General features: G+C 47.4%; 3 protein-coding genes across 5 annotated transcripts in view; 2 read left to right on the top strand and 1 right to left on the bottom strand.

The window, feature by feature from the left end:
• The window catches only part of LOC137415335 (V-type proton ATPase 116 kDa subunit a 4-like), a 142879-nt gene extending 122270 nt beyond the window's left edge, over positions 1-20609 (top strand). For both annotated transcript variants that reach the window (XM_078780488.1, XM_078780487.1), the window contains exons 17-21: positions 272-379; positions 8066-8203; positions 10471-10588; positions 18161-18332; positions 20308-20609. In XM_078780488.1, coding sequence (XP_078636614.1) covers positions 272-379; positions 8066-8203; positions 10471-10588; positions 18161-18332; positions 20308-20413 — 642 coding nt within the window. In that variant the 3' untranslated portion in view covers positions 20414-20609. The remainder of the gene's footprint in view (positions 1-271; positions 380-8065; positions 8204-10470; positions 10589-18160; positions 18333-20307) is intronic.
• A 90893-nt stretch (positions 20610-111502) lies between these two features.
• LOC144892658 (uncharacterized) lies at positions 111503-250801 on the top strand. 2 transcript variants are annotated; one of them, XM_078780469.1, is made up of 7 exons: positions 133693-133919; positions 176654-176735; positions 225257-225366; positions 228312-228440; positions 239443-239505; positions 242129-242241; positions 250032-250801. In XM_078780469.1, exons 1-7 carry the CDS (start codon positions 133899-133901, stop codon positions 250177-250179), a joined length of 666 nt encoding a protein of 221 aa, XP_078636595.1. In that variant the 5' UTR covers positions 133693-133898; the 3' UTR covers positions 250180-250801. The 2 variants fall into 2 exon arrangements, with proteins under 2 accessions (XP_078636597.1, XP_078636595.1); XM_078780471.1 differs by lacking the exons at positions 133693-133919; positions 239443-239505 and adding an exon at positions 111503-111845.
• Positions 250802-286675: 35874 nt separating this feature from the next.
• Positions 286676-288358, bottom strand: part of LOC137430265 (inactive phospholipase C-like protein 2) — a gene marked incomplete in the record, with an annotated part of 270693 nt that continues 269010 nt past the window's right edge. Inside the window, 1 exon segment of the mRNA XM_078780482.1 lies at positions 286676-287090. Coding sequence (XP_078636608.1) covers positions 286828-287090 — 263 coding nt within the window.

Genomic DNA, 288358 nt, shown 5'->3' with positions numbered 1-288358 from the left:
GCATGGAAAGGGGTTGGGGAGGTTACTGTACTGCATTGAGACGCTTTCCTTAAAGTGGAACACAAAATGGTAATTGGGGTTAGTGCTCAATATTAATGTGGTTTATTGTGATCTGTACGTGGTTTAAAGAGGGCACCTTTTTCGGTCGATGGGATGGCACCATCTGTTCTGTGATGAGTTGCAGCTAATCTCGGAATGTTACTGTGCATGTTACTGTTGTAAATACAAGTATAATAATTCCTCTTGCGATTCTTTGTACGCGTGTTCCCAGCAAGCAACGCAGATTTGCCTGCTGGCTGTTGCTGCAATTTCGACAGTGTGGATGCTGCTTCTCAGGCCCTTTGCATTATGGGCAAAGCACCAGAGAACTCGACATCTGGTAAGGCTGAGCGATTGCCACATTGATAACACCAATATGGTTCATATGATGCTTATTCTCAAAACGTCTTCTCGTATTCTTACCATGGTGAACACAACTCAAATTCTCAGCATCCGTGACCTGTTTGCTTCCAAGGTGAAATCCCTCAGATGGGATGAATTTGAATATCTAAATTTTCAAGGGCTTTCACTTTGTTGATTGGAATATATATATATATATATATATATATATATATATATATATATATATATATATATATATATATTATACTGCCGGACCCCGTGTATTCGCGGACCCCAAGTATTCGCATTGATAAAATGTGACCTGCTTATATATTTGCGGCCCTGTGCTTCTCATATTCACGATTTTTACAGGTGCAAAAAACCATATCTTCCACAAGCATAAAACAGTTCTAAAATGTATCTTCCACCAGCCACATATAAAGCAGCTGGATGTACACAAAAAACGTCTTCTCCGAGCCGCGAGCTTGACCTGCTTCTATATTCATGGCCCTGTGCTTTTCGTGGGTGCATAAATATTTTTTTGAGCTGCATGGCATGTCCCACCATTCACATTGTAAACCTATCTGCGTGGCATGTCCCACCATTCGTGCTCCAAAGATGCTCTACCATATCACCCACCACCAGTTACACAATTGAAACACTTCACTGCGTCTATTACCAGCTGCTGAATACATCATCGCCCACGAGTTACACAATTGAAATTATTCACTGCATCTACCACTTGTTGTGCAAGAAAGTATCACCCACCAACATCCCCCACAAACAATGGGCAGAATACTCACTGCTCCCACAGCTACCCACAATTCCCATATGACTACTTATGCCCACTGTGTGCTGGGTCTCAGTCATTCTTCTGGAGAGTTGTCAACTGCCAAGAGGCAGAAGAAAGTGATGAGCTTGAGCAACAAAGTGGAGCTGCTGGACCGGCTTTTGAGAGGAGATATCACGGCCTCTGTCGGCAAACTGTATGGAATGAACAATTCCACCATAGGCTGCATACGGAAGAACAAGAAGGCAATCGAATAACGTGTTGCAGCGAATGCTGTACCAAGCACCAAAGTGGTCACCCAAGTCTGGAACATCCACAAAGAAAGGATTGAGAAGGATCTCAACATATGGATGGAGGACAACTCGAAGAAGAACATGTCTTTAAGTGTACCTCTCATTTGCACAAAGGCGAGACATATATACAGTCAAGTGAAAAAGTAAGTACACCCCATGTAAAGTTTTCACTATTTCAACATACAGCTATTTGATCTTCATTTCAACAATATTGATAGATAAAGGTGATATAATATAACAAATATCATGAACATTTACATTTTGTAGTCCATTGTATAATTTAAATAAACATGAATACAAATTTCGCATGTGGAAAAAGTAAGTACACCCCTACATTTATCACAACTTCAAATACCTAAAATTAGAATCAGGTGCACCAGCTCAGGTGCAAATGATTAGAACATCGTTAGAGAGGATCTTGGATGAACCTGTCATATTTAAACCTCAGACATTTAGTTTGGTTTGCTCTTTGTTGTTGAAGTGTGCGGTGTCACCATGCCTAGATCAAAAGAGCTCTCTGGGGCCTTCAGAAAGAAGGTTATAGATGCCTACGAGTCTGGGAAGGGATTTAAAAAGATCTCCAAACAATTTGAAATCAATCATTCGACTGTCCGGAAGATCATCGACAAGTGGAGAAGATTCCAAACAACTGCCAAACTTGTTCAGGCCTGGCCGCCCCAGCAAGTTCAGCCCGAGAGCAGACCGCAAGATGCTGAAAGAAGTCTCTAAGAACCCCAGAATGTCATCACGGGACCTACAGGTAGCTCGTGCCACTGTTGATGTCAAAGTGCACGAGTCTACCATTAGAAAGAGGCTGCACAAATTTGATCTACATTGGAGGTGTGCCGGGAGGAAACCTTTGCTGTCCAGAAAGAACATCAGGTCAAGACGAAAGTTTGCCAATGAACACCTAGGCAAAGACCAGCACTTCTGGAACAATGTGCTCTGGACAGATGAGTCAAAGGTAGAGCTATTTGGCCACAGTACCAGAAGACATGTTTGGCGAAAACCAAAGACAGCATTTGACCACAAGAACCTGATACCAACTGGAAAGCATGGTGGTGGAAATATTATGGTTTGGGGGCAGCTTTGCTGCATCAGGGCCTGGGCAGCTCACCTTCATAGAATCCACTATGAATTATTCATTGTACCAGAGGGTGCTTGAGGATAATGTGAGGCCATCTGTCGGAAAGTTGAAGCTCAACCGAAGGTGGACCTTGCAACATGACAATGACCCTACACATACCAGTAAATCCACCAAGGAATGGCTGAAAAGAAAGAAATGGAGGGTTCTGGAATGGCCAAGTCAAAGCCCGGATCTAAATCCCATCGAGATGTTGTGGGGGGATTTGAAACTAGCTGTGCATGCAAGAAACCCCTCAAACATCACACAGCTGAAATAATTCTGCATTGAGTGTGCAAAAATTTCTCCCAGTCGATGTCAGAGATTGGTAGACAGTTATAAGAAATGCCTACTTGAGGTTATTTCTGCCAAAGGGGGCAATACCACCTGTTAGAGCCAAGGGTGTACTTACTTTTTCCACATGCGAAATTTGCATTTATGTTTCTTTAAATTATACAATGGACTAAAAAATGTAAATGTTTCATGATATTTGTTGTATTATATCACCTTTATCTATCAATATAGTTGAAATGAAGATCAAATAGCTGTATGTTGAAATATGTTGAAAAAGTCAAAACTTTCCATGGGGTGTACTTACTTTTTCACGTGACTGTATATATATATATATATATATATATATATATATATATATATATATATATATATATATATATATATATATATATATGCATATTTGGCTGGTGCGGGTAGTGCTCGCACGCGTGATGTGGGTGTGGCTATGAGTGATGCATTGAGCGATGCGGATATGAGCAACCCAGTCCACTCCAAGCGAGCAATGGGATGGTTTGATCGCTTCAATAAGCGGTATGGTCTTCGCTACATCAAACTGTCGTGGAGCGTACTTCTGTTGATAGTCAGGTTCACTATGTTTTTTCGTTCAAAATTTTGGTAGATTAGCAAAACTATACATTTTTGGAATATTCAGAGCATGAGGAATCCAAAAATTAATGTTTACATTTGCGGAGACACCTTTGCGAAAATGACACTCAGGACAGTAATGAAGATCTGTAAAATCTTCTCACTCACTCACCGCAGGCAGGTAGGTGGTCTTTCTGTCTTCTACCGACTCCTCTCCGGCCTTGCACCCCCAGCTCTCTCTGTGCTCTGTCCCCCAAATATTCCTACAGGTCGCACAAGATCTGCCAGCAACCCTCTGATGGTTAAACTGCCGAAATCTCGGCTCTCTGCTCACCTTCACTCTTTCATTCCTCTTTTCTCCCGCCTCTGGAACAAACTCCCTCACTCCCTTCAATCCCACTCCTCCCTCCAGGTCTTTAAAACAGCTGTTCACCACCATCTCTTATCTTCCCCCATCCAAAACCTTGATCTTTTCTACCCCCGCTAATTCACCCCAGATCCACCTTGTTTGAAATTACAACTTCTTTCCTGGAAGTCCTGGCAGTGTCCATATGTTTTATACCTCTCCCACCGCCCCCTTCCCATGCCCCCCTCCCCAAAGCCCTCGCCCTCTCTCAGATCTCTCGATGTCTCCATGTCTCTCGGTCCCTGCTCTCAAATGTTGTGTTTGTGTCCTTCCCCCTCTCTCCCCATCTTGTCTACCGCTCCCGATGTTATATGTTTTATGTGTCGGTTTGTCTTTCTGTGTGATTAATGTTCGCTCTTTCACGAGCCTCGATCTTGTATACAAAAAAAAAAAAAAAAAAAAAAAAAGCATATTCCTGAACGGTATAGACCTCGTGCATCCTGTGTATAGGACTTGTAGTTCAATCTGATACTACCTATAACTTCCTATAACAACCTATAACTTCAAAGGACTTGCAATATCATGTATTATGTAATACAGTTATATCACAAATATAAAGACAATGGTTTTCAATTACCTTTGTTTGTTGCTTTTCTATAATCCTGAGCACTATTTTGAGGCCTTTATTGGATTCCTTGACCCAGAAAACATTTGCATATTTGTTGTTGTTAGCATATTTAATTAAGTCTCTAGGTTGACTAGAAGCCGAGATCGCACAAAATCTGTATTTTATGGCGGCCATTTTCAAAATTCAAAATGGCGGCCATGCAAGTGTCTGTGCAAATGCCAACATTGATTTTCAGATTCTCCATGCTCTGAAGATTCCAAAAATGTACAGGATTGCTAATCCCAAAATTTTGAAAGAAATTATATTTGTTAACATAGTGAACCTGACTATCTTCAACACTGTCCTGAGTGTCATTTTCGCAAAGGTGTCTACGCAAATGTAAACATTAATTTTTGGATTCCTCATGCTCTGAATATTCCAAAAATGTATAGTTTTGCTAATCTACCAAAATTTTGAACGAAATTATATTTGTTAACATAGTGAACCTGACTATGACCAAGAGGCTGCCAAAACGTTCCCTGCTCGATTTGCGCAGCTCAACCATGAGACGGGGCACCTGCCAGAGCAGTTGTTCAATGCTGACAAGGCTAGCATGTTTTGGAAAAAGATGCCAATACGAACTTTTATCTGAAAGAGCGATGGGGACAGCATTGGCGTTCAAGGCCCCAAAGGCAAAAAGACCTAAAACTGCAATGAACCTAAATATTTTGATATGTATATATATATATATATATATGTATATATATATATATATATTTGATTTTCTCCAATGTTCTACTAATGGACTAACAAATGGTTCCAGTCCTCACCCATTCTCTTCCCATGTCACTCATTACTTGGGACAAACTTCCCTCACCAATTCTGATATGGATATATACCGTAAACCTCAGCAGGCATAACAATATTGATTGTGATACAATGTTTCTGGCTCATTGAAGGAGATCTCTCAAAATACCAAAAAAAAGTGTCAGTTTCTTGGGAGATTCTGTTGTCAGCAACCGGTGTGACTCTTCAAGTAGTTTTGAGGATTAATTTTTTAATGCAGTGCCATGGAGTATAACTCTTCATTGTGAGCAGGGCTCCTTCATCCCATATTGTAGTCCAAAAGCTTTCGCTATTGGTTTCTCTCAGCAAAACGATGAGACATGGCCTGATTTTTCGCACTGTGGGTTGATGGATTTTTGGACTTCGGTTGCCTACTTTTAAGTCTCACACTTCTTGCTATAATCCACCGACTCATTGCTACTCTATGGTTGTATACACTCTTCAATCAACCCAATCCATGCCCATTGACTAATTTCTTGGCTTTGTACACTTGTGCTCTTTTGTTCCTGAACGTATCATTATAATCTTTTTCTGTTTAATCCCATGTCTGGTTTGAAAATTAAAAACTTGGCTTTTAAGATTAATGTGACATTTGCAATGGCATGTGCTTATGAAAAGGTTTTGAATTGTGGTGAATAAATAGGCTTAACCCAAGAGGTAACAAGACGGCATTCGGTGGAGTATGCCTCTGCCAGGATAAACAGAGCATAGCTCCGCCACTGATAGGCCGGATCTGGATCTGGATCTGGACCTGAACCAAAATCTAATCGGCTTGTCATTGTCACCACCTCAACTCCTCCAACAAGATTAGTCATAACCCATTCACAACTTTGAGATACAGTCGTGGCCAAAAGTATTGGTGTCCTTGCACTTTTTAAAGTTAATGCACCATTTCTTCCAAAAAAATGTTGAAATTAAAAAATATTTTTGGTATCCACATATGTATCTCTTTGGTTTGCAGTGGAACAAAACAAAAAAAGCTGATAAAATTACTAAATCTTAGCTTGCTGCACAAACAAATCCTAAAATGGCCCACACAATATTATTGGCACCTTATAGAAGTTGTTCGAAAATATTTCGAGGAGGTGATTCTCCTTTACTTTGGAATTGAACTCAACTATGGTGAGTTGCAGGTGCCTGCAATATAAAAATCACTCACTCAACCATTTTGAAGAGAGAAAAGGGGTCATTCTGATGTTTTGTGTCACTGTGTGTACCACAATGAGCATGGAGAAAAGAAAGAAAACCAGAGAATTGTCTGAGGAGGTCAGACACAAAATTGTAGCCAAGCATGGGCAATCTCAAAGCTACAAGTCCATCTCCGGAGACCTTTATGGTCCTGTGTCCACCGTACACAATGTTATCAGGAAGTTTTGGCCCATGGCACTGCAGCCAACCTCCCTGGATGTGGCCACAAGAGAAAACTTGATCGAAGATTGCACGAAGAATGGTTGTTCGAATCGTGGAGAAAGCACCTCGATCAACTGCCAAGCAGATTCAAGTTGACCTTCAGACACAAGGTATGACAGTTTGAACTTGCAACATCCGTGGCCATCTCAATGAAAGGGGGTTATATGGTAGGAGACCCAGGAGGACCCCACTGCTGAGAGAGCCCGACTGGAGTTTTCCAAAACTTACCTGAACAAGCCAAAATCCTCCTGGGAGAATGTCCTGTGGACAGATGACAAAATTAGAGCTTTTTGGTAAAGCACATCATCTCTATGTTTACAAAACTCAGCCTTCAAAGAAAATAACACCTTCCCTACAGTCAAACATGGAGGAGGTTCAGTGATGTTTTGGGGTTGCTTTGCTGACTCTGGCACTGGGCGTCTTGAATGTGTGCATGGCATCAAGAAATCAGGAGATTACCAAGGCATTTTGGAGCACAATGTTCAACCCAGTGTCAGAAAGCTGGGTCTCTGTCGAAGGTCATGGGTCTTGCAGCAGGACAATGACCCCAAACACACTTCAAAAAGCACCCAGGAATGGTTCAAGCCAAAACGCTGGACTGTTCTGAAGTGGCCAGCAATGAGTCCAGATCTAAATCCCATTGAACACCTGTGGGGAGATCTAAAAACAGCAGTTGGGAGAAGACACCCTTCAAATCTGGGAGAACTGGAGCAGTTTGCACAAGAAGAGTGGGCCAAACTGCCAGTAGAGAGGTGCAGGAAGCATTCATGGCTATAGGAAGCGCTTGACTGCAGTTATTTTGTCCAAAGGCCATGCTTCCAAATACTAAGTCTTGGGTGTCAATAATTCTGTCGATGCCATTTCTTTTTATTTTATGATTTAAAAGGATATATTAAGTTCTGAATCAAAAACAAAGGTTCTGTAATATTTACAGTGAAATAAAGAATTGTGGAGATCAAATACTTTTATCAATTTCAATTTTTAGAGAAAGTAATGTCTTTTGTTTTTTTTTCTTAAGATAACTTTTATTTTTCTAGAAAATTGTGAGTTATTTGAAAAAAGTGAAAGGGTGCCAATATTTTTGGCCACGACTGTATATCATTTTTGGCCCCATCTCTCAATGGTGAAGAATCACTTAAAAATTGTTTCCGCATCTTCTCCAAAATCGAATCCATTCATCTTGTCACACCCAACATCTCCCCCAAATTTCGGCTGAATCAATCCTAGTTTTTTGAGATATCCTGCGCACAGACAGCCAAACAGACAGGGGTGAAAATATAATCTTTAAAATTTGTTCATAATTTTTGGGTTTTTTTTAATACCGTGCATTTTGTACTGACCTTTTGTTTTACAAATCAAATTTGGAGCATCACAGTATTTGTCATTTCAGCTGGAAAGATCTTTGCTCAACGGCAACTCATCCAGTGATTTGGATCGTTCAACGGATGTGGATTCTGAAGGGAGTCATTGTACAGACACTCTTATGGGATCGCCTCGGACAAGCACTGAAGAGGGCAATGGTGAAGAGGTTTGTTTGGTTGGATGGGTGAGAATTTGTTTTTTCAGTTTTTGTTTCCCTGGGAAGAGAAGTATTTTATAACTGCTGAACAGATTTCCTGAACCATATGTCAACTTTTCACTTTCACAAACTTCAGGCTGACATTTATGGTGTGATTGGAATCTTCTTTTATTTTTTTTCTAACTTGTCCATTTCAAATTCTGGTTTGAAGTTTGGTATATCCCTGTTTAAATATTTTAAAGAAACACTTATTGCCATTGATTTGTAAAGTAATTGATGTATTGGTTCTTGTACACCTGTTGGAAGAAGGATGCTCTGTGATGTATATATTTATATATATATTTGTATACATAGTCGAGGCTCGTGGAAGAGCTAGCTCACTGAACGGATCAAATCGTACCATAAACAAGTCATTAATTGTGTGTCCTCAAATCAGAAGAACCTCAAACCACAGAACCCATCTGCAAGCTCTCGTCATTGGTGGCAATTGAAGATCCCATGGTGTTTTTCGTTAAGTAGGCGAGTTATCGCCGGCACCGTCAGCAAATTGCAAATTCCTGCACCTTCAGTGTCATGTCAGGCATGGCCTACCTGTTCGTGGAAGACTTAGGCCAAGTATTTCGCAGGGCCGATCCCACACGAAGGTGGGAATAATTTGGGCTATTAAATGTGTACTACATCTCAGAATTTAATCTCACGTGTTAATCAACCTGTTTGCATGCACCTGATTGTGTTAAAAAGAAAAAAAAAAAAGTTTATTGTAAAAGTTTTTTAAATTCTATTTTCAATGTAATGCGAATGTTCTGTTACAATAGTGTATGACCAGTAAAATTAGTTTTTGTAAGAGCCTTTGCTAAATTATCTTGTTTTAATTTACTTTTATTTTTGGGGTAATTTACATTTATATTGTTACGGATGCGGTTTAGATGTTATTTACCGAGCGGTGGTATTGCCGCGACCTAACAGTTCCCCCGATTCTTCCACCAACTCACCCGATTCACCCAGACGTTGACCAAATCGCGCTATGCCAAATCAATGATGGAAAGGACACGACGACTGGGAAAGAGGAAACGACGCAAGGGGTACAGTTCTCAAGACCTCCGGAGGAGGGTATAATTACAGTGGTGGAGAAAAGGGGGGTAGATTACACGGCAGAGTGAGGTAAAAGACACAGAAGAGATGGGCACTTAAATACAATCTTATCTATTCCTGGACAGACCACAGACAAACAGAACAAGGCTGACTTACACAGGGATTGATGGCAGGGAGGGACAGGTAGTTCGATGGCACAAGGTGCACCTTGGCTCGGGGACAGGATAAAGCACGGTCCAGTCCAGAAGATGCGGGGAGGCCTCACAGCGCTCGGAGGTGGTCTTGCTTGCTCCAAGCTCAGCGCGCATCTGACGTCACCTCCCTCTTCCTGCGCATGCTCAGCGGGGAGTGACACGCCCTCGGCTGGTTGGCTCCGCCCCACTGGGGCCGGTCCGCCGCTTCCATTGGGTTTGGGGGTTACCGGGCTCCGCCCTTGACGAGGAGCTGACAGGGAGCCCCTATTTGGTAACCCCGTCGAGCACATGTTCGATGGCGGCTCGTTGGGAAGGCCTGGTGCCCTCCCAACACCCCCTACCAACCAAGCCGGAGTGAGGACGCGCACTTCCCGTGCCCGCCGCTGCCGTTGCTGTTGTTGTTGTTGTTGTTGCTGAACCGTGAGGAAGAGCTGCGGGGAGGTATTGGGAGGTCCTAAACTTCCTAACGGTGCCATACAATCACATTCTGGTGCAACGAAGGGTCAGAATTAATGGAAACGAGTCCTTAACTGACATAGACTAAGAATAACTAGCAAGATGTCCTATAGTTGTCTTACATATGAGATGCGGTGAACCTGGGCACGACATTTAATGGGGGAAATAGGGGTAGGTCGGGTCTACAGAGTGTTGTTTACAGAAAATGGGACTAGGGAATGGGGGATTGGGGATAGTTGGGAAGTATTGAGGAAATAGGGGAATATTTACTAGCAGATATGGATGGATGCAAATCCCATATCCGCAACAATATATTCGATAATGGCTTCATCTTTACTTTACATCCTCAGAACCTCCTTTGCTGTTATCTTTCCTCTTTTATTTTTCTAACACCTTTAACATCTACTTCGTATATAGAGTTTCTGCCGGCTGTTTGATCAATGCAATACCACGCTACGTACGAGAGCAGTTTCTATCATGGTTTGAAATCTTAACCAATTTTGCTTCTCATGGGCTCCTCTTGTCTCCAATCAGTTTGACCTGGCTGATGTGTTTGTGAACCAAGCGATCCACACCATCGAGTACTGTCTGGGCTGCATCTCAAACACAGCTTCATACCTCCGTCTCTGGGCTCTGAGTCTCGCACATGCCCGTACGTTTCACATGTCAAGGGAAAGATCGATTTGAAGAAAAATCTTTGATGTTTATTTATTTTAAAGGCCTTTGATTAACAATGGCAGACTTTATGTAACCAACACCTGACTCACTGTCAACTCGAAATAGGACAGTCATAGTGTGTGAGATATCTTGTACATACACCAATTTTATTTTTTGCTCAATCGACTTTCTTAAATTGCACTTTTTATTTAGGAACAAAATTTCAAGGCAATTTGCAAATAATTAAGAAGATAACGTAAAATTTCAGAAAAGCAACTCGAAAAATGATGAAATTTTAATAACTCCAACTGATGAGATTGAGCAAATTTTAAGAGGCAGAGAATTCCGCAGTTGAGGAGCAAATCGGAATGAGGCTTGATTACCAAAATTGTTTGTCCTAGTTTGAAGCTTTGTTAGGAGATTCCAGTTGTTGTATCATAGCTGTTGATCAGAGATGTAAACAAGGAAGCAATTAGTTTGCTATCAGTGGTAGTATTTTGAAATCCATGGGTTGGTGTATCTGGAGCCTTATGTTGAAGTATTTTGAGGGTTTGAGTGTTCCAATGAAATTTAGACTGCAGGCTGTCGTACTCTGAGTACGCAGGTAAATCTTCTCACAGTGAGTTGCAGTAACCCAAGTGTGACATTTGAGATGTAAAACAAAGTTTCAGTTGTCATCAGTTTTAAGCACAGATCAATTTGGGGAAACATTGTGCAGATGGAAGAAATTTCGACATTTTATCGATGTGCGCAATAATGTTCATGTGTAGATTTGAAACGGTGGAAGATGGTGATCCCCAAGTTTCACGATGTGTGATTGAAGCTTTTTAATAACTAGTGTGCGTCCAATAATCAGCAAATCGGTCTTGGCAGCTCGGGGTTTGAAAGGGTTAATGGACATGTTTTAATTTCAGAGGGAAAGAGAGAAATTCAGAGTTTTGGGAAAATGCACTTCATGAGCTTCATTGAACAGGTAGATCTGGGTGGTATCAGCATAGAAATGAAAGATTATATTGAATTTCCATAAAACTGTACCAGGTAGATTCAGATGAGAAATCAAGTGGACAAAGAACTGAATAACTGAAAAGTGGAATAAATAAATAAATCTCCAGGTCACCTGATTTGGTAAAAGCTGCCCGTTCAATTCAGCTACATCACCGGTCCCAATTTAAAGGCCATTTAATCCCTCAGGTGAAATATTAATTTTGTCCTGATGGACATTGTTATAGTATATTGGTCCATTAACATTTTCGACAGACAACAAATATTACTTGTGTCGTGCTATTACTCATCAGTGTGATGTTTGACACGAAATCCTAATTGACATTCAGATTCTCTATATTGTCGCAGAAACGTAATTACCTCCGCTACCAAATCTCGGCAGAGGTCATGTTTTCACCCCGTCTGTCTATGAACAGGATATCTCATAAGTTGCGGAAGGGTTTGGACGATATTTGGTGAACTGGTTGGGTGTGCGACAAGGACGAAATAATTAGATTTTGGAGAAGATCCGAATGTGGATCATCAACTATAAATTTTAGGTGATTCTTCACTATTAAGACATGGGGCCAAAAACGATATCTAGCATAAAATTTTTTTTTTAAACCACCTTTAGAGGCCATTTTTCCCCGCAAAGCGGGGGTTGGCCTTTTTCGGGAACCGTGGTTGTTGTTGTTTTTCGGTCCCCTATTTGAAGCAATGTTTTACGGCCGGATGCCCTTCCTGACGCCAACCCTTTTTGCCGCCTTTAACGACAAACAGGGAATTACCAGTGAACTGGTACTCAATTAGCCGACCTCGGAAGGATGACAGGCTGAGTCAACCCCCCTGGCGTTAATTCAGCGATCGACCGGGATTCGAACCCAGGATCCTTGGATCCTAAGCCGGCACCCTAGCCGCTAGCCCAACACCAGGGATTTCTAGCATGATATTTCAAAAAGTTGTGGACGGATTACGACAAGCCTTGGTGGATGAGCTGGGTAGGTGAGAACTGACGGTCAGCAGATCCGGCCTATTGGTGGGATACAAAACGTAAACTGTTCAGCTTGGCAGGGTTATGCACTCTACGGAGTGCCATTTCTCATTTTGAATATAAATATTAATGGTAAGTAATGGCCATTAATTGACATAATGGCATGTAGTTGTAATTAATGAATTACTTTGAGAAGCCATTCACTGTGTATGATTATGTGTTTTAATAATTAGATTGCATCTTCGTCTTGATGATGATATTTATTTCTTTATGGTAATAAATTGTTGCAGTTACAATTAAGAAATTTCTCATTAACCCATGCCTGTTTCATTATATCATATAAATCGATATACTGACTTGGTCACGAATCACCACTGACTAGCCATCCCGTATTTTATGGCATTATCCCATTTTATACCGGTGTCTTGCACCCCATTTCATTCTCGTCCTGGATGCCATTTGTCCCGTTTTCTCAGTATGGTAGCCGATTTATATTCTGGTACCAATTACAATGATGCAGCTGGCCTGTATGTCATGTCCTCCCTGGACATGGCCGCAAGAGAAACCTTGACTTACTCCAGAAACAATCTCAGGCATATTCAAATACTTAAAACCTCGAGCTTCAAGGGACTTTGCCGCATGACCCCTTCACTCAGAAAACAGCAGCCCCATTGACCTCTGAGTGCCCCTTCTTTTTATTATGTTTTTTTTCATGAGTGGGTCACCATGCCATCATACATTCGACAAACGGCACTTTAGCGCTGCCTCCTCCCATTTGTAGCGACAAAGCATTTAATGGCCAAATGGCTTATCATTGCCGAGGCTATAAAATAGTGGTCAATCCATGAACACCTTTATATCCTACTTGGTATCAACAACATGACAGAAACACAAGGATTGGCCTTGTTTCTCACTAACCATGGCACTGATTAGCCAATTACTTGTTGATGCATCATTAATACTGAACCGAACGCAAGTTATGTTGATATATGAAAGACCAAACACTGCATTTGAATAACAAGGGAGGTACCCGTGCTACGCACGGGTGGGAGGCCAGAAGCAAACGGTCAATGCAGAAACGGCGAATGCTAAAGCATGAAACCAATAAATTCCACATTCCTGTAACACCTTCAGTCACACGTCAGACATGGACAGCAAGTTCGTGAAGGACTTCCATGAAAAACGTACCCGTTCACAAACAAACGGGTACGTTCACATATAGAAACATCTATCGTGGGACCGTGGCGAATCTGCATATGGCGATCCGCGAATTTCACGTTTAGAAAGTAGAAACCACCACGGCATTCTGTCATTTACCTGAACTCGATATCTCTTTTTTCATTCCAAACAGCACAACACCAATCACAAATTAAATAACATTAATATAAAAAATAAACTTTTAACAACATTCGTGACATAAACAAATATTTAAATCCTGATGTGAAGTTCCGTACTGTTGGGTGAATACAATTACGAATTCAAAATCGTTATTGTATTCACTCAATTCCAATCATCAATTGATACTTTAACAAAACGATTAACACGATTAACGTTTAACGATTAAACATTACGATTGAATGACAGTTGTATTGGGATATTATCAAACCCGCGCATTGCCGTCATCTGTCCACTTCCGGATTCGCTGCAGGTTCGTAATTCTCATCAAAATCTAAACAGTATTTGTAGAATTTCAACAAAAGACACATCACTGTTCATATCGGTAAATATTATTCCATCGTGTTTGGAAAAATTGGAAAACTTGGAAAAACTATATAGCCTATTTTACTCCAGGGGGTCCCATGATTACCTACCCAAAATATCGTTGCGATCGGTTCAGCCGTTTTTGCGGTACCTGCGAACGAACGGACGGACATACATTTGGTGAATTATAGTAAGATAGTCATCAGGAGGAACCTGGATAGGATGTGGGTTTCAGCTGCTACTCCTCCACCATCAAACCAATCCAGCACGACCAAATGAGCCTTACAATCTTTTTTCTAAGAATTTGCTTCTTTATAGACAGAAAAAAAAATAGAAATTAAGAATAAAGAGATGACAACCTGCAAAGTTGGTGTACTTCTGGCTTGATAGCAATCTGCAAAATATAGAACTGCTCACTGCTATCTGTCCACAGCGTTAGTCAGCCTGAAGGCTTCAGAAGGAAGTTTGTAGATTTGTAGATCACGAGCGAAATGGTGTTGGGGATGTCAGGTTTTTTTCTCTGTATTTCCAAATCGTTAGTTAGAGTATAACTTGGTTTGATTTGTAGGTTAGCAGTGGTACTGTCGTGGCCAAAATAATTGGCACCCTCACACTTTTTAGCCGCGTCGCAGACGCTGGTCATAGAGTGCCCTCTGCTGTTGTTGTTGTTCTTCTTCTTCTTGTTCTTCTTGTTCTTGCAGAGAAGACAAAACCTCAAAGCTCCACCCATTCTGGGAACCATAGCTCCACCCATTTTGGGAGAGGCTTCATATAAACAAATATCCACCATTTTATTAACTCGCATAGCTTTGAGGCCTGTTTTGTAGGCCCGTGGTGTCTTCCTCTCTCACACAGTTTTATTTCAAATCAAATTCGATATATCATTTCATTTTTCACAGTCGCTAACATAGTTTTAGACTCGGTTGAAAAAAAACGGGAAGAAAATCCGATGAAAGTTGCCCTTTATAGAACGAAATGAATTCTCAAAGGCCTGTAACTTCAAGTCCATTGAGATATATATTTTTTAAATCGCGGCATGGTCAGTCATACACCGCCCGAAATAACAGACGGGAAAATGCCGAGATATATTAAAAATTCGTCCATTTGATGACAACCGTCACGATGAAATATTTAATTTATACGTCACAATAATGTGGAGAGAGGAGCATAGCTTCGTTCATGTGTCGCCACACACGGGAAATTGCCGAGATATATTTTTTTTAAATCGCGGCATGGTCAGTCATACACCGCCTGAAATAACAAACGGGAAAATGCCGAGATATATTAAAAATTCGTCGCCACACACGGGAAATTGCCGAGATATATTTTCACTTTGCACAAAAATAACATCAAGTAATCGAATCAATAGGAATGTCCTGTGCCTATAACATCGACGTTATAGGCACAGCTGCATCTAGGCATTGTGTAACATCGACGCGGCTTTTGTTTTAATTAAAACTTTTTGTACTTGTTTTCCAAATAATGCACCATTTCTTCCAGAAAATTGTTGAAATTTAAAAATATGTTGGTATCCACATATGTATTTCTTTGGTTTGAGTGGAACAAAACAAAAAAATCCGAAAATGTTACTAAATCTTAGCTTATTCCACACACAAATATTAAAATGGCCCGGACAATATTATTGGCACCTTTTAGAAGTTGTTAGAAATAATTAGATTTCCAGCAGGTGATTCTCCTTTACTTTGGAATTGAACTCACCTGTGGTGAGTTGCAGGTGCCTGCAATATAAAAATCACTCATTCAACCAGTTTGAAGAGAGAAAAGGAGTCATTCTGCTGTTTTGTGTCACTGTGTGTACCACAATGAGCATGGAGAAAAGAAAGAAAACCAGATAACAAGATTGTAGACAAGCATGGACAATCTCAAGGCTACAAGTCCATCTCCAGAGACTTTGATGTTCCTGTGTCCACCGTACACAATGTTATCAGGACGTTTAAGGCCCATGACATTGTAGCCAACCTCCCTGGATGTGGCCGCAAGAGAAAACTTGATCAAAGATTGCAGCGAAGCATTGTTCGAATGGTGGAGAAAGCACCTCGATCAACTTCCAAACGGATTCAAGCTGACATTCCGACACAAGGTACGACAGTTTCAACTCACACCATCCGTCGCCAACTCAATGGAAGGGGGTTCTATGGTAGGAGACCCAGGAGGACCCCACTGCTAAGAAAGCCCGACTAGAGTTTGCCAAAACACACCTGAACAAGCCGAAATCCTTCTGGGGGAATGTCCTGGACAGATGAGACCAAATTAGAGCCTTTTGGTAAAGCACATCATCTCTATGTTTACAGAAAACAAAATCAAGCCTTCAAAGAAAAGAACACCTTCCCTACAGTCAAACATGGAGGAGGTTCAGTGATGTTTTGGGGTTGCTGTGCTGCCTCAAAAACTGGGTGTCTTGAATGTGTGCATGGCATCATGAAATCAGAAGATTACCAAGGCATTTTGGAGCTACAAACAAGGCAGTCCAACCTAGTGTCAGAAAGCTGGGTCTCCGTCGAAGTTCATGGGTCTTGCAGCAGGAGAATGGTTCAACACAAAACGCTGGACTGTTCTGAAGTGGCCACCAATGAATCTAGATCTAATTCCCATTGAACACCTGTAGGGAGATCTGAAAACAGCAGTTGGGAGAAGGTACCCTTCAAATCTGGGAGAATTGGAGCAGTTTTCACAAGAAGAGTGGGCCAAACTGCCAGTAGAGAGGTGTAGGAAGCTCATTCATGGCTACAGGATGTGCTTGACTACAGTTATTTTGCGCAAAGGCTGTGCTACTAAATATTAAGTCTGGGGGTGTCAATAATTTTGTCAATGCCATTTCTTTTTATTTTCTGATTTCAAAGGATATATTAAGTTCTGAATCAAAAACAAAGGTTCTGTAATATTAACAGTGAAATAAAGAATTGTGGAGACCAAATACTCTCGTCAATTTCAAATTATCTTTCGAGAAAATTGTAAGTTATTTGAAAAAAGTGCAAGGGTTCCAATATTTTTGCCACGACTGTATATCGACATGGGTAATGAACATAGAGCAGCAACGAAGGCTGGAAAGGGTGGAAATGCGAATGGTTCGGTGGATGTGCGGAGTATCGTTGAGAGAGAGGAAGACAAATGATGAATTGCAAAAGATGATGGGAATAGAGCCTGTGATTGATGCTGTGAAGAGGAACAGGTTGAGATGGTTTGGTCATGTGTTGAGGAAGGATGAAAGTGACTGGTTGAGAAGAGTGATGGAAATGAATGTAGAAGGAAGTAGAGGACAGGGAAGACCGAGAAAGACTTGGCTAAAGATGGTGGAAGAATAAATGCGGGCAAGGGGGTTAGCAATGTGAGATGCAGAAAATAGGGCAAAATGGAGAAGATTGTCATGGGGACCGCAAGGCTAACCCCCGCTCTAGCAGGGAAAATGGCCTTAAAATGCATGTTGTTGTTGTTGTATATCGACATGATACCAACTTGTGATTGGTTCATTTGCTGCAACGTATCACTGAGTGATTGGCTAATATATGACAAATATATGGTGGGGGTCTCGAATGGTAATAATGAAAACTTTTGGAAGTAGATTAGTGTACCTGAAAACAATGTTTAATGATGTGGAAAGAGTTTGATGAAGTTTGTGCTATGACTAATGAAGCTTGGAAATTTGTAGTTTGTGATTGTGACAGCACTTTGAAGTGGTAGGAAAATATATCCACTTGTGCACAACTGTGGTGATGTGGTTGAAATGAATATTTTCCCGCTGTTTCTTTTGATCTCTGTGTGCAAACAATCCATGAACATCTGTCAGCAGATCTTAACACATTTATTTCTGTCTGGCACGTTCCTTTGCACGGCAAGATGTCTATTTGGTAGTTGTGTGGCCTGCATGTCTCGCAGAGCTTTCTGAGGTTCTCTGGCGGATGGTCTTGCATGGAGCGTTGAGTTTGGTAGGACCAGCCGGGCCTGTTGGAATCTCCATCCTTTTTGCAATCTTTTCTGGCCTCACCGTGACCATCCTGCTTGCAATGGAGACCTTGTCTGCCTTCCTGCATTCCCTCAGGTTGCACTGGTGAGGATTGCAGTTGAGGCTGAGAAAAGCTGTCAAATACAACCTTTGGGTGTAGAAATGGAATTTTAGTTGCTAAAACCAGTCCTGGTGTGACAGCCGAGCTTTATGTACAGGATTGTAAAAACATTGTTCTTGTGCGGAAGGGATCTCTAATTTGTTTAAGACGGTGGTTCTTAACCTTTTTTGGTGCCCGCACCCATTTGGTTCTCAGAATATGTTCTCGCACCCATTGTCAAAAAGCAATGACCTGAACATGTCTTAGAATTAAAGATTTGGAATGAGATTCTTCGCATTCCTTTATGAACCGGCTGGCATGTTTCGCATCCCCAGTTATGACGTTTCGTACCCCCAGGGGGTGTGTGCACCCAGGCTAAGAACCACTGATGTAAGGCCTTAGGCCGTAAGTTCACGTTTAGTTTAAGAACTAATCTTGTACTGTATTGGGTGTTTCTATAAGGTAAGGAGTCGATGTAAAATGTTACCTATGAGGTGGATGGGGGGTTGTGCTTTTTAAAGATGGCTAGGTTAAGGTGTCGTCCCGTATTCTCTTCTGTGCACTTAGGCAGTGCAGAGGAGAATGTGTCATGACCCCTCCTCCTCTTCATCCTCCTCTACACCCATAAACAAAGGAAGAAAACTGTCTTCCCAGCAGCTGTCTGTCATCATAGACCTGTGAGGAAAAGCTTTAGTTCAGCCATCTTTTAGCTATAGGCCCGAGGCAGTAGCTATCGGGGGTGGTTGTATTCTGTTATGTGATAGTTGGTGTTGTGAGTCGGATTCAAACCTGATCTCTCCAATGATTAAATTCGAAAAATATACACCTGTGCCCAATTGGTTTATTTTATATTTAAAGTTTTCTTTGTGCAATGTGGATGAGCAGACCACATTATGTCTGGAGTATGAGGTCGAGGGGTTAGTACTGAGGAGCTTTGGATAGGAACCTCCCAGTACCACTCGGGGAAGGCCCACCTCCACGGGCTTATCGACCATGGTATAGGGGGTGGGGAGGCGCTATATTTCTCTGGTCCATTATGACGATGGCCGAGATGAAGGAAATGACGATGTATAACTAACGATGGAATAAAAGTCAACATGGAAGTGATCATTATTCTCAGAGAAGAGGTAGATACCTGTGGCTCAGAGGATGTGTGAGAGACGGCCTCGGGGGGCATGTAATACCGAGGTTGGTATCGGACCAGGGGGAGACAGTCCTATCATGAAGAAGGACACCCCCCCCCCCCAATCCTCATTCCTAGTAAATATTAATGGGTCAGGAAGCTTGGAGACTTTGACACAAGTTGAATGTGTGGCCCAGTTTAATAATTGGGCTGAGCTGGACTGCACAGGAAATCTGGTGGCAACTCTTTGGGAACAAGGAACAAGCTCCGGAATTAAACGTGCTCCCGAAAGGTCTGATCACAAGTACTTGGATTTTCCCTCCCTTTGATCCATCGGTTTGGCGGAGTGATGCGGAGTGATGCGGAGTGATGCGGAGTGATGCGGAGTGATGCGGAGTGATGCGGAGCGATGCGCTCCAGACTCGGTTCTAACACCAAAACATATAATCTGTCCTTGAACATCAAGCAGGCATAGGCATAGGAAAGTCTGGTTTTGGAGAAATTCATGGCTGCTCATTCCGATCAGGATCTAATGGTGCTGATGCAACTCCAGTGCCCGGTGACCATCCAAATCGTTGCTGAGTGTGCAGCTGGGTGCAGCGTTTTGCGGAAGCATGGCCATGTGACAGTGGTTGAGTGCTATGGTCTGCCTCGTTTGGAGGATTAAGGGATCCTACTTTACTTGGGAGGTTTTGTCGTTAAACAAACGTGTTGTTTCCATATTAGCAGAGCAAACCCTTTGTACACATCGAACTTTTAATTTAACTTGTCAATCATGCCGAAATACCCTGTTCATGCTTGTATGTCACAATTCATTTGTTGTAATTTAGGATTTATTTGTGTCTCCACCAAATTAGGGTCGAATTTCAAAACAAGTTCTACAAAGGCAGTGGTTACAAGTTCTCCCCATTCTCGTTTGAAGCCATTTTGAGTACGCTGTCGGACGACTGCGGTAAAGGATGAGACTTTAAACTATGTATGGCTTACTTTTTCCTTTATTTAGTATTTGATCTTCTCGACAATTTCTTTCTGTTCTGAAGTCCCTCTTTCTCTTACTTTGGCTGTCGTTGTCAGCCATGTGATGTGCCACCTCAAATGATCTGCTCACCTCAATGAATGCCCAACTGAAAGTTGAAATAAAGACTATTTGCAACAATGTGAAGTTTATTTTTTTTATTTTTTTTATTCCTGGCTTGTGAATATTTTTCTTTTTGAAACCAAATATTTTTTCAATTATTCTCTTCAATTGAAATATTTCAATAATGCTTAAACATTGTTCTACCAAAATACTTAGGGTATCTGTCCACCTGGCTGATAAATGCACTGATCATTGACTACCTTCTACTCGTGAGTAACCCTTCATATTGTTACGGTTTTGGAATAAAGGATAATCCCCCTCGTAGGTAGACGCACCACAACATGAAGCCTCGTGATAGTTCAGTTATTTCTTAGTGAATGTAAGCGTAGTCCTTTCCTGTGTTAGTTTTGCGTTGAGCAGGCCCGTGAGTAGGGCGGTCTTCTGGGCTGGAAATGCCACGTGGTAGGCCTTCAACAAGTCTGGCAAGGCCGAAGGGAGGCGCTGCAGGGGGAGTGGCGGGTGACACCGTCACAATTTCGGTCTTCGAGGCCGGCCGATAGGCACAGTGTGACCGGAAGGGACGAGGTTCTCCTGACCACGTGGCCCTTGACTTGGTTTGTCCGCACAATGTGGGCACTTTCAGGATGAACTTTAGCCGGGGAGCGTTTGGGCGCCCCGGTCTGATACTGCCGCCCACGCGCAGAACAACTTGTGAGTGCACGTGGGTCCCGGCGGTCCCACTGGCCTAGCGCTACCATGTTTAGACAGCGAACTCCGTCCCCGGGCACCGGCACCTACTCCCGGAAGTTTGAGAGATCAGCAGTGCCGGGCACGGTAGGACACCCGCGGAGCCCCGGCGGACCGGGGACGCGCGAGCCTACGCGTTAGCGTGCTACGGCGGAATCAACGGCTTCGGCCACGGCCGGGCCGATACTCGGCCCGGTCGCCCGGAAATGAACTGGTTCGACGCCCGCGCTAGAGAGGTCGCGGGCGACTGAGATGTATTAACAAATTAGTTAATTAATTTGAGACGTCCGATTTCTAGTGTTTGGAAATTTGGAAGAGCTTGACCCTAGCCTTTCCCTTGCGAGGGCAAGGAGGAACTTAACACTTGACACTTAAGCTTAGTTTGAAGTACACCCTGCCAGCGCTCCCGGTGGGACGGCAGGGCAACCAGAAGGGACGAGGTTCTCCTGACCACGTGGCCCTCGATCTGGGAAGCGAGAGGCGTTCCATTAGTGGACGCGCCCTTCACGCCCGACTTTTGGGCGGCCCCGGCAGGCCGTTTGTTTTGACGTTCCGTGACAGGCCCCGCACCCCCACCTCCGGGCCGACCGGGCGACCGGAATGAATCCCGGTGTCCCGATCCGAACCTTCAGAGCGGGCCGGCTGGGGAGTGCCAAGCACCCCGTACCTGCACTTTCCGTCCCTGCGGTCCCAAATACCGGAACCACCCGAATACCACTTTATTCGACAAAATGAGGTGCGGCCTACAGCCTTAGAAAACCAACCCTATATAAGTCAATACCTCCGACGCAGGCGCGCATTCGTGCCGCGTGACGTGGTGACGTCATCGCGCTTTCACCTTAAAAGACTTATTTGATATAAGTTAATATCTTGATATAAGCCTTAGAAAACCAACTCTATAGAAGTCAAATGGTCCAATAAAGGGTGATGGGAGGGTGATGGGAGGGTGATGGGGGAGGGTGATGGGAGGGTGATGGGAGGGTGATGGGAGGGTGATGGGAGGGTGATGGGGGAGGGTGATGGGAGGGTGCAATAATCCGGTGCAATAATCGAAAACCGATTCAAAATGGCCCCTCGCTACGATTTTCCACGATCACATTTTATTTTCACCACTTCAAATCGAACGAATTTCACCAAATAAGATACCACACTCGCTGCACTGATGTCATTTTTACGGCAAAAGTGAAAACAGATTTTAATTTGGAAATAAAACGAAAGCGTGCACAATGGAATCATTCGTGCCGCGTGACGCGGTGACGTCATCGCGTTTCCACCTTAAAAGACTTATTTGATATAAGTTAATATTTTGATATAAGCCTTAGAAAACCAACCCTATAGAAGTCAATACCTCCGACGACACAGGCGCGCATTCGTGCCGCGTGACGTGGTGACGTCATCGCGCTTTCATCTTAAAAGACATTTGATATAAGTTAATATTTTGATATAAGCCTTAGAAAACCAACCCTATATACCGCTCGGGCATACTCGATTAAGTGTGGCTTGTGCGAGGTCCAGTCCCCGCTTTCGTGGCAGCGTGGGTGAAAGGTACGAGCGGTGTCGACCCGATACCCTTTTTCACGCTTGCTGCGGAAGTGGCAATTCGGTCAGTCTCGTGGACACGAAGACCCGTGGGGGAAAAAGGGGTTTAATCCCCCCCTTGTAACGGGAACGGGCTTTGGGAGATCCGCAACAATATTTATTTATTAATTATCTTACATCGATCGAAGGCTAATATTTACATGCAGGACAAAGACAGTAGATAACTACTTTTAAATGAATTGTAAGGACTGTAGACAAAAGCCGAACACATATTTGGTATAGGGATTTGAACCTGGGGTTCCCTGAATCGTGTGTGTATATGGGAACACCAAGAGGCTAAAAATCAAAAATGAAGAAGAACCTTTCAAACCACTAATTCTAAAGGGTTTTGTTCGTTTCTTGGCTTTGCCTATGTCATTAAAAATGCCAAACTCTTCCTTTGGACATGGGTGTGATGTCTATGCCAACCTATGGTTTTGGCGGGGGAACTCGTCCTACAAACACACGCATGCACACACACACACACACACACACACACACACACACACACACACACACACACACACACACACACACACACACACACACACACACACACACACACACACACATACACATATATACATACACACACACACAGGTTCAGAACCCAGGTAGACCCGGTACTGGCCATGCCAGGGTTTAAACCACCACACACACACACACCGGGCACACGCACACGTTCAGAACCCAGGTAGAACCGGTACCGGCCATGCCAGGGTTCACACCACTGCACACGCACACACACACCAGACACATGCATACACACACACACACACACACACACACACACACTGGACACATGCACACGCACACACACACCGGACTCATGCACACGCACACACACACACCGGACTCATGCACACGCACGCATTCAGAACTCAGGTAGACCCGGTACCGGCCATGGCAGGGTTTACACCACCGCGCATGCGCACACACACACACACCGGACACATGCACGCACACACACATCGGACATATGCACACACACACACCGGACACATGCACACGCACACATTCAGAACCCAGGTAGACCCGGTACCGGCCATGCCAGGGTTTACACCACCTGGCACGCACAAACACCGGGCACACACACACACACACACACACACACACACACACACACACACACACACACACACCAGACACAAGCACATTATCTGCCAAATAATAACTCCTCAATTAATTGATTAATCAAAAAACAAAAAATACCGTTTTTGAAAAAGGACTTTCTCACTATTGTGTCGAAATTTCAGCTTCCCAGCTCAAAGGATGGCTGAGATATCGCCCGGACAAACAAATAAACAAGAAAACAAACAACCAGAGTGAAAACTGAGTACTCCCTTTCAGCGTGCGTCACTGTCGAGCCCCCTTCGGTGCCCGGCAATGACGTTTTGCAATGCCTGGAGATGGCATCGGAAAGGAGCTGTGTACAACAAAATAAACCAGAATGGCACTCGGAAGAGCGCATCCCTCCGCCAGGCTGAACAGTTTGTTTTGTATCCACTGATGACATTACTCTAATGTCACTCTAATGACATTAACTCACTTACACTACCCGGGGTCATGCCCTGCCAATCGGCCTCTTTACACTATGTGGTTCTAAAAACCAATTCCCATTGACCATTCTGCGGCGCCCATGAATTTGGGTCTCACTCCCCAATTTTTCTTACTGTGCCCTTACACAATTTCGGGGCTGGGTCGTGTGGCTCCACTAGCAGGTCTAACTACCTCCGCCACTGAAGTCGCCACCCAAGCTTACCTGCTCCTGTGACTACCTAAACCAGGGAAGACCCCTCCTGGCACTCTACTCCTATGATGCCCTCTCTGGCATTGGGCTACCCGGGTCCTTCTCCTGGATCCTCGGGCCCCATTGAACAACCACTCACAACCCTAACTGGCTCCCAGAGCCTACCTGCGGCCTCACCTGGCCGACAAACTACCAGTGGCGGAGTGCTCCAATAACCATACGTACCAACAAAGCCCACACGCCCAGCCATTTCATAGACTCATGCACCCAACCAAGCACTTCTTGCTCCCTCCCGCACCACAGATGTCAATATCCAAACAATTTCCCTAAACCCTCTACCTGGGTTTACACTACCCACCCCAGGTATTCGTGAAGGGGCCCATCTCCCCCCATTCACTCCTTCGCACCATGCATTCCACACCTTTTACTTCACACCAAGCATTCCAAACCAAATTTTCTCACACCACTTATCTCGCACACCACTTCTCTCGCATACCTCTTGTGCTTACACACCACATATCTGGCACACCTCTTGTGCTCACACTCCTTCTGTCCATACACCAAAAACAATTCCATTTATCTCAATATAAGTCCTCGTTATTCTTAAGTAATTCCTCATATGCTCAATACCATCCTCACACACACAACATCATCTAGCTAGCTACTTCCCCGAAAACTCGTGCTTCCCCGTCTTCCCTTACACGAAGCACTTCCCTCGTAGTTATCATCCTTCTAATCTCTCTACGTCCCCTCTACCTGTACAAATGTCACTACTTAAATCTTGTCCTCTTCTGTCATCTAAATCCCTATCAATTAACCTAGCCCGCCCTCGGCCCCAAACTCTCCTACCCCCCCCCCCCCCCCCGTACCGTGCCGATTGCCTTTCCCGCCAAGGCGCGACACCGACCATATACAGGACGGGGCCTGGCGCGAACCGTGCACGCCGGTCCTTGTGAGACGGCCGCGGTGCTGATCCCCGCAGCACACAAAGCACACCACTCACCGAGGGCTAGCGTCGGCTATACGTCATGCTAAACGCTACCCCGGTCTGCGTCGATGCTCGAGCCGCGCTCACCACACGCGACCCAATCCTTACTCGCACACCCAGGCGTCCCCATACACTCCATGCATTCCGTTACTGCACTCTCCTGTGCACACGCTTCTCTTACATCCTCAGGTGCACACCACCCAGGCGCATTCATGCCGTTCGCACACTCTATTACACACTCGGCCATCGTACACCCTCACGCACACTCTTTTGTTACACACTCAGTAACAACCACGGGTGTGCACTCTCTTGGTACACACCCAATCGCATGCTCTGGTGTGCACTCCTGCACACTCTCTATAACACGCTCTGGTGTGCACTCTCCCTCACTCTGCTCGGCCATCGCACACTCTGTTTCACACTCTTCTCCGACACACTCTTCCCACTCACATTCCATCATACACTCACGCTCCGGTGCACACTTCTTTCGCACACGCACACGCGCACCAGTCACCCTCACACATCGCACCACGGACCTTCCACGAGTGCCCAGGTTCCGTCTCGATCCCAAGCGCACCAAAAATCTTTTCCCGCCATACACACCCCTACTCACCTTGGAGATTCTCTTCTCCGCCAGCACCTGCAAACCTTTATTGGGGTTGGCAAGCCCGGCATCACAATGCAAACACAGACTTTGCGCGGACTCCATTTCTTCCCTCGATGTAATCTCTAACTCTGCCGTCTCTTCGGCCCCAATCATTTCTTCTTCAATTCTAATTATTTATTTTATTTCTAGCTCAACGACCGCCGGCGCGCATAAAATTTTCTTTTCCAATTCGGCGGCCGTCGGCTCTTCTGCACCCCGAGTCGCGATTTCTATTCCCTCAGTCCATGTAGCTGCGCCCTGCTCTACCCCGCTCTCCACGCGTTCCTCACCCCGCGTTACCTCATCGTGTACCCCCCGCGACCTCCTCGCTCGGCTTGCGCCCAATGTCCTCCCCCATTTTTCTTGTCGTGGTGTCCATGTTGCACCTGGATTCCTCTACTATGGCATCCATCCGATTAGCCAATCGATCCCCCCCTATTGTCCATTTCTTTGTTAAATAGAGCCATGAATAACTGCATGTCTTTAAACGTTGGCACAGCGGGCGCGGCCCTCGTCGCCACGTGGGAGGCGGGGCCATTTTCTTTCCCAGCTGCCACACCCTTTTCTGCTTCCATTACTACCAACTGTCCCTCTCGGTCCTGGGTCATTAATTTTCCATTTTCTACCCCCACCGGCATTCGACCGCTTTGGCTAGCCATGCTACGAATACAATTTTGGATTTTAAAAACTAAATTTTGGTCGCTCGCAAGTTGGGGCCAACTCTACCAAAAAAATTTGGTAGGGTTCCAAATTCCACTCCCCGACACCAATTGTTACTGCCAATATGTACAATTGGTGTCCAAAATTTTGTCTAAAAATTTTGTCCCAGGTTCCAAATCCCCACTCCTGACTACCAATTGTTACGGTTCTCTATGCTGGCCTTCTTCCCCTTATCAAGGGGGGATTAATCCCCTTGTCTTTACTGGGCCTGGTGGAACCGAGACTTATTACGTCCCTCCCGGACACACGTGGAGTAGGGTTTCGGGAATACTTTCTCGCTCGTACCTAAGTACCCGCGCTGCCCTGGGAGCGAGGAAACAAGCCTCGCACGAACCACGTATGATGTTAGTACGCCGAGCGGATTGCATACACGTGGCCCGCACAGTTTTAGATAGTGGAACCCGATTGGAGCGATCTTATTCGTGCCACGCTTATAGTTTGGGGCCATGTGTCATTCCGTGGGCCTTGCATGATCATTTTTGTTTCTTTGCATAAATTTGATCTTTGGTATGTTAGTAATTGGAAAAAAATTGTCACCAATTTTTTAAATGGTATTTTCTGCATTTTGTATGCAAATTAGTATGACGTCATAAATATACCAGTTTAAATTCTGAAAATTGTAAATTCTTTTGGAATGTTGTGTTAAAAGTTTGCAAGCAGTATTCTTAGTATGTAATTTGTCTGCTGAATGATAAAAAAATACTTTCCAGTCTTCATCATGCAGATTACTATGCAAATTGTGACAAAATATGCAAATTAGCAGTTGTATATGCATATTTATTATAAATCATGTTAACAGTTGAAAAACAAGCAAATCAGAATGGAAATGGTGTTCTTAGGTTGGAACATAAATATTCAAGGCGAAATTATCCAAATTAGTGTGAACATTAGGAATAAAATATGCAAATTAGCAAATTATTATGCAAATTTATGCAAGAAAATTAAATTGTACATAATCCACCACTCTACCACAGCATACAAGGAATTATGTAATTTATCAGGTACTTGTTGAGATTTGTGCATTTTAAAATTATATTTAACATCATATTTATAGCAAATCTCTTACTGTAAATATTATTTTTCTTCAAAATAGTAATGTTTCAAAATCCAAATTTTCCAAGTCTTCACTACATATATAATACATTTCCTTATTTAACTGAACATCTCTTCACAGTATATATCAGAAAGGAGCTAATATATTACATTACATTATTCAGGATCTACAATGCTAGTTCACTCTCGTCAATGTCAGAATCCGTTGTAATCGGACCACAAATTTCTCTGTTTTCACAGGCTGTATCACATCCAACACACATGTCTGTACACGGTTATGTCTCTTACACGAACAGTTTCTCGATGAGTAGTCGCCCTTACATCTGCACTTGACAAGCTGCAGAATGGCTTGGGGAGCTGGAAGCTTGGTGGTACCCACAGGCTGGAGTCGCTCTCCATCTAGCGACCATCCATGATCTGCTGGGTCGAGCACTTCAGGTGATGGCACAACACACTGTTTCCACACCAGAGTTACATAATTCGCCCTTGCAATCATCTGGTCAAGAGCAGCTCTGGTAGGTGGCAGTTTCTCATCTGTATATTGTTTCTTGCTGAAGAGAAACCAGCGCATATCTTTGAGCGTTGTGATCACTGTCCCAGGGACGTACAGCTGGCAGGTGTAGCGCTCGAGTTCATCAGCAACATTGTCTTGCATGTATTTGTTCTCGCACAACGTGCTTTGTCCAGCATGTTCTATGATATTTTACATCGATGGAGAGTGCATCATTAGGTGCTAGAGCACCACTTAGATGTACTTTGTAGCTATCATTGTCAGAGCGATTAACAAAGTCATGAAGCTGCTTCCCCCTGTCTTCACTTTGCACTTCATGCACGGACTCATCTGTATCTGCTTGGCAGAAGAAACAGTTGTTTGTCATAGCTAGGAGTTGATGCACGTGAAAGGCGCGACTTCTGTGATGGTGAGGCTACTTCAACGAGTGGTGATGAGCATGTTTGTGTGGGTGGACGGCCAGCCGTCCTCGTCAGCACGGACAGACTCGTTGTGGTGGCCTTCTGGAAGCGCACTTGTGCTCTCTCCAACTTCTGTGCACTTACAAGACTTTTTCGACAGCTTGCGTGAAATCTTGCATCATTCGTGTGTAATGTGTCAGTAGTAGTATGCTCAAGCCTATTGCTGGCATCAAATAAAGCAGTCTCTCCACATTTTGCCCGAGCAGAAACATAGTATAATATGTTTGCATATGTATCTTTCCCAGTCACTTTTTTCACAAGCGATTCACGTGAAGATGTCTGGCATATGACGCATTTGCTGTAGTCAGTAACGTGAGCATCAAGTCTGTTTTTTCTCTGGTATGTCTCCCAGCATGCTGCACATATCTCACTTCACACGGAATACATTGAAATAGAAAATATTGGTATATTAGAACCATATGTAGATGTGCAAACAAAAATACAATTTTTTCAAAATATTTCATGTTTTGCAATGGCACATGAAGGCTTCAGTAGAAAATTTAAAAAATGAACGGGAATTCCCATCACATTCTGTTCCAGGAAAAGCCTTTATTATCACTCACTTAGTCCAAGAATCATTCAATTACAATGAGTACATCAAAACAGTTATATTAATAATTTGTATCTGAAACAACATGTTTCATTAATATTATGACAGTACTTGCCTGGTATGACATCATCATTATCTCTGCAGAAACACATCTTAGTTTGCCACATGTGTCAAAACAAATTCTAGGAAAAGCAGCAGGAAGTTCTAGCATCACAATGTATGGAAGCTTTTATGGGGCACCTTTGTTTTTTTTTGTTTTTTTAAATTTCGAGCCAACATATCATAATGGGGTGATGCTATTTAAATATGGCTGCCACTTTGGATTATTGAAGACTAATATATCATATATATACTTTTAGTACCTTAAGTTATGACATACTTGGGTATTATATAATGTATATTTATGGTATTTTAGTTTTATTAAATGGAAATAGGCATCACACAATATTACACTATGGACTATATGTAAGTTTAGCCATTTTTGTATCGATTTTGGCAGCCATTTTGGATTTTGACCATTTGTATATGGAATATATATCTGGAACTATGCTTAATGGATTCCTTTACCTTGAAAACATGGTAGTAGACACAAACCTGATTGCCCTAACTGCATTAGAAGTGAAGATATAAGCATTATATAATAATCCCATTGTAGAATTATGACGTCATTCTAATTTGCATACATTTGCATAAATTATAGCCTAAAAAATTGGTTACAACTTTTTTTCAATTCCTTACATACCATAGAAGATAATTATGCAAAGAAACAAAAATGATCATGCGAGGCCCACGGAACCAATAATAGCTACACATGGCCCCAAACTATTAGTCAACTGGAGAAATCACAGAAACGACCAAATCAAGAAGGGAGAACAGATGGGTTTAATTATTCCCACACGTATATACAGTTCAAGGACGAAGAGACACAGAGCAATCCTTAAACAGTCTTAACTTATCCCTGGGACAACGGGCCCGTCTCACTCACACTCACACAGGGGATTGCAGATGGGCAGGTGTTCCCCACGCGTCGATGTCATCGTCCAGAGACAGCCTCCGTCCGGCTCTCCACGGCCCCGACACGTCCCGCGAAGATGATGGCAGGCGAAGGCAGAGACTCGTAGCGCGCCTCTCGTACAAAGGGATGATCGGCGCGAAACGGTAGAGGGCGGACTTTAGCACGGCTGGCGGTTACTCAGCCTCGTTCACTCGCGCGGCTGAAATACGCTATTTCGTTATAAACGCGCCTGGCTGCGCCCACGTATATGTAGCGACCAACTCCTCTTCTTCAATACACTTGGTGTTGGTTAGCGCGTGTGTTCCCGTACAATGGTCAAGTTCATCAGGCAGTACAACGCGAGTCGTTTTATCTCTCTCTCTCTCGCAGCAAGTCAAGTCCTCTTAGCCCTCCGATGCAAGTCCTCTCGTTATCGGTGTTCCACGTGCTAGTCCTTTTATCTCTCCCTCTCCTCTGCGAGTCCTCTTTAATGTCTTTCTCTCTCCCGGCAAGTCCTCCCGATCGCTTTTGCGATAGCTACGCCCCTCGAACCTTCTGGAACTCACCAGACTCTTCTCACCCCGCGCTCTGACGCCATGCCGCCGCCGCCACCACCCTCGAGCTCTGATTGGCGGCTCGTGCTTAACGTCATTGCTTCTGCCACTCCACCTCGACTCCGCCCCGGTCCTTCCTAGGCCTACCTCGTGTTAACTCGGCCAATGATCACCCAATGCTTAACAAACTGGATCGAGGCTAGGGTGGCTGGGAAATCGGTGGCAAGTAGGGCCTATTTCTCTGGCTCCTACTCAACGCAGAATTAACACTGGAAGGGAACTAAGCTCACAAATACTAAGACATAACTATACTATCGCGAGGCTACATGTTGCTTGTGTGACTAACTATGGGGGACAGACTTTATCCTTTATTAAACTCACTTGACAGACTCAAAACCGCAACAATATATACATATACAATATATATACATATACAATATATATATATTGTTTCGGTTCTGGGGTCGGCGCTCCCCTTACCCAAGGGGGGGGGGGGTCAATCCCCTTGTCTTTTACACTGGCCGATTCCCCCAGTCCTGGAAGTATGATGTCACTGATGGCCGATGGTACGTATGGTCGTAAGCCCAATTGGTCTTAATACCTAAGTATTACCACCGGCCGTCAGCGAGGAAATGCTTCCACTCGTGCCGTTTATCAATGACTAACCCGATTCATAAACGTTGGCCGAAATCGTGCCACAGGTACTCAATGGGGGAAATCACAAAGACGATCGGATGAGAAAGAAGAAACCAAAGTAAGGAAAGAACACAGGTTTATTGCTATCTATAAGAGGAAATGAAAGAAGGGCATTTATACAAGAAATGGAAGGAGCAGGACACAGAGCAAATCCTTAAAACAAGCTTAACTTATTTTCCCAGACAACACAGAGGACAGACGACGAGCAGACTCACACAAATGGGGAACTTGAAGGCAGGAACGAATGGCTGGAAGGAGAGGAAGGTTCAGCTAGACGCAGGGCTGGAGCTTGATCCCGCACGGGACGTCGGGGCTGGAAGTGAGCGGCCACCGACTCCACCGCAATCTGGTTCACGCGTAGCAGCACGTCAAAGCTGCGCGCATGCAGGGGCTGGTTGAACAGTGTCGTCTCTCTCGGCAGAACCGCAAGCCTGACTTGGTTCAGCGCACCTCCCTTAGAGCTCAGCTCACCTCTCCACAGGACTCCTCCACTCCTCCACTCCTCAAACCTTCAAACCTCCAGCTCAACTCAACTCAACTGAGGTGGGGGCTTTGCGCGACGCGTTATATATCCACGCCCATGGAACTTTCACAAACTTCCTCGATCGTTCTCTCTCCGCCCTCTCAGGCCAAACCCCTCATTCTTGGTTGGTTGATCGGGGCTGGCTCACTCCTCCTCCTGATGACGAGGTGGGGCCACACCCTTCTTCCCCGAGTTGACCGCGTGCGTAATGGAGGGCGAATGCAGTTGGCAATACAGTTGGCAATATAGTTGGAAATGGAGGTTTTGGGCAATTGAAAGGGGATCTATCTTATTTGATTTGGTGCAGCGCAAGGTCAACTAGTGGAAAACAGAGCCTTAACTGATACACATAATAAATAAATAACTATAGAGAGGTTCTATGGTGGCCTACGTGTGTGTGATGGACTAGCTAAGGTGCACTCATTCCAATTAACAGCCAATTAAGGGGGAAATGTACAAAGGGGGGTTATTAGGGATTTTAATACTAAATTTGATAAAGTGAAGGTTCTAAAAACCATAACTATATATATATATATATATATATATATATATATATATATATATATATATATATATATATATATATATATATATATATATATAGTTATGAATTTGGGTAGTGATATGTAAAGCTGAATGGGTAACATGCTTTGAGATGTCGCGGTAAGGAACACTACCTGTAATAAGTTATTCATGTGTAGGCATTTTGTCGGGTAAGATGTATAATTGTGAATCTACCAGGAGATTCGTGTGTTAAGTAATGTAGGGATTAATGAGTAGAGCCCTTGTATGTCTCACCTGGTTAGCCAAACCTCTGTCCCTTTTGGCACTGCAGACCATTTAGACACTTAGTTAGGATCCCTTAGTACAACACTAATAATGCCCTCCCCCCTGACATGACCTCGGGAGAAATCAGGCCAGGACACTGCCGATAAGGGCCGCCACCATTTACACCTCCGAGAGGCCTATCCACCTCGCATAGCACGTGCTATGACCACGGAGTAGGGAATGAGAGTGACGCAGTGAGCATGCACAGAGGCGAGTCGGTGGAGGCTCTGATTGGTTGGCAGCACGCCAAAGCTGACATCATCGGCCGGAGATATTAACAGGGGCCGGACGCCATTTTGGGGCAGTCGAGAAGAATTGAGTGCGTGAAGTTGAGTTGGGCAGGAGGACTGGCAGTTGAGACACGGCATGTGGAGTTGCGCAGAGGGTGTGGAGTTGCGCAGAGTGTGTGGAGTTGAGCGCAGAGAGCCCAAGCGGGGTTGGCAGTTCGCAGTTCAGATCGGAGATCCTGAGACGAGTTGCAATTGTCGAACGCTAGAGGTCAGATCAGAGATCCAAAGCAGAGCCCGCCAAAGCAGAGCCCGAGTTGATACGCGCAGTTGACACCCAAGGAGTTGCCCCAGAGCAGTTGTTGAATGTCATTGCAGTTCGCAGTGCGCAGATCGCAGTTGAATTCCTGGCAGCGCAGTACAGAGATCCCGAGCTGAGTTGGGCTGAGGTGTAGCCCGAGTGGAGCTCGCTGCCCTGCTGTGGGACCTCATGGTGCTTTGGAGCTTGTGTTACGTGGTCCTCCCCGACCGCCTGGTCACGGTGTACCTCCGAGCCCCGAGAGGAGCCACGGCAGAATAATGTGTTACTCCGTGTCAAAAAATCACTAGTTAAACCACACCAATGGTTATCAACAAACAAATATTGTATTAAAATTCACACGAGAATAACGATACAACAATAATAGCAATCAAAAATACAATCAACACATCTTATGATGGTACCATCAGCTAGGGTAAGATAACTCACTGTGCTCCAAGTGAGTGAAAAATAACACTCCCCATTTCTCTATAGCTCAAAGGTGATCCCCTCCAGCGAGCGTCAGAGCGATATCGAATCGAAACCCGAACCCCGTTCAGATGACGGGCTCAGTCACACCGCCAAAACAGCACAAAAGGAGAAGGCGGCCGAAGCGGCGCAAAAAGTCACGTGGTCCAAAACTGCGTAAGGCAAACTCACGGAGGAATGGGAAATCCAAAGGCGCCCTCCAGGTATGAACGTTCACGGTTCAGTCGGCGAACCGCAAATTAATCTTCAAACTCCGCGTTCCACACACACACATCCCAGATAGACGTCGAAATGGTGAAAAAGGCTGACGGGAAGCAAAGACCTTTTGCGATGAGCAAAAGCGCAAGTGTCAAAATGGCCGAAGGCTCGTATTTGAGTCGCAACGACCCGGCAATGATTCTTCAGAATCCCAACGCCAAACCTGACCACGCAGGTTTATCAATCCCAGCGATAACACCTATCGAAGGAATTCCTTTCAAGGAAACTCCAAGTTCACTCGTGACTTTCGTTCGATCACGCTCACTCCGGAGCTTGAAGCGACCAGCTTCTTGTCCGACTTTTTGCCCCGCCTTCTTTTTCTCTCTCCTCCTCTTCTTCTTCGTCTTCCGGTTCCCGATCCTGTTCCCTGTTTCATTTAACATTAACCTTTTTACCTTTTGACAATAATAATGGCTATTTCCCTCAAACAATCATCTATCTATAATTCCAGTAATCTCTGTGTGTGTGTCTGTGTGTCTGTGTGTGTGTGTGTGTGTGTGTGTGTGTGTGTGTTTGTCTGTGACCGCTGTTTCTCGACAACCACGGGTCCGATATACTTGAAACTTGCCAGGTATATTGCTGGGGACCTGAGGATGTGCCTTTTCAAGGTTTCATATTAATCGGAGAAGTAGTTACCGAGCTATGGCGATTTATTTACCAACCGTTCGCTTTGGCTTTGCGAATGGACCAAACCATTTCATGTAAATAGAGGGGGGGGGGTTCTACCGTACTCGCAAGCCGTTCGCTTTGGCTTTGCGAATGGACCAAACCATTTCATGTAAATAGAGGGGGGGGGGGTTCTACCGTACTCGCAAGCCGTTCGCTTTGGCTTTGCGAATGGACCAAACCATTTCATGTAAATAGAGGGGGGGGGTTCTACCGTATTCGCAAGCCGTTCGCTTTGGCTTTGCGAATGGACCAAACCATTACATGTAAATAGAGGGGGGGGGGTTCTGTGGTCGTTACTGCCACGTGGTTTCAAAGTTTTTTTTTTTTTGTTGTTGTTGTTGTTTGCACGCATGTTTTTTTGCACCCACGTACGGGCACGCCCTAGTAATAATAATACATAGAACCAGAAATGTTTCAAGTGGATGAAAACCACAACACCGGAAGTGACGAATCCGTAACACTTTCCCCCCTCAAGAAAGAAACTTTGAACATAGTGAAAACTTTCTTTGTAGGCAAAACTCTCCCAATAAACAAAAGTAAACTCACACCCAAATCATCAATTCCGGTGAGCAACGATAATCAATATTTCTCAAAAATAAAGCAATAAAACTTCAAACAACCTACAGAGATTTCCAAAGTTAATTCACTCTGGACAAAGTATCAGCAACGACATTGTCCCTGCCCTTTACATGCTCAATTTCCCTGTTAAACTCCTGCAAAGCCAAGCTCCATCTCATCAAACTCTGATTTTTATTTTTAGTTTCTTTTGAATGAAGGTTAAGGGGTTGTGATCAAAAATCCAAAGTCAAGCAAACCTATAGCACTTTTTCCGAGAGGCTGAGCTGAGAGCCAGGTTCTATAGTGGTTGGGTGGTGAGGCCTGGAAGTATTCACTACATGGACGCCTTTAGGAACGTGGAGTTCACGGTTAATCCATGTAGGAAAGTTCACTACATGGACGCCTTTAGGAACGTGGCGTTCACGGTTAATCTGTGTCGGAATCTTGGCTCGGCTGCTCCGCAGTATTCAGTGCTTCAACTCTTCCTAACTTTCATAATCACGGTTGGACCGCTTGTCGCTGTAGTCACATGAATAGCGGTCTCCTTCTCGGCCACTACCCTGATGATCATCCCTTCGGGAGCTGCCGTAACTCTGGGAGCCTCCATAGTAATATCGACTGCGGCCACCACCAAAACTACTACTCCCACCCCAGGAGCCATAGCCACCCCTGAAACTACCTCCACGTTTTCCTCCTCTGTAGCCCCCTCGACGCCTATGGCCTGCCTTCTCTACTGTTATGGTCCGACCATCCAAATCTTTGCCATTCAAATCCTTTTCTGCATCTTTGGCGTCCTTTGTGTTTTCAAACGTGACAAAGCCAAACCCTCTTGACTTTTGCGTTTCCTTCTCTTTTATCAGCCGCACTTCCAAGAGTGGTCCATATTGGCGGAAGACAGAATCCAAAACAACTTCCTTTGTTTTGAAGTCCAGTCCACCTACAAAGAGCTTGCCAACATTGCTTCCATCCCTGACTTGTGTGTGCTGACACTTAGTTTCAGGGTACTTCCTCTTCTCTTCAGGGCGCTTCCTACCCATAGCACGAGTCATGGTACAGGATGGAAAGATACCCGGAATCTCCTGCTCTTCCTGTGCGGTGTTATTTTCCATACTAGGCTTTTCAACAAACATCGGGTTACCAGAAACCTGACCACCGGCCAAATCATTCCTGATAACAAAAGATACTCCCTCTACAGGAAGAGTGGCTTGTAAACCTACGGTGACCGGTCCTGACACCAAATCAGACTGCAAATGGATGACATGAAGTGGAGCTTTAACATAGCCACCAACCCCCTGTAAACGAACACCAACACCAGTTGCCGTCTTCTCTGACAATGGCAAAATGCCTTCAAGCATCAAAGATTGATGTGCTCCTGTGTCCCTCAATACCCTAACATACAACATACAACCTCTTGTTCGTTAAGTCTCCATCCAGTGACACAAACCCCTCTGAAATAAATGGTTTGTAACCCTCTTGAACAAGGTCGTTCTGTGATGCCGTAACTTTGGCATGGGAACCCTCACAAGGCTCTGTCCTCCAAGGACGATTTCTCACATTTGCCAATGCATTCGGAGTTGTATTAGTCTGACTCCGCTCTTGATTTTTCCTTTCGAGAGCATAACATTGGGACATCAAGTGTCCAGGTTTCTTGCAAAAAGCGCAAGCAGACCCGGAGGAAAAACTCGTGGTCCGCCTCGAGCCCCCCGGAAGATAGGTCTGTCTTGGAACTGTAGTCTTCTGATCCCTAAAAGTGGCGGTATCAGAATTGTCCTCAGTCATCTCTAGGCCGCCCCCATGAATTTTCGTTCTCCGCACCGGATGTACCATAACTCCCCTGGCGAACTCTAGGCGGGAAGTTAGGTTTGTGGAACCCCATCCTGTGTGTCAAGGCATAGTCATCTGCCACGGTTGCTGCCTCATACAACTCTGGTACCTTCTTTTCCTCCAGATGTACTTTAATGTCCTCGTGGACACAGTGTTTGAATTCCTCCACCAAAATCAATTGTTGCAACAGTTTGAAGTCTTTCCCAACCCCTTTCGAATCACACCACCGATCAAACATGGTTTCCTTCATTCTGGCAAACTCCACATGGGTCTCACTCTCCCTCTTCCTGGTATTCCGGAATTTTTGCCAGTAAGCTTCAGGGACCAATTCATATGCTTTGAGAATGATTTTTCCTCACTATCTCATAATCTGCACATTGGTCAATCGGTAAAGCCGAAAATATATCTTGAGCTTTACCCACCAGAACACTTTGCACTAACATGGTCCAGGACTCCTCAGGCCATTTTAGCATTCGAGCCACTTTCTCAAAGTGTAAAAAAACTTGGCTACCTACTTTTCATTGAAGGGTGTAACCAGCCTCACATGTCTACCAACATCCCAGGTGTTCTGACTAGTTGTCGAACTAGCCGGCATGGATGGTACCTCTCCCCGTTCTCTCATTAACTCCAGCTCCTTGAATTTAATTTCCTTCTTAAGCTCCTTGTCACGTTCCTTTAACTCCCTTTCGGCTCTTCTTTCCTCCGCTCTTTCCCCTGCTCTTCTTTCTTCTTCAGCTCTCCTTTCCTCTGTTCTTCTTTCCTCGAGTTCTCGTTCCTGTTCTATTCTTTTTTCCTCAAGTTCTCGTTCGTGTTTTACTCTTTCCTTTTCTGCCTTCCTTTCCTGGCTCTGCAGTTGCATCTCCAGTTTCCGGAGCTCCACATTTTATTGTTCCTCGGGTAACCAATCCAAGGCTACCTCTGTCCATGTGCCCTATCCCACCAGAGATTCCATCACCAATGTCTGCATCTCTGCTTTCTTCATATTAACTCGGACCTCCAAGTTCAAATGTCTGGCCAATATGAAGAGTTCCGATTTTTTTAACGCTTGGAACTGTGCCTCACTAGGGGACGCCGCAAACTTTTCTGCGTCAAACACCATGGTGACTATCCGTTAGCACCTGTTAACCTTCACACAAAAATTTTCCATTTTATTTTATTTGGGAATGTTATAAAAAATTCCAAATTTGGGAATGCTAGGGAATTCTATCCCAGACGAATGTTATCAGGGAATTTGATCCCGGATGAGTGTTATTAGGGAATTTAATCCCGGACGAAGACCCAATTTCGAGCCCCCGAGTCAATTGGACGAGACCCCAATTTCTGTTACGTGGTCCTCCCCCCCCCCCCCCCGTCCCCCCCCCCCCCCCCCCCGGTCACGGTGTACCTCCGAGCCCCGAGAGGAGCCACGGCAGAATAATGTGTTACTCCGTGTCAAAAATCACTGGTGAAACCACACCAATGCTTATCAACAAACAAATATTGTATTAAAATTCACACCAGAATAACGATACAACAATAATAGCAATCAACAATACAATCAACACATCTTATGATGGTACCATCAGCTAGGGTAAGATAACTCACTGTGCTCCAAGTGAGTGAAAAAGAACACTCCCCAATGTCTCTATAGCTCAAAGGTGATCCCCTCCAGCGAGCGTCAGAGCGATATCGAATCGAAACCCGAACCCCGTTTAGATGACGGGCTCAGTCACACCGCCAAAACAGCACAAAAGGCGTAGGCGGCCGAAGCGGCGCTAAAAGTCACGTGGTCCAAAACCGCATAAGGCAAACTCGGGGGAATGTGAAATCCAAAGGCGCCCTCCAGGTATGAACGTTCACGGTTCAGTCGGCGAACCGCAAATTAATCATTAACCCCCCACGTTGCACACACACACATCCCAGATAGACGTCGGAATGGTGAAAAAGGCTGACGGGAAGCATAAGTCCTTTTGCGATGAGCAAAGCGCGAGTGTCAAAATGGCCGACGGCTCATATTTGAGTCGCAACGACCCGGCGATGACTCTTCAGAATCCCAACGCCAAACCTGACCACCCAGGTTTATCAATCCCAGCGATAACACCTATCGCAGGAATTCCTTTCAAGGAAACTCCAAGTTCACTCGCGACGTTCGTTCGACCACACTCGCTCCGGAGCTTGAAGCGACCAGCTTCTTGTCCGACTTTTTGCCCCGCCATATTTTTCTCTCTCCTCTTCTTCTTCGTCTTCCGGTTCCCGATCCGGTTTCCTGTTTCATTTAACATTAACCTTTTTACCTTTTGACAATAATAATGGCTATTTCCCTCAAATAATCATAATAATAATAATACAGAGAACCAGAAATGTTTCAAGTGGATGAAAACCACAACACCGGAAGTGACGAATCCGTAACACTTGGTGCACGGACCTCGTATGCAGGGGCGAGGGCGTTGGCGAGGGCCTAGTGGGGCGTGCGAGGTGGACGGAGGATTCCTCCAAACTGGGAATTGAAGACGACAAGCCAGCTAAGACAGAGCTCCGCGTACCCAATTACATAACGGACGTTTTTATTTTCGTATTCATCTCCCTCGTCTCATATTTGAAATCTGTTGTGTGTGGGATCCCAATTTAGTTACCTTAGGTTTATCGTCACATTTTCCTGTCCTGCCCTTATCATTTGAATAAACTCTTGTATTATTTTAATATATACCTGAACGCAGTTTTCCGGGTGGTTGAATTTCAACAGATAAGGCTGCAGGGCTCTCGCCCGCTCCCCTTCATCCCGCTTGGGTAGCTTTGGTTGGAATCCGCCATTGAGTTTTTGCCTCGGAAGTTAAAGCCTTCGCGATCGGTATCCGCGACCGGCAGATATTAATTTCGGCGGTTGCACGACATTTGGTGTCAGGAGTTAGGGATTCGATCCTAGCGGACAATTTTTTTGTCCGGAGGTAGCGAGTCGACGCTGGCTGGGTGAAAAACTCTGCCCAGCATTTGGAACCGAAATTTTTATAATCTAGGCGGAGAAATTTGAATAGTCGATTGGGCGTACGAAGCGCGATATCGCGTCTTCGACAAACTTAAATTTGTATTGAAAGTAAAATAATACGCGCGCGGGAAACAACCTTCCGAAAAGCGGATGTCGGAGGTCGACGAAATGGTCGTGCATAGCGAGGCTTCTGTCAGTGTAGGGAGAGCCAGAAATATGGGACTTAGAAGTGAGCCTTGGAACCTCCCCCGTCCCGAGCACCAAGTTATCCCCCTCCCCTACCGGGGAGTCGGGAGCAGTAGGAGCGGCCCCGACAGCCGATCAGATGTTGGAGAAATTGCTTAGGGCAATGAATGCTCAGAGGGAGCAAAGTGAGCGAATGGGCGAGCGATTGGAAAATAACATGAAAGAAATGAAAAATGAACTAAAAGGGGAAAATAATGCTCAGAGTAAAAAAATTGATGGGCTGGAAAACAAAATGGAGTCCCAGGGGAATGAACGTAGGGAAGATATGAAGGAAATAGAGGAACGACTGAGTGAACAAATTGATGAATGTTCGAGTAAATTGAGGGAAGGACGAACGAATGGTGCCGCCGGGGCACAGGAGAAGCCAAGGGTGGCAGAATGCGAATCGGAACAGGGGGAAGGCAAATTGGGAATTGCACCGGGAATGCTAATTGGAATAAATGGGGAGACTGCAAATTCACAGGTGAATGGGGAAGTGGAGGGTAAAGATGGAACCTTCCCCGTCTCTGAGCGATCGAGCCAGAAGACATGTCCTATGTCTTTCCAGGCCATGTTGAAATTAATAAGGGGCATGAGTGAAATTATGAGGGGAATGAGTAAAGAAATCGATGAAATGAAAGAGGAAAGTGATGCTGGTAGTGAAAGATTGGATGCACGGATTAAAGAAACAAAAACCCTATGTGGAATGAACGAACGAATGAGTGAACAGGGGAATGAAAAGAGGGAAGTCAATGAACAATTGGACGTAAATGGGACATGTTTGATACCTGGTGGCCTGGAGGTTTATCGGGACCGAGTGGATGCCCCAACACATCAACCGGGGGAGGGATTTGAATCCTTGCTGTGCCAGGGCGGTGGTTCAGAGCGAGAGGAAATAACATTATTGGGGGCCGAGTAATGGAGCCGTATGAACGTTCACTGTTCAGTCGGCGAACCGCAAATTAATCTTCAAACTCCGCGTTGCGCACACACACCCCCGACAGACGACAGGATGGTGAAAAAACTGACGCATAGCAAAGACCATTTGCGATGAAGATAACTTGGTTCTCGGCTATAAGATGGCTCTCGGCACCATGAACCCTACATTGACTGGATCTCGGCACCATGAACCCCACATTGACTGGTTCTCAGCACCATGAGAACCCTACATTGACTGGATCTCGGCACCATGAACCCCACATTGACTGGTTCTCAGCACCATGAACCCGACATTGACTGGTTCTCGGCACCATGAACCCCACATTGACTGGTTCTCAGCACCATGAGAACCCTACATTGACTGGATCTCGGCACCATGAACCCCACATTGACTGGTTCTCAGCACCATGAACCCGACATTGACTGGTTCTCGGCACCATGAACCCCACATTGACTGCTTCTCAGCACCATAAACCCCACATTGACGTGGTTCTTGGCACTATGACCCCCACATTGACGTGGTTCTCGGCACCAGCAGCCCCACATTGACGTGGTTCTTGGCACCATGAGCCCCACATTGACGTGGCTCTCAGCACCATGAACCCCACACTGACGTGGTTCTCAGCACCATTAACCCCACATTGAGGTGGTTCTTGGCACCATGAACCGCACATTGACGTGGTTCTCAGCACCAAGAACCCCACATTGAGGTGGTTCTCCGCACCATGAACCACACATTGATGTGGTTCTCAGCACCATGAACCCCACATTGAGGTGGTTCTCAGCACCATGAACCCCACATCGAGGTGGTTCTCGGCACCAGGAACCCCACATTGAGGTGGTTCTCAGCACCAGGAACCCCACATTGAAGTGGTTCTCGGCACCATGAACCCCACATTGACTGGTTCTCGGCACCAAGAACCCCACATTGAGGTGGTTCTCGGCACCATGAACGCGACATTGAGGTGGCTCTCGTCACCATGAACCCCACATTGACGTGGTTCTCGGCACCATGAACCCCACATGGAGGTGGTTGTACAACGGTAGGGGACTAACAAGCATTCTGAGTATTGCGCTGCAATACATGTCCCCTACCGGCAGTCTGTCGTCCGGAAAACTGTTGGGGAAATTACCAATGTTCAAAGTGCCATAACTTTATCAAAAATGATCGAAACGTCGTGAAGTTCGAACTTCGTCTGTATCTTATGAGGACACCATGTACCAAGATTGAAATCACTAGCACTAAGAGTTTAGAAAAAAAGTCCGGAAAACTGTTCTTTGCGTGACAGACTGACAGACTGACAGACGGAGAGCAAATCTATAGTCCCCTCCGGTGTACAACCGTAGGGGACTAATAAACGGACTCAACTGCAATACCCTCTCCTCAGGCGAGGGCAACTAGAACAACACTCAGTAGAGAGCACACCTCCACCTGGTTGGCCCCATAACTCAATCGTGAAGAATCACTAAGAAAATTAAACGAGACGGATCTTCACCAAAATTGAATCGATTCTTCCTCGTCACACACACAACTTGTCAAAATAGTTTCGTCCAAGGCCATCCACAACGTTTTGAGAAATTCTGCTATGTATCGTTTTTGGCCCAATCTCCCAATGGTGAAGAATCACTTAAAACATTCTAGAAGCCGGATCCGGATCTTCACCAAAATCTATTAGTTTCGTCCTTGTCACATACGCTTCCATCTCTGCCAAACTTCGTCCAAATCCATGCACAACTTTTTGAGATGTCTTGTTCACAAACAGACAAATGAAAAATCGGTCAGAGACCGAGGACTTGCCGGGATGTACTTTTTTATCGGCCATTTCGGACAAATATGGCGGCCGAACCACGTGACCGATGATGTCATCATTATTTGTTTTCTGAACTAATTTATTCCTAGATTATGCAATAGAAATTTCATCTTGATCAGATGAAGTTTTGTACTTGTCGAATTATGGCGTCATAATGGAGGCACATATGACATCTTCATAAACGTTATGGCTTCCGCTTCAGGTCCGGTCTGAAGAGGACGCAGGCGTCACATGCTCGCCGCTTCTTCGACTGGGCCACTGTCTGTGGCTTGCTTTTTTGGTGGTCGTGCGGATTTTTTGGCCATTGAGTCTGCCCTCCGCATAGTCCCGGCTCTGCTCCTTGCTTCGCCTACCCGGCTCCTTCGCCTGCTCGCTGTTTCCTCGGGCACGCTCTCGTGGGTTGTGTCCTTCGCAGCGGTGTGGCGGCGGTTTTCCCGCTGTGATCTTGATTTGTAGCGGCGGCAGTTGATTGCCGCTGCATTTCCCGCTTTGCCGTGATCAACCTTGGCCTCGTGATCGTCTCTTTGCTCCTGTCTGCCCTCTGCTTGGTCCCGACTCTGCTCCTGGCTTCACCTACCTGGCTCCTTCGTCTCCTTGGGCCTGCTCCCGTGCGTTGGGACCATTGTTTCACCTCAACCTTGGCCTCGTGCTCGCCTCTCCGCTCCTGCCTGGCATGGCTCTGCGGTACTCCACCGCAAGGCTCCTTCTGCTCAATACCCGCTCCACCCCATCATGCATCTCTGCCATCAAATCAAATGGACTCCTCCGACGACCCAGGTACATTCACCGTGGCTCCGGTTGTAAGTTTGTATATGTACAATCAGGTCACTCCATCCCCGTCCTCTGGTCGGCTCAGCGCACTCCCACTCATCGTCCCAGCGCACCTAGTCACGGCAACGCACAAAATCGCATCTCCTGCTGCGAACCCTGGCTAAATCACCTGAATTCATCCCCGCTGTTCAAAACAACATCAAGCTCACCCTGTTCAACACCCGGTCCCTCAACAACAAATGCCTCATCCTCAACGACTACATCCTGGAGAACAAACTGGACTTTCTCTGTCTCACCGAAACCTGGCAACAACCACTGGACTACTACACGCTCAACCTCACCACACCCAATGGATATTCCTACGTCAATAAACCACGCTCGGAGGGCCGAGGTGGTGGAATTGCCGTTATCCACCGTCAAGACATCAGGACCAGCCTCATCCCCATCGCCTCATCCTCATCCTTTGAACACCTGGCTTTTAAACTCTCTGGTCGCACGCAGTCAGTCATGGCTGTCGTCTACCACCCTCCCAAACCACACCCATTATTCCTGTCTGACTTCTCCTACTTTCTGACCCAGCTGTGTTCCCTCTCCCCCTCAATCCTCCTCCTTGGTGATTTCAATATCCACATGGACTCCACTGACTCCACAATAACCACTGACTTCACTGATTTACTCATCTGCTTTAACCTCACTCAACATGTCAACTTTCCTACGCATATCCGTGGTCACATTTTGGACCTTGTCTGCTCCACTGGATTAATTTTGCACCATCTCTCTGGCTCCGACCTCACCCTCTCTGACCACTTAGCCATCACTATGACCATCAACATCCCCACCCCAACACCAAGACATTATCGCACTATCAACTTCCGTAAGCTAAACGCTCTTTCACCTACCTCATTCTCATCCACCCTCTCTGAAAAAATGTCCACTTCTCCCTTCATTGACCTCCACACCCCTTCCGACCTCACTGACTACTACAACCACACTCTCTCCTCCTGCCTTGACCAGCTTGCGCCTTAAAAAACCAAAACAGTTTCTTTCACCCATTCTGCTCCCTGGTTTACCCCTGAACTCCGCCTGATGAAAACTCGTGCTCGCCAACTTGAAAGACTCCGCAATAAAACAGGTCTCACAGTTCACTCCCAAGCCTACAAGGACCACCTACAACACTACAAAGATGCCCTCTCCCATGCCCGCTCCGCCTACTACTCTCAAATTATCCACTCTGGCTCCGGAAACCCAAAAGCACTCTTCTCGACAATAAACAAACTCCTCCGCCCCCTGGACACCACCACCCAGTCATTCACAGTAGACAACTGCATCTCCTTCCTTTCTTTCTTCCAACGCAAAATTGACAACATCTACAACAGCTTGACCACCGCCGCACCCGCTCCCCCTCCAACCACCTGCCCCCCCTTATCCTGCCTTCCCCTGTCTCAATTCTCCCCGGTCTCCCCTACTGACCTCTCTGAACTCCTCATAGGAATGAAAACTGCCACCTGCACTCTTGACCCCATCCCCTCCAGCTTTGTCAAGGCCTCCCTCCCTGCTCTCTCTCCACTTATCATTGCAACAATAAACTCCTCCCTGTCTACAGGCATCGTCCCACCATCCCTCAAAATTGCTGCTCTTACCCCCATTCTAAAAAAACCTGGTCTAAACCCTGACACCCTAAACAACTTCAGACCCATCTCCAACCTACCCTTTCTGTCGAAAGTTTTGGAACGCGCTGTAGCCACTCAACTCAAACATCACCTCTCTGCCAATAACCTGTATGAAACATTCCAATCCGGATTCCGCTCCAACCACAGTACTGAAACTGCTCTCCTCAAAATCACCAACGACCTTCTCCTCTCCTCTGACGCTGGCAACCTCAACATTCTCGTCCTCCTCGACCTCAGCGCTGCCTTTGACACCATCGATCACACCATCCTCCTCACCCGACTTGAATCCACCTTTAACGTTACCGGCACTGCCCTCTCTTGGATTAAATCATACCTCTCTGACAGACGCCAGTTCATCTCCATCAATAACTGCAAATCCCCCACTGCTCCCCTCCCCCAAGGTGTCCCCCAAGGTTCAGTTCTTGGCCCCCTCCTCTTCATCCTTTACCTGTCCCCCCTCGGGCACTTAATCCACCGTCATGGTCTCCAATTCCACTGCTTCGCCGATCACATCCAGCTTTTCATCTCCACCAAGTCCGTCTCCACCGACACCCACTCTATCCTGACAAACTGCATCTCTGAAATAAAATCCTGGCTTCAAATCAACTTCCTCAAACTTAACTGTGATAAATCTGAAATAATCATCATTGGCCCAAAAACGCTCACAAAATCCACCCATAACTTTGCCCTCAACATCGACGGTATCCCAGTATCCACCTCCCCTCTCATCCGGAATCTTGGCGTCATCTTTGACCAAACCCTCTCCTTCGACAAATACACTAAACAGATCACAAAGACAGCCTTCTTTCACCTGAAAAACATCGCCCGTCTCCGCTCATCCCTCTCCTCCACGGCTGCAGAAACCCTCATCCACGCCTTCATCACCTCCCGTCTGGACTACTGCAATAGCCTCCTCTATGGTTCACCCTCAACAATCACCAATAAACTCCAATACATTCAGAACTCCGCTGCCCGTCTACTCACCCATTCCCGGACCCGTGACCACATCACCCCCGTCCTTTACAAGCTTCACTGGCTCCCCATCTCCCAGAGAATCCAGTACAAAATCCTCCTCTTGACCTACAAAGCCCTCCATAACCTGGCCCCATCCTACCTGGCTGACCTCCTCTCCAGACACACTCCCACCCGCAACCTCCGCTCTGCTGGTACCAACCTCCTGACCCCCCCCCCCCCATCCGGACCAAATTCAGATCCTGGGGGGACAGGGCCTTCTCCATCGCTGCTCCCACCCTCTGGAACTCACTACCTCACACCATCAGAGACTCCTCCTCACTCACCACATTCAAAACATCACTCAAGACCCACCTGTTCAGCACTGCATTCAACATTCAACCCACAGCATTTAACCCCTGACTATCACTTCTCCTTCTCCCTCCTTTTGCTTTAAATATTTCCCTATTGATTCTTGTCTTTTTGCAATTGTTGTTTTCATGTTTTGTTATGCATTATGTCTTGCACTCTGTCAAAGCGCCTTTGGGCTTCATGAAAAGCGCTATACAAAATAAATGAATTATTATTATTATTATTATATTCCCCATGGAGAGTTCTTTACAAAGAGCCATGTCTCAATTTTTTCTATTCAGCACTTTTGGAGATATAGAGGTGTACATTTTTTCGGTTTTTCCAAGATGGCAGACGAACCACGTGACCGATGACGTCATCATTTTTTTTTTTTTTCTCCACCAGTTTATGCCGACATGCCGCTCAGGAAATTGCATCTTGATTGGATGAAGTTTTGTACTTGTCGAATTATCGAATTATGATGTCATAATGGAGGCCTCAGGCCGAAAAATTGGGCACAGTCTATTCAAGGGCAAGACAAATATGTGTGTAAAGTTTGGCGATTCTATGTGCAACGGTGTAGACGTAGTATTGCGCACAAACAGACAAACAGATAAACAGACAGAGAAAGACAAACCAACAAACCAACATACACAGGGAATTACCAGTGAACTGGTACTCAATTTGCCGACCTCAGAAGGATGACAGGCTGAGTCAACCCCCCTGGCGTTAATTCAGTGATCGACCGGGATTCGAAACCAGGATCCCAGGATAACAAGCTGGCACCCTAACCGCTAAGCCAACACAAGGCTGTGTAAAAGTAATAAAAAGTTGGATTTCAAAACAAATTCTTACAGGAAAGTGAAGTACATAACATGCCATTTATTTGTGGAAAAGAACATCTCGGAGATGCGCACCATTTCGTCTGACACATTCCTCCAATCTTGGACGCCAATTATTCATGACGTTCTGCAAGATGGCCACGTCAATATCATTGATTTTGCGTCTGATGCTTTCCTTAAGTTCATGAAGAGTTTGTGGACGGTTAACATATACTTTGTCCTTTAGATATGACCACAATAAATAATCACATGCAGTCAAATTGGGTTACCTCGCTGGCCATGGAATATAGCCGTTTCTGGAAATGACATGCTTTGGAAAGAGGGACCTCACAGTGGTCATGGACACTCTGGCGGTGTGGGAGGTTGCACCATCTTGCTGAAACCACATCATTGGGCTCACTTCTGCAAATCTGTTTAATTATCTGGAGAAGAAGTTAGAAATCATATCGGTATATTGACCTGCAGTAACAGTGACGCCATTTTTCCGTTATCGTTCTCAAAGAAGTAAGGCCCGATGATGCCGAACGACGAAAGTGCACACCACACTGTGACTTTGGGACTGTGTAACGGTTTCGTGTGCATTTCTCTTGGGTTTTATGCTGCCACAAAACGTATATTTTGCTTGTTTACACAGCCACATAGATGAAAATGTGCTTCATCAGACATGAACAAATTGTTAGCCATGTTTTGGTTTTCATTTCCGTCCATAAATGAAAGCATTCCCTCACAAAAATTATAGCGGGCAATCATCATCTTGGTTTAATTCCTGGGCAGTTTAAATTTTAAAGGGTTAAAAGTTTAAATTATTATGCAGTATGCGGCATAGTGTAGTGGTGACGTGTGAAAAATTATTAAGGCTGATGCATGCTTTTGGCTGGAGCGATGCGGACTTCTCAATACTGACTCCCTTACATGCTCAATGTTTTGTGCCGTTCTTACTGATTTGGGTGCTCCCGGCTGTTTCTCTTTTAAAGTTGAACCGGTCCTCTCAAACTTCTGAACCATTAACTTGATATCACAAACAGACGGTACATTTCCATGACGTTGAACATTGAAATGGAGTTTGAATTGACATTGTGCAGTAGTTTTTTTTATTTATTTTTTTGTATACAGAATCGAGGCTCGTGAAAGAGCTAACATTTATCACAAAAAAAAAAATCAAAGTCAAACAAAATATATAAAAAGAGGGAGCGGTAGACAAGATGGGGAGAGAAGGGGAAGCACACAAACACAACATTTGAGAGCAGTGACATCGGGAGATGTGTGGGAGGGAAGGGGCTTGGGGGGAGGAGGCGTGGGGAGGGGGAGGGGGGTGGGAGAAGTATAAAACACAAGGACACCAAGGACTTCCAGGAAAGAAGTTGGTATTTCAAAAAAGTGGATTTGGGGTGAAATTAGTGGGGGTAGAAAAGATCAAGGTTTTGGATGGGGGAAGATAAGAGATGGTGGTGAACAGCTGTTTTAAAGACCGGGAGGGAGGAGTGGGATTGAAGAGAGTGAGGGAGTTTGTTCCAGAGGCGGGAGAAAAGAGAAATGAAGGAGTGAAGGTGAGCAGATAGCCTTGATTTTGGCAGTTTAACCATAAGAGGTTTGCAGGCAGATGTTGTGCGACCTGTAGGAATATTTGGGGGACAGAGTCCAGAGAGAGATGGGGGAGCAAGGCCGGAGAGGAGTCGGTATAAGACGGAAAGACCACCAACCTGCCTGCGGTAAGTGAAAGGCCCTCGGAGATAGCTTCATCGCGGGAGATTCCAATGATTCTGAACGATTTGGTTTCAACAGCGTGTGTGCATATGGGAACACCAAGAGGCTAAAAATCAAAATCAAATGAAGAAGAACCTTTCAAACCACTGTAATTCTAAAGGGTTTTTTTCGTTTCTTGGCTTTGCCGAAGTCATTAAAAATGCCAAACTCTTCCTTTGGACATGGGTGTGATGTCTATGCCAACCTATGGTTTTGGCTGGGGAACTCGTCCTACAAACACACATACATTACACACACACATACATTACACACATATACACACACACACACACACACACACACACACACACACACACACACACACACACACACACACACCCCTTCAGAACCCAGGTAGACCCGGTACCAGCCATGCCAGGGTTTAAACCACCACACACACGCACGCACGCACGCACAGACACACACCGGGCACACGCACACGTTCAGAACCCAGGTAGAACCGGTACCGGCCATGCCAGGGTTTACACCACCGTGTACACACACACACACACACACACACACACACACACACACACACACACATGCACACGCATACACACACACACACACACATATACACACACACACACCGGACACATGCACACGCCCGCATTCAGAACCCAGGAGGACCCGGTACAGGCCATGCCAGGGTTTACACCACCGCGCATGCACACACACACAGGACACATGCACATGCACACGCACGCACACACACACACACACACACACACACACACACACACACACACACACACACACACACACGTGTTCAGAACCCAGATCGACCCGGTACCGGTCATGCCAGGGTTTACACCACCGCGCACGCACTCACTCACACACACACCGGACACATGCACACGCACGCATTCAGAACCCAGGTACCCGGTACCGTCCATGCCAGGGTTTACACCACCGCGCACGCACACACACACACCGGACACACGCACACACACACAGGACACACGCACACACACACACACAGGACACACGCACGCACACGCACGCACACACACACACACACCAGACACATGCACACGCACGCGTTCAGAACCCAGGTAGACCCGGTGCCTGTCATGCCAGGGTTTGCACACACGCACGCACACACACACGGCACGCACGCACACACACACACACACACACACACACACACACACACACACACACACACACACATACATACATACACACACACACACAGGACACATGCACACGCACACGTCCGCGTTCAGAACCCAGGGCGACCCGGTACCAGCCATGCCAGGGTTACACCATCGTGCACGCACACACACATGCAGACCAAACGAAACACGGAAAGCCTGGTACTGGGCTCCCGGGTTTTTTGGGAAACCGGACCTGCCACGAGATGTTCAGGGAGAGTAAGGTAAAAACAGGTACGGGTAAGAGGGTACGGGAAAGAAAAGAAACAAAGGTTGGAAGATCTGCGACTGTTCACTGGTCTCATGCGAAGAGCGAAATCGAAAAGCTTTTATAACTAAACGCGGACCTCGATGGAAACACCGTTCTGATTCCCCACCCACCCGCTGTGTTTTCTCTTGAACTTTTCCCGCCGCTCGCCGAGCCATTTGAGCACAGAGGAGTGAAATTAATCGAAATGATTTCCCCTCAAACCTCCGGCAAGTAATCCTCTAACGATCTCTTGTTATTATCTTCTTGATATTTAAAAAATAACATTTACCTGAGGGAGAGGACGAGCCATGTGAATATTTATCGCGCGATCCGCAGGAGCTTCGAGTACTGACCGCGATCAAAAGGGGACTTCGTGTGTTTTAAAGAAGTAAAATCGTCCTGCTACGTTTTAAATTTAAGAAAATTTTATCTACGGAAATGTTCGCATTTCCTCCTTGAGCAAATTGCACTTTCAACTCTGAGCGTTTGTCTCCACTTCCGCCTTTTGGTTTTGCCGAGCAATGGTGTTCTTGCTTTCGGGAAATCGCATGAAGGATTGATGTAAGAAGGAATGAGGAATGAGGAGGGAGGAGCGAAGGATGAATTAAGGTGGAGCAGCAGCGGTGCGTTCCGTTGGCCACCTAATGGGCGGGTCCAATAAATAAACCGTCTTCCGGTCTCCATAGCCTATTTCACCGCCATGGCTCGCAAACATTGGCCAAATAGCTTGCAAACATTGCCCACTTCATTTCCTCATTTGGCCTCGCCTTACAACCTTACTCTGTCTCCCTTCAGAGTCACTGCACACACTACCTCCTCAGTGCACGTCTAACAAGACGACTTACTCTGACAGGTCCAAGTTTACAAGAGTAAATCTACGCAACGCGAATCACATGGTCCATACTATGGTTTTACTGTGGCGGACACGATGGCTCGCTGGCGCGGTGACATCATTCCGCGCACCAAGAGGGTGTCGGCCACGCCCTAGGGGTAGGCGTGGCCTCAGGATATACACGGGGCGCGCAGCCCCGAGCACGTCAGTGCTATAGTTGAGCTTTGGAATAAAGACTCTTTTTGGTTACCCGCGTTGTTGCTTATCTTCTTGGCAAACAAGTCGTGCGCATAGCACCGCACTTCACTGGTGACCTCGACGCTGGTTCAGCCGCCGCTGACCAACAGAACGCGCCATGTCAAACAACGCGGTCGCGGTAAAGCTCCCTGAGTTTTGGGAAGCTCAGGCCGAGGTATGGTTCATGCAGGCCGAGGCACAGTTCCAACTTCGAGGCGTAACGGCGGATGAGACGCGTTATTACCATGTCATCGCCACCCTCGGGCCCGGCACAGCCGCCCGAGTCGTGTCCGTCCTGCGGAACCCACCGGCCAACCACAGGTACGAGGCGCTCAGGCGTCTCCGCATCGCCATGTTCGGCCTCACGGAGTGCGAACGGGCCGACCGCCTCCTGGACCTTCCCGAACTCGGCGACACACGACCATCGGTCCGGATGGACTACATGCTGTTGCTGCTGGGTGACAAAGCCCCGGATTTTTTATTCCGGGTGCTCTTTCTCTGCCAGCTACCGGCACAGGAACGCCTCGTGTTGGCCGGTTCCAAAATAAAGGAACCCTGGCCGTCCAGGCCGACAAGGTTTTCGCGGCTTGTGACATGCGGGCGAGAGTCGGTGCGGCCGTCGCGGATCCCGAGGCTGATGCTGCTGCACACCTCATGGATCCCAAGGCTGATGCCGATGCACACCTCGTGGCCGCCGCCACACCCCGCCCACCACCACTGTGAAAGCTGCGGCCTCCGCCTCCGCCGCAAACCTGGTGCCGTTTCCACGCCAGGTTTGGCCACAAGGCTAGGAATTGTTGCCCGCCGTGCTCGTTTGGCAAGTCGGGAAACGCCCGGGCCGGCGCTCGGTAGCGGCTTTGAGCGTCGGCTTTTCCGGCAGCCTCCTTTTTGTCACAGACACCTTGTCCGGGCGTCACTTCCTCTGCGACACAGGTGCACAGGTGAGCGTCATCCCCGCCTCCACGTCCGACAAGCGAACCGTGGGCCGGGGCCCCGCGTTGCTTGCAGCCAACGTTACACCCATACGCACATTCGGGAAGTGCTGCCTCTCCCTGCGGTTCGGAGGGCAACACTTTCAATGGACGTTCGTAACCGCCAGCGTGCCCATGGCATTGCTCGGTGTGGACTTCCTATGTGCAAATGGGTTGTTGGTGGACGTGAAGCACAGACGCCTCGTCCAGGCCGAAACGTTCAGCTCGCTTGCTTGCGCGCTGAGCAGTTTGTTGGGCAGCTCCCTGAGCGGCTCACCGAGCGGCTCGTCAAGCAGCTTGCTGAGCGGTTCGGTCCCGGCGAGGTTGGTCTATACGCTTCCGGCAGCGGACGAGTTCACCCGCCTCCTTGCCAGCTTCCCGGCCCTTACGCGGCCCACCTTCTCGGCGGTGGCCGTCAAGTACGGGGTGGAACATCACATCCCCACCGTCGGGCCACCGGTCTACGCCCGGGCACGCCGCCTCGAGCCGACGAAGCTCGCGGGGGTGAAGGCGGAGTTCGCTACGCTGGAGCGGCTGGGCATCGTACGGCGCTCCAAGAGCGCTTGGGCGTCGCCACTGCACATCGTGCCGAAGCCCGGAGGGGGATGGCGGCTGTGCGGGGACTACCGCCGCCTCAACAATGTCACCTTCCCCGACCGCTACCCGGTCCCTCACATTCAGGACTTTTCCACCCGGTTGGCGAAAATGTCCTTCTTTTCTAAGATGGACCTCATCCGCGGATACCACCAGGTCCCCATCAGGCCGGAGGACATAACGAAGACGGCCGTCATTACACCATTCGGCCTCTTCGAGTTTCTTCGGATGCCCTTCGGGTTGAAGAACGCGGCTCAGGAGTTCCAACGGTTGATGGACAGCGTCTTGCGTGACTTGGCTTGCGTTTACGTCGACCTGGACGACATCCTCGTCGCAAGCGCGTCCCGCAAAGAGCACCTCCGCCACCTCCGCACGCTCTTTGACCGCCTGGGCCAGCATGGCCTGATCGTAAACCCCGCCAAGTGCCGTTTCGGCGTCGCCGAACACCGCCCAGCCCCGCCGACACGCCTCCCTCTCCCCCCGGTCCTGCAATCATCCCAGGTGCCGCCGGAGGCATCCCAGATGACATCCGGCATGCCAGACGCCGCCAGCCGCCAGAGGGCGCTTCAGCCGGGTCATCCGTTTGCCCCGCAAACTGACCCTTCAGGTGCGCGGGAATTCTGGGGGGGTGCGTGTGGTGGACACGCTGGCTCGCTGGCGCGGTGACATCATTCCGCGCACCAAGAGGGTGTCGGCCATGCCCGAGGGGTAGGCGTGGCCTCAGGATATACACGGGGCGCGCAGCCCCGAGCACGTCAGTTCTATAGTTGAGCTTTGGAAGAAACTCTTTTTGGTTACCCGCGTTGTTGCTTATCTTCTTGGCAAACAAGTCCTGCGCATAGCAACCGCACTTCATTACTACATTCTAACGATGGATCCCCCCTTCCAAGTAACAAACATCACATCACTGACCAAGCAGCTCTTCCTGGGTCTGCAGCCTATCAAACATACAACCCAACACTATATAGACCATACAAAACAAAGCCTTTTGCATCATCACAGGTTGCCTATCAAGCACATTCGCACACATCGGCGATAATTAAAAAAATCAAAGATCACCAGGACATGATTGGTATATACATTGCCTTGCAAGTGCAAATGCCAATACGAATCACCCATACCACTGCATGTCCAACCACGCACAGACCCCTCGACACATTAATACAACACCACAAAAACACGACAACGACATCCTTCAAAACATCCCCCCACCAATCAGCAACAACATCAAAAAACACATTCACACTCACATCACCATCAACATATTAATCAACAAGAACAAAAAGACATAAAATGTCATAGCCTCCATGGTTTCAGTAATTTTACTGTACAGAGTTAAAGGCCGTCGGTCAACCATCTTTGGTCGGATACAAAACAAAATCGTCTGAATGTGTAGCTATACTCTCATGTATTACCTGTGTGCCAAATTTGTACAAACGTGGTCCCTGCATGTTCAATAAATGGTTGGGGAGACGTTTAAGAAAGAAAATGACCATCAGTGGGCCATCTTGGTTCTGATCTTAAATAAATGACGTGATATGTAACCGATCATTCATTTTATGTGTGCCAAGTTTGAACAAGATCGGTAAATGTATATCCGAGAAATGGTTGGGGACGTGTTCAATATCGGGTTTTTACAACTAAAATGGCCGCCAGTCTACCAAGGAAGGCCAACTGTGGCCAACTAAAATGGCCACATTTATTCAGATCGAAAATAAAGTGAGGTGCATGTGTATGCCCTCATGTACCATGCTTGTGACGAGTTTGATTGGGGGTTGATTAGGGAAAATACAACAAGGGTAAATAACAACAGAGGGTAATTGGGTCTGTTTGGGGAAATACATGAGAAGAGTAACGAAAACAAAAGAAAATCATTATGCATAACTGTACCAAGTTTAAATATAAATCCCTTCAGCTGGTCACAAGTTATCACATTTTTACCTGACATAATCTCTGACCTTTGACTTCAGGACCCAAAATCGAATCAGTTCGTCTTTACAGCATGATACATATCTGTACCAAATTTAAATTAGATCCCTTTAGCCGTTCTCAAGTTATAAACTTATTACAGACTTTGACCTTTTACCTCTTGACCGCAAAATTTAATCAGTGAATCTTTACATTGAAGTGTGGTGCTGCGCACACAACTTGCTTGCCAAAGAGGTAGGCCACAACGCGTTTGTTAAAACCAAAAGAGTCGTTATTGTCAAAGCTCGAACTGCAGCACTGGGCGGGCTCGAACTTAGAGCCCGCATATATGTGCCGAGGCCACGCCTAGTCCTCGGGCGTGGCCGCTCGGTCGAAGGGCGGGGCATGTGCCATCGGTCCTCACCTGGGCGCTCGCGCCACCCTCTGGTGCGCGGATTTATTGCCCCATGTGTCCGCCACACGCGCCCCCCCAGAATTCCCGCGCACCTGAAGGGTGAGTTTGCGGGGAAGCCGGATGACCTGGCCGAACGCCCCCTGGCGATGGGTGCAGGGCTGGGGGGCAGCGGGCCGGCGGGGCTGAGGGGTGCCGGGGGTCCGACCGCCGGGCGGCGGCCTCGATGCGGAGGCAGAGCTGCTGGCGGGGGTCTGACCGCCGGGGGGCGGCCTCGACGCGGAGGCAGCGCTGCCGGCGGGGGGTGGTCCAGATCGAGGTGGGCCGGCTTGAGGCGGTCCACGGAAATGCGATCCGGGGCACCGCCGATGTCGACCGTGAAAAACTTGTCACCGGTCTCCAGCACGCGGAAGGGCCTGTCGTACATGGGCCGTAGTGGTGCCCGGTGGGCGTCGTGCCGGATGAACACGTACTTTGTCGTGCGAAGCTCCGGGGCGATGTGGGAAGGCGGGCAACCGTGGTGTGCCGTTGGCACCGGGGCGAACCTCCAGGCGGTCTCCTGAAGGGCGGAGCGCTGTTGCGCCCCGGACCAAGGAGCCGTGGAGTCAGGGATGAGCGCGGCCCGGAGCGCGGCCTTCATGGAGCGATGAAAGCGCTCACACAGGCCATTGGCCTGGGGGTGGTAGGCCGTGGTGTGGTATAGCTTCACCCCGAGCTCTTGCACCACCGCGGCCCAGAGCTCCGAGGTGAACTGGGGGCCGCGGTCGGACGAGATGTCTGAGGGGGCACCGAACCGGGCCACCCAAGTGGCGATAAAGGCTTGTGCCACCTCAGCCGCAGACGTCGCCGCCAATGGGACGGCCTCCGGCCACCGTGTGGTGCGGTCGACCATGGTGAGGAGGTGGGTGAAACCTCGTGAGGGGGGCAGAGGTCCCACCAAGTCGATGTGCACGTGGTCGAACCGCCGCTCGGGCACCGTAAACGGGGCCAACGGTGCCTGGGTGTGGCGGTGGACCTTTCCGCGCTGGCACGCGAGGCACGTCCTGGCCCAGTCGCGGACGTCCTTCCTCAGGCCATGCCAGATGCACTTTGCCCCGACGAGTTTCTGGGATGCCCTCGCGCCAGGGTGGGACAGGCCGTGGATGGCGTCGAACACCGGGCGCTGCCAGCCAGCGGGCACGATTGGGCGAGGCCGGCCGAGGGAGACGTCGCATAGGAGGGCCATGCCCACGGCGGCGAACGGCACCTCGGTGACGCGGAGGCCCCTGACGGCGGTCCGCAAGGCCTGGACGCCGTGGTCGGTGGTCTGGGCCTCCGCCATTCGGGCATAGTCGACCCCGAGGTGGACCGCGTGCACGACGGACCGGGAAAGGCAATCCGCCACCGGGTTGTCCTTACCCGCCACGTGATGGATGTCCGTCGTGTACTCGGACACGGCAGAGAGGTGGCGCTGCTGCCGTGCCGACCATGGCTCGGCGACCTTGGCCATCGCGAACTCAAGGGGCTTGTGGTCAACGAAGGCCGTGAACGGGCGGCCCTCCAGCAGATGGCGGAAGTGTCGGACCGCCAGGTGGAGCCCGAGCAACTCGTGGTCGAAGGTGCTGTACTGTCGTTCGTGCAGGCAAAGCTGCCGGCTGAAAAACGCCAGCGGTTGCCCACCACCACGCACCCATTGCAAGTGCACCGCGCCCACCGCGTAGTCCGACGCGTCGGTGGTGAGGGCGATTGGTGCATCGGGCGCTGGGTGCGCCAGCATGGTGGCATTGGCCAGAGCCAGCTTTGCGCCCGCGAACGCCGCGGCCATCGGCTCCGACCATGCGATGTCACCTTTGCCCGGCTTGCCCCGAAGGGCCTCGTGCAAGGAGCGGAGGAGCTGGGCGATGTGGGGGCACGAAGCGGTGGTAAAAGTTTACCATGCCCAGGAACTCCTGGAGCCCCTTGATCGTGCGGGGCCACGGGAAATCCCTGACCGCCTCCACCTTGGCCGGTAAAGGGACGGCCCCGTGCTCAGTGATGCGGTGCCCCAAGAAGTCGATGGTGGTGACACCGAAACGGCACTTGGCAGGGTTGATGATTAGGCCATGCTGGCCCAGGCGTTCGAAAAGCATGCGGAGGTGGAGCAGGTGGTCCTCCCGGGATGCGCTCGCGACTAGGATGTCGTCCAGGTAGACGAACAGGAAAGGTAAGTCGCGCAAGACGCTATCCATAAGCCGCTGGAACGCCTGAGCCGCATTCTTCAACCCGAAGGGCATCCTGAGGAATTTGAAGAGGCCGAAAGGGGTGATGACGGCCGTCTTCGGGACGTCGTCTGGTTGGACGGGGACCTGATGGTAACCCCGGATGAGGTCCACCTTTGAAAACACGGTCGTTTTGGCCAACCGGGCGGAAAAGTCCTGAATGTGTGGGACCGGGTAGCGGTCAGGGGTGGTGGCATCGTTGAGCCGGCGGTAGTCCCCGCACAGCCGCCATCCCCCGCCAGGCTTCGGCACGATGTGCAGCGGGGAAGCCCACGCGCTGTTGGAGCACCGTACGATCCCCAGCCGCTCCAGCGTGGCGAACTCCGCTTTTGCCACGGCGAGCTTCGTAGGCTCGAGTCGGCGTGCCCGGGCATAGACCGGCGGCCTGACCGTGGGGATGTGATGCTCCACCCCATGCTTAATGGCCACCGCTGAGAAGGTGGGCCGCATGAGGGCCGGGAAACTGGCGAGGAGGCGGGTAAAGTCGTCCGCTGCCGGAAGCGTGCAAACTAAACTCGCCGGGATGGAACCGTTCAGCAAGCCGCTTGGCAAGCCGCTCGGTGAGCTGCTCAGTGAGCCGCTCAATGAGCTGCTCAGCGAACAAGCGAGCGAGCTAAAGGTCTCGGCCTGGACGAGCCGGCTGCGCTTCACGTCGACCAGCAACCCATTCGCACATAGGAAGTCCGCACCGAGCAATGCCATTGGCACGCTGGCGGTCACGAACGACCATTGAAAGCGCTGCCCTCCGATCCGCAGGGAGAGGCAGCGCTTCCCGAACGTTCGGATGGGTGTACCATTGGCGGCAAGCAAAGCAGGGCCCCGGCCCGCGGTTCGCTTGTCGGACGTGTAGGCTGGGATGACGCTTACCTGCATTCCTGTATCGCAGAGGAAACGGCGCCCGGACAAGGTGTCCATGATGAATAGGAGGCTGCCGGAATGGCCGACGCTCAGTGTCGCTAATGAGCGCAGGCCAGGTAGTTTCCCGACTTGTCAAACGAGCATGGCGGGCAACACTTCTTAGCCTCGTGGCCGAACCTGGCATGGAAATAGCACCAAGCTTGCGGCGGCGGGGGCGGCGGCGGTTTTCTCGGCGGTGGTGGTGGTGGTGGTGGTGGTGGTGGTCGGGGCACGGCAGTGGCCACGAGGGATGCTGTAGCATCTGCCTCGGGAACCACGCCGGCGGCACCGTAACTCGACCGCGTGTCGCAAGCCGTGAAGAACTTGTCGGCCTCTACGGCCAGGGCGCGGGGTTCCCTTATGTTGGAACCGGCCAGCGCGAGGCGTACCTGTAGAGGTAGCTGGTGTAGGAAAAGCGCCCAGAATAAGAAATCCGGGGCTTGGTCACCCAGCAGCGACGGCATATAATCCATCCGCACGGATGGTCGTGTGTCGCCGAGTTCGGGAAGGTCCAGGAGGCGGTCGGCCCGTTCGATCTCCGTGAGGCCGAACGTGGCGATGAGGAGACGTTTGAGCTCCCTGTACTTGTGGTCGGCCGGCGGGTGCCGCAGGATGGACACGACTCAGGCGGCAGTGCCGGGCCCGAGGGTGGCGACCACGTGGTAGTAACGGGTCTCGTCCGCCGTTATGCCTCGAAGCTGAAATTGTGCTTCGGCCTGCATGAACCACACGTCGGCCTGTGCTTCCCAAAACTCTGGGAGTTTTACCGTGATGGCGTTGTTGGCCATGGCACGTTCGGTGGTCAGCAACGGCTGAACCAATCGGGGTCACCAGTGACGTGTGGTGCTGCGCACACAATTTGCTAGCCAAAGAGGTAGGCCACAACGCGTTTGTTAAAACCAAAAGAGTCTTTATTGTCAAAGCTCGAACTGCAGCACTGGGCGGCTTGAGCTTAGAGCCCGCATATATGTGCCGAGGCCACACCTAGTCCTCGGGCGTGGCCGCTCGGTCAAAGGGCGGGGCATGTGCCATCGGTCCCTGCCTGGGCGCTCGCGCCACCTTCTGGTGCGCGGAATTATTGCCCCATGTGTCCGCCACAACATCATTATATATACCTGCACCAAGTTTGAATGAGATCTCTTCAGCCGTTCTCAAGTTATAGACCTATTACAGACTTTGACCTTTTACCTTTGACCTCTTGACTCCAAATTCTAATCAGTTAACCTTTCCATCATTATGCACACCTGTACCAAGTTTGAATGAGATCACTTCAGCCGTTATCAAGTTGTTAGGGTTCGGGTTAGCGTGCGTGTGCATGTGTCCGGTGTGTGTGTGTGTGTGTGTGCATGTGCGGTGGTGTAAACCCGGGCATGGCCGGTACCAGGTCTACCTGGGTTCTGCGTGTGTGTGTGTGTGTGTGTGTGTGTGTGTGTGTGTGTGTGTGTGCGTGTGTATATGCATGTGTCTGGTGTGTGTGTGTGTGTGAGTGCACAGTGGTGTAAACCCTGGCATGGCCGGTACCGGTTCTACCTGGGTTCTGAACGTGTGTGTGTGTGTGTGTGTGTGTGTGTGTGTGTGTGTGTGTGTGTGTGTGTGTGTGTGTGTGTGTGTGTGTGTGTGTGTGTGTGTGGGGTGGTTTAAACCCTGGCATGGCCGGTATCGGGTCTACCTGGGTTCTGAAGGTGTGTGTGTGTGTGTGTGTGTGTATATGTGTGTAATGTATGTATGTGTGTAATGTATGTGTGTGTTTGTAGGACGAGTTCCCCCGCTAAAACCATAGGTTCGCATAGACATCACACCCATGTCCAAAGGAAGAGCTTGGCATTTTTTATGACATCGGCAAAGCCAAGAAATGAACAAAACCCTTTAGAATTACACAGTGGTTTGAAAGGTTCTTCTTCATTTGATTTTGATTTTTAGCCTCTTGGTGTTCCCATATGCACACACGCTGTTGAAACCAAAGCGTTCAGAATCATTCGAATCTCCCGCGATGAAGCTATCTCCGAGGGCCTTTCACTTACTCACCGCAGGCAGGTTGGTGGTCTTTCCGTCTTATACCGACTTCTCTTCGGCCTTGCTCCCCCAGCTCTTTCTGGACTCTGTCCCCCAAATATTCCTACAGGTCGCACAAGATCTGCCTGCAACCCTCTTCTGGTTGAACTGCCCAAATCAAGGCGATCTGCTCACCTTTACTCCTTAATTTCTCTTTTCTCCCACCTCTGGAACAAACTCCCTCACTCTCTTCAATCCCACTCCTCCCTCCGGGTCTTTAAAACAGCTGTTCACCACCATCTCTTATCTTCCCCCATCCAAAACCTTGATCTTTTCTACCCCCACTAATTTCACCCCAAATCCACTTTTTTGAAATACCAACTTCTTTCCTGGAAGTCCTTGGTGTCCTTGTGTTTTATACTTCTCCCACCCCCCCTCCCCCTTCCCACGCCTCCTCCCCCCAAGCCCTCTCCCTCCCACACATCTCCCAATGTCACTGCTCTCAAATGTTGTGTTTGTGTGCTTCCCCTTCTCTCCCCATTTTGTCTACCGCTCCCTCTTTTTATGTATTTTGTTTGTCTTTGTTTTTGTTTTTTTTGATAAATGTTAGCTTTTTCACGAGCTTCGATTCTGTATACAAAAAAATAAAAAAATAAAACTACTGCACAATGTCAATTCAAACTCCATTTCAATATTCAACGTCATGCAAATGTGCCGTCTGTTCATGATATCAAGTTAATGGTTCAGAAGTTTGAGAGGACCGGTTCAACTTTAAGAGAAACAGCCGGGAGCACCCAAATCAGTAAGAACGGCACAAAACATTGAGCATGGAAGGGAGTCAGTTTTGAGAAGTCTGCATTGCTCCAGCCAAAAGCATGCATCAGCCTTAATAATTTTTCACACGTCACCACTACACTATGCCGCATACTGCATAATAATTTAAACTTTTAACCCTTTAAAATTTAAACTGTCCAGGAATTAAGCCAAGATGATGAGATTGCCCGCTAGAATTTATGTGAGGGAATGCTTTCATTTATGGACGGAAATGCAAACCAAAACATGGCTAACAATTTGTTCATGTCTGATGAAGCACATTTTCATCTATGTGGCTGTGTAAACAAGCAAAATACTCGTTTTGTGGCAGCATAAAACCAAAGAGAAATGCACACGAAACCGTTACACTCCCAAAGTCAGTGTGATGTGCACTTTCGTCGTTCGGCATCATCGGGCCTTACTTCTTTGAGAACGATAACGGAAAAATTCCGTCACTGTTACTGCAGCTCAATATCCCGACATGATTTCTAACTTCCTCTCCGGATAATTAAACAGATTTGCAGAAGTGAGCCCAATGATGTGGTTTCAGCAAGATGGTGCAACTTCCCACACCGCCAGAGTGTCCATGACCACTGTGAGGTCCCTCTTTCCAAAGCATGTCATTTCCAGAAACGGCTGTAATCCATGGCCAGCGTGGTAAGCCAATTTGACTGCATGTGATTATTTATTGTGGTCATATCTGAAGGACAAAGTATATGTTAACCGTCCACAAACTCTTCATGAACTTAAGGAAAACATCAGATGCAAAATAAATGATATTGACGTGGCCATCTTGCAGAACGTCATGAATAATTGGCGTCCAAGATTGGAGGAATGTGTCAGACGAAATGGTGCGCATCTCCTAGATGTTCTTTTCCACAAATAAATGGCATGTGTTACGGACTAATGATTGTGGTTATGAGTATTGCTGTTGGTTCGAATTATTCTAGATATTATGCTTAGTGACTTAAGGGAACGGGTTGTTGTGAGTAAAAGATTTAAAAGCGCTCCTGGTGCAATGTGCGAAAAAATCCGGATCGAGACCGGAAGAGGTGGAGCGAAGAAAAGGGAGGTGGGAGGAGATCGGAAAGAGACGTGGTGGTGGAGGCTCCGGGCCGAGCGCTCGACGTACAGTGTGAGGGAACCTTGCATCCTTAAAAGGGAGTTCGGTCGATAAGAAATATCGCCGGAGTGCGGGGAGCCGGTGTCGCCGGGTATTCTCAGCAAGGTTCCGGAGGATCCAGACCTTGAGAACCCGGGTTGGAGCGAAAGCCGCCTGCGATTCTGGCCACGCGAGCACCCTGCAGGGAACAGGCTTTCGTCGTGTCGGCTGGGCATTATTCCCTGGTGGATTGCCGGGAACGGCCGTGCCAGAGAGGGGCACATGCGAATTCTATGGAGGCTCGCGGGTTGAACCGCAACGTGTACATCGGAGAGAATCTTTGTGAGGTTTCTCTCCACCGCTGTGTTACTGGGGGCTGAGCACGTGACCTCGGGGGTCGTCTCGCTCGTCGACGCCTCAATTCGAATCTTTGTGAGGTTCCTCTCCACCGCTGTGCTGCTGGGGGCTGAGCACGCGACCTCGGGGTCGGCTCGCTCGTCGACGCCTCAATTGACCATCGGGCCTCGACTCCCCGATCGTGGGAGCACACAGAGACATTGGGACTTCGCCTTGGAGTGGAGCAGAGACATTGGGGGAGGTGCCGTGAGTGTGGGGTTGAGGGGCTTGATAAGGATATTATCGTAGGATTTGAAAGTGTGTGATTGCCTCATTGCTGTGTGGCTCTTTGTGTGGGATTTATAATATTGTTACGGTCCGCGGATTAGATGTTATTTACCGAGCGGAGGCACCGCGGCCGAACAGTTTTTTTTCCCGACTCACCCGATTCACCCAGACGTTGGCCGTATCGCGCCACAGCTATTCAATGTGGGAAAACTCTAAAGCGACCGAATGCAAAGAGGAAGAAGAAGACGTACAGAAGAGTAACGGGGTTTATTATTTGCACATACACAAGCAAAAAGAGCAGTCACGGTTATTTACAGGGGACATGAAAAAGCAGGTGACACAGTGCAAATTACTAGCTTATACAGACTTAATTACCTACCCAGGACAGAACAAACAAAACAAACTCACGTACGCAAATGGGGAACTTGCAGGCAGGAATGGCTGTACAGGAGAGGAAGGTCCGGAGCTGGCAGCACCATCGGCGCGTTCGGCAGCCGCCGTCCCTTCGCGGCCCTGCTCAAAACCGCCGTCCAGGCCCCAACCGGCTGTCGAGTGTTGCTGCTGGGGACGCTGCCGCTGGCGAGCTAGGTGACGAATAGCAGGCTTTTGCGCTTCCCTGGATGATCTCTGCTTTTGGACCTCACAACTCAGCTCTTGTCATAGCTCATCTCTCTTCTCAGCTCATCTCCTGACGACCCAGCTCTTTGCTTTGCACCTCACCACGCAGCTCAGCTCAGCCTTGGACCTTTTTGCAACTCTCTCTTGGGGAACGTCCCGCGGCGGGTTATATAGGCCCCACCCTTCAACCTTCGCGAACCTCCTTGATGTTTCTCTCCACACCCTCTCCAAGTCCAACCCCTTGTTCGTGGTTGGTTGAGTGGGGCTGACTCACTCCTCCCCTCTATGACAAGGTGGGGACCCGCCTTTCTTCCCCAACCCTGCCTCGTGGTCAATGGCGGCAATTGGAGGGGATGTAATTGCCAAATTGAGGCTTGGCCATTACGAAAGGGGAAATGGAGGTTTTTGGGAATGGGAATGAAGGGAATCTATCTTTTTCACTTGGTACAATGGAGTGTCATGTTAATGGAAGACAAGGCCTTAATCTAAAACACATAATAAAGATATAAGCTACTGAACAAGGGTTTTATCGTGTCCTTCAATGTGGTGTTTCATGGAATTAACTACCGGGACGCCCTTTTTACCTTTACACAACTCTGGAGGCAGGAGGGGCCATAATCAACAATGTTACACAGCAATTTCCAATTCAATACACACAATCAAAAACATACAATCCTCATATCCGCAACAATATATTATGGTTTGCTGAAACCGGGTGGAGTTGCATCATTTGACTCGACTGTTTCATTTGCTGGTTCCAGTGAGGGATAAAAACATCTTTCTGCCGGGGACCCTCTCGGGGTCCGGAGGTCCACCGAGACCAGGGGTAAGGCAGGCGGGGGGGGGGGGGGGGGGACCCCGTAACACATGTTATGTACTTCACTTTCCTGTCAGAATTTGTTTTGAAATCCAACTTTTTATTACCTTTACACAGCCTTGTGTTGGCTAAGCGGTTAGGGTGCCAGCTTGTTATCCTAGGATCCTGGGTTCGAATCCTGGTCGATCACTGAATTAACGCCAGGGGGGTTGACTCAGCCTGTCATTCTTCTGAGGTCGGCAAATTGAGTACCAGTTCATTGGTAATTCCCTGTGTATGTTGGTTGGTTGGTTGGTTGGTTTGTCTGTCTGACTATCTGTTTGTCTCTTTGTGCGCAATACTACGTCTACACCGTTGCACATAGAATCGCCAAACTTTACACACATATTTGCCTTGCCCTGGAATACTGTGCCCAATTTTTCGGCCTGAGGCCTCCATTATGACATCATAATTCGACAAGTACAAAACTTCATCCAATCAAGATGCAATTTCATGAGCGGCATGTCGGCATAAACTGGTGGAGAAAAAAATAATAATGATGACGTCATCGGTCACGTGGTTCGTCCGCCATCTTGGAAAAACCCCAAAAAAATACACCTCTATATCTCCGAAAGTGCTGAATAGAAAAAATTGAGACATGGCTCTTTGTAAAGAACTCTCCATGGGGAATATAATGTATATGAAGATGTCATATGTGCCTGCATTATGACACCATAATTCGACAAGTACAAAACTTCATCTGATCAAGATGAAATTTATTTAGCATAATCTTGGAATAAATTAGTTCAGAAAACAAATAATGCTGACATCATCGGTCACGTGGTTCGGCCGCCATATTTGTCCAAAATGGCTGATAAAAAAGTACATCCCGGCAAGTCCTCGGTCTCTGACCGATTTTTCATTTGTCTGTTTGTGAACAAGATATCTCAAAAAGTTGTGGATGGATTTGGACGAAGTTTGGCAGAGATGAAGCGTATGTGACAAGGACGAAACGAATAGATTTTGGTGAAGATCTGGATCCGGCTACTAGAATGTTTTAAGTGATTCTTCACCATTGGGAGATTGGGCCAAAAACGATACATAGCAGAATATCTCAAAACTTTGTGGATGGATTTGGACGAAACTTGTTTGACAAGTTGTGTGTGTGACAAGGAAGAATCGATTCAATTTTGGTGAAGATCCGTCTAGTTTAATTTTCTAAGTGATTCTTCACGATTGAGTTGTGGGGCCAACCAGGTGGAGGTGTGCTCTCTACTGAGTGCTGTTCTAGTTGCCCTCGTCGGAGGAGAGGGTATTGCATTTAAGTCCGTTTATTATAAGTCCCCTACCGTTGTACACCGGGGGGGGGACTATAGGATTGCTCTGGTTCCTCCGTCTGTCAGTCTGTCCGTCTGTCAGTCTGTCACGCAAAGAACAGTTTTCCGGACTTTTTTTCGAAATTCTTAATGCTAGTGATTTCAAACTTGGTACATGGTGTCCCCATGATAAGATACAGACGAAGGCGAACTTCACGACGTTTCGATCATTTTTGACAAGGTTATGGCACTTTGAACATTGGTAATTTCCCCAACAGTTTTCCGGACGACAGACTGCCGGTAGGGGACATGTATTGCAGCGCAATACTCAGAATGCTTGTTAGTCCCCGACCGTTGTCCAACCACCTCAATGTGGGGTTCATGGTGCTGAGAACCACGTCAATGTGGGGTTCATGGTGACGAGAGCCACCTCAATGTCGCGTTCATGGTGCCGAGAACCACCTCAATGTGGGGTTCTTGGTGCCGAGAACCAGTCAATGTGGGGTTCATGGTGTCGAGAACCACCTCAATGTGGGGTTCCTGGTGCCGAGAACCACCTCAATGTGGGGTTCCTGGTGCCGAGAACCACCTCAATGTGGGGTTCCTGGTGCCGAGAACCATCTCAATGTGGGGTTCATGGTGCTGAGAACCACCCCAATGTGGAGTTCATGGTGCTGAGAACCACGTCAATGTGTGGTTCATGGTGCGGAGAACCACCTCAATGTGGGGTTCTTTGTGCTGAGAACCACGTCAATGTGCAGTTCATGTTGCCAAGAACCACCTCAATGTGGGGTTCATGGAGCTGAAAACCACATCAGTGTGGGGTTCATGGTGCCGAGAGCCACCTCAATGTCGCGTTCATGGTGCTGAGAACCACGTCAATGTGGGGTACATGGTGCCGAGATTCTGAGCACCTCCATGAGGTTTCATTTTTCTGTTTTTATTTTGATGAATGTTTGGGGGGGGGGCAAGAGGAGGGGAAGGGGGGAGAGGTAAGGCCCTTGGGAAGGATGAGTGAAATCCTGTCTATACTCCCAGGTCTCTTCTACTACACGAGCCTGGGAGGGGCGGACCGTTCACAACCTCACAGGAAAACAAGATAACAAGATCAAGACAACGAGGACAACGAGGTCATGACCTTCACCACCTTAGGTCGTGACCTTAGACAACGAGGTCGACAACGAGGTCGTGACGAGGTCGTGACCGTTCGAGACAACGAGGTCGTGACAACGACAACAAGCGACAACGAGGTCGTGACCGTTCACTACCCGAATCAAGTGATTGAATTGCACGCTTAAAAAACCGGAGAGGCGGACCACGTAGAGGACATGCCCTTCTGATGCATCCCAACATTTGTGCTTTCTTTCCCTCCCTGTACCGTCTCCATCCCCTCCGTTCAGCGTCACATCGAGCTCACTCGAGTTTCCCTCATTGCGGATTTATTTGAGTAATTCTCCAAAAGGAAATACTCGAATAACTTTCCTTTAATCATCTTCAAGCAGCCTCAAAGTTGTTAAAATCACAACTCAAATCAGCCATTTAACACTTTGAAGGCATTCTGACCTCGTTCCTTCCTCTCGATCAAACCATCTGTGTTTACACATAATATTTGCTTATTTTAAAGGACGACACAACTCACAGTTGAGCAATTAATTGGATGTTTATAACTTTCACGACTCACGAATTAATCGATTTCGACTCATTGCAAACACAACTGAGCGAGGGGCGTGGCTTAACGATTTCAACGCAGTCAGCGAGGGGCTGGTGCTCCTGCCTCACACCTAGCTCGGCTTCACGCTGTTGAATCCAAAGCTTTCAAAATCATTGGAATCTCCCGCGATGAAGCTATCTCTGAGGGCCTTTCACTCACTCACCGCAGGCAGGTAGGTGGTCTTTCTGTCTTCTACCGACTCCTCTCCGGCCTTGCTCCCCCAGCTCTCTCTGTGCTCTGTCCCTCAAATATTCCTACAGGTCGCACAAGATCTGCCAGCAACCCTCTGATGGTTAAACTGCCGAAATCTCGGCTCTCTGCTCACCTTCACTCTTTCATTCCTCTTTTCTCCCGCCTCTGGAACAAACTCCCACACTCCCTTCAATCCCACTCCTCCCTCCAGGTCTTTAAAACAGCTGTTCACCACCATCTCTTATCTTCCCCCATCCAAAACCTTGATCTTTTCTACCCCCACTAATTCACCCCAGATCCACCTTGTTTGAAATTCCAACTTCTTTCCTGGAAGTCCTGGCAGTGTCCATATGTTTATACCTCTCCCACCCCCCCCCCCCCCTTCACATGCCTCCCCTCCAAAGCCCTCTCCGTCCCACAGATCTCTCGATGTCTCCATGTCTCTCGTTCCCTGCTCTCAAATGTTGTGTTTGTGTCCTTTCCCCTCTCTCCCCATCTTGTCTACCGCTCCCGATGTTATTTGTTTTATGTGTCTGTTTGTCTTTCTGTGTGATTAATGTTCGCTCTTTCACGAGCCTCGATGTTGTATACAAAAAAAAAAAAAAAAAAAATGATGAAGAATCACTTAAAAATGCTCGTAGCCGGATCCGAATCTGGATCTTCACCAAAATCTAATCATTTCGTCCTTGTCACATACTGTACATCTCTGACAAATTTCGTCCGAATCCGTCCATAACTTTTTTTTGAGATATTTTGTTCGCAGACATCACAGACAGAGAAACAGATAGGGGTGAAAACATAACCTCCATCCACCTTTGGTGGCGGAGGTAAAAATGTTCTCATCTCTCAATCGAATGCACACTTGAAGGAAATGACATGATTCACATCTGTAAACTGCCATTTACGAGGGTAGGTGGTGACACCTATCATGGCCACAGTTGTGCTCTCCAGTTTCAAAAAACATGAATGCGTGGAATTACCTGCTGCATGGCGCCCCTCCCTCCCCGATTAATATCCCATCTTTTTATGGAGGTTAATGACGTGAGCAAAAGGACACTCGGCCATGACTGAAAGCATTAATCTTTATTGCAGTTTATATCTGTAGAGAAAACTATTACATTTCGACATTTGGCGGAAAATGTTAATACTTCGATTAAGTCCTAATACGCCATGTATGTTCATGTAGGTGGGAATTCTTACCTGTTTTAAGGTGTGTTGAGGGAAAGGGGCCTTTATATCCTGCTTGGACTTGCTCCCTCCCCCCCCCCCCCCCGAAGGACCCCCCCCCTCCCCCCCACCAAACACCACATAAAAACAAACTGACGCAAAAAAATATGATCAAGGGAGCGGGAGACAAGATGGGGAGAGAGAGGGAAGCACACAAGGCCAACAGTAGAGAACAGGGACACCGGGAGATCTGTGGGAGGGAGAGGGTTTGGGGAGGGGGTTGGGAGAGGTATTAAACACATGGACACTGCAAGGACTTCCAGGAAAGAAGTAGGTATTTCAGAAAAGTGGATCTGGGGTGAATTAACGGGGGTAGAAAAGATGAAGGTTTTCGATGAGGGAAGATAAGAGATGGTGGTGAACAGCTGTTTTAAAGACCTGGAGGGAGGGGTGGGATTGAAGGGAGTGGGGGAGTTTGTTCCAGATGCGGGAGAAAAAAGGAATGAAAGAGTAAAGGTGACCAGAGAGCCTAGATTTTGACAGCTTAATCGTAAGAGGGTTGCTGGCAGACCTTGTGCGACCTATAGGAGTATTTGGGGGACAGAGCACAGACAGGGTTAGGGGGGGTGGGGAGGCCGGAGAAGAGTCGGTAGAAGACAGAAAGACCACCAATCTGCCTGCGGTGAGTGAGTGGAAGGCCCCCAGAGTTAGCTTCATAGCGGAGATTCCAATGATTCTGAAAGCTTCGGTTTGAACAGCGTGAAGACGAGCTAGGTGTGAGGCAGGAGCACCAGCCCAGAGGGAAGAGCAGTATTTCATTGACCTGTGGATCAAAGCCTTGTATGTAGTGAGGAGCTCATTTTGAGATAATGAGGTAATTATCTCACCACGTGGATGGAAATTTAAAAAGGACTCCATTTGTTTTGCGCATCAATGACGTCATGAATCATCATGCCGAGTTTCAAAACTATCCGTTGAGCTGCAAACGAAAAATGTTAATGGACCCACTACTAGAAGGAAGGAAGGAAGGACTGACTGAAGGACATCAAATGGCTATATCGATTCCAGGGACCAAGTTCTGTTTGGAGAATGACTTGCAGTGGTCAGATGTACCGCCATACATCAGGATTGGTCAGACACAAGGACAAGACCATACATCAGGATTTGGCAGACACAAGGACAAGACCATACATCAGACGATTATGTAGGAATTGTCCGTTGTACATTTGCTGATGTTGAGCACAGATTCCAGTACAAATACCGTACTTTTGCTCCAAGGTTTTCAATTTGTTGAAAAATTCATTCGAGGATCTCAATCCAAAGTAAATTGTACATCTTTGTTGACAAGGGTGGGATCGAGTGCCTGTTCTACATGTCTGCCAATGCAGATCGACACTGGTCTTCACAAGCAAGACTCATTCTTCGTCCTAGTTATTCTCACCAGAGGAGAGGGCATTGCATGTGGGTCTTATTGTCTTATTGTCTGTCTCTTTGTTTGTCCGCACAGAACACGAGTATGCTTTTCTCTGCAGCTGTTGGTCCAATTGCCAAGAAATTAAAACCATAGGTGCTCCTCCTCCAGTGTAATTTGTAATGCTAATTATGACGTCATAGGTCACGTGGTACAGGTATCACCTTGGAAAAACCGAAAACTTTGCACCTTTATATCTCCAAAACCGCTCCATGGAAAAAAACTAAACATGGCAAATTGTCAAGAACTCTCCATGGGGAACAAAATATATTCATGATGATGTCATCGGTGCCTCCATTATGACGTCATAATTAGACAAGTAATAAAATGGTTGATGCAATCAGTTTAAAATGTCTTCAGCATGATCGACACAAAAATGGTTTAGGATAATTAAATCGATGACGTCATCGGTCACGTAGTTTGGGAGCCATATTGGATTGAACATAAATCTACGTCGTCAATAATCGTCGAACATAAATTAGAACAGCTAATAAACACCACACAAAGTAGACCGCACCAACACGTCCTGGTGAGGGTCTGCAATCTCTGATTGATCTTTCTTGTTTTCATTTTGTTGTCGTGATGAGGTGCTTGTTTTGTGCTTTTGTTGTCGGCCTGATCCGAGTTGTCCAGAGTTTGACTTTGTTGTGCATGCACAGCAAGTCATGAGCACGCCATGCATTCATTTCTCTGCCTTCGGGATGTGGGACTGGGATAAGCTTCATGGGCAATGATGCCATCACATAAAGTTACCATTTCATTAATTGATAAGAATAACAGTAGATAGCAAATCATATTTTTACCTCCGCTATCGAAGGTGGATCGCGGGAGATCACAAACGATACACAGCAGGATATCTCAAAAAGTTCTGGGCAGATGATTTTGATTAAATATGATTCTGTATTGCGATTTTCTGGGCTACTCTGGGATACAAAACGTAAACTGTTCACTTGGCGAAGGTATGCTCTCTACTGAGTGCCGTTCTAGTTTGGGCCGTGTTTATGCCTCTCTTAACGAAGTCGCCGGAGGCATTATTTATTCAGGTTGTCCGTCCGTCCGTGACAGGTTTTTCTTACCGCAATGAAACTGGAGAACGGCTGAAGGGATCTTAGTCAAACTTGGTGCAGGTATATATAATGAGGTAAAGATGAACTGATTAGATTTTGGGGTCACGAGGTCAAAGGCCAAAGGTGAGATATCATGTTAGTTAAAAATCCTATTACTGCGATAACTTGTCAACCAGCGATGGGATTCTGACCAAATTTGGTACAATTATGTGGAATGATGTAAAGATGAACTGATTAGATTTTGGGGTCAAGAGGTCAAAGGTCAAAATTCAAAGTCTGTAATATGTCTGTAACTTGAGAATGGCTGAAGTGATCTAATTCAAACTTGGTACAGGTATGTATAATGATGTTGTGGCGGACACGATGGCTCGCTGGCGCGGTGACATCATTCTGCGCACCAAGAGGGTGTCGGCCACGCCTGAGGGGTAGGCGTGGCCTCGGGATATACACGGGGCTCGCAGGCCCGAGCAAGTCAGTGCTACAGTTTGAGCTTTACAATAAAGACTCTTTTGACCATACGCGTTGTGGCTTACCTTCTTTGGCAAACAAGTTGCGTGCTTCGCACCACGCTTCACTGGTGACCCCTTTTGGTTCAGCCGTCGCTGACCACAGAACGCTCCATGGCCAGCAATGCAGTCGCGGTAAAGCTCCCTGAGTTTTGGGAAGCACAGGACGAGGTATGGTTCGTGCAGGCTGAAGCACAGTTCCAGCTTCGAGGAATAACGGCGGACGAGATGCGTTACTATCACGTGATCGCCACCCTCGGGCCCGGCACGGCCGCCCGAGTTGTGTCCATCCTGCGGCACCCACCAGCAGAGCACAAGTACAGGGCGCTCAAACGTCTCCTCATCGCCACGTTCGGCCTCACGGAGTTCGAACGGGCGGACCGCCTCCTGGACCTTCCCGAACTCGGCAACACACGACCATCGGTATGGATGGACGACATGCTGCCGTTGCTGGGTGTCAAAGCCCCGGAGTTTTTATTCCGGGTGCTTTTTCTACGCCAGCTACCGGCACAGGTACGCCTCGCGTTGGCCGGTTCCAACATAGGGGAACCCTGCGCTCTGGTCGTCGAGACCAACAAGTTTTTCGCGGCTTGTGACACGCGGGCGAGCTTCGGTGCGGCCGTCGTGGATCCCGAGGCTGATGCGGCTACACACCTCGTGGATCCTGAGGCTGATGCACACCTCCTGGCCGCCGCCACACCCCGCCCACCACCACTGCAGCGGCGAAAGCCGCGGCCTCCGCCGCTCCCGCCGCAAGCCTGGTGCCGTTTCCACGCCAGGTTCGGCCACAAGGCTAAGAAGTGTTGCCCGCCGTGCTCGTTTGGCAAGTCGGGAAATGACCGAGCCGACGCTCGCCCTGAGCGTCGGCAATTCCGGCAGCCTCTTATTCATCACGGACACCTTGTCCGGGCGCCGCTTCCTCTGCGATACAGGAGCGCAGGTAAGCGTCATCCCAGCCCACACATCCGACAAGCGAACTGCGGGCCGGGGCCCCGCGTTGCTTGCAGCCAACGGTACACCCATACGCACATTCGGGAAGCGCTGCCTCTCCCTGCGGTTTGGAGGGCAGCGCTTTCAATGGACGTTCGCAACCGCCAGCATGCCCATGGCATTGCTCGGTGCGGACTTCCTATGTGCAAATGGGTTGCTGGTCGACGTAAAGCACAGACGGCTCGTCCAGGCCGAAACCTTTAGCTTGCTCGCTTGTTCGCTGAGCAGCTCGTTGAGCGGCTCACTGAGCGGCTCACCAAGCGGCTTGCTAAACGGTTCCGTCCCGGCGAGTTTGGTTTGTACGCTTCCGGCAGCGGATGACTTTACCCGCCTCCTCGCAAGTTTCCCGGCCCTCACGTGGCCCACCTTCTCGGCGGTGGCCGTCAAGCACGGGGTGGAGCATCACATCCCCACTGTCGGGCCACCGGTCTACGCCCGGGCATGCCGCCTCGAGCCGACGAAGCTCGTGGTGGCGAAAGCGGAGTTCGCTATGCTGGAGCGGCTGGGCATCGTGCGGCGCTCCAAGAGCGCTTGGGCATCGCCGCTGCACATCGTGCCGAAGCCCGGCGGGGGATGGCGGCCGTGCGGGGACTACCGCCGCCTCAACGATGCAACCACCCCCGACCGCGACCCGGTCTCTCACATCCAGGACTTTTCCGCCCGGTTGGCGAAAATGTCCCTCTTTTCCAAGGTGGACCTCATCCGCGGCTACCACCAGGTCCCCGTCAGGCCGGAGGACATACCGAAGACGGCCGTCATTACACCATTCGGCCTCTTCGAGTTTCTGCGGATGCCCTTCGGGTTGAAGAATGCGGCTCAGGCGTTCCAGCGGCTGATGGACAGCGTCTTGCGTGACTTAGATTTCGTTTACATCTACCTGGACGACATTCTCGTCGCAAGCGCGTCCCGTGAGGAGCACCTCCGCCATCTCCGCACGCTCTTCGAACGCCTGGGCCAGCATGGCCTGATCATTAACCCCGCCAAGTGCCGGTTCGGCGTTGCCGAAATCGACTTTTTGGGGCACGGCGTCACCAGGCACGGGGCCATCCCCTTACCGGCCAAGGTGGATGCGGTCAGGGGGTTTCCGCGCCCCCGCACGATCAAGGGGCTCCAGGAGTTCCTGGGCATGGTGAACTTTTATCACCGGTTCCTGCCCCCCATCGCCCAGCTCCTGCGCCCCCTGCAAGAGGCCCTCCGGGGGAAGCCGGGCAAATGTGACGTTGCTTGGACCGAGCCGATGGACGCGGCGTTCGCGGGCGCGAAGCTCGCCTTGGCTAACGCCACCATGCTCGCGCACCTGGCGCCCGATGCACCGATCGCCCTCACCACCGACGCGTCGGACTACGCGGTGGGCTCGGTGCACGAGCAATGGGTGAAGGGAGCTTGGCAGCCGCTGGCGTTTTTCAGCCGGCAGCTCCGCCCGCACGAACGGCGATACAATACCTTCGACCGCGAGCTCCTCGGGCTTCACCTGGTGGTCCGGCATTTCCGCCATCTGCTCGAGGGCCGTTCGTTCATGGCCTTCGTCGACCACAAGCCCCTGGTCTTCGCGATGGCCAAGGTCGCCGAGCCATGGTCGGCCCGGCAGCAGCGTCACCTCTCGGCCGTGTCCGAGTACACGACAGACATCCGGCATGTCGCGGGGAAGGACAACCCGGTGGCGGATTGCCTTTCCCGGTCCGTCGCCCACGCGGTCCACCTCGGGATCGACTATGCCCGGATGGCGGCGGACCAGACCGCCGACCCCGATGTCCAGGCCTTGCGGACCGCCGTCATGGGCCGCCGCGTCACCGAGGTGCCGTTTGACGGCGTGGGCACGGCCCTCTTGTGCGACGTCTCCCTCGGCCGGCCTCGCCCCATCGTGCCCGCGGGCTGGCAGCGCCGGGTTTTTGACGCCATCCACGGCCTGTCCCACCCGGGCACGAAGGCCTCCCAGAGGCTGGTCGCCGACAAGTTCGTCTGGCATGGCCTCCGGAAGACCGTCCGTGACTTGACCAGGACGTGCCTCGCGTGCCAGCGCGCGAAGGTGCACCGCCACACCCAGGCCCCGTTGGCCCCGTTTACTGTGCCCGAACGTCGGTTCGACCACGTTCACGTGGACTTGGTGGGACCTCTGCCCCCCTCGTGGGGTTTCACCCACGTCCTCAGCATGGTGGACCGCACCACCCGGTGGCCGGAGGCCGTGCCTTTGGCGGCGACGATGGCGGCGGACGTCGCGCAGGCGTTCATCGCCACCTGGGTTGCCCGGCCCGGCGCCCCCTCGGACATGTCGTCCGACCGCGGCCCCCAGTTCACCTCGGAGCTCTGGGGGGCGGTCGCGCGGGGGCTCGGCGTCCAGCTGCACCGCACCACGGCCTACCACCCCCAGGCCAACGGCCTGTGCGAGCGCTTCCATCGCTCCTTAAAGGCCGCGCTCCGGGCCACCCTCCGTGACGGCGGCTGGGTCGACAGGCTCCCCTGGGTCCTGCTGGGCCCCAGGACGGCGCCCAAGGACGACCTGCGCGCATCCACGGCGGAGTTGGTCTTCGGACAACCGCTGCGGGTGCCGGGCGAGTTCCTCCCCAACTCCACGGCACCATGGGTCCGCGGCGCAGCAGCGCTCCGCACTGCAGGAGACCGCCCAGAGGTTCGCCCCGGTGCCGACGGCGCACCACGGGTGCCCGCCAACGCACGTCGTCCCGGAGCTTCGCACGGCGGAGTACATGTTCGTCCGCCACGACGCCCACCGGACACCGCTGCGGCCGCCGTACGACGGGCCCTTCCGCGTGCTGGAGACCAGGGCGAAACACTTCACCCTGGACATCGGCGGTACTCCTGACCGCGTTTCCGTGGACCGCCTCAAGCCGGCCCACCTCGACGTGGACCACCCCCCGCCAGTGGCTCGGCCCCCGCGTCGAGGCCACCCCCCGGCGGGCGGACCCCCGGCACCGCCCAGCCCCGCCGGCACGCCACCACCCTGTCCTGCACCCATCCCAGATGCCGCCAGCGGCATCCCAGACGGCATCCCGGCATCCCAGACGCCGCCAGCCGCCAGAGGGCGCTTCGGCCGGGTCATCCGTTTGCCCCGCAAACTGACCCTTCAGGTGCGCGGAAATTCTGGGGGGGCACGTGTGGCGGACACGATGGCTCGCTGGCGTGGTGACATCATTCCGCGCACCAAGAGGGTGTCGGCCACGCCCGAGGGGTATGCATGGCCTCGGGATATACACGGGGCTCGCAGCCCCGAGCAAGTCAGTGCTACAGTTTGAGCTTTACAACAAAGACTCTTTTGACCCTACGCATTGTGGCTTACCTTCTTTGGCAAACAAGTTGCGTGCGGAGCACCACGCTTCAATGTGAAGATTAACTGATTAGATTTTGGGGGCAAAGGTGAAAGTCCTAATATGTCTATAACTTGATAACGGCTGAAGTGATCTAATTCAAACTTGGTACAGCTATGTATAATTATGTAAAGATTAAATGATTAGAATTTGGAGTCAAGAGGTCAATAGGTCAAAGGTCAACGTCTGTAATATGTCTATAATTTGAGAACCACTTAAGTGATCTAATTCAAACTTGGTGCAGGTATGTATTATGATGTAAAGATTAACTGATTCGATTTTGGTCCCCCCCCTTCCCACGCCTCCTCCCCCCAAGCCCTCTCCCTCCCACACATCTCCCTGCTCTTAAATGTTGTGTGCTCTCAAGTGTTTGTGTGCTTCCCCTTCTCTTGTCTTCCGCTCCCTCTTTTTATATATTTGGTTTGTCTGGTTGATTTGTTTGTGAAGTAAATGTCAGCTCTTTCACGAGCCTCAATTCAGTATACAAAAAAAAAAATTAAAAAAAAATGTAAAAGTCCTAATAGGTCGATAACTTGATAACGGCTGAAGTGATCTAATTCAAACTTGGTACAGGTGTGCATAATGATGTAAAGGTTAACTGATTAGAATTTGGAGTCAAGAGGTCAAAGGTAAAAGGTCAAAGGATGTAATCGGTCTCCAACTTGAGAACGGCTGAAGAGATCTCATTCAAACTTGGTACAGGTATATATAATGCTGTAAAGACGAACTGATTCGATTTTGTGTCCTGAAGTCAAAGGTCAGAGGTTATGTCAGGTAAAAATGTGATAACTTGTGACCAGCTGAAGGGATTTATATTTAAACTTGGTACAGTTATGTACAATGATTTTCTTTTGTTTTTGTTACTCTTCTCATGTATTTCCCCAAACAGACCCAATTACCCTCTGTTGTTATTTACCCTTGTTGTATTTTCCCGAATCAACCCCCAATCAAACTTGTCACAAGCATGGTACATGAGGGCATACACATGCACCTCACTTTATTTTGCGATCTGAACAAATGTGGCTATTTTAGTTCGCCACAGTTGGCCTTCCTTGGTAGACTGGCGGCCATTTTAGTTTTAAAAACCCGATATTGAACACGTCCCCAACCATTTCTCGGATATACATTTCCCGATCTTGTTCAAACTTGGCACACATAAAATGAATGATTGGTTACATATCACGTCATTTATTTAAGATCAGAGCCAAGATGGCCCACTGATGGTCATTTTCTTTCTTAAACGTCTCCCCAACCATTTATTGAACATGCATGGACCACTTTTGTCCAAATTTGGCACACAGGCAATACATGAGAGTATAGCTACACATTCAGACGATTTTGTTTTGTATCCGACCAAAGATGGTTGACCGACGGCCTTTAACTCTGTACAGTAAAATTACTGAAACCATGGAGGCTATGACATTTTATGTCTTTTTGTTTTTGTTGATAAATATGTTGATGGTGATGTGAGTGTGAATGTGTTTTTTGATGTTGTTGCTGATTGGTGGGGGGATGTTTTGAAGGATGTCGTTGTCGTGTTTTTGTGGTGTTGTATTAATGTGTCGAGGGGTCTGTGCGTGGTTGGACATGCAGTGGTATGGGTGATTCGTATTGGCATTTGCACTTGCAAGGCAATGTATAGACCAATCATGTCCAAGTGATCTTTGATTTTTAACATTATCGCCTAGGTGTGTGAATGTGCTTGATAGGCAACCTGTGATGATGCAAAAGGCTTTGTTTTGTATGGTCTATATAGTGTTGGGTTGTATGTTTGATACTTGATAGGCTGCAGACCCAGGAAGAGCTGCTTGGTCAGTGATGTGATGTTTGTTACTTGGAAGGGGGGATCCATCGTTAGAATGTAGAAAGACCATAGTATGGACCATGGGATTCGCGTTGCGTAGATTTACGGTACTCTTGTAAACTTGGACCTGTCAGAGTAAGTCGTCTTGTTGGACGTGCACTGAGGAAGTAGTGTGTGCAGTTAATCTAAAGGTAGACAGAGTAAGGTTGCAAGGCGAGGCCAAGTGAGGAAATGAATTGGGGAATGTTTCCAAGCTGTTTGGCCAATGTTTGCGAGCCATGGCGGTGAAAGAGGCTATGGAGACCGGAAGACGGTTTTTTTTATTGGACCCGTCCATTAGGTGGCTACGGAACGCACCGCTGCTGCTCACCTTAATTCATCCTTCGCTCCTCTCTCCTCCCTCCTCATTCCTCATTCCTTCTTACATCCATCCTTCATGCGATTTCCCGAAAGCAAGAACACCATTGGATTGCTCGGCAAAACCAAAAGGCGGAAGTGGAGACAAACGCTCAGAGTTGAAAGTGCAATTTGCTCAAGGTGGAAATGCGAACATTTCCGTAGATAAAATATTCTTAAATTTAAAACCTAGCAGGACGATTTTACCTCTGCAAAACACAAGAAGTCCCCTTTTGATCGCGGTCAGTACTCGAAGCTCCTGCGGATCGCGCGATAAATATTCACATGGCTCGTCCTCTCCCTCAGGTAAATGTTATTTTTTAAATATCAAGAAGATAATAACAAGAGATCGTTAGAGGATTACTCGCCGGAGGTTTCAGGGGAAATCATTTCGATTAATTTCACTCCTCCGTGCTCAAATAGTTCGGCCAGCGGCGGGAAATGTTCAAGAGAAAACACAGCGATGGGTGGGGAATCTGAATTCTGAACGGTGTTTCCGTCGAGGTCCGCGTTTAGTTATAAAAGCTTTTCGATTTCGCTCTTCGCATGAGACCAGTGAACAGTCGCAGATCTTCCAACCTTTGTTTCTTTTCTTTCCCCGTACCCTCTTACCCGTACCTGTTTTTACCTTACTCTCCCTGAACATCTCGTGGCAGGTCCGGTTTCCCAAAAAACCCGGGGGCCCAGTACCAGGCTTTCCGTGTTTCGTTTGGTCTGCATGTGTGTGTGCGTGCACGATGGTGTAACCCTGGCATGGCTGGTACCGGGTCGCCCTGGGTTCTGAACGCGGACGTGTACGTGTGCATGTGTCGTGTGTGTGTGTGTGTGTGTGTGTGTGTGTGTGTGTGTGTGTGTGTGTGTGTGTGTGTGTGTGTGTGTGTGTGTCCGGGTGTCCGGTGTGTGTGTGCGTGCGCGGTGGTGTAAACCCTGGCATGACCGGTACCGGGTCTGCCTGGGTTCTGAACGTGTGCATGTGCATGTGTCCTGTGTGTATGTGTGTGCGTGTGTCCGGTGTATGTGTGTGTGCATGCGCGGTGGTGTGAACCCTGGCATGACCGGTACCGGGTCGACCTGGGTTCTGAACGCGTACGTGTGCATGTGTCGTGTGTGTGTGGTGTGTGCATGTGTCCTGTGTGTGTGTGTCCGGTGTGTGTGCATGTGTCCTGTGTGTGTGTGTCCGGTGTGTGTGTGTGTGTCCGGTGTGTGTGTGTGTGTGTCCGGTGTGTGTGTGTTTGTGTGTGTGTGTGTGTGTGCGTGCGCGGTGGTGTAAACCCTGGCATGACCGGTACCGGGTCTGCCTGGGTTCTGAACGTGTGCATGTGCATGTGTCCTGTGTGTGTGTGTGTGTGTGTGTGTGCGTGTGTCCGGTGTATGTGTGTGTGCGTGTGCGGTGGTGTAAACCCTGGCATGACCGGTACCGGGTCTGCCTGGGTTCTGAACGTGTGCATGTGCATGTGTCCTGTGTGTGTGTGTGTGTGTGTGTGTGTGTGTGTGTGTGCGTGTGTCCGGTGTATGTGTGTGTGCGTGTGCGGTGGTGTAAACCCTGGCATGACCGGTACCGGGTCTACCTGGGTTTTGAGCTTGTGCATGTGCATGTGTCCTGTGTGTGTGTGTATGTGTGCGTGTGTCCGGTGTATGTGTGCGTGCGTGCGCGGTGGTGTAAACCCTGGCATGGCCGGTACCGGGTCTACCTGGGTTCTGAACGTGTGTGTGTGCATGCGTCCTCTGTGTGTGCGTGTGTGTGTGTGTGTGTGTCTGGTGTGTGTGCATGCGCGATGGTGTAAACCCTGGCATGGCCGGGTCTACCGGGGTTCTGAATGCGTGCGTGTGCATGTGTCCGGTGTGTGTGTGTGTGCATGCGCGGTGGTATAATCCCTGGCATGGCCGGTACCGGGTCTTCCTGGGTTTTGAATGTGTGTGTGTGTGTGTGTGTGTGTGTGTGTGTGTGTGTGTGTGTGTGCGTGCGTGCGTGCGTGCGTGTGTGTGTGTGTGTGTGTGTGTGTGTGTGTGTGTGTGTGTGTGTGTGTGCGCGGTGGTGTAAACCCTGGCATGGCCGGTACCGGTTCTACCTGGGTTCTGAACGTGTGTGTGTGTGTGTGTGTGTGTGTGTGTGTGTGTGTTTGTGTGTGTGTGTGCGTGCGTGCGTGTGTGCGCGTGTGTGTGTGTATATGTGTGTAATGTATGTGTGTGTGTAATGTATGTGTGTGTTTGTAGGTCGAGTTCCCTCGCCAAAACCATAGGTTGGCATAGACATCACACCCATGTCCAAAGGAAGAGTTTGGCATTTTTATGACAAAGGCAAAGCCAAGAAACGAACAAAACCCTTTAGAATTGCACAGTGGTTTGAAAGGTTCTTCTTCATTTGATTTTGATTTTTGACCTCTTGGTGTTCCCATATGCACACACGCTGTTGAAACCAAAGCGTTCAGAATCATTGGAATCTCCCGCGATGAAGCTATCTCCGAGGGCCTTTCACTTACTCACCGCAGGCAGGTTGGTGGTCTTTCCGTCTTCTACCGACTCCTCTCCGGCCTTGCTCCCCCAGCTCTCTCTGGACTCTGTCCCCCAAATATTCATACAGGTCGCACAAGATCTGCCTGCAACCCTCTTATGGTTAAACTGCCAAAATCAAGGCTATCTGCTCACTTTCACTCTTTAATTTCTCTTTTCTCCCGCCTCTGGAACAAACTCCCTCACTCTCTTCAATCCCACTCCTCCCTCCCGGTCTTTAAAACAGCTGTTCACCACCATCTCTTATCTTCCCCCATCCAAAACCTTGATCTTTTCTACCCCCACTAATTTCACCTCAAATCCACTTTTTTGAAATACCAACTTCTTTCCTGGAAGTCCTTGGTGTCATTGTGTTTTATACTTCTCCCACCCCCATCCCCCTTCCCACGCCTCCTCCCCCCAAGCCCTCTCCCTCCCACACATCTCCCTGCTCTTAAATGTTGTGTGCTCTCAAGTGTTTGTGTGCTTCCCCTTCTCTTGTCTTCCGCTCCCTCTTTTTACCTTCGCAAAAGCGGAAGGTTATGTTTTGATCGCTGTGTATTTATTTGTATGTCTGTGTGTGTGTATGTTAATCGCATAACTCAAAAAGTATTCAACCGAATTGCATGAAATTTGGTGGGATGATTGGTTATTATACGGGACACATTTGATTAGATTTTGGGAAACAGATTTGCTCAAATTCTGACTATTTTTAACTCGATCGTATTTCACTCAAAGTTATGAGCGACTGAAGAAGAAGATGTCCATCCAGGACGTCATCACTATAACGCGATCTCCCGCGATCATTTCAACCTCAAAAAAAATTATAATTGCAGATTTGACAATAGATGAGGCATATTAACAAACGAATGAAACAGATTTGCTCAAATTCTGACTATTTTTAACTCGATCGTATTTCACTCAAAGTTATGCGCGACTGAAGAAGAAGATGTCCATCCAGGACGTCATCACTATAACGCAATCTCCCGCGATCATTTCAACCTCAAAAAAAATTATAATTGCAGATTTGTCAAGAGATGAGGCATATTAACAAACGAATGAAACAGATTTGCTCAAATTCTGACTATTTTTAACTCGATCGTATTTCACTCAAAGTTATGAGCGACTGAAGAAGAGGATGTCCATCCAAGACGTCATCACTATAACGCGATCTCCCGCAATCATTTCAACCTCAAATGAAATTCAAATTGCAGATTTGTCAATCGGGGAGGCATATTAACAGACGAATGAAACAGATTTGCTCAAATTCTGATTTTTAAAAATCGATCGCATTTCACATAAAGTTTCACATCGCATACACTCCCATGCCAAGTACAGAACAGTAGCTGCGGCGAAGGTATGCTCTCTACCGAGTGCCCGGATTCTAGTTATATATTTTGTTTGTTTGATTATTTTTTTTGTGATTAATGTTAGCTCTTTCTCGAGCCTCGATTCTGTATACAAAAAAATAAAAAATAAAAACTACTGCACAATGTCAATTCAAACTCCATTTCAATGTTCAACGTCATGGAAATGTGCCGTCTGTTCGTGATATCAAGTTAATGGTTCAGAAGTTTGAGAGGACCGGTTCAACTTTAAAAGAGAAACAGCCGGGAGCACCCAAATCAGTAAGAACGGCACAATACATTGAGCATGTAAGGGAGTCAGTTTTGAGAAGTCCGCATCGCTCCAGCCAAAAGCAAGCGTCAGCCTTAATAATTTTTCACACGTCACCACTACACTATGCCGCATACTGCATAATAATTTCAACTTTTAACCCTTTAAAATTTAAACTGTTCAGGAATTAAGCCAAGATGATGAGATTGCCCGCTGGAATTTTTGTGAGGGAATGCTTTCATTTATGGACGGAAATGAAAACCAAAACATGGCTAACAATTTGTTCATGTCTGATGAAGCACATTTTCATCTATGTGGCTGTGTAAATAAGCAAAATACTCGTTTTGTGGCAGCATAAAACCCAAGAGAAATGCACACGAAACCGTTACACAGTCCCAAAGTCACTGTGGTGTGCACTTTCATCGTTCGGCATCATCGGGCCTTATGCCTAGGTCACACATAGGCGGATTTGTCGGCGACTTCTGGCGACTGAAAAAATCGCCACCATCCGCCGACAATCGTAATGAAACCGTAATGGACGGTCGCCTGTAGTCGCGGTTATCCTCCCCAGGTCGGCTGCAATCGGCAAGAGTCGCAAAGGGGCCAAAAGAGTTTTTAAAATGTTTAAAAACGGCGCGCTCAGTCACAATGGAAAAAAATCCGCCATGCTGTCGTGATGGAGCCGCCATGCTGTCGTCGGTATCCGTAATAAGAGCGTAAAGCGACCGCAACCCAGTCGCTCATAGTCTTCCGCAATCACCCCACAGAATGGTGCCAGGAATTGCCATATAAACAATGGAGAGCGACATTATCTTATTTAAATGGAGCGACATTATCTTATTTTTATCTTATCGACAAACGGTTATCGACAAACCACATGTCACGGACTGCTTTATAAACATTTATGACATCAATTGCTTATTTTTAGGTTCAAATAAACATACTCATCCACCATTGATGCATGCACATTCCTTCAAGGTGAACAACACATCCGCAGATGGCGCAGACCCATCGGCCGATGGGTCTGCACCGTCATTTCTCGTGCATCCACAGATGGGCCAGACGCATCGGCCGATGGGACCGATCCACAGATGGGTTCCAACAATTACATTACAATGATACATCTTTATTAACTTTATAAATTGTACATCAAACATCTTTATGCTTCATGTCATACATCATTGAAATGAATAAAGTGAAATGTAAAATAGAGAGATAAAGATTAAAAAAGTTGTGTGAATCGTCTCCAATCGCCGGCGGTCTTATTGCAGTCTTGCGGACGTCGGAGTACACCGCCACCCGGCCCCAATGCAGTCGCCGCGATCTGCCATCGGTCGTAATCTAGCCGCCAGACTGTCGCCACGCTGCCGCCGTGCATCCGCAATGCAGTCGTCGTCGATCTTCGACAGTCGCCATCCCACTCGGGGCGTCGTCGCAATGCAGGCGCAATGTGGCCGCCTGCAGTCGCCATACTGCCGCCTGACCATATTTGACCGCCCGACATCGCCAGTAGTCGCCGAAAAATCTTGATCGCCGGCAGTCGCCGGTAGTCGCCAAAGTATCCGCCTATATGTGACCTAGGCATTACTTCTTTGAGAACGATAACGGAAAAATGCCGTCACTGTTACTGCAGCTCAATATACCGATATGATTTCTAACTTCCTCTCCAGATAATTAAACAGATTTGCAGAAGTGAGCCCAATGATGTGGTTTCAGCAAGATGGTGCAACCTCCCACACCGCCAGAGTGTCCATGACCACTGTGAGGTCCCTCTTTCCAAAGCATGTCATTTCCAGAAACGGCTGTATTCCATGGCCAGCGAGGTAACCCAATTTGACTGCATGTGATTATTTATTGTGGTCATATCTAAAGGACAAAGTATATTGTTGCGAATATGGAATTTGGCCTCCATATCCGCTTGTAAATATTCCCCTATTTTCTCCGATACTCCCCAACTCTCCCTTACCCCATTCCCTAGTCCCATTGTCTGTAAACAACACCCATTAGAGCCGATCTTCCCCTTCATCCCCCCATTAAATGTCGTGCCCAGGTCCCCCGCACCACACGTAGACAATTATAGGACATCTTGCTAGTTATTCTTAATCTATGTCAGTTAAGGACTTGTTTCCATTAATTATGACTCTTCGTTGCACCAGAATGTGATTATATGGCACCTGTTAGGAAGTTTAGGACCTCCCCATACCTCTCCGCATCTCTTCCCCATGAAGAAGCGCCAACTACCACAACAACAACAAAAGAGGGGGGCGGCGCGGTGACGGCATGGGGAGTGGGCGTCCTCCTTCCGGCTCGGTTAGCCGCCATTGACCACGCGCTCCACGGGGTTACCACGAAGGGGCTCCCTGTCGGCCCCTCGTCAAGGGCGGAGCCGGTAACCCCCGCACCCAATGAGAAGCCATGGGCCGATGCCATCTGGGGCGGCGCTAACGAGCCGAGGGCGTGTCACTCCCCGCCGGATATACGCGGCCCCGCGCCGGACGTGACGTGAGATGCGCCCCGAGCTTGGAAGGACAAGACGCCACCCTCCCGAGCGCTGAGCGACCTCCCCGGCATCTCCACCAAAGTCGCGACCCACGAGCGCTGAGCGACCTCCCCGCATCTGCTGGACACCACCGTACGTGATTCTGTCCCTGAGCCAGGTGCACCTGAGCCATCGACTGCCGCTTTCCTTGCCATCAAATCCCGTGTGAGTCAGCGTTGTCCCGTTTATCTGTGGTCTGTCTAGGGTTAATATAAGGTTGTGTCTAAGTGCCCACCTTCCTATGTTTCCCTCTTGTCCCTGTAATCCAACCTTTTTCCGTACGAATATACTTGAGAACTGAACCCCTGGTGTCGTATTGTGTCATTATAACCCAGCCGGGTGTCTTCTCTTTCCTATTGAGCCAGCATAGCGCGGCTTCGTCGACGTTCGAGTACAATCGGGTAACTTGTACGGATACGGCGGCCATCCCGCTCGGCCCACCATACCATCAAAGTCGTATCTGTAACAATTGGTGTCGAGGAGTGAGATTGGACCCGGAGCGCGTTTACGCGCTCGAAATTATAACAGCGAAATTTGATTGTGTTTTACAAAAAAAAAAAATAATAAAAACCCGAATTTTGAAAGTCGCGCTATGGCGGATCAAGACGGCTGGGGTCCGGTAGGGGAGAGTGAAGCAGGGTCGGTCCAGGACCAAATTGAGACACGTGAGGAGAGCGAAACAGCGGGGGTAGCAGACGCGCGAAACGGCGCCTCGCACATAGCTACGGCGGCCGCACCCGCTGCACAAGTGGGAGGGATGGCCCAGATGCAGGTCCTCATGGAGCAATTTATGGCGCAAATGCAGGCGTCCCTCAAACTGCAGAGTAACCAATTGGGGAACCGGATGGATGCTCAGGGTGAGCGATTGGAGGGCCAAATGGGGGTAATGGGAAACCAAATGGGGGTAATGAGGGACGAAGCGAGGGGTACCGGTGAGAAGTTAGACAATAATTTTGAGGAGTTAGACAAGAAAATTGGGAAGTTAGACAATAATTTTGAGGGGTTAGACAACGGGATAAAAGAAGTGAAAAATGGGTTAATGGGGGTAGAAAATAGAATGGCTGCCCAGGAGAATCAGATAGAGGGAGTGAAAACTGGGTTAACGGGGGTAGAAAACAGAATGGCCGCTCAAGAGAATCAAATAGAGGGAGTGAAAAATGGGTTAGAGGGGTTAGAAAACAGTATGGAAGGCAAATTGAGGGACATGAGGGACCAAGCGGAAAGGGAAGTTAAACAAATGGAGCAGCAGATAGAGGGGGTCAGAATGGGGGTAGAAACCAAACTGGATGCTCACAGGGAGGAAATGGAGCAGATGAGGGTGGCATCTGGGCAGGAGATGCAAGTGATGGGAGAAGAGATCAGAAGAGGAGTGAGTGAGGAGGTCGGAGGAGTGCGCGAGGAGGTGAGGCACTGTAAGGAGCACATGGAGAAGGAGGTGAGAAAGGGGACTGTAAAGTTACAAGGGGGCATAGAGGACCTGACGCAGGAGGTGGAGCAGCTGACGGTGGGACAGACGGAGTTAGTGGAGCAGGTTCAAAGGAACACTGCGGTATTAGGAGGTTTAAAGGCGACACAGAAAGAACTCAAAGATGACTTGGTAGCGACGAAGAGGGAATGTCAGATGGTACGTGAGGGACTGACAACGAGGTTGGACGAGGTGATAGAGGTAATGGAGACGAAGGACCGGCAGGTGAGGACGCACATGGAAACGGTCAAGGTAGCCTTGGAGGACGAGCTTGAGGAGACGTACCGGGGAATAAAAGAGGTGAAGCAGAAATTAGAAGAAGTGGAAGAAGGGGTGAGCGAAATTAAGAAGCGACGGAGAGAGGATAACAAAGAGATAAAGGAGGAAGTAAAAGAATTGGTCCAAAGTCTGTGTTTGGATCGTGATGATGTGCTCATTAACCGGATGAGGGATTCGCAGGTGATGGAGGAGAAGCGAAGAGGAAGAGGACCCGGTGTAAGTGGTGACCAATATGGTCGTGCGTATGATGCGCCAGGGGATTTAAGGAGCTTGGGGGTCGAGATGGACCCGGGTGTTCGTGAGAGGCCGTTGGTGAAGTGTGCGACAGGTCTGGTGTGCGAAAAAGGAGGTGTGCGAGAAAATCCGACTCTGGGGTGTGTGAGGAAAAAGTGCGTGCCAAGGAGTGAGTGTGCTGGCGAGAGTGAGTCGGTCGTAGCGCGTGTGCGAGGGAGCACGTGGAAGCGCGGTGTGGTGAGTGTTACAGAGGGTGTAACGGGAGAGTGTGCGCGAGAAAGGTGTGTGACGGACAGGTGCATGAGGAAAGAGTGCGCTGTCAGAAGTAAGGAAGAATGCACACCTGTGGTGAGTGTTACAGAGGGTGTAACGGGAGAGTGTGCGCGAGAAAGGTGTGTGACGGACAGGTGCATGAGGAAAGAGTGCGCTGTCAGAAGTAAGGAAGAGTGTCCACCTGTGGTGAGTGTTACAGAGGGTGTAACGGGAGAGTGTGCGCGAGAAAGGTGTGTGACGGACAGGTGCATGGGGAAAGAGTGTGCTGTCAAGAGGAAGGGTGAGTGCGCTGTCAGGAATGGAGGTGGAAGTAGTGAGAGTGACATGGAGCGTGAGTTAGTTGTGACAGGTGAGCGAGGATGTACACCTGGGATGGAAGGATGCACACCTGGAATGGTAGAGCGTGAGTGGGAATGCACGCTGGAGTTGGTGGTGAGGCACGTGGTTGGGTGTGCGAATGAGGGCACACCTGTGATTGTCACAGAGGAGGTGACCGAGGAGGGGGTGCGAAGCGGTGTATTGGTGAGGTGTGCGACCAACGAATGTGTGCCAAAGTGTTCGGTGGTCAGGTGTGTGACCAAGGCTGTGAGTGGAATGGGTGTACCTGGGTGTGTAAGGAAGGGTACGGGGAGCATGGGCACAGCTGGATGTGTGAGCAAGGAACGGGCTGCGGGGTGTAAGCGTCCAGGTGAAGCATCGACGTTACACAGGTTAAAGGTTAGGTCGACTTTTAGCCGAAGCGGGCCCTTGGTGCGTGCCGGGTTTCGCGTGCCGCGAGAACCAGCGGGGATCCGAGCCACGGCGGGTTCGAAAGGACCGCCGTGCGCGACCCACGCTGGGCCTCGCTTTGAACGGCCGCGTCCGTGCTCCAATAAGCGGAGCAGGCAGCCCGATAGAAAGGGTCGTCATGGCGACCACGTTTTGTTGAGACGCGCCGGCAGGTCGAGATCGGGACATTGGATGGCTCCACGCCGAGATGGTGCGTGGGATCTCGGCCCGGGTAAACCTCCTTCCCTGCACCGAGTGCCGGACGCATTCAGCCGCTGGCACAAAACAACCAGCATCCATTGCTTGGCTTTACGAAGCCGGGCTTTGGACAGGGATTGGCGCACCGAGAGGTATTAGTGAGTAGACGGGGTGATGAGGTTAGTGTTTTGGACCCCAAATTAGAGAAAAACAAAATTTGATGATTGGCAAAGGATTGGCAGTAGTGATTGGCAGATGATGGGCAGTGATTGGCAAATTTTTAATTTGTTGAAATTCGATGTGCAAAATTGGTAGTGAGAGACCCCCGATGTGGTGGGATGGCAAATCCACCATCCTTCCCATGGTGGGGCAAAGGAGCAATAGTTTATGGGGTGTATGGCAGTGAAAACTAGCCCGGGTGGGTTAGGATATGGTGTGTAGGGATCTAGAAGAGATTGACATTAGGTAACGTTAAGTTTAGTTAGTGACTGATACCTGTAGTGGGGACGCAGGTAGATTAGTATGGATGATAATGACGAGGGAGCGCAATAGTTTAAAGGGACGACTGGGAAGCGCAAGTTTCAGAAGGGAGTAGTTAGCTGAGATGATGCTGTGTGTGTGAGAATTGAACAGGTGTGATTGCACAGGTGTGCAACTGGACAGGTGTGTGGAGCAGTGTATGAGTAGTGAGTGTTGTGGATCAGCGCGAATGCGCTTGGGGAGAGAAGGGTGCCGGTGGCACCAGGTGTGAGAGCACAGGTGTGCAAGTACAGGTGTGTGGAGAAAGTTGGAGTAAGTGGTACGGAGTGGTGTGCATGGTGCGAAGGTGTGGATGGGGGAAGAGTGGACCCCCATCACGGATACCCGGGGCGGGTAGTGTAAGTGTTAGGTAGAGGGTGCAGGTAAATTGTGGTTGGATATTGGCATTTGTGGTGGGGTTGCAGAATGGTGTTGTGGATGGGTGCATTAGTGTTGTGGAAATGGCTGGGCGTGTAGCCTGTTAGTGTGTGTAGTTGGTTGGGCACTCCACCACTGTGAGGATGTCGGCCAGGTGAGGCCGCAGGTGGGCTCTGGGAGCCGGTAGAGTTGTGGATGGGGCCTGAGGATCCCGGGTGTGGATCGGGCAGCCCAGTGCCAGAGAGGGCACGGAGTGGGGAGAGAGCCAGAGGGCCTTCCCCTGGTAGTTAGGTTAGGGTAAGGAGCAGGTAAGCTCGGAGGCAACTGCAGTGGTGGAGGTGTGCAGGTGGGTAGACCCACTGGGAGAGGTACACGTCGCAGCCCAGAAATTGTACGAGGGCACCGGGAGATGAATCGGGGGAGTGAGACCCCAAATTGAAGAGCACCACAGTTTGGCCAATGGGAATTGGTTTTTAGAACCCATAGTGTAAGAGGGCCAATGGGCTGGCCGGAGAAAGACCCCGGGTAGTGTAAAGTTGTTAAAGTCATTTAGGAAATAGTTAGGATTGATGAACCTGTCGCACCATACGCAGCCACTTACCTGTGGTGATGATGATGACTCCACACCTGTGTTTTCTTTGTTTGTGTTGCAGAAATGAGAATTGCTGTTGGATTTGTGAGACGCATCACGACGTGGATGAGACATTGGGGTGATTCCATCTCTCCCTCCCTAGGAGGGACTGATGATGAATTGGTGATGGCAAATTTTGATGTTGAGTTGAAAATGGCAAATTTTGATGAGAGTTGAAAATGGCAAATTTGATTGGTTAGGAGGGAGAGAAGACGAATTTGGTATATGGGAGGAACGGGGAAGACAGTAGGGATGTTGTCGATTTGTAAAGTAGATGTTTATGGGTAGTGTTGTGTTTTGTGGATACAGTAAGGGGTAAGGGAGGGGCCATGTAGGTTACCTGGTGGGGGGGGGCGTACGATAGGAACGTACCTGTCTCACCTGGTTCCCATGTGCCCCCAATGTGCATCATCTTGTATTGCGTGCACTTTTGCGCCCTTACCACCTTACTCACTTGTCTGCTTCTTTTGTCTCCCACCTCCGAGGATCTGGCTTTGGGGTAGAGAGAGAGGAGAGAGAGGTGCTGGCTGCGCAGTTGTGGGCCTGCACTTTCGCTGTTCGCTGCCTGGATCGGTACACCATATGGACCGCAATGTTTGTGGCCACCCACAATGGACCGCAGTTCGTTTGCGGCCAAGCACCACCCGGGGATGGACCTATGGATCAACGTGGCACCTATGCCATACAGGTGAACCACTAATAGTTAACACCACCAAGTGCACCACAAGAAGAGCAAGAGACACCTGCAGGGTTAGGGGTTGTTGAAGTTATTTTTATTCCAATGAACAATGGTGACTGCACCGATTGGTGGTGGGGTGGTGCTGTCGATGCTCGGGAAAGGGTGCTCTGCACGTTATTAAAGGCCGTCGGCCACAGAGCACTCGTGGGTTGGTGTATCGATGTTGGCAAGCGCGCTCTCTCTCTATGCATAACATCTGCATGTGTTCCTCCAAAGACAGGTCCTGGATCGTAGTGTAAATATCAGCGTAGTCTTGTAAATAATGCTCCCTACCGGCTGTATGTTTAGTTTGAGGATTCTTTCCGGATTCGGTTATCCTGTGGGTGTGTTTCTGAGAGGAGAAGGGTGCAACGTCGCAGGGGGACATATTTACTCATTTGTGAATATCTATAAAACTGTCGCACTCAGGGTAGAGTTAATAGTAGAGGGAACTACATTGCGTGCCACACTAAAGTAGGTAAAAATTTATCGGGTCGGGACGCCCCGAGGGTAGAGAAGGGTGCAATGTTGCGAATATGGAATTTGGCCTCCATATCCGCTTGTAAATATTCCCCTATTTTCTCCGATACTCCCCAACTCTCCCTTACCCCATTCCCTAGTCCCATTGTCTGTAAACAACACCCATTAGAGCCGATCTTCCCCTTCATCCCCCCATTAAATGTCGTGCCCAGGTCCCCCGCACCACACGTAGACAATTATAGGACATCTTGCTAGTTATTCTTAATCTATGTCAGTTAAGGACTTGTTTCCATTAATTATGACTCTTCGTTGCACCAGAATGTGATTATATGGCACCTGTTAGGAAGTTTAGGACCTCCCCATACCTCTCCGCATCTCTTCCCCATGAAGAAGCGCCAACTACCACAACAACAACAAAAGAGGGGGGCGGCGCGGTGACGGCATGGGGAGTGGGCGTCCTCCTTCCGGCTCGGTTAGCCGCCATTGACCACGCGCTCCACGGGGTTACCACGAAGGGGCTCCCTGTCGGCCCCTCGTCAAGGGCGGAGCCGGTAACCCCCGCACCCAATGAGAAGCCATGGGCCGATGCCATCTGGGGCGGCGCTAACGAGCCGAGGGCGTGTCACTCCCCGCCGGATATACGCGGCCCCGCGCCGGACGTGACGTGAGATGCGCCCCGAGCTTGGAAGGACAAGACGCCACCCTCCCGAGCGCTGAGCGACCTCCCCGGCATCTCCACCAAAGTCGCGACCCACGAGCGCTGAGCGACCTCCCCGCATCTGCTGGACACCACCGTACGTGATTCTGTCCCTGAGCCAGGTGCACCTGAGCCATCGACTGCCGCTTTCCTTGCCATCAAATCCCGTGTGAGTCAGCGTTGTCCCGTTTATCTGTGGTCTGTCTAGGGTTAATATAAGGTTGTGTCTAAGTGCCCACCTTCCTATGTTTCCCTCTTGTCCCTGTAATCCAACCTTTTTCCGTACGAATATACTTGAGAACTGAACCCCTGGTGTCGTATTGTGTCATTATAACCCAGCCGGGTGTCTTCTCTTTCCTATTGAGCCAGCATAGCGCGGCTTCGTCGACGTTCGAGTACAATCGGGTAACTTGTACGGATACGGCGGCCATCCCGCTCGGCCCACCATACCATCAAAGTCGTATCTGTAACAATATGTTAACCGTCCACAAACTCTTCATGAACTTAAGGAAAACATCAGATGCAAAATCAATGATATTGATGTGGCCATCTTGCAGAACGTCATGAATAATTGGCGTCCAAGATTGGAGGAATGTGTCAGACGAAATGGTGCGCATCTCCTCGATGTTCTTTTCCACAAATAAATGGCATGTTATGTACTTCACTTTCCTGTAAGAATTTGTTTTGAAATCCAACTTTTTATTACCTTCACACAGCCTTGTGTTGGCTTCGCGGTTAGGGTGCCAGCTTGTTATCTCAGGCATGATCCTGGGTTCGAATGATCCTAGGATCCTGGGTTCGAATCCCGGTCGATCACTGAATTAACGCCAGGGGGGTTGACTCAGCCTGTCATCCTTCTGAAGTCTGCAAATTGAGTACCAGTTCACTGGTAATTCCCTGTGTATGTTGGTTGGTTGGTTGGTTTGTCTGTCTGACTGTCTGTTTATCTGTTTGTCTGTTTGTCTGTTTGTGCGCAATACTACGTCTACACCGTTGCACATAGAATCGCCAAACTTTACACACATATTTGTCTTGCCCTGGAATAGACTGTGCCCAATTTTTTGGCCTGAGGCCTCCATTATGACATCATAATTTGATAATTCGACAAGTACAAAACTTCATCCAATCAAGATGCAATTTCTTGAGCGGCATGTCGGCATAAACTGGTGGAGAAAAAAATAATAATGATGACGTCATCGGTCACGTGGTTCGTCCGCCATCTTGGAAAAACCAAAAAAAGTTACACTATATCTCCGAAAGTGCTGAATAGAAAAAATTGAGACATGGCTCTTTGTAAAGAACTCTCCATGGGGAATATAATGTTTATGAAGATGTCATATGTGCCTCCATTATGACACCATAATTCGACAAGTACAAAACTTCATCTGATCAAGATGAAATTTCTTTAGCATAATCTCGGAATAAATTAGTTCAGAAAACAAATAATGATGACATCATCGGTCACGTGGTTCGGCCGCCATATTTGTCCAAAATGGCCGATAAAAAAGTACATCCCGGCAAGTCCTCGGTCTCTGACCGATTTTTCATTTGTCTGTTTGTGAACAAGATATCTCAAAAACTTGTGGATGGATTTGGACGAAGTTTGGCAGAGATGAAGCGTATGTGACAAGGATGAAACGAATAGATTTTGGTGAAGATCTGGATCCGGCTACTAGAATGTTTTAAGTGATTCTTCACCATTGGGAGATTGGGCCAAAAACGATACATAGCAGAATATCTCAAAACTTTGTGGATGGATTTGGACGAAACCTGTTTGACAAGTTGTGTGTGTGACAAGGAAGAATTGATTCAAATTTGGTGAAGATCCGTCTACTTTAATTTTCAAAGTGATTCTTCACGATTGAGTTATGGGGCCAACCAGGTGGAGGTGTGCTCTCTACTGAGTGCTGTTCTAGTTGCCCTCGCCGGAGGAGAGGGTATTGCATTTGAGTCCGTTTATTATAAGTCCCCTACCGTTGTACACCGGAGTGGACTATCGGTTTGCTCTCCGTCCCTCCATCTGTCAGTCAGTCTGTCAGTCTGTCCGTCTGTCAGTCTGTCACGCAAAGAACAGTTTTCCGGACGTTTTTTCTAAACTCTTAATGCTAGTGATTTCAAACTTGGTACATGGTGTCCTCATGATAAGATACAGACGAAGTTCGAACTTCACGACGTTTCGATCATTTTTGACAAAGTTATGGCACTTTGAACATTGGTAATTTCCCCAACAGTTTTCCGGACGACAGACTGCCGGTAGGGGACATGTATTGCAGCGCAATACTCAGAATGCTTGTTGGTCCCCTACCGTTGTACAACCACCTCAATGTGGGGTTCATGGTGCCGAGAACCACGTCAATGTGGGGTTCATGGTGACGAGAGCCACCTCAATGTCGCGTTCATGGTGCCGAGAACCACCTCAATGTGGGGTTCTTGGTGCCGAGAACCAGTCAATGTGGGGTTCATGGTGCGGAGAACCACCTCAATGTGGGGTTCATGGTGCTGAGAACCACCTCAATGTGGGGTTCATGGTGCCGAGAACCACGTTAATGTGTGGTTCATGGTGCGGAGAACCACCTCAATGTGGGGTTCATGGTGCTGAGAACCACGTCAGTGTGGGGTTCATGGTGCCGAGAGCCACCTCAATGTCGCGTTCATGGTGCTGAGAACCACGTCAATGTGGGGTACATGGTGCCGATATTCTGAGCACCTCCATGAGGTTTCATTTTTCTGTTTTTATTTTGATGAATGTTTGGGGGGGGGGGGTCTAGAGGAGGGGAAGGGGGGGAGAGGTAAGGCCCATGGGAAGGATGAGTGAAATCCTGTCTTTCCTCCCAGGTCCCTTCTACTACACGAGCCTGGGAGGGGGCGGACCGTTCACAACCTCACAGGAAAACAAGATAACAAGATCAAGACAATGAGGTCAATGAGGTCATGACCTTCACCACCTTAGGTCATGACCTTAGACAACGAGGTCGTGATGAGGTCGTGACCGTTCGAGACAACGAGGTCGTGACAACGACAACAAGCGACAACGAGGTCGTGACCGTTCACTACCCGAATCAAGTGATTGAATTGCGCGCTTAAAAAACCGGAGAGGCGGACCACGTAGAGGACATGCCCTTCTGATCCATCCCAACATTTGTGCTTTCTTTCCCTCCCTGTACCGTCTCCATCCCCTCCGTTCAGCGTCACATCGAGCTCACTCGAGTTTCCCTCATTGCGGATTTATTTGAGTAATTCTCCAAAAGGAAATACTCGAATAACTTTCCTTTAATCATCTTCAAGCAGCTTCAAAGTTGTTAAAATCACAACTCAAATCAGCCATTTAACACTTTGAAGGCATTCTGACCTCGTTCCTTCCTCTCGATCAAACCATCTCTGTTTACACATAATATTTGCTTATTTTAAAGGACGACACAACTCACAGTTGAGCAATTAATTGGATGTTTATAACTTTCACGACTCACGAATTAATCGATTTCGACTCATTGCAAACACAACTGAGCGAGGGGCGTGGCTTAACGATTTCAACGCAGTCAGCGAGGGGCTGTGCGTGGCTTTGCCGTTTCCAGGCAGTCAACGCGCCCTTAACAACAACCAAGCTTTGGAACATCATGTATTTGCCGTTGGCAATGAGTTTGGTATCGCTTGCCAAGCCAGCCGTTCCTTATAAACCGTTTCTTTGGAGTGCTTGCTTGAGTGTTTAAAATCAGGGGAGCCACTTGGCGAGCGCTATTCAAGCTTATTGAGTCATGTAACACTTCTGCAGACCTGTGGAAGGGTCGCAGCTCGCAGAGCCTTTACAAATCCTTAATCTATACATTACTTTTGATTACGATGGAAACTGCAGAAACTAGAACAGCACTCAGTATGCAGCGAAACTCCACCTATATCACTCCATGGTGAAGAATCACTTAAAATATTCTACTAGCCCGATCCGGATCCAGATCTTCACCAAAATTGGATCGGTTCTTTCATGTCACACACCCAATCTGTCCAACAAGTTTTGTCCAAATCCATACATAACTTTTTGAGATATCCTGCTATGCATCGTTTTTGGCTCCATCTCCCAATGGTGAAGAATCAGTTAAAAAATAAATAGTCCTCATATCCGAATCCATATTCAGATCTTCACCAAAATCGAATCGATTCGTCCTTGTCAGACACCCAACCGGTGCACCAAGTTTTGGCCAAATCCTTCCACAACTTTTTGAGAGATCCTGCTATGTATCGTTTTTGGCCCAATATCTCCCAATGATGAAGAATCACTTAAAAATTCTCGTAGCCGGATCCGAATCCGGATCTTCACCAAAATCTAATCATTTCGTCCTTGTCACATACTCTACCTCTCTGACAAATTTCGTCCGAATCCGTCCATAACTTTTTTTTGAGATATTTTGTTCACAGACATCACAGACAGAGAAACAGATAGGGGTGAAAACATAACCTCCATCCACCTTTGGTGGCGGAGGTAAAAATGTTCTCATCTCTCAATCGAATGCACACTTGAAGGAAATGACATGATTCGCATCTGTAAACTGCCATTTACGAGGGTAGGTGGTGACACCTATCATGGCCACAGTTGTGCTCTCCAGTTTCAAAAAACATGAATGCGTGGAATTACCTGCTGCATGGCGCCCCTCCCTCCCCTATTAATATCCTGTAGCGGCTACCGCTGGGTATACACAATCGCCTTGCACCTACCGAGGACGCGGAGCGATCACCATGCCGGGCTCGCCCAGTACGCCCAGCCTCGCCTTTCCAGGGCTCGTCGAGGACGCCCGGGCATGCCCGCTCTCGACTTGCCAGGCCTCGTCCAGGACGCCCGGGCATGTCCAGACTCGCCTTTCCAGGGTTCGCCCAGGACGCCCGGGCACGCCCGGTCTCGCCTTTCCCGGGCAAACGCTCCGGGATAATGTGTATAATATATATATATTGCTGCCCGATAAACGGGCTTTTCAGAGTACCCGAGTTGATTTGACACAATAAAGAAACTCGGACGAATTCCAGCTTTTTGTCGCATCCATTCTTCCGATTTACGTTGGAGCACAGCTCCTACATTGGTGACCCGACATGGACACGGCAGTTGCCCTCAAACTGCCTACCTTCTGGGAGGCTCACGCGGCGGTTTGGTTCGCCCAGGCAGACTCCCTGTTCGCCCTGCGAGGCATCACAGCCGACGACACGCGCTTCCACCATGTGGTAGCAGCACTCAGCTCGGCCACCGCGGCCCGCGCCCTGAGCCTCCTCGAGAGCCCGCCAGCCGCTGACAAATACAACGCGATTAAAAAGCTCCTTCTCGACGCTTTCGCCCTTTCATCGGCGGAACGCGCACGGCGCCGGCTCGACCTGCCCGAGCTCGGCGACACGCGCCCGTCCGAGCGAATGGACTACATGCTTTCGCTGCTCGGCGAGCACTCTCCGGCTTTCCTGTTCCAGGAGCTTTTCCTCCGTCAGCTGCCTAGCCAGGTACGCCTCGCCCTGGCAAGCACGACGATCACGGATCCCCGCGCCCTCACCAGGGAAGCCGACAAGATCTCCGCGGCAGGCCAACGCATTGGAGCAGCGACCTGGAGCCCACCGCCGTCCGAAGCAACGCCCATGGCGCCCGAGCACCCGGCACGGTCGACGACCGAACTGCCGACGCAATTGGCGGCCGCTACGCCGCGCCGACCACCTCCAGCACGACGACCGGGGCCTCCACCTGACCAGGCGTGGTGTTATTATCATGCCAGGTTCGGACAGAAGGCCCGGACATGCCAACCCCCGTGCACCTTCGGCAAGCCGGGAAACGGCCGGGCCGGCGTTCATTACCAGCCATGAGCGCCGGCCACACGGGCAACTTACTTTTCATCAGGGACAAAGCGTCCGGACGGCGCTTCCTGTGTGACACCGGCACCCAACTGAGCGTCATACCCGCCTCTGATCAGGACAGGCAGTCCGCGGTTTGCGGCCCCTCCTTGGTTGCGGCCAACGGATCGGCCATCCGCACCTTCGGCCCGCGCAACGTCACCCCCTGCTTCGGCGGCCAACGCTTTAATTGGACTTTTGTAACCGCAAGCGTGCCCATGGCTCTGCTAGGCGCCGACTTCCTCTGCGCACACGGACTGCTGGTTGATGTCAAACGGCGTTGCCTCGTCAACGCCGAGACCTTCAGCTCCCTGGCATGCACATTGAGCAGCTCCGCTCCGACCGAGCTGGCATGCGCCCTCCCGGCGGCGAACGAGTTTGCTCGCCTGCTCACGGAGTTCCCGGCCCTCACGCGGCCGACGTTTTCGGCCGTCGCAGTTCGACATGGGATCGAGCACCACATACCAACCACGGGCCCGCCGGTCTACCCCAGAGCCCGCCGCCTCGACCCAGCCAAGCTCGCCGTGGCTAAAGCCGAGTTCGAAGCTTTGGAACACCTCGGCATCGTGCGGCGCTCCGATAGCGCGTGGGCTTCGCCACTACACATCGTCCCAAAACCAGGGGGCGGCTGGCGCCCATGTTGCGACTACCGCCGCCTTAACGACGCTACCACCCTCGACAGGTATCCGATCCCGCACATCCAAGACTTCTCCACCCGTTTGTTAGGACGGGTCATTTTTTCGAAGATCGATTTAATACGGGGATACCACCAGGTACCTGTCAGGGCGGCCGACGTCCCAAAAACGGCCGTCATCACACCGTTCGGCTTATTCGAATTCCTGCGAATGCCGTTTGGCCTCAAGAACGCGGCTCAGGCGTTCCAGCGCTTGATGGACGGCGTGCTGCGCGACCTGCCGTTCCTCTTCGTTTACCTGGACGACATCCTCGTCGCCAGCACGTCCCGGGCCGAGCACCTCCTCCACCTCCGAACACTGTTCGGGCGCCTCAGCGAGCACGGCCTCATCGTCAACCCAGCCAAATGCCACTTCGGCACGACGGCCGTTGATTTTTTGGGCCACCACATCACCAAGAACGGGGCCATGCCGCTGCGAACCAAGGTCGAGGCCATCACCACGTTTCCGCGTCCCCGCTCAATAAAGGCCCTGCAGGAATTCCTGGGAATGGTGAATTGCTATCACCGCTTCGTGCCCCGCGCTGCTCAACTCATGCGGCCCCTCTATGAAGCCCTCCGGGGCAAGCCGGCCAAGCACGATGTCGTCTGGTCCGCAGCAATGGACGCGGCCTTTAAAAACTCAAAGCGGGCCCTCGCCGACGCAACACTGCTCGCTCACCCGGTGCTCAACGCTCCCATCGCCCTCACCACGGATGCCTCCGACTATGCGGTGGGCGCCGTACATGAGCAATGGGTGAACGGGGTTTGGCAGCCACTCGGTTTTTTCAGCCGGCAACTCCGGCTGAACGAGCTCAAATATAGCACGTTTGACCGTGAGCTCCTCGGTCTACACCTGGCCGTTCGCCATTTCCGCCACCTCCTGGAGGGCTGACCCTTCACGGCGTTCGTCGACCACAAGCCGTTGGTTTACGCAATGGCCAAGGTCACGGAGCCGTGGTCGGCCCGCCAACAGCGCCACCTCTCCGCCATGTCGGAGTTTACCACGGACATCCGGCACGTCGCCGGCAATGACAACGCCGTGGCCGACTGTCTTTCTCGGGCCAGCGCGAACGCGGTCCACCTCGGCGTGGACTTCGCGCTTATGGCGGCGGACCAAACCACCGACACCACGGTGCAAGCCCTCCGGGCGGCGGACACGGGCCTCCGCCTGGCCGACATCCCCTTCGCGGACACTGTCCTGCTCTGCGACGTCTCCCAAGGCCAGCCTCGCCCCATCATGCCCGTTACCTGGCAACGCCGCATCTTCGCCTCCCGCCATGGCCTTTCCCACCCGGGCCGGAAAGCTTCCCAGAAGCTGGTGTCGGCGCGATTCGTCTGGCACGGCCTTCGATGGGACGTCCGCGATTGGACCGGCACCTGCACAGCCTGCCAACAGGCCAAGGTCCACCGACATACCCAGGCCCCGCTGGCACCTTTCACCGTGCCCGAACGACGTTTCGACCACGTCAACGTGGACCTGGTGGGCCCCCTCCCCCCATCACGGGGTTTCACACACCTGCTCACCATGGTGGACAGGACCACCAGGTGGCCGGAGGCCGTTCCCCTCGTCTCCACCACCACCGCCGACGTGGCGCAGGCTTTCATCTCCACCTGGGTCGCCCGCTTCGGCGCACCGGCGGACATCTCGTCGGACCGCGGACCGCAGTTCACCTCCGAGCTGTGGGGCGCGGTCGCCCGCAACCTGGGGGTCAAGCTCCACCGCACTATGGCCTATCACCCCCAAGCCAATGGGTTGTGCGAGCGGTTCCACCGCTCCATGAAGGCCGCGCTCATGGCCGGCCTTCAGGACGGCGGTTGGGCCGACCGGCTGACGTGGGTCCTTTTGGGCCTCCGCACGGCCCCCAAGGAGGACCTCCGGGCGTCCACCGCCGAGCTTGTCTACGGCCAGGCGCTACGCGTCCCGGGCGAATTCGTGCCCGACGCTACCATTCCCTGGTCCGCAGCTCACCAGCGCTCGGACCTCCAGGAGACCGCCCGACGGTTTGCCCCCGTGCCAACGTCCCACCACGGTGACCCCCAGTCCTACGTCCCCCCAGAGCTTCGCGCAGCGGAGTACGTTTTTGTGCGTCATGACGCACATCGGGGGCCATTCCGGCCGCCGTACGACGGGCCCTTCCGGGTCCTGCGACGGGACGACAAGTTGTTCGTCATCGACATCTGCGGCAGGTCGGACCGGATTACGGTGGTGTAAACCCTGGCATGGCGGTACCGGGTCTACCTGGGTTCTGAATGTGTGCATGTGTGTGCATGTGTGTGTGTGTGTGTGCGCGTGTGTGTGCGTGTGTCCGGTGTATGTGTGTGTGTGTGTGCACGGTGGTGTAAACCCTGGCATGGCCGGTACCGGGTCTACCTGGGTTCTGAACACGTGTGTGTGTGTGTGTGTGTGTGTGTGTGTGTGTGTGTGTGTGTGTGTGTGTGTGTGTGTGTGTCCGGTGTGTGTGCGTGGTGGTGTAAACCCTGGCATGGCCGGGTCTACCTGGGTTCTGAATGCGTGCGTGCGTGTGTGTGTGTGTGTGTGTGTGTGTGTGTGTGTGTGTGTGTGTGTGCATGTGTCTGGTGTAACATGTCTGTCTGGAAATAAAAAGTTGGATTTCAAAACAAATTCTTACAGGAAAGTGAAGTACATAACATGCCATTTATTTGTGGAAAATAACATCTCGGAGATGCGCACCATTTCGTCTGACACATTCCTCCAATCTTGGACGCCAATTATTCATGACGTTCTGCAAGATGGCCACGTCAATATCATTGATTTTGCGTCTGATGTTTTCCTTAAGTTCATGAAGAGTTTGTGGATGGTTAACATATACTTTGTCCTTTAGATATGACCACAATAAATAATCACATGCAGTCAAATTGGGTTACCTCGCTGGCCATGGAATATAGCCGTTTCTGGAAATGACATGCTTTGGAAAGAGGGGCCTCACAGTGGTCATGGACACTCTGGCGGTGTGGGAGGTTGCACCATCTTGCTGAAACCACATCATTGGGCTCACTTCTGCAAATCTGTTTAATTATCTGGAGAGGAAGTTAGAAATCATATCGGTATATTGAGCTGCAGTAACAGTGAAGGCATTTTTCCGTTATCGTTCTCAAAGAAGTAAGGCCCGATGATGCCGAACGACGAAAGTGCACACCACACTGTGACTTTGGGACTGTGTAACGGTTTCGTGTGCATTTCTCTTGGGTTTTATGCTGCCACAAAACGAGTATTTTGCTTATAAAACACAAGGGGACCGAGGACTTCCAGGACAGAAGTTGGTATTTCAAAAAAAAAAAAAAAAAAGTGTAGGATTTTGGGTGAAATTAGTGGGGAGGAGGCATGAAGGGGATGAGGATTTGGGGGGGGGGGGGGGAGGCATCAAGAAGGGGAGGGCGGGTTGGGAGAGGTATTAAACACATGGACACTGCAAGGGCTTCCAGGAAAGAAGTCGGTATTTCAGAAAAGTGGATCTGGGGTGAATTAACGGGGGTAGAAAAGATGAAGGTTTTCGATGGGGGAAGATAAGAGATGGTGGTGAACAACTGTTTTAAAGACCTGGAGGGAGGAGTGGGATTGAAGGGAGTGGGGGAGTTTGTTCCAGATGCGGGAGAAAATAGGAATGAAAGAGTAAAGGTGACCAGAGAGCCTAGATTTTGGCAGTTTAATCGTAAGAGGGTTGCTGGCAGACCTTGTGCGACCTGCAGGAGCATTTGGGGGACAGAGCACAGACATGGTTGGGGGGGGTGGGGGGGGGGGGAGGCCGGAGAAGAGTCGGTAGAAGACAGAAAGACCACCAATCTGCCTGCGGTGAGTGAGTGGAAGGCCCCCAGAGTTAGCTTCATCGCGGAGATTCCAATGATTCTGAAAGCTTCGCTTTGAACAGCGTGAAGACGAGCTCGGTGTGAGGCAGGAGCACCAGCCCAGAGGGAAGAGCAGGATTTCATTGAGCTGTGGATCAAAGCCTTGTATGTAGTGAGGAGTTCATTTTGAGATAATGAGCTAATTATCTCACCACCTGGATGGAAATTTAAAAAGGACTCCATTTGTTTTGCGCATCAATGACGTCATGAATCATCATGCCGAGTTTCAAAACTATCCGTTGAGCTGCAAACGAAAAATGTTAATGGACCCACGACTTGAAGGAAGGAAGGACTGACTGAAGGACATCAAATGGCTCTAACGATTCCAGGGACCAAGTTCTGTTTGGAGAATGACTTGCAGTGGTCAGATGTACCACCATACATCAGGATTGGTCAGACACAAGGACAAGACCATACATCAGACGATTATGTAGGAATTGTCCGTTGTAAATTTGCTGATGTTGAGCACAGATTCCAGTACAAATACCGTACTTTTGCTCCAAGGTTTTCAATTTGTTGAAAAATTCATTCGAGGATCTCAATCCAAAGTAAATTGTACATCTTTGTTGACAAGGGTGGGATCGAGTTCCTGTTCTACATGTCTGCCAATGCAGATCGACACTGGTCTTCACAAGCAAGACTCATTCTTCGTCCTAGTTATTCTCACCAGAGGAGAGGGCATTGCATGTGGGTCTTATTGTCTTATTGTCTGTCTCTTTGTTTGTCCGCACAGAACACGAGTATGCTTTTCTCTGCAGCTGTTGGTCCAATTGCCAAGAAATTAAAACCACAGGTGCTCCTCCTCCAGTGTAATTTGTAATGCTAATTATGACGTCATAGGTCACGTGGTACAGGTATCACCTTGGAAAAACCGAAAACTTTGCACCTTTATATCTCCAAAACCGCTCCATGGAAAAAAACTAAACATGGCAAATTGTCAAGAACTCCCCATGGGGAACAAAATATATTCATGATGATGTCATCGGTGCCTCCATTATGACGTCATAATTAGACAAGTAATAAAATGGTTGATGCAATCAGTTTAAAATGTCTTCAGCATGATCGACACAAAAATGGTTTAGGATAATTAAATCGATGACGTCATCGGTCACGTAGTTTGGGAGCCATATTGGATTGAACATAAATCTACGTCGTCAATAATCGTCGAACATAAATTAGAACAGATAATAAACACCACACAAAGTAGACCGCACCAACACGTCCTGGTGAGGGTCTGCAATCTCTGATTGATCTTTCTTGTTTTCATTTTGTTGTCGTGATGAGGTGCTTGTTTTGTGCTTTTGTTGTCGGCCTGATCCGAGTTGTCCAGAGATTGACTTTGTTGTGCATGGACAGCCAGTCATGAGCACGCCATGCATTCATTTCTCTGCCTTCGGGATGTGGGACTGGGATAAGCTTCATGGGCAATGATGCCATCACATTAAGTTGCCATTTCATTAATTGATAAGAATAACAGTAGATAGCAAATCATATTTTTACCTCCGCTATCGAAGGTGGATCGCGGGAGATCACAAACGATACACAGCAGGATATCTCAAAAAGTTCTGGGCAGATGATTTTGATTAAATGTGATTCTGTATTGCGATTTTCTGGGCTACTCTGGGATACAAAACGTAAACTGTTCACTTGGCGAAGGTATGCTCTCTACTGAGTGCCGTTCTAGTTTGGGCCGTGTTTATGCCTCTCTTAACGAAGTCGCCGGAGGCATTATTTATTCAGGTTGTCCGTCCGTCCGTGACAGGTTTTTCTTACCGCAATGAAACTGGAGAACGGCTGAAGGGATCTTAGTCAAACTTGGTGCAGGTATATATAATGAGGTAAAGATGAACTGATTAGATTTGGGGTCACGAGGTCAAAGGCCAAAGGTGAGAGATCATGTTAGGTAAAAATCCTATTACTGCGATAACTTGTCAACCAGCGATGGGATTCTGACCAAATTTGGTACAATTATGTGGAATGATGTAAAGATGAACTGATTATATTTTGGGGTCAAGAGGTCAAAGGTCAAAATTCAAAGTCTGTAATATGTCTGTAACTTGAGAATGGCTGAAGTGATCTAATTCAAACTTGGTACAGGTATGTATAATGATGTTGTGGCGGACACGATGGCTCGCTGGCGCGGTGACATCATTCTGCGCACCAAGAGGGTGTCGGCCACGCCTGAGGGGTAGGCGTGGCCTCGGGATATACACGGGGCTCGCAGGCCCGAGCAAGTCAGTGCTACAGTTTGAGCTTTACAATAAAGACTCTTTTGACCATACGCGTTGTGGCTTACCTTCTTTGGCAAACAAGTTGCGTGCTTCGCACCACGCTTCACTGGTGACCCCTTTTGGTTCAGCCGTCGCTGACCACAGAACGCTCCATGGCCAGCAATGCAGTCGCGGTAAAGCTCCCTGAGTTTTGGGAAGCACAGGACGAGGTATGGTTCGTGCAGGCTGAAGCACAGTTCCAGCTTCGAGGAATAACGGCGGACGAGATGCGTTACTATCACGTGATCGCCACCCTCGGGCCCGGCACGGCCGCCCGAGTTGTGTCCATCCTGCGGCACCCACCAGCAGAGCACAAGTACAGGGCGCTCAAACGTCTCCTCATCGCCACGTTCGGCCTCACGGAGTTCGAACGGGCGGACCGCCTCCTGGACCTTCCCGAACTCGGCAACACACGACCATCGGTACGGATGGACGACATGCTGCCGTTGCTGGGTGTCAAAGCCCAGGAGTTTTTATTCCGGGTGCTTTTTCTACGCCAGCTACCGGCACAGGTACGCCTCGCGTTGGCCGGTTCCAACATAGGGGAACCCTGCGCTCTGGTCGTCGAGACCAACAAGTTTTTCGCGGCTTGTGACACGCGGGCGAGCTTCGGTGCGGCCGTCGTGGATCCCGAAGCTGATGCGGCTACACACCTCGTGGATCCTGAGGCTGATGCACACCTCCTGGCCGCCGCCACACCCCGCCCACCACCACTGCAGCGGCGAAAGCCGCGGCCTCCGCCGCTCCCGCCGCAAGCCTGGTGCCGTTTCCACGCCAGGTTCGGCCACAAGGCTAAGAAGTGTTGCCCGCCGTGCTCGTTTGGCAAGTCGGGAAATGACCGAGCCGACGCTCGGCCTGAGCGTCGGCAATTCCGGCAGCCTCTTATTCATCACGGACACCTTGTCCGGGCGCCGCTTCCTCTGCGATACAGGAGCGCAGGTAAGCGTCATCCCAGCCCACACATCCGACAAGCGAACTGCGGGCCGGGGCCCCGCGTTGCTTGCAGCCAACGGTACACCCATACGCACATTCGGGAAGCGCTGCCTCTCCCTGCGGTTTGGAGGGCAGCGCTTTCAATGGACGTTCGCAACCGCCAGCATGCCCATGGCATTGCTCGGTGCGGACTTCCTATGTGCAAATGGGTTGCTGGTCGACGTAAAGCACAGACGGCTCGTCCAGGCCGAAACCTTTAGCTCGCTCGCTTGTTCGCTGAGCAGCTCGTTGAGCGGCTCACTGAGCGGCTCACCAAGCGGCTTGCTAAACGGTTCCGTCCCGGCGAGTTTGGTTTGTACGCTTCCGGCAGCGGATGACTTTACCCGCCTCCTCGCAAGTTTCCCGGCCCTCACGTGGCCCACCTTCTCGGCGGTGGCCGTCAAGCACGGGGTGGAGCATCACATCCCCACCGTCGGGCCACCGGTCTACGCCCGGGCATGCCGCCTCGAGCCGACGAAGCTCGTGGTGGCGAAAGCGGAGTTCGCTATGCTGGAGCGGCTGGGCATCGTGCGGCGCTCCAAGAGCGCTTGGGCATCGCCGCTGCACATCGTGCCGAAGCCCGGCGGGGGATGGCGGCCGTGCGGGGACTACCGCCGCCTCAACGATGCAACCACCCCCGACCGCGACCCGGTCTCTCACATCCAGGACTTTTCCGCCCGGTTGGCGAAAATGTCCCTCTTTTCCAAGGTGGACCTCATCCGCGGCTACCACCAGGTCCCCGTCAGGCCGGAGGACATACCGAAGACGGCCGTCATTACACCATTCGGCCTCTTCGAGTTTCTGCGGATGCCCTTCGGGTTGAAGAATGCGGCTCAGGCGTTCCAGCGGCTGATGGACAGCGTCTTGCGTGACTTAGATTTCGTTTACATCTACCTGGACGACATTCTCGTCACAAGCGCGTCCCGTGAGGAGCACCTCCGCCATCTCCGCACGCTCTTCGAACGCCTGGGCCAGCATGGCCTGATCATTAACCCCGCCAAGTGCCGGTTCGGCGTTGCCGAAATCGACTTTTTGGGGCACGGCGTCACCAGGCACGGGGCCATCCCCTTACCGGCCAAGGTGGATGCGGTCAGGGGGTTTCCGCGCCCCCGCACGATCAAGGGGCTCCAGGAGTTCCTGGGCATGGTGAACTTTTATCACCGGTTCCTGCCCCCCATCGCCCAGCTCCTGCGCCCCCTGCAAGAGGCCCTCCGGGGGAAGCCGGGCAAATGTGACGTTGCTTGGACCGAGCCGATGGACGCGGCGTTCGCGGGCGCGAAGCTCGCCTTGGCTAACGTCACCATGCTCGCGCACCCGGCGCCCGATGCACCGATCGCCCTCACCACCGACGCGTCGGACTACGCGGTGGGCTCGGTGCACGAGCAATGGGTGAAGGGAGCTTGGCAGCCGCTGGCGTTTTTCAGCCGGCAGCTCCGCCCGCACGAACGGCGATACAGTACCTTCGACCGCGAGCTCCTCGGGCTTCACCTGGCGGTCCGGCATTTCCGCCATCTGCTCGAGGGCCGTTCGTTCATGGCCTTCGTCGACCACAAGCCCCTGGTCTTCGCGATGGCCAAGGTCGCCGAGCCATGGTCGGCCCGGCAGCAGCGTCACCTCTCGGCCGTGTCCGAGTACACGACAGACATCCGGCATGTCGCGGGGAAGGACAACCCGGTGGCGGATTGCCTTTCCCGGTCCGTCGCCCACGCGGTCCACCTCGGGATCGACTATGCCCGGATGGCGGCGGACCAGACCGCCGACCCCGATGTCCAGGCCTTGCGGACCGCCGTCACGGGCCGCCGCGTCACCGAGGTGCCGTTTGACGGCGTGGGCACGGCCCTCTTGTGCGACGTCTCCCTCGGCCGGCCTCGCCCCATCGTGCCCGCGGGCTGGCAGCGCCGGGTTTTTGACGCCATCCACGGCCTGTCCCACCCGGGCACGAAGGCCTCCCAGAGGCTGGTCGCCGACAAGTTCGTCTGGCATGGCCTCCGGAAGACCGTCCGTGACTTGACCAGGACGTGCCTCGCGTGCCAGCGCGCGAAGGTGCACCGCCACACCCAGGCCCCGTTGGCCCCGTTTACTGTGCCCGAACGTCGGTTCGACCACGTTCACGTGGACTTGGTGGGACCTCTGCCCCCCTCGTGGGGTTTCACCCACGTCCTCAGCATGGTGGACCGCACCACCCGGTGGCCGGAGGCCGTGCCTTTGGCGGCGACGATGGCGGCGGACGTCGCGCAGGCATTCATCGCCACCTGGGTTGCCCGGCTCGGCGCCCCCTCGGACATGTCGTCCGACCGCGGCCCCCAGTTCACCTCGGAGCTCTGGGGGGCGGTCGCGCGGGGGCTCGGCGTCCAGCTGCACCGCACCACGGCCTACCACCCCCAGGCCAACGGCCTGTGCGAGCGCTTCCATCGCTCCTTAAAGGCCGCGCTCCGGGCCACCCTCCGTGACGGCGGCTGGGTCGACAGGCTCCCCTGGGTCCTGCTGGGCCCCAGGACGGCGCCCAAGGACGACCTGCGCGCATCCACGGCGGAGTTGGTCTTCGGACAACCGCTGCGGGTGCCGGGCGAGTTCCTCCCCAACTCCACGGCACCATGGGTCCGCGGCGCAGCAGCGCTCCGCACTGCAGGAGACCGCCCAGAGGTTCGCCCCGGTGCCGACGGCGCACCACGGGTGCCCGCCAACGCACGTCGTCCCGGAGCTTCGCACGGCGGAGTACATGTTCGTCCGCCACGACGCCCACCGGACACCGCTGCGGCCGCCGTACGACGGGCCCTTCCACGTGCTGGAGACCAGGGCGAAACACTTCACCCTGGACATCGGCGGTACTCCTGACCGCGTTTCCGTGGACCGCCTCAAGCCGGCCCACCTCGACGTGGACCACCCCCCGCCAGTGGCTCGGCCCCCGCGTCGAGGCCACCCCCTGGCGGGCGGACCCCCGGCACCGCCCAGCCCCGCCGGCACGCCACCACCCTGTCCTGCACCCATCCCAGATGCCGCCAGCGGCATCCCAGACGGCATCCCGGCATCCCAGACGCCGCCAGCCGCCAGAGGGCGCTTCGGCCGGGTCATCCGTTTGCCCCGCAAACTGACCCTTCAGGTGCGCGGGAATTCTGGGGGGGCGCGTGTGGCGGACACGATGGCTCGCTGGCGTGGTGACATCATTCCGCGCACCAAGAGGGTGTCGGCCACGCCCGAGGGGTAGGCATGGCCTCGGGATATACACGGGGCTCGCAGCCCCGAGCAAGTCAGTGCTACAGTTTGAGCTTTACAACAAAGACTCTTTTGACCCTACGCATTGTGGCTTACCTTCTTTGGCAAACAAGTTGCGTGCGGAGCACCACGCTTCAATGTGAAAATTAACTGATTAGATTTTGGGGGCAAAGGTGAAAGTCCTAATATGTCTATAACTTGATAACGGCTGAAGTGATCTAATTCAAACTTGGTACAGCTATGTATAATTATGTAAAGATTAAATGATTAGAATTTGGAGTCAAGAGGTCAATAGGTCAAAGGTCAACGTCTGTAATATGTCTATAATTTGAGAACCACTTAAGTGATCTAATTCAAACTTGGTGCAGGTATGTATTATGATGTAAAGATTAACTGATTCGATTTTGGTCCCCCCCCTTCCCACGCCTCCTCCCCCCAAGCCCTCTCCCTCCCACACATCTCCCTGCTCTTAAATGTTGTGTGCTCTCAAGTGTTTGTGTGCTTCCCCTTCTCTTGTCTTCCGCTCCCTCTTTTTATATATTTGGTTTGTCTGGTTGATTTGTTTGTGAAGTAAATGTCAGCTCTTTCACGAGCCTCAATTCAGTATACAAAAAAAAAATTTTTTAAAAAATGTAAAAGTCCTAATAGGTCGATAACTTGATAACGGCTGAAGTGATCTAATTCAAACTTGGTACAGGTGTGCATAATGATGTAAAGGTTAACTGATTAGAATTTGGAGTCAAGAGGTCAAAGGTAAAAGGTCAAAGGATGTAATCGGTCTCCAACTTGAGAACGGCTGAAGAGATCTCATTCAAACTTGGTACAGGTATATATAATGCTGTAAAGACGAACTGATTCGATTTTGTGTCCTGAAGTCAAAGGTCAGAGGTTATGTCAGGTAAAAATGTGATAACTTGTGACCAGCTGAAGGGATTTATATTTAAACTTGGTACAGTTATGTACAATGATTTTCTTTTGTTTTTGTTACTCTTCTCATGTATTTCCCCAAACAGACCCAATTACCCTCTGTTGTTATTTACCCTTGTTGTATTTTCCCTAATCAACCCCCAATCAAACTTGTCACAAGCATGGTACATGAGGGCATACACATGCACCTCACTTTATTTTGCGATCTGAACAAATGTGGCTATTTTAGTTCGCCACAGTTGGCCTTCCTTGGTAGACTGGCGGCCATTTTAGTTTTAAAAACCCGATATTGAACACGTCCCCAACCATTTCTCGGATATACATTTCCCGATCTTGTTCAAACTTGGCACACATAAAATGAATGATTGGTTACATATCACGTCATTTATTTAAGATCAGAGCCAAGATGGCCCACTGATGGTCATTTTCTTTCTTAAACGTCTCCCCAACCATTTATTGAACATGCATGGACCACTTTTGTCCAAATTTGGCACACAGGCAATACATGAGAGTATAGCTACACATTCAGACGATTTTGTTTTGCATCCGACCAAAGATGGTTGACCGACGGCCTTTAACTCTGTACAGTAAAATTACTGAAACCATGGAGGCTATGACATTTTATGTCTTTTTGTTTTTGTTGATAAATATGTTGATGGTGATGTGAGTGTGAATGTGTTTTTTGATGTTGTTGCTGATTGGTGGGGGGATGTTTTGAAGGATGTCGTTGTCGTGTTTTTGTGGTGTTGTATTAATGTGTCGAGGGGTCTGTGCGTGGTTGGACATGCAGTGGTATGGGTGATTCGTATTGGCATTTGCACTTGCAAGGCAATGTATAGACCAATCATGTCCAAGTGATCTTTGATTTTTAACATTATCGCCTAGGTGTGTGAATGTGCTTGATAGGCAACCTGTGATGATGCAAAAGGCTTTGTTTTGTATGGTCTATATAGTGTTGGGTTGTATGTTTGATAGGCTGCAGACCCAGGAAGAGCTGCTTGGTCAGTGATGTGATGTTTGTTACTTGGAAGGGGGGATCCATCGTTAGAATGTAGTAAGACCATAGTATGGACCATGCGATTCGCGTTGCGTAGATTTACGGTACTCTTGTAAACTTGGACCTGTCAGAGTAAGTCGTCTTGTTGGACGTGCACTGAGGAGGTAGTGTGTGCAGTGAATCTAAAGGTAGACAGAGTAAGGTTGCAAGGCGAGGCCAAGTGAGGAAATGAATTGGGGAATGTTTCCAAGCTGTTTGGCCAATGTTTGCGAGCCATGGCGGTGAAAGAGGCTATGGAGACCGGAAGACGGTTTTTTTTATTGGACCCGCCCATTAGGTGGCCACGGAACGCACCGCTGCTGCTCACCTTAATTCATCCTTCGCTCCTCTCTCCTCATTCCTCATTCCTTCTTACATCAATCCTTCATGCGATTTCCCGAAAGCAAGAACACCATTGCCATTGGATTGCTCGGCAAAACCAAAAGGCGGAAGTGGAGACAAACGCTCAGAGTTGAAAGTGCAATTTGCTCAAGGTGGAAATGCGAACATTTCCGTAGATAAAATATTCTTAAATTTAAAACCTAGCAGGACGATTTTACCTCTGCAAAACACAAGAAGTCCCCTTTTGATCGCGGTCAGTACTCGAAGCTCCTGCGGATCGCGCGATAAATATTCACATGGCTCGTCCTCTCCCTCAGGTAAATGTTATTTTTTAAATATCAAGAAGATAATAACAAGAGATCGTTAGAGGATTACTCGCCGGAGGTTTCAGGGGAAATCATTTCGATTAATTTCACTCCTCCGTGCTCAAATAGCTCGGCCAGCGGCGGGAAATGTTCAAGAGAAAACACAGCGATGGGTGGGGAATCTGAACGGTGTTTCCGTCGAGGTCCGCGTTTAGTTATAAAAGCTTTTCGATTTCGCTCTTCGCATGAGACCAGTGAACAGTCGCAGATCTTCCAACCTTTGTTTCTTTTCTTTCCCCGTACCCTCTTACCCGTACCTGTTTTTACCTTACTCTCCCTGAACATCTCGTGGCAGGTCCGGTTTCCCAAAAAAACCCGGGGGCCCAGTACCAGGCTTTCCGTGTTTCGTTTGGTCTGCATGTGTGTGTGCGTGCACGATGGTGTAACCCTGGCATGGCTGGTACCGGGTCGCCCTGGGTTCTGAACGCGGACGTGTACGTGTGCATGTGTCCTGTGTGTGTGTGTGTGTGTGCGTGTGTGTGCGTGTGTGCGTGTGTCGTGTGTATGTATGTGTGTGTGTGTGTCCGGTGTGTGTGTGTGCGTGCGCGGTGGTGTAAACCCTGGCATGACCGGTACCGGGTCTGCCTGGGTTCTGAACGTGTGCATTTCCATGTGTCCTGTGTGTATGTGTGTGCGTGTGTCTGGTGTATGTGTGTGTGCATGCGCGGTGGTGTGAACCCTGGCATGACCGGTACCGGGTCGACCTGGGTTCTGAACGCGTACGTGTGCATGTGTCGTGTGTGTGTGTGTGTGTGTGTGCATGTGTCCTGTGTGTGTGTGTCCGGTGTGTGTGTGTGTGTGTGTGTGCGTGCGCGGTGGTGTAAACCCTGGCATGACCGGTACCGGGTCTGCCTGGGTTCTGAACGTGTGCATGTGCATGTGTCCTGTGTGTGTGTGTGTGTGTGTGTGTGTGTGTGCGTGTGTCCGGTGTATGTGTGTGTGCGTGTGCGGTGGTGTAAACCCTGGCATGACCGGTACCGGGTCTACCTGGGTTTTGAGCGTGTGCATGTGCATGTGTCCTGTGTGTGTGTGTATGTGTGCGTGTGTCCGGTGTATGTGTGTGTGCGTGCGCGGTGGTGTAAACCCTGGCATGGCCGGTACCGGGTCTACCTGGGTTCTGAACGTGTGTGTGCGCATGTGTCCTCTGTGTGTGCGTGTGTGTGTGTGTGTCTGGTGTGTGTGCATGCGCGATGGTGTAAACCCTGGCATGGCCGGGTCTACCGGGGTTCTGAATGCGTGCGTGTGCATGTGTCCGGTGTGTGTGTGTGTGCATGCGCGGTGGTATAATCCCTGGCATGGCCGGTACCGGGTCTACCTGGGTTCTGAATGCGTGTGTGTGTGTGTGTGTGTGTGCGCACGTGTGCGCGCGCGCGTGTGTGCGTGCGTGCGCGGTGGTGGTGTAAACCCTGGCATGGCCGGTACCGGTTCTACCTGGGTTCTGAACGTGTGCGTGTGCCTGGTGTGTGTGTGTGTGTGTGTGTGTGTGTGTGTGTGTGTGTGTGTGTGTGTGTGTGTGTGTGTGTGTGTGTGTGTGTGCGCGTGCGTGTGTGTGTGTGTGTGTGTGTGTGTGTGTGTGTGTGTGTGTGTGTGTGTGTGTGTGTGTGTGTGTGCGCGCGTGTGTGTGTGTATATGTGTGTAATGTATATGTGTGTGTAATGTATGTGTGTGTTTGTAGGTCGAGTTCCCTCACCAAAACCATAGGTTGGCATAGACATCACACCCATGTCCAAAGGAAGAGTTTGGCATTTTTAATGACAAAGGCAAAGCCAAGAAACGAACAAAACCCTTTAGAATTGCACAGTGGTTTGAAAGGTTCTTCTTCATTTGATTTTGATTTTTGGCCTCTTGGTGTTCCCATATGCACACACGCTGTTGAAACCAAAGCGTTCAGAATCATTGGAATCTCCTGCGATGAAGCTATCTCCGAGGGCCTTTCACTTACTCACCGCAGGCAGGTTGGTGGTCTTTCCGTCTTCTACCGACTCCTCTCCGGCCTTGCTCCCCCAGCTCTCTCTGGACTCTGTCCCCCAAATATTCATACAGGTCGCACAAGATCTGCCTGCAACCCTCTTATGGTTAAACTGCCAAAATCAAGGCTATCTGCTCACTTTCACTCTTTAATTTCTCTTTTCTCCCGCCTCTGGAACAAACTCCCTCACTCTCTTCAATCCCACTCCTCCCTCCCGGTCTTTAAAACAGCTGTTCACCACCATCTCTTATCTTCCCCGATCCAAAACCTTGATCTTTTCTACCCCCACTAATTTCACCTCAAATCCACTTTTTTGAAATACCAACTTCTTTCCTGGAAGTCCTTGGTGTCATTGTGTTTTATACTTCTCCCACCCCCATCCCCCTTCCCACGCCTCCTCCCCCCAAGCCCTCTCCCTCCCACACATCTCCCTGCTCTTAAATGTTGTGTGCTCTCAAGTGTTTGTGTGCTTCCCCTTCTCTTGTCTTCCGCTCCCTCTTTTTATATATTTTGTTTGTTTGATTATTTTTTTTGTGATTAATGTTAGCTCTTTCTCGAGCCTCGATTCTGTATACAAAAAAATAAAAAATAAAAACTACTGCACAATGTCAATTCAAACTCCATTTCAATGTTCAACGTCATGGAAATGTGCCGTCTGTTCGTGATATCAAGTTAATGGTTCAGAAGTTTGAGAGGACCAGTTCAACTTTAAAAGAGAAACAGCCGGGAGCACCCAAATCAGTAAGAACGGCACAATACATTGAGCATGTAAGGGAGTCAGTTTTGAGAAGTCCGCATCGCTCCAGCCAAAAGCAAGCGTCAGCCTTAATAATTTTTCACACGTCACCACTACACTATGCCGCATACTGCATAATAATTTCAACTTTTAACCCTTTAAAATTTAAACTGTTCAGGAATTAAGCCAAGATGATGAGATTGCCCGCTGGAATTTTTGTGAGGGAATGCTTTCATTTATGGACGGAAATGAAAACCAAAACATGGCTAACAATTTGTTCATGTCTGATGAAGCACATTTTCATCTATGTGGCTGTGTAAATAAGCAAAATACTCGTTTTGTGGCAGCATAAAACCCAAGAGAAATGCACACGAAACCGTTACACAGTCCCAAAGTCACTGTGGTGTGCACTTTCGTCGTTCGGCATCATCGGGCCTTATGCCTAGGTCACACATAGGCGGATTTGTCGGCGACTTCTGGCGACTGAAAAAATCGCCACCATCCGCCGACAATCGTAATGAAACCGTAATGGACGGTCGCCTGTAGTCGCGGTTATCCTCCCCAGGTCGGCTGCAATCGGCAAGAGTCGCAAAGGGGCCAAAAAAGTTTTTAAAATGTTTAAAAACGGCGCGCTCAGTCGCAATGGAAAAAAAATCCGCCATGCTGTCGTGATGGAGCCGCCATGCTGTCGTCGGTATACGTAATAAGAGCGTAAAGCGACCGCAACCCAGTCGCTCATAGTCTTCCGCAATCACCCCACAGAAATGGTGCCAGGAATTGCCATATAAACAATGGAGAGCGACATTATCTTATTTAAATGGAGCGACATTATCTTATTTTTATCTTATCGACAAACGGTTATCGACAAACCACATGTCACGGACTGCTTTATAAACATTTATGACATCAATTGCTTATTTTTAGGTTCAAATAAACATACTCATCCACCATTGATGCATGCACATTCCTTCAAGGTGAACAACACATCTGCAGATGGCGCAGACCCATCGGCCGATGGGTCTGCACCGTCATTTCTCGTGCATCCACAGATGGGCCAGACCCATCGGCTGATGGGACCGATCCACAGATGGGTTCCAACAATTACATTACAATGATACATCTTTATTAACTTTATAAATTGTACATCAAACATCTTTATGCTTCATGTCATACATCATTGAAATGAATAAAGTGAAATGTAAAACAGAGAGATAAAGATTAAAAAAGTTGTGTGAATCGTCTCCAATCGCCGGCGGTCTTATTGCAGTCTTGCGGACGTCGGAGTACACCGCCACCCGGCCCCAATGCAGTCGCCGCGATCCGCCATCGGTCGTAATCTAGCCGCCAGACTGTCGCCACGCTGCCGCCGTGCATCCGCAATGCAGTCGTCGTCGATCTTCGACAGTCGCCATCCCACTCGGGGCGTCGTCGCAATGCAGGCGCAATGTGGCCGCCTGCAGTCGCCATACTGCCGCCTGACCATATTTGACCGCCCGACATCGCCAGTAGTCGCCGAAAAATCTTGATCGCCGGCAGTCGCCGGTAGTCGCCAAAATATCCGCCTATGTGTGACCTAGGCATTACTTCTTTGAGAATGATAACGGAAAAATGCCGTCACTGTTACTGCAGCTCAATATACCGATATGATTTCTAACTTCCTCTCCAGATAATTAAACAGATTTGCAGAAGTGAGCCCAATGATGTGGTTTCAGCAAGATGGTGCAACCTCCCACACCGCCAGAGTGTCCATGACCACTGTGAGGTCCCTCTTTCCAAAGCATGTCATTTCCAGAAACGGCTGTATTCCATGGCCAGCGAGGTAACCCAATTTGACTGCATGTGATTATTTATTGTGGTCATATCTAAAGGACAAAGTATATGTTAACCGTCCACAAACTCTGCATGAACTTAAGGAAAACATCAGATGCAAAATCAATGATATTGATGTGGCCATCTTGCAGAACGTCATGAATAATTGGCGTCCAAGATTGGAGGAATGTGTCAGACGAAATGGTGCGCATCTCCTCGATGTTCTTTTCCACAAATAAATGGCATGTTATGTACTTCACTTTCCTGTAAGAATTTGTTTTGAAATCCAACTTTTTATTACCTTCACACAGCCTTGTGTTGGCTTCGCGGTTAGGGTGCCAGCTTGTTATCTCAGGCATGATCCTGGGTTCGAATGATCCTAGGATCCTGGGTTCGAATCCCGGTCGATCACTGGATTAACGCCAGGGGGGTTGACTCAGCCTGTCATCCTTCTGAAGTCTGCAAATTGAGTACCAGTTCACTGGTAATTCCCTGTGTATGTTGGTTGGTTGGTTTGTCTGTCTGACTGTCTGTTTATCTGTTTGTCTGTTTGTCTGTTTGTGCGCAATACTACGTCTACACCGTTGCACATAGAATCGCCAAACTTTACACACATATTTGTCTTGCCCTGGAATAGACTGTGCCCAATTTTTCGGCCTGAGGCCTCCATTATGACATCATAATTTGATAATTCGACAAGTACAAAACTTCATCCAATCAAGATGCAATTTCTTGAGCGGCATGTCGGCATAAACTGGTGGAGAAAAAAATAATAATGATGACGTCATCGGTCACGTGGTTCGTCCGCCATCTTGGAAAAACCAAAAAAAGTTACACTATATCTCCGAAAGTGCTGAATAGAAAAAATTGAGACATGGCTCTTTGTAAAGAACTCTCCATGGGGAATATAATGTTTATGAAGATGTCATATGTGCCTCCATTATGACACCATAATTCGACAAGTACAAAACTTCATCTGATCAAGATGAAATTTCTTTAGCATAATCTCGGAATAAATTAGTTCAGAAAACAAATAATGATGACATCATCGGTCACGTGGTTCGGCCGCCATATTTGTCCAAAATGGCCGATAAAAAAGTACATCCCGGCAAGTCCTCGGTCTCTGACCGATTTTTCATTTGTCTGTTTGTGAACAAGATATCTCAAAAAGTTGTGGATGGATTTGGACGAAGTTTGGCAGAGATGAAGCGTATGTGACAAGGATGAAACGAATAGATTTTGGTGAAGATCTGGATCCGGCTACTAGAATGTTTTAAGTGATTCTTCACCATTGGGAGATTGGGCCAAAAACGATACATAGCAGAATATCTCAAAACTTTGTGGATGGATTTGGACGAAACCTGTTTGACAAGTTGTGTGTGTGACAAGGAAGAATTGATTCAAATTTGGTGAAGATCCGTCTAGTTTAATTTTCTAAGTGATTCTTCACGATTGAGTTATGGGGCCAACCAGGTGGAGGTGTGTTCTCTACTGAGTGCTGTTCTAGTTGCCCTCGCCGGAGGAGAGGGTATTGCATTTGAGTCCGTTTATTATAAGTCCCCTACCGTTGTACACCGGAGTGGACTATCGGTTTGCTCTCCGTCCCTCCGTCTGTCTGTCAGTCAGTCTGTCAGTCTGTCCGTCTGTCAGTCTGTCACGCAAAGAACAGTTTTCCGGACTTTTTTTCTAAACTCTTAATGCTAGTGATTTCAAACTTGGTACATGGTGTCCTCATGATAAGATACAGACGAAGTTCGAACTTCACGACGTTTCGATCATTTTTGACAAAGTTATGGCACTTTGAACATTGGTAATTTCCCCAACAGTTTTCCGGACGACAGACTGCCGGTAGGGGACATGTATTGCAGCGCAATACTCAGAATGCTTGTTGGTCCCCTACCGTTGTACAACCACCTCAATGTGGGGTTCATGGTGCCGAGAACCACGTCAATGTGGGGTTCATGGTGACGAGAGCCACCTCAATGTCGCGTTCATGGTGCCGAGAACCACCTCAATGTGGGGTTCTTGGTGCCGAGAACCAGTCAATGTGGGGTTCATGGTGTGGAGAACCACCTCAATGTGGGGTTCATGGTGCTGAGAACCACCTCAATGTGGGGTTCATGGTGCCGAGAACCACGTTAATGTGTGGTTCATGGTGCCGAGAGCCACCTCAATGTCGCGTTCATGGTGCTGAGAACCACGTCAATGTGGGGTTCATGGTGCCGATATTCTGAGCACCTCCATGAGGTTTCATTTTTCTGTTTTTATTTTGATGAATGTTTGGGGGGGGGGGGGTCTAGAGGAGGGGAAGGGGGGGAGAGGTAAGGCCCATGGGAAGGATGAGTGAAATCCTGTCTTTCCTCCCAGGTCCCTTCTACTACACGAGCCTGGGAGGGGGCGGACCGTTCACAACCTCACAGGAAAACAAGATAACAAGATCAAGACAATGAGGTCAATGAGGTCATGACCTTCACCACCTTAGGTCGTGACATTAGACAACGAGGTCGACAACGAGGTCGTGATGAGGTCGTGACCGTTCGAGACAACGAGGTCGTGACAACGACAACAAGCGACAACGAGGTCGTGACCGTTCACTACCCGAATCAAGTGATTGAATTGCGCGCTTAAAAAACCGGAGAGGCGGACCACGTAGAGGACATGCCCTTCTGATCCATCCCAACATTTGTGCTTTCTTTCCCTCCCTGTACCGTCTCCATCCCCTCCGTTCAGCGTCACATCGAGCTCACTCGAGTTTCCCTCATTGCGGATTTATTTGAGTAATTCTCCAAAAGGAAATACTCGAATAACTTTCCTTTAATCATCTTCAAGCAGCTTCAAAGTTGGTAAAATCACAACTCAAATCAGCCATTTAACACTTTGAAGGCATTCTGACCTCGTTCCTTCCTCTCGATCAAACCATCTCTGTTTACACATAATATTTGCTTATTTTAAAGGACGACACAACCCACAGTTGAGCAATTAATTGGATGTTTATAACTTTCACGACTCACGAATTAATCGATTTCGACTCATTGCAAACACAACTGAGCGAGGGGCGTGGCTTAACGATTTCAACGCAGTCAGCGAGGGGCTGTGCGTGGCTTTGCCGTTTCCAGGCAGTCAACGCGCCCTTAACAACAACCAAGCTTTGGAACATCATGTATTTGCCGTTGGCAATGAGCTTGGTATCGCTTGCCAAGCCAGCCGTTCCTTATAAACCGTTTCTTTGGAGTGCTTGCTTGAGTGTTTAAAATCAGGGGAGCCACTTGGCGAGCGCTATTCAAGCTTATTGAGTCATGTAACACTTCTGCAGACCTGTGGAAGGGTCGCAGCTCGCAGAGCCTTTACAAATCCTTAATCTATACATTACTTTTGATTACGATGGAAACTGCAGAAACTAGAACAGCACTCAGTATGCAGCGAAACTCCACCTATATCACTCAATGGTGAAGAATCACTTAAAATATTCTACTAGCCGGATCCGGATCCAGATCTTCACCAAAATTGGATCGGTTCTTTCTTGTTACACACCCAATCTGTCCAACAAGTTTTGTCCAAATCCATACATAACTTTTTGAGATATCCTGCTATGCATCGTTTTTGGCTCCATCTCCCAATGGTGAAGAATCAGTTAAAAAATAAATAGTCCTCATATCCGAATCCATATTCAGATCTTCACCAAAATCGAATCGATTCGTCCTTGTCAGACACCCAACCGGTGCACCAAGTTTTGGCCAAATCCTTCCACAACCTTTTGAGATATCCTGCTATGTATCGTTTTTGGCCCAATATCTCACTCTCTTCCTATGTCTCTCCGAAAAGATCGACTGGACAACCCTCCCATCTACTTTCTCAACAATCCTCTCCAAGAAGTTCTGTCGCTCAAGCTTTTGGGTCTCACTATCTGCCATGATCTTTCTTGGGAAAACCACATTTCCAAGCTGGCCTCCAAAGCCAGTCGTCGACTGGGCATCCTCCGTCATGCGAAGTCCTTCCTCGGCACACCTGAGCTCCTCACCACATACAAGGCTTTCATCCGCAGCTCAATGGAATACTGTTCTCCCCTATGGGCTGGTGCTCCTGCCTCACACCTGGCTCGGCTTCACGCTGTTGAATCCAAAGCTTTCAAAATCATTGGAATCTCCCGCGATGAAGCTATCTCTGAGGGCCTTTCACTCACTCACCGCAGGCAGGTAGGTGGTCTTTCTGTCTTCTACCGACTCCTCTCCGGCCTTGCTCCCCCAGCTCTCTCTGTGCTCTGTCCCTCAAATATTCCTACAGGTCGCACAAGATCTGCCAGCAACCCTCTGATGGTTAAACTGCCAAAATCTCGGCTCTCTGCTCACCTTCACTCTTTCATTCCTCTTTTCTCCCGCCTCTGGAACAAACTCCCACACTCCCTTCAATCCCACTCCTCCCTCCAGGTCTTTAAAACAGCTGTTCACCACCATCTCTTATCTTCCCCCATCCAAAACCTTGATCTTTTCTACCCCCACTAATTCACCCCAGATCCACCTTGTTTGAAATTCCAACTTCTTTCCTGGAAGTCCTGGCAGTGTCCATATGTTTATACCTCTCCCACCCCCCCCCCCCCCTTCACATGCCTCCCCTCCAAAGCCCTCTCCGTCCCACAGATCTCTCGATGTCTCCATGTCTCTCGTTCCCTGCTCTCAAATGTTGTGTTTGTGTCCTTTCCCCTCTCTCCCCATCTTGTCTACCGCTCCCGATGTTATTTGTTTTATGTGTCTGTTTGTCTTTCTGTGTGATTAATGTTCGCTCTTTCACGAGCCTCGATCTTGTATACAAAAAACAAACAAAAAAAAAAATGATGAAGAATCACTTAAAAATGCTCGTAGCCGGATCCGAATCTGGATCTTCACCAAAATCTAATCATTTCGTCCTTGTCACATACTCTACTTCTCTGACAAATTTCGTCCGAATCCGTCCATAACTTTTTTTTGAGATATTTTGTTCGCAGACATCACAGACAGAGAAACAGATAGGGGTGAAAACATAACCTCCATCCACCTTTGGTGGCGGAGGTAAAAATGTTCTCATCTCTCAATCGAATGCACACTTGAAGGAAATGACATGATTCACATCTGTAAACTGCCATTTACGAGGGTAGGTGGTGACACCTATCATGGCCACAGTTGTGCTCTCCAGTTTCAAAAAACATGAATGCGTGGAATTACCTGCTGCATGGCGCCCCTCCCTCCCCGATTAATATCCCATCTTTTTATGGAGGTTAATGACGTGAGCAAAAGGACACTCGGCCATGACTGAAAGCATTAATCTTTATTGCAGTTTATATCTGTAGAGAAAACTATTACATTTCGACATTTGGCGGAAAATGTTAATACTTCGATTAAGTCCTAATACGCCATGTATGTTCATGTAGGTGGGAATTCTTACCTGTTTTAAGGTGTGTTGAGGGAAAGGGGCCTTTATATCCTGCTTGGACTTGCTCCCTCCCCCCCCCCCCCCCGAAGGACCCCCCCTCCCCCCCACCAAACACCACATAAAAACAAACTGACGCAAAAAATATATGATCAAGGGAGCGGGAGACAAGATGGGGAGAGAGAGGGAAGCACACAAGGCCAACAGTAGAGAACAGGGACACCGGGAGATCTGTGGTAGGGAGAGGGTTTGGGGAGGGGGTTGGGAGAGGTATTAAACACATGGACACTGCAAGGACTTCCAGGAAAGAAGTAGGTATTTCAGAAAAGTGGATCTGGGGTGAATTAACGGGGGTAGAAAAGATGAAGGTTTTCGATGAGGGAAGATAAGAGATGGTGGTGAACAGCTGTTTTAAAGACCTGGAGGGAGGGGTGGGATTGAAGGGAGTGGGGGAGTTTGTTCCAGATGCGGGAGAAAAAAGGAATGAAAGAGTAAAGGTGACCAGAGAGCCTAGATTTTGACAGTTTAATCGTAAGAGGGTTGCTGGCAGACCTTGTGCGACCTATAGGAGTATTTGGGGGACAGAGCACAGACAGGGTTAGGGGGGGTGGGGAGGCCGGAGAAGAGTCGGTAGAAGACAGAAAGACCACCAATCTGCCTGCGGTGAGTGAGTGGAAGGCCCCCAGAGTTAGCTTCATAGCGGAGATTCGAATGATTCTGAAAGCTTCGGTTTGAACAGCGTGAAGACGAGCTAGGTGTGAGGCAGGAGCACCAGCCCAGGGGAAGAGCAGTATTTCATTGACCTGTGGATCAAAGCCTTGTATGTAGTGAGGAGCTCATTTTGAGATAATGAGCTAATTATCTCACCACGTGGATGGAAATTTAAAAAGGACTCCATTTGTTTTGCGCATCAATTACGTAATGAATCATCATGCCGAGTTTCAAAACTATCCGTTGAGCTGCAAACGAAAAATGTTAATGGACCCACTACTAGAAGGAAGGAAGGAAGGACTGACTGAAGGACATCAAATGGCTATAACGATTCCAGGGACCAAGTTCTGTTTGGAGAATGACTTGCAGTGGTCAGATGTACCGCCATACATCAGGATTGGTCAGACACAAGGACAAGACCATACATCAGGATTGGGCAGACACAAGGACAAGACCATACATCAGACGATTATGTAGGAATTGTCCGTTGTACATTTGCTGATGTTGAGCACAGATTCCAGTACAAATACCGTACTTTTGCTCCAAGGTTTTCAATTTGTTGAAAAATTCATTCGAGGATCTCAATCCAAAGTAAATTGTACATCTTTGTTGACAACAAGGGTGGGATCGAGTTCCTGTTCTACATGTCTGCCAATGCAGATCGACACTGGTCTTCACAAGCAAGACTCATTCTTCGTCCTAGTTATTCTCACCAGAGGAGAGGGCATTGCATGTGGGTCTTATTGTCTTATTGTCTGTCTCTTTGTTTGTCCGGACAGAACACAAATATGCTTTTCTCTGCAGCTGTTGGTCCAATTGCCAATAAATTATAACCATCGGTGCTTCTCCTCCAGTGTAATTTGTAATGCTAATTATGACGTCATAGGTCATGTGGTGCAGGCATCACCTTGGAAAAACCGAAAACTTTGCACCTTTATATCTCCAAAACCGCTCCATGGAAAAAAACGAAACATGGCAAATTGTCAAGTACTCCCCATGGGGAACAAAATATATTCATGATGTCATCGGTGCCTCCATTATGACGTCATAATTAGACAAGTAATAAAATGGTTGATGCAATCAGTTTAAAATGTCTTCAGCATGATCGACACAAAAATGGTTTAGGATAATTAAATCGATGACGTCATCGGTCACGTAGTTTGGGAGCCATATTGGATTGAACATAAATCTACATCGTCAATAATCGTCGAACATAAATTAGAACAGATAATAAACACCACACAAAGTAGACCACACCAACACGTCCTGGTGAGGGTCTGCAATCTCTGATTGATCTTTCTTGTTTTCATTTTGTTGTCGTGATGAGGTGCTTGTTTTGTGCTTTTGTTGTCGGCCTGATCCGAGTTGTCCAGAGATTGACTTTGTTGTGCATGCACAGCAAGTCATGAGCACGCCATGCATTCATTTCTCTGCCTTCGGGATGTGGGACTGGGATAAGCTTCATGGGCAATGATGCCATCACATAAAGTTACCATTTCATTAATTGATAAGAATAACAGTAGATAGCAAATCATATTTTTACCTCCGCTATCGAAGGTGGATCGCGGGAGATCACAAACGATACACAGCAGGATATCTCAAAAAGTTCTGGGCAGATGATTTTTAATTAAATGTGATTCTGTATTGCGATTTTCTGGGCTACTCTGGGATACAAAACGTAAACTGTTCACTTGGCGAAGGTATGCTCTCTACTGAGTGCCGTTCTAGTTTGGGCCGTGTTTATGCCTCTCTTAACGAAGTCGCCGGAGGCATTATTTATTCAGGTTGTCCGTCCGTCCGTGACAGGTTTTTCTTACCGCAATGAAACTGGAGAACAGCTGAAGGGATCTTAGTCAAACTTGGTGCAGGTATATATAATGAGGTAAAGATGAACTGATTAGATTTTGGGGTCACGAGGTCAAAGGCCAAAGGTGAGAGATCATGTTAGGTAAAAATCCTATTACTGCGATAACTTGTCAACCAGCGATGGGATTCTGACCAAATTTGGTACAATTATGTGGAATGATGTAAAGATGAACTGATTAGATTTTGGGGTCAAGAGGTCAAAGGTCAAAAGTCAAAGTCTGTAATATGTCTGTAACTTGAGAATGGCTGAAGTGATCTAATTCAAACTTGGTACAGGTATGTATAATGATGTTGTGGCGGACACGATGGCTCGCTGGCGCGGTGACATCATTCTGCGCACCAAGAGGGTGTCGGCCACGCCTGAGGGGTAGGCGTGGCCTCGGGATATACACGGGGCTCGCAGGCCCGAGCAAGTCAGTGCTACAGTTTGAGCTTTACAATAAAGACTCTTTTGACCCTACGCGTTGTGGCTTACCTTCTTTGGCAAACAAGTTGCGTGCTTCGCACCACGCTTCACTGGTGACCCCTTTTTGATCAGCCGTCGCTGACCACAGAACGCTCCATGGCCAGCAATGCGGTCGCGGTAAAGCTCCCTGAGTTTTGGGAAGCACAGGACGAGGTATGGTTCGTGCAGGCTGAAGCACAGTTCCAGCTTCGAGGAATAACGGCGGACGAGACACGTTACTATCACGTGATCGCCGCCCTCGGGCCCGGCACGGCCGCCCGAGTCGTGTCCATCCTGCGGCACCCACCAGCAGAGAACAAGTACAGGGCGCTCAAACGTCTCCTCATCGCCACGTTCGGCCTCACGGAGTTCGAACGGGCGGACCACCTCCTGGACCTTCCCGAACTTGGCAACACACGACCATCGGTACGGATGGACGACATGCTGCCGTTGCTGGGTGTCAAAGCCCCGGAGTTTTTATTCCGGGCGCTTTTTCTACGCCAGCTACCGGCACAGGTACGCCTCGCGTTGGCCGGTTCCAACATAGGGGAACCCTGCGCTCTGGTCGTCGAGACCGACAAGTTTTTCGCGGCTTGTGACACGCGGGCGAGCTTTGGTGCGGCCGTCGTGGATCCCGAGGCTGATGCGGCTGCACACCTCGTGGATCCTGAGGCTGATGCACACCTCGTGGCCGCCGCCACACCCCGCCCACCACCACTGCAGCGGCGAAAGCCGCGGCCTCCGCCGCTCCCGCCGCAAGCCTGGTGCCGTTTCCACGCCAGGTTCGGCCACAAGGCTAAGAAGTGTTGCCCGCCGTGCTCGTTTGGCAAGTCGGGAAATGACCGAGCCGACGCTCGGCCTGAGCGTCGGCAATTCCTGCAGCCTCTTATTCATCATGGACACCTTGTCCGGGCGCCGCTTCCTCTGCGATACAGGAGCGCAGGTAAGCGTCATCCCAGCCCACACATCCGACAAGCGAACCGTGGGCCGGGGCCCCGTGTTGCTTGCAGCCAACGGTACACCCATACGCACATTCGGGAAGCGCTGCCTCTCCCTGCGGTTTGGAGGGCAGCGCTTTCAATGGACGTTCGCAACCGCCAGCATGCCCATGGCATTGCTCGGTGCGGACTTCCTATGTGCAAATGGGTTGCTGGTCGACGTAAAGCACAGATGGCTCGTCCAGGCCGAAACCTTTAGCTCGCTCGCTTGTTCGCTGAGCAGCTCGTTGAGCGGCTCACTGAGCGGCTCACCAAGCGGCTTGCTAAATGGTTCCGTCCCGGCGAGTTTGGTTTGTACGCTTCCGGCAGCGGATGACTTTACCCGCCTCCTCGCAAGTTTCCCGGCCCTCACGTGGCCCACCTTCTCGGCGGTGGCCGTCAAGCACGGGGTGGAGCATCACATCCCCACCGTCGGGCCACCGGTCTACGCCCGGGCATGCCGCCTCGAGCCGACGAAGCTCGCGGTGGCGAAAGCGGCGTTCGCTATGCTGGAGCGGCTGGGCATCGTGCGGCGCTCCAAGAGCGCTTGGGCATCGCCGCTGCACATCGTGCCGAAGCCCGGCGGGGGATGGCGGCCGTGCGGGGACTACCGCCGCCTCAACGATGCAACCACCCCCGACCGCGACACAGTCCCTCACATCCAGGACTTTTCCGCCCAGTTGGCGAAAATGTCCCTCTTTTCCAAGGTGGACCTCATCCGCGGCTACCACCAGGTCCCCGTCAGGCCGGAGGACATACCGAAGACGGCCATCATTACACCATTCGGCCTCTTCGAGTTTCTGCGGATGCCCTTCGGGTTGAAGAATGCGGATCAGGCGTTCCAGCGGCTGATGGACAGCGTCTTGCATGACTTAGATTTCGTTTACGTCTACCTGGACGACATCCTCGTCGCAAGCGCGTCCCGTGAGGAGCACCTCCGCCATCTCCGCACGCTCTTCGAATGCCTGGGCCAGCATGGCCTGATCATCAACCCCGCCAAGTGCCGGTTCGGCGTTGCCGAAATCGACTTTTTGGGGCACGGCGTCACCAGGCACGGGGCCATCCCCTTACCGGCCAAGGTGGAGGCGGTCAGGGGGTTTCCGCGCCCCCGCACGATCAAGGGGCTCCAGGATTTCCTAGGCATGGTGAACTTTTATCACCGGTTCCTGCCCCGCATCGCCCAGCTCCTGCGCCCCCTGCACGAGGCCCTCCGGGGGAAGCCGGGCAAATGTGACGTTGCTTGGACCGAGCCGATGGACGCGGCGTTCGCGGGAGCGAAGCTCACCTTGGCTAACGCCACCATGCTCGCGCACCCGGCACCCGATGCACCGATCGCCCTCACCACCGATGCGTCGGACTACGCGGTGGGCTCGGTGCACGAGCAATGGGTGAAGGGAGCTTGGCAGCCGCTGGCGTTTTTCAGCCGGCAGCTCCGCCCGCACGAACGGCGAAACAGTACCTTCGACCGCGAGCTTCTCGGGCTTCACCTGGCGGTCCGGCATTTCCGCCATCTGCTCGAGGGCCGTTCGTTCATGGCCTTCGTCGACCACAAGCCCCTGGTCTTCGCGATGGCCAAGGTCGCCGAGCCGTGGTCGGCCCGGCAGCAGCGTCACCTCTCGGCTCCGGGTGACGCTCCTCCGCGACGGCGGCTGGGTCGACAGGCTCCCCTGGGTCCTGCTGGGCCCCAGGACGGCGCCCAAGGACGACCTGCGCGCATCCGCGGCGGAGTTGGTCTTCGGACAACCGCTGCGGGTGCCGGGCGAGTTCCTCCCCAACTCCACGGCACCATGGTCCGCGGCGCAGCAGCGCTCCGCACTGCAGGAGACCGCCCAGAGGTTCGCCCCGGTGCCAACGGTGCACCACGGGTGCCCGCCAACGCACGTCGTCCCGGAGCTTCGCACCGCGGAGTACATGTTCGTCCGCCACGACGCCCACCGGACACCGCTGCGGCCCCCGTACGACGGGCCCTTCCGCGTGCTGGAGACCGGGGCGAAACACTTCACCCTGGACATCGGCGGTACTCCTGACCGCGTTTCCGTGGACCGCCTCTAGCCGGCCCACCTCGACGTGGACCACCCCCCGCCAGTGGCTCGGCCCCCGCGTCGAGGCCACCCCCCGGCGAGCGGACCCCCGGCATCGCCCAGCCCCGCCGGCACGCCACCACCCTGTCCTGCACCCATCCCAGATGCCGCCAGCGGCATCCCAGACGGCATCCTGGCATCCCAGACGCCGCCAGCCGCCAGAGGGCGCTTCGGCCGGGTCATCCGTTTGCCCCGCAAACTGACCCTTCAGGTGCGCGGGAATTCTGGGGGGGGGGCGCGTGTGGCGGACACGATGGCTCGCTGGCGTGGTGACATCAATTCCGCGCACCAAGAGGGTGTCGGCCACGCCCGAGGGGTAGGCATGGCCTCGGGATATACACGGGGCTCGCAGCCCCGAGCAAGTCAGTGCTACAGTTTGAGCTTTACAACAAAGACTCTTTTGACCCTACGCATTGTGGCTTACCTTCTTTGGCAAACAAGGTGCGTGCGGAGCACCACGCTTCAATGTGAAGATTAACTGATTAGATTTTGGGGGGCAAAGGTGAAAGTCCTAATAGGTCTATAACTTGATAACGGCTGAAGTGATCTAATTCAAACTTGGTACAGCTATGTATAATTATGTAAAGATTAAATGATTAGAATTTGGAGTCAAGAGGTCAATAGGTCAAAGGTCAACGTCTGTAATATGTCTATAATTTGAGAACCACTTAAGTGATCTAATTCAAACTTGGTGCAGGTATGTATTATGATGTAAAGATTAACTGATTCGATTTTGGTCCCCCCCCTTCCCACGCCTCCTCCCCCCAAGCCCTCTCCCTCCCACACATCTCCCTGCTCTTAAATGTTGTGTGCTCTCAAGTGTTTGTGTGCTTCCCCTTCTCTTGTCTTCCGCTCCCTCTTTTTATATATTTTGTTTGTCTGGTTGGTTTGTTTGTGAAGTAAATGTCAGCTCTTTCACGAGCCTCAATTCAGTATACAAAAAAAAAAATTAAAAAAAAATGTAAAAGTCCTAATAGGTCGATAACTTGATAACGGCTGAAGTGATCTAATTCAAACTTGGTACAGGTGTGCATAATGATGTAAAGGTTAACTGATTAGAATTTGGAGTCAAGAGGTCAAAGGTAAAAGGTCAAAGGATGTAATCGGTCTCCAACTTGAGAACGGCTGAAGAGATCTCATTCAAACTTGGTACAGGTATATATAATGCTGTAAAGACGAACTGATTCGATTTTGTGTCCTGAAGTCAAAGGTCAGAGGTTATGTCAGGTAAAAATGTGATAACTTGTGACCAGCTGAAGGGATTTATATTTAAACTTGGTACAGTTATGTACAATGATTTTCTTTTGTTTTCGTTACTCTTCTCATGTATTTCCCCAAACAGACCCAATTACCCTCTGTTGTTATTTACCCTTGTTGTATTTTCCCTAATCAACCCCCAATCAAACTTGTCACAAGCATGGTACATGAGGGCATACACATGCACCTCACTTTATTTTGCGATCTGAACAAATGTGGCTATTTTAGTTCGCCACAGTTGGCCTTCCTTGGTAGACTGGCGGCCATTTTAGTTTTAAAAACCCGATATTGAACACGTCCCCAACCATTTCTCGGATATACATTTCCCGATCTTGTTCAAACTTGGCACACATAAAATGAATGATTGGTTACATATCACGTCATTTATTTAAGATCAGAGCCAAGCTGGCCCACTGATGGTCATTTTCTTTCTTAAACGTCTCCCCAACCATTTATTGAACATGCAGGGACCACTTTTGTTCAAATTTGGCACACAGGCAATACATGAGAGTATAGCTACACATTCAGACGATTTTGTTTTGTATCCGACCAAAGATGGTTGACCGACGGCCTTTAACTCTGTACAGTAAAATTACTGAAACCATGGAGGCTATGACATTTTATGTCTTTTTGTTCTTGTTGATAAATATGTTGATGGTGATGTGAGTGTGAATGTGTTTTTTGATGTTGTTGCTGATTGGTGGGGGGATGTTTTGAAGGATGTCGTTGTCGTGTTTTTGTGGTGTTGTATTAATGTGTCGAGGGGTCTGTGCGTGGATGGACATGCAGTGGTATACTAGAGTAGCTCATGGTGGTTGAGTATGCACTTTATTGTACAGACCTAAACTCTTCAGGAATCCACTAATTGAAGGTCCAGGAACAATATTTGGTTGGTAACACATTTGCCACTGACGGCGAAATAGCTGAAATGGCCACACCCCTTTTTGGGCCACGCCCCCTTTTTGCCGTGACTGTATCTACAGAACCGTTGGACCTAGGAGGTTGCCCGACCACTCAAAATTTGCGCAATGGCCACATTATGGGGGGTCAGTAATACATTTTCATATCCAAAAGTCAATGGTTTTTAAGATAATTGCCAAAAACCGATTTCAACATGTTACGAACTACAATATTATTCGTAATTGTTCCTGTTCCTGTTCCTATTGTTCAATTACTTGATTCCTGAAGAGTCTAGACTAGACTAGAGTCTAGACTAGAGTCAAGACTAGAGTCTAGACTAGAGTCTAGACTAGAATTTAGTCTAGAGTCTAGACTAGAGTCTAGACATGGCTAGAAATTCCGGTCATGGGTGTTTTGTCGTTTCAGCTGTGCGGAGGTGCATGCCTTTGTTCTTCGGGTTTGGCCGGACAAACTATAGCAGATGGGGTACGCTGTTCCTTGAAGATTGCCTGGACCTACAAAGGAAGTTCCCGGGTATCTACAGATGCTTTACAGATGGTGGATGGGTGATGTACCACACTACCCGACAAGGCAGTGCAGTAGGATTTGACATGGCACTCGAGAAGTGTTACAATAAACCCGCCAAGGTTGCTGGAGGTATCATTGGGATGACCAGACAGAAAGAAGCAGTAGCCTTATGGAATCTCCTAAAGCATGAGAAAGATCTTCATGTGGCACAGCTGCTGGAATGGTGCAACTTGGGAGACAAAGATGACAGTGAGCTGAGCCTACACCATGAGTTCAATCCAAGTTCTACGAAGATTGGCCATGTTCGTGCAAAGGCCCTTCTGGATTACATAAAATCCATCAACAATCCGTTCGACGCTGGAATCAGACTTCAGAACATCTCTACTGGAGCTGACATTCCCCAGGAGGTTGTCGACGGATTACTTGAATGCCTGGAAATTGGTGAGAAGAGTTATGAAGAGTTTGTTGAGACCAGATTTCAGGATAAGGAGAAGCACCTACATGATACAATCCCTACCAACCGCAAGACTGTTTTCGTGAAACGTACTTCTACTCCGTTCACAGCGAAGAAATCGATGGCGAAAAAGGATGCAGCGGAAACGGTTAGGTACATTGACTATGCTAGAGAAAGAGGGTACAGCATGCTAGAACTCCTGAAGTATGAATTGACCAGCACATCCCAGTTCCTCACCACTGAATGTAAAGATGGCATCAAATTGAAGAAGCCCGATAAAGCCTCCTTAGCCAGGGAACTTGTCAGTCGCCTTCCACAGGAGACGAGGAATGTAAAGAGTGACGCTCAGATGACAATAGTGGACTTCATGGCACTTGTGCGTAAACTACCGATGAAAAAGATGGGCCTTCACACATTCGGGGAATTGGCTGAGAGTCTTTCCAACAGGATTCTTGCTACAGGCTCCGTGTCCACAAGAATAGACATTATTTTTGATGTTTATCAAAAATCATCAATCAAGCAAATGGAACGGGCACAGCGAAGTTCCTCAGAACAAATCACAATCACCATTGGGTCTGACAATCAGAAACTCCCTGTCGATCTTGATATGTTCTGGAGCTCAATGTTGAACAAAGTTCGGTTGCAGGAGTTTGTCTTCAAGTGGATGCTGCAGAATGTCGAGTCGGACAAGGAAATATTCTTTGGAGGAGTATATGGGGGTGAATGCAGGAAACTGTTAGCTGGCACTGAAACACAGATCGCAGAGCTCTCAAGCAACCAAGAAGAAGCCGACGACAGAATCATGTTCCATATTAATGATGGTGTTGTGAAACACGGGGTTCAATCAGTCTTGGTCGACTCGCCTGACACAGATGTCTTTGTCAACCTCATCTTCCACTTCAACACAACCTGGCAACTACAAAAGCTGTACGTGAAGCTTGGTAACCGGAAAACAAAGAAACCTGTACCAGTCCACATGTTGGTTGATCAACTGGACAACGGTTTGGTGTCGTGTCTCCCAGCCATTCATGCTCTCAGCGGTTGCGACAGTACCAGCAAGGTGGGTCCAAAGCTGTCTGGCCTGAAAGCATCCATCGATCTCTCCCTACTGGAAGGGTTTGGTGTAGAAGAACTGTCACCACAGATAACAAGCAATGCTGAAAAGTTCCTTGTGTCTGGATTAAAGAAGACCGACTGTTCCACTTTCGATGAATATCGATGGGAGCAGTACCACAACTCCAAGAAAGAACTGGACTTCAACCAGCTTGTGTGCTGTTCATCAACGCTACGAGAACACATAAAGCGAGCATTTCTTCAGTGTAAGATGTGGTTGCAAGCCCCAACTCCTGCCGTCACCAAACCAGATCCACTCCAGTATGGGTATGAAGCAACGGACGTTGGCATAACACCAGTGATACTGCCAGTATCGTGCAGGCCCGATGACCTGCCTCCTCCATGCAAATGCCCAAGAGCATGTATGAGTACCAAAACGTGCACTTGCAGAGACAGGAACATTAAATGTGTCACGTTTTGTGGCTGTAGTAAAGGCGAAAAGTGTAGAAATCCAAATAAGTAAATTCCAAAATAGGATGATGCAAAAGGTATAAGTGTCATATAATGTTGTGGCCTTGGTGGTATCATACAATTGTAGTTCGTAACATGTTGAAATCGGTTTTTGGCAATTATCTTAAAAACCATTGACTTTTGGATATGAAAATGTATTACTGACCCCCCATAATGTGGCCATTGCGCAAATTTTGAGTGGTCGGGCAACCTCCTAGGTCCAACGGTTCTGTAGATACAGTCACGGCAAAAAAGGGGGCGTGGCCCAAAAAGGGGTATGGCCATTTCAGCTATTTCGCCGTCAGTGGCAAATGTGTTACCAACCAAATATTGTTCCTGGACCTTCAATTAGTGGATTCCTGAAGAGTTTAGGTCTGTACAATAAAGTGCATACTCAACCACCATGAGCTACTAGAGTAGTATGGGTGATTCGTATTGGCATTTGCACTTGCAAGGCAATGTATAGACCAATCATGTCCAAGTGATCTTTGATTTTTAACATTATCGCCTAGGTGTGTGAATGTGCTTGATAGGCAACCTGTGATGATGCAAAAGGCTTTGTTTTGTATGGTCTATATAGTGTTGGGTTGTATGTTTGATAGGCTGCAGACCCAGGAAGAGCTGCTTGGTCAGTGATGTGATGTTTGTTACTTGGAAGGGGGGATCCATCGTTAGAATGTAGAAAGACCATAGTATGGACCATGTGATTCGCGTTGCGTAGATTTACGGTACTCTTGTAAACTTGGACCTGTCAGAGTAAGTCGTCTTGTTGGACGTGCACTGAGGAAGTAGTGTGTGCAGTTAATCTAAAGGTAGACAGAGTAAGGTTGCAAGGCGAGGCCAAGTGAGGAAATGAATTGGGGAATGTTTCCAAGCTGTTTGGCCAATGTTTGCGAGCCATGGCGGTGAAAGAGGCTATGGAGACCGGAAGACGGTTTTTTTTATTGGACCCGTCCATTAGGTGGCCACGGAACGCACCGCTGCTGCTCACCTTAATTCAGCCTTCGCTCCTCCCTCCTCATTCCTCATTCCTTCTTACATCAATGATCATTGATCAATCCTTCATGCGATTTCCCGAAAGCAAGAACACCATTGGATTGCTCGGCAAAACCAAAAGGCGGAAGTGGAGACAAACGCTCAGAGTTGAAAGTGCAATTAGCTCAAGGAGGAAATGCGAACATTTCCGTAGATAAAATATTCTTAAATTTAAAACCTAGCAGGACGATTTTACCTCTGCAAAACACAAGAAGTCCCCTTTTGATCGCGGTCAGTACTCGAAGCTCCTGCGGATCGCGCGATAAATATTCACATGGCTCGTCCTCTCCCTCAGGTAAATGTTATTTTTTAAATATCAAGAAGATAATAACAAGAGATCGTTAGAGGATTACTCGCCGGAGGTTTCAGGGGAAATCATTTCGATTAATTTCACTCCTCCGTGCTCAAATAGTTCGGCCAGCGGCGGGAAATGTTCAAGAGAAAACACAGCGATGGGTGGGGAATCTGAACGGTGTTTCCGTCGAGGTCCGCGTTTAGTTATAAAAGCTTTTCGATTTCGCTCTTCGCATGAGACCAGTGAACAGTCGCAGATCTTCCAACCTTTGTTTCTTTTCTTTCCCCGTACCCTCTTACCCGTACCTGTTTTTACCTTACTCTCCCTGAACATCTCGTGGCAGGTCCGGTTTCCCAAAAAACCCGGGGGCCCAGTACCAGGCTTTCCGTGTTTCGTTTGGTCTGCATGTGTGTGTGCGTGCACGATGGTGTAATCCTGGCATGGCTGGTACCGGGTCGCCCTGGGTTCTGAACGCGGACGTGTACGTGTGCATGTGTCCTGTGTGTGTGTGTGTGTGTGTGTGTGTGTGTGTGTGTGTGTGTGTGTGTGTCGTGTGTGTGTGTGTGTCCGGTGTGTGTGTGTGCGTGCGCGGTGGTGTAAACCCTGGCATGACCGGTACCGGGTCTGCCTGGGTTCTGAACGTGTGCATGTGCATGTGTCCTGTGTGTGTGTGTATGTGTATGTGTGTGCGTGTGTCCGGTGTGTGTGCGTGCGCGGTGGTGTAAACCCTGGCATGACCGGTACCGGGTCGACCTGGGTTCTGAACGCGTACGTGTGTGTGTGTGTGTGTGTGTGTGTGTGTGTGTGTGTGTGTGTGTGTGTGTGTGTGTGTGTGTGTGTGTGTGTGTGTGTGTGTGTGCGTGCGTGTGTGTGTGTGCATGTGTCCTGTGTGTGTGTGTGCGTGTGCATGTGTCCTGTGTGTGTGTGTCCGGTGTGTGTGTGTGTGTGTGTGTGTGTCCGGTGTGTGTGTGTGTGTGTGCGTGCGCGGTGGTGTAAACCCTGGCATGACCGGTACCGGGTCTGCCTGGGTTCTGAATGCGTGCGTGTGCATGTGTCCGATGTGTGTGTGTGTGCGTGCGCGGTGGTGTAAACCCTGGCATGACCGGTACCGGGTCTGCCTGGGTTCTGAACGTGTGCATGTGCATGTGTCCTGTGTGTGTGTGTATGTGTGTGCGTGTGTCCGGTGTATGTGTGTGTGCATGCGCGGTGGTGTGAACCCTGGCATGACTGGTACCGGGTCGACCTGGGTTCTGAACGCGTACGTGTGCATGTGTCGTGTGTGTGTGTGTGTGTGTGCATGTGTCCTGTGTGTGTGTGTCCGGTGTGTGTGTGTGTCCGGTGTGTGTGTGTGTCCTGTGTGTGTGCGTGTGCATGTGTCCTGTGTGTGTGTGTCCGGTGTGTGTGTGTGTGTCCGGTGTGTGTGTGTGTGTGTGTGCGTGCGTGCGCGGTGGTGTAAACCCTGGCATGACCGGTACCGGGTCTGCCTGGGTTCTGAACGTGTGCATGTGCATGTGTCCTGTGTGTGTGTGTGTGTGTCCGGTGTATGTGTGTGTGCGTGTGCGGTGGTGTAAACCCTGGCATGACCGGTACCGGGTCTACCTGGGTTTTGAGCGTGTGCATGTGTCCTGTGTGTGTGTGTATGTGTGCGTGTGTCCGGTGTATGTGTGTGTGCGTGCGCGGTGGTGTAAACCCTGGCATGGCCGGTACCGGGTCTACCTGGGTTCTGAACGTGTGTGTGTGCATGTGTCCTCTGTGTGTGCGTGTGTGTGTGTGTGTGTCTGGTGTGTGTGCATGCGCGGTGGTGTAAACCCTGGCATGGCCGGGTCTACCGGGGTTCTGAATGCGTGCGTGTGCATGTGTCCGGTGTGTGTGTGTGTGTGCATGCGCGGTGGTATAATCCCTGGCATGGCCGGTACCGGGTCTACCTGGGTTCTGAATGCGTGTGTGTGTGTGTGTGTGTGTGTGTGTGTGTGTGTGTGTGTGTGTGTGTGTGTGTGTGTGTGTGTGTGTGTGTGTGTGTGTGTGTGTGTGTGCGCGCGCGTGCGCAGTGGTGGTGTAAACCCTGTCATGGCCGGTGCCGGTTCTACCTGGGTTCTGAACGTGTGTGTGTGTGTGTGTGTGTGTGTGTGTGTGTGTGTGTGTGTGTGTGTGTGTGTGCGTGCGCGCGTGCACGGTGGTGTAAACCCTGGCATGGCCGGTACCGGTTCTACCTGGGTTCTGAACGTGTGCGTGTGCCTGGTGTGTGTGTGTGTGTGTGTGTGTGTGTGTGTGTGTGTGTATATGTGTGTAATGTATGTGTGTGTGTAATGTATGTGTGTGTTTGTAGGTCGAGTTCCCTCGCCAAAACCATAGGTTGGCATAGACATCACACCCATGTCCAAAGGAAGAGTTTGGCATTTTTAATGACAAAGGCAAAGCCAAGAAACGAAGAAAACCCTTTAGAATTGCACAGTGGTTTGAAAGGTTCTTCTTCATTTGATTTTGATTTTTGGCCTCTTGGTGTTCCCATATGCACACACGCTGTTGAAACCGAAGCGTTCAGAATCATTGGAATCTCCTGCGATGAAGCTATCTCCGAGGGCCTTTCACTTACTCAACGCAGGCAGGTTGGTGGTCTTTCCGTCTTCTACCGACTCCTCTCCGGCCTTGCTCCCCCAGCTCTCTCTGGACTCTGTCCCCCAAATATTCATACAGGTCGCACAAGATCTGCCTGCAACCCTCTTATGGTTAAACTGCCAAAATCAAGGCTATCTGCTCACTTTCACTCTTTAATTTCTCTTTTCTCCCGCCTCTGGAACAAACTCCCTCACTCTCTTCAATCCCACTCCTCCCTCCCGGTCTTTAAAACAGCTGTTCACCACCATCTCTTATCTTCCCCCATCCAAAACCTTGATCTTTTCTACCCCCACTAATTTCACCTCAAATCCACTTTTTTGAAATACCAACTTCTTTCCTGGAAGTCCTTGGTGTCATTGTGTTTTATACTTCTCCCACCCCCATCCCCCTTCCCATGCCTCCTCCCCACAAGCCCTCTCCCTCCCACACATCTCCCTGCTCTTAAATGTTGTGTGCTCTCAAGTGTTTGTGTGCTTCCCCTTCTCTTGTCTTCCGCTCCCTCTTTTTATATATTTTGTTTGTTTGATTATTTTTTTTGTGATTAATGTTAGCTCTTTCTCGAGCCTCGATTCTGTATACAAAAAAATAAAAAATAAAAACTACTGCACAATGTCAATTCAAACTCCATTTCAATGTTCAACGTCATGGAAATGTGCCGTCTGTTCGTGATATCAAGTTAATGGTTCAGAAGTTTGAGAGGACCGGTTCAACTTTAAAAGAGAAACAGCCGGGAGCACCCAAATCAGTAAGAACTGCACAATACATTGAGCATGTAAGGGAGTCAGTTTTGAGAAGTCCGCATCGCTCCAGCCAAAAGCAAGCGTCAGCCTTAATAATTTTTCACACGTCACCACTACACTATGCCGCATACTGCATAATAATTTCAACTTTTAACCCTTTAAAATTTAAACTGTTCAGGAATTAAGCCAAGATGATGAGATTGCCCGCTGGAATTTTTGTGAGGGAATGCTTTCATTTATGGACGGAAATGAAAACCAAAACATGGCTAACAATTTGTTCATGTCTGATGAAGCACATTTTCATCTATGTGGCTGTGTAAATAAGCAAAATACTCGTTTTGTGGCAGCATAAAACCCAAGAGAAATGCACACGAAACCGTTACACAGTCCCAAAGTCACTGTGGTGTGCACTTTCGTCGTTCGGCATCATCGGGCCTTATGCCTAGGTCACACATAGGCGGATTTGTCGGCGACTTCTGGCGACTGAAAAAATCGCCACCATCCGCCGACAATCGTAATGAAACCGTAATGGACGGTCGCCTGTAGTCGCGGTTATCCTCCCCAGGTCGGCTGCAATCGGCAAGAGTCGCAAAGGGGCCCAAAAAGTTTTAAAAATGTTTAAAAACGGCGCGCTCAGTCGCAATGGAAAAAAATCCGCCATGCTGTCGTGATGGAGCCGCCATGCTGTCGTCGGTATCCGTAATAAGAGCGTAAAGCGACCGCAACCCAGTCGCTCATAGTCTTCCGCAATCACCCCACAGAATGGTGCCAGGAATTGCCATATAAACAATGGAGAGCGACATTATCTTATTTAAATGGAGCGACATTATCTTATTTTTATCTTATCGACAAACGGTTATCGACAAACCACATGTCACGGACTGCTTTATAAACATTTATGACATCAATTGCTTATTTTTAGGTTCAAATAAACATACTCATCCACCATTGATGCATGCACATTCCTTCAAGGTGAACAACACATCCGCAGATGGCGCAGACCCATCGGCCGATGGGTCTGCACCGTCATTTCTCGTGCATCCACAGATGGGCCAGACCCATCGGCCGATGGGACCGATCCACAGATGGGTTCCAACAATTACATTACAATGATACATCTTTATTAACTTTATAAATTGTACATCAAACATCTTTATGCTTCATGTCATACATCATTGAAATGAATAAAGTGAAATGTAAAATAGAGAGATAAAGATTAAAAAAGTTGTGTGAATCGTCTCCAATTGCCGGCGGTCTTATTGCAGTCTTGCGGACGTCGGAGTACACCGCTACCCGGCCCCAATGCAGTCGCCGCGATCCGCCATCGGTCGTAATCTAGCCGCCAGACTGTCGCCACGCTGCCGCCGTGCATCCGCAATGCAGTCGTCGTCGATCTTCGACAGTCGCCATCCCACTCGGGGCCTCGTCGCAATGCAGGCGCAATGTGGCCGCCTGCAGTCGCCATACCGCCGCCTGACCATATTTGACCGCCCGACATCGCCAGTAGTCGCCGAAAAATCTTGATCGCCGGTAGTCGCCAAAATATCCGCCTATATGTGACCTAGGCATTACTTCTTTGAGAACGATAACGGAAAAATGCCGTCACTGTTACTGCAGCTCAATATACCGATATGATTTCTAACTTCCTCTCCAGATAATTAAACAGATTTGCAGAAGTGAGCCCAATGATGTGGTTTCAGCAAGATGGTGCAACCTCCCACACCGCCAGAGTGTCCATGACCACTGTGAGGTCCCTCTTTCCAAAGCATGTCATTTCCAGAAACGGCTGTAATCCATGGCCAGCGAGGTAACCCAATTTGACTGCATGTGATTATTTATTGTGGTCATATCTAAAGGACAAAGTATATGTTAACCGTCCACAAACTCTTCATGAACTTAAGGAAAACATCAGATGCAAAATCAATGATATTGATGTGGCCATCTTGCAGAACGTCATGAATAATTGGCGTCCAAGATTGGAGGAATGTGTCAGACGAAATGGTGCGCATCTCCTCGATGTTCTTTTCCCCAAATAAATGGCATGTTATGTACTTCACTTTCCTGTAAGAATTTGTTTTGAAATCCAACTTTTTATTACCTTCACACAGCCTTGTGTTGGCTTCGCGGTTAGGGTGCCAGCTTGTTATCTCAGGCATGATCCTGGGTTCGAATGATCCTAGGATCCTGGGTTCGAATCCCGGTCGATCACTGAATTAACGCCAGGGGGGTTGACTCAGCCTGTCATCCTTCTGAAGTCTGCAAATTGAGTACCAGTTCACTGGTAATTCCCTGTGTATTGTTACGGACACGACTTATTAAGATGTTATGCTGGGCCGAGCGGAATGGCCGCCGTGTTCGCACAAGTTACCCGATTATACTCGAACGTTGACTAAGTCACGCTATGCTAAATCAATGATGGAAAGGACACAACGGCTGGATTAAATGACACGACACCAGGGGTACGGTTCTCAAGACCTCCGGAGGAGGTTATAATATTGCGGAAGGTTAGATTACAAAGACAAGAGAGACAGCATAGAAAGGTGGGCACTTAAACACGGTCTTATCTTAGCCCCGACAGACGACAGATAAACGGGACAAGACTGACTCACACGGGGATTGATGGCAAGGAAAGGTGGGTAGTCGATGGCTGAAGGTGCACTCTTGGCTCAGGGACAGAATCGACCCGGTCCGGTCCAGAGATGCGGGAGGTCTCACAGCGCTCGGAGGTGGCGTCTGGTTCTCCTTTGTGGCTGAGGCGCATCTGACGTCACGTCCGGTAAGTGGCTGCGTATATCCGGCGGGGAGTGACACGCCCTCGGCTCGTTAGCTCCGCCCCAGTTGGAATCGGCCCGTTGCTTCTTATTGGGTGCGGGGGTTACCGGGCTCCGCCCTTGACGAGGAGCTGACAGCCAGCCCCTTCGTGGTAACCCCGTGGGCGCACATGGCAATGGCGGCTAACCAAGCCGGTGTGAGGACGCACACTCCCCGCACGCCGTTGTTGTAGTTGTTGTTTCATGGGGAAGATGGGAGGAGGTATGGGGAGGTCCTAAACTCACTACTGGTGCCATACAATCACATTCTGGTGCAACGAAGAGTCAGAATTAATGGAAACGAGTCCTTAACTGACATAGACTAAGAATAACTAGCAAGAGGTCCGAAAGTTGTCTACGTGAGATGCGGTGGACCTGGGCACGACATTTAATGGGGGAAGAAGGGGAAGGTCGGTTCTACAGAGTGTTGTTTACAGACAATGGGACTAGGGAATGGGGGATTGGGGATAGTTGGGGAGTATTGGGGAAATAGGGGAATATTTACAAGCGGATATGGAGGCCAAGTCCCATATCCGCAACATTGCACCCTTCTCTACCCTCGGGGCGTCCCGACCCGATAAATTTTTACCTATTTTAGTGTGGCACTCAGATGTAGTTCCCTCTACTATTAACTCTACCCTGAGTGCGACAGTTTTACAGATATTCACAAATGAGTAAATATGTCCCCCTGCGACGTTGCACCCTTCTCCTCACAGAAACACACCCACAGGATAACCGAATCGCGGAAAGAATTCGCAAACTAAACATACAGCCGGTAGGGAGCATTATTTACAAGACTACGCTGATATTTACACTATGATCCAGGACCTGTTTTTGGAGGAACACATGCAGATGTTATGCATAGAGAGAGCACGCATGCCAGCATCGATACACCAACCCACGAGTGCTCTGTGGCCTTACGGCCTTTAATAATGTGCAGAGCACCCCTTCCAAGCACCAAAAGCACCACCCCATCACACAGTCAGCACCATCCGGTGCACCAATAAAATGTTTAATAATCATGGTGTGGTGTCGCAGCCGGCCGATGTTCTGCCGCTGGTCTTGCCTTCGTGTGGTGCACTTGGCCTTCTTACTTCTTTCAAAAATAAAGAAAGGCGCCAACCGCGTCCATTTCCTATTTGTGGCCGTCAGGGGGCCAACTATTAGTGGTTCACCTGTATGGCATAGGTGCCACGTTGACCCATAGGTCCATCCACGGGTGGTGCTTGGCCGCAAAAGAACTGCGGTCCATTGTGGGTGGCCACCAAAATTGCGGTCCATATGGTGTATCGATCCAGGCAGCAAGCAGCGAAAGTGCAGGCCCACAACTGCGAAGCCAGCACCTCTCTCTCCTCTCTCTCTCTGCCCCAAAGCCAGATCCTCGGAGGTGGGAGACAAAAGAAATAGACAAGTGAGTAAGGTGGTAAGGGCGCAAAAGTGCACGCAATACAAGGTGATGCACACTGGGGGCACATGGGAACCAGGTGAGACAGGTACGTTCCTACCGTACACCCCCCCCCCCCCCCCACCAGGTAACCTACATGGCCCCTCCCTTACCCCTTACTGTATCCACAAAACACAACACTACCCATAAACATCTACTTTACAAATCAACAAACATCCCTACTGTCTTCCCCGTTCCTCCCATATACCAAATTCGTCTTCTCTCCCTCCTAACCAATCAAATTTGCCATCTCCAACTGAACATCAAAATTTGCCATTACCAATTCATCATCAGTCCCTCCTAAGGAGGGAGAGATGGAATCACCCCAATGTCTCATCCACGTCGTGATGCGTCTCACCAATCCACAGCAATCTCATTTCCTGCAACAAAACAAAGAAAACACAGGTGTGGAGTCATCATCATCACCACAGGTAAGTGGCTGCGTATGGTGCGACAGGTTCATCAATCCTAACTATTTCCTAAATGACTTTAACAACTTTACACTACCCGGGGTCTTTCTCCTGCCAAACCATTGGCCCTCTTACACTATGGGTTCTAAAAACCAATTCCCATTGACCAAACTGTGGTGCTTTTCAATTTGGGGTCTCACTCCCCCAATTCATCTCCCGGTGCCCTCGCACAATTTCTGGGCTGTGGCGTGTACCTCTCCCAGTGGGTCTACCCACCTGCACACCTCCACCACTGCAGTTGCCTCCGAGCTTACCTGCTCCTTACCCTAACCTAACTACCTGGGGAAGGCCCTCTGGCGCTCTCCCCACTCGGTGCCCTCTCTGGCACTGGGCTGCCCGATCCACACCCGGGATCCTCAGGCACCCACTCACAACTACCGGCTCCCAGAGCCCACCTGCGGCCTCACCTGGCCGACATCCTCACATTGGTGGAGTGCCCAACCAACTACACACACTAACAGGCTACACGCCCAGCCATTTCCACAACACTAATGCACCCATCCACAACACCATTCTGCAACCGCACCACAAATGCCAATATCCAACCACAATTTACCTATACCCTCTACCTAACACTTACACTACCCGCCCCGGGTACTCGTGAAAGGGGTCCACTCTTCCCCCATCCACACCTTCGCACCATGCACACCTGTGCTCTCACACCTGGTGCCACCTGCACCCTTCTCTCCCCAAGCGCATTCGCGCTGATCCACAACACTCACTACTCATACACTGCTCCACACACCTGTCCAGTTGCACACCTGTGCAATCACACCTGTTCAATTCTCACACACACGGCATCATCTCATCTAACTACTCCCCTCTGAAACTTGCGCTTCCCAGTCGTCCCTTTAAACTATTGCGCTCCCTCGTCATTATCATCCATACTAATCTACCTGCGTCCCCACTACAGGTATCAGTCACTAACTAAACTTAACGTCACCTAATGTCATCTTCGCTAGATCCCTACAATATAACCTAACCCACCCGGGCTAGTTTTCACTGCCATACACCCCATAAGCTATTGCGCATTTGCCCCACTCATGGGAAGGGTGGCAGGGATGCCACCCTTACCCACCGGGCCCATCGCTCACTACCAATTTTGCACATCAAATTTCAACAAATCAAAAATTTGCCAATCACTACCCATCATCTGCCAATCACTACTGCCAATCCCTTGCCAATCATCAAATTTTGTTTTTCTCTAATTTTGGGGCCAAAACACTATCCTCATCACACAGTCTACTCACTAATGCCTCTCGGTGCGCCAATTCCTGTCCAAAGCCCGGCTTCGTAAAGCCAAGCCATGAATGCGGGTTGTTCTGCGCCAGCGGCTGGATGCGTCCGGCACTCGGTGCAGGGAAGGGGGCTTACCCGGGCCGAGATCCCACGCACCATCTCGGCGTGGAGCCATCCAATGTCCCGATCTCGACCTGCCGGACTGCCTCAACAAAAAGTGGTCGCCATGATGACCCTTTCTATCGGGCTGCCCGCTCCGCCTAGTGGAGCACGGACGCGGCCGTTCAAAGCGAGGCCCAGCACGCACCGAGGGCCCGATTCGGCTAAAAGTCGCTCTAACCTCTAAACCGGTTACCGTCGATGCTTCACCTGGACGCTTACACCCCGCAGCCCGTTCCTTGCTCACACATCCAGCCGTTTCCATGCTCCTCGTACCTTTCCTTACACACCCAGGTACACCCATTCCACTCACAGCCTTGGTCACACACCTGACCACCGAACACTTTGGCACACATTCGTTGGTCGCACACCTCACCAACACACCTCTTCGCGCCCCCTCCTCGGTCACCTCCTCTGTGACAATCACAGGTGTGTTCTCATTCGCACACCCAACCACGTGCCTTACTACCAATTCCAGCATGCATTCCCACTCACGCTCTACCATTCCAGGTGTGCTTCCTTTCTCACCTGTCACAACCAACTCACGCTCCGTGTCACTCTTACTACTCTCACCCTTACTCTCGACAGCGCACTCTTTCCCCATGCACCTGTCCGTCACACACCTTTCTCGCGCACACTCTTGCGCACACTCTCCCGTCACACCCTCTGTAACACTTACCACACCGCGCTTCCATGTGCTCCCTCGCACACGCGCTACGACCGACTCACTCTCGCCAGCACCCTCACTCCTTGGCACGCACTTTGCCCTCACACACCCCAGAGTCGGACTTTCTCGCACACCTCCTTTTTCGCACACCAGACCTGTCGCACACTTCACCAACGGCCTCTCACGAACACCTGGGTCCATCTCGACCCCCAAGCTTATTAAATCACCTGGCGCATCATACGCACGACCATATTGGTCACCACTTACACCGGGTCCTCTTCCTCTTCGCTTCTCCTCCATCACCTGCGAATCCCTCATCCGGTTAATGAGCACATCATCACGATCCAAACACAGACTTTGGACCAATTCTTTCATTTCCTCTTTTATCTCTTTCTTATCCCCTCTCCGTCGCTTCTTAATTTCGCTCACCCCTTCATCCACTTCTTCTAATTTCTGCTTCACCTCTTTTATTCCCCGGTACGTCTCCTCAAGCTCGTCCTCCAAGGCTACCTTGACCGTTTCCATGTGCGTCCTCACCTGCCGGTCCTTTGTCTCCATTACCTCTATCACCTCGTCCAACCTCGTTGTCAGTCCCTCACGTACCATCTGACATTCCCTCTTCGTCGCTATCAAGTCATCTTTTAGTTCTTTCTGTGTCGCTTTTAACCCTCCTAATACCGGTGTTCCTTTGAACCTGCTCCGTTAGTCCTTTTTGTCCCTCCGTCAGCTGTTCCACCTCCTGCGTCAGGTCCTCTATGCCCCCTTGTAACTTTACAGTCCCCTTTCTCACCTCCTTCTCCATGTGCTCCTCACAGTGCCTCACCTCCTCGCGCACTCCTCCGACCTCCTCACTCACACCTCTTCTGATCTCCTCTCCCATCACTTGCATCTCCTGCCCAGATGCCACCCTCATCTGCTCCATTTCCTCCCTGTGAGCATCCAGTTTGGTTTCTACCCCCATTCTGACCCCCTCTATCTGCTGCCCCATTTGGTTAACTTCCCTTTCCGCTTGGTCCCTCATGTCCCTCAATTTGCCTTCCATCCTGTTTTCTAACCCCTCTAACCCATTTTTCACTCCCTCTATCTGATTCTCCTGGGCAGCCATTCTATTTTCTACCCCCATTAACCCATTTTTCACCTCTTTTATCCCGTTGTCTAACCCCTCAAATTTGTCGTCTAACTTCCCAAATTTCTTGTCTAATCCCTTAAAATTATTGTCTAACCCCTCACCGGTACCCCTCGCTTCGTCCCTCATTACCCACAATTGCTCACCCTGAGCATCCATCCGGTTCCCCATTACCCCCAATTGCTCATCCAATCGCTCACCCTGAGCATCCATCCGCTTCCCCATTACCCCCATTTGGTTTCCCAAGTCATTCCTCAGGTCTTCACTTGTCTGGACCATGAGTGCCTTTATTTGTTCCATAAATAGGCCCCAATCCATCGGCGGCGCTGCTACGGTCACGGGCGCGGCTAAATTTGGCGCCACAATAACCATGTGTGTGAGGCCGCCATTTTGCGAACCTGCCGTCCTCACTGCTTCGCTCTCCTCCTGTCCCTCATGTCCCTCAATTTGGTCCTGGATCGACCCTGCCTCACTCTCCTCTACCGGAACCCAGCCGACTTGGTCTGCCATAGCGCGACTTCCAAAATTCGGGTTTTTATTTTCGTAAAACAAAATCAAATTTCGCCGTTATAATTTCGAGCGCGGGAAACGCGCTCCGGATCGAATTCCACTTTCCAACACCAAAATGTTACCCTAATGGTACAATTGGTGTTCCAAAATTTGGGCCTAACTGAATTTAGTCCCAGGTCCGAATCCCACTCCTCGACACCAATTGTTACTGACACTTCTTATTAAGATGTTATGCTGGGCCGAGCGGAATGGCCGCCGTGTTCGCACAAGTTACCCGATTATACTCGAACGTTGACTAAGTCGCGCTATGCTAAATCAATGATGGAAAGGACACAACGGCTGGATTAAATGACACGACACCAGGGGTACGGTTCTCAAGACCTCCGGAGGAGGTTATAATATTGCGGAAGGTTAGATTACAAAGACAAGAGAGACAGCATAGAAAGGTGGGCACTTAAACACGGTCTTATCTTAGCCCTGACAGACGACAGATAAACGGGACAAGACTGACTCACACGGGGATTGATGGCAAGGAAAGGCGGGTAGTCAATGGCTCAAGGTGCACTCTTGGCTCAGGGACAGAATCGACCCGGTCCGGTCCAGAGATGCGGGAGGTCTCACAGCGCTCGGAGGTGGCGTCTGGTTCTCCTTTGTGGCTGAGGCGCATCTGACGTCACGTCCGGTAAGTGGCTGCGTATATCCGGCGGGGAGTGACACGCCCTCGGCTCGTTAGCTCCGCCCCAGTTGGAATCGGCCCGTTGCTTCTTATTGGGTGCGGGGGTTACCGGGCTCCGCCCTTGACGAGGAGCTGACAGCCAGCCCCTTCGTGGTAACCCCGTGGGCGCACATGGCAATGGCGGCTAACCAAGCCGGTGTGAGGACGCACACTCCCCGCACGCCGTTGTTGTAGTTGTTGTTTCATGGGGAAGATGGGAGGAGGTATGGGGAGGTCCTAAACTCACTACTGGTGCCATACAATCACATTCTGGTGCAACGAAGAGTCAGAATTAATGGAAACGAGTCCTTAACTGACATAGACTAAGAATAACTAGCAAGAGGTCCGAAAGTTGTCTACGTGAGATGCGGTGGACCTGGGCACGACATTTAATGGGGGAAGAAGGGGAAGGTCGGTTCTACAGAGTGTTGTTTACAGACAATGGGACTAGGGAATGGGGGATTGGGGATAGTTGGGGAGTATTGGGGAAATAGGGGAATATTTACAAGCGGATATGGAGGCCAAGTCCCATATCCGCAAAAGTATGTTGGTTGGTTGGTTTGTCTGTCTGACTGTCTGTTTATCTGTTTGTCTGTTTGTTCGCAATACTACGTCTACACCGTTGCACATAGAATCGCCAAACTTTACACACATATTTGTCTTGCCCTGGAATAGACTGTGCCCAATTTTTCGGCCTGAGGCCTCCATTATGACATCATAATTTGATAATTCGACAAGTACAAAACTTCATCCAATCAAGATGCAATTTCTTGAGCGGCATGTCGGCATAAACTGGTGGAGAAAAAAATAATAATGTTGACGTCATCGGTCACGTGGTTCGTCCGCCATCTTGGAAAAACCAAAAAAAGTTACACTATATCTCCGAAAGTGCTGAATAGAAAAAATTGAGACATGGCTCTTTGTAAAGAACTCTCCATGGGGAATATAATGTTTATGAAGATGTCATATGTGCCTCCATTATGACACCATAATTCGACAAGTACAAAACTTCATCTGATCAAGATGAAATTTCTTTAGCATAATCTCGGAATAAATTAGTTCAGAAAACAAATAATGATGACATCATCGGTCACGTGGTTCGGCCGCCATATTTGTCCAAAATGGCCGATAAAAAAGTACATCCCGGCAAGTCCTCGGTCTCTGACCGATTTTTCATTTGTCTGTTTGTGAACAAGATATCTCAAAAAGTTGTGGATGGATTTGGACGAAGTTTGGCAGAGATGAAGCGTATGTGACAAGGATGAAACGAATAGATTTTGGTGAAGATCTGGATCCGGCTACTAGAATGTTTTAAGTGATTCTTCAACATTGGGAGATTGGGCCAAAAACGATACATAGCAGAATATCTCAAAACTTTGTGGATGGATTTGGACGAAACCTGTTTGACAAGTTGTGTGTGTGACAAGGAAGAATTGATTCAAATTTGGTGAAGATCCGTCTAGTTTAATTTTCTAAGTGATTCTTCACGATTGAGTTATGGGGCCAACCAGGTGGAGGTGTGCTCTACTGAGTGCTGTTCTAGTTGCCCTCGCCGGAGGAGAGGGTATTGCATTTGAGTCCGTTTATTATAAGTCCCCTACCGTTGTACACCGGAGTGGACTATCGGTTTGCTCTCCGTCCCTCCGTCTGTCAGTCAGTCTGTCAGTCTGTCAGTCTGTCCGTCTGTCAGTCTGTCACGCAAAGAACAGTTTTCCGGACGTTTTTTCTAAACTCTTAATGCTAGTGATTTCAAACTTGGTACATGGTGTCCTCATGATAAGATACAGACGAAGTTCGAACTTCACGACGTTTCGATCATTTTTGACAAAGTTATGGCACTTTGAACATTGGTAATTTCCCCAACAGTTTTCCGGACGACAGACTGCCGGTAGGGGACATGTATTGCAGCGCAATACTCAGAATGCTTGTTGGTCCCCTACCGTTGTACAACCACCTCAATGTGGGGTTCATGGTGCCGAGAACCACGTCAATGTGGGGTTCATGGTGACGAGAGCCACCTCAATGTCGCGTTCATGGTGCCGAGAACCACCTCAATGTGGGGTTCTTGGTGCCGAGAACCAGTCAATGTGGGGTTCATGGTGTGGAGAACCACCTCAATGTGGTGTTCATGGTGCTGAGAACCACCTCAATGTGGGGTTCATGGTGCCGAGAACCACGTTAATGTGTGGTTCATGGTGCGGAGAACCACCTCAATGTGGGGTTCATGGTGCTGAGAACCACGTCAGTGTGGGGTTCATGGTGCCGAGAGCCACCTCAATGTCGCGTTCATGGTGCTGAGAACCACGTCAGTGTGGGGTTCATGGTGCCGAGAGCCACCTCAATGTCGCGTTCATGGTGCTGAGAACCACGTCAATGTGGGGTACATGGTGCCGATATTCTGAGCACCTCCATGAGGTTTCATTTTTCTGTTTTTATTTTGATGAATGTTTGGGGGGGGGGGGGGGGGGAGTCTAGAGGAGGGGAAGGGGGGGGAGAGGTAAGGCCCATGGGAAGGATGAGTGAAATCCTGTCTTTCCTCCCAGTTCCCTTCTACTACACGAGCCTGGGAGGGGGCGGACCGTTCACAACCTCACAGGAAAACAAGATAACAAGATCAAGACAATGAGGTCAATGAGGTCATGACCTTCACCACCTTAGGTCGTGACCTTAGACAACGAGGTCGACAACGAGGTCGTGATGAGGTCGTGACCGTTCGAGACAACGAGGTCGTGACAACGACAACAAGCGACAACGAGGTCGTGACCGTTCACTACCCGAATCAAGTGATTGAATTGCGCGCTTAAAAAACCGGAGAGGCGGGCGGACCACGTAGAGGACATGCCCTTCTGATCCATCCCAACATTTGTGCTTTCTTTCCCTCCCTGTACCGTCTCCATCCCCTCCGTTCAGCGTCACATCGAGCTCACTCGAGTTTCCCTCATTGCGGATTTATTTGAGTAATTCTCCAAAAGGAAATACTCGAATAACTTTCCTTTAATCATCTTCAAGCAGCTTCAAAGTTGTTAAAATCACAACTCAAATCAGCCATTTAACACTTTGAAGGCATTCTGACCTCGTTCCTTCCTCTCGATCAAACCATCTCTGTTTACACATAATATTTGCTTATTTTAAAGGACGACACAACTCACAGTTGAGCAATTAATTGGATGTTTATAACTTTCACGACTCACGAATTAATCGATTTCGACTCATTGCAAACACAACTGAGCGAGGGGCGTGGCTTAACGATTTCAACGCAGTCAGCGAGGGGCTGTGCGTGGCTTTGCCGTTTCCAGGCAGTCAACGCGCCCTTAACAACAACCAAGCTTTGGAACATCATGTATTTGCCGTTGGCAATGAGCTTGGTATCGCTTGCCAAGCCAGCCGTTCCTTATAAACCGTTTCTTTGGAGTGCTTGCTTGAGTGTTTAAAATCAGGGGAGCCACTTGGCGAGCGCTATTCAAGCTTATTGAGTCATGTAACACTTCTGCAGACCTGTGGAAGGGTCGCAGCTCGCAGAGCCTTTACAAATCCTTAATCTATACATTACTTTTGATTACGATGGAAACTGCAGAAACTAGAACAGCACTCAGTATGCAGCGAAACTCCACCTATATCACTCGATGGTGAAGAATCACTTAAAATATTCCACTAGCCGGATCCGGATCCAGATCTTCACCAAAATTGGATCGGTTCTTTCATGTCACACACCCAATCTGTCCAACAAGTTTTGTCCAAATCCATACATAACTTTTTGAGATATCCTGCTATGCATCGTTTTTGGCTCCATCTCCTAATGGTGAAGAATCAGTTAAAAAATAAATAGTCCTCATATCCGAATCCATATTCAGATCTTCACCAAAATCGAATCGATTCGTCCTTGTCAGACACCCAACCGGTGCACCAAGTTTTGGCCAAATCCTTCCACAACTTTTTGAGAGATCCTGCTATGTATCGTTTTTGGCCCAATATCTCCCAATGATGAAGAATCACTTAAAAATTCTCGTAGCCGGATCCGAATCCGGATCTTCACCAAAATCTAATCATTTCGTCCTTGTCACATACTCTACTTCTCTGACAAATTTCGTCCGAATCCGTCCATAACTTTTTTTTGAGATATTTTGTTCACAGACATCACAGACAGAGAAACAGATAGGGGTGAAAACATAACCTCCATCCACCTTTGGTGGCGGAGGTAAAAATGTTCTCATCTCTCAATCGAATGCACACTTGAAGGAAATGACATGATTCGCATCTGTAAACTGCCATTTACGAGGGTAGGTGGTGACACCTATCATGCCCACAGTTGTGCTCTCCAGTTTCAAAAAACATGAATGCGTGGAATTACCTGCTGCATGGCGCCCCTCCCTCCCCTATTAATATCCTGTAGCGGCTACCGCTGGGTATACACAATCGCCTTGCACCTACCGAGGACGCGGAGCGATCACCATGCCGGGCTCGCCCAGGACGCCCGGGCACGCCCAGCCTCGCCTTTCCAGGGCTCGTCCAGGACGCCCAGGCATGCCCGCTCTCGACTTGCCAGGCCTCGTCCAGGACGCCCGGGCATGTCCAGACTCGCCTTTCCAGGGTTCGCCCAGGACGCCCGGGCACGCCCGGTCTCGCCTTTCCCGGGCAAACGCTCCGGGATAATGTGTATATATATTGCTGCCCGATAAACGGGCTTTTCAGAGTACCCGAGTTGATTTGACACAATAAAGAAACTCGGACGAATTCCAGCTTTTTGTCGCATCCATTCTTCCGATTTACGTTGGAGCACAGCTCCTACATTGGTGACCCGACATGGACACGGCAGTTGCCCTCAAACTGCCTACCTTCTGGGAGGCTCACGCGGCGGTTTGGTTCGCCCAGGCAGACTCCCTGTTCGCCCTGCGAGGCATCACAGCCGACGACACCCGCTTCCACCATGTGGTAGCAGCACTCAGCTCGGCCACCGCGGCCCGCGCCCTGAGCCTCCTCGAGAGCCCGCCAGCCGCTGACAAATACAACGCGATTAAAAAGCTCCTTCTCGACGCTTTCGCCCTTTCATCGGCGGAACGCGCACGGCGCCGGCTCGACCTGCCCGAGCTCGGCGACACGCGCCCGTCCGAGCGAATGGACTACATGCTTTCGCTGCTCGGCGAGCACTCTCCGGCTTTCCTGTTCCGGGAGCTTTTCCTCCGTCAGCTGCCTAGCCAGGTACGCCTCGCCCTGGCAAGCATGACGATCACGGATCCCCGCGCCCTCACCAGGGAAGCCGACAAGATCTCCGCGGCAGGCCAACGCATTGGAGCAGCGACCTGGAGCCCACCGCCGTCCGAAGCAACGCCCATGGCGCCCGAGCACCCGGCACGGTCGACAACCGAACTGCCGACGCAATTGGCGGCCGCTACGCCGCGCCGACCACCTCCAGCACGACGACCGGGGCCTCCACCTGACCAGGCGTGGTGTTATTATCATGCCAGGTTCGGACAGAAGGCCCGGACATGCCAACCCCCGTGCACCTTCGGCAAGCCGGGAAACGGCCGGGCCGGCGTTCATTACCAGCCATGAGCGCCGGCCACACGGGCAACTTACTTTTCATCAGGGACAAAGCGTCCAGACGGCGCTTCCTGTGTGACACCGGCACCCAACTGAGCGTCATACCCGCCTCTGATCAGGACAGGCAGTCCGCGGTTTGCGGCCCCTCCTTGGTTGCGGCCAACGGATCGGCCATCCGCACCTTCGGCCCGCGCAACGTCACCCTCTGCTTCGGCGGCCAACGCTTTAATTGGACTTTTGTAACCGCAAGCGTGCTCATGGCTCTGCTAGGCGCCGACTTCCTCTGCGCACATGGACTGCTGGTTGATGTCAAACGGCGTCACCTCGTCAACGCCGAGACCTTCAGCTCCCTGGCATGCACATTGAGCAGCTCCGCTCCGACCGAGCTGGCATGCACCCTCCCGGCGGCGAACGAGTTTGCTCGCCTGCTCACGGAGTTCCCGGCCCTCACGCGGCCGACGTTTTCGGCCGTCGCAGTACGACATGGGATCGAGCACCACATACCAACCACGGGCCCGCCGGTCAACGCCAGAGCCCGCCGCCTCGACCCAGCCAAGCTCGCCGTGGCCAAAGCCGAGTTCGACGCTTTGGAACACCTCGGCATCGTGCGGCGCTCCGATAGCGCGTGGGCTTCGCCACTACACATCGTCCCAAAACCAGGGGGCGGCTGGCGCCCATGTGGCGACTACCGCCGCCTTAACGACGCTACCACCCTCGACAGGTATCCGATCCCGCACATCCAAGACTTCTCCACCCGTTTGTCAGGACGGGTCATTTTTTCGAAGATCGATTTAATACGGGGATACCACCAGGTACCTGTCAGGGCGGCCGACGTCCCAAAAACGGCCGTCATCACGCCGTTTGGCTTATTCAAATTCCTGCGAATGCCGTTTGGCCTCAAGAACGCGGCTCAGGCGTTCCAGCGCTTGATGGACGGCGTGCTGCGCAACCTGCCGTTCCTCTTCGTTTACCTGCACGACATCCTCGTCGCCAGCACGTCCCGGGCCGAGCACCTCCTCCACCTCCGAACACTGTTCGGGCGCTTCAGCGAGCACGGCCTCATCGTCATCCCGGCCAAATGCCACTTCGGCACGACGGCCGTTGATTTTTTGGGCCACCACATCACCAAGAACGGGGCCGTGCCGCTGCGAACCAAGGTCGAGGCCATCACCACGTTTCCGCGTCCCCGCTCCATAAAGGCCCTGCAGGAATTCCTGGGAATGGTGAATTTCTATCACTGCTTTGTGCCCCGTGCTGCTCAACTCATGCGGCCCCTCTACGAAGCCCTCTGGGGCAAGCCGGCCAAGCACGACGTCGTCTGGTCCGCAGCAATGGACGCGGCCTTTAAAAACTCAAAGCGGGCCCTCGCCGACGCAACACTGCTCGCTCACCCGGTGCTCAACGCTCCCATCGCCCTCACCACGGATGCCTCCGACTATGCGGTGGGCACCGTACATGAGCAATGGGTGAACGGGGTTTGCCAGCTACTCGCTTTTTTCAGCCGGCAACTCCGGCCGAACGAGCTCAAATATAGCACGTTTGACCGTGAGCTCCTCGGTCTACACCTGGCCGTTCGCCATTTCCGCCACCTCCTGGAGGGCCGACCCTTCACGGCGTTCGTCGACCACAAGCCGTTGGTTTACGCAATGGCCAAGGTCACGGAGCCGTGGTCGGCCCGCCAACAGCGCCACCTCTCCGCCGTGTCGGAGTTTACCACGGACATCCGGCACGTCGCCGGCAATGACAACGCCGTGGCCGACTGTCTTTCTCGGGCCAGCGCGAACGCGGTCCACCTCGGCGTGGACTTCGCGCTTATGGCGGCGGACCAAACCACCGACACCACGGTGCAAGCCCTCCGGGCGGCGGACACGGGCCTCCGCCTGGCCGACATCCCCTTCGCGGACACTGTCCTGCTCTGCGACGTCTCCCAAGGCCAGCCTCGCCCCATCGTGCCCGTTACCTGGCAACGCTGCATCTTCGCCTCCCGCCATGGCCTTTCCCACCCGGGCCGGAAAGCTTCCCAGAAGCTGGTGTCGGCGCGATTCGTCTGGCACGGCCTTCGACGGGACGTCCGCGATTGGACCAGCACCTGCACAGCCTGCCAACAGGCCAAGGTCCACCGACACACCCAGGCCCCGCTGGCACCTTTCACCGTGCCCGAACGACGTTTCGACCACGTCAACGTGGACCTGGTGGGCCCCCTCCCCCCATCACGGGGTTTCACACACCTGCTCACCATGGTGGACAGGACCACCAGGTGGCCGGAGGCCGTTCCCCTCGTCTCCACCACCACCGCTGACGTGGCGCAGGCTTTCATCTCCACCTGGGTCGCCCGCTTCGGCGCACCGGCGGACATCTCGTCGGACCGCGGACCGCAGTTCACCTCCGAGCTGTGGGGCGCGGTCGCCCGCAACCTGGGGGTCAAGCTCCACCGCACTATGGCCTATCACCCCCAAGCCAACGGGTTGTGCGAGCGGTTCCACCGCTCCATGAAGGCCGCGCTCATGGCCGGCCTTCAGGACGACGGTTGGGCCGACCGGCTGACGTGGGTCCTTTTGGGCCTCCGCACGGCCCCCAAGGAGGACCTCCGGGCGTCCACCGCCGAGCTTGTCTACGGCCAGGTGCTACGCGTCCCAGGCGAATTCGTGCCCGACGCTACCAGTCCCTGGTCCGCAGCTCACCAGCGCTCGGACCTCCAGGAGACCGCCCGACGGTTTGCCCCCGTGCCAACGTCCCACCACGGTGACCCCCAGTCCTACGTCCCCCCAGCGCTTCGCACAGCGGAGTACGTTTTTGTGCGTCATGACGCACATCGGGGGCCATTCCGGCCGCCGTACGACGGGCCCTTCCGGGTCCTGCGACGGGACGACAAGTTGTTCGTCATCGACATCGGCGGCAGGTCGGACCGGATTGCGGTGGACCGCCTCAAGCCGGCGCACGTGGACATCGACCAACCGCCACGGTTGGCCCTTCCGCCGCGGCGAGGCCGCCCCCCTTCCACGGTGCCCCCCACTCGACCGCCCACCACCACACCGGACCCCCCCCCCCCCCACGACCCGCCAGGGGTCGGTTCGGCCGGGTCATCAGGACCCCCCTTAAATTGACCCTGCCGGTGCAAGTCGATTCTGGGGGGACGTGTGTAGCGGCTACCGCTGGGTATACACAACCCTGGCATGACCGGTACCGGGTCTACCTGGGTTATGAATGCGTGCATGTGCATGTGTCCGGTGCGTGTGTGTGTGTGTGTGTGTGTGTGTGTGTGTGTGTGTGTGTGTGTGCGTGCGTGCACGCGGTGGTGTAAACCCTGGCATGGACGGCACCGGGTCTACATGGGTTCTGAATGCGTGCGTGTGCATGTGTCCGGTGTGTGTGTGTGTGTGTGTGCACGCGCGGTGGTGTAAACCCTGGCATGGACGGTACCGGGTTCTACCTGGGTTCTGAATGCGTGCGTGTGCATGTGTCCGGTGTGTGTGTGTGTGTGCGCGCGCGCGGTGGTGTAAACCCTGGCATGGACGGTACCGGGTCTACCTGGGTTCTGAATGCGTGCGTGTGCATGTGTCCGGTGTGTGTGTGTGTGTGTGTGTGTGTGTGTGTGTGTGTGTGTGTGTGTGTGTGTGTGTGTGTGTGTGTGTGTGTGTGTGCGCGCGCGCGCGCGGTGGTGTCAACCCTGGCATGACCGGTACCGGGTCTACCTGGGTTCTGAACATGTGCGTGTGCATGTGTCCTGTGTGTATGTGTGTGCGTGTGTTCGGTGTATGTGTGTGTGCATGCGCAGTGGTGTAAACCCTGGCATGACCGGTACCAGGTCTCCCTGGGTTCTGAACGTGTGCATGTGCATGTGTCCTCTGTGTGTGTGTGCGTGTGTGTCCGGTGTATGTGTGTGTGTGTGCAAGGTGGTGTAAACCCTGGCATGGCCGGTACCGGGTCTACCTGTGTTCTGAACGTGTGTGTGTGTGTGTGTGTGTGTGTGTGTGTGTGTGTGTGTGTGTGTGTGTGTGTGTGTGTCCGTCCGTGTGTGTGTCCGTCCGGTGTATGTGTGTGCGTGCACGGTGGTGTAAACCCTGGCATGGCGGTACCGGGTCTACCTGGGTTCTGAACGTGTGCATGTGTGTGTGTGTGTGTGCGTGTGTCCGGTGTATGTGTGTGTGTGTGTGCACGGTGGTGTAAACCCTGGCATGGCCGGTACCGGGTCTACCTGGGTTCTGAACACGTGTGTGTGTGTGTGTGTGTGTGTGTGTGTGTGTGTGTGCGTGGTGGTGTAAACCCTGGCATGGCCGGGTCTACCTGGGTTCTGAATGCGTGCGTGCGTGCGTGTGTGTGTGTGTGTGTGTGTGTGTGTGTGTGTGTGCATGTGTCTGGTGTAACATGTCTGTCTGGAAATAAAAAGTTGGATTTCAAAACAAATTCTTACAGGAAAGTGAAGAACATAACATGCCATTTATTTGTGGAAAATAACATCTTGGAGATGCGCACCATTTCGTCTGACACATTCCTCCAATCTTGGACGCCAATTATTCATGACGTTCTGCAAGATGGCCACGTCAATATCATTGATTTTGCGTCTGATGTTTTCCTTAAGTTCATGAAGAGTTTGTGGACGGTTAACATATACTTTGTCCTTTAGATATGACCACAATAAATAATCACATGCAGTCAAATTGGGTTACCTCGCTGGCCATGGAATATAGCCGTTTCTGGAAATGACATGCTTTGGAAAGAGGGGCCTCACAGTGGTCATGGACACTCTGGCGGTGTGGGAGGTTGCACCATCTTGCTGAAACCACATCATTGGGCTCACTTCTGCAAATCTGTTTAATTATCTGGAGAGGAAGTTAGAAATCATATCGGTATATTGAGCTGCAGTAACAGTGAAGGCATTTTTCCGTTATCGTTCTCAAAGAAGTAAGGCCCGATGATGCCGAACGACGAAAGTGCACACCACACTGTGACTTTGGGACTGTGTAACGGTTTCGTGTGCATTTCTCTTGGGTTTTATGCTGCCACAAAACGAGTATTTTGCTTATAAAACACAAGGGGACCGAGGACTTCCAGGACAGAAGTTGGTATTTCAAAAAAAAAAAAAAAAAAAGTGTAGGATTTTGGGTGAAATTAGTGGGGAGGAGGCATGAAGGGGATGAGGATTTGGGGGGGGGGCATCAAGAAGGGGGGGGGGCGGGTTGGGAGAGGTATTAAACACATGGACACTGCAAGGGCTTCCAGGAAAGAAGTCGATATTTCAGAAAAGTGGATCTGGGGTGAATTAACGGGGGTAGAAAAGATGAAGGTTTTCGATGGGGGAAGATAAGAGATGGTGGTGAACAACTGTTTTAAAGACCTGGAGGGAGGAGTGGGATTGAAGGGAGTGGGGGAGTTTGTTCCAGATGCGGGAGAAAAGAGGAATGAAAGAGTAAAGGTGACCAGAGAGCCTAGATTTTGGCAGTTTAATCGTAAGAGGGTTGCTGGCAGACCTTGTGCGACCTGCAGGAGCATTTGGGGGACAGAGCACAGACATGGTTGGGGGGTGGAGGGGGGGGAGGCCGGAGAAGAGTCGGTAGAAGACAGAAAGACCACCAATCTGCCTGCGGTGAGTGAGTGGAAGGCCCCCAGAGTTAGCTTCATCGCGGAGATTCCAATGATTCTGAAAGCTTCGCTTTGAACAGCGTGAAGACGAGCTCGGTGTGAGGCAGGAGCACCAGCCCAGAGGGAAGAGCAGTATTTCATTGAGCTGTGGATCAAAGCCTTGTATGTAGTGAGGAGTTCATTTTGAGATAATGAGCTAATTATCTCACCACCTGGATGGAAATTTAAAAAGGACTCCATTTGTTTTGCGCATCAATGACGTCATGAATCATCATGCCGAGTTTCAAAACTATCCGTTGAGCTGCAAACGAAAAATGTTAATGGACCCACGACTAGAAGGAAGGAAGGACTGACTGAAGGACATCAAATGGCTCTAACGATTCCAGGGACCAAGTTCTGTTTGGAGAATGACTTGCAGTGGTCAGATGTACCACCATACATCAGGATTGGTCAGACACAAGGACAAGACCATACATCAGACGATTATGTAGGAATTGTCCGTTGTACATTTGCTGATGTTGAGCACAGATTCCAGTACAAATACCGTACTTTTGCTCTAAGGTTTTCAATTTGTTGAAAAATTCATTCGAGGATCTCAATCCAAAGTAAATTGTACATCTTTGTTGACAAGGGTGGGATCGAGTTCCTGTTCTACATGTCTGCCAATGCAGATCGACACTGGTCTTCACAAGCAAGACTCATTCTTCGTCCTAGTTATTCTCACCAGAGGAGAGGGCATTGCATGTGGGTCTTATTGTCTTATTGTCTGTCTCTTTGTTTGTCCGCACAGAACACGAGTATGCTTTTCTCTGCAGCTGTTGGTCCAATTGCCAATAAATTATAACCATCGGTGCTTCTCCTCCAGTGTAATTTGTAATGCTAATTATGACGTCATAGGTCACGTGGTACAGGTATCACCTTGGAAAAACCGAAAACTTTGCACCTTTATATCTCCAAAACCGCTCCATGGAAAAAAACTAAACATGGCAAATTGTCAAGAACTCCCCATGGGGAACAAAATATATTCATGATGATGTCATCGGTGCCTCCATTATGACGTCATAATTAGACAAGTAATAAAATGGTTGATGCAATCAGTTTAAAATGTCTTCAGCATGATCGACACAAAAATGGTTTAGGATAATTAAATCGATGATGTCATCGGTCACGTAGTTTGGGAGCCATATTGGATTGAACATAAATCTACGTCGTCAATAATCGTCGAATATAAATTAGAACAGATAATAAACACCACACAAAGTAGACCACACCAACACGTCCTGGTGAGGGTCTGCAATCTCTGATTGATCTTTCTTGTTTTCATTTTGTTGTCGTGATGAGGTGCTTGTTTTGTGCTTTTGTTGTCGGCCTGATCCGAGTTGTCCAGAGATTGACTTTGTTGTGCATGCACAGCCAGTCATGAGCACGCCATGCATTCATTTCTCTGCCTTCGGGATGTGGGACTGGGATAAGCTTCATGGGCAATGATGCCATCACATTAAGTTGCCATTTCATTAATTGATAAGAACTAGGGCATGCCCGTACTATATATATATATCTAAAATTATATCCCCCCCCTCTATTTACATGAAATGGTTTGGTCCAAAGCGAACGGCTTGCGAGTGGTGACAATCCCCCCCCTCTATTTACATGCAATGGTTCGGTCCAAAGCGAACGGCTTCCGGAGTTTGGTAAAGAAATCGCCATCGCGTACACAAACGCGCAGGAAAGCGAATGAATCGCAAATTCGTTTTTATTAGTTGTAAAACATAGTTTAACGCCAACATAGTTTGCAAACGTGAAATAAATGAATACGCTCTCAAATGTGCCATCCGAGGCACAGTGTGCCCGCCACGTTCGGCACACGCGATCGTTCGCTGCTCTCTGATTGGTTGAATCGTTTTTTGGACATAGCTCGGTAAGTAATTGTCCGATTAATATGAAACCTTGAAAAGGCACATCCTCGGGTCCCCAGCAATATACCTGGCAAGTTAAAAGTATATCGGACCCGTGGTTGTCGAGAAACAGCGGTCACAGACAGACAAACGTACAAACGTACAAACGTACAGACAGAGATTACTGGAATTATAGACGTCGGCCGCCCTGACAGGTACCTGGTGGTATCCCCGTATTAAATCGATCTTCGAAAAAATGACCCGTCCTGACAAACGGGTGGAGAAGTCTTGGATGTGCGGGATCGGATACCTGTCGAGGGTGGTAGCGTCGTTAAGGCGGCGGTAGTCGCCACATGGGCGCCAGCCGCCCCCTGGCGTGCCCGTACTATATATATATATCTAAAATTATATCCCCCCCCTCTATTTACATGAAATGGTTTGGTCCAAAGCGAACGGCTTGCGAGTGGTGACAATCCCCCCCCTCTATTTACATGCAATGGTTCGGTCCAAAGCGAACGGCTTCCGGAGTTTGGTAAAGAAATCGCCATCGCGTACACAAACGCGCAGGAAAGCGAATGAATCGCAAATTCGTTTTTATTAGTTGTAAAACATAGTTTAACGCCAACATAGTTTGCAAACGTGAAATAAATGAATACGCTCTCAAATGTGCCATCCGAGGCAGAGTGTGCCCGCCACGTTCGGCACACGCGATCGTTCGCTGCTCTCTGATTGGTTGAATCGTTTTTTGGACATAGCTCGGTAAGTAATTGTCCGATTAATATGAAACCTTGAAAACGCACATCCTCGGGTCCCCAGCAATATACCTGGCAAGTTAAAAGTATATCGGACCCGTGGTTGTCGAGAAACAGCGGTCACAGACAGACAAACGTACAAACGTACAAACGTACAGACAGAGATTACTGGAATTATAGATAGAGATAAGAATAACAGTAGATAGCAAATCATATTTTTACCTCCGCTATCGAAGGTGGATCGCGGGAGATCACAAACGATACACAGCAGGATATCTCAAAAAGTTCTGGGCAGATGATTTTGATTAAATGTGATTCTGTATTGCGATTTTTTGGGCTACTCTGGGATACAAAACGTAAACTGTTCACTTGGCGAAGGTATGCTCTCTACTGAGTGCCGTTCTAGTTTGGGCCGTGTTTATGCCTCTCTTAACGAAGTCGCCGGAGGCATTATTTATTCAGGTTGTCCGTCCGTCCGTGACAGGTTTTTCTTACCGCAATGAAACTGGAGAACGGCTGAAGGGATCTTAGTCAAACTTGGTGCAGGTATATATAATGAGGTAAAGATGAACTGATTAGATTTTGGGGTCACGAGGTCAAAGGCCAAAGGTGAGAGATCATGTTAGGTAAAAATCCTATTACTGCGATAACTTGTCAACCAGCGATGGGATTCTGACCAAATTTGGTACAGTTATGTAGAATGATGTAAAGATGAACTGATTAGATTTTGGGGTCAAGAGGTCAAAGGTCAAAAGTCAAAGTCTGTAATATGTCTGTAACTTGAGAATGGCTGAAGTGATCGAATTCAAACTTGGTACAGGTATGTATAATGATGTGAAGATTAACTGATTAGAATTTGGAGTCAAGAGGTCAAGAGGTCAAAGGCCGAAGTCTGTAATATGTCTATAATTTGAGAACCACTTAAGTGATCGAATTCAAACTTGGTGCAGGTATGTATAATGATGTTGTGGCGGACACGATGGCTCGCTGGTGCGGTGACATCATTCCGCGCACCAAGAGGGTGTCGGCCATGCCCGAGGGGTAGGCGTGGCCTCGGGATATACACGGGGCTCGCAGCCCCGAGCAAGTCAGTGCTACAGTTTGAGCTTTACAATAAAGACTCTTTTGACCCTACGCGTTGTGGCTTACCTTCTTTGGCAAACAAGTTGCGTGCGTCACACCACGCTTCACTGGTGACCCCTTTTGGTTCAGCCGTCGCTGACCACAGAACGCGCCATGGCCAGCAACGCGGTCGCGGTAAAGCTCCCTGAGTTTTGGGAAGCACAGGACGAGGTATGGTTCGTGCAGGCTGAAGCACAGTTCCAGCTTCGAGGAATAACGGCGGACGAGACGCGTTACTATCACGTGATCGCCGCCCTCGGGCCCGGCACGGCCGCCAGAGTCGTGTCCATCCTGCGGCACCCACCAGCAGAGCACAAGTACAGGGCGCTCAAACGTCTCCTCATCGCCACGTTCAGCCTCACGGAGTTCGAACGGGCGGACCGCCTCCTGGACCTTCCCGAACTCGGCGACACACGACCATCGGTACGGATGGACGACATGCTGCCGTTGCTGGGTGACAAAGCCCCGGATTTTTTATTCTGGGCGCTTTTTCTACGCCAGCTACCGGCACAGGTACGCCTCGCGTTGGCCGGTTCCAACATAGGGGAACCCCGCGCTCTAGCCGTCGAGGCCGACAAGTTTTACGCGGCTTGTGACACGCGGGCGAGCTTCGGTGCAGCCGTCGTGGATCCCGAGGCTGATGCGGCTGCACACCTCGTGGATCCCGAGGCTGATGCACACCTCGTGGCCGCCGCCACGCCCCGCCCACCACCACTGCAGCAGCGAAAGCCACGGCCTCCGCCGCTCCCACCGCAAGCCTGGTGCCGTTTCCACGCCAGGTTCCGCCACAAGGCTAAGTAGTGTTGCCCGCCGTGCTCGTTTGGCAAGTCGGGAAACGACCGAGCCGACGCTCGGTAGCGGCCCTGAGCGTTGGCAATTCCGGCAGCCTCTTATTCATCACGGACACCTTGTCCGGGCGCCGCTTCCTCTGCGATACAGGAGCGCAGGTAAGCGTCATCCCAGCCCACACGTCCGACAAGCGAACCGCGGGCCGGGGCCCCGCGTTGCTTGCACCCAACGGTACACCCATACGCACATTCGGGAAGCGCTGCCTCTCCCTGCGGTTTGGAGGGCAGCGCTTTCAATGGACGTTCGTAACCGCCAGCATGCCCATGGCATTGCTCGGTGCGGACTTCCTATGTGCAAATGGGTTGCTGGTCGACGTAAAGCACAGACGGCTCGTCCAGGCCAAAACCTTTAGCTCGCTCGCTTGTTCGCTGAGCAGCTCGTTGAGCGTCTCACTGAGCGGCTCACCAAGCGGCTTGCTAAACAGTTCCGTCCCGGCGAGTTTGGTTTGTACGCTTCCGGCAGCGGATGACTTTACCCGCCTCCTCACCAGTTTCCCGGCCCTCACGTGGCCCACCTTCTCGGCGGTGGCCGTCAAGCACGGGGTGGAGCATCACATCCCCACCGTCGGGCCACCGGTCTACGCCCGGACACGCCGCCTCGAGCCGACGAAGCTCGCGGTGGCGAAAGCAGAGTTTGCTACGCTGGAGCGGCTGGGCATCGTGCGGCGCTCCAAGAGCGCTTGTTCATTGCCGATGCACATCGTGCTGAAGCCCGGCGGGGGATGGCGGCCGTGCGGGGACTACCGCCGCATCAACGATGCAACCACCCCCGACCGCTACGCGGTCCCTCACATCCAGGACTTTTCCGCCCGGTTGGCGAAAATGTCCCTCTTTTCCAAGGTGGACCTGATCCGCGGCTACCACCAGGTCCCCGTCAGGCCGGAGGACATACCGAAGACGGCCGTCATTACACCATTCGGCCTCTTCGAGTTTCTGCGGATGCCCTTCGGGTTGAAGAATGCGACTCAGGCGTTCCAGCGGCTGATGGACAGCGTCTTGCGTGACTTGGATTTCGTTTACGTCTACCTGGACGACATCCTCGTCGCAAGCGCGTCCCGTGAGGAGCACCTCCGCCATCTCCGCACGCTCTTCGAACGCCTGGGCCAGCATGGCCTGATCATCAACCCCGCCAAGTGCAGGTTCGGCGTCGCCGAAATCGACTTTTTGGGGCACCGCGTCACCAGGCACGGGGCCATCCCCTTACCGGCCAAGGTGGAGGCAGTCAGGGGGTTTCCACGCCCCCGCACGATCAAGGGGCTCCAGGAGTTCCTGGGCATGGTGAACTTTTATCACCGGTTCCTGCCCCGCATTGCCCAGCTCCTGCGCCCCCTGCACGAGGCCCTCCGGGGGAAGCCGGGCAAAGGTGACGTTGCTTGGACCGAGTCGATGGATGCGGCGTTCGCGGGCGCGAAGCTCGCCTTGGCTAACGCCACCATGCTCGCGCACCTGGCGCCCGATGCACCGATCGCCCTCACCACCGACGCGTCGGACTACGCGGTGGGCTCGGTGCACGAGCAATGGGTGAAGGGAGCTTGGCAGCCGCTGGCGTTTTTCAGCCGGCAGCTCCGCCCGCACGAACGGCGGTACAGTACCTTCGACCGCGAGCTCCTCGGGCTTCACCTGGCGGTCCGGCATTTCCGCCATCTGCTCGAGGGCCGTTCGTTCACGGCCTTCGTCGACCACAAGCCCCTGGTCTTCGCGATGGCCAAGGTCGCCGAGCCGTGGTCGGCCCGGCAGCAGCGTCACCTCTCGGCCGTGTCCGAGTACATGACGGACATCCGGCACGTCGCGGGGAAGGACAACCCGGTGGCGGATTGCCTTTCCCGGTCCGTCGCCCACGCGGTCCACCTCTGGATCGACTATGCCCGGATGGCGGCGGACCAGACCGCCGACCCCGACGTCCAGGCCTTGCGGACCGCCGTCACGGGCCTCCACGTCACCGAGGTGCCGTTCGACGGCGCGGGCACGCCCCTCTTGTGCGACGTCTCCCTCGGCCGGCCTCGCCCCATCGTGCCCGCGGGCTGGCAGCGCCGGGTTTTTTACGCCATCCACGGCCTGTCCCACCCGGGCACAAAGGCCTCCCAGAGGCTGGTCGCCGACAAGTTCGTCTGGCATGGCCTCCGGAAGACCGTCCGCGATTGGACCAGGACGTGCCTCGCATGCCAGCGCGCGAAGGTGCACCGCCACACCCAAGCCCAGTTGGCCCCGTTTACTGTGCCTGAACGTCGGTTCGACCACGTTCACGTGGACTTGGTGGGACCTCTGCTCCCCTCCTGGGGTTTCACCCACGTCCTCACCATGGTGGACCGCACCACCCGGTGGCCGGAGGCCGTGCCTTTGGCGGCGACGATGGCAGCGGACGTCGCACAGGCGTTCATCGCCACCTGGGTTGCCCGGTTCGGCGCCCCCTCGGACATCTCGTCCGACCACGGCCCCCAGTTCACCTCGGAGCTGTGGGGGGCGGTCACGCGGGGGCTCGGCGTCCAGCTGCACCGCACCACGGCCTACCACCCCCAGGCCAACGGCCTGTGTGAGCGCTTCCATCGCTCCTTAAAGGCCGCTCTCCGGGCCACCCTCCGCGACGGCGGCTGGGTCGACAGGCTCCCCTGGGTCCTGCTGGGCTCCAGGACGGCGCCCAAGGACGACCTGCGCGCATCCGCGGCGGAGTTGGTCTTCGGACAACCGCTGCGGGTGCCGGGCGAGTTCCTCCCCGACTCCACGGCACCATGGTCCGTGGCGCAGCAGCGCTCCGCACTGCAGGAGACTGCCCAGAGGTTCGCCCCGGTGCCGACGGCGCACCACGGGTGCCCGCCAACGCACGTCGCCCCGGAGCTTCGCATGGCGGAGTACGTGTTCGTCCGCCACGACGCCCACCGGACACCGCTGCGGCCCCCGTACGACGGGCCCTTCCGCGTGCTGGAGACCGGGGCGAAACACTTCACCCTGGACATCGGCGGTACTCCTGACCGCGTTTCCGTGGACCGCCTCAAGCCGGCCCACCTCGACGTGGACCACCCCCCGCCAGTGGCTCGGCCCCCGTGTCGAGGCCGCCCCCCGGCGGGCGGACCCCAGGCACCGCCCAGCCCCGCCGGCACGCCACCACCCTGTCCTGCACCCATCCCAGATGCCGCCAGCGGCATCCCAGACGGCATCCCGGCATCCCAGACGCCGCCAGCCGCCAGAGGGTGCTTCGGCCGGGTCATCCGTTTGCCCCGCAAACTGACCCTTCAGGTGCGCGGGAATTCTGGGGGGGGGCGCGTGTGGCGGACACGATGGCTCGCTGGCGCGGTGACATCATTCCGCGCACCAAGAGGGTGTCGGCCACGCCCAAGGGGTAGGCGTGGCCTCGGGATATACACGGGGCTCGCAGCCCCGAGCAAGTCAGTGCTACAGTTTGAGCTTTACAATAAAGACTCTTTTGACCCTACGCGTTGTGGCTTACCTTCTTTGGCAAACAAGTTGCGTGCGGAGCACCACGCTTCAATGTGAAGATTAAATGATTAGATTTTGGGGGCAAAGGTCAAAGTCCTAATAGGTCTATAACTTGATAACGGCTGAAGTGATCTAATTCAAATTTGGTACACGTATGTATAATGATGTGAAGATTAACTGATTGGATGTTGGGGGCAAAGGGCAAAGATCAAAGTCCTAATAGGTCTATAACTTGATAACGGCTGAAGTGATCTAATTCAAACTTGGTACAGCTATGTATAATTATGTAAAGATTAAATGATTAGAATGTGGAGTCAAGAGGTCAAGAGGTCAAAGGTCAACGTCTGTAATATGCCTATAATTTGAGAACCACTTAAGTGATCTAATTCAAACTTGGTGCAGGTATGTATTATGATGTAAAGATTAACTGATTCGATTTTGTTCCCCCCCCCCTTCCCACGCCTCTTCCCCCCAAGCCCTCTCCCTCCCACACATCTCCCTGCTCTTAAATGTTGTGTGCTCTCAAGTGTTTGTGTGCTTCCCCTTCTCTTGTCTTCCGCTCCCTCTTTTTATATATTTGGTTTGTCTGGTTGATTTGTTTGTGAAGTAAATGTCAGCTCTTTCACGAGCCTCAATTCAGTACACAAAAAAAAAAAAAAAAAAAAAATAAATGTAAAAGTCCTAATAGGTCGATAACTTGATAACGGCTGAAGTGATCTAATTCAAACTTGGTACAGGTATGTATAATGATGTAAAGGTTAACTGATTAGAATTTGGAGTCAAGAGGTCAAAGGTAAAAGGTCAAAGTATGTAATCGGTCTCCAACTTGAGAACGGCTGAAGAGATCTCATTCAAACTTGGTACAGGTATATATAATGATGTAAAGATTAACTGATTAAATTTTGCGGGCAAGAGGTCAAAGGTCAAAGTCTGTAATAGGTCTATAACTTGAGAACGGCTAAAGGGATCTAATTTAAATTTGGTACAGATATGTATAATGCTGTAAAGACTAACTGATTCGATTTTGTGTCCTGAAGTCAAAGGTCAGAGGTTATGTCAGGTAAAAATGTGATAACTTGTGACCAGCTGAAGGGATTTATATTTAAACTTGGTACAGTTATGTACAATGATTTTCTTTTGTTTTCGTTACTCTTCTCATGTATTTCCCCAAACAGACCCAATTACCCTCTGTTGTTATTTACCCTTGTTGTATTTTCCCTAATCAACCCCCAATCAAACTTGTCACAAGCATGGTACATGAGGGCATACACATGCACCTCACTTTATTTTGCGATCTGAACAAATGTGGCCATTTTAGTTCGCCACAGTTGGCCTTCCTTGGTAGACTGGCGGCCATTTTAGTTTTAAAAACCCGATATTGAACACGTCCCCAACCATTTCTCGGATATACATTTCACGATCTTGTTCAAACTTGGCACACATAAAATGAATGATTGGTTACATATCACGTCATTTATTTAAGATCAGAGCCAAGATGGCCCACTGATGGTCATTTTCTTTCTTAAACGTCTCCCCAACCATTTATTGAACATGCAGGGACCACTTTTGTTCAAATTTGGCACACAGGCAATACATGAGAGTATAGCTACACATTCAGACGATTTTGTTTTGTATCCGACCAAAGATGGTTGACCGACGGCCTTTAACTCTGTACAGTAAAATTAATGAAACCATGGAGGCTATGACATTTTATGTCTTTTTGTTCTTGTTGATTAATATTATGTTGATGGTGATGTGAGTGTGAATGTGTTTTTTGATGTTGTTGCTGATTGGTGGGGGGATGTTTTGAAGGATGTCGTCGTCATGTTTTTGTGGTGTTGTGGTGCTGTGCACACACGACTCGATTGCCAGAGAGGTAGGCCACAACGCGTTGGTACAAACAAAGAGTCTTTATTAAGAGCTCGCACTTCAGCACTGGGTGGGCTCGAGCTTAGAGCCCTCATATATGTCCCGAGGCCACGCCTTGCCCCCGGGCGTGGCCGATCGGTCGAAGGTGGGGCATGCGTTTTCGTTCCCCGCCTGGACGCTCGCGCCACCCACTGGTGCGCGGAATTATTGCCCCTTGTGCCCGCCACACGCACCCCCCCAGAATTCCCGCGCACCTGAAGGGTGAGTTTGCGGGGAAGCCAGATGACCCGGCCGAAACGCCCCCTGGCGATGCGTGCAGGGCTGGGGGGTAGCGGGACGGCGGGGCTGGGGGGTGCCGGGGGTCCGACCGCCGGGGGGCGGCCTCGACGCGGAGGCAGAGCTGCTTGCGGGGGGTGGTCCAGATCGAGGTGGGCCGGCCATTTGCAAAAACCTGGTGTGGAGTCCTGTCACCTCGGTGAGTGGATGTTTATGGTGCGAAGAGATTTCATCCTAACTATCCTTCCAGTAACATTAACTCTTTACTCTACCCGGGGTCTTGCCCTGCCAATCCAATTGGCCATCTTTACTCTATGTGGTTCTAAAAACCAATTCCCATTGACCATCCTGTGGTGCTCTTCCAAATTTGGGGTCTCACTCCCCCCATTTTTCTATCTGTGCCTTCGCACAATTTCGGGGCTGGGTCGTGTGGCTCTATGAGCAGGTCTACCTACCTGCGCACCTCCGCCACTGAAGTCACCACCCGAGCTTGCCAAGCTCCTCAACTACCCTAACCTGGGGAAGGCCCTCCTGGCTCTCTCACCCCGTGATGCCCTCTCTGGAATTGGGCTACCCGGGTCCTTTCCTCGGATCCTCGGGCCCCACTGAACTCTACTTGAACGCTACCTGGCTCCCAGAGCCTACCTGCGGCCTCACCTGGCCGACAGACTACCAGTGGCGGAGTGCCCATTTAACCATACTCACGAACAGGCTCACATGCCCAGCCATTCCACTTACTTATGCACGCCTCAAAGCAACGACTTGCTACTACTCGCACCACAGATGTCAATATCCAACAAATTTACCTACTCCCTCTACCTAACTATAAACTACCCTCTCCGCTTACTCGTGAAGGGGTCCATCTTCTCCCATCCACTCCTTCGCACCATGCACTCCACACCACTCATTCCACACACCATTTACTCCACACCATTTACTCCATACCATTTATTCACTTGCACCCCATGCAAGTCATTCACTCAATACACTTACTCTTGTCCACAATACTCTACTCATACACTTTCACACACACACACACATCATTCTCGACCATTGCCTCATTTGCTCACTCTCACCACAAAGACTCTCATTCCCAATTCCTCATTTGCGCCTAAAGCGCATCCTCAATCTCATACACACAGCATCATCTAACTATCTCCTTCCCTCCAATACTAGTGCTTTCCCTGTCTTCCCTTTACACGAAGCACATCCCTCGTCATTATCAACCAACTAATCTCCCTGCGTCCCCACTACTTGTACAATGTCTCTACTTAAATCTCGGTCTCCTCTGGTCATTTCTAAGTTCCTAACATTATCCTAGCCCGCCCTGGCTAGTTCACACTGCCAAACCCCATAAACTACTGCTCCTCTGCTCCAAAGTGAGGGATGGTAGTTTTACCATCCCTCTACACCAGCAACCATCGCCAACACTATCGCTATTCCATTTGTCCACTATACTCAAGCCTCTCGGGGTGGAAATACATTCTCACAGCTCGGCTTCGCAAAGCCGAGCAATGCGTGCAGATGGTCAGTCTCCTGTTGGTTGGGTCCGTCCGGCATTTTCGATTCTGGGGAGGAGGCATACTCGGACCGAGTTTCCAGGCGCCATCCCGGCGCGGAGCCTCTCGGTAACCGCCACGATGACCCAACCTCCCCCGGTCGGAACACCGTGCCCGCCAGGGGGCGAAGGTCCGACCTCGCCTACCTCCCCCGGAATCGTGCCGTTTTCCCCTTGCGCCACGGCACGGCACCAACCATATAGGGCGGGGCCCGGCCCGAATCGTGCACGCGATTGCAGCAACGATCCCCGCCGGCTCCCGCAGCACACAAAGAACACCACGCCCCGAGAGCTCGCGTCGGCTGTACGTCGGCCTAAACGCTGCCCCGGTCTGCGTCGATGCTCGAATCGCATTCTCACACCATGCGACCCTTCTCTCACTTGCGCATCCAGGTGTCTCCATACACTTCGTTATTGCACTTTCTCTTGCACACCACCCAGGCGCACTCATGCCGTTTGCACACTTCATTAACACACATCCTCACGCACATCTTTGCACACTCCTACCATTCGCACACTCTGTTATACACTTCTCTGTTACACACTCCGTAACACAACTTTCTTCCGCGCATTCCTCTCGTGCACTCTCCCCCGTTACGTACTCTGTAACCACCATGGGTGTGCACTCTATTGTACACCCAATCACCCGCTCCGGTGTGCATCCCCGCACACTCTCTTCGGCCAACTCACACTCTGTGTCGCACTCACTCTCACTTTCACACTCTGTATCACACTCCGTTCCACACTCCATTTCACACTCGCGCTCCGGTGCACACTTTTTCTCACACTCGCGCCATTCACCTTCATACACCTCACCACGGACCGTCCACAAGCGCCTGGGTGACGTCGGGATCCCAAGCGCCCGAAAAATCCTTTCGCGCCAAACACTTTCACGCCAAACCTTTTCGCGCCATATACAGCCCTACTTACCTTCGGGATCCTCCTCTCCTGCACCAACTGCAAACTTCCATTGGGGTTAGCAAGTATGGCATCATGATGCGAACACGGACTTTGCACATATTCCATCTCAATCTCCGATTTAATTCCTATCTCTGCCGTCTCCTTAACCCCGATTTCAACTCTAATTATTTCATTTTCTTTTTCCTCGACGACCGCCGGCACTCATAAAATTTTCTCTTCTACTTCGGCGGTCGTCGGCTTTTCCATACCCCATGTCGCGATTTCTACCCCGGTCCACTCGGCTGTGCTTGGCTCCACCTCGCCTTCCCCGTGCTCCTCAAGTCGCGCTACCTCGTCGCATACCAGTGTGCCTTTCCCGCTCGACTTGCGGTCTATGTCCTTCCCCATTTTTTTTATTTGGCCACCTATTCTGGTTCCAAACCCCGTCAACCCATCCTTCATTCCTTTCATTTGATTCTCGTGGGTGGCCATCCTGTTTTCCAACCCCGCTAGCCCCTCGGTCATTTCTCCCATGTGGCCACCCATGTCCTTCAACTGGCCCCCTAATTTGCTTCCTAATCCCCCCCAATTTGTTTTCTAATCCCCCCAATTTGCTTTCTAACCCCCCAATTTGGTTTCCCATATCATTTTTCAGTCCCCCAATTTGGTTTTCCACTCGCTCACACTGAGCCTTCATTTCTTCCACTTGATTAGCCATTTTGTCAATACTGTCATTCTTTTTTTTTTTTTTCTGCCATGAATTGCGCCAGAAGGCTTGCATGTCGACCACCCCCATTTGCGCAGCGGGCGCGACCCTTGTCGCCAAGTGCGAGGCACCGCCATTTTGTTCGCCTGCCACCCCTACTGCTGCACCCTCTTCAATTTCCTCTTCCATTTCTCCCAATTGTCCCAATTCTTCCCGGGGGTCCTGGGTTAATTCTAACTCCTCGTCTACCCACATCGGCATCCGACCGCCTTGGCTATCCATGGCACGATTTAATTTGGATGTTACTACAATTTCGGCCGCTTGTAATTTTGAGTGCGTTAGGTGCACTTCGGGTTCAATCCCACTCCTGACTACCAATTGTTGCGGATCTCTAACGTCGGCCTCCCCCTTATCAAGGGGGGATTAATCCCCTTGTCCTTTTACTAGCCGACGCGATCCGGGGCTATCACGTTCCTTCCGGTCGGTGTTAAATACGGTTGTAAGCCGAATTAGTCCTATTACCTAACTACTAACACCGGCCATGAAGCAAGGAAATAACCCCACCCGAACCACGGCGTTAGTGGACACGCCAAGCGAAAGCGAGCCGCGATTCGGGCCGTTAACGGGAACTAACCCGATTGGAGCGGTTCTTAATCGTGCCACGCTTACCCAATGGAGAAATCACTAAGGCGATCGAATTAAGAGGAAAACAGGAAGAACAGGTAATTTATTTCCAATATTGTATGGGAAGGAAGAGAAGTACACACTTTGTACAAAGAAGAGGAAGAAAAGAAGCTTAAGGCAATGTCCAGTGAAGAGGAAGAAGGAGATACACAGGGCAGCCTTATACAGTCTTATACTTATCCCTGGACACGGGCCCATTCGCACTCACTCACTCTCAGACTCACTCACATGGGGTTTGTAGATGGTCATGTTGAGGGTCCACCGATGGCGTCCACAGCTCGCTCCGGTCCCCGACTCGTACCACGAAGCAGATGGTGAGGTAGACGGTAGACGGCAGGCGAGATCGTCCAGTGTCGGTTGCCGGACCGGACAATTATACTGGGGGGATGGTAGGCTGGCGATTATACTCGCGTATGTAATAGTTGTACCGGCGCCTTATACGCGCTCCCGGTATCGCTCAGTACAATGCGCCACTCCCACAATGATGTCACCAAAGCGCCTTTCCCAATTCTTCTGCACGAATACCAAACGTGACAATCCTTTCACATGAGTCCTTCAATACTGGCGCCTTCCACAAAAGTCCCCTCACCCTCTCACAATGATTGCAGTTGCGTCAGTCCTCCAGAGGGCTTTGCGCTCGCGGTTATATAGCACCTCTTCGCGAACCCTCTCGAATCTCTAGCCACACTCTGTCAGGCGATCTCACCCGAGCCCTGGTTGGTTGATGGGGTCTTACCGGCTCCGCCCTTGATGGCTGCCTGACGTGGCCACACCCCCACCCTTGCGCTCCGCCCCGTTTTCGGGCCTTACCTTGTGGCATTTGGCTGCTTTGAGCGAGCAACTGGCAGCTAACGCTGCCGGCCCAACACGGAACAAACTGCGAGGGGCAATGGAGTGCAGACAGGATGGTGTGCAATGGAGTCGATTGGAGGGAGGCTGCAAAATGAACGGGGCCTACTCTTATTTGTTTTACACAACGCAGATGCAACTATTGGAAACGGCCTTATCTCACATATACTAAGAAATAACTAACGTTCTAAGGTGACCTACATGTTGCATGTGGCCTAACTATGGGGTGCAACCTTTAACCTTTAATGATGTTACCTGTGTTGGTTCTCAAAACCACAACTATATATATATATATATATATATATATATATATATATATATATATATATATATATATATATATGTGTGTGTGTGTGTCAGATTATAATTTAAGTTCTCCAGCCAAATGAGCGCATGCTGTGACGTCACCGTCACGTATGTGCACTTTGCCTGCCAAGCCCCGGAAAAGCCATCCGACAGTGCGTAATTTAGATCTTAGTTCAGATACTGTCAAAAGTGCATACAAAAACTCACAGTTACCGACCTGGTTTTGCCCTTGTTGGGGCTTCATCAGGGCAACGCAGGCTGGAGAACATTAGGCTGGAGAACTTAAATTATAATCTGATGTTACTCCCGGCCGCATTCACGCGACTCCATATAATAGTGAAGGGGGGGGGGGGGGTTAAGCCCCTTTTCCCCCTCGGGTCTTCGTGTCCACGAGACCGAGTCGCCACTCCCACAGTGAGCGTGGAAAAGGGTATCGGGTCGACGCCGCACGTACCTTTGATACCCACGCTGCCATGGAAACGGGGACCGGACCTCGCACAAGCCACGCTAATCGAGTACGCCCGAGCGGTGTGCGTATCACGTGACTCGTCGTGCCGTTACCTTTTATTGAACCCGATTCGAGCGGTTCTGTTCGAGTGATGCCAAGCCAATTGTGAAATGACGGGAACGGTCAAATAAGAGGAAGAACACGGTTTATTTACTATGTACAGGCGAAGAGACACAGAGCAAGCACTTATCTAATCTTAACTTATACCCAGACAAAGGGCCCACTCACTCACGCTGGTAAAAAGAAGGAAGAAGGTTCGCGTGCCAAATGCGCCTTGCCGGCGGTCGCTCCGGGACAGCTCGCCGGCGTGGCCCTCTTGTGTTCATGGCATGTATGCAGGGAGCCCAGGTAGGAGGATCGTCGGCGTAGGCGGCTCCGGGATGGTTCGTCTCCACTTGCACGATTAATACAGCCACAGAGCGCAGGGCACGGGGCACGGGGAAGTTCGTGTACCGCGAGGCTATAACAAGCAACTCAATTCAAGCACTCCGACTCGTTCAGGGGCTGGGCGACTCTGACTGACTCTCTGGCTCTCGATGGCTCCGACTCTCACAGGGGCTCCGACTCAACTCAGGGGCTCCGACTCAACTCAGGGGCTCCGACTCAACTGAGGCAGGGCGCCCGGGGCAGGGATTTATGGCTCCGCCCTGGCCTTACCCGAATGTTCCATGCCCCTCCTCCCGTCGCCGTGGTGAGCCACTCCCCTCGAGCTCTGATTGGCGGCTCGTTGCTTATCGGCCACTCCCCCTGCAGCTCCTCCCTTCGGCCTTGCCAGACTTGTTCCAGGCCAAGCACATGGCATCCTAGCCCAATTGAGGCCTCCTCACTGGCCTGCTCAACGCAAAACTAACACAGGATAGGAGACTACGCTTACATTTACTAAGAGATAATTGAACAACAGCGAGGCTACATGTTGTGGTGCAACTACCTACGAGGGGGGGTCATCCTTTATTCTCAAAACCACAACAATATATACCATCTTACATCGTGTAAATGGTACCTTGCACATTACCCAGCACATCAATTTAATTTACCACTGAATCGAGCTGGCGATAGCTCGCCCACTCTTCGGGAAGAACAATGTGGGGTCTTTAATGTCGACCAGCTAATACCCGCAGATTGGACGCCCAGTTTAACATCCATTTGAGGGATAGCACACACATTGATGAAACACCGGGATGACAGTTTATACAGCTGGGTTGGGATTTGAACTCAGGTTAGACAGCTTAGAAGTGAGTGTGTGTACCTCTATAGGCCATTTTTCCAGCCCCAATACCAATTCCTAACGTAGCTTTATATTGCAAATTTAAGTTTTTCTTGTATTGGGCAAAAACATGATTGCAACCTTACTACCTCCGCCATCAAAGGTGGGCGGAGGTTACGTTTCCACCCCTGTCTATCCATCTGTCTGTGAACAGGATATCTCAAGAAGTTGTGGATGGATTCGGACGAAATTTGATGGACAGGTTGGGTGTGTGACAAGGACGAAATGATTGGATTTTGAAGAAGATCTGGATCCCAGAATTTTTTGTGATTCTTCACCATTGAGAGAAAGGAGGGGAAAAATTTAGACAGGGCTAAAGAAAAAAAAAAGTTGATTTAAAAAAAGACAGGGCTAAAAATGATGTATAGCTTGATATCTCAAAGTTGTGAATGGATTTGGAAGAACAAACTCCCTCACTCTCTTCAATCCCACTCCTCCCTCCAGGTCTTTAAAACAGCTGTTCACCACCATCCCCCATCCAAAACCTTGATCTTTTCTACCCCCGTTAATTCACCCCAGATACAGTTTTTTTGAAATACCGACTTCTTTCCTGGAAGTTCTAGCAGAGTCCATGTGTTTTATACCTCTGCGACCCCCCTTCCAATGCATCCTCCCCCCAAGCCCTCTCCCTCCCACAGATCTCCCAATGTCCCTGTTCTCTGCTGTTGTACTTGTGTGCTTCCCTCTCTCTCCCCATCTCGTCTCCCGCTCCCTTTATCATATGCTTTATGTGTCCGTTTCTTTTCTTGTGATTAAAGTTAGCTCTCACAAGAGCCTCAATCTTGTATACAAAAAAAACAAATAAAAAAAACTTTGTGGACAGGTTGGATGTGTGACAAGGAAGAATTGATTAGATTTTGGTGAAGATCGGGATACGGATACGAGAATTAAGATTTTTTTTTTAAAAAGTGATCTTCACCATTGAGAAATGGGGCCAAAAAAGATATATAGCACCATATTTCAAAATGTTGTGGACGACTTGTCACAAAACTTGGGGGATGAGTTGGTCAGGCGAAAACAAGGTGATTAGATTTTGGTTCAAGTCCGAATCCAGATCCGGTCTTTCAGTGGGATACAAAACATAAATTGCTCAACTTTGTGGAGGTATGCTCTCTACAGAGTGCTTTTCCAGTTGTCTTGTGCATAAGTGAGTTTGTGTTTGGGATCAACATGGCTTGTTGTGACGTCCCAGTAACCAAATTAAGCGTCTTCAGTGGAGACGGGCATCGCCATGGGATGGGTAATCAATAATAAAAAAAGGTTGTTCAGGAGCTCCAATTCTCAAGATGAAATGCAGACACGTTCAGTCTGTAACTTGTTTTGTAGTGCCCCCTCGTGCTTTTTGGTCGAAATAACTACTATGTACGTCACATTGGGTTCGTCCAATTACGAAATCGGATCCGAGTATCTGCAAATGGGACTGGTAGTTATCTCTTTAGGCCGTTAGGGGAATCTAATGCTGTAATGTTTGCTACTTCTGAGACATCATGCCAGACCAATAAGAGATAATGCCTTCAGTAAAAAAATGTCTCATCCTGTTTGTTCTCATCTGAACCCATGGTTCATCGTGTTGGAACCTCAGGCTCAAATCCGATATGCTGTATTGATTTGGATAAATAAATGAACTGTCATTCAATTAATGTAGATGGCTCGTCCAAATGAAGGCAAACCCTGTAAAAGCTACACTGGTGTCTCCTAATGTTTGTTTTGAATCACCGACCTCCTGCCAGATATCAATTGAAGTTAAAAATATATATATATATATTTTAGACGCGTTTACTGTTTTTCATAACTTTTCATTGAGATATTTTGAGATTTTTTTTATTTTTTGAGATTATTATTTCACAGTTTACAGTCATATAAATTACAATTTTCAAATGCTAGATATTGATTGAGGTGTTTTCCTTGTTTGGTTTTTGTTTTTGTTTTTACGACTGCATTTACCGTTTTTATGTAAATTTTCATTGCGGTTTTTATTTCAGTTTACCGTTATAGAAATTACAATTTTTCAAATGCTGGATATCGATTGGGTTTTTTGTTTTTTTTAAATACAATCGCGTATCCGTTTTTTTGTTGTTTTGTTTTGTTTTTTATGAAGTAAATATTCATTTACAGACACTTTCCGACAATTCTGTGATTTTTTTCCCCCAGCGTACCGCCTTTGATATCTGTTGGCACTCAAGATTTCAGCTTTCTACGACACCTGGAAGGTACCAAACATTAATATCAATCAGTGAGTGAGTCAATGTATATAACGATATACCGTATGTATATACAGTATATACTGAACATCAAAATAAACTTATCACTTTCATTTTTTGAAATGTGCAGCTTCACAAACACGTTTCATCAATTATAATGGCTGATTATGTAACGGGAACTTCACTTCAATCACCTGGTTGATCAATAATGGCATGCTTGAGTGGTTCTGTATAGGGATCTTTCCCTTTAAATAATGACCCTCATAATGAAATCCTTCAGTTCTCGTGGTTAGATATTCATTTACTGCTGTCTATAGTCACTCTAGACTCTAGAGGCTTCTGACAGGGAAAACAACAAGAAAATTCTGATGCCACGCCTGACATCTGAACAACGTTTAAGGGCAATTGGGATGCTAGAGGCTGGTGTAAGCCAGCGAACAATTGCCCAATGTCTTGGTTGCTCGCAGCCTGCTATTTCCAACCTGGCCAAGCGTTACGGTGGAACGAGAACTGTGAATGATGGTCTACGAAGAGGAAGACCATGGGTAACCACCTCAAACCAAGACCGCTGGATTGTGCTGCAGCATCTTCATGATCGTTTCTGCCCTGCGACGCAAACAACTGCAGTGACAAAAGGTCGCCACAACAACCGCATCAGTGTCTCTACTGTGCGGAGGCGCTTGAGAGGTCGGGGCCTGGTGGCAAGACGTCCGTGCAGAGGTCCAGCGTTGAATGCAGTGCATCGGCGGAACAGACTAAGATGGTGTCTGCAGCATCGCCGAGGGACACAGCAACAGTGGAGTGCAGTCTTGTTCAGCGATGAGTCCAGATTTTGCCTCCATGCTGCTGATGGGCATCAACGGGTATGGCGCAGAGGTGGGGAAAGGTATGCATCATGCAGTATTCGCCAGACGAATCGTTGGGGAGGACCCAGTGTGATGGTATGGGCTGGCATTTCCACCCATTTCAGGACACCTCTGGTCGTCATCGAAGGCAATCTCACTCGTCAGCGTTATGTCAATGAAGTTTTGAGACCTCATCTGCTGCCATTTCTCCAGGCTCATACTGACATCGCAGTTTTCTAGCAGGACAACGCTCAAACCCATGCTGCTTGCCTGACCACCAACTTCCTCCAGGTTCAGGGTGTTGAAGTGATCCCTTGGATGCCTTATTCCCCTGACCTCAATCCCATTGAGCATTTATGGGATGAGCTTGGTCCATCGCCATGGTCTTGCATCGAGGATATCAACGGCTGTCAATCGGCAAATGCTTATTCAAGGCTTGCAGGAGGAGTGGGACAGACTTCCCCAGGACCGCATCAGATGCCTGGTACAGAGCATGCGTCGGTGGTGCACAGCCTGCATCACAGCTCAGGGAGGACACACAAGATATTGAGGACTGCTGCCATTCTGTCCTTGACTGTTAGGAGTGTTGTGTCCATTCCTGTGTCATTTTGTTTGGACTGTATTCAGGTGCGTGCCTTTGTGTTGCAGTGCTGTGACTTTTGTTGCACCACTCCTTGTGATGTTCATGCTTTTTGTTTTTTGTGATTGAGGCAACCTCTTGTTTATTGACATGTGTTTAGTAAAGATAGCTGAACTTACCTCTGTGTTCAAATCTTTTTCATTTTTGCATGGATATCACGGCATGGATATCTAACCCTAACCCTAACCTTAACCCGGCGGCCTCAGAATACTCCGGGATGCTTATGAAGTGAGGGTCGCGAAGTGGGAGCGTCGTTTCGGCGATATCTCAGCCATCCTTTGAGCTAGGAAGCTGAAATTTGGACAGGACAATGACCAAGTTATTTGGCTGTAAAGGCTTTTTTTTGATTTATTCATTAATCAATTAATCGATTAATTATTTAATTATTCGATTAATGACTTAATTCATTATTTTTTTTAAGGTACAGATTCGGACTAAACAGTGGTGGTTTAGGTATTGTACAAGACAATTGATTCACAATTTAATTATCTTACCATTATTATTTATTTATTTTCATTATTGATTTCTTATTTATTTCCTTTCTCATCTGGGCAATATCTCGGGCATCTTTTGAGCTAGGAAGCTGATATTCAGACACGACAGTGATCAAGTGATGGGGCTATAAAGGATATTTTTGATTTATTGATTAATCAATTATTATTATTTTTTTTCATTTGACTTATTTAATTAATTATCAAAAAGTTACAGCTTTGGATGAAGCACCCCTGGTTTAGGTATGCTATTAGCCAATTGATTAAGAAAGTATTGTATGATCATTAATTGTTGATTTTAATTATGCAATTAATCAATCAATTATTGCACACCTCTCCCACCCAATACAGGGCTGCACGGCTGCTGCGCTGGAGGATATTTATTTATTTTGCATGGGGGTGGTGTACTTTGAATGTATCTGTACTTGTTCCACTTCTGTGATTGGTCAATGAATGTGCTCGATTATAGAAATGACATGGGCAGCAATTTGCTAATTTCGCTATTATGCAAAATGATGGGCGTTGTCGGGATTGCCTGATGGTAGGGGGCTGGCATTAGAGTTGGCCGAGAGCTGATTGGGAGAGCCAAAAGTAAATGGGTGGAGCTTGGATGAGGAGTTTTCAGCTCATGTGCCGTTTTATTCACAGATGAAGTTGACCCCACCGAGGTAATCAAAAAGGTGTGTATCATGAGCCGAGGCCTTTGTAACACAGGTCAGCAGGTACACGACATTTTCCCCTCATCTTTGTGACACAGGTGCCCTACCTTTTGCTCATCTTTGTGACACAGGGGCCTACTTTTTGTTCATCTTTGTGTGTACATTATGTTGGCGTGTTCTTAGTGTGCTGTGCCTCGCCATTCAACACTTCATGTGTGACGGGTATTCCCGAACGGGTAAAAAGGTAACTGTTCAGCTGCCTGCACTGCACCTGGAGGCTTGAACAGCATTTTTTCCTGATAAAGTGATCATCGGGTAATCTAGAACCCTATAATATTATTACGGTCACCGGAATCTTACCAGTGTCCAGATCCCAATCTTGACGAACTAAATATGGTTGACCGACAGGCGGACTCGAGGTCAAATCCTTCACCCGCAGCCACACAATCACCAACTTGGCGACAGGTCGTCGGAAGAGAAACTCTTCCTGGAACTTCATGCTTTGCAATTACGAAACAATTCACCAGGAATCCGAAAGTCTTGGAAGTCTTTTCTTCCATGCTGAAGCAGTAATGTACAAATCTGGGGCACGACCTTGGATTGTTGTACAAATGAGGCACGACCAAAGATCATTGTGCACATTTGGGGCATGACCTTAGATCATTGTACAAATGTGGGGCATGACCTTGGATCATTGTACAAATGAGGCACGACCAAAGATCATTGTGCACATCTGGGGCACGACTTTAGATCATTGTTCAAATCTGGGGCATGACTTTAGATCATTGTTCAAATCTGGGGCACAGCATTAGATCATTGTTCAAATAAGGGGCATGACTTGAGATCATTGTTCAAATCTGGGGCATGACTTTAGATCATTGTTCAAATCTGGGGCATGACTTTAGATCATTGTTCAAATCTGGGGCATGACTTTAGATCACTGTTCAAATCTGGGGCACAACATTAGATCAATGTTCAAATCTGGGGCACGACTTTAGATCATTGTTCAAATCTGGGGCACAGCATTAGATCATTGTTCAAATATGGGGCATGACTTGAGATCATTGTTCAAATATGGGGCATGACTTTAGATCATTGTTCAAATCTGGGGCATGACTTGAGATCATTGTTCAAATATTGGGCATGACTTTAGATCATTCTTCAAATCTGGGGCATGACTTGAGATCATTGTTCAAATATGGGGCATGACTTTAGATCATTGTTCAAATCTGGGGCACGACATTAGATCATTGTTCAAATATTGGGCACAACATTAGATCATTGTGCATATCTGGGGCACAGCATTAGATCATTGTTCAAATATAGGGCATAACTTTAGATCATTGTTCAAATCTGGGGCACAACATTAGATCATTGTTCAAATCTTGGGCATGACATTAGATCATTGTTCAAATCTGGGGCACGACATTAGATCATTGTACAAGTCTAGGGTATGACCTTTGATCATTGTACAAGTCTAGGGTATGACCTTTGATCATTGTACAAATCAAGGGCATGACCTTAGTTCATGAAAAGCAACGAATCACAACTTGATGGTTGATACAATTCCCGAGATATCATTCAGAAGCCCAGCACACCTTCTCGACTTACTACACCCAAGGAGTGATTCGTGTTCAAAACTTAGAATGAGGCCAATATGGCTCAAGGGTGTTTGTGTTGTTCGGATGGTCCACAATCATAGACCTGTTTGCCTCTCATTTTGTGTTTCCCATAAAAAGCACTTGTGTGTACATGCTTCACATGGAAGCAGGATGTTTGGTGTGGTGGGCTTTCCTGTTGGTGAAGTTGTCCAGGAAGCAGTATGTGTGGAAATGATGTACATTGGAATGATGAATGAGCAAATGCTGGGTGTAGAATCTTCCTTCCACAAGCATCACATTATCACAAACCTTCTAAAACTGAGATTCTATAAAGGTCCATAAAATGCATCAGAGCACATGAAAAAGTAGATTTGCTCACCATCTATGGAATGATATCTTACCAGATCACATGACCCAGATCACATATCTTACATATGATCAAGAGCAACCTCCCACTCTTTATTAAATTGCCTGCTTTATTTTGGGAAGTACTACCACTTGATTCGATTTTATATGTGGGCCTGCATATGAATTTTTTATTTATTTCGGACAAATCGAGGATTAGTTCATTTTTTGACAAATTGAGGATATATTTTGGACATGGAGGTCCCCGAGGTCTCTGGACTTTGGACCAGACTCTGGTGGTTGGTCAAACCATTTTAATGAGAACCCAACCATCACCAATTCCCTCGGAGAATATTCCTGATCATGATAGTAGTCCATTTGGTGGAATACAATAACACTCTCACGTCACCGGATGTTGTAGTTGGCTCAAGTGCTGTTCTGGCTTTGGATTATATTATTGTCTTTCTTTCCTTTCTGTATATCTCAGGCATTCAGGAATCTGCTCGACGATGTTACAGAATCCTCTACTGCCAACCTCCACAGATAATTAATGTACATATTGTTGCTGTTTTGGGAAAGCACTAAAAAGTACTGGCAACTACCATACAGGTCCCTTAGAATAGTTATTTCATAGCAGATCATTATCTTAGTCCCTTTCCCTTATTTCAGGTTGATATGTCTTTATGTGTTGGGGGAAAGGAAAGATAGGTCCTCCACCCATTAGGGATAATGTACCAGGCAATGTACCAGGCTCCAAAGGCACACCATGGTATCCAGGTGCAGAAACCCACCAATCAGGGTGAAAGTTACTTTGGGGGAACTTGTGGGGCGGAGTAACGGGCTCCACCAATAGGGAGCCAGGGCACCTCCAAGATTTCCCCCCCCCCACCCTTGGCGAGGGTGAACAAAGGGATTTTGAACACGTTTTTGCTCTCTCTTGGTTTGTGGCTGGCATCACAAGCGGTCACGGTCCATTTCCTCTCTCAGTTCTAGTACATTGTGGACCTAATAGTGGGGTACCATAGTGAAAATGTCGTTACACGGTGGACAAAAGCACAATTTTTTCACCAAAGCATCTCCATGGTATACCTTCTAGAAAAAAAGTAAGCTCCAAAAAAAATGATGATGGGAAGTGTAATATCTGACGTCATTATGACGTCATCAGCTAATTATTATGTAATCATATATTTAAAAAAATCAATGACTTAGATTCTTAGAACTAAGGTGTTAAGTGCATTTTAACATCAAAATATATGTTTCCGAGGTCAAGGATTTCAATGCACTTTTCATTTTTTATTTTAGACAATCTTTAAAAGATTTATGATGTCATTATGACGTCATAAGCGAATTATTTCGCAATCATAATTAAAAAATGAATTAGTTAGAACTAGGCTATTAAGTGTATTTTGACATCGAAATATATGTTTCCGAGGTCAAAGAATTCGCTGCAATTGTCATTTTTCTTCTTAGACAATGTTTAAAAGATTTACGACATCATTCTGACGTCATCCAGCAAAAAAAAAACTATTAGATTCCTCTGCACACAAATTCGTTTGATTAGTTAACATCCACATATCGAGAGTTCATAATAATCTTCCCGTTGAGTTACAGAATTTAAAACACCACTAGAGCATTTTTTTTCCAGTAATTTAGACTGAGCTATTATTAGTTACACTTCATCATTATGTCGTTAGCTGGTTTAATAAAGGGGTAAAGGACACAAAATTATATATGTTGCATCAAATGTATATGCATATACATTATACAAATACTCGTGATTCTGTCCCATTTTGTAGCAGTGATTCCTTGAGATGCGAAAGAATATTAGCATATCGGCCTACATGTTGTTTCTTCTATCATTATTTTTATTACCTTGTTAAAAACACACAGTGACAGCTTCCCCTTCCTCACGCAAGTAATTCATTTTTCAAAATAGAAACATACAGAACTGGTATAAGTGTGATAGCTATAGTGTCGGTGATGATCTGTAGCTGCAAACAAGTTATTTCTTACAGTTACAACTGCAAAGTTCTGTGCAGGGTAGACCAGCTTTCGTGCACTTGCAACGACTGACACAACCGGCTTCTGACTTGCAACCACATTTGATGATGAAAGAGTTAGCTGTACCAGATGTTGCTACACCTGAATCAGTTAGAGCTACAGTCCAGCCACTCTGATCTAGGAAATCTCACTGTGCATTCCACAAGGCCTTCTCCAAATGGGACCCGCCAAACATGATCAGGAATTTATTTTCACCGTGAGTTGCAGGCCAGGCCAGGCCAACCCAGGCCAGGTCCATATACTTGCAGTTCGCAAAAATTGGACAGTCACAAGTGAGTACTGGAATCTGGCCAGGGTTGAGGAACTCTGTGATGGACTTCAATATGTTCATGGCGTGCTTGATCATGGCTGGTGAGTCTGCCTTCTCTTCAAATAGTGGTAGAAGAGCAATCAAGGCAGGGGGATCGAGCGGAGGTGATTGCTGAGATGCATGATAGGCAGCCCATGAGATTGTGTCTCCCTTCTCACTTGCATTTCCGTCGAGAAGCTTGGAAGCATGCTGAATCCTTTTCTCCTCCTTTTCTTTTGCTTCTTCAAGCCTCCCATTTACAGGTGTCATGATGACCTGTGGTACACTGGTATTTGATGCTTTCAGATGTACTGATTGAATTATGCTAAACGAATCTAGAAGGTGAGGTTTCTCATTTGTATTTGCAGGAAGAAAGCAAGTTGCCACCCGAACACGTCCGAGATTATCTTGTGTAGGAAATTGGATGACACTTATACCACTTCCATGGAACGATCCTTTGGCTGTAGTGGAAGAGGGATTATGGTCGATGTTACCCAGTGCACCAACAGTGAAGAGACCTTTCCTGAGAATAGATGGGCACACAATTTGGTCAGCAGTGAATTGGTCACACATTGCAGATGACAATTTATTCTCCAGTTGCAGAACCCGGCTGTATGAGATGCTCAACCCTAGTTTAGCCAGTTGATCACTGAGTGTTCTGTTCCTTGTCAATGTGTGGATATTCAAGCCAATGTATACTGGAAGTGGAAGTTCTCTCTCAGGAGACTGTCGTTTGGGAGTAGCCAGTTTCGTGCACCTTTTCTTTGAATTGTGGAGGAACAACTGGGCGATTGTTTGAGAAGCCTGTGTGTCATTAACATCGCTCTTCAAGTTTGGTCCATAAAGGATCATTGATGACAGGAGTGTAAGACTGGGAAGCATTGTCTGGCACTTAGGGGGGAAACTGCCAGAAAACTTTAAATGTGTTTCTCCAAACATTTCTTCTCTGCATATTTTTGCTACTTTTGCAAAAAGTAGCGCTTCTGATTGATAGTCATGTTCATGCAAAGCATCTTTCAGCATTTGTTGCATGCCTTCTGGAAATACAAGAACAATGTTCTTGCCATCTGTCTGTTCTTGCACACCGGTGTTGGCAAAGTGCTCAAGAAGCCTGCTTTTCAACCGGCTCTTGTTAATTGACACATCATGCCCAAGATTTTGAAGACGGCGTTCATACATCTCATGAAGATCTGAAAACATGAACAGGTATGTCCCATCCTCAACGGCAAACTCAACATAAGACACCAACTCCACAAACGCTCTGGCATCTGCTCGTTCTCTTTCCGTGTTGGAAGAAACACCTTCACGGCGATGAGCCCGATGTCTGTTTCTGTATCGTGTTAAACAGTTCAGGTGGTACTTGGCTTCTAGGGTGATTAAATCACCCCCTGTTATTTTGTACAAGAGTTTGTCATCCTGCATATCAGTTGCCATCTTTCTGAGGGACTGATCAGCGCCAAATGTTTGGAAGTTGTGTAATTTTTGGTCGCCTGTTTTTTCACAGAAGATGCACACACACTTGGCATCAAATACCGACTGCCGCTTTGACCGTCGCATCTCAAGAGCTTCGGCTGCATGTTTTCTTTTCCTCATTACTTGTCTGTTGAGTTTGGAATTGTTGAATTTCTGATGGCAAGAACGATGCTATGAGGCATTATTTTTCACAAAAGTTTCTACTGTTCCTTCTGTTACATATTCTACATCAACTGGCAGTGCATTTATTTTTCTGAACTCCTCAACATTTCCCAGGAATGCAGCGTATACTTCTCTGGCATTACGTTTAAATCCTTTCTGTGGACAAGATAGTTTTTCCGGTGTAGTTTTCTTGCAGGTTATGCAAGCACTCCAATCCATGATGACCTGAAATTGAAAGGAAATAGTCCACATAAGCATAAAAAGTACAATATCCAAACCAATATTATACGTTCCAATGCTGTAATTTGATAGAAAATTCATAAATACTTTTATTGGTTTCTTGCATTTCTAAATTTGAATAGCTAGACTAAGATCGCGTATATTCCAGGGAATGTATTGTTTGAGCATGGTCTTAAATCACATTTGAGACCGGGCACCCTTGCATTTATCCCCTAATTCTTATGTTTTATTTTCATTTGTTTTGTTTTATTTTTTTTATTTTTTTACACATTTGGGTAATGACATCACTGCAGCATAGTGAGCTTAAAAAGGCTTATATATCAATTACCTGTTTCTTGAAATATTAAATTAATGACTCAAAATCTCGGCACAGTACTTCACAACCTTATGTTATACATTAATTTGCGCTAATATCTTGTTAGTCTATTGTGACGTCATTATGACGTCATTAAATACACTTCCTGTCATCAGATTTTTTGGAGCTTACCCTCTTTTTGATCCTTATACATGGGCAAAGCTTTGGTGAAAAAATTGTGCTTTTGTCCAAAGTGTAACGGTCCTTGGCATTTTTGTTAATAAGGTACCTCACTATAACACGTGCCTGATTGATTCTCTCCCTGGCTGCTCTCTCTCGGTCGACTCAGCACGTGGACACTTTGTGCTCTTGGCTGGTCTCCCTCTCGCAGGCCTTTACACCTGCATTATTACACTCTGGGCCTGTCTCTCTTGTGCACTCACCACGGGTCTGCAAGATTGCTACACTCTGGGCCTGTCACTTGTGCACTCACCACGTGTCTGCAAGATTGCTACACTCTGGGCCTGTTGGGTGCACTATTTGCTACAAGATTGCTACACTCTGTGCACTCACTACCTCTGGGCCTGTTGGGCCTCTGGGCCAACACTCTGTCACTCTGCTGGGGTCACTGAGCACGTATGCTCCACTCTTGGAGCCTAGATTATTGACCTAGCATGTGTGCTCATCTCTTGGCCTGGGTCACTCTGCGTGCTGACAATCGACCTCACTCTGCCTGTCCCGTGCTGGGATTGTCATTACCGGTTCGTACTGCCCAGTGGCGACAACGGGACGGGGGAGTCGCGAGGAGAGGCATCCGGAGCATCATAGTCTTTGTGCTGTCAGGTTTCCTACGTTCGTTTGTTCGTTCCCCTCCCCTCCCCCGTGAAAGTGTGCTGGGCCCACGTGGTGTTTATTTGTAGTAATCATAATAAGGCGTAGAATAAGCTAAGTTTCTGCTTCTCGTCCGTTTTTCTTTCCTATTGAATAATTACACAGTAAATATCTGTAATAAATCAAATCGTTAAAACATATTCCTTTCTCTCTGTCCGTGAATGTCTTTTCCTTCATTGATCGACCATTGCCTGCCCCCAGGTTAACATTGGCCGTAACGACATTACCATCACTCTGACGGTTACCAACTGTTTTCACTCGGCCATATAAATTGGTGTACCGCCAGAGGTTACGGTGCGTTCCCCCATTGGGACCGTCACGTGGTACAGGTAAGCCAAGCGTGACGGACCAATCAGCGTTCATAGCTGCTGATCGCAACCTGCTAAGTACGAAGTTATTCATGCGTGGCAGCCTCAGGTCCGGTAAGTTCGGGAGATAATGGAGGTTAACCCCCTCGAAGTACCCCGGGCCGTAACACATTCGGTGTTCAGGAGTGAGGATTCCTGTCCGAGCACTGTAACACATTGGTGCCGGCAGTGAGATTCCGCTCCCGCAACTGTAACAATATCAAGCATTGGCCTAGCAGCCAGCAATCAAATCTTGATAGTTTTACCCTTGTCAAAGGAGCCGGCTAGCATCTGTCGCATAATCAACAATCCTCATTTCGCTTTTGTACGTTTGAAGAAAAGTGTATCGCACGCAACAGATCTTTTGGTTGGAACTTTTTTCATTAGTGTAGTCCGTGGGGCAATGCCATCTGGAACAGCATTTGTCTGTCTGTCCAGTGTATGTATGTATGTATGGCATTTAATAACCATTACAGTTGCATATTTTACTAAATGGAAATATAATAACCTTCTGTGGAGCGTTTGGCGTCCCAGCGAGTGTCGTAAGGTAGGTAGGAGCTTTCAGAAATTCCTCAATACAATTATGATTTTGAAATGCGATCGACAAGGCTCCAGAATGCGGACGTGAACAGATGACGATGGTTCGCTGGTTTGATAATATCTCAATACAATCATGATTTAACATTGTATGTTGAGATACTAACCCTTTGAGTATGGATGACGTGAAAAGGTTTTGTGTACGGATGACATTACTACACATCATCGACTATACCTATAAATAGATCGTCAGTACGTGGTTGCATTCCCGTACCAAAATGCCAAATTAATCCCGTTGGGGGGGGGGGGGGGGGGGGGGGTATTTTTATCAAAAAAAAAATCACGTATTCAGAGGGTTAATACTCTAGTATTAACTTTTGCATCAATAATGTCAATATAAAGCAAGCGGGGTAATTTTTTTTCTCACAATTTTTGGGACGAAACCTAATTTTTAAGGTCATGACCTGGTTATAGACATTTTACCATGTTTCAGCGTTATTCGTCTAAAGTTTGTCGAATCAGAATGAAATTGCCCTCTCTAGATAGCCTGGACCCTAGAGGGCGGCACATTTACGCTTTGTTTTCACCATTCCTCTTCGAGTTAAAGGTCAAAGTCAAATGGCGGTCTGAAAAACCAAATCGGTCATCTTCCAATTTTGCCCATGCGGAATCTCAAAAACTGCTTGGCCTTCCAAGAAGGATATCATTGCATCATAATAGTGTACCTGCACTGAAGCTGTGCACCTGATATTTGTTTCGTGTCCTTGACCTACCTTTTTTCGGAATGTGACCTAATTAACAATAAACACCTTTTTTTTATCACCGTGAATAATTTTCCTCCGATTTTCATGATGTTGAGTTTTAGGATGGATTGTATATGGGGATACATTTTATTAAATTATGCATAAATGTTGACGGTCAATGTCAGGTGGTTGTCCGGAAAAAAAACTGGCCATCATTGGATCGCGGACACGTTTTGATTGCAGATATCTTGTTTAGGTATAATAATGAACATTATTTAGAATTACACATAGTGGCATTGTGCTGTGTTAAATGGATAATGTGTAATAGGATAAAATACCTCTGATTATATGATAATATAATAATAATGGTGTAGAGATCTCGCACTGATCTCGCACTTACCTTTGAATGGTCTAGTCTAAGTTGGAATCTCGCCCCAACTATAAACTTACTGATTGGTGCTTCACATGCAGGTCATTGTTTGAAAAGTGCGGCTTCCCCTTTGATGGACGTTAAGCTGGGTGTCCTGTCTGTTAGCATTAGTTGATGGATGTTAAAGATACCACCGGCCATGGTTTGTCACCAAGGGGTAACTGAGTTGTATCACCAGCACCATGAAGAAATTGCAAATTTCAGCTAAAATCATCTCCAGGTCGAATGGCAGGCCTGGCAGCTGGTTTGTGAAAGACTTGGACCAAAACCTTTCCTTTGGTCAACCCCATAATGTGGGATTCATTGGGAACATGCAAGTACTACTGGTAGTCGTAGTGGTAGTAATAGTAGTAGTAGTAGTCTCATCAATCAGAACCGAAGTTAATTTAGTAAAGATTCATCTCGGATGTATCCATATTGAGAGGATAATTAAGTTTCACCAGTGGGGGGCAGCATTATATCAAAAAAATTGTCGGTTTGTGCCATGCAATGGAATTTTTATTTTGTGCAATCCAGAAAGGATATTCACATAAAGCAATTTTTTTTTTTGAAATTATTTCTTTTTGAGTGATGTTTTGGATACGGTTGGTGCTGTGTCGCAATTTACGAATGCTCTATTGTTGGTCTTTGTTCCCAGATTATTCGCCTGTCCCCTGCGCATCAGGAAAAGGAATTTGCAATCGTGCGTGTGTGTGTTTGTGTGTTTGTGTGTGTGTGTGTGTGTGTGTGTGTGTGTGTGTGTGTGTGTGTGTGTGTGTGTGTGTGTGTGTGTGTCTGTCTGGGCGTCTGTCCGGGCCATAACTTTTTTTTACCATTTGAGTTTTGTCATCAAATTTTCACCAAAGCTTTATTATGATAACGAGCAACGGTACCCGCCCTACGGGTGGGGTTTCAATTGGGAGGCCCAAATGAAAAGGTAAAATATCAGAAATTGAAGGCTTTTTTTATTTTAAACGATTCATATAAACATCCGTTAAATCATATCACACGCAAATCATCAAAATCTTAACAGTATCTTAATATAATTCACCAAATGTCCCACAGTGATCGATACACTATGATCGTGATGATCGTGATCGTGAATCATGATCGATAATCGTGTTCACAATCGCTATGTCGTATGTACTCCCGATACGTGTTTCCTTCAATTGAAATGGGTTAGAATTCTCTCAAGCAGGGATTCAACCCGTGTCCTTATAAAAGGTCTTTGTCCGAGTTCACCGAGTCCGATCGGTGCAGCTGTGCAGCGATCGGTGCAGCCGTTTGTGCGGCACCTGGGAAAACAACATCGTCACAATGAAAACATCGTCACAATGAACGTTATGCGAACGTGAATGTTATGCGGGAGTCCAAACCTGAGAATGCTGGAGACTAAAGGTGAAATTGGGAAAACTAAACAGCCTATTTTACTCCTGGAGATCCCAGGATTACCCACCCAAAATATCTATGCGATCGGTTCAGCAGTTTTTATGGTACCTTCGAACGGACGGACAGACAGACAGACAGACGGACGGACATTTGGTGAATTATAGTAAGATACGGAGAAGGCAAATTAATAATTTGTCAAAAGATCAAAGGTCAGCACCACATTGTCATAAATTTTCATCCAATTGACCTGAAATTTAAATTTACAATTTGAGTTTTGTCAACAAATTTACAACAAAGCTTTATTACATGAATATGGAGAAGATAAATTAATAATTTGGTGAAAAGGTTAAAGGTCAGTAAAATATAAAATAAAATAACCACCTTTAGAGGCCATTTTTCCCCGCAAGCGGGGGTTGGCCTTTTTCGGGAACCGTGGTTGTTGTTGTTTTTTGGTCCCCTTTTTGAAGCAATGTTTTACGGCCGGATGCCCTTCCTGACGCCAACCCTTTTTGCCGCCTTTAGCGACAAACAGGGAATTACCAGTGAACTGGTACTCAATTTGATGTGTGACATAAAATACTCAGTATGTCACACATACTCAGTGTGACATAAAATCGTCAATTTTCGTCCAATTGACCTGAAATTTCAAGAATTTGCATATTGGGTCACATAATTAGTTCACCAATCAAATGCTAGAAGCAGATTGTTCTTTTTTTAGATCAAAAGGTCAAAGGTCAAGGTTGCATAACGTCACCCATTTTTGTCCAATTGACCTGAAATTTTAAGAATTTGCATATTGGGTTACAAAATTGGTTCACAATAAAAAGCTACAAGCTGATTTTTTAGATCTAAAGCTCAAAGGTGAAGGCTGCATACAATCATCAATTTTCATTCATTTATTTTTTAACTATTTTCGTTATTTTGAGCATACGGAAGAAGAAGAATAAGACATCTGAATACAAACGGCGCAGACGTGCTTTGCATTTTTAGATGCTTTCTATTTTTATTGCCTATTCACACACCCTTCCTTTTTTTTCCCCCAAACCCACTTCCCTACCCATCCACGAATTGTTCAATACAATGTCAGTGATGATTGGTCCAGTAAGGTTTCATGACTCTTTCCTTTTTGACTTGCACACTTCCCTTTGGAGGTTTCATTTTTTTATCCCCTCCATTGATCATTGGCTCATGGCGGAGCTAACACATAAATCGGACATTATGTACAACTTCTCAACACCTGCAGCTCCAAGATAGCTTGGGAAATTCGCGAACAAAGCCCACCACGAGTGGGCTAAAGGTCTTGTGTTGTGTATCATTTCCACAAATGCATCACTAGGATGTGAATCCCATCTCCACATGGTTGCTCGAATGCGTGGCGATGCGCTGAGCCATATGCCGCTGGCGATTGAGAATAAGTAGGAAATGGCTGAAGTTCACACATGGGAAAATTATTTCAAACTCCTTCCATTACACAGGTTGTTATTTTCCATTCAACACTCCACCAAGGCAATTTTGCACACCCAGCAGGGACGACATGGAAAGGGTATCAACTTGAAAAACACATTCACCTGGTCAAAGTTTGGAGAAGGTTATTATATTGTTGCGTAATTCCATTGGTAGAGTGAGTAGATGTGCTACTGTGGCCTGGATAAGATTAAGTTGTTGTTTCGTTTGCAGCCTGTGGCTGGTGGTTGCAACAATTTCTGAAAGAGCAGCTGTTCTGCTGATACAGTGACCCTCTCTTTCTGTGGTTGACAAAATGCTTCTGTGGTTGGCAAAATGAGTACCAGCTTACTGGTGAGAGGGTCACTGCATCAGCAGTTTTGCAGAAATTGTTGCAACCACCAGCCACAGGCTGCAAACGAAACAACAACTAAATCTTATCCAGGCCCACCTGGTATTATGTACGGCACGACAGGGGCACGACCTTAAGATCTTAAGCCAGCCACCTTAGCCATTAAGCCAACACCAGGCTTATAAGATTTAGTGAAGCCAAAGATGGCAAATTATTGGGATGAACAATACTGTGAAATCGGACATCAACTGGGCTTCTGTTGTTCGCAGATTGGTCCGCAAACATCAAGAAACCAATGATGTTAATGATAGGCCTCGATCTGGATGACCCACGGACCTCTAACAGAGTAAATGCAGATCTGGTCATACTTGTCAGATATATTACCTTTGCTACAAGCACAGTGTAGTTGTATGAATGGAATCTCCCTCGGAGGTTATCCACAAGAACTTTCAAGAACTGGCTTCGTGCTGCAAGGTACCGGACTGATAAGATGCCTTCTTCTCACCTCAGAACACTAAGCAGCCCACTTAGCATGGTGCTGCGTACGTCGGTCAATACTGGAATCTCACATCCTGAGGGAAGATCCATTGGTCTGATGAGAGCTGATTTCTCCTGCATGTGACTGATCAAGTACAAGATTGTCAAACCTAAATTTGGCAAAAATGTAACGGCCTACAAGCTTAAGAACATTGCAGAGCCCATCCAGTTTGGTGGTGGATCTGTTGTGCTATGGGGCTGCCTGTTATGATCATAAACTTGATCTTGTCTCTGTACAGGATAATTAGACAAGCGAACATTTCTGTAGGAACATTTTTCATCGTGTTGTTCTCCCATATTTTGAAAACCACCCACTTCTCGCAACACCTGTATTCATGAGTGATCCCACCGATCTCGTTCAGACTACTCGTGAAACATTGCCATCACAACATTGCCCTGACCAGCAAGGAGTTCCAAATTAAATCCGATAGAGCACCTTTGGGACATTTGTGGGCATCGTATTAGGAAAATGGACCCCTCTGTGCAGACTCCTGTGCAGTTGGATCCTGCTTTGCACCAGAAATGGCAACAAGTCCCTTCGGATTTTCTCCAGCAGCTTATTCTGGGGATGAGAAGGAGGGTTGCAGCAGCTATTCGTTTGAATGGGGCTTACACACATTGTTGACCTTTTGAGACATTCATTCTGTTGTGACGTCGTTGGATGTAACTTTTGACTGGCCTTGAGTCTGACATCACAGGATGTGTTACCAGCAGTCCCATTCTAATGTCACTGAGTTTATTGGTGCAAGACATGCAATTTTTGGTATTTTCATTTTGTGATTTAAAAAAAGGACCGATAGTCTAACAACGGCGTAGCAGGGCTTGTTTGATGCTTTAGTTGAACAGGATAGTATCACCTGAGTGGGGTTACCAGTTAGCAAATAATGTAAGTATTAACAAAATTTTGGCTTCAGGCATTGACAGCAAGTTCGTGAAGGACTTGGACAAAAATCCGTACCCAGTCTGAATGTTGCTACATCCAGTCTGTAGTGCCGTGTACGGCCGAATGAGGCGGCTGTGGGCGGGGCCGAGTGAGGCCGCTGTGGGCGGGGCCGAGTGAGGCCACTGTGGGTGGGGCCAAGTGAGGCCGCTGTGGGCGGGGCCGAGTGAGGCCGCTGTGGGCGGGGCCGAGTGAGGCCACTGTGGGCGGGGCCAAGTGAGGCCGCTGTGGGCGGGGCCGAGTGAGGCCGCTGTGGGCGTGGCCGAGTGAGGCCACTGTGGGCGGGGCCAAGTGAGGCCGCTCTGGGGGGGGCCGAGTGAGGCCGCTGTGGACAGGGCCGAGTGAGGCCTGTGTTGCCGTTGCCTGGAATAAATATGGTGCTTGATCCTCTCTGTGTGTCCGCATCTTCCTAACAAAGACATTACAATTGGCGACGAGGATTTTTCGGACCATTGCAACGTCGTATGGAAAGGTCCCAGTCCCGGAGTATGCTGGGGACAACTTTGAACTTTTTGCGCAGCAAATGAGCTTTTATTTCATCGCTAACGACATCGTCAAGGTGGGGAAGCAGAAAACGATTCTTCTATCGTCCCTCTCGGCGGCAGAGGTTTTCCGTTTGCTGTGTGATTTGATTTCGCCGGTGAGGACGTTGGACGATGCTGTTACCTATGAGTCCGTAGTGAAGACGCTGCACGACCACATTAAACCAGGCAAGTCACCATAGTTATTCGTGTACGGGTTCGACAACCTGGTTTGGTTTCCCGATGAGAGGGTAGCTGTTTTTGTGCCCAGGCTCAAGCATCTGGCGGGGGATTGTCGTTTTGGTGACGATGAATGATCACAAAGATTGAAGGTCGTTTTATCGTGGGGTTGCGAGATGAGAAGATGGTCGCGTCAATTTTACAGATAACGTTTGAAGAGATTACTTTTGCTAAAGCAGTTGAAACTGCGGTTGTTGTGGAACAAGCTAGAAAGGATGTTCGCGCCATTGTTGGGGAGGACTCTGCGGTTAATGCCATAGCTGCGGGAGGGTCACGTGCTCGCAATTCTCCAACTGGGTCGGCACGTAGGCTGGGCCAAATCAGGGGTGATTTTCAATTTTTCATACTACAAGGTTGTAATTTACCTAAAAGTTGTGGCTGGTAACAGTAACAAAACCTTGAAATTTTTTTTTCAAAAATATTGACGTCTTACGGTAAAACAGCCCGTTACCATAGCAACCGTTACAGACGACTCAAAAAATTCTTAAAATCGATGATTTCGCAGGCTGTGTATGACCCCCAGAGTTGATTCTGGTACCAAAAGATTCAGAATTGAAAGCCAAGGATGATTGGATAGCTTAACAATGTCTGTGACACAATTCAATACAACTTTTATCCCAAAAACTCATTTTTATCTCAAATTTAAGGCATTTGTTTGAAAAAAAAAATGAAAATTTTGCTTTTTAATCATAGGATAATCATTAATCAGAGTTATAGTCAAATTAAATGTACTTTAAATTAACTTTTGTCATTGATTAAGCTTTTTTGTCTCAAATTTAAGGTCTGACATTGAACATTGATAACAAAATAAAAAACCTAGTCCCAATTGTAATCAATGGAGGCCAATGACTTCTTAGTCACAACCTCAGTGGATGTTGCCAGTCCATGCAGCTTCTCCCTGACGCCCTTCACAACCCTGTATAGAGCCTGGAGCTGCGCCTCAGATTTGGGGGCCTTGTTAGTGTTCAAATCTGTGGCGAGTCCAAGTGTCCGCTCTGCTGCGTCATTGACAACTGGGAGTTTGGCCACAACTTCCTTGCCATGACGATAGCTGTCTGAGGTGGGCCACTGTGCAACGGGGAGCTTGACAAAAATGGAGTCAATACCCAAGAGTTCAAACATGCTCCAAGAGTCGTAACCAACAAAGTCTTTGAGGGCTTTACTCCCCAATTGCTGTGAGGCTGGCATCTCCTGTATCATGTTATGTGCAGTCCCATGGTACCTGAGCATAGCCCTTCTCATAGTCTGCTTGTCAGATGACGTTCTGTCCGAGAAGAGTGCCAAAGAGACCAATCTCTCTGAGAGGTACCACAAATGGTTTTGTAGCTTCTCTCGGGCCACAGTCACAAAGGACAGAAATTTGGCAGGCCACTTTGTTGGATTCTTTGCGATACTGGCCTCAGCCTTGAGGAGGTTCTTCAACAGGTACATGTCGTTAGATGGTGCATCTGCAGCACTGGTACATGTCAACCACGCTTTAGTGTAGAAGACTGACATGAATGCAGCGAGACTGGTTATGTCTTCCAGCTCTTCGGGTGTGTAGATATCTCCCAGCTGCCAATGGAAGAGTGCCACCTTTATAGTGTATAAAGTCTTGCTCATCCAACGGGCGTGGTGGAATGCCCCAGGAGCTTTGATAGTGATGGTCCTCATACCATCAGGGACAGTCCCTCCAAGAAACAGCAGTGTGAGGTGTGCCAGCTCCAGGTAGTCGTGTCGAAGAGTCTCCTTTGTGCTATTGTCCATCCACGTCTGAAGGAAGGTGATGGTGGCATGTACATGGCCAGCCAGCTCTCTCTGTTGAGCAGACACCTCGACCAATGTGTAGTTGCCCTGGTCCAATTCACTCCAAGTGTTGAGCAGTCGCTTGAACAGCTGTTCATTAGGTCCTGTGGTGGGGCCATACACTATTGAGCAAGACGCCCCTCCAACCAATTCGTGGATGTGGTGCCGACACGCCAGTTGCAGAAGACTCCTGCCAAACTCAGTCTCCAGTCTTACTACGACTCCACTCTTGACCCCAGAGTTCACTGCCGTTGTATCGAAGACAAGAGCGCCTATCCTTGATGTGTGCAAGAGCGCCTTGAACGCCCTGATGAATGGTTACAGTAACAACCGAAAGCAGGCATTAAAATTAATGATTGTAAGCTGCTTTTGTTAACTTTTTTTTATTGAAATGAAGATGGCCAAATTTAAACAACGTTATAACAGTTATAAAAACTGGACAATACAAGGTTGTAAAAGACAATTTAAAGTAAATTTAATCTGATTAATGGTTATCCTATGATTAAAAAGCAAAATTTTCAATTTCTTTCCATAAATATGCTTGAAATTTCAGACAAAAATCAGTTTTTTGGATAAAAGTGGTATTGAATTGTGTCACAGACATTGTTAAGCTATCCAATCATCCTTGGCTTTCAATTCTGCATCTTTTGGTACCAGAATCAACTCTGGGGGTCAAACACAGCTTGAGAAATCGTCAATTTAGGCATTTTTTGAGTCGTCTGTAACTGTTGCTATGGTAACGGGCTGTCTGACCGTAAAACGTCAATATTTTTGAATTTTTTTTTCATGATTTTGTTCCTGATACTCACTCACAACTTTTAGGTAAATTACATTGAATTAGGAAAATCACCTCCGATTTGGCCCAGCCTACTCGGCAGATCAGGGAACTTCTTCTTATTCCCGGGTACATGCAATCAGTGTGTTTCAGGGAAAACTACAACAGCAGCCTTGTCAGGGATGTGGTGGTTGACATTCTCGTGGGAGTGGTCCATTTTGGAATGCAGTGTGTTACCGGTGTTGTAAGATGGGCCATGTGCGGAGGGTCTGTCGGGGCCGGGCCCCGTCATCGGTTGATGTGGTCAGGGCTAGCAGTGAGTTTAATCAACAGGACGTGTTTCCGATGACGTCAGCTGTGAATCACCTCTTTGTGGTGGTTGTCAGTGTGAATGACAGGACAGTCAACATCACAATAGACACCGGGGCATCAGTCAGTCTCGTGAGGAAACGGGTTTGGCGTCAGTTGGGTTGTCCGGTGTTAGCCTCGATACACACTACCCTTCGTACTTACACAGGGGAGATGATAAAGCCATTAGGCTGGATGGATATATTGGTTCGTTATCGGGACCAGCAAGTGGTTGATGGTTCTGGAACATCTCGACTTGGATGTGATTGGTTGCACATCATTCGTCTGGATTGGGTAAACATTTACAGTATGCATATGTCATTCCGTCTCCTTCGTGCTTGGAGGCGATCTTGGAAAAACACCAAGTTATATTTGGGCCTGAACTTGGGAAGCTCAAAGGTGCTCAAGGTCACCTGCACCTGAATTAGGGTGTCGGTCCGCGATTCTGCAAAACCTCGACTGGTGCCGTATGCGCTTCGCCATCGGGTCAAAACGGAGTTAGATCGATTGGAAAAGATTGGGTTTATTGAACCGTTGGAATTCTCTGAGTGGGCGACGCCTGTTGTCACAGTGCTTAAGCGGTTTGGAGGTATTCGCCTGTATAGTGATTTTAAAGCAACTGTTAACCCCAACCTCTCCGTGGAGCAGTATCCACTGCCATCCATTGATGAGATATATTAAAATTTGGCGGGGAGTCGGTACTTCACAAAGTTGGACTTGCGTGATGCATACCTTCATCTCAAGATCGTGCCGGGAGATTGTCACCTCCTTACCGCCAATACGTGTCAGGGTATGTACTAGTATACCCGTCTTTGTTTCGGGATCGCTTCAGCTCTGGCAATGTGGAAGAGGGCGATGGATCGTCTTTGTACCGACTTACCTGCACAATGCTACTTGGATGACATCCTCATTGCGGGCGCACGGCCAAACAACATCTTGAGAACATTGACAAGGTGATGTCTAAGTTAGCTGCTCATGGCCTTCGCTTGAACAAGGACAAGTGCTTATTCTTTCAGAAGCGAGTGGAGATCCTGGGGCATGTCATCACCCCAGAGGGGCTGTTAAAAGCCCCTCAGAAAGTCGATGCTATAGCCGACATGCCCAGCCCAAGGGACAACATTCAGCTTAGTTCCTTCATTGGGCTTGCTCAGTATTACCAGAGGTGTGTCAGCAACCTGAGCACTGAGCTTGCTCCGCTGACTCGCATGCTGCGTCGAGATGTTCGTTGGAGGTGGAGTTCGGTGGAACAAGCAGCATTCAAACGAGTCAAAGCCCGCCTTACTGCAGACACGGTACTCGCACATTACGAACCTTCACGTCCTCTCATTCTGGTACTCGCACATTACGAACCTTCACGTCCTCTCATTCTGGTACTCGCACATTATGAACCTTCACGTCCTCTCATTCTGGTACTCGCACATTACGAACCTTCACGTCCTCTCATTCTGGTACTCGCACATTACGAACCTTCACGTCCTCTCATTCTGGCGTGTGACAGCTCGTCGTATGGCATCGGTGCCGTCTTGTCTCAGGTAATGAGTGACAGTGCTGAGCGTCCGGTGTGTTTTGCGTCACATACTCTGACAGTCGCAGAACAGAACTATGCTCAGATTGAGCGTGAAGTGCGGAGTTTGGTATGGGGCGTGTTGAAATTTCGTCAGTACTTGATAGGTCGGCATTTTCTCTGACAAACTGATCATCAGCCGCTTCGGTTCTTGTTTAATCCTCAGAAATGCATTCCAGTCACTACCGCTGCTCGACTACAGAGATGGTGTCTTGTCCTCAGTGCGTACGACTATGAAATCAACTTCCTGCTTCCGAATGGCATGCTAACTGTGATGGTCTGTCTTGATTGCCATCTACAAAGGCCGGTGCCGAACCTGCGGATGATGTTGAGGTGTTCATGTTGGAACAGATTGAATCTGGTCCGGTAATCGCTGCGGAAGTGGCTGTTGCCATTCGTCGTGATCCTGTGCTGTGACGTGTTAGCACACGTTGTTTTGTCAGGTTCTGGGCGCGAGTTTCCCTCGACGTCAGAATATGCTCCATATGTATCACGTGTGTCTGAGCTGTCTTTAGCTCAAGGTTGTGTAATGTGGGGCATGAGGGTGGTCATTCCAGCTGCTTTACGTCAGCGCTGTCTCAATGCGTTGCATGAGGGTCATTTGGGAATGGTCAAAACAAAGAGTTTAGCCCGGAGTTTGTTGTGGTGGCCCGGGCTAGATGCGGACATTGAGTGGACGGTAAAAGCATGTGATATGTGTCAAACTGATGCTGATAATCCCTCACAAGGTTCGTTGTTATGGCCGCCTGCTGATTGAACGTGGCAGCGCGTTCATGTATATTTTTCAGGGCCAGTCATGGGTCGCATGTTTCTGGTGGTGATCAACACTTATTCAAAGTGGCCATAAATAGCTATAATGGAGTCCACCTCGGCAGAGAACATGGTGGAGCATCTGCGGAGTATTTTTGTGAACAAGGGGGTTCTGGAGATTTTAGTTTCTGATAACGGTTCGCAGTTTGTATCTGAAGTGTTTGCTCTGTTCATGCGTGCTAATGGTATCAAAGACCTGAGGTCGGCACCTTACCACCCAGCTACAAATGGCCAGGCTGAGTCATTTGTCAAAGCGTTGAAACATGCCTTGTGTAGAGGCCAAGCGGTTTGATCTGTGCAGAGTAGGGTTGATGTGTTTTTGCATGACTATCGTAATCCAGTGCATTCTACGACACAGGAAACGTCGGCATTCCGCATGTATGTTCGACAGTTGCGGTCGCGCCTGGATTTGCTTTGACCTGGTGCACCTGAAGTTGTTACTGTGACCAATGTCTATTCATTCACTTTGGACCCGCCAGTTAGACCCACTACAAATGGGGAATCTGTGAATGTTACAGATGGAAACCCTTACGTCATTTCCTTTCCTAATTTCCTCATTCAATATCTCCATATTTTCTTGCCAAACAGCATTATTCATCATTCCAATCACAAATTAAATCTACTAGCAACGGTACCCGCCCGACAGGCAGGGCTTCAATTGGGAAGCCGAAATGAAAAGGCAAAATATCAGAAATTGAAGGCAGAAATTTTGTGAACTTGTGAATGCTTCCTTGGACGTTTTCGTTAATGAGGCTTTCCGTTTGGGAGGCATTTTACCGGTTTAACTGGAACGGTACCCGCCCAGAAACACATACCAGAGAAAACAAATCGTTTTGGCAATGGCCTCTCCAATATTGTACCCGTTTGTGACGTTTGTCAGATTGTCCCCAGTACCCGTTTGTGACGATGTTTTCATTGTGACGAAAATATTCGAACTATTATTCGAATATTCGACTTCGAATTTATTTATTCGTATTTATTCGAATTGCACGAATATGTGAATTGTGATTGTGTTTCATTCTGATGTTTGTGCGGCGACGGGCGGTGTGTACAAAGGGCAGGGACTTAATCAACGCGAGCTGATGACGCACGCTTACTGGGAATTCCTCGTTCGTGGGACACTGTCTCAAGCCCCAGTCGCCATCACGGATGGGGCTCAGCGGTTTACCCGAGCCTGACGGCGAAGGGCAAGGTACACGCTGGCCCGTCCAGTGCAGCGCGCATGCGGCCCCGGACATCGAAGGGCATTAAATGTTGATTAAACATGAAACATTCATTAAAGGATTACGAAACGAAAAACATTACGAAATTACGTTATCACCATCACGTCAAACACTACCGTGAATACATACATCGTCACAACATCGTCACAATGAGAACATCGTCACAATGAACATTATGCGAACGCGAATGTTATGCGGGAGTCCAAACCTGAGAATGCTGGAGACCAAAGCTGAAATTTGGAAAACTAAATAGCCTATTTTACTCCCAGGGGTCCCAGGATTGCCCACCCAAAATATCTTTGCGATCGGTTCAGCAGTTTTTACGGTACCTTCGAACAGACAGACGGACATTTGGTGAATTATAGTAAGATGGTATTAACATATCAAAATATAATGTTAAATCATGATTTATTGAGGTATTATAAAACCAGCGAACCGTCGTCATCTGTTCACTTCCGGATTCGGGAGCAAGGTCCGTGTCGATCGCTACCGTGATCCAGGTTATTATACTAAAATTTAATTGCTGGCATTCAATATGATCTTTGTCGTTTGTTATTCACTTTTCTTCTGACTTCTTATGACCGTCGGTCGGCCTACTGCATCCGAAGTGGTTTCTTGTCAAAGGTTATACTGAGTGATTTGTAGTTATTAGATTTGTCGTTATGATTTGTATTTTTTTTTATTTTGTACATTTGTGCAGATTTGTAGTTAGGGTAGCAATGTGTAATTAGGCCAGGATGCCGGCGATAGCTTGCCTATTCTTCATGAAGGACACCATGGCATCTTTAACGTCCACCACCTAATGCTGGCAGACGGGATGCCCAGGTTAATGTCCATGTTAGGGATGGCATGCATATCAATGAATCATCCTGTGAAATACCAGAATGTCAGATTATAGCTGGGGAGGGATTCTAACCCAGGCTAGACAGCTTAAAATAAAGGTGGGTGTGCATACTTCGATGCCATCCTGTCAGCCCTTCAGGACTTATACCAAGTGATATCGTCACCACGTGGCAAACATTACTTTGTGGCGGACACGAAAGCTCACTGGCGTGATGGCATCATCCCGCGCACCAAGTGGGCGTCGGCCACGCCCGAGGGGTAGGCGTGGCCTCGGGATATACACGGGGCTCGCAGCCCCGAGCTCCGCAGTGCTACAGTGGAGCTCTTCCAATAAAGACTCTTTCTTGTTACCTGCGTTGTCCGCTTCCCTTCTTGGTAAGCAAGTCGTGCGCGTAGCATCGCACTACATTGGTGACCCCGACGTGATTTGAACACTCAACCTTCTGATGGCCGGTGGCCGTGCCTTTGGCGGCGACGATGGCGCGGACGTCGCGCAGGCTTTCATCGCCACCTGGGTCGCCCGGTTCGGTGCCCCCTCGGACATCTCGTCCGACCGCGGCCCCCAGTTCACCTCGGAGCTCTGGGGGGCGGTCGCGCGGGGGCTCGGGGTCCAGCTGCACCGAACCACGGCCTACCACCCCCAGGCCAACGGCCTGTGCGAGCGCTTCCACCGCTCGTTGAAGGCCGCGCTCCGGGCCACCCTCTGTGACGGCGGCTGGGTCGACAGGCTCCCCTGGGTCCTGCTGGGCCTTCGGACGGCGCCCAAGGACGACCTGCGCGCATCCGCGGCAGAGTTGGTCTTTGGGCAACCGCTGCGGGTGCCGGGCGAGTTCCTCCCCGACCCCACGGCACCATGGTCCGCGGCGCAGGAGCGTTCCGCGCTGCAGGGGACCGCCCAGAGGTTCGCCCCGGTGCCGACGGCGCACCACGGGCACCCACCTACGCACGTCGCCCCGGCGCTTCGCACCGCAGAGTACGTCTTCGTCCGGCACGATGCCCACCGGACGCCACTGCGGCCCCCGTACGACGGGCCTTTCCGCGTGCTGGAGACCTGGGTGAAACATTTCACCTTGGACATCGGCGGTACGCCTGACCGCGTCTCAGTGGATCGCCTCAAGCCGGCCCACCTCGATGTGGACCATCCACCGGGGGTGGCTCGGCCCCCGCGTCGGGGCCGCCCCCCTGCGGGCGGACCCTCGGCACCACCCAGCCCCGCCGGAACGCCGCCCCCCGGTCCTGCACCCATCCCGGGTGCAGCCCGAGGCATCCCAGCTGGCATCCCTGCACCCCGGACGCCGCCAGTCGCCAGAGGGCGCTTTGGCCGGGTCATCCGTTTGCCCCGCAAACTGACCCTCCACGTGCGTGGGAATTCTGGGGGGGCGCGTGTGGCGGACACGAAAGCTCACTGGCGTGATGGCATCATCCCGCGCACCAAGTGGGTGTCGGCCACGCCCGAGGGGTAGGCGTGGCCTCGGGATATACACGGGGCTCGCAGCCCCGAGGTCCGCAGTGCTACAGTGGAGCTCTTCCAAGAAAGACTCTTTCTTGTTACCTGCGTTGTCCGCTTCGTTTTTTGGTAAGCAAGTCGTGCGCGTAGCACCGCACTACAACTTCACAATAGTATGCCAGTGCCATTTTATTTACATTTAGATTTTTTCAATACAAAAGTGAGTCTCATGGAAGAGTATGTCGAGGGTAAAATGGCAACAAACACATTGTGGCCACAGTTGCAGTTTGGGTTAGGTAGTATGGTAGTAGGGATTGTGCAGATGAAACTAGAAAGCATCTGAAAATACAAAGCCCGTTCGCGTCCTTTTGTATTCAGACGTCTTCTTCTTCTTCTTATTCAGCTTCCTCCTCTTCCTCTTCTGCTTCTTCTTCCTCTTCTTCTATATATATATATATATATATATATATATTTTTTTTGTATTTTTTTTTTTTGTATACTGAATCGAGGCTCGTGAAAGAGCTAACATTTATTTCACAAACAATGCTCAAAAAAGCGAAAACAGTTTAAAATATATATAAAATGGAAATTGTTGATTTTATGCATTCCTGACTTTTTTTTTTTTTTTTTTTTTTTTTTTGTATACAAGATCGAGGCTCGTGAAAGAGCGAACATTAATCACACAGAAAGACAAACAGACACACAAAACAAATAACATCGGGAGCGGTAGACAAGATGGGGAGAGAGGGGGAAGGACACAAACACAACATTTGAGAGCAGGGACCGAGAGACATGGAGACATCGAGAGAACTGTGGGAGGGAGAGGGCTTGGGGGGGGAGGCATGGGAAGTGGGGGGGGGGGGGGGGTTGGAGAGGTATAAAACATATGGACACTGCCAAGACTTCCAGGAAAGAAGTTGGAATTTCAAACAAGGTGGATCTGGGGTGAATTAGTGGGGGTAGAAAAGATCAAGGTTTTGGATGGGGGAAGATAAGAGATGGTGGTGAACAGCTGTTTTGAAGACCTGGAGGGAGGAGTGTGATTGAAGTGAGTGTGGGAGTTTGTTCCAGAGGCGGGAGAAAAGAGGAATGAAAGAGTGAAGGTGAGCAGAGAGCCGAGATTTCGGCAGTTTAACCATCAGAGGGTGGCTGGCAGATCTTGTGCGACCTGTAGGAATATTTGGGGGACAGAGCAGTTCGGCAGTTGAGCTTTAGATCTAAAAAACAAAACAATCGACTCCTACTTTTTGATTAGTGAACCATTTCAGTGACCCGATATGCAAATTCTTTCAATTTCAGGTCAGTCGGGTGCAAATTGGTGATTTTATGCAACATTAACCTTTGACCTTTTGATTTAAAAAAACAGCTTCTAGCTTTTAATTGGGAAACCAACTCAGTGATCCAATATGCAAATTCTTAAAATTTCCATCAATCTGATGAAAATTTCCGATTTTATGTGATGCTGACCTTTGACCTTTTGACCAAATTATTAATTTGTCTTCGTATTGTCGTTTAATTCCCCAGGTGAACACCACAGGGATCATGGATAGCCAAAGCAAGCTTTTAACTCCGAGGTGACTGATCAAATGTGGATTTTACTATATGCGCTGGAGGAAGAAAGTGGAGGGGAAGATGAAGGGTCTTACCTGTTGTCTGCCGGCAGTCCCAAATAATGCAAAGAAAATAACTCAAACAAAAAACAGGTTTAAAATGTACAAAAATAAACAGGTTTATTAAAACGGAATGACGATAACAAGAAACGCGACGGTAAACTAGATTCCTAACCGGGACGTCCCCCACACCAGACTTACACACAGACATAGGATAAAATAACGTTGGAAAATAATGGTGTGATTATTTAGTCTCCTTAGCTCAGATTGGCTGGTGTATCTTGTCAGGAAGGGTGTCAGCCCCAAGCGCGCCATCCGGACGCAGCTCTGTGCTTGGCAGGAAGGAAGGCTGCAGTCCGCTTGGTTCACCAGGCCGCGTGCGCCGGCACGAAGCAGGCCTCATGGTCCGTCTCGAACGGTAGGCGTGCAGCTTGCCTCTCAGCCACGTCGGTGAAACCCAGCTTGTCGTTCGTCAAAGGACCACCGTCAGCAAGAGTCGAGGGCCAGAGGTGAGTGAGAGGCAGGAAGGAGAAGAAGGCGATAGGCAGGAACAGGGCGAGCGCGACCATCAGGAACAAGAGGAAGGCAAAAGCGAGGAGAGAGAGACAAGATGTCCATTTGCGTTCCCTTTTGTTGGTCCCGGCGTGATTCGAGGAGGTGCCTCTCCTCGAATCCCTGCTGGCCAACACCACAGGCTTAGCTCTCCACCACTCAGCGCGCAATCCGCCTCTGACGTCATCGGTCGTACCTTGCCAATCAGCGTGCTGCTTCCTGCTCGGCCTTCTTTCACCAATCGGTGAGTGCCTTCTTTCTCCGCCCTGGCCAATCACGGCTCCTCGGGGCGTCTTCGGCCTTTGTGGTGATGTAGCTGGTTGCCGGCCCATCGGCAGTGCTCAGAACTGATTTCTGGTTGGTTTTATTATTATTATTTAATGAGCTTTAATTGCCATTCTCACAAGTGTCTATTGCGGTGCCATAAGGGACAAAGGATCAATCACATAGGGAACGACGAACAGGGAAGTAGTTATCATAATCCCTATAACTAATTAACATGCCCCATTCCTCGTAATTGGGACGGAGATACACCTTAATCCGACATCGGGGCTAAACATGTCCTCTACTTATTACATGGTGGTGGTTCTTCTTCTTCACGACAGTCGGAGCATGTTACCTACACAAATCTACCTGGTCTAAAGTATCTCTACCCCACCGACATAACAGTATTATCATAATAAAGCTTTGGTGAAAATTTCATGACAAAATTCAAATGGTAAAAAAGTTAGGGCCTGGACAGACACACAGACACAGACACAGACAGACACACAGAAGTTATTACAAAACCCCGTCTCCTGCTGTGCAGCGGACAGCCTAATGAGATGGTGGTGCACACCTGCTTGATATACTGGCTGGAAGTGCGGGTTTGTATGGTTTCAGGAAGGCAGTTCCATAATTGGGAGAAAAGAGAAACAAAAAAGGAGTTAAAGTTTGCAGTAAGCCTGGATTTTGGGGATTTAACCAATATGGGGTTATTGGAAGAATGCTACTTAGTTAATTGCAATTGTTTGAAAGGTTTGAGCTGCTTGCCATTCAGGTAAGCCCATTTGTTAAGTGTGAGGTCGATTGATGTGCGTTTTGTGTGTTCCTTGTTGGTTCCTGGCGATCTGTCATCAGTCATCACCTCTGGTCTTTGCATACCTTGAAGTTGTCCAGCGTTCTGCCTCCTAGTTTAAGCAAGCTGGGAACCCACTGGCCATTATTGGATAAGGTCAGTAGACAGTAATTGTTCTCCATACTTTGTAGTCAATTGTGCATGATAGGTTGAAATTGGTAGAAATTATCTCGGAAGGATGTCAGTCTGAGTCAACCCAACTGGTGTCAATTCAACGAAGTGACAGGGGCTCAAACTCGGACCCCAAGGTCCCAAGGCAGCCATCTTAACTGCACCAGGCTTAACCTGAGATTATAGCATAGGAGAGTTAGGAGTTAATAAGGCAGGGGTGTTTTACTCAGAGTACTTAAAGTATTGAATGGGCTCCCTGGAAAGGTAGTTGCACCAGAGAAGGTAGATTCATCATACTAAAATCCGCCATTTGGTGTCTGTCTGTCTGATGATTTTTTGCCCGCGATACATTCTGTCGTTACTTATCCAATCTCAACCAAACTTGACAGGAGGACGAAGGGTTACACAATGAAGGTTGTAGCGCATTCATTTGCCTACCTCCCCAAGGGGGTTTTCTCCCCCGAGCGGGTTTTCCCCGCCTTTGCCGTCAATGAGGTTGCGTGTTGAGGTGTATATCAATGTTAAATTAGCTTTATCGTGGCGTTTTTCCAAATAAGAAGATTTATCGTGGCGTTTTTCCAAAGATGCTTTTAATAATAAAATTAATGATAATCGCATATTATTAATGTTATTACAAAACAATATTAATACTAATAATGTCCTACTTCCCCAAGGCGTTTTTCCTGCAGTGATAACGTGTATCCAGCTTATAGTTATACTGGCATTTCCATGGGAGCAGAAGCTTCTACAGGAAGTATAAATATTAATATGACCCTACTGCAAAGCCGCAATGGGCCGGCGAAGGCAAAGCCCCTATTGAACATTTTCGCAATTGTTTATGCATACTTCCACATCCGCAAGATGGCGGCCTCCATGGAGCGATTTGGTGCGTCAAAGCTTCGAAATTCTCAAAGGATCCAGCAAAATCTGGCTTTTCAACATAATACGCGTTCATTCACACCGGCTTCGCCGGCTACTAGTACCCGACTGCAAAGCCGCAATGAGCCGGCGAAGCCAAAGCCTCTTGCCACTATTTTACCCATCACTATGGCATCAGTAGGTTAGGTAGTTGGTAGTAGGTAGGTGTAGTGGGTACCGTACCTGGTTCAAAATGACACCATTTGCATTCTGGATGAGATTAAAATTTATATAATTTCCTTCTTGATTAATTCGGTGAATTCCGTCTCAACTTCGGATATTTCCGGCCGTGAAAAACTACCCCCTACGGCCGCGAGATTTCTAAAAAAGAATTCTTCGTCAATTTTAGAACATTTGACGCCGTTTTCAGCGTCCGAAATGTGGTAAAAAGCTTTTTTGAAATATTTTTTCAAATGCTCGAATGTCATTGGTTCCGGTAATTGGTGACGATTTTCCTTGAAGATAACCAGAGCCCGTGTGGGCCCAGGGAACTAGCTTGGTCTTAAAGTATTTTAATTACAAATTAGAGGTGCATAAGATTGTGAATCAAAAAAAGACAGGTGAAACAAACTCCTATTGAACTTTTTTCAATTTGTTATGCATACTTCCGCATCCGCAAGATGGCGGCCTCCATTGAGCGATTTGGTGCGTCAAAGCTTCAAAATTCTCAAGTCAAGGGATCCAGCAAAATCTGGCTTTTCAACATAATACGTATGCGTTCATCACAACACCGGCTTCGCCGGCTGTAACACTAAATGAAGAAATTTGGAGGAATCTCAACCACTGATCTGTATATACTACTGGATAGAGCATCGGCGAATAGGCTTGTACAAAGCTGTGAAGCCGGCGCGCGACAGCGGCGGCCATCTTGCCACTCGCACAAGGAGGCGCGGCCTGTGTCAGTTCCTGGCGTTTGCACAACTGTGGAATGAACTACCTCGTAACATCGCAACTGAAAGTCACTCAACAAGCTGTTTTAGAAAGAAACCTAGATTATATGTGCAAAATTTTCAGAATTATACTTTGTAAATATATACAAAGTGTCATTTTCCAAACTCAATGATTGACAGACAATGTATATGTTTATGTATTTGGCACGCCAATGTTCTCTTGTAATATCCTTTCGTTTTATTGTTCTTAACTCTCAATCTAATTCTTCAAATTAATGTTTATTTGTACGTTCCAGGTTAGCAGCTCGAAAACTCAATTCTGATTGATTTTTTTGCCAACCTTCCTCACAATTTCAACGCAAATTTCTTGTCCATGTTTGTGTTTTTCTCAAATAATTCTCGATTTAAGTATGAATTTAGTGTATAATCCAAATTGCTTGAGAATAAAGCATTATTATTAAAATTTACTAATTTTTCAAAGATTTTATCATCCTTGATACAATAAATTAGTCCACAATTTAAGGGCATTGTGGTCAACGCTGTTCTCACGGAATACTTTCTCCAGGATGTCTATATGTGATGGTTTCAATGTTGGGTCATTTACTCATTCTATGTCAAGAATTTATCAGTTGACAACAAGCAAAGTCTTCTGAAAGACAAATGAAACATAAAAAGCTTAAAGTTGGAATAAAAAGGCACCTTTTATTACAAAGCCTCAATTAATAATAATAATATTGACCGACATATGTAGTGTGCCCTTTTCAAAGAGGCTCAACAAAAGAAACAAACATTTTGTCACCAAAATCATCATTGAACAAGTGTCTTCAGTTTGTTCTTGTGGTAATGCGTTTGATTGGCGACCGCCAGGTCAGGGTTTCGACACCCTCTGTCGTGGGTATGTTTCACACTTCATCTCATTACCCAGACAGTTCTCTGGCTCGGTTTGGCACACAGATTGCAGAAATGTGGCCTAAAGTCCCACACATTTCATTTCACTCAGATACTGATGTAGGAGGTATGCCCGACTTCCTCTGGGAATGGTTCCACAGTGTGGGTGCCACGTTGGAGAAGGCACGACCACCAAAGTCACCGCCACATGTTGTTTCACAGCAAGCAGGTAATCCCTAGACTAGACAGCACCACAGCCGACATGCCTGACCGAACACTGCAGTGAACAACCAGAGGATTAGCCGGAGTACTGTCACACCACCAAGCAAGCATTATCCATTCAGTTCACTCAAAACTCATTGTTGCTTCCCAGTATTCTTTCACAGAACAAATTTGCACAAAGAAACAATCCAGATCTAAACAATTATCCTACAATATAATCCACATTTGAAGTAAAATTGATCCACATATTCAGATGATATGGTGACAAAATGCGATGATGCACAGGATACAAAAAGCACAAAATGCTGACATTTGAAGGAGCCAAAAAGAGCAGCCTGTCAGTGCTCCATTGTCTCCCAGTTGCAAACAACAAACACAAAGAAGAGAATACAGTCAATACACTATTTGAAATCACTTGTTAGTCACAAGCATAAGGTGAACAAATTTAATGAGAGGCAAGAGCACATCTTGAATGCAGAACACTTCAGAAGTATTTCTTGAAGTACATAAAAACATCATAATTTAAAATGGGTACATGGCAAGCATAGTTAGTTAAACTTAGTTGCATACATGTGTGCATATGTCGACCAATCATGTTAATTTACATACCATAGTCCTTTCAAAAGGAACATCTGATATGCAAAAATTGTGAAATAAAAACAAAATTACTGGTGTTTGAAGAGAATTAGCTTGGTGAGCCGCTTGCGCACATTGGGCCCCGTGATCTGCTCATTCAGCTGCTTCGTCAGATGATGCATTCGTATCTTGATGTAACAAGAGGACAAACACTTGACAAGAAGGTGGACATGGTTGCATTCTGGAGAACCACTGAGCACGTGCTCATCCAACCTGTCAAAAACACCCCGCTGACATACTTCACCCAACACGGTTGACATGATGGCAGGAGCAATCCTCTTGGACTGTGGTAGAGCACCTTCAGTGGTGTGCAGCATCCTCTGTATGCACTGCTCTGTGGCAGTACACACTGTGATCACATCAGCCGCCGCCCTCACAAGACCTCCTCTATTCTTTCTGTCCAAAAGAAGACAACCAGTGGCAACACCACCGTCAGTCATCGCATCTCTTCACTCTGGACATGACAAACGCTTGGCAGCCATACGAACAACATATCCAGCTATGCAGCATATGACTTCTTCCTTGTAGAGGGATAGCCTTCCAATGTCGGGGATATGAGCATAATCATGGTCGTGATGAGGAGCAGATGGGTGAGGCTCCATGCCATACTTCCTCACCAGCAACATGTCTTGACAGATCTCTGACTCTGGTTCCCTGTGCACACTGGAGACATGAAGAATGCCGGTTGTATCCTGGGCAATACAATTTCCACCAAGTGCGGATATCTCGTGGCGAATCAAAAGTCGCTTGTACAGAGCAGTGAACTGCTTGGAGGTGGGGTTGTTGTTCATACCTCCAGCCGCTCGTACAGCACAGAAGAACAACTCCAGATGGTCTTGGCTTGTTTTGTACGTCAGCAAGTACTTCAGTTTTGGTTCTGCAGCACCAACAAGAGATTCATACATATCTTGAAGACTCCTGATCGCCACGAGAAATCCAACAAAGGCTGTTTTTCTTGGGGTTTCGTACATTGGCTTGCCATGAACATCTTTCAGCGACAATACATATGTGAAGGCGTTTCTCAGAAAGGGACGCCACTGAGGCTCGTTGCGGGGATGCATTGGTGCCTTGTAGTTGCGGGCCAAGGGATTTCTCGAGTTCATTGTGGACCAAGCCAAAACCCTTAGGGGGCCCGCCCCCGATGTGGGTCCTGACCTGGCGGGCATGGTCCGGAGGCTGGTGGACCAGCGCCTGGCGGGACCTGGACCATGGCAGGCGGCCCCGGAGGTGGCCCGCGGTGGACCACGAGCGGGTAATCCAATTCGGACCTACAGGGGGGGAAATTTGGAATTCCGGAGACAAGCACCTTACCAGGTGAGGTGCTATACTTGCAACCGTCTGGGTCACCTGGCGCGGCACTGTCGAGCCACGCGCCGGGATGATCCCCGGCGGTTGAGGTCCTCAACTCCGCCCAGGGGGGAGCGGGTTAGCCGACCCCAGACACCCCCCCGCCAGACCCCGGGAAACTAGAAGGTGTCGGGCACGTAGGGCGGTGTTCGGCAGCAGAGGATGGAGGAGAGCCCTCATTGACGCGACAGGTCATTTATTGTGGCCAAATTGGAACCGGTAGCCTGACAATTAGATGCAAAATTGCCGGCGTGGGGGTAGACGCCGTAGTGGACACAGGAGCTAGCGCCACGATCATCAGCCCTGTGGTCCTTGATTCGAGCGCAGGTGGCTGGGATAAGATCCAGCGCCTGCAAAATTATAGTTTGCAGCTTGCTACCGGGGTAACGGCCCCGATCATAGGGCGTGGTTCTGTGACCCTCAAGTTAGGGTCGGTAAGGAGGGAGATAGATGTTTGGGTGGCGGAGGTGTGCGACCCATGTTTAATAGGGTTGGACCTGTTGACTGCCAGCGGCTGTAAAATCGACTTGTGCCGGGGGATCCTGCAGGTGGGAGTAGAAGAGCTGCCGTTAGGGGGAGTGAGCACGGCCGAGAGAGCGGAGCTGGAGGCTTCCGAGGCCGTGACCATCCCCCCAAGGGCCGAGGCGATAGTGCCGGCCCGGTGGGCAGCTCGCCCAACGTGGCAGGAGTCCTGCGGCCTGGTCGAACCGGTGGCAGCGCAGTCCATACCGGGTTTAATCGTGGGCCGCACCCTTGTAAAAACGGACGGACCGGTAGTGGCCGTCCGAGTAATAAATATGAGTACAGAACCACGCACTATAGTAAGGGGCACGAGGGTAGCTGGCTGCACCCCAGTTGAGGAAGTCGCGACAGTGAGGGGCGAGAACGTCCAGCCGAGCCGACCCCGGGGGGAGCCTTCAATAAGAAGTAGGAATTGGCCCGATCCCATTTGCGAGATGGTAAATCGTAGTAGCGTAGAGTTGGGAGGTACCCAGAGGGAGGCCTTACACAAACTGGTTGGGTCCCATTTGGACCTCTTCTCCCTGTCCACCGAGGATATTGGACGTACGGGCCTGGTGAAACATCAGATCCACACCGGTGAGGCCCGGCCTATTCGTCAGGCCGCCCGACGGCTCCCTTGGAGCAAGAGGGCGGAAGCTGACGAGCAGGTTGAAAAAATGCTCGACGCAGGTGTGATCGAGCCCTCGGGAAGTCCTTGGATGTCACCTGTTGTGCTGGTCAAAAAGAAGGATGGGACCACGCGGTTCTGCGTGGACTATCGCCAGCTAAACAACGTGACACTCAAGGACTCATATCCCCTGCCAAGGATTGATGACACCCTCGATGCCGTTGCGGGCTCAAATTGGTTCACAACTTTGGACCTCAAGAGTGGGTATTGGCAGGTGGAGATGGATAGGGCAGGGAAGGAGAAAACGGCATTTTCCACAGGTAAGGGACTGTATCAGTTTACTGTGATACCGTTTGGTTTGTGTAACGCCCCCGCCACCTTTGAAAGATTGATGGAGCATGTACTAGGCGGCATGCCATGGCAATCATGCCTGGTGTACCTGGATGACGTCCTGGTACATGCCCAAACGTTCCCCCAGGCAGTAGCTAATTTGGACCAGGTGTTCGGGTGCCTCAGACAGGCAGGGTTGAAGCTGAACCCGAGTAAGTGCACTTTGTTTGCAAGAGAGGTGGCCTATCTAGGTCACGTGATCGGCCGCGAGGGGGTAAAAACGGACCCAGACAAAATTAAAGCGGTAGAGGAGTGGCCCGCACCACGTACCATCAAGGAGGTGCGGGGATTTTTGGGACTCTGCTCCTACTACCGGCGCTTTGTGGCGAAATTTGCGGAGTTGGCCGGTCCCCTCCACCGGCTTACGGAGAAGGGGACGCGATTTAATTGGACGCGGGAGTGCCACGAGGCCTTCCAAAAATTGAAGGGGTGTCTAACATCCGCACCCCTTCTAGCGTACCCCACTAGTAACGGGGCATTTACCCTGGACACGGATGCGAGCCAGGAAGGATTGGGCGCAGTGTTGTCCCAGACACAGGAGGGCGTGGAGAGAGTGATTGGTTATTATAGTCGGGCCTTAAGTAGGCCCGAGCGAAATTATTGCGTCACTCGCAAAGAGTTATTGGCTATGCTGGCTGCCATGAACCATTTCCACCCGTACTTGTACGGGCGGAAATTTTTGGTTAGAACTGACCATTCCTCCTTGCAATGGCTCCTTCGGTTCAAGGAACCAGAGGGCCAAATTGCAAGGTGGTTGGAAAAGTTGCAGCAGTACGATTTTGATGTGGCCCATAGGGCCGGGAAGGCCCATGGTAATGCGGACGCACTCTCTCGGCGTCCTTGTCTGGGGGAAAACTGCAAATTTTGTGCGAGACACGAGGAGAGGGAACAATTGGGCGATTCGGACCCGACCCTCGTTGTCCGGGCAACCCGGGTGAGAGGGCCAATTTTGCCACTAACCGCAGATGAGGAATTCGGAACTTTGGCATGGAGCACGGCCCAGCAGGAGGATCCTGTCCTGGGGCCAGTGTTCAATTGGGTCAAATTGGGGCAAAGACCAAAGGGGGAAGAGGTCACCCCCCTCGGGGCGCAAACAAAGGCATATTGGGCTCAGTGGAAAACCCTGGAATTGAAGGATAACATCTTGTATCGCAAGTGGGTGGAGGTTCCCTCTGATAAAACTTCCTGGCTGGTGGTAGTCCCAAATAAATTTAAGACCGATATATTGCAACAGGTGCATGGTACCCGCCCCGGCGGCCATTTGGGCAGGACAAAGACGACATCGCAGGTACGCCGGAGGTTTTATTGGGTGAATATGGGGCGCGACATACAGGACTGGTGTCGGAGATGCGACGCCTGTACTGCCAAAAAGGGACCAGCACGGAGGATGAGGGCCCCCCTTCAATTACACCAGGTGGGGCCCCCCCTAGAGCGGGTGGCCATGGATATCCTAGGCCCACTACCCCGCACCCGCCTAGGTAATAAGTACATCCTCGTTGTGATGGACTACTTCACCAAGTGGCCGGAGGCCTACGCCCTCCCCAACCAAGAAGCAGGGGTGGTAGCGCAGGCCTTCGTGGAAGGATTTGTGTGCCGGCATGGGATTCCACAGGAGTTGCACACCGACCAGGGACGAAATTTTGAGAGCAAATTGCTAAAAGATGTGTGCAGTCTCCTGTCAATTCGGAAAACCAGAACAACGCCTTTAAGGCCTCAATCTGACGGGATGGTGGAAAGATTCAACCGAACTCTAATCCAACAACTGGCACTGTTCACCGCCACCCGTCAGGATGACTGGGACGAACATCTCCCTTATTTGCTAATGGCCTACCGAACCAGCCAGCACGGGGCCACCGCATGCAGTCCAGCGTTGCTTATGTATGGGCGGGAGTTACGGGCTCCTGCCGACTTGCTATGCGGTCCCGTGCCAGACACAGTGGTTAACCCGCCGAGGGAGGGGTACGCACGTCACCTAGAGGAAGGCATGGAGCTAGTCCATGCCTTTGCCCGCCGCCAACTCCATCTGGCGGGGGAAAAGATGAAGCGCAGGTATGACGACCGGAGCCAGGGGAGTCAATACGCTCCGGGGATGAAGATTTGGTTCTTTAATCCCCGGAGGCGGAAGGGAAGGTGCCCAAAACTCACCTCCCCCTGGCAAGGCCCAGGAGTCGTCCTGTCGCAAATCTGTGACGTGGTCATTAAGATCAAAATGGGGCCACGAGCCCTCCCTCGGATCGTCCACGCCGACCGGATAAGACCTTACACCGGCGAGCAGGCGCCCCCGTGGATTGCCTCGGCTTTAGATGCCGAGGCGGGACCCAGTACCTCTGAATAAGGGGGGCTTATTAGTGCCAGAGGACTGGGGGATTGAGGAGCGATGGGCCCGGTGGGTAAGGGTGGCATCCTTGCCACCCTTCCCATATAGTGGGGCAAATGCGCACTAGCTTATGGGGTGTATGGCAGTGAAAACTAGCCCGGGTGGGTTAGGATATTGATAGGGCCCTAGAAGATGACATTAGGTAACGTTAAGTTTAGTTAGTGACTGATACCTGTAGTGGGGACGCAGGTAGATTAGTGTGGATGATAATGACGAGGGAGCGCAATAGTTTAAAGGGACGACTGGGAAGCGCAAGTTTCAGAAGGGAGTAGTTAGCTGAGATGATGCCGTGTGTGTGAGAATTGAACAGGTGTGATTGCACAGGTGTGCAACTGGACAGGTGTGTGGAGCAGTGTGTGAGTAGTGAGTGTGTGGATCAGCGCGAATGCGCTTGGGGAGAGAAGGGTGCAGGTGGCACCAGGTGTGAGAGCACAGGTGTGCAAGTAAAGGTGGTGTGGAGAGAGTTGGAGTAAGTGGTATGGAGTGGTGTGCATGGTGCGAAGGTGTGAATGGGGGAAGAGTGGACCCCCATCACGGATACCCGGGGCGGGTAGTGTAAGTGTTAGGTAGAGGGTATAGGTAAATTGTGGTTGGATATTGGCATTTGTGGTGCGGATGCAGAATGGTGTTGTGGATGGGTGCATTAGTGTTGTGGAAATGGCTGGGCGTGTAGCCTGTTAGTGTGTGTAGTTGGTTGGGCACTCCACCACTGTGAGGATGTCGGCCAGGTGAGGCCGCAGGTGGGCTCTGGGAGCCGGTAGAGTTGTGGATGGGGCCCGAGGATCCGGAGGACGGACCCGGGTAGCCCAGTGCCAGAGAGGGCACCGAGTGGGGAGAGCGCCAGAGGGCCTTCCCCAGGTAGTTAGGTTAGGGTAAGGAGCAGGTAAGCTCGGAGGCAACTGCAGTGGTGGGGGTGTGCAGGTGGGTAGACCCGCTGGGAGAGGTACACGTCGCGGCCCAGAAATTGTGCGAGGGCACCGGGAGATGAATCGGGGGAGTGAGACCCCAAATTGAAAAGCACCACAGTTTGGTCAATGGGAATTGGTTTTTAGAACCCATAGTGTAAGAGGGCCAATGGTTTGGCAGGAGAAAGACCCCGGGTAGTGTAAAGTTGTTAAAGTCATTTAGGAAATAGTTAGGATTGATGAACCTGTCGCACCATACGCAGCCACTTGCCTGTGGTGATGATGATGACTCCACACCTGTGTTTTCTTTGTTTTGTGTTGCAGGAAGAAAGGATTGCTGTTGGATTTGTGAGACGCATCACGGCGTGGATGAGACATTGGGGTGATTCCATCTCTCCCTCCCTAGGAGGGACTGATGATGAATTGGTAATGGCAAATTTTGATGTTCAGTTGAAGATGGCAAATTTTGATGAGAGTTGAAAATGGCAAATTTGATTGGTTAGGAGGGAGAGAAGACGAATTTGGCTTATGGGAGGAACGGGGAAGACAGTAGGGACGTTTGTTGATTTGTAAAGTAGATGTTTATGGGTAGTGTTGTGTGTTGTGGATACAGTAAGGGGTAAGGGAGGGGCCATGTAGGTTACCTGGTGGGGGGGGGGGGGGCGTACGGTAGGAACGTACCTGTCTCACCTGGTTCCCATGTGCCCCCAGTGTGCATTACCTTACATTGCGTGCACTTTTGCGCCCTTACCACCTTACTCACTTGTTTTCTTCTTTTGTCTCCCACCTCCGAGGATCTGGCTTTGGGGCAGAGAGAGAGGAGAGAGAGGTGCTGGCTCCGCAGTTGTGGGCCTGCACTTTCGCTGCTTGCTGCCTGGATCGATACACCATATGGACCGCAATGTTGGTGGCCACCCACAATGGACCGCAGTTCTTTTGCGGCCAAGCACCACCCATTGATGGACCTCTGGGTCAACGTGGCACCTATGCCAAACAGGTGAACCACTAATAGTTGGCCCCCTTGACGGCCACAATAAAGAAATGGACGCGGTTGGCGCCTTTCTTTATTTCTAGGGAAGCAAGAAGGCCAAGTGCACCACACGAAGAGCAAGAGACACCTGCAGGGTTAGGGGTTGTTGTTTTTATTTTAATGAACAATGGTGACTGCACCGATTGGTGCTTGGGGTGGTGCTTTTGGTGCTTGGAAGGGGTGCTCTGCACATTATTAAAGGCCGTAAGGCCACAGAGCACTCGTGGGTTGGTGTATCGATGCTGGCATGCGTGCTCTCTCTATGCATAACATCTGCATGTGTTCCTCCAAAAACAGGTCCTGGATCGTAGTGTAAATATCAGCGTAGTCTTATGTAAATAATGCTCCCTACCGGCTGTATGTTTAGTTTGCGAATTCTTTCCGCGATTCGGTTATCCTGTGGGTGTGTTTCTGTGAGGAGAAGGGTGCAATGTCGCAGGGGGACATATTTACTCATTTGTGAATATCTGTAAAACTGTCGCACTCAGGGTAGAGTTAATAGTAGAGGGAACTACATCTGAGTGCCACACTAAAATAGGTAAAAATTTATCGGGTCGGGACGCCCCGAGGGTAGAGAAGGGTGCAATGTTGCGGATATGGGATTTGGCCTCCATATCCGCTTGTAAATATTCCCCTATTTCCCCAATACTCCCCAACTATCCCCAATCCCCCATTCCCTAGTCCCATTGTCTGTAAACAACACTCTGTAGAACCGACCTTCCCCTTCTTCCCCCATTAAATGTCGTGCCCAGGTCCACCGCATCTCACGTAGACAACTTTCGGACATCTTGCTAGTTATTCTTAGTCTATGTCAGTTAAGGACTCGTTTCCATTAATTCTGACTCTTCGTTGCACCAGAATGTGATTGTATGGCACCAGTAGTGAGTTTAGGACCTCCCCATACCTCCTCCCATCTTCCCCATGAAACAATAACAACAACAACAACTACAACCACAGCGGGGGCGGCGCGGCCGCGGTGCGGGGAGTGTGCGTCCTCACACCGGCTTGGTTAGCCGCCATTGCCATGTGCGCCCAAGGGGTTACCACGAAGGGGCTGGCTGTCAGCTCCTCGTCAAGGGCGGAGCCTGGTAACCCCCGCACCCAATAAGAAGCAACGGGCCGATTCCATCTGGGGCGGAGCTAACGAGCCGAGGGCGTGTCACTCCCCGCCGGATATACGCAGCCACTTACCGGACGTGACGTCAGATGCGCCCCCAGCTTGGAGAAAGAACGTCACCTTCCAACGCTGACGCTGAGAGAGACCTCCCGCATCTCTGGACCGGACCGTGTGGATCCTGCCCCTGAGCCAAGGTGCACCTTGAGCTATCAACTACCTGCCCCTCCTTGCCATCAATCCCTGTGTGAGTCAGTTTTGTCCTGTTTATCTGTGGTCTGTCGGGGCTAATATAAGACCGTGTTTAAGTGCCCACCTTACTATGCTGTACCTCTGGTCGGTGTAATCTAACGTTCCGATATATTATAACCTCCTCCGGAGGTCTTGAGAACTGTACCCTTGGTGTCGTGTCATTTTAACCCAGCCGTTGTGTCTTTTTCCTCAATTGATTTAGCGTAGCGCGACTCGGCCAACGTTCGAGTATAATCGGGTAAACTGTGCAGACGCGGCCATACCAAACCGCTCGGTAAACTAACATCCACAACCGCGTCTGTAACAATATCAAATAAATGATCAAATGTACGTATGAACTCGACCGTTGCTTCACAGCCTTCAAACTTCTTCAGCTTCAAATCTTTATCGCAAAACTCCAGTGCATCAGCCACACTGCTGCTGAGAGTTTGGGCCGCCAAGTTGACTTTCATCTTTTGCTTGTCCCAGTGGATGTGTGCCGACCTCAGCTTGTTGCCAGCTCTGAGCCCCTCCTCCTCTTGCAGCACGTGTAGACGTTCAATGTAAGACCAACAAATCTTCCCTCCCGATCCATCAACCAAAATTCCCTTGGATGCAAGTGTGTTTCTCACCAGTTTCAACATATGACATATGTCAAGAAGGACACTCACACGCAACTCCGGTTTACTGGGATGAGGGAATGAGGGATCCAACCGAGCAATGTCCATATTTGCCCCCAGCTGCTTCAACATGGTCATGTGACATGATGGTCCATCACATGTAAGAGAGGCAACTTCAACGTCAATGTCACACAGCTTCTGTATGCACTGCATCACCAAATTGGCCCTTTCAGCACCTGACATGCCATGTATCAAAAAATATCCAACTGGAACTTTCCAATTGCTGTTTAATGACACAACCATGAGAACAAGTGCATCAGTTGCAACAGGAGTTGAATCATCGCATACATCTGTTCCAATGTCAACATAGCCACGCAGCTTATCACCATCCCAACTGACGTGCTTTCTGATGGACATTTCATCAAGCATAAGGGCACAAACAACACGTCTCTTTTCAGCTTCAGCCTCCTTCACTTTCAGTTGTAAGGCCACAAAGGATTCTTGTGTGAATCCCGGTTCACCACTGATACAACTGTACCACTTCCTGATGACTGCAGGGTGTGGCAATGCCATGTCAAAAGTTTTGCGTACATACATGTAGGCTTTGGTTGAATAGAATTGAAGGGTCAGAGCAAATGCTCTGAGTGCAGGAGGATACGTCTTCCTTGTCACCTTGCCACTTTTCTTGTTTTGGAGCATTCTTTCCATTATTCCAGAAGGAACATCAGAGAAGGTCTTTGCCAACTGGTCAGCTCCATTCTCAGAGAGCAGCTGCTCATCACGAAGTGCTTGAACAACTGTGGTCAAAGATTTGACTTTCCTCCGGCAGCGACGTGATTTCTGCTGTGTCAATTTGAGCTTTTTCTTGACGCTACAAAGATTGTCATGCACAGAGTCCAGTTTACGTTTCACACTCCATGGACTGGCAGTTACAGCATATGTGTGATCAGCACCAGTCGTTGCTGAAAGCTTTGATGGGCTGGTGATGATTGATGTACTGGGTGTGTTGTCCAGTGGCTCTTGCAGATTGACCAGTGCTTCTTGCGGGAAAGACTGTGGTTTGGGTGGCTTTCGCTTCCTTTCATCCTGGAAATCCATCAGAATAATAGATCAGAATTAATTATGAACGAAGAAATTATACAAGATTATTTATTTGGGATGTTCTTGAGAAAAGAGATGGTGGAAAAGTATTGATAAGTTGCTGATGTTGATATGTTTGCAAAATTTATATATTTGACACATCAATTGGCATGTAAGTAGACAAGTGTGAAAATCACTGCTGGCAGTGACAGCTACAACATGACACTATTTATATCTCAGTTACTCCACCACAACATGAAACTCTTGTATTATGTACCTTCTGCAGGTGGGTCGGAAAATCAAATATGGTTGGCAGGGAATTTTCTCTGAGTCTTGTGGTCTGACCTGTCCTGTCAAAACATGAGTCATCAAAGTGGTCTGAGCAAAGGACAGACTTCTTTGAAGGTTTCCATTTGTCACGTTTCACATTCACAACCCATTTCTGGAGAACATCTGGACGACTGAATGGAAATCTGAAAAAAATATTTTCAAGAAATTAGCCGATAGTCATGAAAGTACAACTCGAAGCAACAATTTACAACATATTCAATATGTAAGGCTCAACATACTAGCCATATAAACACTCAATTACCAATCAATTATGTACTTATACAGAATCAGTTATTGGTTTCAAAGTTTAACTGCATTGAGTTTTGCAACTTTGAATCATCCAGGGTACACATTATTAGACGGGACCATGCTATTTATACTCGTCCTCGATAACTATATATAGATAAAGACTTTGGGTCAAACTTAGCCCTGAGGGACCGCATATTGATGAAATATGTCCCGGCTCAGTGACTTTGCGCACTCTGCGGTTGAGTCAAACTAGTTCTGAAGTTCAGTAGTTGAAACTTGAATCCAGATCACGGTTGTGCAAACATCATAATTTAACATTCAAATTCAACGTTTTTTAAATAAAACATTCTCAAATAAATGTTAATTTTCAGTACTTACAGATGAAATGTCTTTCCACATCCTCGTATTTGTCTCTTTGTGCAATTAATAGCAGCACAAGCCGGCATTTCATAATACGTTAGCGGAGCGTGTTGACGAAAAATTTATGCGAGTGGCAACATGGCGTCCAGTGGCCGGGCGCTGACTTCAACTCAAGAGCCCGACCCGCTATCCAGTAGTATATACAGATCAGTGATCCCGACATCCGTGAAGTAAGTGTTACAGAATTGAGCGAAGATCTACTGTACTCTATATAACCCACAATTATTGGGTTAATAACATGGCCCTTTCTGCTGCTACCGTGGCATTTTTGTAGCGAAATTTTGAAACTCGCTCCTGCTGTTTGATATGAAACTGAAAGGGAGAAGCTCAGGTTGTGCTCTTTTACCAAACAGCTAGCCAGCGCTTGCCAAGCCAGCCGTTCCTTAACTGCTTTGAATGGAGTGCTTGCTCGAATGCTTAAACCACTTGGCGATCTCTCCACAAGGAACTTGGTAAATGATCTCACACCCAATGTTCTTGAGACCCGACCATAGATCGACTATAATCTATATACCCCAAAGAGGAATGACCCTTTTTCTGCTCTCATAGTGAGTAACGTAGCTACTTGGTGGTTTAAAGTGGTTTAACAGGTGGTGTACTAGTTGTTTAAATTCAAGTAAAGTAGCTACTTAGAAGCATTGGGGATAGAGAGATGTATAGATATTGACATGACAGGTAGGTAGCTTGGGTATTGAAGGGTGATTGTATACTTGTGTTCTGATTGTGACGTCAGTGTGAGGGTTGCATCAGCAGGTGAATGTGCGGCAGATAATTGTTTATCGCTCACCTTATACAAACCCTCTTGATCCTTGAAAAAGAATTTTGAACACTTTTGATACCCCTGTACGTGTCTCATTGCTCTCTTACAAACCCACTGTTTTGCAAATGATGGTATAAGGTGTGTAGGAGGAAATGTAAGGATAAAAAGAGATGTCCGCATCTGTATGAACACAGCACATGCAGTATACAGTCACGTGAAAAAGTAAGTACACCCCATGTAAAGTTTTGATTTTTTCAACATATTTCAACATACAGCTATTTGATCTTCATTTCAACAATATTGAAAGATAAAGGTGATACAATATAACAAATACTAGCGGTGTCACCCGTGGGAATCCCACAGGCATGGATGTGTGTGACATTTCGACATATTGAGTTAATAATGAAACATTTACATTTTGTAGTCCATTGTATAATTTAAATAAACATAAATGCAAATTTCGCATGTGGAAAAAGTAAGTACACCCCTACATTTATCACTACTTCAAATACCTAAAATTAGAATCAGGTGCACGAGCTCAGGTGCAAATGATTAGAACATCGTTAGAGAGGATCTTGGAGGAACCTGTCTTATTTAAACCTCAGACATTTCGTTTGGTTTGCTCTTTGTTGTTGAATTGTGCGGCGTCACCATGCCTAGATCAAAGGAGCTCTCTGAGGCCTTCAGAAAGAAGGTTATAGATGCCTACGAGTCTGGGAAGCGATTTAAAAAGATCTCCAAACAATTTGAAATCAATCATTTGACTGTCCGGAAGATCATCTACAAGTGGAGAAGATTCCAAACAACTGCCAACTTGTTCAGGCCAGGCCGCCCCAGCAAGTTCAGCCCGGGAGCAGACTGCAAGATGCTGAAAGAAGTCTCGAAGAACCCCAGAATGTCATCACGGGACCTACAGGTAGCTCTTGCCACTGTTGATGTCAAAGTGCATGAGTCTACCATTAGAAAGAGGCTGCACAAATTTGATCTACATGGTAGGTGTGCCAGGAGGAAACCGTTGCTGTCCAGAAAGAACATCAGGGCAAGACTAAAGTTTGCCAATGAACACTTTGGCAAAGACCAGCACTTCTGGAACAATGTGTTCTGGACAGATGAGTCAAAGGTAGAGCTATCTGGGCACAGTACCAGAAGACATGATTGGCGAAAACCAAAGACAGCATTTCACCACAAGAACCTGATACCAACTGTAAAGCATGGTGGTGGAAATATTATGGTTTGGGGCAGCTTCGCTGCATCAGGGCCTGGGCAGCTCACCATCATATAAACCACTATGAATTCTTCATTGTACTAGAGGGTGCTTGAGGATAATGTGAGGCCATCTGTCGGAAAGTTTAAGCTCAACCGAAGATGGACCTTGCAACATGACAATGACCCTAAACATACCAGTAAATCCACCAAGGAATGGCTGAAAAGAAAGAAATGGAGGGTTCTGGAATCGCCAAGTCAAAGCCTGGATCTAAATCCCATCGAGATGTTGTGGGGGGATTTGAAACGAGCTGTGCATGCAAGAAACCCCTAAAACATCGCACAGCTGAAAGAATTCTGCATGGAGGAGTGGGCAAAAATTTCTCCAGGTCGATGTCAGAGACTGGTAGACAGTTATAAGAAACACCTACTTGAGGTTGTTTCTGCCATAGGGGGCAATACCACCTATTAGAGCCAAGGGTGTTCTTACTTTTTCCACATGCGAAATTTGCATTTATGTTTATTTAAATTATACAATGGACTACAAAATGTAAATGTTTCATGATATTTGTTATCTTATATCACCTTTATCTATCAATATTGTTGAAATGAAGATCAAATAGCTGTATGTTGAAATATGTTGAAAAAGTCAAAACTTTACATGGGGTGTACTTACTTTTTCACGTGACTGTATAGGAAAGCTCTTGTAGCCGCAAACCCCACAACCCCACATCATAATCATCGCTCATTAACAGGTGGCACCTGACGGCAAAATAAATTTTTACAAGTAAGTATAATTCAAATAAAGCTGGCGGGCCAGGAGTTTTGTTACGATGCCTGAAAGATGTTCGAGGCAATAATTTTTTAACACCCATGTTTTCGTTTCATCAGTGTCTTAAAAGTTTTGACCAAACAGTGAAACAAAGAGGTAAGAAAAGTTCATCGATTCATTTTATAATATGCTGTGCACCCTAAAGCTGTTGCTCCTTGAGATTGCTTACTCCAAGTCCACTTAGTTTTCTCTGCAAGCAGCATTGATGTATGCGTTCTGCCGTTTAACGGAAAATGTGAAGGCGTCCGTCTCATCATGGTTTTTGGACTCTGGCACATATGCTGCTGGCTGAGCACGCCACCGCCATGCTAGTTGAAGGCCGAGGCCTGCCCTTCTAGCCCACGCCGATAGGCAAAGGTGTCGTGTCGCACCGGCATGTCAAATGCGTCTCTGTTGCACGCTCCTGGTACATTGCATCGGAGCAAAGTGATCTCATTAATGCCTCCAATTTGTCTGCAGGCCAAAGGTCACATTCACTACGTTTGTGGAACAGCGAACAGGCCTGTCCACCTTCCTCTTTTGCTCCACACGTATGCTTTCCAGTCTGATACCATTACCTTCATGACCTCCAGTTGTTTCTCTTATTCCTTTGCTCTTTTTGACAAAACCAGTGGATAACATTTTTGTTTCTTTAAAAAAAAAATTCAATAAAACTACAATTTATTTATTGCATTCCTCAGGAATGTTCCTTCTAATATTTTATGTCCTATTGCCATGTGATATATAAAAGAACAGGATAAGGGACTGTCTGCTTGTTACATATACAAGGTGTGTGTGGCCCGTGGCTGTGTTCATGGCACCTACCAGCATGTTACCTCACCTCCCCCAACCTCAGTAACCATGTTTGTCTGAAATCAAGTCCATTGTTACCTCCGCCACCCAAGGTGGATGGAGGTTATGTTTTCACCCCTGTATGTTTGTTCCTTGCGAAAATCGAAGATCTTTCAAGTATATTGTTACTGTCTGTCTGTATGTCACAATTGACATGTCCCCATTTTAAACCGAACTTTGCGAAACTTCACGAAATTGTAGAGTTGGTCAAAAGGAAGAAGCCAATTGATTTTGAGGTCAGCTCGTCGTTCGACAGGGACAACGCTTAGTCTGATCGGTTTGAAATTTATTGAGCATGATCTATGCATCAATTATTTAGAGAATATAAATTTATGATGTCATCGCTCACGTGGTCGGGCAGCCATATTGGATCAAAAAAAATGAATCGTTCAAAAACAGAAGAGTTGGCTCACACCAAGTTGAATGCACGGGGTAAGTATTCTATGAATACCATCTAGTTGTCTCATTTATTTGTCTGCATATGTGTGCATGATTTTGGTTTCTGCTATTCAACAGACCTTAGATCCTGGAGCCATTTAGGAAGTACTTTCTCGACATTTCTCATCTCTTCAACAGCTTTGTCCATCATGCCTGAGCCATTTCCATACCCTACATTCCTCATCCAGGTAATGTGACTCATACTGATAACTACAAGCAGAAAAATGAGCTCTGGAACCTGTACACAATGAAATGCTCATTTCGAAACATATTGGTTTTGTTTTTTCCTTTTCTATTTATTTGAATTTGAATGCGCAACATGCAGTTGGACAACAGGCCTTATGCCTTTATCCAGCACACGGTGTGCTCGTATAATGCAATACGCCAGATGCATCATTCCAGAATAGTGTTTTAGTCAAATGTCATATCAGGATCAAATGACAGACAGCAGCTGTGACACTCCTTTGCTCATCTGGAAATGATTAGACTCTGGTCTGATAAATGTACCATGTCCTTCAATCCTGGAAAATCTCATTCTCACCCTGTTGCTCTGGAAGAACCCTCAAAGGAGACCACCTATCCATTTCCATGGTCAACCACTGAAAGAGGTATAGTCCATTGAACTTCTAGGCCTCATCATTAGCCATGTTCCTTATGTACACCTGAAGGAATTCTGCAGAATTGACCATCTTGCACAGAATTCCATCATGACTACAGTATCATTTGTTTCTGCATAAAACAGTTCAAAATTAAATCCGAGATATTGTATATGAAAACCTTGGAAATGCCCTAGTCCCGGAATTGTTTGTAACCGGTGTATGGCACTCAGCCACACATGCTGTCATGAAGCTCCGCATCACTGCATGTTGTGGGAAGAGCCACCGTTAGCGTTCACTGCACAGGGTTTTGTGCGGTAGCCAACTCGTTGCTTAACAACCTTGCGAACTTCCAAACAGCATTTTTACTTTAAAAACGTAAACATGATAACTTACCAGTAGAATATGTTCAGTAACATTTTTTGTAAACGATATCATTTGGTTGGCAGGATGGCCTAGAGATGCCCACTAACCTCTGAGTTGTCCATCGAGTTCCCCTTCAGTTCCCACAAGCACTCATGTGTAGATATACAGGCAGACTTCCTCTCTCGTCGTAGTCAACGTGTGGCCCTGAATGGGTTTCTCTCATCTCCTCTTCCTGTTCCTGTTCAGGCTGGAGTTCCCCAAGGCAGTGTTCTGGGCCCTGTGCTTTTTCTGGTCTTCAACAATGATCTCTCTGACTCTCTTGAAAATCCTCTCGATCTCTTTGCTGATGACTCCACTCTCTGCCGCTCCATTCCTCATCCCTCAGATCGGCAGTCTGCAGCCTCCTCACTCTCTGCAGACCTGGACAAAATCACAGACTGGGCAAACAAGTGGAACATGTCTTTCAATCCTGACAAATCTCACACTCTTACGATGTCTCTCCGAAAAGACCGACTGGACAACCCTCCCATCTACTTTTTGAATAATCCTCTCCAAGAAGTTCTGTCACTCAAGTTTTTGGGTCTCACTATCTGCCATGATCTTTCCTGGGAAAACCACATTTCCAAGCTGGCCTCCAAAGCCAGTCGCCGCCTGGGCATCCTCCGTCGTGCGAAGTCCTTCCTTGGCACACCTGAGCTCCTCACCACATACAAGGCTTTCATCCGCAGCTCAATGGAATACTGCTCTCCCCTCTGGGCTGGTGTTCCTGCCTCACACCTAGCTCGTCTTCACGCTGTTGAAACCAAAGCGTTCAGAATCATTGGAATCTCCCGCGATGACGCTATCTCCGAGGGCCTTTCACTTACTCACCGCAGGCAGGTTGGTGGTCTTTCCGTCTTCTACCGACTCCTCTCCGGCCTTGCTCCCCCAGCTCTCTCTGGGCTCTGTCCCCCAAATATTCCTGCAGGTCGCACAAGATTTGCCTGCAACCCTCTTATGGTTAAACTGCCAAAATCAAGACTCTCTGCTCACCTTCACTCCTTCATTCCTCTTTTCTCCCGCCTCTGGAACAAACTCCCTCACTCTCTTCAATCCCACTCCTCCCTCCAGGTCTTTAAAACGGCTGTTCACCACCATCTCTTATCTTCCCCAATCCAAAACCTTGATCTTTTCTACCCCCGCTAATTTCACCCCAAATCCACTTTTTTGAGGTGACTTTTGTCTTCTTTCCTGGAAGTCCTTGGTGTCCTTGCATTTTATACCTATCCTGCCTCCCCCCAGGCCCTCTGCCTCCCACACATCTCCCGATGTCCCTGCCCTCAAATGTTGTGTTTGTGTGCTTCCTCCCCTTCTCTCCCCATCTTGTCGACCGCTCCCATTTTTATATACTTTGTTTACTTGTTTGTTTGATTTGTTTGTTTGATAAATGTTAGCTCTTTCACGAGCCTCGACTCTGTATACAAAACAAAAAAACAGACATGTACCCTCGCCAACTTGCATTCTTGATGCTGTGGAAACGAAGGCCCTCAAAATCATTGGAGTCTCCTGTGATGAAGGCGAGACTCTGAACCTGTTACTTTCGCATCGCAGACAGGTTGAGGGCCTCTCTGTCTTCTATCACCTCCTTTTTGGTCTTGCACAATCTGCCCTTTCCTTGTTCTGTCCTCCGCCCACTCCCCAAGTTTCTCCAGGACACACACGATCTTCCAGTAAACCAATTCTGGTGAAACTCACAAACTGTCTTCCCCCATCCAAAACCTTGATCTCTTATATCCCCGTTAATTCACCCCAGATCCACTTTTTTTTTGAAATCCCGACTTCTTTCTTTCCTGGAAGTTCTAGCAGTGTCCATGTGTTTTATACCTTTGCCACAGCCCCTCTCCCCATGCCTCCGCCCCCAAGCCCTCTCCCTCCCACAGATCTTCCGATGTCCCTATTCTCTCCTGTTGTAATTGTGTGCTTCCCTCTCTCTCCCCATCTTGTCTCCCGTTCCCTTTATTGTATGTTTTGTGTGTCCGTTTTTTTTTTGTGATTGATGCTAGTGATTGTGATACAAAACCAATATGCTCTTACACGAGCCTCGATCTTGTATACAATAACAAAAAGAAAAAAAAAAGCCTCGGCTCTGCTTAACTCCATTCATTCGTTCCTCTTTTCTATTGCCGGTGCAGTCAACTTCCTCAGTTTGTTCAATCCCATCCTTTCCTCCGGAGCTTCACCACCATCTCATTTGCCAGTCACCTTCAGTGACGGAGTCAACCAGAGAGTTCATAGAACATGATACCCCATGCAGCACTCAGGTATATACTTCAATTTTAATAAAAGAGTGATTTTAAAGATCGTTAAAAAAATTCCGTAAGTTTAGCACGACTGAAGCAGTTTTACACACCACCCTTATATACAGTAATAAGATGACGTTGAGTCACAATTTAGGAGATGGAGGCTTTATTGGTCACCATAGAACGCTGCGTCAATAGGCATCGTACATGGCCACATCAACGGCTTCTTCTTCACCCCTAATGCACCCTCTCATATGCCACGCCCACTTCCCAGGGGTTGCGCTTGGCAGCTCCTATTACATACACCACCTGATAAAACACATCCACGTACTGCAAAACTGGAGGTTCTTGGAAGTATTACAAAAGCGATTTGTGTTCTGCAGTGTTCAAGTATATAATTCAAATAAATAAATGTTTAAAGATATATATATATATATATATATATATATATATATATATATATAAATTAATTCTGCACTTTACCGCCATTTTGCCCAGTGTCTATTACACCACCCTATCTAACATGTTACATTCGATATTCGTGCCTGTTTTTTGTGTCCATTATGAGGTCCTTAAAAAGAGTAAGTTTCCTGTTTGGAATGATTTTCAATTTTGTTTGACTACCTGATAGGCAAACAGTAAAAAAATATTCTCACTCCTCCATGCATGTGTGACCAGGATAAAATGAGAAACAAACTATATGGTAAAACAGCAGGTTCGTTTTCTGATTCATGGTCCGATTCGTGTTCCAAATATAACATTCAATTTAAATAAGTTGTTCCTTGTTCATAAATAAACTGATAAGACAGACGGACAGGTGGATATGAACCAATTGCTTAACCCTGCTTTTCGCTTCGAGTGCGTGAGATAACTACTGTCCATTGACGAGTTATCCAAGCTAAACTGTTCACAATCCTTTACCTCCTGGAGTGTAGCCAACTTTTTCTTCAGTCGAGCTATTTCACTCTTAGCTTCTGCAATTTTTTTTTTCCAGTAAACAGTGGAGAATTCCCGTAAACCCCAGCATCCCCTGATACATTCTCCTGCTCACAATAAACATGCGTCACTCTGCATGTAATATTATTCTTTCCCTCTTGTTTCCTTACTGCCAATTTCACTTCGCTCTGTTCTGGATCACTTCCTAGCAACCATATTTTCTCTACCCACACTGCCCCACGACTTGTCTATTCTTGGCCCAAAATATCATATCTGTCTTCCTACACTGCCCAGCAACTTGCCTAATTTTGGCCCAAAATTGTACTTGCTGCTAATGTTCTGAAACCAACTGGGCAGCTGTATCAGCTCAGAGAGAAGAACCATACTCATTGCATATTTAAGATGAATGGCTTATGCAATGTCTTCATCACAGTGCATTTGTTTCATCAGTGCACTCAAAGTTTTGTTATTACCCTCGCTGGAGGAGAGGATATTGCATTTGGGTCTGTTTGTCTGTCTGTTTGCTTGTTTTTCTGCACAGAACATGAGTACGCTTTTCTCTGTAACTGTTGGTCCGATTGCCAAAAATTTTCACCATAGGTGCACCTCCTACTGTCGATTTTTAAAAATAATTATGACGTCATAATGGTACGGGCGCCATCTTGGAAAGACTGAAAAACTTTGCACCTCTGTATCTCCGAAACCACTCCATGGAAAAAATTTAAACATGGCTCATTGTCAAGTACTCCTCATGGCGAATAACATATATTCATTATGATGTCATCGATGCCTTCATTATGACTTCATAATTAGATGAGAAGAACGCTTGATCCAATCAGTTTGAAATTTCTTGAGCGTGATCTACACAAAAATTGTATGGGATAATTAAATTGATGACGTCATCTGTTACATGATTCGGCAGCCATATTGGATTGAGCATAAATCGATGTTGTCAATAAACCATAAAAACACAGCAACTATAAAACACAAAATAAATCACACAAACACGTCTTTGCGAAGGTCTGCAATCTCCGATTGCTCTTTCTTGTTTTGTATTTGCACAATTTTCTTTTGGACACTTCCATCGTTATATTTACAGATGAAATGTAACTTACACAATATAAATGTGCAATTGCTTCTTGCATGAAAATGGGATTTTTTTTTTTTTGTACAGGATGCAAACAGACTTTCACAGGGCTGTGAATAACTACATTGATTTCCAATTCAACACAGCGTGGTTTTGGCTGTTATTCTGGATGAATGCGTTTAATGGGCCATATTTCCATTCCCAGGTGGATCTGTGTGTGGAAGAACTGGGTAACAAAGTGTGCACTATCATGGCTCTCTTAGGAACATTGGGGCTGTCATAGAGAAAGTGGGTAGTTCAGCACCCGCTACACAAGGATTTAGAATTCACTCTACCTCCCTCATTTAGGATAAAGGTACCATTGCTGAAATATCTTGTCAGATCTGGTTATGAACAAATTTGTCAGCAATCGATTTATAGTTTTCCTGATACTCTGAAAATTAATGGCATTTTTCCAAATTTGACACAAAATTGCATTTTTGAATTGGGGGCATTCTGACCTAGTTTCCACACATCTAATTTACCACTTCTATGTGGATGTAATAGCTCGAACCACAAACCACAGTTCTTACCTGTTGTTCATGAGAGACATCTCTAAAGATTGTTTACTTTCACCTGTTACACTTTCTGCATCCATAACCGAAAAACATGGAATCAAAAAATAAGCTCCGTCCATCCCGGCATTATGCATATTTAACCCTTGGATGCAGTGGTTGCACCTCGGAGGCCCACAAGGTTTTTTTGGTTGCAAAAACTATGCTGTCCATTTTTTTTGGAATGAGCCTCATTTTCACCAACCTTCATGTTGTTACACAAAATACAGTGACATTAAAAAAAAATTCCTTCATTCAGGCTCGTGGTAAAATCTTCATTCTTCACTTATAACCCGAAAATCCGCCACTAATGCAGGCCTGGGGCCTTCGAGGCCCCGCATAAATGTTGTTCTACTACTATGTTATATCATTATTTTCTTGATATGAGCCTCATTATATGCTCCTATAACTTGGTTACAAATAATTCAGTGACAAAAATATGAAAATAAAAAAACTTTACACGAATACATTCTTGGGGCCTCTGAGGCTCAATGGCTGCATAGGTGTAGGGTTTTTTTTGTTTGTTTTTTTGTATACTGAATCGAGGCTCGTGAAAGAGCTGACATTTACTTCACAAACAAATCAACCAGACAAACAAAATATATAAAAAGAGGGAGCGGAAGACAAGAGAAGGGGAAGCACACAAACACTTGAGAGCACACAACATTTAAGAGCAGGGAGATGTGTGGGAGGGAGAGGGCTTGGGGGGAGGAGGCGTGGGAAGGGGGGGGGGGTGGGAGAAGTATAAAATCCAAGGACTTCCAGGACAGAAGTTGGTATTTCAAAAAAGTGGAATTGGGGTGAAATTAGCGGGGATAGAAAAATCAAGGTTTTGGATGGGGGAAGATAAGAGATGGTGGTGAACAGCTGTTTTAAAGACCTGGAGGGTGGAGTGGGATTGAAGAGAGTGAGGGAGTTTGTTCCAGAGGCGGGAGAAAAGAGGAATGAAGGAGTGAAGGTGAGCAGAGAGTCTTGATTTTGGCAGTTTAACCATAAAAGGGTTGCAGGCAGATCTTGTGCGACCTGTAGGAATTTTTGCTGGACAGAGCCCAGAGAGAGCTGGGGGGGCAAGGCCAGAGAGGAGTCGGTAGAAGACGGAAAGACCACCAACCTGCCTGCGGTGAGTGAGTGAGAGGCCCTTGGAGTTAGCTTAGGGCTGTCAACCGAGCCGAGACCGGGACGAAATCCCCGCGGTTTCGGCTTTCGAGACGGTCTCGGGACGGTCCCGAGATAAATTGACTGACGCAATTTCTCGGTAAAAAAATCCCGGTTAAAATTCCAACTTCTTGCAGATATTTTCCATAATAGAGGCATTTATTGAGCCTTGCTTTCATTACTCTGCTTCTGCACAAGCATCATTTTTCGCAAGTGCAGCTGAACTGACACAAACGATGATAGATAAAGTAAACTCACTGTTCCAGGATTTTCCCCTCGTCAACAAACAATGCACTGCAAACGAATCCGAATTCCGAATCCGGATCTTCACCAACATCTAATCATGTCGTCCTTGTCACACACGCTGCATCTCCACAAAATTTCGTCCGAATCCGTCCACAACTTTTTGAGATATTGTGTTCACAAACAAACGGACAAACAGACAGGAGTGAAAACATAAACCTCCATCGACCTTTGGTGGCGGAAGTAACGAAATCAGGATAAAGGTCACAATGAAAATCCCCCGCATCGCGGCTTTATTTAAACCGTTGAATCCTTCCGCTGTATCACTCCGCCTCGCCCCGCTGCGGTCACGTGTCCGTCCTTGGAGACGAGTTACGGAATGTGGTTGCTATGGTCATTTGCACATTAATATCGAGGGATTCGCTCGAGGCCCCGTGAATGAAGGGACGATGTTTATTTAGATTAAAAACACGTTTATAACGGATTATTCTACACACAATGTATTAATACAAGTACAATACATTATGTAGTTTTATGAAATGAGTTTTTGATGAACGTTTATGTTTAATTGCAACGCTAAATCTATAAATTGTAAGAATCCCTCGGGGTTTGGTTTGACGGTTTGAATGTGAAAGTATTTTGGTTATCTTATCTCCACTTTAGGCCTGATAAGTTGATTACGTTTACTTTAGTCACAGAGTCAAAATAAGGAGGGGGGGGGGGGGTGATCACTACACCGCCTGCTTTATAATTTACTAGCAGAAGTACCCGGCATTGCCGGGCGGGGAACGGGGGGGGGGGGGGGGGGGGGGGAGCGAGCCCCTTGCCGATCACAACTCACAAAATGATAATGAAACTCCAACCGGGACTCGAATATGCCTGGGCAGAAACATTTTCTCCCTCTCTCTGACATTCCGAGCAAGAAATTACACGACAATACAAACTGTAATGAGATAACCCGGTCCCGTCGGTGGCCGATCATCTGCATGTAGGCGGTGTATTTTATTTCATCCCGGTAAATGGAAGCTAAGTCGGAATTTAAGTACTCAACATCAAAAATGCATTTTTTTCATTGTTGTTTATATATTGTAATGAAATGCCATTATTTTTGAAGCCTTATTATTATTATTTTTTTATTTTTATTTTATTTTATTTTATTTTCTATGTATTACTTTGTCGGGAACCGAGCCGAGCCGAGATCCCGTTATGAAAATTGAAAATTTATCGAGACGGTTCCGAGACGGGATTTTGAATCTAGCTAACAGCACTAAGTTAGCTTCATTGCGGGAGATTCCAATGATTCTGAATGCTTTGGTTTCAACAGCGTGAAGACGAGCTAGGTGTGAGGCAGGAGCACCAGCCCAGAGGGGAGAGCAGTATTCCATTGAGCTGCGGATGAAAGCCTTGTATGTGGTGAGGAGCTCAGGTGTGCCAAGGAAGGACTTCGCACGACGGAGGTTGCCCAGTCGGCGACTGGCTTTGGAGGCCAGATTTGAAATGTGGTTTTCCCAGAAAAGATCATGGCAGATAGTGAGACCCAAAAGCTTGAGTGACAGAACTTCTTGGAGGGGATTATTCAGAAAGTGGATGGGAGGGTTGTCCAGTCGGTCTTTTCGGAGAGACATCGTAAGAGTGTGAGATTTGTCAGGATTGAAAGACATGTTCCACTTGTTTGCCCAGTCTGTGATTTTGTCCAGGTCTGCAGAGAGTGAGGAGGCTGCAGACTGCCGATCTGAGGGATGAAGAATGGAGCGACAGAGAGTTTAATTTTCTTAAAGTGTAGCCGCTCGCGGGTTTTTGACAGTTGTGGACATATACATTCTAAATAAAAGGATTAGTGAATCATATTTTTTGAGCAAATACTCCTCCATGAGCCTCAACGTTTTAGAAAAAAAAAAGTTTGAAAACCAAGAACAAAATATTTTTTTTGAAAAAAGAAAGAAGAAAAGTATGGGATTCTTCCTTAATTCTTAATTTCTTAATTCTTAATTTCTTGTATGGGATTCTTCCAACTAATTGGATCAATGATTCACATTTTCTGAGCAAATACACATCCATGAGCATCGACTTGGATTGAAAAAGTATATGAAAGAAAAAAAATCTATAAATTTTTTTTTAAAACATCACACGAATACATCCGTTGGGCCTCTGAGGCCCAATGGCTTCGTTGATGTAGGATTTTTGACGCCTGCATCTAAAAGTTAAAATGGGCTGGACAACAACCTCTTGAGAATCTACGTTTCATATTTTCTATATTATAAAATAGGTGCGTCCGCCTGTTCATTCAGTTTGGTTCCATGTGAGGGGTGCTACTTATTTACGCTTGAATAAGTTTCAGAAACATTTTCTCGTCAATATAAAAAGTTTGCATCGTGAATTTTCTCCAACACTAAGTGGTTTCCGTAAATAATCAGCACTATTTTCTTAAAGTGTTGCCGCTCGCGGGTGCAGTGAGTTGTTCGCGTGGCGTATTAGTATTTACAGCCAGCCAATCATCAGCCAGTATTGGCACAATAAGCTCTATATTTATTCAGCAATGGCCTCCTCCATGAAAAGGGTGAATTTTGACGATGTCTATAGAAAAGGCGTCAAAAAATCGCCCCAACTGTGTGTCATGCACATATCATCTGTTAAGAAACAAGATATTCGTCCCTTTATGCAGATTCGGTGGGATAAGAACCGTGAATATCGACTATAAATCGATGAGGTGTGTGTGTGTGTGTGTGTCACTCTTTTTGTGTATATTAATTACGTATGTCTATTAATTACATACTATTGAAATGTACCTTTTAACCCTTTTGACTGCTGAGATCCCTTCGACCTTTGAAGACCCTTTAAGACCCCCCTCCCTCCCCCCATATCCTTAAGACCACTAAATACCCCGAGGACCCAAAAGTCCTTGAGGACTCAAAAGACCCCGAAGACCCAAAAAGTCCCCAAGGACCCAAAAAACCCAGAAGACCCAAAAGTCCCCGAGGACCCAAAAAACCCAGAAGACCCAAAAGTCCCTGAGAACCCAAAAGACCCTCACCCCGAGTACGGCAGCAGGCATGCTGCAAGGTGGTGAAGACCCACAAAAATTTGATCCAACAGATCATTGGGCCCACTAGTACATCAAAAAATGTGGCTGATAATGCTTGTTTGGATAAATTGCAATACCCCAGGCATGATCATTCCCGTAATTGTGCGGTCGACATTTTTGCTTCCTCTGAAAATCCTGTTGTGATAGCTCTCAGAAACTGCCATTTTCACTCTCCGACTTGTGTAGTCTTGACGAAATAAATGGGGGTATGGAAAAGGCCAAAAATGCCAAATGTCACTCCTCAAAGAAACACATGTTGATTCAAGATTTTGTTCATTTTGAATCAATACTGGCTATTTGCAATTGGTCACTGGCTTTAACGCCAATGCCCATTTTTATTTTGGACCCTCGGCATCAAAAAGGTTCATACGAGTATATCGAACAAACAGTTTCAATTGGAGCACCTCGTCGCCATTAGAGCACTTCAATTTCATCAGATGTGGCAGTACATGTGAACTGTTGCTCCCAGCTTGCCGGCTCGATGACAGAACACACCATTTGTATTTTTACCGCCCCCATCCACACTCTGTTTAGAATCCTGTGTGGCCACGGGCAATTTGCTCGTCCTTTCCAGTTGTGAAATTTTTGAGCAGTCATGGACCTTCCCACTATAAAATGCAGTCGATTCTTATATAAATATTTTGTATGTTTATTTATTTACATTTTTTCACCTGAGATAAAGTGGTAGCCGTTCCCAGAACGATATCCGGAAACAATGAGAAGTGGACATTTTAACGCATTTTAGCCATTTTGTTGAACTGTTTACCATCAAGAGGCTGTTGAATTAAACCTTCAAGGCTTTTAACTTCATGAAAGTTGAACTTTCCTGTTGTAATTCTGTTATTCTGGATGAATTAAGTTTTCTCTTTATGGTAATCTGAGGAGTTTAGTTGAAATTTGAGGTGGAGGCTGCATCGAGTCTCTCCACGTTTCAAGTTTCAACTAGAACGGCACTCGGTAGAGATGGTACCTCGGTGAGGCTGAACAGTTTATGTTTTGTATCCCACTGATAGGCCGGATCTGAATTCGGACCTGAACCAAAATCTAATCGGCTTGTTCTTGTCACCAATCCAACTCATCCACCAAGTTTATTCATAACTCGTCCATAACTTTTTAAAATATCATGTTATATATTGCTTTTCGCCCGATCTCTCAATGGTGAAGAATCACTTAATAATTAAATAATTATCGTATCCGAATCCATATTCAGATCTTCACCAAAATTGAATCGATTGGTCCTTGACATACACACAACCTGTCCACCAAGTTTCGTTCAAATCCGTACAAAACTTTTTGAGATATCGTGCCATGTATCGGTTTTAGCCCCATCTCTCAATGCCGAAGAATCACTTAAAAGATTCTACTAGCCGGATCCGGATCTGAACCTTCACCAAAATTGAAACAATTCTTCCTCGTCACACATCCAACATCTCCACCAGGTTTTGTCGGAATCCGTCTACAACTTTTTGAGATATCCTGCTATATATCGTTTTTGGCCCTATCTCCCAATGCTGAAGAATCACTTTTAAAAATTCTACTAGTCGGATCCGATTACGGATCTTCACCAAAATCTAATCATTTCGTCCTTGTCACATACAGTCACGTGAAAAAGTAAGTACACCCCATGTAAAGTTTTGACTTTTTCAACATATTTCAACATACAGCTATTTGATCTTCATTTCAACAATATTGATAGATAAAGGTGATATAATATAACAAATATCATGAAACATTTACATTTTGTAGTCCATTGTATAATTTAAATAAACATAAATGCAAATTTCGCATGTGGAAAAAGTAAGTACACCCCATGAAATGTTTTTTAAAATCTTTTTAACATATGTGGACATATCAATATTTGATCTTCATTTAAACAGTATCTATAGATAACGGTGATCTAATTGAACAAAAAACAATGACAAATTGACTTTGCAATAATTTATCAACAAAATTTAACAGAGATGCCATTTCCTTCTGTGGAAAAAGTAAGTACACCCTTCACTCTAATAGGTGGTATTGCCCCCTTTGGCAGAAACAACCTCAAGTAGGCGTTTCTTATAACTGTCTACCAGTCTCTGACATCGACTGGGAGAAATTTTTGCCCACTCCTCCATGCAGAATTCTTTCAGCTGTGCGATGTTTGAGGGTTTTCTTGCATGCACAGCTCGTTTCAAATCCCCCCAAAACATCTCGATGGGATTTAGATCCGGGCTTTGACTTGGCCATTCCAGAACCCTCCATTTCTTTCTTTTCAGCCATTCCTTGGTGGTTTTACTGGTATGTTTAGGGTCATTGTCATGTTGCAAGGTCCATCTTCGGTTGAGCTTCAACTTTCCGACAGATGGCCTCACATTCTCCTCAAGCACCCTCTGGTACAATGAATAATTCATAGTGGATTCTATGATGGTGAGCTGCCCAGGCCCAGATGCAGCAAAGCTGCCCCAAACCATAATATTTCCACCACCATGCTTTCCATTTGGTATCAGGTTCTTGTGGTCAAATGCTGTCTTTTGTTTTCGCCAAACATGTCTTCTGGTACTGTGGTTCAAAAATCTCTACCTTTGACTCATCTGTTCAGAACACATTGTTCCAGAAGTGCTGGTCTTTGCCTAGGTGTTCATTGGCAAACTTTAGTCTTGCCCTGATGTTCTTTCTGGACAGCAAAGGTTTCCTCCTGGCACACCACCCATGGAGATCAAATTTGTGCAGCCTCTTTCTAATGGTAGACTCGTGCACTTTGACATCAACAGTGGCAAGAGCTACCTGTAGGTCCCGTAATAACATTCTGGGGTTCTTAGAGACTTCTTTCAGCATCTTGCGGTCTGCTCTTGGGCTGAACTTGCTGGGGCGGCCTGGCCTGAACAAGTTGGCAGTTGTTTGGAATCTACTCCACTTGTAGATGGATCTTCCGCACAGTCGAATGATTGATTTCAAATTATTTGGAGATCTTTTTAAATCCCTTCCCAGACTCATAGGCATCTATAACCTTCTTTCTGAAGGCCTCAGAGAGCTCTTTTGATCTAGGCATGGTGACGCCGCACACTTCAACAACAAAGAGCAAACCAAACGAAATGTCTGAGGTTTAAATAATACAGGTTCCTCCAAGATCATCTCTAACGATGTTCTTTCCATTTGCACCTGAGCTGGTGCACCTGATTCTAATTTTAGGTATTTGAAGTAGTGATAAATGTAGGGGTGTACTTACTTTTTCCACATGCGAAATTTGCATTTATGTTTAGTTAAATTATACAATGGACTACAAAATGTAAATGTTTCATGATATTTGTTATATTATATCACCTTTATCTATCAATATTGTTGAAATGAAGATCAAATAGCTGTATGTTGAAATATGTTGAAAAAGTCAAAACTTTACATGGGGTGTACTTACTTTTTCACATGACTGTACATGAGTTACCTTTCTGACAAATTTCATCCGAATCCGTCCACAACTTTTTGAGATATCTTGTTCACAAACAGACAGGGGTGAAAACATAACCTCCATCCACCTTAGGTTGCAGAGGTAATTATGAGGTTTTGACATGGAGGAAAAAGAAGATAATAATTTTTATTTATTTATTTATTCTATTTGTGTTTGCTCCTTGGGTACAAGCAATAGTCTGGAGTGGGAAGCTCAACTTTGGAATTTTAACCCAGAAATAATTTTGTTAATAATCAAATGCATAAATTGTCACATGAGGTTTTGACATGGAGGAAAAAGAAGATAAATTTTTTTATTTATTTATTTATTCTATTTGTGTTTGCTTCTTGGGTACAAGCAATAGTCTGCAGTGGGAAGCTCAAGTTTGGAATTTTAACCCAGAAATAATTTTGTAAATAATCAAATGCATAATTTGTCACATGTAAGACCTGTGCACTTCCTTATGTAAAAACCATGTACTTCATGGCAAAACTTTCACTTATCAGGAACAAGGAGCACACCATGTGGAGGACCTCCTTGTCCATAGGTCCACCTCTACTTTCCAACAGGTAATGGTAATGGCTATTCTGATTCCGATGTACCATACTCTGGTACAGTGCGTTGGTGCTGCCAAAGCAGTTTATTGGTAAAACTTACACTGGGTGGTTTGTCATTGCCTTCCCAGCAGTAATCGAGGCAGGAATTTGGAATTTAGCCAGGGTGCCAGCAATGATCCTAATCTTCGTGAAGGACACCGTGGGTGGGATCTTTAACGTCCACCACCTAATGACGCCAGATGGGATGCCCAATTTAATGTCCATCTGAGGGACAGCACACATTGAATCGTCTTGCCTGGAAAACACTGGGATGACACTTTATAGCTGCGCCGAGATTTAAACCCAGGTGACAGCTTAGAGGAGTGTTTGCACCTCGAGGTGATCCGACCAGCGGTAATAGCGAAACTGCACAAATAAAGTTGCATGACAATAAATTGCTGCTGACACCTTTACCTCTTAGATGCAGGCGTCAAAAATCGTACATAAACGCAGCCATTGGGCCTCGGAGGCCCAACGGATGTATTTGTGTAATGTTTTTTTTATTTTTTATTTTTTTATAGATTTTATTCTTTCATATCCTTTTTCAATCCATGTTGATGCTCATGGATGTGTATTTGCTCAGAAAATGTGAATCATTGATCCTCTTATTTAGAATGTATATGCCCACAACTGTCAAAAACCCTACACCTATGCAGCCATTGAGCCTCAGAGGCCCCACGAATGTATTCGTGTAAAGTTTTTTAATTTTCATATTTTTGTCAATTAATTATTTGTAACCAAGTTATAGGAGCATATAATGAGGCTCATATCAAGAAAATAATGATATAACATAGTAGTACAACAACAATTATGCGGGGCCTCGAAGGCCCCCGGCCTGCATTCGTGTCGGATTTTAGGGTTATACAGTGCATTCAGAAAGTATTCAGACCGCTTCACTTTTTTCACATGTTGTTATGTTGCAGCCTTTTGCTGAAATCGTTAAAATTCATTTTTTCCCTCATCAATCCACACTCAATACCCCATAATGACAAAGAGAAAACAGGATTTTAGAAAGTTTTGCAAATTTATTAAAAAGAAAAAAGAGTGGGCAGACGGAAGCCTCTCCTCAGTGAAAGACACATGAAAGCCCGCTTGGAGTTTGCAGAAAAGCACCTAAAGGACTCTCAGACTGTGAGAAACAAGATTCTGTGGTCTGATGAAACCAATATTTAACTGTTTGGCTTCCGTCTGGCCACTCTGCCATAAAGCCCAGATCGGTGGAGTGTTGCAGTGATGGTTGTCCTTCTGGAAGTTTCTCCCCTCTCCACACAGGATCTCTGGAGCTTAGCCAGAGTGACCATCGGCTTCTTGGTCACCTCTATTACCAAGGCCCTTCTCCCCCGATTGCTCAGTTTGGCCGGGTGGCCAGCTCTATGAAGAGTCCTGGTTCTTCCAAACTTCTTCCATTTAAGAATTATGGAGGCCACTGTGCTCTTGGGAACCTTCAATCCATCAGAGATTTTTTTTTTGTAGGCTTCCCCAGATCTGTGCCTCAACACAATCCTGTCTCTGAGCTCTGCAGGCAGTTAGTTCCTTCGACCTCAAGGCTTGGTTTTTGCTCTGATATGTATTGTCTGCTGTGAGACCTTATATAGACAGGTGTGTGCCTTTCCAAATAACGTCCAATCAATAGAATTTACCACAGGTGGACTCCAATCAAGGTGTAGAAACATCTGTTATGGATTCGTCACTTCCGTTGTTGTGGTTTTCATCCACTTGACATATTTCTGATATTATGTACTATTATTGTCTTCAAAAGGTTTATTGTTCATGAACAGTTATCAAAAGTTAAAAAGGTTAACTTTAAATGATACAGGAAACCGAACGGGAAGACGACAGGGTGGTGAAGAGGAAGAGGTGTGGCGAGCAAAGTCGGACAAGACGCGTGACGTCAAGCTCCGTAGCGAGTGTTGTCTACCGAAGGTCGCGAGGGGATTTTGAGTTCATTGAAAGGACATCCTGCGAGAGGTATTATCGCTGGGATTGAGAAACCTGCGTAGTCAGGTTTAGGCTGAGATTCCGACGAATCCTTGCCTGGCCGCATCGACTCAAGCAAGAGCCATCGGCCATTTTGAACCTCGTGCTTTGTTCCCCGACCAAGGTTTTGATACGCGTCAGCTCTTCACAACATCCTATCGTCTGTCGGGGATGTGTGTGCGCGACCGCTTCATCTCCAATTACGTTGTGGTTCGCTGATTGAACTGTGAACGTGCACGTCTGGAGGGGGCCTTTGGGACTTCCCATCCCGCTGCCAGTTTACCTTTGGTTTGGACCACGTGACTGTCTACGCTTTGCCTACGCTTCATTACTCGCCTCATCGTCTCATCACTACTCGCAGGAGGGGATCACCTTGGAGTTATAGAGACATTGAGGAGGGTTATTTTTCACTCAGTGGGAACGCAGTGAGTTATCTGACTTTAGCTGATGGTACCATCATAAGATGTATGAAGTGTACTTTTGATTGCTATTGCATTGGTTGTACCGTTATTCTGGTGTGATTTTCAATACAATATTTGTTTGTTTATAATCATGGGTGTGGTTTCACTATTGATTTCTAACCCAGAGTAACGTATTTTTCTGCCGTGACTCCTCTCAGGGTTCGGAGGTATACCGAGACCAGGAGGTCGGGGAGGAACACGTAACACATCTCGAAGATGATCAAGAGAAATGGGAGGCACCTGAGCTAAATTTCAAGTGTCATCGCAAAGGGTATGAATACTTGTGTCAATGTGATATTACACTTTTTTCTTTTTAATAAATTTGCAAAACTTTCTAAAATCCTGTTTTCTCTTTGTCATTATGGGGTATCGAGTGTAGATTGATGAGGGAAAAATGAATTTAAACGATTTCAGCATGAGGCTGCAACATAACAAAATGTGAAAAAAGTGAAGGGGTCTGAATACTTTCTGAATGCACTCACTGTAAGTGAAGAATGAAGATTTTCCCACGAGCCTGAATGAATTTTTTTTAATGTCACTGAATTTTGTGTAACAACGTGAAAGTCGGTGAAAATAAGGCTCATTCCAAAAAAAAAATGTACAGCATAGTTTTTGCAACAAAAAAAACCTTGTGCGTCTCCGAGGCCCACACACTGCATCCAAGGGTTAAGGAAATGAGGTTCTATTATTTTGCAATTAGGGATAAATAAACATAGTCAGAATGGAACCTCATCTAATTGTTCCTATAGGACATTACACTATGCGTTAGTGTGTTGTCCCTGGTGGAGTCAGGAAGCTGTGCACATGTCCATATCTGAACCACAGGCATTGCATGCAGGTATGTCCCCTCCCTAAGTAAATTGTTGTAGCACTACCTGAGGATGTTCTCAGTGAAGGGGCAAATATGTTGGACATTGGTCAAACCATCCTGACAAACACCCTTATACAATAGAGGTAATGGCTGCTTGTGTTATTCCCAAATCCCATGGATGCGTAGGGAGCAATTGCTGAATTGCATTTGCAAGTTGATTGCGGTTCAGGAAGGATGTTCTCGTGAAAGTACAGACTGCTCTGGGATTGAAGACATGTTTGTTTTGATTTTTTTTCATATACAGAATCTGGGATCATTTGAGGACTGATGATTGCTCTGGGTTAATGACTGAATGAGGTTTGTATTGTGTTGTGCATCCTGTTTGATATAGTTTTGTCGATCTGTCAGCGTAATTATTTGTGTATGCAGGGTGGAGGAAACGACTTTAGTTTCACCACCTACGTCGAGCTCTTGTCTTGACTCTGCCACATGGCATGCACTCGCCAGATAAATGCTAAGTTCCTGAGAAGTTGGACAGGATCCTTTTGTCCCTGTGACAAACTTTAATTGGCTGTGCCTTTGTATTTTGATTGATCTTGACAAAATAACGTTCTTCACTGATTGGAATCGACACCCACACACTATTTGGGCAGCCAATGATTGCTGCTCTAACCAGCATCCTTTCCTCATTTCCTCCATCCTTTGAATGAATTGTACCTTACTACCATGGTCTGTTTAGTTTCACATACGTTGGATGGTACCTGGAGAACCTTTGGTGCTGTGGCTGTTGGCCTTGATTTCACAATTTCAGCCATCATGATATAATGTGACCATGAGCAAGCGTCGGTTGAATGTGAGGTGACGGTGCTTTCGGATTAACCTGTTTTTGGTTTAACTGAAAAGGAGGTTTTCGGATTAACCCCCCCCCCCCTTCCCGTGCCTCATCCCCAAGCCCCCTCCCTCCCACAGATCTCCCGATGTCCCTGTTCTCTACTGTTGTTGCCTGTATGACTGTTGTGCTTGTGTGCTTCTCTTTCTCTCCCCATCTTGGCTCCCACTCCCTTTATCTTATGTGTTATGGGTCAGTTTGTCTTTTTGTGATTAATGTTAGCTCTTACACGAGCCACGATCTTGTATACAACAACATCAACAACAACATGCATTTTAAGGCCATTTTCCCTGCTAGAGCGGGGGTTAGCCTTGCGGTCCCCATGACAATCTTCTCCATTTTGCCCTATTTTCTGCATCTCTCCTTGTTAACCCCCTTGCCCGCATTTCTTCTTCCACCATCTTTAGCGAAGTCTTTCTCGGTCTTCCCCGTCCTCTACTTCCTTCTGCATTCATTTCCATCACTCTTCTCAACCAGTCACTTTCATCCTTCCTCAACACATGACCAAACCATCTCAACCTGTTCCGCTTCACAGCATCCATCACAGGTTCTATTCCCATCATCTTTCGCAATTCATCATCAAAGATCTTGTATACAAAACAAACAAAAAAAAAAACCGACACTAATTATTTGTGATAACCAGGATGACCATTTATAGTTAGGCAACGAATCAAATCTGGACCAGAAAGCACAAAGAAGAGTATGTTACCTCTTGACTGTGATCCCAGTCCAAAATGAAAGATATGATGGAAATTTTCCCAAACATTATCATTGCAAAATGAGAAAACATGAAGTTCAATGATCCTTTTCTAAGTTAACAACATTCACTTTGCTCGCTTTGTCTGGCTCACGTGACCATGGTTTCAAGCTCCATCCTGAAGAATCCAAATGCAGTTTCATTGGTTAAGGAGTCCAAACCTGGATGGGTCGCCACTATGACACAGAATATTCGAATGGCTTATTACCCCAGTGAGCCGGTACTCATTTTGCCGACCTCAGAAGGATGACAGGCTGAGTCAAACCATCCTGTGTTATTTCAACGGCACGAAAGGGGCTCAAACGCAAGACCCTAAAATCTTAAGCCAGCACACTCCAACAGTTTTTTTTGTTGTTTTTTTTGGTATACAACATCGAGGCTCGTGGAAGAGCTAACATTAATCACAAAAAGACAAACTGACACATAAAACATATAATAAAGGGAGCGGGAGACAAGATGGGGAGAGAGAGAAGCACACAAGCACAACAGTCGTACAGGCAACAACAGTAGAAAACAGGGACATCGGGAGATCTGTGGGGGGGGGGGGGGGGAGGTAGAGGGCTTGGGGGGAGGTGGGAGAGGTATAAAATATATGGATACTGCAAGGACTTCCAGGAAAGAAGTCGGAATTTCAAAAAAGTGGTTCTGGGGTGAATTAATGGCGGTAGAAAGTATCAAGGTTTTGGATGGGGGAATATATGGGTTGGGGGTGAACAGCTGTTTTAAAGACCTGGAGGGAGGAGTAGGATTGAAGAGAGTGATGGAGTTTGTTCCAGAGGTGGGAGAAAAGAGGAATGAAGGAGTGTAGTCCGGCAGCTAAATAGGGATTTTTAGCTGAACCTTGCACTAAAGGTCCCACAATGGTTTTTTCTTGATTTTGCATCTTCAGACCATGTAGAATCAGAAACTCGAGGGTGCCAAGCTGGCACCCTTGAGCGTTTTGCAGAAATCGCAGGTTACCAAGGTAACCATTCCCATCGATTTGGGTGTAAATAATAACAACGAAATATGCATATATTAGCAACTATAGCTGCCCTGATATTGATTAATATGTCAATTTGTATGTTTTCTAACATGAGGAATCCGTTGGACACAGTACGTTGATGATTGAAGGTCAAGGTCATATTGCAATGTCAAGGTCACACCAAAAATATGATAATTCGAACACTGTTTTATTGTTAAAACTAAATATTTCACCACACTGAGTCGTGTTATAGTGTTCTAAAGTGTACATAAAGTGGACACATTATGTTGATGATTGAAGGTCAAGGTCATATTACAATGTCTTGGGACTTGAATATTGAAGAAGTTCTGAAGTACGAGTTAGCACCGATGCCTACTTCAATGTTCACTAACACTGGCGAAATGAGATTAGCAATAAATAAATCGAAACTCAGAAACCGGTTAAAAGTTGAAGTGACTGCAAGATCTGTACACAAAGCTACCAGTGTGATAGTCGATGGTTCCGCCATATTGTGGGTCGTTCACTGGCCAACGCAAGGTACAGTGCAACAATTTCTCGACAATTTTGTTGCATATGTGGCAAGTAAGATGAAGTATTCTGATGTATACCTAGTGTTAGATAGATATGTAGACTATAGTATCAAAGGTGTTACTCGTGCATCAAGAGGGAAGGAAGCAAGCAGAAAACATCATCTCTCACGTTCGATGCTTCTTCCACCACAGAAAGTTGTATTAACTGTGACTTATAACAAAGTACAGCTGATCCATCTGATCGTTGACACACTATGTCAGCAGAGAGAACAGTTAAGGACGACCCGCCACAAATTGGTGGTAACAGGAAGCGATCCGGTCCCTGTGGAAATAAACCGAGGACTAATGATCCACCGGGAAGACATGAGAAACACCCAAGAGGAGGCTGATTTGATCATCATCCACCAGATGTTATCCATTGTGGAAGAGGGTGCTATGAATGTTAATATCAATGTCATTTAGGATGATACTGACGTGTTCGTACTATTAGTCCACTTTTATCAGCAAATGCAGCTCACGTGCCCTGTAACGATGGAAGCCACATCAAAAGACAGGAAATGTATTGACATCCAAGCGACTGCCTTCCAGCACAAAGACATTGCAGGCCAACTATGATCAACTCATGCCTTATCAGGATGTGATAGTGTGGCTCAGTACTGGGGCATTGGAAAAGTTAAAATAGTGAAAGTGCTTCAAGCAGGCCATCAACTATCTGAAATGGGAAATATCACAGCTCAACTTGCAGATGTTGTCCAAGAGGCAACTACATTCATAGCTGCGTGTTATGGACATGCTGAAGCCACATCTATGACCGATGTGCGCTACAAAATGTGGAAAGTGAAAACAGCAAGGGCAAATATTGTCTCTGCTCCAAAGCTCATGTCTCTGCCCCCCTACCAATGAATCTTTTCAACTTAATGTAATGAGGGGCCACTTACAAGCCTGCCTCTGGAAACATGCCGCAGAAGCTAGTCCACCAGACATGGACCCTACCATGTATGGATGGACACGAGATACAGAGAACAAAACTTTGCAACCTGTGATGGTTCCACAGGACACAGCATCTGCACCGGATGACATACTCAAACTGATCAAGTGCACTTGCGAAAACTGCAAGTCATCAAGGTGTTCATGTTCATCTTCAATGTTGCCCTGCACAATATTCTGTCATTGTGAAGGTGGATTGGACTGTTGTAATGAATGTACTAAAATGGTAGTGCCGGACGTACCTGATGAGGAAGATGTAAATGCAGAATTATAAACAATTAACGTGATAAACTGATTAAACTAGGATGCTGAAAAACATCATACACAGCACAAATACCTTATTTGTGCTGCTTATTACGGCATCGCTTATCTCACATTTTGCTGAAATCCCAGGGGGGGGGGGGGGGGGTAATAAACAGTACCGACTGTACATATAATATACATGTATATAAAACCGTTGATGCTCATATTGTAATAACAATTAAGAGCTTTATCATATTTGAGCAAATTGTGTTGGGCTGACCGCTGAACTTTTCCGTGCTTTAGACTCATATTTAGCTTCGTAATAATATGTTGCCCTTATGGTCGGACTTATACACACTTATTTTCGTGTCAACATTATTAAGTTTTCGTTTAAATATCTAGTGTTTAAGTTGTATCTACAACTGGTGACACTTTATGTACACTTTAGAACACCATAACACTACTCAGTGTGGTGAAATATTTAGTTTTAACAATAAAACAATGTTCGAATTATCATATTTTTGGTGTGACCTTGACATTGTAATATGACCTTGACCTTCAATCATCAGAATAATGTGTCCAACGGATTCCTCGTGTTAGAAAACATACAAATTGACATATTCATCAATATCAGGGAAGCTATAGTTGCTAATATATGCAGATTTCGTGTTTATTATTTACACCCAAATCGATGGGTATGGTTACCTTGGCAACCTGCGATTTCTGCAAAACGCTCAAGGGTGCCAGCTTGGCACCCTCGAGTTTCTGATTCTACATGGTCTGAAGATGCAAAATCAAGAAAAAACCATTGTGGGACCTTTAGTGCAAGGTTACCTCAAAGTTCTGCTGGACTAGTGAAGGTGAGCAGAGAGTCTTGATTTTGGCAGTTTAACCATAAGAGGGTTGCAGGCAGATCGTGTGCGACCTGCAGGAATATTTGGGGGACAGAGCCCAGACAGGGCTGGGGGAGCTAGGCCTGTTAGGAAGTGCATTAGCACAGTGAGATGTTGACACTTATATGCACTTGGAACAAATTGTTTGTTATTCATGACTATGTAAGGTTTGTTTAAATGAGATATTTATTCTAAAAAGGGGACAATTTATAATGATTTAATTAGACTTTAAGTTGTGTGGAAAGATAGCCAGGGTATGAGAGATTTCTTGGGACTTCTGGAGAAAGGATTTTCTTGGGACTTCTGGAGAAAGGATTGTCAAGCAAAGTACGGGAAGTTAATAAAAGGTGGGATTTTTGTGAATACTCTCTCGGTGAGGATATATGAGGGGCAGTCAATAAGTAACCTTAAAATATTTTTCACAACTTGTTTATTGCATGTACGTGTGTAACAACTGTTATTTTTCAGCATAATCTCCATTTCGTTCAGTGCACTTTTTCCAGCGCTTTACTAACGCCTGGATTCCTCTAGAAAAAATATTTTGGCTGCTTGTGTAGCCATTCGTGCACCGCCTCTTCGTCCTCTTCATCGGATCGGAAAGTGGTTCCACCATCCACCTCTAAGTGGCCCAAAGATGTGGTGATCCGAAGAGGCGAGGTCTGGTGAGTAGGTTGGATGAGGACGACACTCAAAATGCAGGTTGTCGCAGCTGTTGCGCGGGAAGTATGGGGCCGAGCATTGTCATGCTGCAGCAAAACACCAGTAGCGAGTAGTCCACGACGTTTTGATCTGATTGCTGGTTTCAGATGATTTTTATGGAGGTTGCAGTACGATGCACTGGTGTCTGTGGTTCCTCTGGGCATGTAATGCTCTACAAGTGGGCCTCGGCTATCCCAGAAGAGCGTCAGCATCACTTTTCCAGCGTACGGCTGTGTGCGGAATTTTTTTGGGCTTCGGTGAAGTTGAATGGCGTCACTCTTTGCTTGCCCTCTTCGTTTCTCGCTGAAAGTAGTCGAACCAGCTTTCATCTACAGTCACTACGCACTGCAAGAAAACGCGCCTTCTGTTTCCTAACGTCGCAGAAGTTCTTCACATGCGTCCACTCACCGTTCTTTCAGTTCGGGTGTGACTTGTCTCGGCACCCACCTTGCAGACACTTTGCAGAACCCCAGTACGTTGTGAATGATATGGTGTGATGAACCATGGCGAATGTTCAATTCAGAGACCACTTCATCGAGCGTAATGTGACGGTTTTCCCTTAGCACGTGCTCAAGTCCTGCAACCATTTCTGGTGTGTCGGCTGTGTGAGGCTGGCGCGAGCGAGCATCATGTGCCACACTGGACACACCACTTTTAAACTTCCTGTCCCAGTCGTACACCTGCTGCAGCGATAAACATGCATCACCATATTGCATCTTCATTCTGCAATGGATTTAACTGGGATTCACACCCTCACTTCCCAAGAAACGGATGACAGAACGTTGCTCCTCCCTGGTGCATGCTTCTAAGTGAGCCGCCATCTTGGAACTGCTCTACTGACGTCATACGTTCAATGTTGCCAGATCTAAAACAGGCAAAACAACACTCGGACCCATAGATATAACACATGTCATCTACAACTACACACATTACATTCTCGAATTTATATCGCCATTTTAAGGTTGCTTATTGACTGGCCCTCGTAGAAATGGCAATGCAGAGTGAAGAATGGGAGAAGAAGAAGCAGTCAACAGTTGCTTTGCTGTGCACTGCACCATGTCAGTGTCGAATTTACCACACGTGCTTTGACTTTGATGTACACTGTGTTTGGCGTTCTCGCCTGCTGACCACTTTGGGTAAAGTGTGCGAAGTAGGAAAGGGCAGATTGTAATGAAGATACAATATCCTCCAAAAAATATTCTGCTATGAAAAAAAGAATCCACATTAACAAGTATAAAACATTATTTGATAATTGTTTCAAGTTGAATTTGTTGTCGTTTGAGAGCAGGTATTTTGCCTTACCACTGCCTACCTGCCTGGGAGAATGTGGTGGAGGAGAAGGGGAGGAGGACAAATGGGAGGAGGACGAGGATGACACAGGGAGTGAAAAATGCAGCATGCAAGCTCAAACACAGCAAGGAGGGCGTTTGGAATAACAGGAAAGGGAAACTAGTGATGAAATGGCAATGGAACAAAAAGCAGAAAGATTGGTGGAAGGAGAACAAAGAAAATGCAATAATGTGGAAAGGAAAAAAGGCTTTGAAGAGGGGTAATGAGGGTAAAAAAGATAATGAATAAGAATTGGTGGATGGGTGTTTGACCTGAAGTGAGTTACTGGTACATGTGCAGGTCTACGCTGGAGAAACTTGAGGGGCACAGGGCATGGAAAAGGCAGAGGGTCCAACACCAGAAAGCAGGCAGTAAAAGCCAATGCCCACCAACCTGTTGCAATGCAACTATTGGGGAGAAATCTTCATGGTGGTGGTTGTACCCCCCCCCCCTCCCATCTCCCAGTCCCCCACACCCCTGCATGAGGCCTCGGCCACAAAGCCTGTGTTACCCCCAGCCAAAGTTGTATTTGTATTTGTACACCGAGTAAAGTATATAAGCGTGTATAGCTGGAGTACCCGGCGTTGCTCAAGCGAAAAAGAAACATTAACATATTTGAAATGAGGGCAAATGTAATGGAAAAGCAATTACATCCAAATCAGGATCCATCACAAATGTCAAATCATCATTTTACCTTGTCGTTGAATAAATGCTGCTGAATGTACCATTGATCACGTTTCTGAGTTAAGCATGATGATGTTCAGGAAGAAGAAGAAGCCTTATCAGCAACTTTGACCGCTTCCGAAATGGTTTGATTAATTTGTGTTCAAATGTTTGGTAATTGTTTTGTATTTATTTATGCAAATGTGTACTTGTATATAATTGTCATTAATCAAAAAGGCTTAGGCACTATCGAGCTATTTATTTATTTTAATCCCCCAAAAACAAATTTTTGGGGTTTAAAAAATTTTGTTTTGCCTAAAACACTTCCAGGCACTCACTGATGAACCTCTGAAAGTTTGACGATCTGTTCAGCCATCTCTGAGAAAAATGGTGACAGACAAACGGCTCTTATATAGTAGATTGCAAAAAATGAAAAATAAATATTTTTAAAATGCCAAATTTTAAATCTCAAAGTTAGGATTTCAAAGAAATTTTAAACAAAATGTGTGAAAAGTTACAATTTTGAACAATTCTATGAAAATTGTGAATATAAAAAAGTGTGAAAATTAACATTTCAAAAATAAAAATTCAAAAATATGCCAAATCTAGAAAATGTGAATTTAAAAAATATATGAAATCTAAAATGTGGATAATTTTTTTAACATTTTATAATATTAAAAATCCGAAATAAAAAATAATTAGAATAAAAATTTTAGAAAAATCTAGCTATTTAAATAAAGAAAATTTTTCCTCAAAAATGAAAAAGTTCAAAAAGAAAAACGCAAAAAATTTACACGGATTCTTTTTTCTTCTAAAAGTTAGAAAATGTGGAGAAAATTGATTTTAAAAAAAGAAGTCAAATTTTAGTTTTCAATTTGTTTTTAAATAACAAAATAATGCTTTTTTCTAGTATTGAAGGCTTGTAGGGGAGCTGGCACACATCTCTCACACGTGGACATACAGACGAATACATACTGCAGACACGACTATTAGACGAGACAAAACAGGATTGTTACATGAGACAAACAGCCACTGAGCTTGGGGGAATTGTCGTCATTTCCAGGTGTACTCTGGGTATGGGGTACGTCACGACAATGGCACCACTTTTCTCACCGCACTCAGAGGGGCATTTCCTTAGAAGGAATTTCCTCCTCCCCATGGATGCCAACCTATGGTGATTGTCCATGCTCTATCCCTTTCAAATCAAAGAGAGTCTTGATTTTGGCAGTTTAACCAAAAGAGGGTTGCAGGCAGATCTTGTGCGACCTGTAGGAATATTTGCGGGACAGAGCCCAGAGAGAGCTGGGGGGGCAAGGCCAGAGAGGAGTCGGTAGAAGACGGAAAGACCACCAACCTGCCTGCGGTGAGTGAGTGAGAGGCCCTTGGAGTTAGCTTCATCGCGGGAGATTCCAATGATTCTGAATGCTTTGGTTCATGAATGTATGAACGTGACTAGACATGCAACACCGGCTTGCAAATGCTTCAGGAAGGAAATGGAAGAGTATGAAAGAAGAAGAAGAAGCTGTATGGGAGAGAAATTGCGTGTGAGAGGTGGAGTAAAGGGAGATATATTTGAAATTGTTATTTAAAAGACATTTTCCTGCTGCTCTCCAATTATAATCAAAGGCACAGGGTGGGATTCCCAGATGTTCATGCAGTGTTCACTTTATTCTATACTCTAAAGCAGGGGTGGGGAACCTTTTTCCTGTCGAGGGCCATTTCGATTTTTAGAACATCCTTCGAGGGCCATGCTAAATTATTGAATACATATATCGGACTCACCTAATGCGATGGCTGGAACTGTTTCTCTTTGGCGAGGCGTTTGGTGTCAGGTGGTCGTGATGATGATGTTACTCGCAGCTGGTTTTGCAGGTTTGGGTCAGTCAGTCTTGAGCGAAACCGAGTCTTTGCAAGAGTCAGTTTTGAAAAGAACTGCTCACAGCTGTAGGTCGTCCCAAACAGTGATGCAAACTTCAGTGCATGTCTCCTCAGAATGGGAAAATCCTCAGCATGTACATACAGTTTGTAGAACTCGAGCAAAGGGAGGACAAATCTCACACTCTTACTATGTCTCTCCGAAAATATCGACTGGACAACCCTCCCATCTACTTTCTCAACAATCCTCTCCAAGAAGTTCTGTCGCTCAAGCTTTTGGGTCTCACTATCTGCCATGATCTTTCTTGGGAAAACCACATTTCCAAGCTGGCCTCCAAAGCCAGTCGCCGACTGGGCATCCTCCGTCGTGCGAAGTCCTTCCTCGGCACACCTGAGCTCCTCACCACATACAAGGCTTTCATCCGCAGCTCAATGGAATACTGTTCTCCCCTATGGGCCGGTGCTCCTGCCTCACACCTAGCTCGGCTTCACGCTGTTGAAACCAAAGCTTTCAGAATTATTGGAATCTCCCGCGATGAAGCTATCTCTGAGGGCCTTTCACTCACTCACCGCAGGCAGGTAGGTGGTCTTTCTGTCTTCTTCCGACTCCTCTCCGGCCTTGCACCCCCAGCTCTCTCTGTGCTCTGTCCCCCAAATATTCCTACAGGTCGCACAAGATCTGCCAGCAACCCTCTGATGGTTAAACTGCCGAAATCTCGGCTGTCTGCTCACCATCACTCTTTCATTCCTCTTTTCCCCCGCCTCTGGAACAAACTCCCTCACTCCCTTCAATCCCACTCCTCCCTCCAGGTCTTTAAAACAGCTGTTCACCACCATCTCTTATCTTCCCCCATCCAAAACCTTGATCTTTTCTACCCCCGCTAATTCACCCCAGATCCACCTTGTTTGAAATTCCAACTTCTTTCCTGGAAGTCCTGGCAGTGTCCATATGTTTTTTACCTCTCCCACCCCCCTTCCCATGCCCCCCCTTCCCATGCCCCCCCCCCCCCAAAGCCCTTTCCCTCTCACAGATCTCTCGATGTCTCCATGTCTCTCGGTCCCTGCTCTCAAATGTTGTGTTTGTGTCCTTCCCCCTCTCTCCCCATCTTGTCTACCGCTCCCGATGTTATATGTTTTATGTGTCGGTTTGTCTTTCTGTGTGATTAATGTTCGCTCTTTCACGAGCCTCGATCTTGTATACAAAAAAAAAAAAAAAAAAATTCTTTTTTTTATAGATAGATGAATTGCCTCGCGGGCCGGATCGAACGGTCTCGCGGGCCGTATACGGCCCGGAGGCCGGAGGTTCCCCACCCCAGCTCTAAAGGATATTCCAAGCAAATGGAATCATTTATTTTGACTAAAAATAAATGTGATCCCTGAAGTTAATTAAATGGACAAGAATTGTCCAATTATTTTTCTGGAGACGACATTTGTTTGAGGGTTCAATTATGCTGCAATTAAAGTACATTTCAATCGACTTGTTTAGGTTCATTTTTACATTGCTTTCAAGCCATTTTACACTGAAAGGAAAGGAGAGTGAGATGGGGATTAAATCAGTAATTCTACCCTTCCTTACTCCCTTCTGACCGGGATAATTAATCATTGGACATTATTTAACCTTTAAATGCCAACACGGTGTACCCTTTGTCGGTGATAATCTGTAATCTTTAAATCCCGATTGAAATGCACATGTAATAACATGCAGAGCAATTTTTTGCCATATCTGGAAAGGTTTCCAGATTGTCTTGCCTGAAAGTTTTTTTTTTGTTTTTTTTTGCACACAAGATCGAGGCTAGTGTAAGAGCCAGCACATTAAACACACATAAGCACATAAAACAGAAAAAACATAAACGGACACATAAAACATGATAAATGGAGGGGGAGACAAGATGGGGAAAGAGAGGGAAGCACACAAGCACAACAGATGGAAACGGGGACATCGGGAGATCTGTGGAAGGGAGAGGGCTTGGGTGGAGGAGGGAGGGAAGGGGTACACGAAGAAAACAAATTGACATTACGAGGAATTTCAGGAGTGAAGTCAGAGATTGAAAGAGGTGGATTTTGGGTGTATTATCGGAAGGGGTGGGGGAGCAGAAAAGATGAAGGTTTTGGAGGGAAAAGACAAGAGATGGTGGTGAACAGCTGCTTTAAAGACCTGGAGGGAGGAGTGGGATTGAAGAGAGTGAGGGAGTTTGTTCCAGAGGCGGGAGAAAAGAGGAATGAAAGAGTGAAGGTGAGCAGAGAGTCCTGATTTTGGCAATTTCATCAGACGAGGGTTGCTGGCAGTTCTTGTGCGACCTGCAGGAATATTTGGGGGACAGAGCCCAGAGAGAGCTGGGGGAGCTCGGCCGGAGAGGAGTCGACAGAAGACAGAAAGACCACCTACCTGCCTGCAGTGAGTGAGTGAAAGGCCCTAAGAAACAGCTTCATCGTGGGAAATTCCAATGATTCTGAACGCTTTGGTTTCAACAGCGTGAAGACGAGCTAGGTGTGAGGCAGGAGCACCGGCCCAGAGGGGAGAACAGTATTCCATTGAGCTGTGGATGAAAGCCTTGTATGTGGTGAGGAGCTCAGAGGTGCCAAGGAAGGACTTCAAACGACGGAGGATGCCTAGTCGGCGACTGGCTTTGGAGGCCAGCTTGGAAATGTGGTTTTCCCAGGAAAGATCATGGCTGATAGAGAGACCCAAGAGCATGAGTGACAACTTCTTGGAGAGGATTGCTGAGAAAGTAGATGGGAGGGTTGTCCATATGGTCTTTTCAGAGAGACATTGTGAGAGTGTGAGATTTGTCAGGATTGAAAGACATGTTCCACTTGTATGACCAGTCTGTGATTTTGTCCAGGTCTGCAGAGAGTGAGGAGGCTGCAGACTGCCGATCTGAGGGATGAGGAATGGAGCGGCAGAAAGTGGAGTCATCAGCAAAGAGAAAGAGAGGATTTTCCAGAGAGTCGGAAAAATCATTGATGAATACCAATAAAAAGCAAAGGGGCCCAGAACACTGCCTTGAGGAACTCCAGCCTGAACAGGAAGGGGAGATGAGTTAATTCCATTCAGGGCCACATGTTGACTACGACCAGAGAGGAAGTCCGCAAGCCATGTGTGGAGGTTTCAATGGATACCACAGGAGGAGAGTTTGGTGAGCAGAGCAGGGTGCCAGACTGTATCGAAGGCACGTGATATGTCAAGGGAGACAGCTCTGATTTCCTGTTTGGCATTGAGGGCCTCCATCCATTGTTGAGAGAGCAGAAGCAGCATGTCCAGAGTAGAATGAGGTGCTCAGAATCCAAATTGATGATCAGATATCAAGCCATTGGAGAAGAGGAAGGATTTAATATCAGAAGCAATGATGAATTCAATGAACTTGCTGATTATTGGGAGCAGGCTGATTGGTCTGTAGTTGCAAGGATCTGTTTTTGCACCTTTTTTGTGTTAAGCGGTGATGTTGGCTGATTTCCAAGCAGATTGCAGATGACCTTGAGCAAAAGAGAGGTTGAAGAGAACAGAGAGGGTGAGATAGAGCGGCAGAGCAGGATTTTAGGACCCGTGGGCTGATGCCATCTGGTCCAGTTGCAGAATCACAGTCGAGATTTGACAGAAACTTCTCTACCATGTCAGGAGAGAGGGACACAGAGTCCAGGATCAGCTGTGTTTGACTGCATGAGGTGGGTATGGAGAGTTGGGTTTGGGACACAAGATTTTGAGGCAAACAGAGTTGAGGCATTCAGCTTTTTCACAGATTTGACCAGACGCCACCAGGATTTGGAGGAAAGAGACAGGTTTGAGAGTTCAGTCTTGAGAGTAGAGGGATAGTGGTTCCTGGCTTTCCTGAGGGAAGACACACACTTGTTCCGGGCTTTGTGAAAGGAAATGAGATTGCTTTCAGTTGGATTTGCCTTCCATGAGGCGAAGGCAAGCTGTTTCAGGGCAACTGCCTCACCACAAGATTCCGTGTACCATGGACGGGAGGAAGGGTATGACAACTGAAGATGAGATGGAATAAATCTGTGCATAAGAGAGCAATTTTCTTTGGAAGAATTCCCAGCATGATTTTATGTCAGAGGCAGTAGACATGGGAGACCAGTTCAGACGATTGATGGCTGCTTGAAAACCATGCCAGTCGGCCTGAGTGAAATGCCAGACACGTCGACGCTGAGGAGGCTTTCTGAGAATGACCAGAGAGATATCCATTTTAGCAAGGAAATTATTCGATGAACCGATTGGAGCAGAAAAAGAGCAGCAGACATTTGCAGGGAAGTTAGTCATAACCAAGTCTAGAAGAGAAGATGCTCCATTGACTGAGATCCGGGTCGGGAAATTGACAGATTGTGTCAGTCCCAATGAGTCGCAGAAGTCCTTTGCTGAGGTGCCACGGCTGGTGTGAGTGGTACCCACACACAGCCAGCTGGCATGATGACAGTTGAAGTTGCCACATATGAGGAAGAGACAGTTGGGAAGAGTTGATCGAAGTTGGTCCATGTTGTCAGACAGCGAGATGTAAATTGAGTAATCACTGTTTGGAGGATGGTACAACACACATAAGAACAGAAGGTGGGAGCGGATGGGAAGCCATAGCCAGAGGTACTTCTGGAGGTGTGGTGGAGAGAGGGCCGTGCAGGGAGAGTGAGGAAGATAGTTTTTGTTAAAGATAGCAACCCCACCCTCCAGGACGAGGCTCAGGTCTATCATACCGGAGGAGGGAGTAACCAGGAAGAGAAATTAAGGAATCAGAGACATCGTGAAGGAGGAAAGTTTCTGTTTAGCAGATTAAGTCTGGTTTGTCTGAAGCAACCTGTATGGAGAGAGCAATCAGGTTTGAGTGAAGGCCTGGATGTTTGAGGTCCATACCATTAAGGAGCAGGGAGGGGGATCATCGGATACAGGACAAGGGAGGGGAGGAGTACGGTAAGATGAGGGGTGAGAGGGGGAGGTAGAGAGAGCTGTTGACAGTGTGTCGGAGATTGCAGGAGAGCTAGGATAAGGGTAAGGATGAGGATGGGACAAAAGGTTTGATGGTGACGGGATGAGGCACAGTGAGGTGTTGTTTGAGGGGTAGCAGAGTGAAGTAGAAGGTTGGAGGTATGAGTTGGAAGGGAGAGGAAGCGGGGAGGAGGCAGATTTGTGGAGGAGCGGTGAGAGGTGAGAATTGAAGAAAAATGGTGAGGGGAAGATTTGAGGGGAGATATTTGAGGGGAAGGGGTGATGGGAGAGATTTGAGCGGGAGGGGTGATGGGAGATATTTTAGGGGGTAAATTTGAGGGGGAGGGGTGACGGAAGAGATTTGAAGGGGAGGGGTGCCTGGAGAGATTTGAGTGGGAGGGGTGACTGAAGAGATTTGAGGGGGAGGGGTGACGGGAAAGATTTGAGGGGGGTGGATGATGGGAGAGATTTGAGGGGGAGGGATGAGGAGGGGAATTTGAGGGGGAGTGGTAAGGGGGAAATTTTAGGGGGAGGGTGAGGGGGAGATTAGAACGTGAGGGTGAGTTGGGAGTTTTGAAGGGACCGGGTGGATTGGGAGTTTTGAAGGAGAGGGATGAGGGGGGAGATTTGAAAGTTTTGAATGATTAAAGAAAATGGAACATTTATAACAGACTGGGTTTCTTGAGATATTCAAATCAGAGATCTGAACGTTTGAGGAGGGGTGGAATGAAAGTGAGTTTAGAGAATGAAGAAAGGAAGAATTGTATAAGATTGAATTTTTTTTGTGATGGAAAGATTTAATGAGCAAATTGATTGCAGCCTTTTGAACAGGAAGGAAAAAGCAAATTGTAGTATACAAATGAATACAACATGGCAGGGGGGAGTTTAAACATTTTAAAGCAAAACCGTCGTTGATTCAACACGTGTACGTGGGTGGGGGAGGGGAGACCACGAGGAGAGAAGGTAATTATTATTATTATTATATATATATTTTTTGTATTTCAGACATCAAACAAAGGGTAAGAGGTTAGTGGGAAAGTAGGGGGTGAAAATACAGAGGGAGATTGAATGTGAATAACAAAAGACCATAAGAGGCGACTGGGCAGGCCTCAAGGTTAACCAGGCCCCAAACACGAACGACCAAACTGACTGACTAAAACACAATTTTGCACGAAATGCAAAACACGATCGAACCAGAAACACAGTAGGCACATACACAGCAAAACAAAATACTTAACTTAGAGAAAACAAGTACAAAAAGTTTTTTTTTAAACAAAAGCCACGTCGATGTTACACAATGCCTAGATGCAGCTGTGCCTATAACGTCGATGTTATAGGCACAGGACATTCCTATTGATTCGATTACTTGATGTTATTTTTGTGCAAAGTGAAAATATATCTCGGCAATTTCCCATGTGTGGCGACGAATTTTAAATATATCTCGGCATTTTCCCGTCTTATTTCAGGCGGTGTATGACTGACCATGCCGCGATTTAAAAAATATATATCTCGGCAATTTCCCGTGTGTGGCGACACGTGAACGAAGCTATGCTCCTCTCTCCACATTATTGTGACGACGTATAAATTAAATATTTCATCGTGACGATTGTCATCAAATGGACGAATTTTTAATATATCTCGGCATTTTCCCGTCTGTTATTTCGGGCGGTGTATGACTGACCATGCCGCGATTTAAACAAAATATATATATCTCGGCATTTTCCCGTCTCTTATTTCAGGCGGTGTATGACTGACCATGGTGCGATAAAAAAAAAAAATCTCAATGGACTTGAAGTTACAGGCCTTGAGAATTCATTTCGTTCTATAAAGGGCAACTTTCATCGGATTTTCTTCCCGTTTTTTTTCAACCGAGTCTAAAACTATGTTAGCGACTGTGAAAAATGAAATGATATATCGAATTTGATTTGAAATAAAACTGTGTGAGAGAGGAAGACACCACGGGCCTACAAAACAGGCCTCAAAGCTATGCGAGTTAATAAAATGGTGGATATTTGTTTATATGAAGGCTCTCCCAGAATGGGTGGAGCTATGGTTCCCAGAATGGGTGGAGCTTTGAGGTTTTGTCTTCTCTGCAAGAACAAGAAGAACAAGAAGAACAACAACAACAACAGCAGAGGGCACTCTATGAGCAGCGTCTGCGACGCGGCAAAAAAAAAAACTTAACTCTGATAGACGTGTATGAGCTCTGACGGACACACCACCTCACCCGGGAACCGGAAGTGGTATTTTCTTGTTGTCCGGAAGTTGTTGAAACATTTCAGTCGAAACAAACACAGTTGAAACATTTCCCATTATCGCTTCTGGTATCAAATCCTTCCTCTTCTCCAATGGCTTGATCTTGGATCATCAATTTGGATTCAGACCAGGTAATTATGCTCTGGACATGCTGCTTTATGGCAGAGTGGCCAGACGGAAGCCTCTCCTCAGTGAAAGACACATGAAAGCCCGCTTGGAATTTACAAAAAAGCACCTAAAGGACTCTCAGATTGTGAGAAACAAGATTCTGTGGGCTTTCATGTGTCTTTCACTGAGGAGAGGCTTCCATCTGGCCACTCTGCCATAAAGCCCAGATCGGTGGAGAGTTGCAGTGATGGTTGTCCTTCTGGAAGTTTCTCCCATCTCCACACAGGATCTCTGGAGCTCAGCCAGAGTGACCATCGGATTCTTGGTCGCCTCTCTTACCAAGGCCCTTCTCCCCCGATTGCCAAGTTTGGCCGGGCGGCCAGCTCTAGGAAGAGTCCTGGTTGTTCCAAACTTCTTCCATTTAAGAATTATGGAGGCCACTGTGCTCTTGGGAACCTTCAAAGCAGAGCCATCTGCCATTTAAACCGCATGGCTGCGGACCGTTACCCTGGTAATGGGGGCTGACAGGTACTACACCTTGCCCACAGGTGACCTGGGGTTATGCAAGGCAGGGGTATCCAAATGCCTGAGGTATCAGAAGACACCCACATACCTCTGTCCTCTACTGTTATTGTGCTTGGATGTTTTCCTCTCTCTCCCCCTCTTGTCTCCTGCTCCCTTTATTACCCTTGCCTGAGGAGAGTGTATTGCATTTGAGTCCGTTTGTTACTTGGCCCCAAAAAAATTTTTTGGCAAGTATGTTGATCACTCCGGTTTGTGTGTGTTTGTCTGTCTGCTCACTTATACTTGCCTACAGGTCACAATTTTAAACCGATCTTCACGAAACTTCACCTTATGGTAGAATTTGTGTTCCGACAAAATCCTATATATTTTTACGGTCAAAAGGTCAATATAGGCCAAAGGTCAACCACTTTTTTCAAATTCTAAAATCCTCAATTTTCATCCGATTGACTTGAAATTTGAATAGGATTTACATATCGATATTGATTTCAACCACCAACTATTTTGGAGATCAAAATAGGCCAAAAGGTCAACATAGGCCGAAGGTCAACCACTTTTCTCGAATTTCTAAAATCCTCAATTTTCATTCGATTGACTTGAAATCTGAATAGGATTTGCATATCAGCTTACTGAAACCAACCACCAACTATTTTTGAGGTCAACATGGGGTAAAAGGTCAACATAGGTCAAATTTCTAAAATTATCAACTTTCATCTGATTGACTTAAAATTTGAAGACGATTTGCATATCAGGTCACTGAATTCAACCACCAATTATTTTTGAGGTCAAAAGGATGCTCTACGAGTGCCATGCTACTTTGTTCTGATTTGCCAAGTGTCGCTCTATGAGTGATTTTTCATTGTCTGTTTGTTTGTCCACACAGAATGAATACGATTTTCTCTGCAACCATTGGTCCAATTGACAGGAAATTTTCACCATAGGTGCAACTCCACCAGTATAATTTTTTCATGATAATTTTACGTCATATGTCACGTGGTATGGGTGCCATATTGGAAAACCCAAAAAACTTTGCACCTCTATATCCGAAAGCACTGCATAGAAAAATTTGAGACATGGCTCATTGTAAAGAACTCTCCATGGGGAATAAAATCTGTTAATGTTGATGTCATCGGTCACGTGGTTCGGCCGCCATCTTGGAAAAACGGGAAAAATTTGCACCTCTATATCTCTGAAAGTGCTGAATAGAAAAAATTGAGACATGGCTCATTGTAAAGAACTCTCCATGGGGAATAAAATATGTTAATGATGATGTCATAGGTGCCTCCATTATGACGACATAATTCCACAAGTACAAAACATCATCCGATCGAAGATGAAATTTCTTGAGCATCATCTAGAATCTAGATCAACATCCACCAACTGATGCCAGCAGTTGGGACACCCGTTTGACGTATATCCGAGGGACGGCACACACGTTGGTGAATTACCCTGCCCGTGATACACCAGGATGGCAGTTTATAGCTGGGTCAGGATTTGAACCTAGGCTGGCTGTGCGTACCTCTAGGCATCCTGCCAGCCCTCTGTTCTGTTGAGTAATGTTTTTTTTGTTCATGGCACCAGTGTTGCAACAGCAGTCACGTGGTAGAGTATACACTGTGGTTTGCCATTGCATGTCCCAGCGGATATATGACCAGCGCACAATGGCTAATTCTTTTGAAATGGTACAGTGAGCAGTAACAGATGGTACAACCGGCATAACGTCCCTTTGATGCACCACTGGTGCAAGACCTTGATTCTGAATTAACAGCCATCACAATTTATAGTCAATTTGGGAATTGAACTCATATGACACACCTCAAGGGAAGAAAGTACACCACCCTCAGCACCTGAGCTATACTATCCTGCCAGCCCATTGTGACCTCCCCATACCAGGCCATTGTGACCTCTCCATACCAGCCCATTTTCTCATCTCCATGCCAACCCATTGTGACCTCACCATACCAGCCATTTTGACCTCTCCATACCAGCCCATTTTGACCTCTCCATACCAGCCCATTTTAACCTCGCCATGCCAGCCCATTGTGACCTCTCCATGCCAGCCTATTGTGACCTCTTCATGCCAGCCCATTGCGACCTCTCCATACCAGCCCATTGTGACTTCTCCATACCAGCCCATTGTGACCTCTCCATACCAGCCCATTTTGACCTCTCCGTCTCCATGCCAGCCCATTGTGAACTCAGACGACATGTGGTTAAATGTGGAAAACCATGCTCACACCATCACGTTCCACATATGCTCCAATGGTTATCCGGTGGGCTATAATCCATCCCTGTCCATGCGGTTCGGCCTGTGTCCATAGACCATCACAGCATGGCAGGTCACCACGTGCTGGCTGTCCTAGAGTCTCAGGGAGAGGCTGCCAGGCCGCACGCCCGGGAGGTCACCACATTAAGCCCTTACTGGTCGTTTGTGGTGCCACCACCAAAGCGCAACCCACAACACCTCCCCCTAGTGGTCCTCATGGTGCCCCTGAGTAACCACCTCGGACCCCAAGAGGTCTCAACCCCCTCCAGGGTCCGGCGTACCTGCGGGCCCGAGACACTCGCCAGGGCGGCGCCCCAATGGACCAGGGATGCCACACTCCACCAGACTCCCCATGGGGCCTGGGTCATGCCACAACAACCGTAGTCAGACCCCACGTCAAAGTCTCTCCAGTGCAGCTCCCCAGCTGCCTGGCACTACCCAATTTAGAAAGCGGCAAATTTATCACGAAGCCAACCCCTTTAGTCTTCCCTGGTCCGCATTCCACAGCCCAAGAACCAACTCTCTCCAGGGCAACGCCAAATTCAATTCCCATTCACATTTGAGTTGAATTTTAAATGTAATTTTAAATATGTTGGCCTCGTGTGCCCAACCGCAGCTGCAGATTACAACCCCTTTTTCGGGTTTCTCTGCCCCTCCCTGCATCTGGGCCAAATTCACTAAGGGGATCGCCTTTCCTGACGCTCTACTCCCTGACTCCCCCCTGTCCGAATCCAGCCAGAACACCCCCCCCCCCCCCAGCAGAACCTTCTGTGCCCAAATGTGCCTCGTGGTGAGGGTACCCTGGGTCACTTTCATCTCATCCTGGAGATGCTTAACGGACCGACTCACCTCTTCTCGCAGACTCTGTTGGACTCGAGCAACCTCCCCCTTGATGGTATCGTCCAAAGTGTTCAGCCGCTCCTGTAACATTTCATCCATCCTTTCCCCAGTCAATTGTTGCCCCCACAGGCTTCTATTAATTAACACCCGCTCTTGTTCTGTTACACGGGACTCCATTTATTTTATCTCTTCCGCCATTTCACCACCTTCGTGCTTCAAAAATCCCCATTCCTCTACCTGCTGTTGCATTCTGGCATCCACATAGGTGCGATGTTCACCCAGGCCATTCTTAAAGAAACATTTCCTCTCATATGACCGTAATTCATTCTTTTGTTCTAATTTGTTCACGACAGGCATTCATTTTAGCCATATTTCATTCCATTTGTTTTCTCATTTCCCTCATTTCTTTCCTCTGCTCATTCATATCACCCTCCATTCCATCAATTCCGTTTTCCAATAGTTAATTCATTCCCTTCATTTCATTCCTTTATTTTTTAATCCCCTCATTCATTTCTCAAATATGGCCTGGAAAGTCATCAGACCTGTTCCCTCGCTTGATTGCTCAGGAACGGGAGAGGTTCCAACCCTATCATCATAAACATCTAACCTCGACTCGCTTTCTCCCTTCCAGCCGCTCCGCCATTTCGTGCACGTCCGCCATAATGTGACGAACAGCTTTCCCCGTGCGCGTAATCACCCCAAAAACAACAAAAAAATCCTTTAAATTTGACAATGTGCTGTTTTTTGTTTTTTCCCCGACACCAATCACAATAAATTTGGACACCAAGATCACTACGATCGACCCTCCCACCAAATGAGAGACGATCGTTAAAATTTGGATTTCAAAAGCTGAGCGCAGTCTGCGCTCAGTGAGTCGCACTTGCACCCCGGACACTTAGTGTCCCACAGAGTCTGATTCCCACTCCTGGCACCACTTGGCCTGTCAGCCCGAACAGTTAACACCGTAGGATGACAGATAGCTGATCAGTATTGTGACCTCTCCATGCCAGCCCATTCACTAAGGGCGATCAAGCCGAAATTTGGCGATACTTTTTTATGGCGCGCACGGGACAGAAGGCGGCGGGGTGCTTACCTGCACGGAGCACACTGGGCTTATACCCAAACCCACAAACACACATGACAATAAAATGCAGCAGTAATGAATGCAATTAAAGTAAAAGTAATGAATAAAAAATGAACGGTGAGGTAAGTCTAATATTTCTACTTGAGGATCCTCCACTCAGACACAAGGGGAAAGATAAAATAAAGTAAATTGTTTTAAACCGGCCGCACTCTGCTTGGCGTCCAGACTACGCCTGGGAGCTTGATGGTCGCGGCAATCTGTGCAGCCACCCGCGCGGGAAACGCTCCAACAAATGGTGCCGAAAATTCCCAGGGGTGAGCAAGCAGCCAACCCGCCCTTCCTTGCTTCCACCACCAAGCGAGATGCGGCTCTCTCCTTCCCCAAAAAGCACCACAGTCAACACTCCCTCCTCCAATGTTTCAAAAGTTCCAAAGCTCCGAAAAGCTCTTCACAGCGCACCCGAGACAAAAGACAAAGAGCCTCCGACCAAAGCCAGAATGAGAGAGAGAGATTGCCCGATCCTTCTTCCTCCTAGCTCTCGAACCTTCTTTTTCTGACGTCACACAATCCAATCATGCACTTTTGGGGCGGGGCCTCACGGCCCTCTTGACCGCCCACCGATTCACCGCCTTTACTGGGCGGGGCCTTTTTCCTGTCGTGTTCATGTGGGCAGGCTTAATTATCGATCGTCTCTGCTCGGGTTCTGTCGGCATGCATGTCAGTTATTGGTGTTGTTGGCGTAACGAGGGGGTTTTTTTTTATGGCCGGCCTTGTTATAAAAACGTAGGGAAAAACCAAAGGCGGCAATGACATACCGGGGAAACTATTCTTAACCCTACCTAGTACACAAGCTCCACCTCCCGTGGGAAGACACGTAAACGATCTTAAGGTCACAGTTTTTCTACTTAAATACATCGAGATTGGTTTCCTACTCACACGCGTTCCATGCTACCCTACACGGTTATCTCCACTACGGTATTTCTTCACCTACCCCCACAAACGTAGCAATATTTTCAGTCATAATAATTTCGTTTGTTTTGAAGTTTAAATAAACCAATAATATCTTCTTTTTGAAGACCTTTAAAAGCAAACAGGTTTTCCCACATCCGCTTGAACCAACTAGTAGACATCTTCATGAATTTGGTAGATTTTTATGGTTGTTAAATTTTATCTTATTTTCCCAAATGGGTAAAAAAAATCCTTTATTTATATATTTGGAAAACAAGTCATCTAATTTTTAAAGGCTTTTTTTTCGAAATTATGTTTTACCTGAAGTTTAGGTTTAATTTCTAAACAATCCATCATTTTATTTATACAATATCTTATGTTGATATTTCCCTGAGAATGACAATCGTAAATAATAAACAATATCAATCCATTAAACAGTACCCAAATTTATCAATCTTTTCCATTGTAAGAAAAAGTGTATTATCACCCTCATACTTTATCTTCATTTCTCTTATTAATCTTGTAAAGTTATTCATTTTTGGTGTAATTTTGAAATAGTTATGTTCCTTTTTATATTTTTTAATCATCATTAATTAAAAGATAATCACATCACAGACATTGTTTATTGGCTTTTTCTGTATTTAATCCCACTCTAACACAAGCCGGACAATTCTCAAATTTATTGTATGGGATGTCAGGAAATTCAAGAGGCTCAACATCTGGTATATCCTTTGTATTCACCATATTTTATATGGTATGTTTTCATTTAGAATAAAATTCATCTTCACTATAATCATCCTCACTGGTGCTTTCATAATCATCATCAGCTTAAAAAACTACTTTCATAGCTATCATTTGAACACAAACTCAGTATCGTGGTTGTCTTCTGTTCCAATAGAGATACTGTCGTCACTATCATAATCCCCAAAATCTTCAATAATTGAATAATGGCTTTCATTAAGAAAAAAAAGATAATTTTATTTTAAACGGAAAATTATCTATAAATTACCACGGGATTTTCATCAAATTTTTTAAAAATATTAAACAAAGTTAGACTGAATGAATGATCGTTTTAAGGCCATTTTCCCCGCTAGAGCGGGGGTTAGCCTTGCGGACCCCATGACAATCATGGTTCCCTATTTGAGGCAATGTTTTTATGGCCAGATGCCCTTCCTGACGCCAACCCTTGGTCGCCTCTTACGATGCGCAGGGATACGGTGTACCTATTCAAGGTCGGGGTACACACCGTGATCATTCATCCCAGCAAGCTGGTACTCAATTTGCCGACCTCGGAAGGATGACAGGCTGAGTCAACCCCCCTGGCGTTAATTCAGCGATCGATCGGGATTTCGAACCCAGGATCCTAGGTATCCCAAGCCTGCACCCTAACCGCTAAGCCAACACCAGGGTCAAACAAAGTTAGACTATATAAATATTGTATTGCAATGTTTGTAGTCGTGAATATAAATATTATAAGAAACATCTTAAAACCTACAAACACATATAATTTGCTTCAACTAATATCTCCATTAGAACGAGAAACAAAACATTGTGATGTCTGCTCTTAGGATGTCTTAAAAGAGAGTTGTAAGAAACACCTTCATTCACGCAAACACAAGAACAACTAGATGGTATTCATAGAATACTTACCCTGCACAGTCAACTTGGTGTGAGCCAACTCTTCTATTTTTGAACGTTTCTTTTTTTTTTTTTTTTTTATCCAATATGGTTTATCCAATATGACCACGTGAGCGATGACATCATAAATTTATATTCTCTAAATAATTGTGGCATAGATCATGCTCAATAAATTTCAAACTGATCAGACTAAGCATTGTCCCTATCGAATTATGACGTCATAATTATGGCACCAATGATGGCATCGTTAACAACACCTATTTCCCATATGGAGTTATTTACAGAGCCACGTTTCAATTTTTTTTTTCCATAGAGCTGTTTTGGAGATAAGAGGTGCAACGTTTTTCGGCTTTTCCAATATGGCACCTGCAACACGTGACCTATGACGTCATGATTATCATAAAATATTCTAAAGGAGGAGGCGCTCCTATGGTGCAAATTTCATGTCAATCGGACCAACGGTTGCCAAGAAAAAGAATTTTTCAAATGCTGACACGGCGCACACTTTACTTTACTGAAATGCAGACACGCACATATGTACGTACGTACCCGAATGCTTAACCCCGCATTTCGCTTCAAGAGCGCAGGGTAACTAGAACGGCACTCAGTAGAGAGCATACCTCCGCCTGGTGAACAGTTTACGTTTTGTATCTCGGAGTAGACCAGGAAATCACAATACTGAATCACATTGAATCAAAATCAATCAAAGGATTCACCATAGGTCCAGTGTTTCATACCCTGGGCTGCCTTGTTTTTGGCCATATCACTCGATGGTAAAGAATCACTTAAAAAATTCTACTAGCTGGATCCGGATCAGAGTCTTCACCAAAATTGAATCGATTCTTCCTTGTCACACACACAACCTGTCTAACAAGATTCGTCCAAATCCATCCATGACTTTTTGAGATATCCTGCTCTGTATCATTTTTGGCCCAATATCTCCCAATGATGAAAAATCACTTAAAAATTCTCGTAGCCGGATCCGAATCCGGATCTTCACCAAAATCGAATCATTTCGTCCTTGTCACATACGCTACGTCTCTGCCAAATTTCGTCCGAAACCACCTCCAAATTTTTGAGGTATCTTCTTCACAGACAGGGGTGAAAACATAACCTCCATCCACCTTTGGTGGCGGAGGTAATGAAGAAGGGATACTTGATTGAAAACTGCTGAAGCATTTAAAGGACTTATAAAAATAAAAACTTAGGTTTGAAGAACCAGAACTAACATCAATAGTGGATGCAATTGATATGTTAATGTATATGGATTAATGAATACAAGCAAAGTTCAGATATTAAAGACTAGCAGAGTTACCCGGCGTTGCCCGGAAAATAAAGTCAGTCATGAGTGTGTGTAGTGGGCTTTTTATAGTCAGAGGAAGCCACGCCCCTAGTCTAAATCTGATGCGCCCATGTTTTTTTGTCGTGAAAAGTTACCCCCCCCCCCCATGGATCCCCTCTTCCCTCTCTGAGTCACTTCCTTAGGCTATCCATGAGGCACAACCGAAAAACAGACGTTCACAAATAGGGTTATAGATTTAAAATAACTATAAAAATGATGAAAACACTGACCTTCTATGCTATAATTCAAGAGAAAATTCATGTTATGCTTACATCAAAAAATTATCAAGACTAACTACTACTCATGTAGTCAAAAGAACGAATAAAACATATTCCTGCAAGCGATGTCTCAACTTCTTTCACATGAAAGAAAGATTAAACCAACATTCGCAACAAAATACTGTAGCAAACGTAAATCAACCATTCAAGTCGCACAAGGATCTGCACACTGTGCTGCACAAGGACTGCAACTGCACAAGCTACAGGTCACACAAGATCTGCCTGCAACCCTCTTCTGGTGAAATTGCCAAAATCAAGACTCTCTGCTCACCTTCACTCCTCTTTTCTCCCACCTCTGGAACAAACTCCCTCACTCACTTCAATCCCACTCCTCCCTCCAGGTCTTTAAAACAGCTGTTCACCACCATCTCTTATCTTCCCCCATCGAAAACCTTGATCTTTTCTACCCCCGTCAATTCACCCCAGATCCACTTTCTTGAAATACCGACTTCTTTCCTGGAAGTCCTAGCTGTGTCCATGTGTTTTTTTTTTTACCTCTCCCACCCCCCACCCCCTTCCCATGCCTCCTCCCCCCAAGCCCTCTTCCTCCCACAGATCTCCCGATGTCCCTGCTCTCAAATGTTGTACTTGTGTGCTTCCCTCTCTCTCCCCATCTTGTCTCCCACCCCCTTTATTTCGTCTTGTGTCCGTTTGTTTTGTATTTTATGTCATTAATGTTAGCCCTTACACGAGCCTCGATCTTGTATACAAAAAACAACAACAACAACAAACAAAAAACCCCATAATTAATATGCCTAAATCAGGTGCAAATGTAATCTTTCAAAGATTTCAACAAATCTATGAACGATCCGTTTGCGAGTTTGTGATATATGCAGATTTTGAAAGTATCCTTGAAAAGATACATAATTATAATGTTTCTCCAAATCCAAAATCAATCATACACAAATAAATACGAAAAACATACTCCTTCTGCTTTCTCTTATTATATGAAATCATCTGTTTGTGATGAATACAACAAGTTAGAACTTTGAAGAAGCTGGAAGGTGTGAAAACATTTTGCTACCTTGGAGACATGCTGAATGGAGAAGGTGGATCGGACTCGGCGGCGGTTGCCTGGAGTGAGATGTGCATGGAAGAAGTTTCGGGAACTGAGTGGCGTGCTGATGAGGAGGGGAGTGTCGTTGAAGCTGAAGGGAAAGGTGTATGCTGCATGTGTGAGAAGTGTTATGATTTATGGGAGCGAGACATGGGTAACTAGAACGGGCACTCGGTAGAGCGCATACCTTCGCCGCAGCTACTGTTCTGTACTTGGCATGGGAGTGTAGGGAACAGAACAACAAAAATACGATTTTGACCTTTTCGTGACCTTGACCTTGACCTTTGACCCGATTGTTCCCAAAATCTAATCAAATGTGTCCCGTATAATAACCAATCATCCCACCAAATTTCATGCAATTCGGTTGAATACTTTTTGAGTTATGCGAATAACATACACACACACACACAGACATACAAATAAATACACAGCGATCAAAACATAACCTTCCGCTTTTGCGAAGGTAATGAACGTAGAGCAGCAACGAAGGGTGGAAATGTGAATGGTTCGATGGATGTGCGGAGTATCGTTGAGAGAGAGGAAGACAAATGATGAATTGCGAAAGATGATGGGAATAGAGCCTGTGATTGATGCTGTGAAGAGGAACAGGTTGAGATGGTTTGGTCATATGTTGAGGAAATATGAAAGTGACTGGTCGAGAAGAGTGATGGAAATGAATGTAGAAGGAAGTAGAGGACGGGGAAGACCGAGAAAGACTTGGCTAAAGATGGTGGAAGAAGAAATGCGGGCAAGGGGGAAGGGGGTTAATGCGGCCAAGGAGAGATGCAGAAAATAGGGCAAAATGGAGAAGATTGTCCTGGGGACCGCAAGGCTAACCCCCGCTCTAGCAGGGAAAATGGCCTTAAAATGCATGTTGTTGTTGTTGTATCTGTTGGTGATGAATACAACAAGTTAGAACTTTACAGGGAAGATGCCCCTCAAGAGTTTATAATACGGCTAGAAAATGACTGTATTCAATTATTATCGATGATTATGGAAAAAACCTATAAGCCGATGTCCTTAACAAAAGAAGAGAAAAGGAAACTTAGGAAAAAACAATATTTGTCATATTTGTGAGTAGGAAAATAGTGAAGGTCCAAAGGTAACAGACCGTTGTCATCTTACTGGTAAATATAGAAGCTCATCTATAGTTCTTGTATTCCAGATGAGAAAAAATAGCTCATCAAAGTTGTAATCTTAATTTTAAACTTCCCTCTTGTATTCCAGTTGAGAAAAAATACACTATCAAAGTGACCTCAGCACCATCCCGACACGACACCACTGTGTGTGTTACGGAATGAGGTGTTTTACCGCGGCCGGAGTGCAAATCCTGCCACCAACCTTGAGAGGACCCAGTGAGTTGGTACTCATTTTGCCAACCTCGTAAGGATGAAAGGCTGAGTCAACCCCACCTGGTGTTAATTCAACAGCTGACCGGGATACGAACTCAGGACCTTAGGATCCCAAGCCCTCCACCCTAACAGTTAAGCCAACACCAGGCTTAGGGTGGTTGGAGGCAGTTATAAGAAATGCTTCAATGTTTGAAGAGCTCTTAATCAAAGCTTTAATTCTATATGATCGGGGGGGGGGGGGGGGGTGGCTGCATTTTGTACGGATGGACTATGTCTAAATCTTTACCTTATGGAAAACTCAAATGGGTAAATGGGAAAGATTATGAAAAAGTAAAAAAAAAACATCGTTATCTCTTCTAAAAAAGAATTAGATATTTTGAGGGATTTATTTTGAGGTCGATTTGAAATATCCAGAAAAACTCCACAACAAACAAAGACCTGCCATATGCGCCTGATAAAGAAAGTCCGAGAAAGGAATGGCTTAGCGGTTATCAACAAGCATTTCCTACTATGAGCAAGAAACCAAAATAAAAATTACTTACTACATTCTATGATAAAGGGAATTATGTTTTACAAAGGAATTTAAGACAATATTTATCTGCTGGGTTGAGAGTAAAAAAAAAATTCAAGGAATTCTAAAGTTTAAATTAAATACAGAGGAGAGAAATAAGTCATTGGTTGAAGACCTACGTCAGTCATTGGTTGAAGTATATTAATTTTAATACAAAAAGGAAAACAGAAGCAAAAACACATTTTGAGAAGGACTTTTATAAATAGATGAATAATGCTGTATTTGGAAAAACTATGGAAAATGTTAGGAATAGAGAAAACATAAGACTTGCTACATCTTGGAAACAAGCAACCAAATTAATTAATTAACCAAGTTTTCAAAGAGCAGAGGTGTTTTCAGAGAGTTTTTGTGCTATTCTTATGAATAAGGAGAGTATTGAAATGGATAAATCTATTTATATAGGAACATCAATTCTTGATTTGTCAAAGTTGTTAATGTATGATTACTACTACAACAACTTAAAGATGAAATATGTGGATGGAGTTAATCTACTTTACATGGATGCAGACTTTTATTTTGAAAATCAATATGGAAGATATTTATAAGGATATGTCTCAGGATGTTGATATTTATGATACAAGCAATTATAAATCAGATAACAAACTATTCTCTACAAAGAATAAAAAGGTTATTGGAAAGTTTAAAGATTAATTGGGTGGAAAGATAATGAGTGAATTTGTGGGATTGAGAGCAAAGGGTTATGTGCATGGCTACAACACTGAGTGCACTTTTACTCAGATGAAATAAAATGCCCTCAATTAAAATAAATGAACTGAATGAAAAGACACCTATGGTTTTATATTGTAGCAAATAGTCTTGAGGACCTGCAAAAACCTGATTTTCATATTATATCATGCACTTAGATGCGATGGTTGAGTAAACAAGTCAAAAATGGCATATTTTCAAAATGAAATGTTACATTCTCACTATGTCCATTTTTATTTCATAGTCTTTAAAAAATATATGCATTGATGATTAAAATTGTAATTAAATGGAATGTTTGATGTCTAGTATGTCTCCTGGCATTTTCTAAAATTCCTTGAAATGTGCAATGCGTGGCAAAATAGGTGATTCGCACATAACGCTTGGTGTCCACCAAATTCACTATAATTGTGATGTCAGTTTCATTTTCAAATCACGAAGGACTCGTGAAATGAACTCGGTGTGTAGGTTAAGAAATACCTGAAGAAGAATGCCCTTGATGCTTATTCAAATCAATCAATCAGAAAGTTTACTTTTTTCGCGATAATCTTGTCGGATTTTTTTCGTGTCCGCCTCGTTATGCACGAATCACATCCCAGCAAAGTGAAAAGAAACCCGTATCGCTCGAAACTTGATCATGTGTAACGTGGGTCCAGTTTGTTGTGATAGCAAAGCACTCGCTGGCAGATGACCACTCGACCACTCGTTTACGGAATTTACGGACCACTCGTTTACGGATGACGTCAGAACTAGTTTTTGTGTCCGTGTCCTCCAGTGCTGCGTTATGCACGAATCCAGCGTGCGAAGTGCACTCTCGTTTTCATTTTGGTGAAAACAAAGCATGTAGCAGGTCTGATGCTTCAAACTTGGATACTCCAATATATACAGAACAACATAATACAGCATACTTGCCATTTCCTGCAACTTTATTTTTCCTGCAACTTCAGATGTAACACTTAGTGTACCCAGTATTGTAGCCACCATGCACTTATGCTTATAAATATATTGATAATAATGATGAAAAGTGTGAAAAACAGTTGAAGGGGGTAAAAAAACAACATGCAATCAAAGAAATAATAAACTTTGAACATCATTACAATTGTTTAGCCTTTAAGAAAGAAGAGTACAGAAAAATCACTACAATAAAAAGTTATAAACATCAATTAAATACAGAGGAGATAAATAAGAAGGCATTGGAGGCTTTTGATGATGAGGTTTATTTTAGAAAATGGAATTGACAGCCTCCCTTATGGATATATAGATATTTAAAAGATAAGTACAAGTGTTAAGATATAAATAGGAATTCATAAAAATTGGATTGGGGGGTTTTAATGCTATATAAATGATAGAACCAAGCAATAACCAAATCAAAAAGTGGAGAAAATCACAGCCTTGATATTTAAATGGGAACATAATGAATGTGCTAAATATCAAAAAAGTCTCCTTGAAGAAATAACCAAAACAAGCCTAAATAAAGCATACAGACTTAGGGGGTTAAAAAGATTTAATGGATGTCAAGAGATCAATGGAAAAATAATCTACTACAATCTCAAAATGATATGTGGCTCAGGAAACTCTCAGAGCAGAACATTGAGAGAGGTTTATAATTTCATCTCTGCTCAGGAACAATAAATATTCAAACCAAGAACAAAGTTTCAACTTATTTTTTGTTAATATAATTGACGGCGACAAAAGGCAAAATAAAATTTAGTTATTCCCGAAAATAGAGCATAAACAAATATTCGTTGGTTTGCTGTTCGAGTATAATGAAAATATGATAGGTGTGAATAATGTGAAAGACCATCTGTAATAATGAAGCCCTCCCCTCCCGCCTCTCTTCCCCCCCCCCCCCCCTCCCGAACAAGTAGAATGGATTTGGGGGTTCTGAGATAAGACATCGAGCAAGTGAGCAAGTGGAATGAGAGAGAGCGAGTGGTCCTGTGGAGATGTTTTGCCTCAGAATCCCCAAATCAATACTACTATTGAGTAACAAGTGACTCCCTCAATTACTCATGCGTTACCCCAAGCATGCGAAGTGAAATGTGGAATTAAGCAATTGGTTCATGTCAGTCCGTCTGTCTGTCTGTCTGTCCACAAACATCAGTTTATGATCGAGGAACAACTAGCTTAAATTGAAGGTTATATTTTCAGCATGAATTGGAATATGAATCGGAAAACAAACCTGCGGTTTTACTGTACATTGTGTCTGAATTCGTCCCGAACACACATGCGCAGAGAGGAGTGAGATAATATTTTTACTCTCTCTACCTGGCTGGCAGTAAAACAAAATTGAAAATAATTTAAACAGGAAAATTGCTGTTTTTAACAAACAACAGGCACTTATAATTAACTAATTTAACACACTAGTACACCCGTCCCCGATGGGGGGGGGGGGGGGGGGGTGGAGTGGCGACAGGAAGGGTCATTCCTCTGGGATATATACATTGCAGTGCAGTATATCTAAGGACAGGCCTCGAGAACATTGGGGGGCAAGATGGTGTTCATTTACCAAGTTTCTTGTAGAGAGCTCGCCAAATGGCTGAAGCCTCCATTCAAGCAAGCACTCCATACAAAACCATTGAACGGCTGGCTTGGTAAGCACTAGCTAGCTTCTTCGTAACTGAACACACCTCGGGTGTCCTTCCTTTCAGTTTAGTGTTAAACAGCATTAGCGACTGTTTCAAAAGGTAATCATACGTGTTTGTGGTTTACAATATTTTACTTGTGGTAGGGGTGCTCCGAGGATAACACCATGATAAGATGTTTATACATGTTAACACGCCGTTTGTTCAAAGAAGAAAAAACCCAAATGGAGATGGGATATTATTAGAATTAATATTGTTACGGTTCGCAGTTAAGGATGTTATGTTTGCCGAGCGGAGGCCCCGCGACCTAACAGTTTCCCCGATGCACCCGATTCACCCAGACGTTGGCCGTATCGCGCCACAGCTATTCAATCAGGGAAAAGACAAAGACGACGGATGTGAAGAAAAGGAATAAGAAGACGAAACAAAGGTTGAAAATACTACTAAATTTATTTACTATTTACAGGCTCAAAATAACCAAGGAGAAGGAAAGATAATAAAATAATTTACAGAAGCTTTTAGAGACACAGGGAAAATACTAGCTTATACAGACTTAATTGACTACCCAGGACAGAACAAACAGAACAAACTCACGTACACGAATGGGGGACTTGTAGGCAGGAATGGCTGGAAGGAGAGGAAAGTTCAATGGGGTCCTGCAGCACGATCGGCTCGTTGGGCAGCCGCCGTCCCTTCGCGGCCCTGCTCAAAACCGCCGTCCAGGCCCCAAACGGCTGTCGAGGGTTGTTGCTGCTGTGGACGCTGCTGCTGGCGAGCAAGGTGACGAATAGCAGGCTTTGTGCTTCCCTGGATGATCTCCTTTCTCTCTCTTTGTACCTCACCACACAGCTCAGCCTTGGACCTCACAACTCAGCTCTTGTCATAGCTCATCTCTCATCTCGTAAAAGCTCATCTGCTTGGGGAACGTCCCGCGGCGGGTTATATAGGCCCCGCCCCTCAACCTTCGCGAACCTCCTTGATGTTTCTCTCCACACCCTCTCCAAGTCCAACCCCTTGTTCGTGGTTGGTTGAGTGGGGCTGACTCACTCCTCTCCTCTATGACGAGGTGGGGACCCGCCTTTCTTCCCCAACCCTGCCTCGTGGTCAATGGCGGCAATTGTTGGTTGGCAATGCGAATGGCAATTGACGAAAGGGGAAATGGAGGTTTTGGGAATGGGAATGAAGGATGAAGGGAATCTATCTCTTTCACTTGGTGCAATGGAGTGTCATTCTAATGGAAGACAAGGCCTTACCCTAAAACACATAATAAGGATATAAACTACTGAACAAGGGTATTATAGTGTCCTTCAATGGATGCTTTATGGAATTAACTACCGGGACACCCTTTTTACCTTTACACAACTCTGGAGGCAGGAGGGGCCATATTCAAGCAATATTACACAATCAAAAAAATACAATCCTCAAAGCCGCAACAATATTGTTTTGCAATAACATTAATATTATGCCATGATCAGATCATTAGTGTTGTTATTAGATGCGTCCATGGAAAAACACCACGATAAGGCTATCTTGACGCAGATATACACCTCAACACGCATCCCCATTGGCGGGGAACACCCCCTTGGCAGAGAAAACCCCCTTTAGTCTAGTCAAATTTCTGGGAAACGTGAATTCATGAGGCATTTTTGAGTAAAAGCAAGCAAACCACTTTTTCTGGGGTAGTTTTTCGTGCTGAATACGAATCTGTTGTTTCCCAAGCCCAAAAATGCGTAATTAGGTCACTAATCAAGGTCAAAGGTCAATGAGTGCAAAATTCAAAATTTTTGAAAAAATGTTTTATTTTACATCACCTATCTGTACATTTCAATTATTTTACAGTATTTTGTCTGGTAAGGTTACTACAGCTTTTCACAATTATGAAAGTAAAGGGAATTGTGAAGGGAAAAAATCAGATTTTTGTGAATATATCTGTAATGAAGCAACTTTTCGTTTTTTGACATACTGTTTTAATTCACTTGAATTGTTGCCTTAAATACCATCAGTGAAGTGGTTTACCTGAGTCCTATATAATAGCAAGATTGTTTTCTACACTAAATGTCAATATTTGACTAATTAGCCACTTAATTAAGGCTAACGGTCACAAGGCGCAAAGTGCACTTACATGGCACAAGGCGCAAAATGCACTTCATGGCAAACATGTTTGGAGTGCAGGCAGTTGATCATTATCACATGTATTCTTAATTAATCCTGAATCAATTGCAGTCTGTCAGACTGATTGGCTGGAAGGAGGAGCCATCCAGGGGAATGCCAATTAGCTTAACTGTGTAAGCTCTGACCCCCCCCCCCCTACTTTGGCCTGTTTCGACATGGTGTTTCACTGGCATTGCACTTGCAGGCCTCAGTGCAGAACTGTTTCCCCCACTTCCGACAAGAGCAACTATCAGAACTGCAACCTTTCTTGCAACCACACTGAGTAAGTTCTCGGCATCCCTTTGGAATTGACGGTAAAGTTGTAAGAACCGGTGACAACTTGTCATCAACGAGTTTCCATCCACAATCAGTCGGCGGTGGCAGATCTGTCATTGGATTACTGGCCTCTCTCCAAATGAAACTTTGGTAGTTTGCACGCTCTATGTGGAACTTTGCTGCATCACTAGATGGAGGTAGGGTCTCCGTTGCATGGCATTTGTTGAACAGTTTAATGCGGGCTTGATTACAGTTCTCAGATGGTTCCTTGTAGATATGGCAAATGAACTTTTCAGCATCTTCTGTGACCTTCTTTGATGGTGTCGGAAACTGCTGTTGTTGGATCTTTTCAACTGCTGTTGGTATATCCAACGTTGACGTATTGGATGGTTTGATGTCTCCAAGACCGCTTTCAGCAGATGGCCCCCTCTGCCAGGCAGCTAACTGAGTAGCGTGAAATGTATTTTTGCCATCTAGGGTAGAGTCATTGATGTCAATATTGTCGCCAGAAAAATGCACAAATCGTCCCGAAACCAGGTTGCTGGTAACAACTGCCCCAGTTTCTTGATCAAGCGCTTTCAGAGTGTTTTCAGCCATGGCAGTGTCATACCTAAGAACCCGGTTATAGCTGATTATGTGCCCAGCATTATGGAATAGCTCAACTAATTTCTTTGATCGAGTTGACTGGTGCAGCGTCATACCCATTCCAACGTGTTTAGGCGGTGCCTTCTTGTCTCCACATACACCATAGACCATGTCTTGTCCAATGCTAAGGACCCTTGTCTTCTTCACCCAACCAGTTTCAGACATCTCACTTTCGTCAAACTCAGCATCGACACTACTTTGGCCTCCAAGCAAGATATTCACAAACATGAGTACAGATGGTGGTACACTTGCCAACTCTGCTTTTTCGCTTACATCGCAACCTTCGAATGCAGGATGTGACATGATATCACTGCGGAGTTGCAGAGCAACGTGCACTAAAGACAGAAAATGATCATCCTGTTGTCTAAATATGGGAATATAGTCTGCACTGTTCTGACCGCACACCATTTCTGAAAGAGGTATGTGACTGAAATGTCGTGGAAGAAGCAAAGTTTGTTTCTCTGAAGGCGCCAAATTTCTTAGCACAAGAAATTCATAAATGTCCCCAATGCAATTCGACAAAGTTTCTTTAAAAGTCCCCAGTCTACTAAGATACGATGTAGGAATTGTGCCGTCGCACTCACTGGCTAACTCTTTGTACCTCTCGAACACTGCAGATAGTTCAAATACGTGCCCTTTCTCAGCAGAGTGACGCAGCTCTTGACACAACCATGATATCGCCATGTCTGCTGATTTGCTTTCAGTTTCCGCCCTTTTGACATCCCTAAAGAATTTACTAAGACAGTTAACATGGTAACATGCCTCAGCTGAGATTAAATCATTCTCATTTGCAGTACGGACTAAGATGTTATGTACAAATTTAGCTTTTTCCGTAATTTCATTACTCATTTTGAAGGTTGTGACACGACTTGTCTTCTGCTTCTTGTCAAAGTTCTGGCAGAACATACACAATGTCCAGTTCATCTTAGTAGTACTACTGCGTAAAAACGGACATGCTTCAGCCGAAACACTCTTTCTTTCAGGATCTTTTTCGTTTTTCGATTGTTACTTGGCTAGCTTAGCATTTATTTTCCCCTTGTGTGTGTATGCAGAGTAACATAGCTTATGCCATTTAAGTTTGGGGAGACTTTCTGGAGGCTCTGCAAAGAGAGTCGAAAGCCTGTCCACGGCTGATCGAAATTCATAGTGTCTAAGTTTGCATCGGAGCTCGGTCGCCTCTCTGATGGCAGCAATACCCTGGTTTGTCTGGTTGAAAATCGTATCTTTGACCTGGCTAGTTCCCTGACAAATGATACAAAGTTCAAACGACACATCCTCACGCTGTCGCTTGAGGCTGGCAATAGGTTCCATGGTTGGCCTGAGGGGAGAAACAGAAACCAAACTAAGCACCAGGCACGCATGTTCTGACCATGAAAACTACAACGTTGTATGATATACTGCAACAGCCCTTAAATGATCGAATAAGCGCAGGCAGTGTTGGCCCGGGTTTTAATCTTATTCTCAAAGACACAAAGTAAAGCTTCTTCAAGACAAAACATCTAACCGATATCACTAATTCATTAGTGGTAGATGCATTAGGCACTCATCGTCAATGCCCATTCCCTGCCTGTCTTTTTACTACTGTTAGGTAAATGTACATGTATGTAGGCCTGCCTATGATGTGAGATGTCAAGCATACATTACACATTTGTATGTACATGTATTTCACCAAAGAAGAATGCATTCCTTTACTTTCATTTGATTTTATATTTCATTTTTTAACAATCTTAAAAAGACCCTTACCTGTACTCCTGAAATGTTTAATGCCTGATGCCTAGGGTACGAACTAGATGGCTTATGCTAGGCTATTAGATTCATTCTTCATCATTAAGGGTCTATTGAAGAACACCCTGCTCTGTCTGAATGGAAATTATTTGACAAACATGGCAAATGCATTGGGGTCAGAAAGATGAAGCCACTTTCACTGTTGAGTGAAAGGGATGGTTTCAAGTGCAAGTAACTGTTACGTCATTGCAAGACTTTCGCACTCATTGACCTTTGACCTATGTTGTTTACCGGTGACATTTAGATTCTGTCTTTATAAAATCTATCTCTAGACCATCAATAGGAGCATAAAAACTCTGCCCCATTGTGCATTTAGAGGTTAAACTGCAAGCAAATTACGCAAAAACTAATTGTCGCCCCTTACAGAGATAAAGGCAAATGAGCATAGATGTGTCCTCACGTTTTCCTTTAAAAATAAGATTTTGAAAAGCTTTAGCAACCTTACTAGACAAAATATTGTAAAATAATTGAAATGTACAGATAGGGGATGTAAAATAAAGCATTTTTTCAAAAAAATTGAATTTTGCACTCATTGACCTTTGACCTTGATTAGTGACCTAATTACGCATTTTTGGGCTTGGCAAACAACAGATTCATATTCAGCATGAAAAACTACCCCAGAAAAAGTGGTTTGTTTGCTTTTACTCAAAAATGCCTCAATCATTCTATAAAGGCACATTTTCAGATTTTTTGACTAGGCTACTTGGAGTTGGGTGTAAATGAATTCGCAACAAACCTTCATTGTGTGACCCTTAGTCCTCCTGTCAAGTTTGGTTGAGATTGGATAAGTAACGACCGAACTGAATGTATCGCGGTCAAAAATCGCCAGACAGACACCAAATTGCGTATTTTAATATGATAGTGAATGGGAGGCATGATGGTGGCCAGAGGCATGATGTTTTCAGGTTGTCCGTCCATACATTCGTCCGTATGGGCTAAACCTCGTTTTTCTCAGCAACCACATGTCCGATTGAGACGAAACCTTCAGGGTAGGAATGACACCCATGCAGAATGAGTTTATGATAATTTGACATCATAGGTCACGTGGTATGGCAGCCATCTTGGATTAAACGCAAATATTTAAAAAATATTTCTCAGAAACCGCTGAATGGAAACATTTTAAACTTGGCACATTGTCAAGTACTCCCAAAGGGGAACAAAAGCATGATAATGATGACATCATAGGTGAAATGGTATACCAGCCAAAAATGTTTTCATCAAATTCCTTATCCTAAAAATCTGAAATTGCATGCACATGATCTATGACGCATTTGTATTGAAATATTTAATTTATGACATCATAGGTCACATGGTTTCGCAGAAACTAACCTTATCCAATCAACAAGAAACTTCACAAACGTGATCCCCTACCCATACATATGCAGAGTGTACATTTTTTAAGGTCATATGTCACATGGTGTGGCAGCAATATTAGCTTTAAAGCCAATAATTAAAAAAATCTCTTCTCTGAAACCGCTTCACCAATCGATGTGAAACCTGTCATGGCTGGTGAAAATGTGATACTTGAAAACAACTGAAGGGATTTAAATCAAACTCGTTTATTTTTAGGACAGTGAACGAGGGCATCTACCCGTTGTGGGACTATGCAGAGGCATATTGGCGACACAGTCACATTGCTCTAGTTTATAAGACTTTTACAATCGTTATTTTATTTAAATTGAATTATATACTTGAGCACTGTAGAACACAAATCGCCTTCTCATCACTTCCAATAATCCACAGACTTTCAGTACTTGTACATGTTGTACATGACTGCATCAACGGCGCTGAACTTATGGAATTGTTTATAGGAACTTTAAAATCATTATTTTATTGATATTGAAGCATATTCTTGAACACTGATGTGTTCTATGAACTCTCTAGTTACCTTCGCAAAAGCGGAAGGTTATGTTTTGATCGCTGTGTATTTATTTGTATGTCTGTGTGTGTGTGTGTGTGTGTGTGTGTGTGTGTATGTTATTCGCATAACTCAAAAAGTATTCAACCGAATTGCATGAAATTTGGTGGGATGATTGGTTATTATACGGGACACATTTGATTAGATTTTGGGAGCAATCGGGTCAAAGGTCAAGGTCAAGGTCACGAAAAGGTCAAAATCGTATTTTTACCAAGTACAGAACAGTAGCTGCGGCGAAGGTATGCGCTCTACCGAGTGCCCGTTCTAGTTTATGCCATGCAATTAGATTTCGCCGATCCAATTTATAGCAAAGATCATATCTTATTTGAATGCATACTCTGAGTTTAAAATTAGGATGGGGATTTAAGAACCAAGGTCACAATTCCACTTCAATAAGTAAATGTAGTCAACACAATAAATACCATCACAGAGTTAGTCAGGTCATTTTTAATGTGAATAAATTCCTGCTTCACAGCTACACAAAGCACTGGTAAAGCTGCAGTAAAATCGACACAATTAGAATTTAATTGTAATCATCAATTCGGGATGTGTTATCCATGGCAGTGTTAAATGAAACTTATGTGGTCGAAGCAGAATTAAACAACACAGGGAAATAGGCAGTGCCAATGCAAATGTTACTTTTTATCAAAATTAAATCAAATCGAGTTAATGTACATCAAGGGAAAATATATACATTCAAATGCTGTGAGATTCCTTTACAAATCGATAAAATGCTTTCACATGCAAGAGATGAACAATTCCAGAAAATTCGGGAAAGAAATCCAATGGGTTACACAGAGAGGAAATTACACATAAAGGAAGTTTATTCAAAAACGAAATTGCCATTTCTGGTATTTCAGTTCAGCTGGAAAATGACTAAATCCCCAACATTTAGCTTGTCCAGTGCAAAGCAATAAACATTAAACACACAAACATTAACAAACACACACCACCTCCGTACGTTTAATTTCATCTGTTTAAAGTGTAAGACATCTTGAAATTGATGAATCAGAGGAACATCTGCACAATTAAAATGTGTACAAGGATCCGAGTTCCGAGGAACCGAGTTTTCCTCAAAGCCTTATTTCCCAAAGAACCAAAGCCTTTCTTTCATCATGTCAAACTCTTACAAACAATTGCACTTTTCTATTATTCCAATAACAAAAAAGACCACAACATTGATGCATTACAAAGGCGACCTTCCTTTGTGCTAAAAACAAGAATGCTAAAAAAAATAAAAAAAATAAATAAACTTGGTTCACTTGTGGAACAGCGAATTGTAAGTAAGGTATTTTCGAGAATCGACAAACGAGCTTAACAGTCAAGCATGGCATCTGCAGAAGTCATTAACAAAACAAAACCAAACATAAGGAAACAATTAGAAAATGCAGATCAGCAGAAAATTGCATTTTGTACATTCTCCGAGGAATATCGAAATAAACATCATTCTTTTTTCATTGGCACTTAGTAATGTACTTACAGAACACTGAAACGAGGTTATTCGGATTAAAAATATTTATTTTCTCAATCGTGTTGTTACATGTGAGCACAATTGTTTTTGGAATAATCGTGCATCTTCGTATATATTACAGTAGAAACCAGAGATTGCCCAGATTACATATACTCCCCTTTTAAGAAAATTGTCGTTTTGTGAGCCAAGTTAGAGTAGGCCATAACCATTTGTTGCAAAATATTTGCAACAACAGTGTTTATTATTATTATTTATTTAAAGGAACTGAAGGCCATACAATTATAACATTCAATACGAGTAAGCACACTTAAAAAAGATATAGCAAGTAACTTTTTGGGCCTAAACAAACTTGTTATTGGATTGCAAACCGACATTAAAAAAATACATCGTGCTCTCTTAGAGCAAACATACACTATTCATGAAGCCTACATTCACTGAGGAGGGGAGGGGGAATTGAACTTCCGGTTCCCCCCCCCCCCCAAAAAAAACTTGGATAACTTTTGTAGCATGTGATAAATGGTTCCAGGTAACAATGATAACATGGTAATCTTCATAAAGGGGGTTTTAAGGGATCAACTGTTTTTACCACCAGGCTACTTCAGGTGTCCATTACCTTGTGATTAAACGGTAATTTAAAACCCTCTGATATTGCACACGTCCATCGTATAAGGCATAAAACCTTTTTGCTGTGACAGCAAAAGTTTTACTTGGTCCACAAAAATGCTATTATTTCCCTATTTTATTTTAAATTGAGGGAAAAATATGATAGGGAGGTAGCATAGTAATCTCTAGTACTTTGTGCTATTAACTATTGTTGCTGAATGCAGGGAGTGTGTGTGTGTGTGTGTGTCTATATATATCTATATATCTATATATATATATATATATATATATATATATATATATATATATATATATATATATATATATATATATATATATGTATATGTATATATATATATATATATATATATATATATACATACATATATATATATATATATATATATATATATACATATACATATATATAAAAAGCTATTGAGTATTAAGCAAATTGCTCTCAACTTCTCATGTGTTGCTTGTAATGCATTTAGATTTTGCCGATTCAATTTATGTGAAGAGCATATCTTATTTGAATGCATACTTTTCATTTAAAATGAGGAGTGGGGGATACGAGAATTTTCATCGAAACTCTGAACTACTGCAGCTTGCTTGACGGTATGCTGCTACACTTTATGAGAAAGAAAATTATAAAATGGAAGACCTGAGACAAATATAGAAGTGCAAAGGAATGGGAGGTTGGTTGGTTGAAGGATGATATGGAAAAACTACACAAGGGTCATGACGTCATAACTTTGGCCTTTGATCAACTTTTATAATATCGTGTAAACAAAGCAAACGGCAAATATATTCCAGATCTGAATATCAGTTGCTTTCCAGATGAAACAAGAATATCAACAACTTTACACGCTATCTTTTGCACACAGCATTAACTTGCTCTTCCGTGGTTGCTGTAGTCACCGCAATTGCTATCACCTAACATTGCTATCTGAACATGTCACAGTCAGGGCATCAAGCAAACTATGAGAAAGGCAAGATCACCTTTAAAATAATTTAACTATCCCCGACTCTCGTTACCTCCCATCCAAAAGAAATCACATTCAAGTCATCATACAAGCAGTGTGCCGAACACACATCCGTTTTCTCAAAATTGACTAACTTTATAACTACAAATATATTTGATATCTCTCTTAAGATCTGACTTTTGGAACCAGTGGAGTTATGGAAACAAATCATTTGTTGTAACGGCTTAACTATAGACTGTTTTATGTTCGACAAAGACTGAAAGTTTTCAAAATTCCAAGTACAAAATGTTATTCTTGTGTGGGAAAGAAAACAACAGTATTACAATCTAGAGTTGTGTAAACACTCCAGCTCATTGCATGCGTTATTTTGAAAGATTAGCTTGTGGAATTCAACTCGGGTTAAACTGAGTGGAATAGACATGTCATTTTAACTGAATTATCTTCCTTAAGGATTACTCTTGAATAAAATGGGAACTTTTTATCAATAAAGAACATGTTCTTTTGGTGTAACCACAAACTTTTCTCAATGTAGAGTAAGCTATATATTATTATGTTTAGGTTGATAAAAAGCGACACACATTATTATTGAGAGAAAATCTGGTTAATTATGAAATACGAGTTCATGGATTTAGAAAATATTCCTATTAACTTACTTCCCCAAACAAAAAATAGAAAAATGCCTCAAACACTACAAAAAACAACCATCTTATAGAACCAAACAATTGTGTCATCCTAGAAATTATTTTATAAAATGAATAAAGAATGTTCAGTGACAGAAATAAAATAAAAACTACAATATGACTAAGATCACAAGAATGTAAAAGTCAAAAGTCACAAGGCAAGAATTAAAACAAAATAACAAAAAAAGAAACGAAAGGAAATGAGTTGGTTTGGGTTTCAAAGGGAACAAAATGTCTACTTTGGTCATATACGAGTTTATCAAAGTGCAATGCTGCAAGTTATCACATCCAAATCCTTCCTCTCCTTTTTGCCTGACAAATAAGGGATGAATTGTGGTTGAGCTCACTGCCGATGAATCACAGACAACCCGGGAATGAAATTAGGAAAACCGACCTTCATTGGAATTCTGCAACCGGAAACACCAGACTTATTTTAAAAAACAACTGAAAACAATGATGTCATTTGCACATATAATCATTTCACAAAGGAAAATGGTGCGATCTACAAAAAGGTGGTTGCAAAGTGCATCAATCCTGATCTCCAAAACATGACGGTGATGGTGAGGATACTATGGTGAGGATAATGAGGTGAGTTTTCCTATGAAATGTCAGTCTTTCAAAGCCTCGAACAGCCTGTGGGAAGTAATAGGTGCCTTGGTCGCTAAGTTTAAGTTATTCTAACAAAATTAAAACAATTTTAACTGATGAGATGTGAAGCAAAATATAAACAGCCAATTTGAACATGAAAAGATTATAAAATTATTCAAAGTTGAGCATGAATGATAAGCACTTTGTTGAGATGTAATATGGTCTTTGTTATTCCCTATAGGTACAATATATCATAAATGAAAGAAAATGCTCAAATTGAACTTCTTCTGTCATATGATCAGAATAATCAGGAGTTTTTTTTTTTTTAAACATTTTAAACATCTGTATTACCGGCTCAAATAAATAACTTCACAATCGTTTTCTGCTCATTCAAATGTTATTCACACACAGATCATCCCCACCTCCTCTTCCCCCATCCAAAAAAAAAACTTTTTTAATGTGAAAATTGTTCAATGTACAAATAATGATTTGGGGTTATTTTGTTCAAAAGTGAAGTGTATTTAAACCAAATAAAGATGCACAAAGGCAAAGAAATAAAAACTTCCAAAGGGAGAGAATTGTTTTGTTTTTTTTCATTGTAGTCCCACAAGGAGCGAATATTTCACCACTGACCACAGCCCAATACGCTAACTGGCTCCCGTCTCGCCGGCTCGCTGCGTTCTTCCATCTTCGAGCCCAGCTGTGGGCTTTCCCACCTCAACTGGAGAGGACACATTGTGCCAGGCATCCATAAGGTTACGCCCAGCGATTGGTGAGATGGGGAGTGGTGACGAAGGACAAGCATCGTCTGGACGACGACCCAGACCGCAGGACAGAGTGGCACAGTGTACCTGTCTCAAGTTCTCCTGGCTCTCGGCCTTCGCCTGGCGCAGCAAGTCGGCCTGGCCCTGTACAACACACACAGGCAACTCACATATGTCGAACAGGCTTCACAAAAATTTAAGCAACAAAAGGAGAGGTATTCAAAACATATCATTCAAAAACATTCATTGAACTTGAAGGTCTTGTACTACATTTCTACTTGATCCGGATCACCACCCACCTTTGCTACGACTTTCATCAGACAAACGATCTACCGACTTGTAATGCCAATAAAGTGTCAAACAATATGTTGTACAAATGTAGCAAAAGTAAGAGGCCACAAGATAATGAATGAAACGATTGAATATGAATGATCGTTTTAAGGCCATTTTTCCCCACTAGAGCGGGGGTTAGCCTTGCGGGCCCCATGACAATCATGGCTCCCTGTTTGAGGAAATGTTTTTACGGCCGGATGCCCTTCCTGACGCCAACCCTTAGTCCCCTCTTTGATGCGCAGGGATATAAGAGGCCACAAGATAATAAACATAAATGCAGGGCAATTACAAATCAGTCAAATTGTATTTTATATCTGCATCTTTACTACAATCCAACAAAAACAGCTTACACACAAAAAGCAGAGTTTGAAAACAGAGGTCATGCTTGGTATGTAGACACTTGCACCAATGTATGGGTTGCAAAACTTTACATCACAAAAATATGCAAATATTTGGTGCAAAATAATTGTCGCACAGACAGAGCACTTACAAAACTGTCATAAATATCCAGTGCTTTTTAACCAAAGGACACAGGCAGAAATGTTTTATCCAAAAACTAATTATTTGCGTCCTCGACAGAACGAGGGATGACATTGAAAAATCAAACCGGGATTAAGTTTTTTTTATCAAAGCACTACTTCTTCAAAGGTTCATGGATCGGATCCTTGGGGATCCTACAAGACAGTTGTAGACCAGGAAAATATCAATATTGAAAAGTGGTTTCTCCTTCTCAAATATGCTCAAGTATTCCTGATATAAAAGGGATGCTCAATAAACAACAAGTACAAAAAGTTTTAATTAAAACAAAAGCCGCGTCGATGTTACACAATGCCTAGATGCAGCTGTGCCTATAACGTCGATGTTATAGGCACAGGACATTCCTATTGATTCGATTACTTGATGTTATTTTTGTGCAAAGTGAAAATATATCTCGGCAATTTCCCGTGTGTGGCGACGAATTTTTAATATATCTCGGCATTTTCCCATCTGTTATTTCAGGCGGTGTATGACTGACCATGCCGCGATTTAAAATATATATATCTCGGCAATTTCCCGTATGTGGCGACACGTGAACGAAGCT

The sequence above is a fragment of the Myxine glutinosa genome, chromosome 6 (genome assembly GCF_964187855.1).
Source record: "Myxine glutinosa chromosome 6, kmMyxGlut1.1, whole genome shotgun sequence".
In the NCBI taxonomy this organism is placed as follows: Eukaryota; Metazoa; Chordata; class Myxini; order Myxiniformes; family Myxinidae; genus Myxine; species Myxine glutinosa.
The sequence above is the reverse complement of the archived record's forward strand: the minus strand, read 5'-3'. Positions and strand labels throughout refer to the sequence as shown.

Coding starts and splice junctions, on each gene's coding strand:
- LOC144892658 (XM_078780469.1), top strand. CDS start 133,899: ATGGCTCGTCCTCTCCCTCAG. Junction 176,736..225,256: donor CCAAACATTAATATCAATCA/GTGAGTGAGTCA, acceptor GCTATTCAACAG/ACCTTAGATCCTGGAGCCAT. Junction 239,506..242,128: donor CCACCTCTACTTTCCAACAG/GTAATGGTAATG, acceptor GACTCCTCTCAG/GGTTCGGAGGTATACCGAGA.